We start from the raw sequence: 288,358 nt of genomic DNA, 5'->3' as shown, positions 1-288,358 counted from the left end.
TAGGTTGAAATCTAATTCCCCATGTGATGGTATTTGGAGGTGGGGCCTTTGGGAGGTGATTAGGTCATGAGGATGGAGCCTCATCAATGAGATTAGTGCACTTATAAAAGAGACCCCAGCGAGCTCCCTTGCCCCTTCTGCTATGTGAGGATGCAGTGAGAGGATAGCTGTCTATGAACCAGGAAGCAGACTCTCATGAGACACTGAATCTGCTGGCATCTTGATCTTGAACTTCTCAGCCTCCATAGCTGCTGGTCTCAGAGAGTCTCCTGGGGGGGAGGGTGGTGGTGGCTGACTTCGGCTCAACCTGGGGACATGGACACTGGTGGCAGACACACTTAGGAACAGTCAACCGTGCAAACACTGCTGCGGGCTGCTGCCATCCTGGCCCATTAGCCTACATATGGTATTTTTCTGTGTCTGGGGTGGGGGCACACCCCGCGGCAAGTGGAATCTTAGTTCCCCGACCAGGGGTGGAACCCGTGCCCCCTGCAGTGGAAGTGCAGATTCCTAACCACTGGACCACCAGGGAATTCCTACATATGTATTTCTAATTGACTCTAAGTAAAACCTTGTCATGAGGGAAAAAGAAAATAGGTTGGAGTACCATTGATATAACAGCGGCTGCAGACTCAAAGTATAAACAAACAAACACTGAGCCACAAATGCTACTCACTCAGTCCTCAATCCAGGAGGATTCTGATTAAACAGCAGCAGAAGGAGGCAGGTAGCTCTTAATCATCACTGACTTTGCCCCGCCCCTCTGTCTAAAATGTGAAGGAAGAAGTGCTGTTCCTCTTCCTGGCAGCAGATGGAGCCATTGGGACATGTACAACTTGCTAGAGGTAAAACGCTAAGTGCATCTCAGAGATTCTTCTATGATCGATTTAAAAGAGGAAGGCAAGGGGTCCTTCCTGATCGAAACTGGCAATCCTGACTCTAAGGCATCAAACCTGGTAGGAATTGTAAATCCTGGTATGTCCAGATCCCAGGCACAAAAAAGCGTGGCTCAGTTGTGCGTACTGTGGAGAAGCAGGGATTTTATTTAGGTTTCAGGATTTGCACCCCAAGAGAACTTAAAAGTGAAGCCTTCTTCATGCCTGAGACATCTGTGACTAGAGATCATCTTTTACTCCTATCCAAGAGAAACACAAAGATGTTTACCAGGGAGCCTGTCCACAGGCAGGAAATGAGTCTAGTGAAAATATGATTTTTAGGACTTCCTGGTGGCGCAGTGGTTAAGAATCCGCCTGCCAATGCAGGTGACATGGGTTCGATCCCTGGTCCGGGAAGATCCCACATGCCACAGAGCAACTAAGCCCGTGTGCCACAACTACTGAGCCTGCGCTCTAGAGCCCGCGAGCCACAACTACTGAGGCCGCGTGCCACAACTACTGAAGCCTGCGTGCCTAGAGCCCGTGCTCTGCAACAAGAGAAGCCACTGCAACGAGAAGGCTGTGCACCTCAACAAAGAGTAGCCCCCGCTCGCCGCAACTAGAGAAAGCCCATACACAGAAGCGAAGACCCTATGCAGCCAAAAATAAATAAATATTTTTTTTAAATATGATTTTTAATTAAGGAGAAATGTTTCCACCACTACTTCCACCAGTGCTGTAAACCATCCTTGGGATGAGGGCTAATTTGTGCAGAAGAGAATGAAAATATCTGCTTTAAGAGAAGGAAAATCATCCTCTGATCAAAATACCTGTGTTTGAATTGGGTAAGAATGCAAGACATGGGTAACTAAAGGTGTCATTCAGGTTTCGTTTTATGTTGTTGTTTCCCTTTTTATGAACCATCTTGTCACTTCACTCATTATTAACAAAATATGTGATCTGATTATAGCAACACCCTTACCCAACACACACACACTACTGACAAAGCAAAGTACAAAGTGATGGCCATGGGGGGTAATCATGATTCTCTGGTACTAACTGTCTGGAAACAAAACATCCATAGCTTTATTTATTTATTTTTTTTAAGTATAAGAGTCATTTGATAATGAACACATTCTAGTGGAGTGGAGTCTAGAAAAGTTTTAAAAAAAATTAACTGGCTTTTTCATATGTAACACTTTGTGCAGTAAATATTATGTTGCTTGTTACACAGAGGTAGAAATGAAGTCTTAGAAAAACTACAGGTTTGACTAAGTCACATGAGAGAGTGCAGAAACCGAAACCAGATCTGACTGTGAAAAATTATGCTGTATAGACTCATTCTCTGGGCCATTCTCTGGGCCAACTCCTAAAGTACATGTTTGGAAGTCAGGAGATGGGGTGTGCAGGCAGGCACTCTCTTATCTAGCGTGGGGACCTGCTGACACCACCAGAGCTCTCATCTCATCCGTTCCTGCAATTAGGAGGCTCTGCCAACAATCTTCTTTCTCAGAAATTAAAAGCCTTTGTCCATTATTCAACCTCCACCAGCTGAGAAATACACTCACTTTTTCTACTCCTGGGACCAAACAGAGAAGCAATTTATGGTGCTAAAAACCTGGTTGATCTGGATGAAAGGGAGTAGAGGGGATGGTTGAGGGAATCAGAATTCCAGACAGAGATTCAGTTGTGGTGTGAACCAAGAAAGCAACATTTAATACCATTAGAGCAGTGGTTCTCAACTAGGGGCAATTTTCCCCCAGGGCATATTCAGCAATATCTGGAGACATTTTTGGTAGTTATTGGGGGAGGGGTTGCTGCTACTGGTTATCTAGAGGGTAGAGGAAGGACACGGGCTAGCATGGGGCAAGTAAGACCAGGGCAAATGGAGGAAGAAATTTAACTTTCAAAAAAGATTTTTTTGGATAAATTTATTTATTTATTTAGGCTGCATTGGGTCTTTGTTGCTGCGTGCGGGCTTTCTCTAGTTGTGGCGAGTGGGGGCTATTCTTTGTTGTAGGTTGCAGAGCATGGGCTCCAGTAGTTGTGGCTCACGGGCTCTAGAGCGCAGGCTCAGTAGTTGTGGCTCATGGGCTTCGTTGCTCTGCAGCATGTGGGGTCTTCCCGGACCAGGGCTCGAACCCCTGTCCCCTGCATTGGCAGGCGGATTCTCAACCACTGCGCCACCAGAGAAGTCCCAAGGAAGAACTTTAAAACCTCAGTATTCAAGATAAATGTTTTCAAACGTTATTTTTCTTCCACATTGATATAATCCACTAGCTTTATTCAGATTTCACCAGTGTTACATGTATTCAACTTGTGTTTATGTCTTTGCATGTGTGTTTAGTTATATGCAATTTTTCCATGTGTGTAGATTCAGATTCAATCACAGTCAAGATTCAGAGTGATTCCATCACAAGCTTCCATTTTATTTTATTTAAATTTTTTTTAAATTTTATTTTATTTGGCTGCACGGATCTTAGTTGCCTGACCAGCCATCAAACCCATGCCCCCTGCATTGGGAGTGCGAAGTCTTAACCACTGGACCACCAGGGAAGTCCTTAATCTTTATTTTATATTGGAGTATAGTTGATTAACACAAGCATTATTATTATTATTATTTTATTTGGCTGCACCGGGTGTTAGTTGCAGCACACGAGCTTCTCTCTAGTTGTGGTGAGCAGGCTCTAGAATGCACAGGCTTAGTTGCTCCGCAGCATGCGGGATCTTAGTTCCCTGACCAGGGCTCGAACCCGTGTCCACTGCATTGGATGGCAGATTCTTAACCACTGGACCACCAGGGAAGTCCCACAAGCATTATTTTTAAAAATCTAAATTAATGCAAAAAAATCCACGATGGACAAAATATCAAGATTTTAAATAAAGGCAGGATCAGTAAAAATGTTGAGCATTGGGTTAAATGGAGAGCACGTGTTGAAGAGGGGTGGGAGGTGTTGTGATAGATCAGTTAGAAGGATTTTAGAGCATTCCTTGCAGGAAGTAATGGTAGACTGTACCAGGGGCAGGGTGGACATGGAGCAATGTGGACAAATTCAAGAGATGTTTACGAGGTTAAGTCCACATGACCTGGTGATAGACTGGAAATGGAAGATTGGGGAAAGTGAGGTTTCTAGGACAACTTCCAGGTTTCTGAATGCATGACCAGATGGCAGGGGTTGCCTTTTATAACAGAGAACACAAAATTGGGTAAATGATATATACAGTGGACACTAGAGTGTACAGTGAGAAGAAGAAAAAGTTCAATGCTTTTATGTTGTTTTTTGGTTTTGGCCATGCCATGCAGCTTGCGGGCTCTTAGTTCCCTGACCAGCGATTGAGCCTGGGCCCTGGCAGTGAAAGGTCCTAACCACTGGACCATCAGGGAATTCCCAAAAAAGTTCAATGTTTAATTTTTAAAATTCCGACCTTAAATATATTGTTGTAGGAGGATCAGAGGAGACAAAACTTTCTGAGCTACATTGCAGAGGATAAGGCTACAAAGGAGACAAACAATAAATGTTGAGAGAAGTAGGAGGAAAACCAAGCTTCAAGGAAGCCAAGAGCAAAACTAAGGTCTCACATCAATAAAAATGTTTCCATATTTGTATGAACAGCCACGTTCAAATACAGTAATATTTTTCAGCTAGTAAAGTTTTTCTTCACTTATGTGGTTGCCTTAAGTAAACCTGTATGCTGTGTTTCACAAAGAGCACCAAGACTTACAGATCTCTGCCACCCAAAACTACGCACATATAGTTTTAGTCTTCATGAAAATGGAATTTTATAATAAAGCATCATTAGTCTAATATACATATGCCGGTGGATGTAATTACAGCATCTATTATTTTATACCTTAGAGAGTATTAATCAATGATGTCTTTTGGTGTTCCTGGACCCAATTCCAGTGTCGGGGTGGGCAGGATGCATTTCCTCACACCCACAACAAGCACGTCTCAGGACATCCACTGGGTGTCTGAAAATTCACCTCAGTTCTGACGCTATCCACCCCCATTCCACGGTTTAAGAGCTCAGTCCTACAAGATCGCTCCCATGCCCCCGACTCTCCAATTTCAGAAGCCAGTTGCTACCTGGGCTTCTGATGGACCTGCTGTAGATTGGAGGTTCCCACAACCCCCTCCTTCGGTTTGATTAATTTGCTAGAGCAGCTCACAGAGCTCAGAGAGACATTTTACTTACTAGATTGCTGCTTTAATACAAAGGATCTACCTCAGGACCAACCAGATGGAAGAGAGGCACAGGGCAAGGTCTGTGGGAAGAGGCTCCAAGCTTCTGCACCCTCTTCATGTGGCGATGCTCCCTGTACTTCCACTTATTTACCAACCTGGAAGCTCTCAGAACCCCTTTCTTTGGGACTTTTGGTGGGGCTTCATAGCAGCCATGATTAAATCCTTGGCCATTGGTGAGTAATTCATCCTCCAGCCCCTCTCCCCTCCCCAGAGTGTATGCATGTTCTGTGTGTGTGTGTGTGTGTGTGTGTGTGTAAATCATGATACACACACACAGCCCCTATCATAAATACAGGCTATTATTATAGGAGAATTTTTAGTAAATATTTTCCTCCTTTTAAGTGATGAGCAAGCACAAGGAATATGGTTTCCATAGGAAAGAAGTAATACAATTCATATAATATGGAAGAAATATATTTCGATGTTTTTTTTCTAATAAATTTATTTATTTTATTTTTGACTGTGTGGGGTCTTTGTTGCTGCAAGTGGGCTTTCTCTAGTTGTGGTGAGTGGGCTTCTCATTGTGCTGGCTTCTCTTGTTGTGGAGCACAGGCTCAGTAGTTGTGGCGCACGGGCTTAGTTGCTCCATGGCATGTGGGATCTTCCTGGACCAGGGCTCAAACCCGTTGTCCCCTGAATTGGCAGGCGGATTCTTAACCACTGAGCCACCAGGGAAGCCTATTTTGATGTTTTTGTTTTACATTTCTTTGTATGTCTCTAAAATGGGAAAAGAAGAAAGAAGGAACATATTTCCAGGATTTTTATAACTAGTTGACCCCAGAGAAGAACTCTGCAGAAAGAATGTTTTTCTTTACACTTTTCCAAGTATTTGAACCCAATATCTTCCTAATTGCTCTGCATGTTAGAGGGAGCAGATACTACTAATCTTGTTTGAACACATGGGGTTAACAAAGAAAAAGTAATTGACTTCTTTTGGACCAGTTTGACTAAGCGAAAGGGATAGACAATATGTTCAGAGAACCTTTTCTCTGATATCTATTTTACCGCTATTTTGATTATAAGACACCAATCTGTCCCTTCTTAATTTAGTATAGAAATGAGAGAAGGGCTTCCCTGGTGGCGAAGTGGTTGAGAGCCCGCCTGCCGATGCAGGGGACACGGGTTCGTGCCCCGGTCCGGGAAGATCCCACATGCCGCGGAGCGGCTGGGCCCGTGAGCCATGGCCGCTGAGCCTGCGCGTCTGGAGCCTGTGCTCCGCAACGGGAGAGGCCACAACAGCGAGAGGCCCGCGTACCGCAAAAAAAAAAAAAAAAAAATGAGAGAAGATTACACAAAAAAGTTCTGAGAATAGTGCCAGACCCATAATAAACAATAAATGTTAGCTAATACTATATAATTTAATCATATCTTATATGTTATTAATTATCATTTAATGGACCACTAAGAAAATAAAGATGAAAATAAACTATGATGCTTAGACTGTAAGACATATCCATCCAATTTCTGAGTTACTAAAACGTGAAATATAGAACTATTTTTAATATTATTACTCACAAACTAAGTCACTTTGTTTAAAATATTGCTTTAAAGTTGTCTTATATTGGACTTCCCTGGCGGTCAAGTGGTTAAGACTCCACGCTGCCACTGCAGGGGTCACAGGTTCGATCCCTGGTCAGGGAACGAAGATCCCATTTGCCGCGCGGTGCGGCCAAAAAAAAAAAAAAAAGTGGTCTTATTTTCCTCCTTTTTTTCCCTTGCCATATATTTCCTGTCTAAAGGAAACCCACCCAATGGCAGTTGTTTCCAAAATTGTCATAACCAAATTGAAATGTAATAAACAAATTAATCCACATGTCTCTCTTCCAGAATGGATCAATAAATAAAGGAGTAAAATGTGAAAACGTATGTTGCCAACATAAGATGAATAATCTTGAAAGCAATGAAGAGGGAAACGCTAAAAACTATGACTGATGGAATTAGAGAAAGTAAACACATCTGTGTTAGTTCTCATTTTAGTACTTTGTTTTCCTGCTCATACAGTTAGGATCATTATGGGATATGCCAAAAGGAATTTACTCTATCAGAATAAGTAGACTAGATACCAGTGCTTTTTCCTTTCCCGTAATGTGATTTTGGTCATGTCATTTGTCTTTTTCCCATTTGGCTCTCTAACTGCTCCGTAACTAGTTCTTTATCATTTTTAGCATCTATCTTTATCATTTTTAGCATCTGGCCCTAAGGAGAAGCCCTGGGACTCGTGGAAAGCATGAGTATTTCAGAATTTTGAAATCAATGAGGAATGGAAGGCAAATTCAAAAATGAGAAGCAGAAGCTTCAGGCTAAGATGAAGATGAGTCGCTGTGTCAGGCCAATCATCTGCTGAGAACAACTAGGAAAGCTGGATAAAACATAAAAACGACTATTTGAAAGCATCAGAGAGCTTTCATTGGAGCAAGGAATGTAAGGGACCGAGACCTCAGAGACAAGAGAAGTCTGAACATGGCATTTGCTGATTCTTAAACAATGCCTGAGAGTCTGGATATCTGCAAAGAAAGTGGCAACCAGGAGACTGATAAACTGAACAGAGTCTTCAGAAGTCTCACAGGGCAAGAGGGAAAAACTGGAGTTTAGGACCCAACAAACAGCACCCTAGGAATAAAAGAGAACTGAAAATAGACTCTTACTTCCTAAGGACTGACAGAAGCAAAAGTAAGTCTTTCTCTGGAAAAAGGTAAGACCGTCTAGCACCTCATTTCTGCAATTTTTAAAAAGAAACTTAATTTTTTAGAATGGTTTTAGATTTACAGAAAAATTGAGAAGGTAGCACAGAGGATCCCCTGTATATATTATACATGCAGTTTCCCTTGTTATTAAGATCATATATTAGTGTGGTACATTTGCCACAATGAATGAACCAATAGGGATACATTTTTATTAACTAAGACCAAATTGTATTCAAATTTCTTCAGTTTTGCCTAACGTTCTTTTTCTGTTCCAGGATTTAAGCAGGTTACGTCTAGTCCCCTTAGACTTCTCCAGATGATGACAGTTGATCAGACTTTCCTTGTTTCTGATGACCTTGACGGAGAAACATTGGGCATGTATTCCATAGAATGTCCCTCTGTTGGAATTTGTTTGATGTTTTTCTCATGATAAATTGGGCTGTAGATTTTGGAAAGGGAAACCAGAGGTAACATGACATTTTCATCGCAACACATGAAGGGTACATATTATCCACTTGCTCATTGCTGTTAATGGTGACCTTGATCACCTGGCTGAGGAAGTGATGGTCAGGTTTCTCCACCATAAAGTTACTCTTTTCCTCATTTTTACTGCACCCTTGGAAGTAAGTCCCTATGCACAACCCACATTATTTTTTTTAAGATATACAATTTTGGGGGGGCTTCCCTGGTGGCGCAGTGGTTGAGAATCTGCCTGCCAATGCAGGGGACACGGGTTCGAGCCCTGGTCTGGGAGGATCCCACATGCCATGGAGCAACTGGGCCCGTGAGCCACAACTACTGAGCCTGCACGTCTGGAGCCTGTGCTCCACAACAAGAGAGGCCGCGATAGTGAGAGGCCCACGCACCGCGATGAAGAGTGGCCCCCGCTCGCCGCAACTAGAGAAAGACCTCGCACAGAAACGAAGACCCAACACAGCCAAAAATAAATAAAATTTAAAAAAAGAAAAAAGATAAACAAATTTTTTTCTTTTTTTTGGCTGTGCCACGCACGGCATGTGGGATCTTAGTTCCCCGACCAGGGATCGAACCCATGCCCCCTGCAGTGGAAATGCGGAGTCCTAACCACTGGAGCGCCAGGGAAGGCCCGGATTTGGAGCTCTTGATGTTCCTTTGACAGATTTCTGTGGCCCTCCCACCCCTCCCCAACCACCACCTGTTGCTCTTGGGCAGAGACTATAAAAACCTGCATATGAATAAAGAGAAAATGACACATACAGGTAATATCAATGAATCATTCCATGAACAAAACAGTTATTACTTCTGCCAGTGTACTGACTAGATTGCATTTACTCGGAGAATACACAGATTCTTCCCTTGTATAGGGCATTTCGAATTTTGATTCCCATCCTTAAAGAGACATGTCAAGAATGGAGGTAGTTGAACAGGATTATGATTTGAACCCCTCGGGGAAAGCTATTGATGGGCAGGGAAATAGACAACAACATGGGAGAGGCTTGAAACATGGTCCAGGAGTGTTATACGCAAATTATTAAGTATGTGTTTATTACCCAGAACCACTGTTTCTATGTGGGATAATAAGTATTCTGAGATATTTGTCCTCAACAATCTTTCATTATCATGCAAAAGCTTTTAGCATTATGTTGAGACTAGCTCTGTCTTGATAGATTATGAATATTTCCCAGAAGTGGAAAAGGGGAAAAGTGTGTATGGTTGAGCCTTGAAGATCATTAACTGAGAGGCAATAATACTTTACTCAGGAAAAGTATGAGAATTTTTGGATATGTTGGAAATACCCCTATTGATCTTCCTTGATGATGAATTTGATGATGAAGTAAATAACTACTAGGCTTGAGCTGAAAGCTTTGCTGGTGGTATTTAGGATTGACTAGTTACAGAGGAATAAACCCTTTCAGACACCTAACCTTGACACCTAACATAACCCCAACCCAATCCCATCAAAGCCAAATACCTGGGCAACTGTGGTTCACACAGCGAGTGTTAGTTACTCTTCAAACAAAACTATTTTGGAGGACAGCTATACCTATCAAAATGTAAAACATGCCTGTCATTTGAGGAAATTATGCTCCGTCCATAAAACTATCTTAAACATGTGCAAAAAGGACTCATTTCAAGTATTTTCGTTTCAGCGTACTTTGTAATAGGAGTATTATAAAGTGAATGTTTTAACAAGGTAAAGTATTTTTATATTGTGGAGTTACCTTCTGAACTTGTAGAAATGAGTTAGACTTTCCAGAACGAATTGGGCAGCATACCCGTAACATTTGTATTTCTATTTTTTTAAAGTTATATATAAATGCTTTTAAGAAGTAAATCAAGCTGATTTACTTCTCTCTTTTTATTTATTTATTTATTTATTTTTGGCTGTGCCACGTGGCATGTGAGATCTTGATTCCCCTGCACTGGGAGCACGAAGTCTTAACCACTGGACTTCCAGGGAAGTCCCTCACATCTATCTATTGAATGGAGAAGACTCTTACAACCTAACTTATCAGCACTTGTACTGTACTTGTACTCTGACTTTTCTCCTGTTAAAACAGACAACCTCTCTGTGCTCCTAATGCTAAATTCAGCATTTGTGCATTGGATCCCATCGCCTCCTGCTTAGTCAAGTACGTTGCTCTAACAATCCTCCCCTATCTCCTTCTTTATCAGTTTTTTCCTCTCTGTGGATTATAATCTATGAACATCAATTTTGTTCTCATTTCTTCCATTCTAAATAGGCCTTCTCTTAAAACTCTTTCACCATCACCTACTGCCCTGTGTCACAGTAAATTCCTCAAAGACTTCAGTAGTCCTTGCCGCTATCACAGTCCAACATGAGCACCCTTGGAGAGGTGGCTTTCCACAGGACCAAGACCTAGGCTTCTTCTAGCATGTGTGCTGCTATTTTCTAGGTTGTAAGAGTCTTCTCCATTCAATGGATTGATGCAGAAAGAGAGAAAGGATCATGCATGGGAAGGTTTTTAGAGCCCAAAATGGAAGTGGTGTCCATCACTTCCGTTCACATTTCATTGGCCAGAATTAATCACATGATCATCTTTAACTTCAGGGAAGGCTAGGAAATGTACTGCAGCAATGTACCCCCAAAGAAGAAAACACAGATATTGGTGAAATTAGCAACAGGTGTCTTATCCCCATTATCCAGGCTGCTTTAAAAAGGGCAAGACCCTTATGTTAGCAACAATTTTCCATACCTTTGCACAACCTCTAATCCTCTGATCCCTCAACATTCTCTCTCTCCTTTAGGGCCATCTTGCTGCATTCCCCTCCTTAACCATGGCCTATAATTACAACCACTCTTGCAGATAGTTTAGCATCCTGGCCTTCCTCTTTCAGTCATTTCTACTACATAAAAATCCATCCCTGGGACTTCTCTGGTTAAGACTGGTTAAGACTCCATGTTCCCAATGCAGGGGGCCTGGGTTTGATCCCTGGTCAGGGAACTAGATCCCACATGTGGCCACAAAGATCCTGCCACAATTAGGACCTGGCACAGCCAAATAAATAAATAAATAAATATTTTAAAAAATCCATCCCTCCAGATCAGTCTGTAATCCCACCAACCCAGGGGTCAACCTTAACCATATTTATTGTGGGATGACTAAAAATTCCACTTGTCCTGATATGAAGCTATATAACACAGGCATTCATGATTTTATATTGTTGTCAATAAGGTTATATTATTACCAAGCTTATTTAACTTCCAGTTTATAGAAAACATAGGGAATATAAGAATAAGCTATATGATATCAGGAGGAAATGACCAGAAAAAATCCAAACTATGAGACATTAAAGATATCCAGTCTCTTCAGCATGTCAGTGTCATGCAAACACACTGTCCTAGATGACAAGAGACTTAAAGGATGTTACAGACAAATGTAATGCCTGGGTTTAGATGGGATACTGGATTGGATGGTGGAGCTGCTGGACCAGGGATTCTGAACACGATCAAGCTCCAAGAAATGGATGGAGATAACAACCTTCGTCAAGATTGAGGAGAAGTGGTCTGATTTCCATTGTTTCCTGACTCACTGAAACCAAATATTTCAGATGAGATAGAAGCAGTAACTAGAATGATTGTTGAAAAACCACTGGACTCCTGCAGCTCCCATGAAGCACTTCATTTCTTGGTCAACTGAAACAGACATGGGCAGAATTGTCAACTACTAACCATTAAAAACGACCCTAGGAGATAGGTAGGTACTCATTTCCCTCTGCCAACCCCCTAGCCACCATCTACCCCAAGGTCTTTTTTTTTCTTCCTCATCTGCTCATTTGTATCCCTGAATATTTCTTCCTTATTGTTGCTGTATACTTAGGTGTTACGACTGCATATAGCAGTTAGTGTGGTTTGGTTTTTCACCTTCTCATTCTTGAAATGAAGTCTCATTGGCCCTCCTCTGGGCCAATCTTAAGAAATATGTCTTGAAAGTCAGGACAGATCTTTTTTGTTTTTTTAATATTATTTATTAATTTTGCTGCACTGGTTCTTAGTTGTGGCACGCGGGATCTTCATTGCCACGTGCAGGATCTTTAGTTGCGGCACGCAGGATCTAGTTCCCTGACCAGGAATCAAACGCAGGCCCCCTGCATTGGGAGCATGAAGTCTTAACCACTGGACCACCAGGGAAGTCCCGGAAGTCAGGACAGACTTTGTCTAGCCAATGCTGATACCATGTAAGATACCAGCAAGTGTCTCTATCTTTTCCTGGGGTCAACATGACTTCAATCTTCTTTCTCTAGAGAGATTGCACCAATAGTCAGTCAGTGACACAGGAAAAGAAGGTCTGTCTAGTCCAGTGGTTCTCAAATTTGGCTACACGTTGGTGTCATCAGAAGGAGCTTTAAAAAACACAGACCCCTGGGATCTACACACCCCTCCAAATTCTGATTTAATTGGTCTCTGGACATCAGGATTTCTTAAAGTTACTCAAGTGATTCTGGTGTTGAGAACCACTGATCTAGTCTAGTGCTTTTCAAACTTTTATGAATCACCCAGGGATCTTGTTAAAATGCAGACGCTGATTCACTAGGCATGGGGTGGGACCCAATTTTGAGATTGTCTCATATGAACACAATTACATCAAGAATTTCAATTCTCTCATTTTCTAGAGCAACTGGGGAAAAAATTAACAGCGTAAGGAATTTTAATGCCTACTATCAGATATCCCCAGAGGGCTCAAGAATTCTGTGTTAATAGCTTGTTTGTATGCTGACGGGAAAGATCAAGTTCTGAGGGAAATAGTGATGATGCAACCGAGGGCAATGAGAATGCCCAGAGTTATGACCTTGAGCAGTTAGGGAGGATGAGATTAAGTGCAAAACAGAGGTTCTGGCCTTCCAAAGGAGTGTGGACATGTCATGCAAGGACCGTTTTATGATGCAGAACTGTACCGGCTTTTTAAAAATGTTTTATCAATAGATCAATCTATCAATTGGTCGGATAAATAGGTATATCAGAGAGTTTTTTTAACAGTTGGACTGGAGAAAGAAAATTTTTGATTCTCCAACTGAGAAATGAGCAAATGGTGGTTCTGCATTTTGTACTGAATGCTGAGATTCATAGATAATTGCTTGAGAAAAAAGATGATCCTGCACCTCTGTGTACAGAACTCTCCTTGACGCCATTGATGCCTCTCTGCTAAAACAAGAACCCGGGCAGGGGGCTGCTTAGAACTGATCAACAGCCACAGATCTATTTGCTTACAGTTTGCTTCTCAGATACACTCATTATTTCTGTTAATGGTATTTCTGGCAAGATAGCTCCAAAGCTTTGTATCTTAAATTTAATTCATGTCAGTTAATAAAAACATGACCTTGGGCTTCCCTGGTGGCACAGTGGTTGAGAGTCCGCCTGCTGATGCAGGTGACACGGGTTCGTGCCCCGGTCCGGGAAGATCCCACGTGCTGCGGAGCGGCTGGGCCCGTGAGCCATGGCTGCTGAGCCTGCGCGTCTGGAGCCTGTGCTCCGCAACAGGAGAGGCCACAACAGTGAGAGGCCCACGTACCGCAAAAAAAAAAAAAAAAAGGTACCAGTTTCCAGAAAAAAAATCCTGCCTATGAATTTAAAAAGTATTTAGAAAATTCTCACCCATTCTAAAGGTTAACTGTGATTCCTATGCTTCTTGTTTTCTGGAGAAAGTTCACCAGTCTTGCAAGTATCTCTCTTTTCTCACTACAGTGTAAGCTCTACCAGTTCTGATCCCTGTCTTCCTTGTTCACTAATGTATCCCAAAGACCTAGAAGATTGCCAAGCACATAATGGGCCTTTAGCAAGGACTTGAATGAATTAATCAATAATGACTTCTAATGCAGTCCTGTCCTCTTGCCAGATTTAGGAATTTGCAATAGTGACAGTATCGACCAATAGGTTTTCCCTGGAAGTTTCCTTCATTTTTTAGTGTCAATATCATGTACATAAAAGCTCTCTTTTTCCTTTTACTTCTCTTTTTGATCCCTGGCTCCCCAAGGCTGAAATGAGCTTGGACTACTCCCCTCCCTCTCTCTTATGAACAATTATACTGCATCGAAAAACGCAAAGCTTCCAAGCTTTGCTTCCAAGCAAAGTCCTGCACGTGTGTTGCTCACAGGCCCGATGGTCCTTCCACACACGTGTTCATTTCCCTGCCTCACTGTTTCCTGTGTCCGTCTCCTATCCTGTCATTTCTTTTTCTTTTTTAAAATTAAATTAAATTAAATTTATAATTTAATTTAATTTTCCACTCTTTTTTAGATTCTTTTTCCATACAGGTCATTACAGAGTATTGAGTAGAGTTCCCTGTGCTGTACAGTAGGTCCTTATTAGTTATCTATTTTATATATAGTAGTGTGTGTATGTCAATCCCAATCTCCCAATTTATCCCTCCCCACTATCCTGCGGTTTCTTAGGAGAGTGACCCCTACCTGTCAGAGAGACATCCCCAACCTGTTCCCAAAGGTACTCTGAGCAGAAAATCTTCCCCCAAACTATCAGAAAGGTACCTTGAATTGCTGGAATCTGTCCAGTAAATTCACAGCTGAAGGAAATGTCTCCAAGTTGAAGCCAAAGAACTGAGTTAGACTAAGAAGTTTTTTTTTTTTTTTTTTGTGGTAAGCGGGCCTCTCACTGCTGTGGCCTCTCCCGTTGCGGAGCACAGGCTCCGGACACGCAGGCTCAGCGGCCATGGCTCACGGGCCCAGCCGCTCCACAGCATGTGGGATCTTCCCGGACCGGGGCACGAACCTGTGTCCCCTGCATCGGCAGGCGGACTCTCAACCACTGCGCCACCAGGGAAGCCCGATTTTTTTTTAAATTTCAATTAAAATGCTTATTAGAACAACGTAGAACAGACATAATTACAAAATATACGATAGTATTTTAAATTGAAAAAGCATTAATGACTGCAATGGATTGAAAAATATCAAATATATATAATTCTTTTTTTCTTTTTGGTTGAAATGGTAAGTTTACTGTATATTTTACCACAAATTTTTTTAAAAGTTTTTAAAATAAGGCATTTGTTGAGTGTAAGGCCATCTCTAATTATCTTAGAAAGCACCTGGTATAGATTTGTTTCAAATACATAAAATTCTTGAGTTCATAATGATAATACTAATAACAAAGCCCATTGATTGTTACTAGGGCACCAATATACTTTTAATGATTTGGATTAAATGAGGCAGACTTTCTACCACTTGCCACAGTGATACTGCTACTATGTGTTAGGGTCAGGCTAGGTCCAGGGGGTTCACAGTGAATAAACTATATCCATCTTCTTAAGTTAGCTCAGCTTGGCAGCCTGCATAATATCTAGCTTGGGGGATCGAGATTCCTTGAAAGCTACACTTTTTGGCTGGTGACTTCACCTCTTTTAGCTCTTCATCTAGGATTGCTGGACAGTTACCTCTTCTAATCTAACTAAAGCCAGTGAAGTTTGTAATTCACTGGACGTGTGAAATGCCTTGTCACCTTTGAATACCCCACTGTAGATCCAATTTTAGGAATTCCTCAAGCCACTAATCACTGGCACAGATGAAGGACTTCCATGGTAATTTGGTAACTTCCATGGTCAGTTAGCAGTGGGGCTGTCCATGGTGGCACAACTGATGCCCCTCACCCTTTAGCCTGTCCTTGTAACTCCTAGGAAGTGACATAAAGAAAGAAAGAGAAGAACAAGTTTTGAAGATGTGTGAAAAGTTCCTGAGATGATTCATGAGGGCATTATGCTAAGTGAACTAAAAGTCAGACAGAGAAAGACAAACACTGTATGATGTCACTTATATGTGGAATCTAAAAAATACAACAAACTAGTGAATACAACAAAAAAGAAACAGACTTACAAATATAGAGGACAAACTAGTGGTCACCAGTGGGGGGATGGGGGAGGGACAATATAGGGTTGGGGGAATGAGAGGTACAAATACTGGGTGTCAGATAGGCTCAAGGATGTATTGTACAACACGGGGAATATAGCAGATACTTTGTCATAACTATAAATGGAAAGTAACCTTTCAAAATTGTGTAAATGTTTTTAATTTTTTAAAAAATAAAGGGGGGTTTGATAGGTCTAACCCCCCGATACACACAGTTCAGGTATTACTATACAATTTATACATAAGAAGACAAACAGATGGCATAAACTTATCCAAGTTCACAAAAGTAAGTCAATAATATTTGAATCCATGGCCTTACCTCTTGACTGGGTTCCGGGCCATTATATAAATGGTAGAGTTTTAAATTGTTAGAGGGTTGTTTGAAAGAACTAATAAAAATTAAGTAAGATTCTTCCTCCGAAAAACAAGTGAACAAAAAACCTAATCAAAAAATGGGCAGAAGATTTAAATAGACATTTCTCCAAAGAAGACAGATGGCCAAAATGCACATGAAAAGATGATCAACATGGCTAATTATTAGAGAAACGCAAATCAAAACTACAATGCAGTATCACCTCACACCAGTCAGAATGGCCATCATCAAAAAGTCTACAGGGACTTCCCTGGTGGCACAGTGGTTAAGACTGCACTCCCACTGAAGGGACCCAGGTTCGATCTCTGACCCGGGGAACTAGATCCCACATGCATGTCACAACTAAGAGTTCACATGCCACAACTAAGGAGCCCGCCTGCTGCAACTAAGACCCTGTGCAACCAAATAAATAAATTAATTTTAAAAAAAAGTCTACAAACAATAAATGCTGGAGAGGGCATGGCGAAAAAGGAACCCTCCTACACTGTTGGTGGAAATGTAAATTGGTACAGCCACTATGGAAAACAGTACGGAGGTTCCTCAGAAAACTAAAAATAGGGCTACCATATGATCCTACAATCCACTCCTGGGCATATATCCAAAGAAAACCATAATTCGAAAAGAGACATGCACCCCAATGTTCATTGCAGCAGCACTTACAATAGCTAAGACATGGCAGCAACCTAAATGTCCATATGTCCATTGACAGAGCAATGGATAAAGAAGATGTGATGTATACACACACACACACACACACACACACACACACACACACACACACACACACACACACACAATGGAATATTACTCAGCCATAATAATGAAAAATGCCATTTGCAGCAACATGGATGTACCTAGAGATTATCATACTGAGTGAAGTAAGCCAAACAGAGAAAGAGAAATATCATATGATATTACTTATATTTGAAATCTAAAAAAAATGATACAAATGAAATTATTTACAAAACAAATAGAGTCAGACGTAGAAAACAAACATATGGTTACCAAAGAGAAATGGAAGGGAGGGATAAATTGGGAGTATGAGATTAACAGATGAACACTACAACAAGGTCCTACTGTATAGCACAGGGAACTATATTCAATATCTTGTAATAATGCATAATGGAAAAGAATGTGTATATATATTGTGAATCACTTCACTGTTCACCTGAAACAAACATTCTAACCCTCCCCGCCACCCCAGCCTCTGATTAAATTGCTCTAAGATGTAGCCCAGGTGCCCACAGGCGATTCTAATGTGCATCAATGGTTGAGAACCACTGGTGTAAGGATGCTCTGCTGCTGTAGATGTGGGTGTCTGGGGGTGGGGAGGATATGAGGGAGTGTCTGCTGCTCACGTTACCTAGGGAGTCATTAGATCCTCTGCACAATGCACACTAGATAATCTTACAGTAGCTGCATGTCCAATCAATACACTCTCATAATCATCTGAGACGGAGATCAAATCAGAAAGAGTATTTTCATACCACATTACAAAAACGATTTATATCCTTTGTTTGCTGGGAAATTTTCTACTTAGCTGAGGAAAAATCTAACCCTTAATATTACCCTCATTTCTTCCTTTAAAATTCTCCCAGAATTGGGTAACTGGGTATGCTAGATGCACTATATGCATAGCCTATTTTTTCCTATTTATTTGTATTACACCAGTGGTCCTGTACATTATAAGCAAAACAATAAAAATTAAAAGAATCACTTCCAGGGCTTCCCTGGTGGCGCAGTGGTTGACAGTCTGCCTGCCGATGCAGAGTACACGGGTTCGTGCCCCGGTCCGGGAAGATCCCACATGCCGCGGAGCGGCTGGGCCCGTGAGCCATGGCCGCTGAGCCTGCGCGTCCGGAGCCTGTGCTCCGCAACGGGAGAGGCCACAACAGTGAGGGGCCCGCGTACCGCAAAAAAAAAAAAAAAAAAATCACTTCCAGCAGAGACTTCTGGCTGTGTGTGTCTGAGGATCTGCTGCCGCCGGAGCTGCAGCCAGTTTGCCCGGGGGATAGTGTCCCTGCTGAGACTCATGCTGCAGTCGCGTCCCGGTACCTGGGCCCCTCTCCCTCTCCCTCTCCCCCGCAACAAGTCTCTCTTTGTAAGGAACATGGCCGATGATACCAGGTCTGAAAATTTACAACATGAATTCGGTCATTATGGTCCTGTAGTTGCTGTGTACGTTCCACTTGATTTCTACACTCACCCCCAAGAGGATTTGCATGTGTTCAATTTGAGGATGTTCGTGATGCCGAAGATGCTTTACATAATTTGGACAGAAAATGGATTTGTGGACACCAAACTGAAATACAGTTTGCACAGGAGGATGGGAAGACTCCAAATCGGATGAAAGCCCGGGAAGGGAGGAAATGTGTATAGTTCATCGCTCTATGATAATTATGACAGATATAGACGTTCTAGAAGCCAAAGTTAGAAAAGAAGGCGGTCAAGAAGTCAGTCCTTTGATTACAACCACAGAAGATCTTACAGTCCTAGAAATGGACCGACTGGAAGACCACGGTGTAGCAGAATCCACTCCAACAATGATAGGCCACACTGCAGCAGGAGTATCCAGTACAGTTCTGCTTACTATGCTTCAAGAAAGATCTGAGAAGGCAGAGACAGAACCAAAAAAGAGCAGTTCAGGCGACCAAAGGGTGGGTGGAAAGTGTTCAGTATGAATACTGTGCGAATATTTGAACTCCGGTCTGGAAAGATAAAAGAATGTTATCGAAACTACATGGAATCATTGAAAGTAAGCATTTTAGGACAAATAAAAGGTAATTTGGGGTGGTGGTGGTGGGATGAATTGGGAGATTGGGATTGACATATATACACTAATATGTATAAAATAGATAACAAATAAGAACCTGCTGTATAAAAAAATAAATAAATAAAATTCAAATTTTAAAAAAAGGTAATTCAACTTTGTACTTGTGGAAACTAATCCTAAATCTGATTCGGTTTATATTGATTCATGGGTAGCAGGTCCATGTTAAATTATTGGAAACTAGGACGTCTGGGACTTCCCTGGTGGTCTAGTGGTTAAGACTCCGTGTTCCCAATGCAAGGGGCACGGTTGAATCCCATGTCGGGGAACTAAGATCCTGTGTGCTGCGTAGCACAGCCAAAGGAAAAAAAAAGTCCCTGAGTCATCACTCTCATTTATTGATTCACTCAGCAATACTCCCATTAATTCAGTATTCTTTTTTTTTTTTTAAATAAGTATTTCAGGACTTCCTTGGTGGCACAGTAGTTAAGAATCCACCTGCCAGTGCAGGGGACATGGGTTCGAGCCCTGGTCCGGGAGGATCCCACATGACGCGGAGCAACTACGCCCATGGGCCACAACTACTGAGCCTGCGCTCTAGAGCCCGCAAGCCACAACTACTGAGCCCACGTGCCACTACTGAAGCCTGCACGCCTAGAGCCTGTGCTCCGCAACAAGAGAAGCCACTGCCGTGAGAAGCCCGTGCACCGCAACGAAGAGTAGCCCCTGCTCGCCACAACTAGAGAAAGCCCGTGCACAACAATGAAGACCCAACGCAGCCAAAAATAAATAAAGTATTTAATTTTGTATCAGATATAAAAGATACTCTGGGTACTATAATTGGATTATTTTGAGGCAGACAGAGAGCTGTTATCCCAACTGATTTAGTATGTTCTGTAATCAAGAAAATGTTCACCGAATTATACTTTTTAGTGTTTTTTATGTACATTTTATAGGGGACATGTTCTGTGTATAGTGAATAAATAAATTTTATAGTATCACACACACACAAAAATAATCACTTCCATATCTATCTGCCAGAAAAAAACCCTATTTTAATATTTTGGTATATAATCTAGACTTCCCAACACAGTTTGCTGATTACCTAAGTGGTAAATAAATATTTATGGAATTAATATATTTTTTAATAAAATTGCATCATAATGCAAATAATTTTTTTGTATATGTACATCTCATTATTAAAGATTTTGTTTCTTTGGGGCTTCCCTGGTGGCGCAGTGGTTGAGAGTCCGCCTGCCGATGCAGGGGACACGGGTTCGTGCCCCGGCCCGGGAGGATCCCACATGCCACGGAGCGGCTGGGCCCGTGAGCCATGGCCGCTGAACCTGCGCGTCCGGAGCCTGTGCTCCGCAACGGGAGAGGCCACAACAGTGAGAGGCCTGCGTACCGGAAAAAAAAAAAAAAAAGATTTTGTTTCTTTGCACCTTAATTAAATTGAACATTTTTCATGTGCCAGTTGGAAACGTGTTCTTTCTGTGCTTTTTTTGGTTTATACACTTTGCCCACTTTATCACTGGGGCTCATTTTTGTGGCCCATTGACATCCAAGATTTGAACGACAGTTACCCTAGTTCTAGTCGCCATCATCTCTGTAACCTCCCCACCAGCAAATTACTGGTCTTTCCATCTCCTTCACCCAATCTGTCTCTACCCTAGAGTTCTCCCCATCACTTCAAGCCCTTTTAGTACAAAATCCATAGCCTGAATTGGAACGTCTTCAGGCTGGTCTCCAGTTTAGAAGAACTCTCATCAATTCTCAAATTTAAATTTTACCTAATCAGGGCTTCCCTGGTGGCGCAGTGGTTGAGAGTCCGCCTGCTGATTCAGGGGACGCGGGTTTGTGCCCCGGTCCGGGAGGATCCCACATGCCGCGGAGCACCTGGGCCCGTGAGCCATGGCCGCTGAGCCTGCGCATCCGGAGCCTGTGCTCCGCAATGGGAGAGGCCACAACAATGAGAGGCCCGCGTACCGCAAAAAAAAAAAAAAAATTTTTACCTCATCAAAACCCAGAATAAACCCCCCAGGAGGTTCCATTAACTCTCATACTCTAATCCCAAATCCCTAACTGTCTTCTCTAACACTGACTGCAGCCTCATTTTTGGTCACTGCCTTGTCAATAAATGTACTGGAAAAGAAACCAGAAGAAGGTAAGAGAACAAGTCTTACTTTTATCTGGAGAAATAACTTTCTAGGCAGAGCAAACAGCAAGTGCAAAGGGCTCAGTGGGGACCATGCTTGGCTTGTTAACTGAAAAGCAAGGCAACCAGAGGGGACGGAACAAAATGAGTGAAGGCAAGTGTTAATAGGAGTCAGAAACGTAGCAAGGGATCAAGCCGGATTTTTTTGACAGGTTGAGTTTGGACCAAGAGTAAAGAAGCAGAGTCACGATGCTGAGGTTCTTGACTCAATCAACTGGACTAATGGAACTGGCTTTACTTGAATGGTGAGGACTGAGAGTGGGGCAGGGGTCAGCGCAGGGCATCATGGTTGAGGTTGGGAGTTTTAAGTTTGACTTATGACCTATGAGACGTCCAAGTAGGGATACTGAATTGGGAGTTTGGATATATATAAACCTGGAGATTAAAATCCAGACCTAATCACTGTGTGGGTGGTAGCAAAATCATTGTGATTAGATTTCCGTGCTTGGACAGTATATATAGGAGCTCAGAGCTCTCGGGCTTTAGCTTTGAGAGACATAGTAGGTCTAAAGTCAGGGAGAGGTAGAGAGAAGGAGAAGGAAGAAGCAAAGAAACTCCCAAGGAGCAGCCATTGACATAGAAGGAATCTCCGGAAAGGTTTGGGTCCCGGGAGCCACGAGAAGAAAGCCTTTAAAGTGGAGAGATCTCCGGATACTTCAAGTAAGAGAGTGCTGGGAAATGATCACTAGAGTTTTGTAATGTTAAGATCATTAACTGGTGACTTTGACAAGAGGGGTGCCCATGGGATGTAAAAGCCTGACTGGAGTAAGTTCAAGAGACAATGAGTGAAATAAATCACCAACATGCAAACAGCAAAGAGAGAGAATGCTTTAAAAGGGTTTTCCTGTAAAAGAAAACAAAAATGGGGTGATAGCAATAGAGCCTTGTGGGATTCAAGGGACTTTTTTCTTTCCTAACCTGGTAATAATTACAGTATGTTTATATTGTGGATGGAAATGACGGGGGAGGGGGGAAGGACGTAACTAATGATTTGAACCTCACACATTTGAAGTTGCAAATTTTAAAATAGAATTAGTAACCTTGAATTTAAATTTTTTTAATTAGTTAATTTATGTATTTTTGGCTGCGTTGGGTCTTCATTGCTGCCCGCGGGCTTTCTCTAGCTGTGGTGAGCGGGGGCTACTCTTCGTTGCAGTGCATGGGCTTCTCATTGCAGTGGCTTCTCTTGTTGTGGAGCACGGGCTCTAGGCGAGCAGGCTTCAGTAGTTGTGGCACGTGGGGTCTGGTAGTTGTGGCGCATGGGCTTAGTTGCTCCGCGGCATGTGGGATCTTCCTGGACCAGGGCCCAAACCCGTGTCCCCTGCATTGGCAGGTAGATTCTTAACCACTGCACCACCAGGGAAGTCCCTTAAGGTATTTTTTGATGTAATTAAAATCCGTATCAATTGACTTGAAGTAATAAGATTATCCTAGATAATCCAATAAGCTTGATCTAATTAACTAAGGCTTTAAGAGTAGAGTTGAGGCTTCTCTGAAGAGAACAAATTCTGTCTGTGGAGAGCAGCTTCATCGGTGCCAAAGAGTGCCAGCCTGCCTTTTCTGACGGCTGCCCCAAGAACTTCAGACTTGCCTAGACAGTTCCCACAATCCTGTAAGCCAATTCCTTGCTGTAAATCTCTAATACACATCTCCTACTGGCTCAGTTTCTCTAGTTGATCCCTGATTGATAACACAGGGTAATTAATACTGACCTCTTAGAGTGAGCTGGAAACGTTCCTTTCTCTTCTGTATTTGGGAAGGGTTTAATTATTATTTTCATGTTAGTAGAATTTCCCAGCGAAGTCCTCTGCTTATGTGAACACTTATCAGATACACTGTTCAATCTAAGAAATTTATTCTGCTGTAAGTGTTCATTTGATTTATCTCAAATATATCTGGGATGTCATTTCACATCAGTATTTATTGACCTACTTCCTAGTGTTTTCATTGCTGCCTTGTATTCCATGGCATAATACATGAGGCTTTTTAGCTTAGCAGAGCTGAGTGTAGATCCTAACGACAAATCTTCCCAGCAGTGCGAGCGTGGGCTGCTCTTTTTCTTGTTTTTCAGGGACTGGGATAGACTGGATAAACCCAGGACTGAGGAGCTTGGGTTCTCTCTGTGCCCCTCCTGTTCTCCAAGGGCCACATCCCCTTGTAAGTTCTCAAGCCTTCTGTGTTTCCTTGGTTTTCTTCACTCTGTCTCATGTTATGTAAACCTTGACCTTTGGAATTTTGTTGAGGAAAAGCAAATGAAACAAACAAAACACAAATGCCCGGGACTGGAGTTGCCTGACCCTATTGCAGTCAGTTACCACAGGCATCCTCAGTGAACAGTAAATTTTCTCTGCTCATACTTACGGATTTCAGTGATAACAGAGTAGGTTCAGCTGCAGCAGAACTGAACAGCTGAACAGGAAGAGAGGCTTTATTATACAGAGAATATGTAATCTTCTGAGTCACAAATGGGGAATGAGCGTGTGTGTGTGTTATATATTTTTTTCTGTCTGCCAGCGCCTGGTAGGTGAAGTTAAGCAGGCTGTGTAGACTGTAGCTGATTCGGGAAACCAGATTCCATCTAAAGGGGGCAAGTCCTCCTCAGGTCCAGACAATGGCTGTCCACCTGGGGATTTAGGATCACTCATAACAGATTTTATTTTTCACGTCAAAATTTGAATTTTAACATTGAGCCTCTTGATTTTTTTTTTTTTTTTTTTTTGCGGTACGCGGGCCTCTCACTGTTGTGGCCTCTCCCGTTGCGGAGCACAGGCTCCAGACGTGCAGGCTCAGTAGTTGTGGCCCACAGGCCCAGCCACTCCACGGCATGTCGGCTCTTCACGGACCGAGGCACGAACCCATGTCCCCTGCATCGGCAGGCGGACTCTCAACCACTGCGCCACCAGGGAAGCCCAAGCCTCTTGATTTTTAAAAGTTGGCTGTAATTCAAGATTTTGCTTGAAAAAGAACATTTTACAATATAAACAAACTATGTGTTTGCTGCCTTCTGCCCACAATGGCCAATTTTCAGCCTCTCACTTAGTGATCTCATTAATTTCCTGGCTTCAGTGGTCTTCAAAGGGCAGTAGATTCATCCCGTCCAGAGTAGACTTGGGATCTTCTCCACTAAATCACTGTCTGCAGGGGACACTGCTCTGTCTCCCTGGATGGAGCCAGAAACCTGGTGGTCAGTGGCCTCACCCTCTCCCTCCCCACCAGCCCCCAACCTTCAATGGACCCTCAGTATCTCTCGGTGATGCTCACTCCTCCACCCCTCCCCCTCCCTCCCCCTACAGCCCACATCCACTATCAGCCTAATACCTGTCTTCCTACTGCCCCCTTGTCCCCAGTGGCTCCCTTCTCAGCCATTCTCCCTCGGCAGCCACAATCTCTTTCAAAGAAAATCATTTTATGTTAATTCTCTGCTTAAACTATTAGAAAAACTCACCTTTGCTCTTAGCTCAAAAACCAAAACCTTTCACTGTACCTAGAGACAATTGCTTGGCCCATGTATAAGTGTTGAGATTATAGTTAAATGAATAAATATGTAGCAGGAAAAAAATTAATAAAATCAAGAAAGAGAAAATTCTAACTTGAATGGAAGATTCAATGAATGAAGAGGCATAGCAATAGCATATAAAAATACAAGGCATTTGATCTCAGTCACTAATTTTGAGTCAAAATTTGTTTCAGAATTATTGCTTTTGATCTCTTGAGTGCCAAAGGTTAAAGGGACATGTGATTAGATTTTGACAGAATATATTAGTTGTCTGGAGAAAGTATAGTTTTTCCTAATTTTTAAAAAGAGTAATAATTTTATCTGAGTATACATGCAGCATGTGATCATTATAGAGAAGCATCTCAACTGGCCAATGAAATCACCTCTGGGACATAGGACTCAAATTACAACAAAAGTAGACAGTAGAACTGTCCTCCTATTATCTACGCAGGAAAATGCATATTCCTATCAAGAAAGATCAGTTTTAAGTACTAAAGCTTTGAAAAGAAGGGGGAACAGATCATAATCCTGTTTCTCTTCCTAAACAGGCAGCCAGGGTAGAGGACGGCGAGGGCCCTGACGGGCGTCAGCATGGACCTGGACCAGGTCGACTTCGGGAGCGCGGCAGAGTTGGGCGGCCAGCAGGAGGGGGGCGATGCACAGGGAGAAGAGGACGCCCAGGTCCAGCAAGAATGCCTGCAGAAATTTTCTACCAGGGATTATATCATGGAACCCTCCATCTTTAACACTCTGATGAGGTATTTTCAGGCAGGAGGGTCTCCGGAGGAGGTGATCCGGCTCTTATCAGACAACTACACAGCTGTGGCCCAGACAGTCAACTTGCTGGCCCAGTGGCTCATTCAGACAGGGGTTGAACCAGTGCAGGTTCAGCAAACAGTGGAAAACCACTTGAAGACTTTATTGATGAAACAGTTCGACCCCCGCAAAGCAGATTCTATCTTTACTGAAGAAGGAGAGACCCCCGTTTGGCTTGAACAAATGATTGCACATTCCACGTGGAGAGATCTTGTTTACCAACTGACTGAAGCGCACCCAGACTGTTTGATGCTGAACTTCACGGTCAAGCTGATTTCCGATGCAGGATACCACGGGGAGATCACTGGCGTGGCGGCAGCCTGCCAGCAGTTGGAAGTGTTTTCTAGAGTTCTCTGTACCTCTCTGGCTACACTTTTGGATGGAGGAGAAGATAACCTTGCAGAAAATCTCCCTCAGTTTGCTAAGATGGTGTGCCACGGGGAGCACACGTACGTGGTGGCCCAGGTCCTGATGTCCGTGCTGGCCCAGGAAGGGCAGGGGGGCTGGGCCGTGCGCAGGATTGCACAGGAGGTGCAGCGCTTCGCCCAGGAGAGAGGCCGCGATGCCAGTCGGATCTCTCTCGCACTGGGCACAGCTGCCTCCTACCCCCGGCTGTGTCAGGCCCTTGGGGCGATGTTGTCCAAGGGGGCCCTGAATCCGGCCGACGTCACTGTCCTTTTCAACCTGTTTACCAGCGTGGACCCGCCTCCAGTTGAACTCATCCGGGTGCCGGCCTTCCTGGACCTCTTCATGGACTCACTCTTTAAACCAGGGGCCAGGATCAACCCGGACCACAAGCCCAAGTACATCCATATCTTGGCATATGCAGTGAGCGTGGTGGAGACCTGGAAGGACAGGCGTGTGAGCGTCAATCAGGGCGAGCTGAAGTCAACGGCCAAAGCTGTTGAAACTGTTCACAGTTTGTGTTGCGCTGAGAACAAAGGGGCTTCTGAACTTGTGGCCGAGCTGAGCACCCTCTATAAGTGCATCAGGTTTCCAGTGGTGGCCATGGGTGTGCTCAAGTGGGTGCATTGGAGCGTATCAGAGCCGAAGTACTTCCAGCTGCAGACCCACTGCACCCCCGTGCACCTGGCGCTGCTGGACCACATCAGCACCTGCCACCAGCTCCTGCACCCCCAGGTCCTGCAGCTGCTGGTGAAGCTCTTGGAGACGCAGCATTCCCAGCTGGACGCGATGGAGCAGCTCAAGCTGAAGAAGACTCTCCTGGACAGGCTGGTGCACCTGCTGAGCCAAGGCTACGCACTCCCCGTGGTCACTTACATCCGCAGGTGTCTGGAGAAGGGGGACACCGACATTTCCCTCATTCGCTACTTTGTGACCGAGGTGCTGGATGTGATCGCACCTCCCTACACCTCTGACTTTGTGCAGCTTTTCCTCCCCATCCTGGAAAACGACAGCATCGCTGGCACCATTAAAACGGAAGGTGAACAGCACCCTGTGACGGAGTTTATAGCTCACTGCCGGTCTCACTTCATGCTGGTGGACTGATACAGAGCATCCTCCAGAGCTGGAGCAGAACATTCCAGGAGACCCACTGCGGAAAAGCCCTTTCCAGAAGCTATCGATGAAGAGGCCCAGTCAGCATCCTGGCAAGGGGCTCTGGAGGGAGGAGGTGGAGAACTTTTGTAAAAAGGAAAATGTTAGCAATGCAAGTGGAGAACTACAATTAGGAACAGTCCCCTTTCCTTGTAAATCCAGGGCTACCCTAAAATCCTGTTTTCGGTATTCATTTCCCCCAATATTGGAACTAGGTTCCCATTATCCTTCATGATGTAGCCAACGGGCAGCCCCAGGGTGGTGGAAATTCAGAAAATGGGGCACTTAGATGAACTATTTGCAAAGTTGACTTAAGTTTTCTCACAAGACCTGAACAGTCAGTTCGTATTGCTGTGAATGCTTTCATTCTCCAAGAACAGATAAAAGCCTTTCTGTGGGTGAAACATGTAGATCCCAGTGTTATGTTGTTCTCGTAAATTAGACACTCATCCTCAAAATAAATAACTAAAAATTTTCAAGGCATATGAAATAGCTGCCGTCACCCCAGAGTCAAGAGGCAGGATTAAGCCTAAGTCCGTCACCAGCGTGAGGGATTTTCCTACGTGCGTAACTGAGCACACACCACTGAACCCACACAGGCAAGTCTAAGTGTGAGACAGGCTGGGACCTGGGACCCTTTGCTGCAGGGCTCGCACCTGGACACACCTCTCCTCCAGCAACAAAATACAAAGAAACTATAAGGGGCTAAAAATCACTGCATGCGTGTATCGTTGGGGCAAATTATGGACAACAAGATACAAAAAGACCGAAACCCCAACTGCCACTTCTGAAGAGCTGGGAGCAAAAACAGGGTGTCCGGAGCAAAAGCGGGGTACTGCGCATGCCCCCTGCACTCACCACCACCAAAGGGGCGGGCATACCCCTAAAGCAGCCCTCGGGCCTGACCCCTGGACACACCTCTACCTTCGCCCCATAGAAGGAACCATCTCGCCCCCTTGGGGAGCAAGCCAGTGAGCAGGGGAAACTTGTTCTCACTCCCTCCTGCTGCAGCAGGGGCCCCCATAAAGCCTTGCCTGAATTTCTTGTCAGGCTTATTATCAATTTCTATTGATTAAGGAAACCAAGAACCCCAGTCGGTAACAAGGGCAGGTGAACAAAGACTTTCAAGGAAATATTTACTGTCTCTATTGTGAATTATCAGGAGACAATTACTCTATTTGATACTCGGAGAGATCTAGATGATGGGCAACAATGATACATTGAAATTAGAGTCATTGTAACCAATCCAGTGCTGGACAGTGGTCATCGAAATTTTGTAATAAACATATTCTTGGTACTTTATATTATTTATTTATTTATTTTGCTGTAAGCATGTTACTTGGTAACATTTTTATTATAAATAACACTTATTATACTTGGAACTTCAATAACTTTAATGTCCTTTTTTTCCAATCAGAGACTTTCTAGAAAATAGAAAATTCAGTCATTTATTTATAAGAGCTTTTGAATGTGTTTCTATAACAATAAACTATATTTTCAGGACTTTTCTTAGGTAAAACTGTCTGGTGCTGAGAAGTTTATCTCTGAAATTCAAGCAGAGCATCTGGGAGAGAAGACCTAGAGAAACACAACCATGGACCTATGTCAACAAGGGCTGGAAGCTGGTGACAACGTCACAAAGTCAGAAAGTTGGAGTCAGGGTGAATTAAGCAGAAATCAAATAATAAGCAAACTCATTGCCTCTTATCTTAGACACTATTCTTACACCTATAACCAAATCACAGAAACTCATTACTAATTCACTTTTAATTTTTAGGCCACACAGGCACATCTAGTTCACCGAATAACTGGATTCCCCTGAACTACAATGCAAATCAATCTTCGGAGGATGGCATCAAAGACCTGAGCTTGGAAGAAATCATGAATTCAATACTACAAATTTTAGCCCAAGAGGCACAATATATGGACCATCTGCTACATCTTCAGGGCACAAAGAGACATGAAAAAGGCTTCCTAAACAACTCAGATGCTTCTCAGTCTGCAGGTATTCCATGGAATTATTAATATGATACTTTTCACTAATGTATTTAAACATGCACTGCTATTGCATGAGGGTCAAAGAACATGGAAATATACAGCATAAAATGCAAAAGTCACACTCCCCCTTCATCAGACATTTTATTTCATTCCCCTTTTGTAACCACAGTCACACTGTATGAGTGTCATTCAAACTCTCCTTCCATACCTGCACAATCATTTAAGTACATAATTTTTACATACACAAGATTATAATTTTGAAAACTTGAAATCTGTATAGAATTCTTAAAGTAGGTATAAAATACTTAGGCAATCTTCCAGTGATGAACAATAGGTTAAAAAAAGTAACATTAACTGTAATGTTACAATAAACATACCTTTCCATACAATTTTAACATCGGTGTGATTTTCACAATTCATATGCATGAACCATCTTATACCTATAGTTTTTTTTTTGCGGTACATGGGCCTCTCATTGCTGTGGCCTCTCCCGTTGCGGAGCACAGGCTCCGGACATGCAGGCTCAGCGGCCATGGCTCACGGGCCTAGCCACTCCGCGGCATATGGGATCTTCCCGGACTGGGGCATGAACCCGCGTCCCCTGCATCGGCAGGCAGACTCTCAACCACTGCGCCACCAGGGAAGCCCATACCTATAGTTTTTGAACTTTCTGAAATGTGCTGACCTTCACCCACTATGGCTAAGATCAGACCTTGTTATCTGGTGTATTTCACACCAGAAATCTCAAACTCCAAATCCCTTTCCTTAACTTTTTTCTCTTCATTCAGCAGTTTCATACTGTCCTTCCACAGCTTCAATGCACCTTACAGAGAACTTGTGATTTGATGCCTCAACTTTCTTCTATCTAGCAGCATCCTGCCGGCCTCATTCAGCTCCTTAATGCCTGGATCATGTGGTTAATAACCTGAATTACCATCTTACCACAGTTGTCTTGCCCTTTTGCCTTCCACACACCTGACAAAGTCTCAGTCTTTCAGGAGTCTCAAAATGCCCCTGTCACAAGGCAGTTGAATGTCTGTTGGTAAAAATCAGCTTAAAAAATCACAGACAGGGCTTCCCTGGTGGTGCAGTGGTTGAGAGTCCGTCTGCCGATGCGGGGGACACGGGTTTGTGCCCGGGTCCAGGAAGATCCCACATGCCGCGGAGCGGCTGGGCCCGTGAGCCATGGCCGCTGAGCCTGTGCGTCCGGAGCCTGTGTCCCGCAACGGGAGAGTTCCACAGCAGTGAAAGGCCCGCGTACAGCAAAAAAAAAAAAAAAAAAATCACAGACAGTGCGCCACAACTACTGAAGCCCACGCCCTAGACCTGTGCTCCACAGCAAGAGAAGCCACAGCAATGAGAAGCCCATGCACTGCAACAAAGAGTAGCCCCCGCTCGCCACAACTAGAGAAAACCTGCGCACAGGAATGAAAACCCAAGGCAGCCATACATTAATTAAATTTTAAATTTTTTTTAAAAATCACAGACAATACAGAGAAAATAGGGCTTTCTGGTTGTCTGTATTGATGCCTCAGGAATGGGAGAGGGTCAAATGAGGTCAGGGTTTCTATTGTACGTATAAATTGGTTATTTAGAAGAGTACTTTTGCAGTTTATATGAAAGGCTCGATCAAGGTTATGAATACATTATTCTTCCATCCCTTGGTTTTTAATCCCATCTTACATCCTTTTATCAACTTATGCCTTCAATTCAGGCTTCACCAAGGCATTTCTACTCATTCTTTCCTCTCAGTCTACAAATATATTCAAGTCTCTCTGGTCCTAAGAACAAAAACTCCTTGTCTTGCCTTGCCTGCTACCCTAACTCCTTGTATTCTCATATGACCTTCTTTTCCTTTTCACCTTTTTGTTCTTTAAATATATAAGTAAGACACTCCTTGTGGGGGGAAAAACACGAAGGTAGAGAAAACTCACCTGTGTGCATGTCATCCAGCTATAATCCCATTAAAGTTTGGTTGCATTTCCTTCTAGGCTACTTTTGGTGAATATTTCAAACAACTTACATACATAGTCTACGTATAATTTGTTTCTTTTCTTTCAAATAAACTACAAATGTGGGACATTTTCAAATCATATAGTGCTTAAGACATCTTTATGGCTGCATAATGTATCACCTATAAATGCATATTTTTAACCTTTGTTTAAATCTCGATGGGAATTACTGAGTTCAAGAATAAATTGTTTAAAATTATTTTTCATGTAGCATTATAGAAAGGGTTTAAAAATTTGTCCTCTAACTAGTAATAGATGAAATCAGTCTTTTGTTTACTCTGTTATAATTTTAATAATCATTGACAATAACAGCCAAACTTCTTAAAAGATCTTCCACCAAATGTTTCCAACAATTAGGCGATAGGTACTTGTCTGGTTGCATCAAAATCACCTGAGAGGGGCCTCGTTCCTTCCAAGATGGCCCACACTCTGTCTATGGAGTGTGTATCTCCCTGAATAAACCTTCTTTCACTCTACTATGTCTTGCTCTTGAATTCTTGCCTGCACAAAGCCAAGAACCCACCCTTGGTGGCCATCCCAGGGACGCAGACATGACTTGGGATGTGACCATCCTCTCGCACCCCACTCTCTTTCCTGAAACATCTTTTCTGGCACCCAGTGCGGGGCCTCCAAGGCCATAATCTCGATCCGCCTACTGGGCTGTGGCTCCCCTCTGAAGGGTGGCTGGGACTTACCCTGAGCCACGTAGATTCGAGTAGCCCGCTAAGTGGCAGCTGACGTCGCCTGCAGGATCTGCCAGGATCTGGCAGTTCTCTGGCCGTGAAGAAGCGCACTGAGGCCAAGGCATTTCCCCCTCAGTCTTTCTCATTCTCCTATTGCTCTATCTCTCTGGACTTGAAAAGATCCACGCAGACGACCACCAAACATCCAAATTAAGACTGCGCGGCAAGTAATTGACAACTTGGTTGGGTCTAAAAGAACTCCTGCCAGGGGGCTTATCTGGTGGTGCAGTGGTCGAGAATCTGCCTGCCAATGCAGGGGACATGGGTTCGAGCCCTGGTCTGGGAGGATCTCACATGCCGCGGAGCGGCTGGGCCCGTGAGCCATGGCCGCTGAGCCTGCGCGTCTGGAGCCTGTGCTCTGCAACAGGAGAGGCCGCGATAGTGAGAGGCCCGCGGACCGCGATGAACAGTGGCCCCCGCTTGCCGCAACTAGAGAAAGCCCTCGCAGAGAAACGAAGACCCAGCATAGCCAAAAATAAAAAAAATAAAATAAATTAAAAAAAAAAAATCAAAAAAAAAAAAAAAAATCACCTGAGAGGGTATTCCCTGGTGGTCCAGTGGTTAGGATTCTGCGTTTTCACTGCTGAGGGCCCAGGAACTAAGATCCCTGCAAGCCGTAGGCGTGGCCCCCAAAAAATCACCCCAACTGAGTATGACGTGCAACAAAGTTGGGGAGCACCAGGTGACATTTACAATCCCTTATTTCTCTTATCCCATTTACTCCAATCCACTGAAGACCGATGTTGACTGCACTTTTGTTCTGAAATTGCAGTGGCACAGACGCTCATTGACTTTCACGTTGTCAAATCCACTGGACTCCTCCGTCCTTAACTTTGCAGCTCACTACCTCGAATATTCCCACTCCAACAATTCTTCAATCCTCCTCTCACCTTCCATTCCCCATGACACAAGTTTATATTCCATGCTCTCCTAACAGGACAATCATTTCCTTCCTTAGAGCTCCTTTTCATACTCACCTTGCAAAGCCACCACTCTCTAGATCCTCCATTCATTTCATATTGCACCTGAGCAGCTGAAAAGCACAGCCACACTGGTTGGTCTCATTTCAAATTTATGATCATAATGCTCAAGTGAACTCTCACTACTACACTACAAACCTACTATATTTCCCCAATCCATTCATTGTTCCATTCTCCTAGACACTGTCACCCCTTTTTTCTATCCTCCAACCACCAGCATCTCTTCCCTTTCTTCACTAGTGGCTAACGACCCTTTTAAAATCCTTTATAGAATAGAAGCAAAGAGAGGAAAAACTCATTCTCCCAGCACCAATTATACCAACCTACCCACGTGTGTACCTGAATATCCTGCCTGCTTAAAGCAACCCCCCTCCCTTCCAGCTACTGCACATTTCTTGGCTTCACAGACCTCACATGACTTGATTTCTCAGTGTCATTGGAAAAACTGATGATTGCTTCTTTCTTGACATATTTTTTTCACTTACTTCTAGGAACCACTCTCTCCTAATTTGTTTCTTACTTCATTGCCCACACCTTGGACCTCCTTAATCCTTCTCCTTCTTTCTCCAAGTCTATGGCTGGAGAAAGCCATAGACTCCTCCCTGGCTCTCTCTCTCTCTTTTTTTTTTTTTTTGGCCGTGTGGCATGGCATGCAAGATCTTAGTTCCCCGACCCGCGCCTCCTGCAGTGGAAGCGTGGAGTCTTTTTTTCTTTGTTTGTTTTCGTTTTCTATTTGCAGTACGCAGGGCTCTCACTGTTGTGGCCTCTCCCGTTGCGGAGCACAGGCTCCAGACGCGCAGGCTCAGTGGCCATGGCTCACGGGTCCAGCCGCTCCGCGGCATGTGGGATCTTCCTGGACCGGGGCACGAACCCATGCCCCCTGCATCGGCAGGCGGACTCTCAACCACTGCGCCACCAGGGAAGCCCAAGGAAGTGTGGAGTCTTAACCACCGTACCGCCAGGGAAGTCCCTGGCTCTCTTCTTACCATGCACTCACACCTATGATTTTGGCTCTAAATACTACACATGAAAAGGAGGGAATAAAACTATCCTTATTTTCAGATGATTGTTTACTGGAAGACCAAAAGAATCACTAGAAAAACTACTACAAAATATTTTTAAATTCAGTAAGTATAATAAAAAAAAATTCAGTAAGTAAAAAGGATAAAATTATTATTCAATTATTATTCCCTATATACAAAAAACTAGTTTGGTAAAACATTAAAAGCGTTCACTTTTAGACCAAGAATAATTCATAGCTCCCCATTATTCCCACTTCTAGTTAACACTGTACTGGAGATCTTAGCAAGTACAATAATACAAGAAAAATAAATACAAGGTATAAGAATTCAGAAAGGAAGAAATATTGTTCTTATTAAGTTATGAGCACTTCTTATTTAAGGATCTTCAACCTCTGTCATACATGTTGCAAATCCTTTTTCCAGTCTATTATTTATCTTCTGACCTTTGCCATACAAAAATTCTGAATTCTTCTGTAGTCAAATCTTTCAATCTTTTCCATTATGAATTCTGAGTTTCTGTTTTGAAGGAAAAAGTTACTTCTACCTGTTTCAAATGTTTTTTTTTAAAATACTTTTATTGTTTTATAGATTGTATGTTGAATATAAACCCATCCAGAATTTAGTGTCTCACTGAGATTTTTTTTTCAGATGGTTTTCCAAGTATGTTAGTATCATTTTGGAAATAAATCATTTTTCCACTTTGGATTGTCTAGTAGGAAGTAGATAAATCAAAATTAAAACACATTAATAGGAACTTCCCTGGAGGTCCAGCAGGCAAGACTCCACGCTTCCACTGCAGGGGGCACAGGTTCAATCCCTGGTTCGGGAACTAAGATCCCACCTCCTGCTTGGTATGGCCAAGATAAAAGAAGTAAACAAATATATTACAAAAATAAGATCTTGGCATTTACGGTGTGCATTCTATTTTTCCCTACGGTTTTTTAAAATTGAGGTATAAGTAACATACATTAGTTTCAAGTGTACAACATAATGATTCAATATTTCTATATATTGCAAAATAATCACCATAATAAGTCTAGTTAACGTCCGTCACCATACATTTCCCTGATGATTAGTGATGTTGAGCATCTTTTCATGTACATGTTGATCATCTGTTCTTCTTTGGAAAAAATTTCTATTCAGAACCTCTGCCATTTTTAAATTAGATTGTTTGGTTTTTTGCTATTGAGATGTATGAGTTCTTTATATTTTTTTGGATAATAACCCCTTATCAGTTACATGATTGCAAATATTTTCTCCTGTTTAGTAGGTTGCCTTTTCATCTTGTTGATGATTTTCTTTGCTGTGCTGAATGAAGCTTTTTAGTTTGATATAGTTCCATTTGTTTACTTTTGTTTTTGTTGCCTTTGCCTTTTGGTGTCAAATCCAAAAAGTCATCTCCATGACTGATGTCAGGGAGATTACTGCCCATGTTTTCTTCTAGGAGTCTTATTGTTTCAGATCTTAAGAGTCCAGTCCTTAATCCATTTTGGGTTGATTTTTGTGTATAGTATAAGATGGCGGTCCAGTTTCATTCTTCTGCATGTAGCTATCCAGTTTTCCTAACACCATTTATTGAAGAGACTGTCCCTTCCCCATTGTATATTCTTGACTCCTTTGTCAAAAATTAATTGGCATAAATTAATTAATATATGCATGGGTATATTTCTGGGCTCTCTACTCAGTTCCACTAATCCGTTTTTATGCCAATACCATACTGATTTGATTACTTCTACAATTTGACCTTCACTTCTACTTAATGGTTTTCTGCATTGTTATATTTTTCTATATAATATGCACCTTGCAGATACCTCAAATCCCATGTAAAAGAAAAATGGTTGATAAATCTCTCTCCCTGAATATACATATTTCATTGTTACTCTACTTCCTACAACATAAAATTTAATCTTTTTTTCTGATGTAACCTGCAGCCTGCAAAGGGTGTAAATTTGCCTATTTAGGGCGCTGAGGACATTGGAGAAACAAATGGAGACTTCGGGCATGAGATGTGGGGGATATTTCAAAAGATAAAATTTGAGTCCCAAAAGTAAAAAGGAAGTTGTAAGGTAGGTGAAAAGATCTGGAAAAAAATGTTAGTGTGGTGAGTGAGATGGGCTAGGGACAGATCTCGAAGGTTCTTTTATGGCCTGTTAAAGGGTTTAAATTTAATCTGTAAGTAATGGGTGGCAGACATTAAAAAGTTCAAGTAGGAGAGTGATAGGCTTAGATAGACATTTTAGATCTATTACTCTAATATCCATATAGAGGATGAATTTGAGATAAAAGTGGAAGACAAAGATAAACTAGAAGGCTCTTAAGTAGTCCAGTAACAATATGATTAGGGCCCCCTTAAAAAAACAGAAGTCAGTAGCAGGAGGATGATAATAATAATAATGAGTAGTGAAGGGTAGAAGAATATGCCACTCCAAAATAAGGCTTGGAGAGTTTAGGACATGTCACCCCAAAACATGCTGCTTTGCCATTTTGGTTTTAAGCTGAAGCCACTTAAAAAGCAACAAATGCAGGCAGAGACTTTCTCTGAACTTCCCTTTTCTCCCTAAAGACAGATCCTCCAAAAGGAACCCAATTATCATAAATCCCCTCGCCAGGAATTTCAACAACAAGGGAAGTTTTTTGTTTGTTTGTTTGTTTTTTGGTGCAGCGAGGCATGCAGGATCCCTGACCAGGGATGGAACCCGAACCCCCTGCGGTGGAGGTGCGGAGTCTCAACCACTGGACTGCCAGGGAAGTCCCAAGATGGACTCATCACAAGAGAGAGACTAGAAGTTGACACCACACCCTGACAAACTTTGTCACAAACTGTCATAGCTCCCATCTATTCTTCTAAGAGCCGTTCATCTTTCCTAAAAATCTCTTCCCATAAGAAGTCTACATTCCCCTTCTCCTTTACCTATATTTTTTAAATTAATTTATTTGTCTGCACCGGGTCTTGGTTGCGGCACTCCGGATGTTCATTGCCGTGTGCTGATCTTCACTGCTGTGTGCAGGATCTTCGCTGCGGCGTGCGAACTCTTAGTTGCGGCACGTGGGATCTAGTTCCTTGACCAGGGGTCAAACCTGGGCCCCCTGCATTGGGAGCTCGGAGTCTTAACCACTGGGCCACCAGGGAAGTCCCTCCATTACCTATTAAAATGGTATTTAATCCTGGATTTTAAAGCCACCTCTTTAAGTTCCTCACTTTTCCTAGGTATCTCCCCAGGTATCCATGGGGTATACATGTTCATAAATCTGTTTGCTTTTCTCTTGTTAATCTGTCTTTTATTACAAGAGTCTCAGCTAAGAAATCAGAAAGGTAGAGGGAACATCATTTCCCCTTTTCCACAATAGTAAATAACAGCTAACATTTATTGAGTGCTTCCTCAATAAATGATACAGATACAGAAACTGAGGCCCTACATCAACTAGTAGGATTTGAACAGTCCTCTAGTCAGAAACTTCCGATTGAACTCAAAATGTGGGTAAAAAAGTAAGCTGAAAAAAAAAAACAAAAACCTGAGATGCTTGTTATATGTACAAAATTCTAGTCACCATCTCCTCTTTTTCCAAAATTCTAACTTACAGAGTTTGGCATTGGGTTATGGCATCTCAAATCGAATATTTAAAACAGCTTTATTGAGATATAATCCATGGACATACAATTTACCAATTTAAAGTGTACAATTCAATGATGTGTAATATATTACATCATTACTTTTTTCGGAATTTACATTTTTTACAGGCATCCTAGTTAATTCTATGTAAGTGTCCAAAGTGCAATATTTTGAGAAAAATTATCTTAACCACTATGCTCAGTGCCTCTTAAAAAAAAGTACATGTGGGGAATTCCCTGGTAGTCCAGTGGTTAGGACTCTGCGCTCCACTGCAGAGGGCGTGGGTTTGATCCGTGGTCAGGAAACTAAGATACCACATGCCACGAGGTTCAGCAAAAAAAAAAAAAAAAAAAGTTCATGTGAACAAGCCCAGCGCAGTACCTACACAGTAAAATGTAGACACTCAATACACATCGAATATGAATGTGCAGGCCTCAAACAACCATAAAAAGGAATGCAAACACCGAACTTCCACTTCATGTGAGACATTACGGTGAAAGATTAAAATCTGATATTCAGTGGAATCTAATATCCAATTTCTTTTGGATGATGCGATGACAGCATTTTATAGCAGAAAAATATTTTCTTCATAGTAGGGCTTGCTTTTATGTAGTGTAATTTTTAAATTCTTTCAATTTGCAATATTATGTAGTTCATGGCCCCCTTCATCAAAATCTGTATTAAAATATTTTTATTAATTTAGCATTTATTAAAATATTTACTGAGCATCTTCCTATATAAGTGGCATGATGCTAGGTGCTAGATGAGCAAAGTAGACAAAAATCTTATTATCGTGGCTTTCTCATGATTGAAGAGTCTATGGGGGGACTTCCCTGGTGGTCTAGTGGGTAAGAGTCCTCGCTCCCAATGCAGGGTGCCCTTGCTTGATCCCTGGTCAGGGAACTAGATCCTGCATGCCACAACTAAGAGTCTGCATGCAGCAACTAAAAGATCCCGCGTGCCGCAACTAAGACCCGAGCAGCCTAAATAATTTTTTTTTAAAGGGTTTATGGGGAGTACTTAATGTTAATCATTTGTACAGTTTTGGGTTTTTTTTCCTTTTTGGCCATGCCCTGTGGCTTGGCTCTCAGCAATGAAATCACTGGACCGCCAGGGATTTCCTGTCCAGTTTCTTAATTTTCAACTTATCCTAGGCAATTATTATTTATCTCTACATTTTGGTCATAATCAGATGCCACAATTATATTAGCAACCTATGTTAGAAGATAAGTGGTCATCACAGAAAATTAAGCCATAAAAATGATATACTAACTGCTTTTTGAGTCTTCATTTTCCTGTGAAGAATCACATATGTAAAAATATTAAGTAAGATGAAATGCTTTTCTCTTGTTAATCTGTTTTATGTCGACTTAATTCTGGAACCCAGTCAGAGACCATAGGGTAGACGTAAAGTTTTCTCTTCCCTATAGCTATTTTATAGATAATGGAACTAGAAGTCAGGTTAAATGAACTTGCCCAAGATCCAAATAGCTGGAATTATGGTAGATCTGGAATTCAAACCCGGGTCTGACTAACCTCAAAACTAAAATCTGCCTTTCCAACTTCCCCAAAACCATACCGCACTACGTATAATTTGTAGAAGTGAGTATGGAAGAATGCGATCAATCTGAATTTTGTAAGAGGAAAACAGAATCCTAAAAACACTAGCTAGCTACCGTGACCATAGAATCTTCATCTTTTTTAGTTATAACCTTTGACGTTTTGGAGAACACCCGCCATCCTTAACATAAAGATCTTAAGGAAAAATAATAATGCCTTTAAAAGCAGTGAGTATGAAACAAATTATGTGTTCAAGGAGTAGGCAATAAATACAAGTAGAGAAAAAATGCAAGTAGAGGAAAAGTGTAGAAAAAAGAGAAATAGAACCTAGAATAGATGAGGACATGGGTGAAATGGGAGTCCTTAAAACAAAATAGACCAACTGTCACGGCCAAGAGGAGCCTTGGGAGGCATAATGACTAAATGTAATGTGGTATCCTGGACGGGATTCTGGAAGAGAAAAGGAAAATAGAGTTGAGCCCTCCTGCCCCTAGGCTGCCGGCAGCCGGAAAGCGGAACCTAGACACGGGAGCCCCTGCTTCCGGCCGGCGCGCCGGTGCAGCACCAGCGGCGCAAGGCTCTGCGGGGCTCGGGAGAGCCTGCGATTGGTAGGCGCCCCCCCAGGCTGGCTGCCGCGGCTTGAGGAGGCGTTTTCGCCTCGATGGCGACCACTCGTGGGCTCCCGAGGACGCCTGGATGGGCACCCATCCTAAATACTTAAAAATGATGGAATTAGATGTAGGCGATGCCGTCCAAGTGTATAGCATTCTTTGTTTAGTAGGACCCCATGGAGAGTAAACACTGGCACAAAGTAAACGGTGTTTAATTACCCGACCGGCAGTTCAATCTGACTTGTCGATACCGAGACAGGAGGTTACAGACTGTGGTGCCTACACCCATCAGTGCTACGCTCAACCATTACAGATTCTTTCTCTTAGAAGATGGCATCTGTACTTACGATGCTTAATTTATTCATAAAAGGTGGAATTTGAGACCCATCAGACTGCTTTACTTCATATTTTACCTGGAAGATAGTCAGGGTTGACTTAGCTGCTCCCATTCCCCAAGTTTTCTTGCTGAAAAATAAAACTTTTCCAGATAGAAGTGGGTTTTTTTTTTCTTTTCTTTTTTTTTTGTCAAAAATATAAGGTAGTTGCTCTAGAATGTTCTCATCTGGAGACAGTTTAATTACAGTTGTATACAAATTTATGCCTAGGATATGTTCGGAGGGGTGGAAGACACATGTTTCTTCTATCAACCCACACTCATAGCTTTCTCTTTGTTCATTGCTGCCACTGCTACGTCATTGTTGAGACTGCTACCTGTTTCCCTTACTTAACCCTCCCAGTGCCTTTTGGCCCTTCAGCTAGCCTGGAATGGCATTACATACACACTTTGACACCTGGAGGGTTTACTTCAGCTGCTTTTTCATTTCCAGGAGAAAGTAAAGCTTTTCTTTCAATTGGTTTTCATTCCAATTACTGTTACATCCCTCTTTAGTTGACTTTAAGTCAAAACTAAAAATATGCTCTTCCAGAGTGTAAACTTACAAGTCTAGATTAATAGGGACCAAAGAAGTTCTACCTACCAGAGCACTGGGCCTTCCTTTCCATGCTTATTACCACCACACTTATTATATTGTAGGTAGGATATTATGAGAGATAATGAAGGACAGTATAAGCCTTGAAAACAGCTTTATTAAGTAGATCCAGTGATGCAACTTTTGTCAATTCCTCGCAATTAAGTAAGTTGTCTAAAGTATAAAAAAATTACATGCACAAAGATGTTCCAAGTGGCATTGCTTGGAAGAGCCTGAATTACAAGCCACTTAAAAGTTTAGGGCAGGTTTCAGCAAATTTTTTCTGTAAGGGGCCAGAAAGTAAATATTTTAGCCTTTGCAGGCTATATAGTCTCTGTCACAACTTTTATTTTTAAATAAATTTATTTATTTATGGCTGTGTTGGGTCTTCATTGCTGCGCGTGGGCTTTCTCTAGTTGCAGAGAGTGGGGTCTGCTCTTCATTGTGGTGCACGGGCTTCTCATTGCGGTGGCTTCTCTTGTTGCAGAGCACAACTCTAGGCCCGCAGGCTTCAGTAGTTGTGGCTCACGGGCTCAGTAGTTGTGGCGCACAGGCTTTGTTGTTCCACGGCATGTGGGATCCTCCTAGACCAGGTCTCGAACCCATGTCCCCTGCACTGGCAGGCGGATTCTTTTTTTTTTTTAGAAATTTTTTTTTTAATTTGTATATTTATTTATGGCTGCACTGGGTCTTCGTTGCTGCACGCGGGCTTTCTCTAGTTGCGGAGCGGGGGCTACTCTTCCTTGCGGTGCACGGGATTCTCATTGTGGTGGCTTCTCTTGTTTCAGAGCACTGGCTCTAGGTGTGCAGCCTCAGTAGTTATGGCTCGCAGGCTCTAGAACGCAGGCTCAGTAGTTGTGTCTCACGGGCTTAGTTACTCCGCGGCATGTGGGATCCTCCCGGACCAGGGCTCGAACCCGTGTCCACTGCATTGGCAGGCGGATTCTTAACCGCTGCACCACCAGGGAAGCCCTCACAACTTAATTCTGCTGTTGTTGCACAAAAATAACCACAGTAAGTATGTAAACAAATGGGCATAGCTGTGTTCTGATGAAACTTTATTTACAAATGGGCACTGGTGGGAGGACCCAAACTGGGTGCTGGAGGAAGGATCTCCATCTGTTTTAGCTTTAACCTTTGACATTTCAGAGAACCCCCGCCATCCTTAAGATAAAGATCTTGGGGAAAAATTATAATGCTTTTAAAAGTGAGTATGAAACAAATTATGTGTTCAGGGAGTAGGCAATAAATACAAGTAGAGAGAAAGTGTAGGAAAAAGGGAAATAGAATCTATAATAGATGTGGACATGGGTGAAATGGGAGTCCTTAAAACAAAACAGACCAACTGTCACAGCCAAGAGAAGTCTTGTAAGGCATAATGACTAAATGTAATGTGGTATCCTGGACGGGACTCTGGAAGAGAAAAGGAAAATAGAGTTGAGCCCTCCTGCCCCTAGGCAGCCGGCAGCCGGAAAGCGGAACCTAGACACGGGCGCCCCTGTTTCCGGCCGGCGCGCAGGTGCAGCACCAGCTACGCCCCAGAGATTGGGAGCCCGTCCCACCCCGGCTCCGGGGCTCTGGAGGCGGTGTTTTCAGCTCGGTGGCGTCCGCTCGTCGTTTCCCCGATGGGTACCCACTCTAAGTACCTAAAACTGATGGTATTAGATATAGGAGATGCCACCGAAGTGTATAGCATTCTTTGTTTACCAGGAACTCGTGAAGAGTAACAGTGGCATAAAGTAGTGTGCCAACCCTGGTCTAAGGAAATAGTCCCTAAGCAGAAATATATAGCCAATGAATGGTACATTACGTACTCATTAAAACTTAGTAATAACTATAATGAAAGACATAAGAAAATGCTATATTAAGTTTAAAAAGCAAGATACAGGAATTTGTGAATGGGTATGATCATGGCTGTAAATAACACACCAAGCATATAATAAAAAGATAAAATAAATTACTAACTATGGCAGGGCAGTAAATGAGTGACTTTGTCTTTCTTCAATAGTTCAGGGTTTTTTTTAATTTGCATTACTTTTACAATAAAGTGTTTTAAAATAAAAAAGAAAGATAAGGGAATTGCCTGGTGGTCCAGTGGTTAGGACTCCACGCTCTCACTGCCAAGGGCCCGGGTTCCATCCCTGGTGGGGGAACTAAGATCCTTTATGCCGCACAGCGCCACCCAAAAGAAAGATAAAAACTTAGAAATATGAAGAAAGTACGGGCTTTTGTTAATGACGGTGTATCAGTATTGGTTCACTAGTAGTGACCATTGTACCATACTAATCTAAGGTTTAATAATAGGGGGAATTAGGTATGGAGTATATGAGAACTTCATGTACTGTCTTCTTAATTTTTCTGTAAATCTTATTCTAAAATAGCTTATTTTTTAAATTACCCCCAAATGAATAAAATACACCTAGAATATTATTTTATTTTTTTACTCAATATATGTTTGCTAATATCGTTCAAATTATGTCAAAGGCGAGTGAGTTTTTAATGTATTTTTTTAAAGATCAAGAAATATTTATATACGCCAAATGAAAAGAACTTTGTTAGTAATGAACGCCAAATTCAACAAACCAAATATGTCAACTGCCACTTTCAACACCTAGGTGTTAACTTTGAGTTTATTCATAGGTAACATACAAAACAGCTGAATCAGTCAGGATTCTACCGGTAGGTTATACATATACATGTATTGGGGTGGCCAAAAAGTTTGTTTGGGTTTCTGCAATATCTTACGGAAAAGTCCGAACGAACTTTTTGGCCAACCTAATATATAGATATCTATTTCAAGGAATTGGTTATGTGGCTCTGTGGATCCAATAAACCCAAAATCCAGAGGGTAGTCCAGCTGGCTAGAAGCTCTCAGGTAGGAGCGGAAGCTTCAGTCCACAGGTGGAATTTCTTCTTCAGGAAAACCTCTGTTTTGCTTAAGCCTTTTTCAACTGATTGTGAAGCCCACCCACATTAATAAGGATAATGTTCTTTTACATAAAGTCAGCTAATGGTAGATGTTAACTGCATCTACAAAATACTTTCACAGCAACACCCAGAGTAATGTTTAATTGAGTAACTGGGTACTATTTTGACTAGCCAAGTTGACACATAAAATTAAGCGTCATAGCTCATCCCTTGTCAACACGACACCCATACACATCTCCTTAAACCATATGTAATCTCCAAGTAAAGAAAATAGCAAAGTCATATTTCTACCTAACGTAACACAACTATCCTGTGTACAACCAAAAACGTGCCCTTTCCCAGTAAGAAAATGCGAAGTGTGGGTGATGTTTACTCTTCTTGATACACTGTATCTTAAACACTATGATGTACAGTTAATTATTATCGGACTTGCCTGGCTGTCCAGTGGTTAAGACTCCGTGCTACCACTGCAGGGGCATGGGTTCAATCCTGGGTCTGGGGAAGTTCCGCATGCTTTGCGGTGTGGCTAAAAAATAAAATAAAATAAAGTTAATTATTATCAATACATCTATGTTAGATGATACGGGGATCAGAGAAGGATGCAAACAAAAATATTTGCTACACACACACACATTTGTAACTGTTATGGAATGAATTATGTTCTCCTCAACCTCTTGCATTGTAGCCCTAACTCACAATGTGACTATGTGTGCAGATAGGTTTTTTTTTTTTCTTTTTTTTTGCTGCACCGTGCAGCATGCAGGATCTTAGTTCCCCGACCAGTGATGGAACCCATAGCCATTGTAGTAGAAGCTCAGAATCTTAAACACTGGACCACCAGGAAAGTCCCCAGATAGGTCCTTTAAGGAAGTAAATAAGGTTAAATGAGATCATAAGGTAGGGTGCGAATCTAATAGGACTAATGTCCTTGTAAGAGGAAGAGATACCATGAGTGCACACACACAGAGGAAAGGCCATGTGAGGGCACACCAAGAAGGCAGCTATCTACACACCCGAAGAGATCAAGATCTTGGACTTCCAGCCTCCAGAACTGTGAGAAAATGAATCTTTGTGGTCTAAGTGACCAAATCTGTCGTATTCTGTTATGACAGCCTGAGCAGATTAATACAGTAACCAAAAAGGGAAGAAATACTCATGACAATTACAGTCTGTTTCTGCAACTGGTCACATGGTCACATGGTCATAAGAAGTAGGAATAAATACTTTCTTCCACTACGCATTCCATATTTCCTTTGCATGCCAATAGTAGTATACAGGGGGCTTCCCTGGTGGCGCAGTGGTTAAGAATCCACCTGCCAATGCAGGGGACACGGGTTCGAGCCCTGGTCCAGGAAGATCCCACATGCCGCAGAGCAACTAAGCCCATGTGCCACAACTACTGAGCCTGCGCTCTAGAGCCCGCGTGCCACAACTACTGGAGCCCATGCACCTAGAGCCCGTGCTCCACAACAAGAGAAGCCACTGCAATGAGAAGCCCGTGCACCGCTACGAAAAGTAGCCCCCGCTCGCCGCAACTAGAGAAAGCCTGCTTGCAGCAATGAAGACCCAACGCAGCTAAAAATAAATTTAAAAAAAAAAGTAGTATACAGAGATCTAATGCATACTATAGTGATTATAGACAACAATATTGTATTTTAATCATCAAGCTTGCTAAAAGACTAGAACATATTCCCTTTGCCCTCAGCAAGCACTTCAGCTCTAGTGATTCTCTGCCTAATGGAATGACTCAAACTTTCATTCCTGAAGAAGAGTCTGGGCCAGTAGTAGTCCTGTTTAGCTTGGGCTGTTGTAGTTTTCTATTGACTTTAACCACAGGGCATGACTTCTAGATCAGCAGAGCATAAGGTCTTGGTGACTGGAAGCAAAAATTTTGCTAGTGTATCAATATGATAAGAGTAGGTGATGCCACTCCCATTTCTAACCCCTGGATTCCTGGACTTGTAAATCCTGGCTACAGGAGAAACATTACCATGTATTGGATGCCATTTAGAGCACATACAGCCCTCCTGGAGGATGACGTTGCCCCAGACCTGAAAGGTACTGCCACCTAGCTGGCACTATAACTAGGTCTTCTAACCCCCCCCCCCTTTTTTTCTGGCCACACCACGTGGCATGTGGGATCTTAGTTCCCCGATCAGGGATCGAACCTGTGCCCCCTGCAGTAGAAGAGCAAAGTCTTGACCACTGGACCATCAGGGAAGTCCCGAGGCTGTTCCCCCTACAGTAGTAATATCAAGCCAACTACTTTAGGATGATGGGAAGCATTGTGAGTTCAGTCAATTCCATAAGCCTGGGCTCACTGTAGCACTTCATCTGCAATGAAGTGAGATCCTCAGACAGAAGCAATGCTGTGTAGATACCATGATGGTGCATAATGCATTCTATAGGTCCACAGATGATAGTTTTGGAAGAATCGTTGCATACAAGGAAGGTAGACCCATATCCAGAGTTAAGTGTCTATTCCAATAAGAACAAAGTGCTGTCTCTTCCAAAACAGAAGTGGTCCAAGGTACTCAACCTGCCACCAGGTAGATGGCTGACCACCCACCCCGGGGAACGGTGCCATACTGGGGACAAAGTATTGGCCTTTGCTGCTGGCAGATGGGGCACAGAGCAGTGGCTACAGCCAAGTCAGTCTTGGTGGATGGAAGCCCATGTTGCTAAGCCCATCCATAACCTCTGTCCCTGACATCATTCTACTCCCCACTACACCCTGTTGTCTCCTGGACTCCCTATCTCCCCTCCAATCCAAGAGAAATTTGCCAAATATCTTTGCTATTGAAATGTTTATTTTGCCATTATATAAAAATTAAGGGGAAAGTGAGTTATTTTTAACACTCAAATCTCTGTCAAGTTTTCGCTATCAAATTTTTTCTTACACCCTGTCTGCTTGGTCCCTAAGATGTCTGAGTTTACAGCCCTGTTCTACCTGTTCACTCTGGTTGATTTCACAGCTTCAACTACCAGTGGAACACTATGAACACACTAATCTCTATGAGATGAGACCTCTCTCAAGAGTTTCATCCCTTATCCAAACAACATCTAGATGTATTTCAGGTACATCAGTCTAAATATACCTGGAGAACAAAATAATGCCATTTGCAGCAACACGGATGGACTTAGAGGTTGTCATACTGAGTGAAGTAAGTCAGACAGAGAAAGACAAATACCATATGATATCACTTATATGTGGAATCTAAAAAAAAAAAAAAAGAACAAATGAACTTATTTACAAAACAGAAATAGAGTCACAGATGTAGAAAGCAAACTTATGGTTACAGGGGGTGGGGAGAGGGATAAATTGGGAGATTGGGATTGACACATACACACTACTATATATAAAATAGATAACTAATAAGGACCTACTGTATAGCACAGGGAACTCTGCTCAGTACTCTGTAATGGCCTCTATGGGAAAAGAATCTAAAAAAGAGTGGACATATGTATATGTATAACTGATTCACTTTGCTGTGCACCTGAAACTAACACATTATAAATCAACTATACTCCAAAAAAAATGCATTATAAATAAATTTGTGTAATATATTCCTCAAAAAAATAAACATATCTAAAATTTAATTACTTCTCTGCTTGTAATTCAAAATTGAATGACTGGGGACTTCCCTGGTGGCGCAGTGGTTAAGAATCCACCTGCCAATGCAGGGGACACAGGTTCGATCCCTGGTCTGGGAAGATCTCACCTGCCGCAGAACAACTAAGCCTGTGTGCCACAACTACTGAGTCTGCGCTCTAAAGCCCGCGAGCCACAACTACTGAGCCTGCGTGCTGCAACTACTGAAGCCCGTGCACCTAGAGGCCGTGCTCCACAACAAGAGAAACCACGGCAATAAGAAGCCTGCGCAACCGCAACAGAGTAGCCCCCCGCTCGCCGCAACTAGGGAAAACCCACGCGCAGCAATGAAGACACAACGCAGCCAAAAATAAATAAATAAATATATAAAAGAATAAGATCCAAACTCTTTAACATGACATAGGCTTGTATAATCTCACTCTTATCTGTACACTAATTGTAGCATCACCTCTGTCCATACTTGCACCAAACTCTGCTTAGTCCCCAGTAGATGTCAGGCTTTTTCGTGCTTGCTGTCTTTTCTCTTACTCCCTGCTCACCTACCAAGCTTGAATTCAAGTACCACTTTTATGATATTCTGAAATCTTGTCCCTCCAAGAGACGTCCCTCCTTTGTACTCCTGCCTGTCTCACACATATTTATACCACAGTTCCAGTAACACTTTAATGCAGTAACACTTTAATCCAGCTTAATCCAGTAACACTTTAATACACTCATTTGTCTGCATGGCTTCTTCATATTACACTATAAAAACGTTGGTACTGGGAAGCATGCATACTCTATTTCTTTCTTCCAGCATCTGACACTTCAGAGATGCTTCATAAGTATTTGTTGAGTGAATGAATTCATGGATTTCCCAAAATGTAGCATACATAGAGAAAATAATAATAGCTAACACTTACTGAGCACTTACAACATGCCATGTACCTGTTGGGAAATTTCCCCCTCTAACCCTCTTGAGTTCTCGTGGCTGGACTAAAAATTCTTATTTTAGAAAAAGAAAGAAATCTTAATAGTGAGCATGGAGGTCTCATAGAAATAGGACCTAAGAAGTGGCCAAAGCAAGCAGCTTTTATACTTTTTAAACAAAGAAACAATAGATTTGTGAAGAATTGACAGGACCAAGAAACTCAGACTTTGGGAGCTAAATTAGAGAAAAATCTAAACATAGTTTGGAATTGGGGTAGTAAATTAAAGAAGTAACAAGGTTCGGGGGTGGTGGTGGTGGGATGAATTGGGAGATTGGGATTGACATATATACACTAATATGTATAAAATGGATAACTAATAAGAACCTGCTGTATAAATAAATTAATTTAATTTAAAAATTAAAAACAAAAGTAACAAGGTTTGCTTACACCGGCTTCTTGGTCAGAATCCCCTATTTCTGAGGATGGCAGTGGACTTCTACCTGCATTTGTGGGGAGTGCACCCTTCACATGAGAGATTTATTTCTTGCTTTCAGGGAGACAGAGGGGAGGGTCAGAGTGTCCTTCTTGCATTGATCGTGTCTTAGGTAAGTTTAATGCAAAATAATCAATATGCCGTTGAGGCGCATTTGGGGGCAGCCCACCCTGGGCCCCAACATACCTTTCTGATGAGTTGGTACGTATTATGTCATTTATTTTTTATGTACATGAAAGAAACTGAGGCATAGAAATGTGAAACTACTGGTTACATAACCAGTGGGTGGAAAGGGGATTCAAATTCAGGCTGTGTCTGAAACACAAAAGAATCTGACAAAGGTCTAAGGAACTTGGATTTGGAGATTCCTGGGCCTCTAACAAAAATGCACGCTGGCCCGCTGGGGTGCAGGAAATGCCTTCTCTCTTCATCTGGGTGGTTGTTACTTGAGTTCTATGCGTCAGTGAAAATTCATTATGCTGTGCAACTTGAGATTTGGTCACTTCACTGTACATTATTTCTCAATCGGAATTTAAAAAGGAATGTTACCATATGATATCACTTATATGTGGAATCTAAAAAATGACACAAATGAACTCATTTACCAAACAGAAACAGACCCACAGACAGAAAACAAACTTATGGTTACCAAACAGGACAGCAGGGGCATGGGAAGATAAATTAAGAGTTTGGGATTAACATATATACACTACTATATATAAAATAGATAAAACAACAAGGACCTACTGTATAGCATAGGGAACTATACTCAATATCTTGTAATAACCTATAATGGAAAAGAACCTGAAAAAGAATATATATATAAATATGTGTAACTGAATCATTTTGTTGTACACCTGAAACTAACACAACATAGTAAATTAACTATATGTCAATAAAAAATGCTTAAAAAAAGAATCCTTCCTTAAATTTGAATTTCTTTTTCAACACCCTGCTAATTTGCCCTAGCTCTGACTTCTCTCTTGAGGTGAACTTATTTACTCCCGGGGGGCAGGAACCTCCTGTTCCCTCTTCCTGTCACTTCTTTATAATATTGGAATACTCTGGTGTCCTGAAGTATTCTAAGTACAATATTTGGATGCAGTATTGTTAGGGTTTAACAGCTTTATTTCATCCCAACACCAGTCAACTAGAGGAACAACTAAGGTGCCGGATTGTTTCCCTTATTCCACCCCCACCAGCATCACCAGCATCACCATCACCCTCCTCAAACTCCTCCACAATCGCCTACTTTTTAAACTTCTCCTTCCTCATTCTCTAACACCTACTGAGAAACTGGGAAGCTTATTCTCTTCTGGGCCAATAGTATCACCTGGTTCCAGAGCAACTGTATACATTTGCTAAACTTTGGTAGACATTCCTAGAGGGTCCTCCCTTCCCTGGGGGCTCGACCTTATGGGGGTGAAAAAAAAATCCATTTTTCCTTGGGGTCAAGGATCCCCTGAGGGTAGGGTGGGGAAGGGAGTGATGCTGTGGTGTCAATAGCGTTGCACAGGGTCAGGATTCTGACAATGTGATTTGATGATGGTTTCCCCTTCCGAACTCGCCACTAGGAGACGTTAGAATTTGGGATACAGAGTAATTTAGTCCTTGCATATCAAAAGCCTTTAGTTAGAGTAAGATCTGACGAATCCAAATCAGAACCACAAGGAAGAAATTTGGGGGTTTTTTGTTTTTTGAGAGTTCTTGTAATTTTCCAATTTTCTGAATATCAGTGTTTTAGCCACTGGAGCTGATTTATTAACTTAATAAATATGCATGAGATTTTTTTCCCTACTGCCAAGCACTGTATTCTAAACCAGTGTTCCTCAAATTTTAGGGCACACAAGAATCAGAGATTCTTAAAAGACAGTTTCCTGGGCTCCACTCCCAGACTCTGATTCAGTAAATCTGGGGTAGCACCCAGCCCAAGAATTTGCATTTCTGACAAGCTCCCAGACGACACTGATGTGGTCAGAAAGCGGAACCATTCTTTGACTAGCATTGCACTAGGGTTATAGTAACAAACCAGGCTCTCAAGGAGTTATTATTCCAGCCAGAATCCAAATAAAAAAAAACTATCCCTAAAGTGCAAAGTGACAGCTGCCGTGGGAGGAGTTAGGTGCAGAGAGAAGCACCTAAGTCACTGGAGAAGGGAGACTACAGCAGGTGACACCTGATCTGAGTCTTGAAAGACTAAAAATGAACCAACCAAAGAGAGGGGAGAGAAGCATTCAGGACAGAGGGTTTGCTTGGGTCGAGCAACTTGCCAAAGCTTGAAATTGGCTTGAGAGGCAGGCAGAGAGCAGGCTGTGAGCTTATTCAGAGAAGACTTAAGCAGAGGGATAATATGGTTGAACTGAAGGTAAATCATTCTGGAGCACAGTGGGTGCTCCGGAGTTAACCTGTGGAAGGTGAACTGGAGGTCTGGGCAACAGATGATGCCTGAAAGAGGGTAAAGCGCGTGGTACAGAACATCCAGGGGACAGACTGGTGAAGTGTTAGGAAATGAATTGATCATGACAGAGTTATTCTTAACTACATGAAGTTTCAGACGCTGGAAAAAGGAGTCAACGATGTGTCACATATTTTCCTGTTAGTTGAATCTTTTATGATGATGTCTCACATATTTTCCTGTTAAGTGAATCTTTTATTGGACTTCCAAAGTTGTACTCATGGCAAGGTCACTAAAACAAAATTGGGCATGAGTAATTTACTTAAGCGGGATGATAGATACATTTTGAGGGTTTATCACATTGTCTACTAGGTAAAAAGCTTCTTTTGGGGGGAAAAAAAAGGTGTGTTTGTGCTCTTATAACACGCAAAGTAAGTGGAGAGTATACTGTGTAATTCCATTTGTAATCTCTAAACCAGCAGTTTTGGTGGTTGTATGGTTCATTTTTACAACACAAGTAATTTAAGAGTAATCTCCCAGAGGAGCCAGAAGGATTATTTGTTGCAAATTAAAAGTCAGCTCTTTTCCAAGAGTTCCAAGGTCATTGAATTCAGTTTAGGGAACCTGAGGCAAAGAGCATTGTTGTTTTTTAAGGGTTATTTTGAATATCACATTGAAGTGCAATTTAATATTTAAATGTTAGGAAATGGCTCCTACCCTCTATTTACTTACAAAGTCCTAGATCTTTTTAAACCCATTCCTTCATTAACAAACAATGATCGAGAGCATCTACTATTGCCTATTACAGTTCTATTAACAGTCCTTCTCAAACAACAGCTTGCCGAAGATTCACCTGGAGAACTTTTTTTTTTTTTTTGCGGTGCGCGGGCCTCTCACTGCCATGGCCCCTCCCGCCGCGGAGCACAGGCTCTGGACGCGCAGGCTCAGCGGCCATGGCTCACTGGGCCCAGCCGCTCCGCGGCATGTGGGATCTTCCCGGACCGGGGCATGAACCCGTGTCCCCTGCATCGGCAGGCGGACTCTCAACCACTGCGCCACCAGGGAAGCCTGGAGAACTTTTTAAACAAAGATTCCCAGTCACCCCTACCAGAGATTCCTATTCAGCAATTCTGACGTAACGCCCATCCGTTTACGTCCCTAACAACTCCCAAGAGATGCTGATGATGCTGGCCTATGGACCACACTCTTCTAGGACTGGAAATAGCTGCCCTCACAGAATTTATATTTCAGTGGTGGTGGGAAATAGATGATGACAGATAGATAGAAGATAGACAGATAGATAGAATATACATTATGCAAGATGATGATAAGTACTATGAAGATAAGTCAAGTGGAGGATAGGGTGGGGAATTGAGAATGGAAAATTAAAGATTTAAGGAAGGGAGAGATCAAGCTGGTTATAATTCTGGGGGAGGAACTGATCGGGGCAAAAGCCCTAATTCTGGAGGTTTCCTGGTTTGTTCCAGTATCAGGAGAGGGAGGCCAGTTTTGTGGGGATGAGGGAGAACACAAGGACACGAGACGGAGGTCAAGTACAAGGCCAGAAGAGGGCTTCTGTAATTCAGTATATTGACTTGTTACTCTGAATGTGAGAAAACTAAAGGAGGACTGTGGGCAATGTGTGACATGTCTTTAAAAAAAAAACATTCTGGCCAATATGTGGTGACTAGATTATAGCCTGAAGGCTAGGGTGCAAACAGGAAGACTAGCTGGGAGGCTACTGGAATAATCCAAGCGATACATGGTGGTTTGGGGAGGGCTGTAGCCTTGGAGATACTTAGAAAAGGTCAAGTGCAGCTGGGGCTAGCACACACGCCAATGTGAGCTTACTCTTTTGCCAGAGAACGCAGGTAATTCAAGCCCCCAGCTCTCCTGTGACGCAGGCAGTAACAAAATAAATGCATGTTCTTTATAAGAAATAACCATTTCTCGCTACTCTGCTGATGTTCTATGCCCTAGTGCATGTGATGATCAAAAACTCTCTCAATGGGCTTCCCTGGTGGTGCAGTGGTTGAGAGTCCGCCTGCCGATGCAGGGAACACAGGTCCGTGCCCTGGTCCGGGAAGATCCCACATGCTGCGGAGCGGCTGGGCCTGTGAGCCATGGCCGCTGAGCCTGCGCGTCGGGAGCCTGTGCTCCGCAACGGGAGAGGCCACAACAGTGAGAGGCCCGCGTACGGGGGAAAAAACCTCTCTCAAACAGTGGAAAAAGGAAACATGGGGAGAAAAAAAAATTAAAAGAAAGAAGCAATTAGATTCTTCTATATTTTGATGGCATTAATCAACAAAGATGCCTTTAGGATTTTGCCCTGAGTGACTAGAAGGATGGAATTGTCATACACTGAGATGGAAAAGACTAGAGGAGGAGCCTGTGTAAAGAGAAACCCTGAGAGTTTGGTTTGGGAAATATTAATTTTGTGATGCCTACTAGAAATTCAAGTGGAGATGTTAAGTAGGCAGTTGGATAGAGACTTGAGTTTGGGAAATAGGTCTGGGGTAAAGACATACATGTGAAAGACAAAAGCCTATATTGGTAGATGGTATTTAAAGGCATAAGATAGAATTTCCTGGTGGTCCAGTGGTTAGGACTCTGCGCTTTCACTGCGGAGGGCAAGGGTTCAATCCCTGGTCAGGGAACTAAGATCCTGCAAGCCTCGTGGCCAAATAAAATAAAATAAAAGTCATAAGATAGGCTGAGATCACCAAGGTAGAGGTTTGAGAACTAAACTTGGGTACACTCTAATTTTTAGATATAGGGGTGAGGAAGAACCAGAAAGGAGACAGAGAACCACCAGGTTAGTAAAAGGAACACCAGGAAAGTGTAAACTAATGAGGGGAAGAGATTTAATTCAAAGCTTAGTTTTTTGTTTTTGTTTTTTTACTATTCCTGTGGTCACTGTTTACCTCTTAGGTCTCTCAACTCTAATTTCCAAGGACTTATTAAACATCTCCATCTGTATGTATTTATTTATTAAAAGCACAAAGCTCAAACATACTACATATCAGACCCTGGGCTAGATGCTAATTAATGTGGCTACAACACTGACACAACAGTGCCTTATATGCAGCAAGAGCTCACTATAGATGAGTTCTGTCATTTTCTCTCACAATCCCTTCCACTGAACCCTGCCTTCGAGCCATGTTAAGTGACAGTATTGAAACCCATCATTTTCTCTAATGCCTTTGCCCAAATTGTTCATTTTCTGGAATTCCCTTCCTTATCCTCTCAACATTTTTCTATCTCAGCTCAAGTTAAGATCTTCCAAGAAGTCTTCCCTGGCTCCCTTCCCCTACTCCCATCTTCCTTGTTTATTCTCCCTTAGCATCTCTTGAATACCTCCTGGCATTTGTTTGTTTGTTTGGTTGGTTGGTTTTCAATACTTATTGCACAACATTGTAATTGTCTTTTTGGTCTATTTTGACTACTCTACGAAACTGTTAGCTCCTCAGAAGTAGAGATGACATTTATTCATTTTTTTCCTCTCAGGCACGCGCTAGGCACTCTTTTACTATTAGTTGACCCAGTGACAAATAAATATTTCCTGGCCCATCAATGTTTGTTATATCACTAAAATATATACACACATGTGTATATGTATATCGACAAGAAACTCAAGTTTACCTGATGGGGTGAAGAGTAAAAGCAATGATCCATCAATAATAAATTCAATAATTCCACCAGTAATAAATCATAATAAATTTTATAATTCCACATGTTTGCTGTATACCCCTGAGAACTGGGGGGCGGTGAAAGTCTGTGTTGCTACTTGTGATGACTGCTACCGCCCCCTTATCCTTGACAAATGCGAAGTTAGCAGCGCCCGCTCTCTTAAAAGACTGTGTGGCCCAAAGTGCATTTCTTATCCATAAATAAAGAGCAAATCATATCTGTAAGATGTTTCTGCTTTCTCATATTCAGCTTTTTTCCTTCCTTCTTCTCAGATGCTGCTCTTAGGACAATCAAATTACAATCCGGACTTCACTGAATCATTTTTTGCACTTGAGGCTCTGGACCCGAGTCCCCTATAACACACCCCTCCTCCACCCACCCAGAGCACCCCGACAAACCCGGGGTCTCTGACAGCTTCCGAGGCATTCTCAGCCTTATTCAAATTGCTTTCCTGGACAAAGAATGTAGTAAGCCTGCCTTCCAGCCAACAGCCCCCTGCCCTTTGGTCTTTCTCTCCGGAGGCTCTTACCTGAGATACAATGGGGCCCAGGTGGGGGGATGGGGTAAATTCGTCTCAGGCTTTCATGCAAAGACTCCCATCAGCAAAGAACAAAACTTCCCATACCTGCAGTTTAGAGAGCTGCAGGCAAACCAAAGTATTTGGTGTCCTTGACTGTCCCCATTTACCAAACAGTGCTGACTGAGAGCCAGGAAATCTAGTTTCCCCCTTTTAAATTTATTTTCCCCATTTTATTGAGATGTAATTGACATACAATGTTGTATTAGTTCAAGGTGTACAAAGTAATAATTATATATATATATATATATATATATATATATATATATATATATAGCAAAATCATCACCACAATCAGTTTAGTTAACATCCATCACCTCACATTCCTTTTTTTTTTTTCTTTTTTGGCCATGCAGTGCGGCGTGAGGGATCTTTGTTCCTGGACCAGGGATGGAGCCCATGCCCCCTGCAGTGGAAGCGTGGAGTCTTAACCACTGGACCTCCAGGGAAGTCCCTCACATTCCCTTTTTTAAAAAAATCATATTCTATTTCTAATGAGACAGAGGCTATCTGCCTGAAGCACAATGTATTCCACCCACCCTCTCCTTGAGTCCCCTCTTCCAAACTCTTTTTCCCCTCCAGAATGATGGTCTGAGAAGACAAAGAAAAGATTACATAGAATTTCATCCCCTTGTGTGGACCTGGCAATACTCCTGAGCTTGCAAGGTGGCATCTTTGAATTATGAGCAAAAATCAGCTTACGTGGGAGCAAAGCCCGCAGGTGGAGACCAGAGCAGCAGAGTGCATGGGAGGATTAGCCAAGAACTGTATCTTAGGAAAATATATAATTGGAATTTGCTAAGGGTTTACTTTTGGGGATAGGAGATTGGGAAAGAAGAAAAAAAAAATCTTAGAATTCCTGAATGTTGAATTTGGGAATGGGGAGGAAAATTGAGAACCATAGATTGTTATACTTCTGCCCATAAATATGTTAGCGCTGGAACCCAATATTAAAAACTGTTCCTTTGGAAAACAAACCAAAAAAAATAAAAGAAGAAGACGACGAGAATGAGGATGGAGTGGGGTTGAAGGGCCTTACAGGATTGCCAAGCCAGAGAAGGAAAAGCTAATTAAAAAAAGCGCCAACATATATACACTACCAAACGTAAAATCGATAGCTAGTGGGAGGCAGCCGCATAGCACAGGGAGATCAGCTCGGTGCTTTGTGACCGCCTGGAGGGGTGGGATAGGGAGGGTGGGAGGGAGGGAGACGCAAGAGGGAAGAGATGTGGGAACATATGTGTATGTATAACTGATTCACTTTGTTATAAAGCAGAAACTAACACACCATTGTAAAGCAATTATACTCCAATAAAGCTGTAAAAAAGAAAGAAAGAAAGAAAGAAAGAAAGAGCCAGAGGGGAAAAAAGACAAGAAGATGACTGCTTGGGAAGGAGGAATAGACAGGAGGGCGAACACTGGTTCTAAAATGAACCTATCACATTTGCTCTGGCAAGTCCGTTACAGGAATATCACCTGCCTAGAGAACGTTCTTTTTTCTCCCTGTTTTCAATTGGGTTCGTTTACAGGTCAATACATTTTATTATTTTATATCTAGGAGTCCAGTAATGTCCCAGGTAAAATAAGAAGGTGGTGCTTTCATTCTATCACACAATGTTAGATTTCACGTTCTCTAGATTAAAATAAAAATCACAACAAAAAGGTAATTTCAAATTTAGAGGTCATGGATATAGGATCCTGAAAGAATTTCTATTAACAACCATGTCTGTAGATCACTGATGTGTCAAATGAGTATTTAGCACTTTACTTTCCTTGATTCTTACAACACAGAGAAGGTACTTTTGCCCCTATTTATAGATGAGGAAACTGAGACTTATTAAAGTGGCTGAGCCAAGATTCTATCCAGTAATATGTATATAAAAACAAATTTAAAATCCTCCATAGTAATGGTTTATGTATAATGACTAACCCGGCACCCAGGGTCCTAGGTCCGCAGGTTCTTTCCTCTGGCTTTTGTCTTGCTGAAAAGGCTTGCTTTTCTGAAAGCTAAAAAAAACAAGAAAGAACTTAGGTGGGAGTTGAAAACAAGTACTATTTTTTAACATCACCCGATGCCTTAACATTCAGTATGTATTTTATTGTGACCTTAGAGTGAACCAAAGAGGAAAAGGGCGCTTGTTGAAGTTTCTGCATAACTAGCCTGATTTTGAGACCCTAAGGGGTCTCAAGTCAAGGGCATTAATTGTCCTGGTGGGAATTTCAACCACCTTAGCTGGGCCTCAGGAACTGGAAGTGCATCTTTGATTTTAAAAGGTGGAAACAGGGTGAACCTAGAAGTACTTCACTGCTGGGTTTATTTTGTTTCCAGGTTCCGAGGTCCCAGTTTTCCAGTTCCCCACCCAGTCTAGGCTACTCCGCAGCTCTCTTTTGCATTACAATGGCCTTGGTGAGGCTGGCAGACAGGATTAACTCGGAATTCGCAAGGGTGTGTGTGGGCGTGGGGCTGCCAGGAGGGGCGGGTCGAAGTATGGCTGAGCCTTACTTATAAGTCTAGGGCCTCCACAAATTTTTTTGTCATTTTCCTACACTGGGCTGGTAGGCTTCTGTTATCACACAGGTGACTTCCCTTCATCCCATGTTTTTAATACTTTTACACCTGGACATCTTCACCTTTCTCTAAGCTCTTCTACCTAGATTCTTAAGCCTGGACTTTTCCTACCATCTATCTAGCTCTTTGGTTTTCTCCCTCTCCTTCAATTCAACAACATGAGTGTGGACCCAGCTTGTCCCCAAAGCCTGCGTGGCCCCGAAGCATCCAATTCTAGGGAATCTTCACCAGTGCCTGAGATTTATGGGCCTGAAGAAAATTATGTGTCCTTGCAAATGTCATCTGCTGAGAGCCACGACATGGAGACTGGTAAGAAAATACCGAAATCCTTGAGAGGCTAAGTTCCTTCAGGGAAAGGGAAAGAAGGAAAGAGGCTAAGGGTTATCTGTTTCCCTCTTGAGCCCATCAATATAAGCAGGTGTCATTATCTATTCATCCTCTCGACACCTCTTTTTCAACGGTAACTTGATGGGGTCATGCCCTTTCCCCAATGTTCCGGGCGATAAGAGCTGTGGACGGAGAGACGCGGGATACAGGACTCAGCCATTCAACTGTACGCGGTGTATTTGAGAGCTTACGTGTGTAGGCACTGTGGAAGCGCAAACGTGATGCGATAAACTGATGTGTAAATCTTAACGTATATGGAACGCACCTTTTGGAAATGTTTTACCTTTCTACTAACAGTAGCGTCTGGCTCTTCCCCTCACCGCTGGATGTGAGGACGTTATTGGGCAGCTGAGTTTGTAGGCACCTGCTATGCTCAAGTCTCCTAAATCCCGAGGAAGTGTTCACCCCATTTTACAGTGGATGATTCCAAAAGGTTTAATATACCGACAAAGGGGCGAGAGCTCAGATTTGAAATCCAGTGTGGCTTTGAATTCTATACTCTTAATATTTAGGCTTCTAATTGGTAATTTTGGGTGTGAGAGGTGCTCGGGATATTGTAAAGCCGGTACAAACTTTTTTGGAAATCAGTTTGGCAGTAGTTGTTACAAATGAAAACTGTAACAGTTTTCATTAGACCAACCTTTACCCAGGCATGCTATTTTTAACATTTATGGCATAAAATAGCTTAAAATCTGTTTACATTTATGATGACTACCATAGAAGTAAGTTGTGGAGAAAGGCATAAGTAAACAAAATAACTTATATTTGAGTGCTGGATTTTAATGTTACCCTGTTTTTCCAAATTTTGTGTTAATGTCCTTTTATAATTTCAAATGTTGAAAATACAGCTACAGCGCTGGATTGTGAGACAAATAGCTCGGGAATGAGCAATGGACATGTCCTCCTAGCAAGCCAAGTGCAAGTCTGTATAGATAATTTTTTTTTTTTTTTTTTTTTTTTGCGGTACGCAGGCCTCTCACTGTTGTGGCCCCTCCCGTCGCAGAGCACAGGCTCCGGACGCGCAGGCTCAGCGGCCATGGCTCACGGGCCCAGCCGCTCCGCGGCATGTGGGATCTTCCCGGACCGGGGCACGAACCCGAGTCCCCTACATCGGCAGGAGGACTCTCAACCACTGCGCCACCAGGGAAGCCCTGTATAGATAATTTTTAAGACATGCTCCATTTCTAGTCATTAGCTGAGGACTTTCCTTCTTAGATCTACTTGTGAAATTGTGAAGTCTTTTGCCTTTTAAAGGCTGTCCATTTATTCCACGACTAGGGTAGAATTAGAGTTAAGCACTGGGTATACGTCTGTGCAAATAAATCTAAGTAATACAGGAAATAAATTTTTAGTTACAAAGTCAATAATATATGCCAGGCCCTGTGCTAGACAATTTTTTTATGTTACCTCATTTTGTTTTTAAATTTTTTATTTCTGTTACCTCATTTTAATCAGTGAAAGAAACTCCGTGAGATATACTGTACAACACGGGGAATATGACCAGTATTTTACAATAACTATAAATGAAGTATAACCTTAAAAAATTGTAAATCACTATATTGTACACCTGTATTTATATAATGTACAGCAACTATACTTCAGTCAAAAAACCACCAAAACAACCTATGATTAGCTTAGTCCAACTGCGAAAACAAACAAAAAAACCATGAGGGAGGAATAATTTTGGAGATGAAATCACAAAGTCTGGGTTGAAACAGGAGCTTTATCAGAATTCACATTTCCCGATAGTCCTGGTATTAAGACCGGGCAGCAAACTTGATTTTATAGGGTCCCCAGAACCCGGATCATCTGTTTCAAAATTAAGTACGTGGGAGTTCCCTGGTGGTCTAGTGGTTAGGATTCATCGCTTTCACTGCCGTGGCCCATGTTCAATCCTTGGTCAGGGAACTGAGATTTCCCCCAAGCCACGCGGCTCCACCAAAACAAAAAAATTAAGTAGGTGATGATTAAGGTACATAAAGGAAGTTGCGGAAGGACATAAAGGTGGGAGTCAAATGATGATTCTGACCTTTGAGAACAGCCAGGGTGTGGGCTCCTGAGCTTTGACTGGCAGAAAGAAGAGGTTTGAGTCCCCCTCCGCTTCCCAGCAATACATATTAGCCATGTCCCTGACATGCAAAATGGCATTTGTGCAAAGGTTAGCAAAGTGTTCAGGATTGCTTAAAAATAAAGTTATTACTTATTATCTAGCTCTGAGGACTTTAACAGTGCTTTGAAAACAATAAACTTTCAATATATGAAGTTTTAGAGAAAAGTGTCATTTTGTTCCCAACAGTCTCTCCTCTTCCTTCCTTCTCCATGGATGTGCTTATTCAGGACAGTCCTGATTCTTCCACAAGCCCCAGAGTAAAACTACTGGCCACGGCTGCAGACAAGAGCACAGAGAAGAAGGAAGAGAAGGTCCTGGTCAAGAAGCAGAAGACCAGAACCGTGTTCTCTCAGACGCAGCTGTGTGTGCTCAATGACAGATTTCAGAGGCAGAAATACCTCAGCCTCCAGCAAATGCAAGAACTTTCCAACATCCTGAACCTTAGCTACAAACAGGTATGGTTGTTTTCTTGTTTGATACAACAAGAAATAAGAAACAAGGTTAATTTCTATGTACTCTGTTTATGCACCCCTACAAACAAGCTAACTTTTTTTTTTTTTTTGCGGTACACGGGCGCCTCTCACTGCTGTGGCCTCTCCCACTGCGGAGCACAGGCTCCGGACGTGCAGGCTCAGCGGCCATGGCTCACGGGCCCCAGCTGCTCCGCAGCATGTGGGATCTTCCCAGACCCGGGCACGAACCCGTGTCCCCTGCATTGGCAAGCAGACTCTCAACCACTGCGCCACCAGGGAAGCCCACAAGTTAACTTTTAATATGAAAATGGAACTTTTTGTAATGTGTTTTGTGGTAATGTGTCAATTTTTTTTGGCATTCTTTTCTTTATATTCTTTTCCATTACGGTTTATCACAGGATATTGAGTATAGTTCCCTGTGCTATACAGTAGGACCTTGCTTATCCATCCTACATGGAACAGTTTACATCTGCTAATCCCAAACTCCCAGTCCATCCCTCCCCCACCCCCTCCCCCAATGTGTCATAATTTATTTAACCACTTCCCTTGTTGCACAAACCAGAATTGTGAAAATGTTTCCAATTTTCCTTAAAAAAAGGAAGAATATACCCCCCTATCTTCCGAGTTAGAAGAGTCCCTAGGCAACACTTGTTCTTATTAAAATTAAAATTGTATGTTTTGTTTTTATCTGCTAATCATTTTTCATATATTTATTGGCCATTTTATTCAGTTACTGGCGCCATACTTGGAAAGTCCTATTCCATGATCTTATTTTATATATATATTCTTCTACCTCTCTGATCTCATTTTCTAACTCAGAGTTTACAAAACCATCTGCAAAGTTTAGTTTATTCTGTGCTGCAATATAATTTGATATTTTCTAAACAGCTGTCCTCCTTGTGGTATGTTTCATAATTCCTGAATTAAAATACCATTATCACATTAAGTGTAAATGTGCTTATATGGAGGTGGGCTTTTCATTGCAAACCAATTACCTTTAACTGTGACTAATGGCGTGGGTAGACATTTAAATGTGAACTTCCTAGTTAGTAGCAGACTTGTGGTATGTTCTGTTCTATCTGGTTAGGTTTATTAAACATAAAGTAGCCCACTGACTTGAGGGGCTTGAAATTCACTCACAGATTGAAGGTTTAAGAAAGGACTCTAGAAGTTAAAATTTTGTTCTGAGTTTGAGATAGTTGTAGCTATCGGAAAAAGCAAACAAAAAAAACTTAATATTCTTTGATCCCAGTACATCCTGCATTACTAGTATTTTGTGTTTTCCTGTTACCTTTTCCCTGCAGGTTAAGACCTGGTTCCAGAACCAGAGAATGAAATGTAAGAGGTGGCAGAAAAACAACTGGCCCAGGAATAGCAACATTGTGACTCAGGTAACAGGAAACTTATTTTTCTGCTCTTTCCTAACAAGGACTTTTTAGATAGATTTGTATCCATTGCTGAAGCATGCAATCCCAACTTCAGACAATTCTGATTTTCCTTGTACCTTTTCAATTAATCCATCCTTCTCTTTCAAAAGGGCCCAGCAACTACAGAATACCCGGGCTTCTATTCGTACCACCAAGGATGCTTGGTGAACTCTTCCGGAAACCTGCCCATGTGGGGTAACCAGACCTGGAATAACCCAACTTGGAGCAACCAGAGCTGGAACAGTCAGTCCTGGAACAACCAGAGCTGGAACAGTCAGACCTGGTGCCCCCAAGCCTGGAATAACCAGACCTGGAACAATCAATTCAACAACTATGTTGAGGAATTCCTGCAGCCCCAGATCCAGTACCAGCAAAATTCTCCTGTCAGTGATCTGGAGGCCACCTTGGAAACTGCCGGGGAAAGCTATAACATAATACAGCAAACTGCCAAGTATTTCAATTCCCAACAGCAAATCATGGATTTATTCCCAAATTACTCTCTGAACATACCGCCTGAAGATTTGTAACGATGGCTGTATTATTCAATCTCAATTTGAGCCGTGACTGTATTACTTCCCTAGAATTTTTCTTTTACAATTACGTCTCTCTCTGCCTTGATAAGCTGCTTTTCATTGTGTCTTTTGTGTCAATTTGGGGGTGTATGATTGGTGTCTAATCGAAGAGGTTTCAGAAGCATTGGCTTCTACGGACAACATGATAAAAGATGACTGGCAGCTATAGATAACTAGGTTATAATACTATTTTTCGGATATCTTTAGGATCTAGAACCTAACCTCAAGAATAGGGAGCAAAAGTACAAAGATGTGTGATGAAGGATTATTCGTATTTTCTGGGATGGGGAGGCTTTACTTGTTAAGAACCTCAGTTGTTAAGGTGAAGGGTTAAGCTACAATGTGCTTCACTGATTTCCTCTACCCCTTTTTGCTTATTTTACTTACAACCCCTAATTTTTTCCACCACTCTAGTATTTGTAGAAAGATGTTTTGATTTGTCCACATCATAATACTACCAGTTGGCTGGTTCATTTATAAGTACAAATAAATAAAAAAACTACCCATTTTACATTTAGTTGTCTCTCCCCTGATTTCACCCAGTGATTCAATGAGTAAAAATCTGACTAAACATGGGAATAGTTTTTGATACGGGGGGAAGAAGTTAATCTAGCCATCTGGGAGACTACTATCTTAGGAGTAAAGGAAAGGTAACCAAATATACAATACTAGATGACTAATTAAACCTGAACAAACTTATTTCCTCCTCGTGTGTGTAATGTTGAAACAAAATTTGTGGTTGTTTGCAGTTAAAGGAGAGTGCCACATCTGGAAGATCGGGAGCAAAGAAGTGATAAACAAGAGTTCTTAGGTTTGTAAAGAGGCTAAATGAAGGGCAGCCAGGGGCGAGGCAAATAATGTAAGGTAGAGGGAGCTGAGGGAGGAGGGGAAAGGTGGACGAATTAGAATCTCCCCCTGTAACTCACATATGAAAGGTTCTGTGACTGCTCTTCTGCCAGAAAAAGCTATGTTGAAATAGGTTTTCTTTTATTTTTCCTCTTTTCGGCTGCGCCAGGTCTTAGTTGCAGAACGTGGGATCTTCGTTGCAGCATTCGGACTCTTACTTGCAGCAGGCGGGCTCCTTAGTTGTGGCATGCTTGCAAGAGATCTAGTTCCCCAACCAGGGATCGAACCCTGGGCCCCTGCAGTGGAAGTGCTGTGTCTTACCCACTGGACCACCAGGGAAGTCCCAAAATAAGCTTATTTTTAAATGACAGCTTTGACTTCTTTTAATTTTTTTTTTTTTTTTTTTGCGGTACACGGGCCTCTCACTGTCGTGGCCTCTCCCGCTGCGGAGCACAGGCTCCGGACGCGAGGCCCAGCGGCTATGGCTCACGGGCCCAGCCGCTCCGCGGCATGCAGGATCTTCCCGGACCGGGGCACGAACCTGTGTCCCCTGCATCGGCAGGCGGACTCTCAACCACTGCGCCACCAGGGAAGCCCGACAGCTTTTATTTTTTAGGACACTGTTTAAATGTGTAGACCAGCTACAAAGCACAGGTTTTGTTTTGTTTTGTGTTCTTGTTTTTTTTTGGGGGGGGGGCCTGTGGGATCTTAGTTCCCTGACCAGGGTTTGTACCCGCGCCCCCTGCAGTGGAAGTGCGGAGTCTTTACCACTGGACCGCCAGGGAAGTCCCCCCAAAGCACAACTTAATGCATTGTTTTAATGTATCAATCTACTAATGTTTAACATTAAAAAAAAATCATAGATCAATATATAAGTAAATTCTAAGGCTGATTTGGAATATAATTTTATCTTTTTTTCAGGTAAACTGTGTTCTCCCCTTAGAAGGAACTATGCCTGATACTAACCCTTTTTTTAAATGTCCCTTTCCCATACTGGCTGGCCCCAAGTTGATCTGATTGGAAGCCCTTTAATTCCTCACTCTGCCTTCTTGCTCCATGGAAACCTCCAACTTGCTGCAGCAGCAGAGATACTGAGAATAACCAGAGAGGTTTTCTTAGTCATTTCCCTCGTGGCTTCCCCCGGTTTTCCAATGTTGCTCTATAATACTGTCAGACCCAATGAGTTTAGACATTTGACTAAAGAGGAAGTCAGGGATAATTAATTTCTGCCAAGACCTAAGTTCACACAGTATTCATTTTGACTGGCAGATATTTTTGTCAAGCATCGTGTTAACTGAACAGAGAATGGAAACAGAAAGCATTGATTGTGCTACATGAAATCACTGTCAGTACTTTTTTTTTTTTTTTTCCGGTACGTGGGCCTCTCACTGTTGTGGCCTCTCCCGTTGCGGAGCACAGGCTCCAGACGCACAGGCTCAGCGGCCATGGCTCACGGGCCCAGCCGATCCGCGGCGTGTGGGATCTTCCCAGACCGGGGCATGAACCTGTGTCCCCTGCATCGGCAGGCGGACTCTCAACGACTGCGCCATCGGGGAAGCCCAGAGAGATGGATTTTTGATGTTCATCATTTTATTTGCTTTTGGAAATTAGCCATTTACAGAAATGCCATTCATCTATTGTTTCTTTTTTTTTTTTTAAGATTTTTCTTTAATGTGGACCATTTTTAAAGTCTTTATTGAATTTGTTACAATATTGCTTCTGTTTTATGTTTTGGTGTTTTGGCCCCGAGGCATGTGGGATCCTTAGCTCCCTGACCAGGGACTGAACCCGCACCCCTGCATTGATTGGAAGGCAAAGTCTTAAACCACTGGACTGTCAGGGAAGTCCCTCATCTATTGTTTCTTGTCCCCAATAGGTATTAAAGGTAAAAATCCTACGGCGGCAGGATAATAAAATCCACAACCACCTAGGAACCAAAGAAAGTTTTTATTTTTTTAATATATATTTGTTTATTTTTGGCTGCGTTGGGTCTTCGTTGCTGCGTGCAGGCTTTCTAGCTGTGGCGAGCGGGGGCTACTCTTAGTTGCAGTGCGCGGGCTTCTCATTGCGGTGGCTTCTCTTGTTGCAGAGCACGGGCTCTAGGCGCACGGGCTTCAGTAGTTGTGGTTCGCGGGTTCTAGAGCATGGGCTCAGTAGTTGTGGCGCATGGGCCTAGCATGTGGGATCTTCCCAGACCAGGGCTCAAACCCGGGTCCCCTGCATTGGCAGGTGGATTCTTAACCACTGGGCCACAGGGAAGTCCCCCAAAGGAAGTCTTTAAAAAGTCTTTTTTTAAAAGACTGGATATTTTGATTGCAAAACTAAAAGAATCTTACTATTAAAAACTAATTTAAGCAACAGAGAAATACATAATGAAGTGAATCTAATAAACATTAGCAATTTAGTATATCCCTACAGGTGTTTTTAGTATATGTAACACGGGTGGTTTTTACAGGTCAATTTTAATGGGCTGTTAATACATTGTAACAGGATTATACCATACATTCCTCTTCTGAAAGCCTTTTTTTCCCACTTGGCATTACACTTTTCAGCCTCTTTGCATGTCAAAATTTAGAGATCTATCTGAGATACTTTAGATAAATGTTAAAACCTGACAACTACATTCAAGCACATTAAGATTCCCTATTTTCCTTATTAAATGTTTTAGCCGAGGTTGAAATAGTTTCTTCCTTCAATATTCTCTATCAAAACATTTCTGATAACGAAAAGAGTGAAATTCAGGTAAGCATGTATCTTTCCCCACCAATGAATTTAACTGCTGTATTGATTCATGCTAACTGCTGTATAATATTACACATAATTTGTTTCTGTTTTGATTATTTGCCACTACAAATTATGTTGCTGTCAATGATAGCAATTTAAAGTCTTTCAGTTATCCTTGCTTTTGGTCATGGGATTACCAAGTATATAAGTATAATAGAAGGGAATAAGGTGAAAAAGGAAATTATAAAGTCACCTGCCAGCCTCTCTCATCCTTCCACATCCCTTTTGAAAATCTTGCTCTCTTCATCCTCCTAAAGGAGGTGGATGTTACTTCCAATGTCATATTTACTTTATTATATTTTAGCTTTTAAAATTCACGTCTTGATTTTCAGCTTGCGTCTCCATTTCAGTTTGTGACTGAAGAAAAGAGGCACACTAGGTTGAATTTGCCTGGGTCTTCTGAATTCCACAGTCTGGATTCAAAGCCCAGAAGTGGGAGGAGTATAGACTTTGCTTAGTGAATTTCAAGCACCCAGTTCTCGGGGTAAAGGACAAATTTCATCCTGTTCTGAATAATCCTACTATTCAGAAAACTTGGTGTCTACAGGGAAAAAAACGCCATGACTTTGAGACCCAAAGGTAAAGGCAGACAACTGCGAGACGAGGCAGGAAAGGGGGGAGGGCCCTTAGTAAATACTGCATGCCTCCCGGGGCCCAGTGAGCTTTGCCTCAAGTGGGAGATAAAGGGAATTTGTTAGATAAAGAAGCAGTTGGGGCCGACAAAAGCTTCTGGCACAGGAAGTTAGTTCGACCGAAATGTAGGCATTTGAATAGATTCCTCTGTGTGAGGTTGAAGTGAAACCAGATTGAAAAGCAGCAGCTGGTGGCGAGCTTCTCCTTAAGGACTTCCCAGTTCCTGGGTGGTTGATGTCTACCCTGTGGTCCTGGGAGAGAGTGTCCTTGAGAATTTTAAAAGGTTAAATGCCTGGGAAATTAATGCAAAGTAGCTCTACCTCCAAGTATAACTGCGAAGCAAGCTATTGAACAGAAAACCTCACAGATCAAATTGAGATGCTAGAATCCTATTAAATGAATTAAACTCACATGGCACAAAGCACGGGGCAGGAGATGGGTCAGTCTAATGCACTTGGGGTCTCAAGAGGGATAGAAAGTGTAGCAATGTTTGTGAGACCCATCTCTTGGATGCATGATGTGACAATGACTGAGGATGGAGGACGAGAATTTGAGATTGAATTAAGGCCACGGTTTTGCAGAAGAAATGTAGCTGGACAGTCAGGCAGGCTTGCTCTGTCTAGGACCCTGAAGGCGGCAGGTACTCCGGGCCACAAACATAGTTCTCCTTAGCTTGATGAGCAGCTGTGGAGTTTATTTTCACAACTTAGGCAGAATATAAGTGGAGTTGGAATGGGTGTCACCAATGGATGGCCAGTTTAAGAGCTATGGATGTTGGGTGCCTCTAGTACATAAGGATATTTAGTGATGGAATAAGTAAGAGTATTGGGTTCCTCTTGCTCCTCCCATTCTGTTCTATGTTCTGTGCATATGTACATCTAAATCTCATGTCTTATTTAGCTATAGTTAATGTGCCATATAGGTTACGTAAATTTCATTTGTTTTCCATAGTCAGAGTGAATATCCTCAGACAATACAGTAAATGCGCTTTACACCGATTTACACCCATTAGCCACACAATTCCTGTCCTTCTGCAACTCTTCCCTAATTCTTAGTTAGCCTCCCCCAGATCCTAGATATCATTTCTTAGGTCTCTTATCCGTCCTCAGCCACTAAAACCAACAATCCATTCCCCAAACTGAAAGGCTTTGTGGATTCCTTCAGTGCTGTCTGATGAACCATTAAACACAAGTGCTCCAATTCCCACAGATTCCCTGATCAATTTCTATCTCGTTAAGTCAATAAAAATGGTTCCTTTTATCTACTGAGACTCTACCCTCTACAGATAAAAATCCCTTAAGTATCTGCTATATCAGCCTTTGTCAGGATAAGAGAAAAATGATTTATTATTCTTAATTCCATGGATGGCTCTTTGCCTTTCCTTACGCTGTTTGCATCTTCCAAAAGAATTGTAAAAAAATCGAGTTTCAGGGGCTTCCCTGGTGGCACAGTGGTTGAGAGTCCGCCTGCCGATGCAGGGGACACGGGTTCGTGCCCCGGTCCGGGAAGATCCCACGTGCCGCGGAGCGGCTGGGCCCGTGAGCCATGGCCGCTGAGCCTGCGCGTCCGGAGCCTGTGCTCCGCAACGGGAGAGGCCACAGCAGTGAGAGGCCCGCGTACAGCAAAAAAAAAAAAAAAAAAAAATCGAGTTCAACTTGGAGGGAAATACTTATAAAATTATTTTACATTTATACAGGCCTCTTTTATGTAGGAAAATAGTTAAAAATTTTATTTCATATGATCCTTAAGCTACCCTCTGAAGCTAACTACCTTTTTTTTTTTTTCAGGGAAAAGAAAGTAGAGTTTATTGGTGGGCATGGGTAGGGAGGGGGCAGCGCCAAGGCTCTCACGAGTGTAGGGCCCGCCACTTGTCCAGGGGGCCACGATTAGGGACGTACTTGACCCCACAGCCATCTGGAATGAGCCGCTTTTCTGCCACCATGTTTTCAAGTTCATCTGCATTAAACTTAGTAAAAACCCACTTCTTGGAGGTGTGGATCTTCTGGCGGCCAGAGAACTTGAACTTGTAAGTACCATTTATATATAAAAAAACTGAACTTCCCTGGCAGTCCAGTGGTTAAGACTCTGCACTTCCAGTGCAGGGGCACAGGTTCCATCCCTGGTCCGGGAACTAAGATCCTGCCATGCAGCAGGGGCAAAAAAAAAAAAGGAAAAAAACTGACATTCTGGAAACTTAAGTAACATCCAGTGTTGTCTTAGATATTATCTTAGAGGACTCCAGCTAACGTTTATAGCAACTATGTGCCCAGTACTGTGATAACTACTTAAATTTCATTCTCTCATTTAGTTTTCGTAAAACAAGATGAGATATTCATTTTTTTAAAACTTTTTATGACATGTGATTTTTTAAAATATATTTTATTTACTTATTTTTGGCTGCGTTGGGTCTTTGCCGCTGCGCACGGGTTTTCGCTAGTTGTGGCGAGCGGGGGCTACTCTTCGTTGCGGTGCGCGGGCTTCTCATTACAGTGGCTTCTCCTGTTGCGGAGCACGGGCTCTAGGCGCGCGGGCTCAGTAGTTGTGGCGCACAGGTTTAGTTGCTCTAAGGCATGCTGGATCTTCCTGGACCAGGGCTCGAACCTGTGTCCCCTGCATTGGCAGGCGAATTCTTAACCAGTGTGCCACCAGGGAAACCCAATAATCCACATTTTTAACAAGTACCCTAGATAATATTCAAGCACAGTAAAATCAGAGAATCAGAGTCTCCTGAAAAGAATTTGAATTCATTTTTACAACAAAAAAATCCTACCGGAGGAGGTTCCAGGCTGGTGAACATATGGAGGTGCTGGGACGGTGATGTTCCTGGAGAGGGCATGGAAGCTCCACACCTCTCCCCCATACCTGGCCCTGTGCATCTCTTCCATCGGGCTGTCCCCGAGTTATATTCTTTGTAATAAACCAGTGATCAAGGTCACAATAAGTACATGGCTACAGCTCCTTCAGGAGGTGCACATATGCTAAACCAGGCATCTTCATTTTTACATAAACCTGAGAAAATTTGGAAAATAGAATTCAAAAAAAACTTAAAAACCACTTTTGAGAAAATCATAATTATTTTAGCCAAAAGGAGGTAAATATAAAATAAATTGGATCAGCTTAGGTATGAAAAAAATCCTACTGGATTTCTGTAGCTAATTTTGCAAACTTTTACACTAGTTTGGCCCATCTTTTACAGTCATTCTTTTTTCAATGCTCAAGTTGTATTGTCTTAGGACAATGAAAGTTCCTTCAAGTTAGTTGTCTATGTACTTTTGTTGGGAGAACACTGGTCATATCGTTCCTTGTTGGAGGGACAGCTGGCTGTTCTGGCCCATTTTATACATTCCCCTGGAATTGGCCATTTCTCCAAGGAACCTTGTTACTTTTACTGAGGAATGATATTCAGAGACCAAAATTCTCATCACTGATGTTGCCTATGGTTACTCTGGTTCCCAAGAAAGCTGCTGCTGTTACTGGCTTTACATGCAGACAATTAAAAAGCCAGAAAAATTTCAGAAGCCTTTCAGCAGACTTTCCCTCACATATTACCCAGAATTGATATAAGCCCATGATTAAACTAACAATTTGACCAGACAAATGAGATCAGCATACTTGGTTTACATCAAATAAGATTCACCTCCTGATAAAAAGACAATGGCCTTTACAAAGGAAACAAAAGCAAAAATAAACAAATGGGACCCAATTAAACTTAAAAGCTTTTTGCACAGCTTTTTCTGATGACTGTTGATTTTCAACAAAAGGAAAAGACAAGCTACTGAATGGCATAAAACATTTGCAACTTATTTGACCAATAAGGAGTTAATGTCCAAAATATATAACAGCTCAATATCAAAAAAAAAAACCCAACCCAATTAAAAAATGGGTAGAAGACCTGAACATTTTTCCAAAGAAGGCATACAGATGGGGACTTCCCTGGTGGTCCAGTGGTTAAGAATCTGCCTTCCAGTGCAGGGGACGTGGGATCTGGTTGGGGAACTAAGACCCCCCCCATGCCACGGGGCAACTAAGCCTGCGCACTGCAACTGGAGAGAAGCCCACACACCACAGCTAAGACCCGAAGCAGCCAAAAATAAATAATTTTTTTTTTGAAAGAAGGCATCCAGATGGCCAACAGACACATTGAAAAGATGCTCAGCATCACTAATCATCAGAGAAACGCAAATCAAAACCACAATGAGAGGGCTTCCCTGGTGGCGCAGTGGTTGAGAGTCCGCCTGCTGATGCAGGGGACACGGGTTCGTGCCCCGGTCCGGGAAGATCCCACATGCTGCGGAGCAGCTGGGCCCGTGAGCCATGGCCGCTGAGCCTGCGCGTCCGGAGCCTGTGCTCTGCAACGGGAGAGGCCACAACAGTGAGTGGCCCGCATACCGCAAAAAAAAAAAAAAAAAAAAAAAAAAACCCACAATGAGATATCATGTCACACCTGTCAGAATGGCTACCATCAAAAAGACCACAAATAGGGACTTCCCTGGTGGTGCAGTGGTTAAGAATCCGCCTGTCAATGCAGGATCCCACATGCCACAGAGCAACTAAGCCCGTGTGCCACAACTACTGAGCCTGTGCTCTAGACCCCGCGAGCCACAACTACTGAAGCCTGTGCGCCTAGAGCCCGTGCTCCTCCACAACAAGAGAAGCCACCGCAATGAGAAGCACGTGCACAACAACAAAGAGTAGCCCCCACTGGCCGCAACTAGAGAAAGCCCGCGCGTAGCAACGAAGACCCAATGCAGCCAAAAATAAATAAATAAAAATAAATAAATTTATATAAAAAAAGAGCACAAATAACAAATGTTGGTGAGGACATGGAGAAAAGGGAACCCTCCTACACTGTTGATGGGAATGTAAATTGGTGCAGCTGCTATGGAGAACAGTATGGAGGTTCCTAAAATAACTAAAAATATAACTGCCATAAGATCCATCAATTCCACAGCTGGTATATATCTGAGGAAAATGAAAACACTAATTCACAAAGACATATGCACCCCAATGTTCACAGCAGCATTAGTTACAATAGCCAGGATACGGAAACAAACTAAGGATCCGTCAACAGATGAATGGATAAAGAAGATGTGTGATTTATATGTGTGATTTATATGTGTGTGTATGTGTGTGTGTGTGTGTGTGTGTGTGTGTGTATTGGAATACTACTCAGCCATTAAAAAAGATAAAATTTTGCCATTTGGGGCAACATATATGGACCTGGAGGGTATCATGTTTAGTGAAATAAGTCAGACAGAGAAAGACAAATACTGTATATTATCCTTTATATGTGGAATCTAAAAAATAAAACAAATGAATATAACAAAACAGACTCACAGATATAGAGAACAAAGTAGTGGTTACCACTGGGGAGAGGGAAGTGGGGAGGAGGAAGATAGGGATAGGGGATTAAGAAGTACAAACTACTATTTATTGATATAAAATAAATAAGGGGACTTCCCTGGCGGTCCAGTGGCTAGGGGTCCACCCTTCCACTGTGGGGGTCACAGGTTGGATCCTTGGCCTGGGAGCTAAGATCCCACAAGCCGTACAGCACGGCCAGGAAAAAGAAAATAAAGCTACAAGGATATATTGCACAGCACATGGGATATAGCCAATATTTTCTAGTAACTATAAATGGAGTATAATATTTAAAAATTGTGAATCACTTTGTTGTACACTTGAAACTTATATAATATTGTAAATCAACTATACCTCAATTAAAAAAAAGTCAGTGGCATCTAGGACAAGTTAAACCAATAGGGTATGAGTAGAAAACGAACAGTTTCTGCTACATAGTAATGAGTGTAGAGCTGCTGCAGATACACAGTTGTAAAGTTAATTTTACAAGGTAGAGTGCCCATGAATACTACCAAATATATAAGGAAACTGCATATTTGACTGAGTTCACTTTAAGTTTAAAAAGCAAGCCAAAAAATCATATGAATAATTTATTCTATTTGGATTTAAAAATACATGCCACAGTATATGAAAAAAAAGTTCTTGTAGGTTACAAGTATATACCCAGAGTTTGCATTTCAGATGAGTGGATAAATGATGAATTATTTAGGACATAGAAATAATAATTGCTTTTTAGCTTGGGTGGTGGAAAATTGATAGAGTCCTGCTTCATTGTTTGGGTCACCTATATTTTAGATCTGGTGCACCACCCCAAGAAACAGTAGTAGGGATATGTTTTTAAGTTAATAATAAAAACTCTATATTAAAGAATTTCAATTAATTTACTAATAAAGGAATTTCTTATGACTTGATTTTTAAAACTTTCATAATTCAGACATCTGTTTTGAAATTTGAAAAGAAAAATCCACGTTTATTGCACAATGTTAAAAAAAAAAAGAAATTCTGAAGGATGTATAGTTTTTTTTTTTAATGCAATTTCTTCCATCATGTCTGTCTATTACCCCTCTCCAGCTCTCATGCATAAGTAACTTTAGAATTTGGTGTATATTGTAACTACAGATCTCTCTACATAAATGTGTGTGTGTGTTAGTAATTTCATATATTCTATCTCAATTGCTGAGACATTGATTATATTCAGATTATGAAACCAGTTCACAAAGGAAAAAAACTTGGAATGTAATATCAGCTATTATGTATTGTGTAAAAATGTTTCACTTTATCAACTGGCTTATCCCAGGGGACAGCAAGTATTTGATATCAAGACCAAAATAAATTTAAAATGCATTAAGGTTTGCTGTGAGGATTTAATTAGGTAATCATCTGATATGTTTTTTTTTCTAGCTCATAGAATATATGCAACAAATGTCAGTTATGTGCATGGAAATATAAAGTATGAATACCCTTGAGCATTTCTAGGAATTTATGTAAGGCATTATTCAGACAACCACACAACGATACTCACTGCAGCATTGCTGGTAATAGATAGAAAAAAAAAAATGTTTACGTTTAAATGTCCACCAGTAGGACTTTGCTTAAACATGTCCTGATATAGCCAAATACTGCAGTATTTATGCAGCCACGAAAAAAAAAAAAAAAAAAGGATGAGGCAGATTAAATGCATGGGGAAAAATTTCCATTGCTTATTAAGGTAAAAAGGCAAATTATTTTACAAGTTAAGGTGATTCTATTTATGTAATATACAGACATAAATAAAATGTGGTAAAGATAGATATATACCAAAAAGCAGTGTTTATCTTTAGGAAGGAAAATTTTGAGGGAGTTTTCACTTTCTATTACTGGAATCTTTTTAGAGCATCTATTATCACGTAAAAATAATAAATATTTCTATTTGGGAAGAATAAGAGTAGCATCTATGGAAATAAATAATTACCAGTCAGTAAAAGTAACCTTTTTGAAATATGAAAATAGATCATGTATTTGTCTTATTACCTTTAGGGAAGGCTAGAATCCTGGAACTCTGGGTTCTGAACCACAGATTAGACAAGTCTGCTTTGGGCAAAGCCACCAAAGGCGGCATGAAGCTCACCTGGCGGGTCACACCTCTTCCCAGCGCTCTGGGCTCACCAATTTCCTGTTTTAGAACCTTGGGAAGTTTCCTTCTCCTCACCATACCTTCCAGGACAAGGGAATGGTTACCTAGGCATGTTCAATTGCGTGTAGTTCAGATGGAAATCCACGTACAATGGTAATTAGATGTACATAGATATGCCTGATAAATGACACTTGTTTGACAAGTGACTCATAGTGGTTCTGACCCCAAGTAGTGAAGGAAACACGCAAACGTTTTGGGCAGAGTGTGATTAGGTACTGTGATGAAGGTACAAATAAATGGCTGAGGACAAGCAGAAAAGAGATCTGCTGTTATGGGCTTTTAACTGAAAGCATTACCCATCTCATTCATATTGATTCCGTGCATCAGCAGGAAGACGGGGCGGGAGGGGGGGGAGGGGATCAAAAAAGAAGTATGAGGGCTTCCCTGGTGGCGCAGTGGTTGGGAGTCCGCCTGCCGATGCAGGGGACGCGGGTTCCTGCCCCGGTCCAGGAGGATCCCACATGCCGCAGAGCGGCTGGGCCCGTGAGCCGTGGCCGCTGGGCCTGCGCGTCCGGAGCCTGTGCTCCGCAACGGGAGAGGCCACAACAGTGAGAGGCCCACGTACCGCAAAAAAAAAAAAAAAAAAAAAAAGTATGAGAAAAAATACAAACCCCAATATTCTATTCCAAAACGTACAGGGAGAACATGACCAAACCCACGTAATGATTAATGCCATAAATTCACTCATGTGTTGAACGAATATTTATTAAACATTGCTATTTGTTATAGACACTGTTCTCTTTAATTTTTTAAATTGAGGTACAACTGACATATAACATATTAGTTTCAGGTGTACAACAGAACGATTGGATATTTGTATTATCGGGAGTGGGAAATTTCCCCCTCTGCCCCTTGGGTTCCTGTGGCCAGACTAATAATAAAATTGACACAAGAAATATTAACAGGAGAAAAAGAAACATTTTAATTCATGTGCCTGGAGGTTTCACGGAAATAGGCCCTAACAAGTGGCCAAAGCAGCCAGCTTTTCTACTTTTTAGACAAAGAAACAATAAATTTGTGAGGAATTGATATGATAAAGAAACCTAAGTTTGGGGTGCTCAGTTAGTGAGGAATCTAAATGGAGTTTAGACTTGAGGAAGTAAAGCAAAGAAGTAACAGACTTCTTGGCCTGAATTCCCTATCTCTGGCAATAAGGGTGGGGAGCGAACCTTTCAAAGGAGAGATTTATTTCCCGCTTTCAGAGAGAAAGAGCGGAGGGTCAGAGTGTCCCTCTCGCATTGGTCATGTCTTAAGCAACTTTAATTCAAAATAATGAACATGCCATTGGGGAATATTTGGGGATGGCCTGCCCTGAGCCCCAACAGTGTATACTGCAAAATGATCACCACAATGAGTCTAGTTACCATCCATCCCCATACGTAGGTACAAATTTTTTTTCTTGTAATGAGAACTTTTAAGGTCTACTCTCTTAGACCAATGTTCTAAGCGCCAGAGATACAGCCGTGAAACAACCAGAAAAAACACCTAAAAAAATATTAGAACCAGGAAACTGTAGCAATTCTAAGCATTCACTATGTGTTTGCGACTGTATTTTATACTATCTCCAAGAAGATTACAATTTCAAATAATTTGACTCATTTTCATTCAACATCACACATCATATCCAGAATGTTTTTATAGTGAGAAAATATTAACACTTTTGGTAAGACTTTGTTACATGAAGGAAGGTTATAAATTGTATAAAGCAGTTATTGATTATAGCATCCATTTCAAGATGGCCTGAACAAGTTGGTACAAGGTAACCATAGTTCATAAAAGGAAATTGCCCATGTGCAAAATCCACTCAAATATTTGTCAAGAATAAAGGCTGGGGCTTCCCTGGTGGCGCAGTTGCTGAGAGTCCGCCTGCTGATGCAAGGGACACGGGTTCGTGCCCCGGTCCGGGAAGATCCCACATGCCGCGGAGCGGCTGGGCCCGTGAGCCATGGCCGCTGAGCCTGCGCGTCCGGAGCCTGTGCTCCGCAACGGGAGAGGCCACAACAGTGAGAGGCCCGCGTACCGCAAAAAAAAAAAAAAGAAAAATCATTTCATTATCCTATCTTTTTTTTTTTTTTTTTTTTTGACTGCACGGCGCAGCTTGCAGGATCTTAGCTCCCCGGCCAGGGATTGAAACTGGGCCCTGGGCAGTGAAAGTGTGGAGTCCTAATCACTGGACCACCAGGGAATTCCCTATCACTCTCTTTCAATACTATTTTTTCACCTTGGAGTGGGTCTTTGGTGTATTTATGTATATAAAGGAGAGCCTATAATTTTCATTTAAAAGCTGGGGTGCTGGTACCTAGGTCCTATCTGTTAAGCATTTTACTTACTTCCTATACTACAGTTCTCATAAGTGACAGTGTTTTACTTCTACTAGAAAATTGGCACATTCCTGGACGAATCTAGAGCAACACAGCTCCTGAGACCAGTGGAGGTGGGCTTCCAGGATCTGACCTAGTGTGTATATGGCATAATCCCTTGGTGCCCTACTTCCTTCAGGTGCCAAGAAAACTCCATTTTTCTGAGCTGTTTTCAGAAAGATACTGCTGTTTTCGGGTAAGGATAATAAACTGACCCTGTCTGTCTGTTTACCCGTCTCCATGTAGCTTCTTTGTTACTGCTTCTTACTTGGACCCCAGAAGATTTCAGTCTACTATTTTTGGACCTAGACTACATCTACTTTGTATCAATATGGCTTATCCCAAGGGTCAGGATGGGAGCCCACTCCTACTTCGTTCACTGTAAACTATTATGTTTTTCTTTCTGCAAATTTGGAATTGGTATACCAGAAAAAACTTCGGTGTTTTTCTTTTTTTCTTGGTTTATTCTGGCAAATTTTCCAACATTAATGTAAAGCTCTAATTAAATTTCAACCACCCTCAGGGCTCTGATGAGGTAGAATGGAAACTATGACACTAAGCAAGGATGTAGTAATTTAGAAACAAAATGTGCTTTGAGTCATTATATGCTTCTAATTATCACGAGTATCCTGTAAACTGCAAGTTAATGAATTGTGGAGCGCAACCCACAGGAAATCCTCCTTGAGCCCAGGAAGATTCCAGCAGTTCACCTTTAACACCTAGAGGGCACATTGTAGTCTTATTTTCAAGGACTCACTTCTATTCCAAGCTCTTTTTCAGAATGAGCACAGGCTGCACTAGGCTATTTTCTTGTCTGTCTTCTCTAACGGAAAATGGCCCCAAATGATTGGTAAACTCCTGCAGAGCAGGGCATTGCATGCCACTGTTTACCCAGGATCATGCTTAGTGCTCAACAGAAAAACATGCATAGACATCTGTGATAAGGAAAAGAATGAAAAGAAATAGAAATGAAGAGAAAAAGAAAGACAAAGGCAAGAAAGCAGTCTAATAAGTGGCAGGGGGTCTCAGCAAGAATGAACCTCCCAGTCAGAAACAGACACATCTTACCTACACAGATAAGAGGTGAATGTTTGGGTCCAGGGAGTCAGGATCCTTCTGGGAGTGCAAGCACATTTTTGAGTTTGTGCATGTATGTTTTTCTCAGTAGAGTCAAAAACTTTTATCAGATTCTCAAAAAGTTCGACTAATACAGAATATAAGCTGTATTCAGAATCAGCTGTTACCAACCCCTGACCCTTCCCCTCCCCATCCCACCTCTATGACTGCAGTGATGATTTCACGGGTGTATACATCATAGATGTATAAATTACTGAATTGTACACTTTATGCACAGTTTGTGGTATGTCAATTAAACCTCAATACAGCTGTTTTGGGTTTTTTTCCACTAATTTATTTATTTATTTTGGCTGCGTTGGGTCTTTGTTGCTGTGCGTGGGCTTTCTCTAGTTGCAGCAAGCGGGGACTAATCTTTGTTGTAGTGCGCAGGCTTCTCATTGTGGTGGCTTCTCTTGTTGCAGAGTACAGGCTCTAGGCACATGGGCTTCAGTAGTTGTGGCACGTGGGCTCAGTAGTTGTGGCGCACGGGCTTAGTTGCTCCGTAGCATGTGGGATCTTCCCAGACCATGGCCTGAACCCATGTCCCTGCATTGGCAGGCAGATTCTTAACCACTGAACCAACAGGGAAGCCCTACAGCTGGTTTTTTAAAACTCACTAATAGGCAGACAAACAAGCCACTTTAAAGATGGGCAAAATATTTGAACAGGCACTTCACCAAAGAAGACACTCAGATGGCAAATAAACACACGAAAAGTTGATCAACATCACTGGTCATTAGAAATCTGAAAATTAAAGTTACAATGAGATTCACTACACATCTCAGGGATGTCTTTTGGCTAAAATAAATAAGATTGGTCATATCACATGTTGGTGCAGAAGTGGAGCAACTAGAATGTTCATACAATAACCAGTAGGATGTAAAATGGTTCAACCACTTTAGAAAACACGTTGGCCATATTTCATATCTCAACTCGTGATGATCAGTCAGGATTGGGAGCCAATCCTGGGCTGCGTTTAGAAAGATGATAGGACCTAAGATTGAAAGACTTAAATTCTAACTCAACTCTCTTGCCTTTTATGGTAATGTTGGGCAGCTGCCTGAACCCCTCTGAACCTCAGTTGCCCCAACAGTAACATCAAATTAATAATAACTGCCCTTTCCATTTCAGGGTTTGGGGGAAAGTAGATATGCAACTGTCTTGTAAACTAGAGGCAGCCATACAACTGTTATTATTTATTATTAATAATAAATAATGCAGTAGTGGGCAGTGACCCAAAAAGGCAGAATTAAGTATGTTTCCATTAAGAAATGAAGGAGTTACCTGGTCACTTAGTTCTAAAGGAAACTGCTGAAAGTAAATTTCTTGGGACTTTTCTTTCCCATTCCTTGCAATTATTTTTTTTTAATTTTTATTAGAGTATAGTTGATTTACAATGTTGTGTTAGTTTCAAGTGTACAGCAAAGTGAATCAGTTATACATATACCAACTCTTTTTTTTGGCTGAGTTGGGTCTTCATTGCTGAGAGCGGGCTTTCTCTAGTTCTGGTGAGTGGGGGTTACTCTTGGTTGTGGTGCACGGGCTTCTTATTTCAGTGGCTTCTCTTGTTGCAGAGCATGGGCTCTAGGTGCGAGGGCTTCAGTAGTTGCAGCAGGTGGGCTCAGTAGTTGTGGTGCACGGGCTTAGTTGTTCTGTGGCATGTGGGATCTTCCAGGCCCAGGGATTGAACCTGTGTCCCCTGCATTGGCAGGAAGATTCTTTTTTTTTTTTTTAAATATATTTAGGCAAATCCATTTTTTAAAAAATAAATTTATTTATTTATTTTTGGCTGCGTTGGGTCTTCGTTGCTGCACGCGGGCTTTCTCTAGTTGTGGCGAGCGGGGGCTACTCTTTGTTGCGGTGCTTGGGCTTCTTATTGTGGTGGCTTCTCTTGGTGCACAGCACGGGCTCTAGGTGCGCGGGCATCAGTAGTTGTGGCATGCAGGCTCAGTAGTTGTGGGGCATGGGCTTAGTTGCTCCGCGGCATGTGGGATCTTCCTGGACCAGGGCTTGAACCCGTGTTCCCTACATTGGCAGGTGGATTCTTAACCACTGCCTCACCAAGGAAGTCCCTATCCACTTTTTTTTAGATTCTTTTCCCATATAGGCCATCACAGAGTATTGAGTAGAGTTCCCTGTGCTATACAGTAGGTCCTTATTAGTTATCTATTTTATATATAGTAGCCATTCCATACACTTTAAAAAAATATTTATTTGGCTGTACCAGGTCTTAGTTGCGGCACGCAGGATCTTTGTTGCGGAATCTCTCGTTTCGGCATGCAGGATCTAGTTCCCTGACCAGGAATCGAACCCAGGCCCTCTACATTGGGAATGCTGAGTCTCAACCACTGGACCACCAGGGAAGTCCCTCCGTACACTTCTAAGGTTAATGTATCAAGAGTTGCCAAGACCACCCCCAGGCTCAGTGATTCACTAGGAAGACTCATAGGACTCAGCACAGAGTAGTACTCACAGCTAAGATTTATTATAGTGAAAGAGTACAAAGCAAAATCACCAAAGGGTCCGTAGGGCAAAGCCTGGAAACTGGGTACAAGCTTCCCCGAGTCCTCTCCCAGGGCAGTCATGGGTATACTTGATTCTCCCAGCGATAACTTGTGACAACATGTGTGAAACACTCTCTATCAAGGAAGCTCATTGGAGACTCAGCTCCCTTGCCCCTTCCACACAGTTATTTCTGCCTTACTCTATTGGCCAAGTCAAGTCATATGGCTGAACCTAAAGTTAAGGGGAAGCATATCTCTCCCTTTTAGTAGAAGGAACTTGTCTTTGTTCATTTGGGCTGCTAAAACAAAAATACCAAATACCAAATACCATGGGTGGCTTATGAACAGCAGAAATGTATTTCTCACAGTGCTGGAGGCTGGGAATTCCAAGATCAAGTCACCAGCAGGTTCAGTGTCTGGTGAGAGCCTGCTTCCTGGTTCGTGGACTGCCATCTTTTTGCTGTAATCTTACATGGTGGAAGGGGCAAGGGAGCTTTCTTGTGGGGCTTTTATAAGTGCACTAATCCCATTCACGAGAGCTCTGCCTACATGACCTAATCATCTCCCAAAGGCCCCACCTCCTAATACCATCACCTTGGGGGTTAGGATTGCAGTATATTAATTTTGGGGGACACAAACATTCAGACTATAACAGAACTACAAAAAACACTTGGTAGAGAGCATGGAATTGGGTGTAGGGTGGGGTGGGTGAAGAATAGGGGCCATACATATTCCACTTTCCCACATAAAGTCAAACTGTTTTCTAAAGTGCTGGTATAACTTTACACTCTTTTTTTTTTTTTTTTTTTTTTCCGGTACGCGGGCCTCTCACTGTTGTGGCCTCTCCCGTTGCGGAGCACAGGCTCCGGACGCGCATGCTCAGTGGCCATGGCTCACGGGCCCAGCCGCTCCGCGGCATGTGGGATCCTCCCGGACCGGGCCACGAACCTGTGTCCCCTGCATCAGCAGGTGGACTCTCAACCACTGCGCCACCAGGGAAGCCCACACCTTTACACTCTTACTAGCAGTAAAGACAGTCCCCATTTTGCATTCTTGCCTGCAGTTGATATTTACAGATATTCAAAGGTCTGCCAGTCTGGTAGGCACGAATAACAAAAGGAAAACATGGATGAATTGGACTTAATCAAAAATTTAAAACTTTTATAAACTATCTTAACTGCTGTGGTCTGAATGTTTGTGTCCCCCCAATTCATATGTTTAAATCCTAATGACGAATGTGATGGTCTTAGTTGCTGGGGGCCTTTGGGAGCTGATCAGGTCATGAGGGTGGAGCTCTCATGAAAGGGATTAGTGCACTTATAATAGCTCCATAAGAAAGCTTCCTTGCCCCTTCTGCCATGAAAGAATACGATGAGAAGACTGCAACCCAGAAGGTGGCCCTCAGCCAAACAAGCAGGCACACCGAGCTTGGGCTTCAGCCTCCAGACCAAAACTGTGAGAAATAAATTTCTGCTGTTCATAAGCTATCCAGTCTACAGTATCTTGTTAAAGCAGTCCAAAAGGACTACGATATTAACCATTTTTAAATGTACAGTTCAGTGGAGTGAAGTATATTCACATTGTTGTGAAGAAGCAGATATCCAGAACATTTTCATCTTGCAAATATGAAGCTCTACACCCATTAAACAACTCTTGTTTCCCCTTCCCCCAGCCCCTGGTAACCACCATTCTCCTTTATGTTTCTATGAGTTTGACTGCTTTAATATTTTTTTCTTTTTTTAAAAAAAATTTGGGGACTTCCCTGGCAGTCCAGTGGTTAACACTCCGTGCTCCCAATGCAGGGGCCCCAGGTTCCATCCCTGGTCAGGGTACTAGATCCTGCATGACACAAAGAAGATCCCACATGTGGCAACAACGATCTCGCATGCAGCAACGACGATCCTGTGTGCCGCAACTAAGACCCAGCGCAGCCAAATACATAAATTAAAAAAATATATATATTGAAAAAAAATCTTTTTTTGGCTGTGCCGTGCAGCATGTGGGATGTTAGTTCCCCAACCAGGGATCAAACCCACATCCCCTGCATTGGAAATGAGAAGTCTTAACACTGGACTGCCAGGGAAGCCCTGAGTTTGACTGCTTTAAATACCTCACGCAAGGAGAAGTATACAGTACTTTTATTCTTGTGACTGGCTTATCTCACTTAGCATAATGGCCTCAAGATTCACCCATGCAATGGGATATGCAGGATTTCCTTCCTTTTGCAGCCTGAATAATGTTCCCTTGGATGTGGGGCTTCCCTGGTGGCACAGTGGTTAAGAATCCGCCTGCCAATGCAGGGGACATGGATTCGAGCCCTGGTCCGGGAAGATCCCACATGCCGTGGAGCAACTAGGCCCGTGCGTCACAACTACTGAGCCTGTGCTCTAGAGCCTGTGAGCCACAACTACTGAGCCCATGTGCCACAACTATTGAAGCCCGCACGCCTAGAGCCCGCACACCGCAACGAAGAGTAGCCCCCACTCACCACAACTAGAGAAAGCCCGCACACAGCAACAAAGACCCAACGCAGCCAAAAATAAATAAATAAAATAAAGTAAAAAAAAAATTCCCTTGGATGCATATTGCACACTGTGTTTATCCATTCATCCATTGCTGGACACTTGGGTTGCTTCCACTTCTTGGCTATTGTGAATAGTGCTGCTATGAACATGGGTATGCAAATATCTCAAGACCCTGCTTTCAATTCTTTTGGTCATATATCCAGAAGTGGGATTGTTAGATCATATAGTGCTCTATATTTAATGTTTTGAGGAAACTCCATAGTATTTTTCATAGTGGTTATACCATTTTACAAGCCCACCAACAAAATTTAAAACTTTTGTATTTCAAAGGACACTATCAAGAAAATGGAAAGAGGGAATTCCCTGGCAGTCCAGTGGTTAAGACTCCACGCTTTCACTGCTGAGGAACAGGGTCTGATCCCTGGTCAGGGAACTAAGATCCCACAAGCCGCAGTGTGGCCAAAAAAAAAAAAAAAAAGTTTAAAGACAATCTACAGAATGGTATTTGCAAATCATATATTTGATAAGAGACTCATCCAGACTATATAAAGAACTCAATAAAAATAATAAATAAAAAATAAAGAGGGCTTCCCTGGTGGCACAGTGGTTGAGAGTCTGCCTGCCAATGCAAGGGACGCGGGTTCGTGCCCCGGTCCGGGAGGATCCCACATGCCGCGGAGCGGCTGGGCCCGTGGGCCATGGCCGCTGAGCCTGTGCATCTGGAGCCTGTGCTCTGCAGCGGGAGAGGCCACAACAGTGAGAGGCCCGTGTACCGCAAAAAAAAAAAAAAAAAAAAAAAGAATAGCCAAAGCAATCTTGAGAAAGAAAAACGGAGCTGGAGGAATCAGGCTCCCTGACTTCTGACTATACTACAAAGCTACAGTAATCAAGACAGTATGGTACTGGCACAAAAACAGAAATATAGATCAATGGAACAGGATAGAAAGCCCAGAGATAAACCCACACACATATAGTCACCTTATCTTTGATAAAGGAGGCAAGAATATACAGTGGAGAAAAGACAGCCTCTTCAATAAGTGGTGCTGAGAAAACTGGACAGCTACATGTAAAAGAATGAAATTAGAACAGTCCCTAACACCATACACAAAAATAAACTCAAAATGGATTAAAGACCTAAATATAAGGCCAGACACCATCAAACTCTTAGAGGAAAACATAGGCAGAACACTCTATGACATACATCACAGCAAGATCCTTTTTGACCCACCTCCTAGAGAAATGGAAATAAAAATAAAAATAAACAAATGGGGCCTAACGAAACTTAAAAGCTTTTGCACAGCAAACGAAACCATAAACAAGACAAAAAGCCAACACTCAGAATGGGAGAAAATATTTGCAAATGAAGCAACTGACAAAGGATTAATCTCCAAAACTTACAAGCAGCTCATGCAGCTCAATATTAAAAAAACAAACAACCCAATCCAAAAATGGGCAGAAGACCTAAACAGACATTTCTCCAAAGAAGATATACAGATTGCCAACAGACACATGAAAAAATGCTCAACATCATTAATCATTAGAGAAATGCAAATGAAAACTACAATGAGATATCATCTCACACTGGTCAGAATGGCCATCATCAAAAAATCTACAAACAATAAAGTGAGAGAGTGGCATGGACATATACACACTACCAAACACACTACACACTACCACAAAGTGAGAGAGTGGCATGGACATATATACACTACCAAACGTAAAATAGATAGCTACTGGTAAGCAGCCGCATAGCACAGGGAGATCAGCTCGGTGCTTTGTGACCAGCTAGAGGGGTGGGATAGGGAGGGTGGGAGGGAGGGAGACGCAAGAGGGAAGAGATATCGGATATATGTGTATGTATAACTGATTCACTTTGTTATAAAGCAGAAACTAACACACCATTGTAAAGCAATAAAGGTGTTAAAAATGAATAAATAAAAACTCATGTAACTCAATTAAACAGAAGCAAAGGACTTGAATAGACATTTCACCAAAGAAGATATAGAAATGGCCAATAAGCCCATAAAAAAGATGTTCAACAGCATTAGTCATTAAGGAAATGCAAATCAAAACCACTCTGAGATATCATTTCACACCCACTAGGATGCATAAAATCAACAAGTCAGATATTAATAAGTGTTGTTCAGAATGCAGGGAAATCAAATCCCTCACACACAGGACACAAATATCTACCCATTCAATTACATTGACTATCTGCATAATATTCTATTACAGGATGGTTCAAAATTTAGTTTTACCAGTTTCCTATCAGGACATTTAGGTTTTTTTTTTTTTTGCATACGCAGGCCTCTCACTGTTGTGGCCTCTCCCGTTGCAGAGCACAGGCTCCGGACGCGCAGGCTCATTGGCCATGGCTCACGGGCCCAGCCGCTCTGCGGCATATGGGGTCCTCTCGGACCGGGGCACGAACCCGTGTCCCCTGCATCAGCAGGCGGACTCTCAACCACTGCGCCACCAGAGAAGCCCTGCATTTAGGTTTTTATATGACTACTTATTCTCTTATTTTCCTTTTTGTTTTAATCTTTTTATTACACAGATTTATTTTTACATAATTTATACATTATAAGGTTCACCCATTGAAAGCGTACCATTCAATAATTCTTAGCATTTATACAGAGTTGTGGAACCAGATTATTAGATGAATAATCTAATTTTAGAGTGTTTCCATCACCCTAAAAAGAAACTTTGTACCCATCAGAAGTCATTTTTTATCTGTGTCCCCACCCCCCTTTGTTTTCCTCCCCTTAGTTCTAGGTCACCACTAAGCTACCATCTTTCTATAGATTTGCCTGTTCTGGAAATTTCATATAAATTGAGTCATATAATATGTGGTCTTTTGTGACTGGCTTTATACACGTGTGGTTTCAAGGGTCATCTATATTACAGCATGTATCAGTACTTCATTCCTTCTTGTGACTAAGTACTATTGCATTGTACGGATATACCACATTTGGTTTTCCGTTTATCTGTCAATGGATATCTGTCAATGGATATATGGTTTGCTTCCAGTTTGGGGTTAGTGTGAATTATGCTGCGACAAACGTGTGAACAAGTTTTTGTGTGGACAAGTTTTCATCTTTCATGGGTAATATATCTAGGAGTGGAAATGCTGGGTCATATAGTAACTATTTTCTTTATAAACTCTACTTATTTATTTTGTCTTGTTTCTTCTCCAAAACACATCTTTTTCAAAATATTCCTCCTCTGATATATACAAATGGTATGCAGATAAGGAAATACAAAGACAGAAAAAATGCTCAATCTCGTAATAAAAATGTAAATTTAACATACAGGACTCGGGCTTCCCTGGTGGCACAGTGGTTAAAGAATCCGCCTGCTAATGCAGGGGACAAGGGTTCGAGCCTTGGTCCAGGAAGATCCCACGTGCCACGGAGCAACTAAGCCCATGCACCACAACTACTGAGCCTGTGCTCTAGAGCCCGTGCGACACAACTACTGAGCCCACCAGCCGCAACTACTGAAGCCCGCACGCCTAGAGCCTGTGCTCCCAACAAGAGAAGCCACCGCAATGAGGAGCCCGTGCACCGCAACGAAGACCCAACGCAGCTAAAAATAAATAAATAAATAAAATAATAAATTTTAAAAAATAGAATAAAATACAGGACTCCTTTCTCACTTCAGGTTGATAAAGATGAAACGTTTCATAATAAAACGTTTTAGTAAAAGTGTATAAAAACTGGTACCCTGGGCTTCCCTGGTGGCGCAGTGGTTGAAAGTCCGCCTGCCGAGGCTGGGGACGCGGGTTGGTGCCCCGGTCCGGGAAGATCCCACATGCCGCGGGGCGGCTGGGCCCGTGAGCCATGGCCGCTGCGCCTGCGCGTCCGGAGCCTGTGCTCCGCAACGGGAGAGGCCACAGCGGTGAGAGGCCCGCGTACCGCAAAAAAACAAAACAAAACAAAACAAAAACTGGTACCCTTATACCTTATTGGGTATTTAACTTTAGTCCAGTTCTGGAGCATATAGTCAAGAGACAGGGTGCCGGTTCCAGTTTTGACGATTCAATTTTTTAAAAGTGAGATTTGAATTTAATCTCTGAAACCTATGCCAACTCAGATGATTTAGTCATATCAATTAAGTCACAAAGCTTAGAGCAATCCAGAAAGGGTAGTTAAATTCTCTTCAGAATAAGAAAGGCGGGAAATACCTGCCTTTGAAGGTCTGCACTTCGCCAAGCGTGTCCTGCGTCTTAGCCGGAAATGGCTTCAGCCGCATGGAATCTAGCGGGCTGCTGGTGCCGCCCGAGCCTGCGCAGCGAAGGCTCGCGGGAGACCTGGCGCGGCCGAAGCCCCGCCTCCTGCAGCGTCCGCGGTTTGGTCCAGAGCCCGCCCAGCCTCCCGTGACTGCGGGGCGGAGGAGGGGGCGGGCGCATGCGCAGGCCCTAGGCCAGCCCTGGAGCTGGAGCGGTGGGAGCGGACGGAGGTGGACGGCCGGCGGGACCCGCGGCTTCAGCGGTGCCGCCGCCACGGTGGCCCGCCCGGATCACGGACAGATGTTACTAGATTCGTTGGTGCCACTCTGGGACTTGACATCCAAGAGGGCGCGCGGTGAAGACCTAGAACGTAGAGCCAGAGCGGGCCGGCTCAGGCCTCACCTGGACCCTCGATCCAGACATCGTCCTGCAGCTCAGAGGCCTCAGGCGCAGAGGGGCTCCCTCTGCATCTCCCCCTGTCTCACTTGCTGGGTCCTGGGCAGGGACCTCCAGCGCAAGCTCAGCTGGAGCCAGCCAGTTGGAACCTTGGCCAAATTTCTGAAGCAAACACTTTGGGACCCCCACACCTCCCCACCTCCTAAAATGGCACTTTGCAACTTGAATTGTATCTGAAGTTCAGAAGGCTCTGGGAATTGTGGAAGAAGGAGACGCTGTCAATCAAGGACCGCTTCAGCCAGCCATCTAACATTAATTGTGCCAGTTATCGATTTACTGCCTCAGCTCCAAATTCGTCCTTCAAGACCTGTCTCGTGGGACTTCCCCGGTGGCTCAGTGGTTAAGAATCAGTCTGCCAAAGTAGGAGACGCGGGTTCGAGCCCTGGTCCTTGAAGATCCCACATGCGGTAGAGCAAGTAAGCCCGTTCACCACAACTATTGAAGCCCGCACGCTTAGAGCCCGTGCTCCGCAACAAGAGAAGCCACCGCGATGAGAAGCCCGCGCACCGCAACGAAGAGTAGCCCCTGATCTCAGCAAATAGAGAAAGCCCGTGTGCAGCAACAGAGACCCAATACAGCCAAAGAAGAAGACCTGTCTTGTGGTAATGCATGGAATTCCATTTATTTACTTACTTATTTCTTCATTCATTCATTCATGCTGCGCTGGGTCTCCGTTGATGCGCACAGGATTCCTCTAGTTGCGGCGAGCGGGGGCTACTCTTCGCTGTGGTGCGTGGGGCTTCTCATCACGGTGGCTTCTCTTGTTGCGGAGCACGGGCTCTAGGCGCACGGGCTTCAGTGGTTGCGGCGCGTGGGCTCAGTAGTTGTGGTGCAGGGGCCTAGTTGCTCCGTGGCATGGCACGTGGGATCTTCCAGGAGCAGGGATAGAACTCATGTTCCCTGCACTGGCAGGCAGATTCTTAAACCACTGCACCACCAGGGAAGTCCCTGGGATTCCCTTTAGATCATCTCAGCGCGTTGAGTGCAATCAAGTTTTCTCAGTAGATGGTGCTAGAAGGATATTGTAGAGGGAAGTGGGCTTCTGCTGGTTCCAGCGGCTACACCACAGATCAGCAGGGTGGATGAGCGAACATTTGGTGGTGTCCTGCCCCAGCCAAGCACGAAGAATGCAAGCTCCCTCAGCCACCTCATGGCCCCCGCCCACGTCTGGCAGTCGCTATTCACCCCAGGCCCCAGGCCTCTCACCTATTGGAGAGTTGTCGACTGCTTGCCTGAGGAATGCACACCAGCTCTGGCCTGTGTAATCTAGCAAACTCCTCTGTTAGTCAGTAGACTGCTACTATGCCTTTTCCAGTGAGATGTGAACCTCAGCTTTGGGGAGGTGGCCTCCCAAAGTTGTCCTTCCTTGGATACTCTCCCTCAGCCCTGGGATACCATATTGAGTTCTCTTCCATCATTTTTAACTTGTTCTTATCGTAGCCTGATTTTTTTTTTTTTTTTTTTTTTTTTAGTTAAACTTTCCCTGTTTAAGTCAATGTGTGGTTTTGGTCTTCTTCTTTATGTTTTTAGTTGTAGAAGTTTTGGTATTCTGATAGGAGCCAGACTGATATACTTAATAAAAATCAATTATATGTCAGGCAGTGTTCTAGGCATAACAAGACAAGGTACTTGCTTTTATGGAGCTTATCCTCTGCAGAGATTAACTAAACCCTAATCCACAAAGTAGACTCAGCCATACAAAATTCTGAGGCAGAATATTCCAAGCACGAGAGGATACATGTCAAGAACCTGAGTGATCATGAACTTGATGTACATGAGAACTAGAAAGACCAGTGGGGCTAAACTTCAGTGAGCAAAGAAAGTAACAAGAGCAAATCCTTTGAAGCAGCAAACCCTTTAGGCAAGGAAAGCAGAATTTAGTGTCAGGACAGTTATGAGAATGAATGCAAGCAGATACAAAAAGCTACACCAGGGTCATAAGAGTAAACTAGGCCATATGGTCACCCAGTTTATAGGCCACAGCAAAGAAGTCTGGGTACTATTTTTTTTTTGCTTTTTTGTTACTCAAAAATCTCCATTTTTATTTCATTTATTTACTTATTTTTATTTTTTTGCCGCACCGTGTGGCTGGTGGGATCTCAGTTCCCCAACCAGGAATCAAACCCAGGCCTCTGCAATGAAAGCGCCAAATCCTAACAGCTAGACCACCGGGGAATTCCACCCCCAACAACAAAAAAAATCTCCATTTTAAAATTTAGCCCTCTGACTCTGTTCTTTTGCCTTCAACACTCTTGATTTTCTGCCCAATAAGGAAAGCATGCTTGATCCTGTCATGGACACATTTACCTCCCATGGACCCACCACAGGTCCTGCTGACATGCTTATTTATCTATCTATCTATTTATTTATTTATTTATGGCTGCGTTGGGTCTTTGTTGCTAAGCAGGGGCTTTCTCTAGTTGTGGCGAGCGGGGGCTACTCCTTGTAGTGGTGCGCGGGCTTCTCATTGCAGTGGCCTCTCCCGTTGCACAGCACAGGCTCTAGGCGCGCAGCCTTCAGTAGTTGTGGCACACGGGCTTAGCTGCTCCGCGGCATGCGGGATCTTCCCGGACCAGGGCTCAAACCCCTGTCCCCTGCACTGGCAAGCGGATTCCCAACCACTGCACCCCAAGGGAAGCCCCTGACATGTTTTCTTATTTTAGACAACCTTATAAAAAGTTTAGGTCTCACAGCACGAGCCCCTCAAAGTCAGCCTGGGCACACACTATATGTAGGTTTTGGGGTTCCAGATGGCCTAGTTTTGTTAGAGGCTGTTGTAGGACAGTCTAGGACGTACCTCAAACGCTGGGCCATTCTGCATGCCTCTAGATACCATCCCCTGGATACTATTTTAAGTGGAACTGGAAGGCCTTGGGCAGCGAGTGACATGATCTGATTTTAAAAGATCACTCTGATCATGTGAAGAATGAATTATAAGGAAGCAAAGGTGGAAAAAGGGAGCCAAGGCAACCACAATTTTGGGGAATACGGTGCACTCACTGGGGCTCTTTCAGGATAGCCAGGGTGTTTCATCCTTTCATCCCCTCTAACACACAGAGTACCACAGTGTAAGGACTATGTTGGGGGTAAAGAAGCCTTTATGGAGCTCCTGCCTGGGCTAGTAGAAATATCTGTAGTAAATGAATGGAAAGTAGGGAAGGGAGTGTCAGAACTACATGAAAGGAAAGCATGGAGGTGTGGAGTGCCTGTAGTGGGTATGAGGCGTTATTTTCTGTTTTCTAATTATTTATTTATAACTAATTTTATTTTTATTTTTTATAACTCATAGCACTCTTATTTACAAAACAGAAACAGACTCACAGACTTCGAAAACAAATTTATGGTTACCAAAAGGGAAAGGTGGCGGGGAGGGGGACAAATGACGAGCTTGGGATGAACATACACACACTACTGTATATAAAATAGATAATCAACAAGGACCTACCGTTGAGCACAGGGAGCTCTACTCAATATTCTGCGATAACCTATATGGCAAAATAATCTGAAAAAGAATGGGGATATATATAGAGAGAGAGAATACATATGTATAACTGAATCACTTTACTGTACACCTGAAACTAACACAACATTGTTAATCAACAATACTCCAATATAAAATAAAAATTAAACAAAAAAAGAAAGAAATGGTGAATCGAAACGAAAGGTAGCAGGAACCTTGCCCCTGGAGGGGTTGTTAAGCCAGGGGACTGTTTTTCCTGTAGTCGACTGGAAGCTATTGAAGAATTTTTAAGCAGGACAGTGATTTAAATGTATATGTATATGTCATATGGATGCCCTGACATCAGTGTAGGATGAATTTTAGAGATTGAAGACTGGAGGAGAAAGGAAATAGGTAGGAGCATAAGAGAAAAATCAGAAGAATTCTCACTGGGGAAAGCAAGCAACATAATTTATTAAGTATGCAAGGCAATGCGCTAAGGCTTTTCCATTTCATCTGCATAATAAACAAGTATTGCTATTTTCATTTGTACGAGACTCTCGTAGAAGAAACTTACTTAAGGTTACAACAGGTACTGGGTGGCCACATTGGGATTAAAGCTGATTTTGTTGTCACAGGAAGGACCGAAACAAAACAAAAAAGCCAAGCCTGTGATGTTATATATACATTCAGAATTTTTATTTCAAAACAAAGAACCATAGTAACAATAATAGAAAATCCGTTTGGAAATTATTCACAATCTGGTCACTGAGAAATGGGAAGACCTCCACACTGCATGACTGCCGAGCCACTGGTTCTGAGGAGCCAGAGTGGAGGTGCAGTTAGAGGAAACTCAGCCATTCCAGCAGAGCCCCACCCCACGGCTCTGTGAGTTTTTATCCAAAGGCTCAAGGACCAGAGGGAATGGTGAGAACTTAGAACCAAAATCCTGGCAACAGGCAAGGGTTTGGCTAAGGGGCCTGAAATATGTAAGCACCAAAGAGGGAGAGGGAGATCAAGCAACATATGAAAAAGGGAAGAAGGGCCCAATCTCCATTTCTAAAAATACTGGGTAACTGGATGGGCGTGGAGGTGTCCATGGCCTCTGGCAAGTGTAGACCCCTCCATCTCACCTAACTCTCTGAACCGCCCCGAATTTAGAAGCTTCAGTTTGTTTCTTACTGCCTTCAAGGAATGCCTCCCTCTCCCCTGTGACTCCCCTCCAGCCCCCCCCAGAGGCACCGAGTCCCGGAGCATGGAGTGAGTCCTCCACTCTCAGTCTCAAAATTTAGGGAGTTCTCCCCTTCCTCTCCAAAAAGGAAAGGCAGCCAGGTAAGACTGAACTCTAAAGTTTGAAAGAAAACCATAGATTCAAATTCTACCCAGCAGAGGCAGTGCTATCGACATTCTATCCAAAAGGGGGCCTTAGGAACATAGAGGAAACAAGTTACCCATAAACTACTTCCACCCAGAGCAAGGTGACAGTGCACATACACTCACGCTCAAGTGTGGGCTCCACTGCACATCCACGCATACTGTCAAGTGTGGTCTGTGGGAAGGTTCAAGTCCCTGGAAGGACACTTGACATAATACTATGGTAACGTGGTAACAAGGGTAACTTGACATGGTAACAGACATAAATGAGCATGAGATGACCCTAATGTAACAACATACTTCAACTGGATAATAATCTTTCTGGAAAAATCCTCTCCCAGAGCTGAGGTTACAAATTCCAAGGTAGCTATGCACATCTCTGAATTCTTTTAAAGCTATGGCTTAAAACAAAATAAAAATCAACATCTAAAATCTTCTAAAGAACAAACTGAAGAAATAACAAACCTCTACCAAGAACCAATATTTTGGCTTGTTCATTTGGAAGGCTCTCCCACCAGATGATAGGAGTATTAAAAAAAAAAAAAAGTGAGTTCACTACAAAGAAGCCGTTTGGTACAGTGAGGGGAGAGAGGATTTCTAGAAATAACCATCCCTTCTCTGGACTCCATCCAAAATTAGAACCCATCAACTACCATTAACTACAATGCCCATCTTAGTGATAATCCTAGATTTCAAGTAATACTACATATAATCTTAAACAAAGGAAAAAGTTCCAAAGGAACTAATAGCTTCTTCATACAGGCACATGACTTTTCTGAGATTTGAGTTTTCACCTGAAGGACAGAAATTGTTAAGAGGCAACGTGCAAACCTCACACACCACGTCATACACCCTCCAACAATGCATCACATTTCTCCCTGAATTTGTCCCTTCTTATTGCACCCTAACCTCTTCGGTATTAAATCTTCCACCCCATAACCTCTTTTTTTTTTTTTTCCCCCATAACCTCTTTAAGCACCTCCCTCTAACCTCAATTTCCTCATGCTTTTATTATTTGGTAAAATTACTTTATACTTACAAAAATAAATATTTATGCAATAAAACCAGAAGATCAAATAAATAAAACTCAAGTTAGTTTGCTCTGCAGAGCCGTATGGAAGTGAGGAAGACGGTCTTATGGAATCCCTCTCTGCCCTCCACATTCTTACGTGTATCTGCTTCCTGGTAAGTCGAGGTCGGAGGAACTGCAGCCTCATGCCCACTCCCCTAGATGCCCTCGAGAGGCAATAGTAGAGCCTAAGGGAGCAGGAGCTGGCAGAGTTGTCATATGCCAAGCAGCCAATCCCTCCTGAAATGAAGGCAGGTTCCCTTGGTCTCTCCTGAACAGAAGAGATTGTCCAAGAAATGAAAATTTTAAAAGCCTTTGAAGATAACAACTAACCCCAGCACTGGGATCCTCTGAGCGCCCAAGGGTGTGTGGGATGAGAAAAGAATTGAGTAGCAGCATTCAGAAACGGTCCTGGGTTACAACCTGATGAGGTCTCTCCCCTGCTTAGGGAGAGGTTGCTTTTTCATGACAGGAGGGAGGTGGGAAGGAGGCACTGCTTAGACGTTGGTGTCCTTCGTGGGCTGGATGCTGTTCATCTCCACGATGGGACCTTTCTCACCTCGGTTACCCGCCGGCACCGGCCCTTCAAAGGCTCGTGTAATTTCCTCAAAAGTCCTGCCACGAGTCTCAGGGACTTTGAAGAAGGTGAAGACCCAGAAGATGACAAGGAAACCCGTGAAGATAATGAAAACGTAGGCTCCTAAATAGAACTAGGGAAAGGCCACAAAACAAGGAGAGTCGGTGTCAAAATCTGGTTGCTGATAAACTCCAGTTTCCCTCGCAATCGTTATTTCCAATGGGCCTGAAGCCATAACCCTTCTAAGACTTCATGAAGACAGTAAGGTTTCTTCAGAGACTTGTTTATGATTTCATTGGTAGCTTACTATATTTCTCTGCAATTTTTTGTCATTCCTTTTCCGAGTCATTGAAGTTAGCCGTTTCCAAATACCTATTGAGTTATTTTAGGCCTTCTGATTATGAGTTTTAAGATCTGGGTTTCTGAAAGACTCATGGGAACTGGGAATGCCTTCTAGATGTCCACGGCTGGTTCCTTTACTTAACAAATCAGCTCTAGGCCATCTTATAATAGGACCCACCTCATCATCAACATCATAAAGCCATTAAGGCTAAGCCAGATGATGGATTTTAAATACTGGTTTGGAATCCTAAGGCTTATTATTACCATTCTGTTTCTAGGCAGAACTATGTATTCGCTGGTCTCGAGATGGGCTGGGTGAGTTTTAGGTTACTTACTGCAGCTGAGGGGAAGAGCAGTCCAACCAAGAAGTTGGAGGTCCAGTTGGAACAGCCAGCCACTGCCATGGCAGCCGGGCGGGGTCCCTGGCTGAAGAGTTCAGCCACAATAAACCAGGGGATGGGGCCTGGGCCAATTTCAAAGAAGGCCACGAAGAGTAAGATGGCCCCAATACAGATAAAGCTCATCCAACCGTAATTATCCTACGAGAAGGGAACAAAGGAAAGTTAGTATCAGAGAAAGCAGGCCCCAGGCAGCATCCAGCTCCCCAGAGATGAGCACTGACTGATAATGAAAAGTTCCTTCCGTCCCGCGGTATAAAGGAGTTACTGGACCTAGAAGCCTTAGGTCCTTGTTTCTTTCTTCTTTTTTTGTTTTGGCCTCACCATACGGCATGGGGTATCTTAGTTCCCCCACCAGGGATTGAACCCGTGCCCCCTGCACTGAGAGTGCAGAGTCTTAACCACTGGACCGCCAGGGAAGTCCTAGAAGCCTCGGGTCTTTGAAACCTAGCAGTGTGATCACAAGTGTCATTCTGCACTGAGACCATCTTATCAGCTGTAAAAGGGGAATAATGACCTCAAGGTTTCTTTAAGAATTAGATGAGATAACGTATTTTACAAACTATATGTTATATAGATATAGGGATTATAGCAATTTAATTATCTATCTCTGCTAATCCACTTGTCTTAAAACTCTGGGCATGTTGCCTCTCCCAAATGTCATTTGTATGATCTCCAAACCTCAACTACCCACCCCCTCACCTTTCCGCAACACCCCCTTCCCACCCCCTTCCTTCGCAAAGAAGACTCACCTTTAATAACAAAGAAATCGTCATGAGGACGGAACAAAAAGCCATCCCTCCGAGGCCTATCAGGTGTAGTGTCCTCCTCCCTGCCTTTTCTACCAGGAACACCTAAAAGAATAAAAAAGAAATATCTGCATTCCCTTTCATGAAAACAACTATATGAGCTCTGGAACCTGCCTGACCAACAGCAGGCTACCTGCTATAGTTACACTTGCTCTCTTCCAGCGTCAAGTTAAAAGCACCCTACAGAATCCCCTCTATACTTTCTCTTGCCCATCCATTCCCTATGTGTTTGAAGAGTGAAGACTGTCTTACCCATCATTCAATAGCCCTTTTCCCCCAAAAGGAATTAAAGGAGAAAAGGTTTAACTAAATGACGGAAGGGGGGTGTGGAAGGACATGCAACCCATCCTTGAACGTGTGTAGCAAGAATTCTTCTCCCACCTCAACAATGATCAAAACATCCAACTTACAGAAACCACGGTGAAGATGGTATTAACCACGCCTGCACCAATAGTGGCATAGATCGGCTCCTTGACACCTGCGTCTTGGAAGATTCCTGTCGAGTAATAGAACACCTAACAGGGAACAAAAGATGCAACTGTGAAATACAATTGTGCATAGCAGTTACATGGAACCCTCCAAAAAATCAACTCAGAAAAGTCCCAGAAGTTAAGGAGTACTTCCCAGGGATTTTGTTCAATCACGGTATCTTTTCCGCAAACAATGATCTTCTGTTATCTTATCTCTATTCTCTTCTTCAGTCGTCTTCAATTCTAGCTACTTATTTCCACTTTTTTTTCCTTCTAACTATGCTTCTTCTTACTGCTCCATTTAGCCTCTTCCTTAAGTTTACTTTAGTAACTTACATATAAAGGCTTAAGTCCCTTTAAGTTTTTCAATTACACTTTTCCAATAGACTTACTCCAACTCCCACCCCGACCAACAATGACAGGCATTGATGTCTCCACTTGATAGTGAAGAAACTGAAGAGTAACCTCAGCCTGATCGTGATTTAGAAGCAGAACTTGGGCTGGAATTCCAGGGACTAGGTCTTTGCAAGTGTTTTACAAACTAACACCAGCTATTATTTTAATTGAATAGACACTATTAAATAAACTACAATTTAATGTATACTATTTTTATTATTTGCTCAACACTGTGCTAATACGTAGGGCTGCTGCAACTACCACAGCTAAAGAGATGTCAAAACACTGGTCTCAGACCTCAAGATAACAAGGGAACAGGATCTAGATGGCTCAGTCCCTCAGGTTTGGTTTAGGGGTTTATGATTTCACCCAGAGTACCTGCCCTCGTAGCAGCCAGTATTCATCAGACTTTTTGATGAACATATGCTTCGACAATGGGAGTGACCGTCTCCAGAAACAAGTCTTCAAACCCCTACAACCTAAGATAGAAACTATGTATATTTTCCAAAATAAGATTCAGGCTGAGCTCTTGGAAACTGAGATATGGGGTGTCATCCTCATTGAAAACTGCTGCTCTAGGAGAGAAGCATGGAATTAAAAAAAAAAAAAAAAAATCGAAGAATATTTAATAATATAAAACTTGTGAGGAAAGACGTTTGAACAGTTAAAACCAGAGATGAACAGCTATGCCAATTCTCTTCCTTATATAAAAGCTCACATGTCAAAAACCTAACACGTTATATACTCATCTCAAGCAAACTTCTTACAGTAAAATCTTGCTGCCTGGTACCATGGAGCTAGGCCACATCATCTTACCTGAAGGCAGTTTACTCTGCTGGGTAAACACTATCCAGCCTCTTACCCCCTCTGCCTTTAAGGGAAATTAGAAAACATCCTTTGTTCAAAGGTAGGTTGGAAAACTGACTTTCACACACCATTTCCTGAAAGGGCGGGGATAGGGGCTGGGCGATGGGTAGGTCCTACCAGCAGAGCACTCATCTATCATTTGCAACTTTCCCGGGGTGGTCTTTTTCTGATCCTGTTTTGCAGGGCTTCGACTCGGGGGAGGCAAGCAGGCGCCTGGGGTATAGAATTGAAGAAGGCGGTCCTTCTCAGGACACGTCTTGTATCTGGACACCTCACTCTAGTCCCAGCCTCGCTGTTCTGGAAAGTCTTGAGAGTATATTTGAATTACAGTGGTTTTTCAAATGTGGAAATTGGAGATTGATATCCATCAAAACCACCTGAGAGGCTTTTTCAAACTATCTTTCCTCCCAAGGTCTGATATGACAGCCTCTGAGTCCTCAGGAGATGCACTGCGATTTCAAACACAAGTATCCTCGTGGTGCGTTAGGCAGAAAAGGCTAAGGACAGACTTTGTATTTTGAGTTATCGTGTTTTGCAAAACGCTTTGTCACAAAACGATTTGATCACACTGATCACATTACGATGGGAAACCCTCAGGGCGTGAACCAGTACTTAGAAGGGGGACAGGGGTGGGTGTTCTTCATATCCAAATATTTTATCTGCAGAAGGATAGGTGTAGGAATACCCTCTCTGCCCACAACCAAAACTCAAGAGCAGAAGCTGATTTTTGCATAGAACACAATGGCTACCTGCCCACTGCTAGCTTGCATTTTGCCTCACACTTAACTATCATAGTCACTATTCTAAGTTGTAAAAAATATAGAGAATGATAAGCCCAGCTCACTCTGAGGTTGCCTGTGTGCCCACACACCTCCTAATTGCTCCCCAGGGCTTCACACTGATTTTAAATTGTACAGTCCTGGGAAAAAACCCAAGGTATATCAACTCTCAGATCTGCTTTGATTATATGGCTTACGTTATCACTGATAACATCATGTAATAAGACAGATCAGAGTTAAAGAGGACTGAAAATTTTTTAAATGAGTGGTCAAAGAAAGAGGATTAATAAAAATTGACAAATTGTGATACTCTGTATATTAAAAACAAAATCTGGAAGAGGACAAACGTTAACTATAAGTTCCAAGGCTAAGGGTGACAAACTTTTAGCTGATTCTCTCATCTTTCCACATGAAAAACATGTACTATAGATAATTTTAAGAAATAGGAATTCCCTGGCAGTCCAGTGGTTAGGGCTCCATGCTTCCACTACAAGGGGCATGGGTTTGATCCCTGGTTGGGGAACTAAGATCCAACCAAAAAAATTTAAAAATAAACAAATAAAAATGAAAAAATTAAAAAAAAAAACGAAATGGAAACCTGGGTAAAGAGCATGTTTTGAGAGGCTGCTCTGTGGCAAGCATTGTGAGGGACCCCTGGATATAAAAGAAGGTGAGCAACCAATGCTATTCACCTCTGGTCAGGTGTTTTAAGTGGAATATTGTAGGACACGTTTGACAGACAAGTGGGCACTCACAGCGTTGATCCCCGAGAGCTGCTGAGAGAGCTGGAGCATGATGGAGATGAGGATGGGCTGTCGGTAGCTGGGGGCTCGGAAGAGTTCCACCACAGTGACTTTTTTTTCCTGTGCCATCCTTATACTCTCATCTTTCATCTCCTGGATGTCCTGAGCCACATCCTGGGTGCCCCACAATCGCTGGAGAACTGGTGAAAAGCATGAAGAGGAAAGGTTAATGGTAAGGCGCTGTCCCGAATTCTTTTTCCCCATGAGACGGATGGGAAGAAGCCGCCCAGATGAGCCCTGCATCTGGCGGCTCAACCAGCATCTGGCTTTAACTCGCCTTCTCACCCCATCCTTCAGGGGCTGCAAGTTTCTGACTTAAGCATAATCAGACAGGGAAAGATGACGAAAACCAGATCCAATGTCCTCATCCTAAAACAAACCACAAGCCTAAGGTTCCTACAGTGAAGGCGTGAAGGGTACTCACTCTCCTTAGCGCTCTCCTCTTCCTTTCTGTTAATAAGCAAGAATCTAGGACTTTCAGGGCAAAATGGAAGGGCAGCACATTGGAGGATGGCTGGGATGATGGTGAAGCCCAAGAGCAGCGGCCAGAGCTCTTTAGTCCCCAAGATGTTTTTTAGACCAAAGATCTAGAAACCAGACAAAGACAATACTATAAATTCCATACTGTACAGGCTACAAGTTGATTTTAAAAAAATGTTCAGAAGATCATCTGTTCTTTCATCACGGGAAAAGATAGTCTCTTCTACTTTTTCTACCCTGCCTGCTTCCTTAGCTGTCTGTGAACTATAGTAATATTAATTAATGTCTGAAACATATATAGTTGAATGTGTGCCAGACGTTCTTTTTTTCAATTGAAGTATAGTTGATTTACAATGTTGTGTTAATTACCGCTGTACAGCACAGTGATTCGGTTATGCATATATATATATATATATTTAAAGAAATATATATTCTTTTCCATTATGGTTTATCATAGGATATTGAAGACAGTTCTCTGTGCCAGACATTCTCTTGACTGTCTTCTCTATGTAAATTCATTTAATGAGTTGTGAAACTAACACTCAGTAAGTTCTAGAGTACCTGGGCCACCAGAATCCCAATAACGATGCCCAGCTGGTTGAGAGTGCCAAAGGCCCCCCGCAGGGCTGTGGGAGATATCTCTCCAATGTACATGGGCACGAATCCTGTGCAGAGTCCACAGAAGAGGCCAATAACCAGTCGGCCCAGGATCAGCATTTCAAATGACTCCGCTATTTTGCAGAACCCCATAAGGCAGCCACCAGCGATGGCCAACAGGTTGACAATAAGCATTGAATTGCGCCTGAAAGATTAAACAAAAACAAGTGAAGTTAGCAAAACAGACCTGATTCCCCCCTTCTTTCCTAATCATTCTACTCTTCTCCAGGCTCACATATCTTTTGGTCTAATTTTTCCACTTTCTAGTATCAGAACATATCTGGTTGGGATAATCAAGATCAATGGTTCTTACACCTCAGTATGCATAACACTCACCTAAAGAATTTGTTTAAGATTCTCCCCTCTACGTCCTAGCTGTAGGCTAGAATTTTAGCAAGCACTTTAAGGCCAGTTGTTCTCAAAGTGGTCCACAAACTAACAGCATCAGCTAGAAATTTGCTAGAAATTAAAATTATCCCACCCTACCCCAGAGTAATTATTAGGCCTGAATCTGGGTTGGAGCCCAGCAATCTGTGGGACTAGTTTTCCCTTGATGGGAATTTGAGGTTCTCTCATTCAAATGCATCTTCACCTCCCTGCTCTAAGCCTCAATTCTTGTCCTCAATGCAACCAGTATAGACCCCTTCCTTGCCCAGCTTCTGATCAAGACCTGCCAAACTGGGACTTCCCTGGTGGCGCAGTGGTTAAGAATCCGCCTGCCAATGCAGGGAGCACAGGTTCAAGCCCTGGTCTGGGAGGATTCCACATGCCACGGAGCAGCTAAGCCCGTGCACCACAACTACTGAAGCCCGCACGCCACAGCTACTGAAGCCCACGCACCTAGAGCCTGAGCTCCGCAACAAAAGAAGCCACTGCAGTGAGAAGCGCGCGCACAGCAACGAAGAGTAGCCCCCGCTCGCCACAACTAGAGAAAGCCTGCGTGCAGCAACCAAAACCCAACTCAGCCAAAAAAAAAAAAAAAAAGTATTAATACCTGCCAAACCGGTTGACAAAGAGTCCAACAGAAAAGGAGCCAACCATACCACCAACGGAGAAGATGGCCACAGACAAGGACCACAGGGACGTGAGTACCACCTCAGAGGGAGGGTTTTTGAACCTCTCTTGCAAAGTGTAATTGAGATAGTCCTTTATGATCTGCAAATTAAAATGGTTGGTGGGAGAAGAGACGGTTACAACTGGAAGAGAAAAGAAACAAACATTGGGGATCTTCCCCTCCCTACGAGAACAGCATTACAGTTACTTTCTAGGTAGCGGATCAAGGGAATAAATAGATGGCAATGGATGAGACAGGTAACACTGGAGTTAATGTTACCGGCTCTGAAAAGAATAATTTTTTATTTGTCCTGAAAATTCCAGTAGGTAGTAGTACTGATGTACTCTTGTTTGGTGACTATCCCAGCCACCCTCCCACCCTGAGACTTTGTAACTAACCCCTAAGAGATAATAAAGGAAGTGTGTCACCGTAGGGTGAGAGGAAGAATGGGTACAGTCCAGGGTACAGGGAGCCCCTGAGCCTTTTGCCTTGATCATTGATTCAAATAGACCCCCACCAATATCATTCCCCCTCTAGGTCTTAGCCAAGCTACCTACCAAGTGTGTCTAAACTTGTTAATTCTGGAAACACTACCTAAAGGAATAATTATCCTATTCCAAACTCTAGCTGCCTGGCACTCACCTCCTCAGGAGCATTGATGACTCCAGTGTTGTAGCCAAACTGGAAAGAGCCTATTGTAGCAATCGTGATGGCAAAGATCAGAGGGGCGGTGACCTGGGGGGGGGGAGGGAGGAGAGAAGAAACAGTCAAAACTCTTGATGGATGGTTGCCTCTTATTAAGAAGATGTATATATCAGAAGAACTCAGCCTGTGAGCGGTATGAAAACAACAAAAACTTAACGATTTAGGTAATGAATGAGGAACACGAAAGAACTGAAGAGCTTATCTGGAAATACATGGGTGAGCATGCAGAGTAAACTTGGGGAAAGTGGCAAGAGAATTTGAGAAAAGGGAGAAGTTAAGATAACTGGGTTAGTCGGTTTGGAAGCATTCAGAAAACAGCCCCAGGTAAGAGCAAGCATAGAACTGTGCTCAGGAATAGAAAAAATTGTGAGGGCACAGTAAAATGCCTTAGGATTGCTAAGAACAATTGACTCTGGAAACAGCTAGATCCAGCGTATGCTCACCCGTACCCCAGATTCCACAGAAGCCCGAGTACTGGTGGTGTGTCGTCATCACCAGGCTGGTCTTAACTGCATCACGTAATCTACAGGATCAACCTACTGTATCCTTGGTCCCATCTGAAATTCTTCCCGTTCACTTAATAATGTACTGTTATCCCCCACCCACCCACCAGGGGGCGAGCACAAGCTCACGCCCAACCCCAGATGGAGACATTTTGTGAGGGGCTGTGCAGTAATCCACCCAGTCATCACTCACCTTGCTGGGAATAATTCCAGTGGGCGTGATCTTACTTTCCACCTCAAGGTAGCTCACTTTTTACGCCTGAGAACCCCAACCCCTCCTCACCTTAAACTCCTTCCCTCTCAGGTCAGACAGTGGCAGGCCAGGAGTTTCAGTTCCCCAAATTGACCTTGCCTCCCAGGCATCTAGTACCCCTGAAGCCCCGCCAGGGCACCGCGTTCTGTTTAATCCTCTCCTTTTAGTAAAAACCTCTTCTTTTTCTCTCATCATTTACTATTATTGAGGGCCTTCCCACTTTTTCATCCCTTCTCTTCTTTTATTTTCAAGTAAGTTACCTTAGTGAATGAAAATACCTTTCTCCCTACAAATACTGCATCCATAACACAATAATACATTAAAATATTGTGCACTCACAATCGACCACAACAGGAAGGACAACTGGAATTCTCTCTCCTTAGTATCCAGGGAATCCCATAGGTCATAGAACAGATGGCTGGACACCGACCCAGGCCCCACAACAAATCCCAGGTCCTTTCAAGGTCTAAGGCGTCCAGAGAAATCCTCTTGCTGGTTCTCAGACCCACACTCGTAATCAACACAACCAAGCAGCCCCTGATCCCCTGAACACTCAACCGGTTTCATCCTCACATTCTCAGTATCCTGTAATTGTATTAAAGAAAAAAAAAAAAAAACGAGAAACAAACACAACTTCTCCAGGTGACTTTCCCTACCACAGGAAGGTGAATCAAACAGGGATAAATCCTTTATAGGAAATGACATCCAAAGAGAACTGGTGGAACTGTGGCACTGCAGGCTGGGGAAGAAATGGAAAGGCTCTAAGATGGCTAGGAAGAGAGCACAGCCATCACCATTAAGGCTTGCCTTTCGGAGCGTACCCCAAACAAGCAAAAACCAGTAACTGTATCGTTCTTACCTTCGCTGTCCCCATGGCCCTAAATTAATTCCTTTCAATCTTCAATAAAGATCTAGAAGTGGGATTCCAGAGACCCCTCTTCCAGCCAACAAAACCTCCAAAATGTCCTTCTCAGCAGCAAGTTTTCAGGCAGGTCCTCGGTACCGCTCCAACGTCTCCTCACGCACCCTTAGGATGGGCACCTATTTATAAGCTCCGCAAAGGGCGGAGCCTGGGCGACAAGCCCCCAGCCCCACCCCGCCCCCGCCCCCAGTGATCTCCGGACCTCCCGGAATTTTGTGACCTCAAGCTCTGCCCCCACCCTAGACCACACCCCCCCATCTCTTTAAAACCACATCCTCCACCCTCCCTACTCCGTGGTTTTTTTTTTTTTTTTTCGAAGCTCGTCCTCCTTTCCTCTTCTAAGAGCAGCTACAGCCTCTTAGTTTCACAGACAAAAATGCTACCAGAAAAGCCTGGAGGGAGGGCAGATACACTTTATTTTTTGCTCTCGCAAGTGCTCAGAACTGAATCAATCCGTAAAGAGATGAGGATAAATGCTATCTATATAAGGAAAGTCGAGTGGGTGCTACTATATGAGAGTTAACGTTGGTTGACGGAGTGTAAACTGAAACTTATTCCTAATCCTATGAATTTATCAGCTGCTCTTTGATTGTAGGCTGTGTCTACAATCTTGAAGGGGAGGGAAGGACAGTCTGAGAGAAGGAAAGCGAGTGAAGGAAGAATTGGAAGAATTTTTGGCTCTACTTGTCCTCTGATGAGCATACTCTCTCCTGGGAGAAAACCTGAGTGTCTAGGAGCCAAACCAACTCTCCTGGGCAGCAGAAAGGAGAGAATCAGCTGCCCATGGGACACAATCCAAACTCCTGAAAATACGGCATTCACCAACGCCCCACCCATTCTGAATTCTACCCATTCTGCAGTATTTTGCCTCTAGTCTCGGGTTTACAGTACCTAGAGAGAGGGAAATGATCAAATTCCGTTCAACAGGTATTTGCGGAGCACATACTACCCATCAGACGGATTCATCAGTATATGGGACACAAAAGTCCTGGCCCTCAAGGAATTTATGGTGCTTCCCTTCTGCCACTTGAAACATTAAAAAGGGACGAGGCCAACTGATTCTTACACAACTGGAGTTAATTAGCAATATCCTATTCCTTCTGGGCTGTGAATTTCTTGGAAGAAGAGGGTGAGATAAATATCTGATTTCTAAGCCATACAAGCAAAGCGAGCAAGATTGAGTAGGAAAGACAGGTAAGAAAACTGTGAGCACAGGAAGATGAAGGAAAATAAAAGGAGAGAGAAGTGCTCCCGTGTGAGAGTTAACGAAGGAGGACGAGTTCGTCGTAGGTAGAGCTGGGTGGCTTTGCTGGGGGGAAAACATCAGTAGTCAAATTCCTAATGCCTGTTAATCTGTAGCCTAGCAGGCCCTGCAGGGGAAGGGCGGGTGGGGTGCGACAAGCCGGTAAAGAGGTAGAATTATGCGAGAGGAGCCACTGAAGAAAGTGCACCTTCCCTTGGGGTTTTGGTTGGGAGCCTGGAATTCAAACTGGTAGTACTGGACCTGAAACAGACCACATCGTGTGGTCTTTCCTGAAATGAGGATTTTTAAAAAAAAACTGAAATATAACTGACTTACATTATCATATTAGTTTTAGGTGCACAACATACTGATTCGGTATTTTTATACATTACAAAACGAAACCACTAAATGAGGATACTTTCTCTCTACATCTCATTGTTAGCTGAGAGAACTGGCGATGAGTGAAACGTGACAACCAAAAAAACCTTCCCTGAGGTCATTCCTCCCCTCCCCCTCTCTCCCAATCTTCCAGGAAACCCTGAGCCTAGAGGCCCCTTTAGTTACCACAGCAACTGAATTTAGCAGCCAAAGGACAAAATATCCTGTATGGCGTCGCTGCCAATAAACATTCAATCTGAGTCATTTATGTAATATTAAGTTTTCTGAGTGGCCGCATTAAAATTTTTAAAAGAAAAACATAGGAAACAAGAATAATTAATTTTAATAATTATTTTATTTGACCTGATATAGCCAAAATAATACTATTTGAGTTTGATTAAATTATAATTGATTTATAAATATATTAAACTATAATTGATTAAATTATAATCAATTTAAAAATTATTAAGATAGTTTACTTTTTTCCTACTAAGTCTTTGAAATCCCGTGTGTATCTTACATCCCCACTTAGACTCTGTTTTCTACAGCTAAAGTAATATGTCGTTCTAATCAAAACAACGAAGTTGTGTTTAACGGGAAAATATTTTAAATGAACTAAAATTAGCAATTCGGTTCCTTAGTCCCACCAGCCACATAAATTCTCAGCAGCCCCAGGAGGCTGGAGGCTGGACCCTGAAGCCTCACAGCGACATGTGCCCACGCGAGTCTTTTCTCCATTCTTTGACTTTTATTTATTATTTGTCTCACAATGTCATTCTTCTTCTTCTTTTTTTTTTGTCCACACAGCTTGTGGGATCTTAGTTCTCTGACCAGGGATCGAACCCACACCTTTAGCAATGAAAGCGCAGAGTCCTAACCACTGGACTGCCAGGGAATTCCCTCACAATGTCATTCTTGGCTCTAAATCACTGTCTTTTATTTCTCCCTCTCCCTTGCCTTAGAATAATTATTCCTTAACGTTTTGCAAGAGTAAATGGCACCAGTGAAAGTAAAAAAGTAGGTCTTTTTGCCCTTCATTCACTCAGAGCAGGTTCCAATGTAACTCCAGAACACAGTTATTTTTCCAATACTTATTGAAAGAACAGATGAAATAATTGTAAAGGCCTAGGATTATACCTGTCCCAAATAACTTGTGTAAAACCAGTGTAGTGAAACAATACTGAGGGTCAGGATTTAGATGTCTGAAATCTGTAGGTATTTTCTGTTTGGTAGAAAAATAGGGAGGGTGAAGGGGAGAGAGATCTGAAACCTGTTTTCTCTGGCTAAACTCAGTCTGAGAAAATTATCTTTAAGGAAGCTAAGCAGCTTAGAGGGAGAGAGAACACTTCTATCAATGTATATTTTTAAACAGTAACAGCTGGAATTCAGCTGGATCTCAGGAATCTAAAAGTATGCTGAATATATTGAGATGAATACTCCTTGAGCAAGTGGGACTTAATATAAGTTCCTGCTTCTCAGAAACCAGATCAGGAACGGGACTTGTCCCCAAGGTGACGGGGACCTCCAAGTTAGGCAACCCTCACTGTGGGCCACAGATAACAGTTGCTCAATACGACTGTTTGCTGATGTGCTGGGGGGATTGGCTGGGGGACTGGGGTCTTGGGTGCACTTTGGAAGCAGGCACCACGAGATTCCAAGCTCCACCCAGGCTGGAGCCGCAGCTCTGGTGACCAGGCTCCACGGAGGATGCCAGCGGAGGAAAGGTGGTCGATAAATTTCAAAATGGAATAGGTTGGGGAGGAATGTTATGAACTCCCCACCTAACAGTTTAATGGAGGTCTGCTTAGAAGAATGGGAATGAATGAATCATGACCTGAAATCTCTTAGATCCAAAGGCAGGTAATCTGCCACCTTGGATCTCAATCTCCTTCTCAGGTTGCCCTGTGAGAGGATGTTTGGTAATATGATAACCAAGCAGGAAAACAAACAGAGCCAAAATCCTAAAACCAGGGAACAAAGGGCTGTAAACACATTTACCTTGTCAAAGTAAAGACAGGGAAAACTACCTCTTCAACAGGACAATGTAAATGGCATTTCAAGGCACAGAAAAAGCTAGTGACTGCTTTAAAGACATCCAAAGCCAATCCTACTCTTCGCTCGCGTTTGTAATGTTCCTCATGAAGAACAACTGTTGCATAGAATGTTATTTGTTAATTTTCTTTTATTAGGTTGGGTGTAGGTGGAGTTTATTTTGAATCTGAAAAAACCTTAGAAAATAAACTCTCAGGGTGAAGAAAGAAAACATTTGAGAAATGTTGATTTTCCTGTCTGAACTGGGTTGCAGCTATTCATTATTCCAACCCATCCTGAAGGACCGAATCCCAGCTCCCAGATCCTTATTACTTTCTTCCCTCCTCCAATATTCAAAAGGTAATCCGTCACACACCAGTGCTAGAGGAATTACCTTAAATCAAAAATATAATTGCATCATCTCCTAATCAAGTAACTTGAACAAGTTATTGAAAAAGTCTAGGTCCGTTCTGTCCAATAGAAATATAATGAGTCACACAAGAAATTAAAAATTTTCCAGTAGCTACATTAGAGAAATGAAAAAAAAAGAGCTGTCAGTTGTAATATTATATTTTATTTAACTTAATATACCCCAAATATTCTCATTTCAACACATATTTAATATAAAAATTATTTAGATATTTTATTCTTTTTTTTTTTGGTATTAGATCTTCAAAATCCAATCTTCATTTTACACTTACAGCACATCTGAATTGAGACTAAATTTTCAAGGATCAAGGAGAAATGTAGTCCTATTAATTAGGCTGTGTTTAACAAAAACATTTTACACAACTTAAAACTTTTTTTTACACTGCTTCAATTTTTTTTTTAATTGAAGTATAGTTGATTTACAATATTATGTTAGTTTCAGGTGTACAACATAGTGATTCAATATTTTTATAGCTTATACTCCATTTAAAGTTACCACAAAATATTGGCTATGTTCCCTGTGCTGTACAATACATCCTTGTCGCTTATTTATTTTATACACAGTAGTTTGTGCCTCTCAATCCCCAACCCCTGTTTTGCCCCTCCTTCCCTCTCCCCACTGGTAACCACTAGTTGATCTCAATATCTGTGTGTCTGTTTCTGTTTTACTATATTCATTTCTTTGTTTTATTTTGTAGATTCCACATATAAATGATAACATACAGTATTTGTCTTTGTCTACACTGCTTCAATTTTTAAATACAAACTTTTTTTCTTTAATGTTTCTTTTTTAATCGAGGTATAATTGATATACAACATTATATTGGTTTCAGGTGTGCAACATGATTCAATGTTTGTAAACACTGTGAAGTGATTACCTTAATAAGTCTAGTTAACATCTGTCATCATACACAATTACAGAATTTTTTTCTCTTGTGATGAGAATTTTAAAAATTTTAAAGTTAGCAACTTTCAAGTATACAATACAGTATTATTAACTGTAGTCGTCAATGCTGTACATCACTATAACTTATTTATTTTATAACTGGGAGTTTGTGCCTTTTGACTCCCTTCTATTTTGCCTCCCCCAGCCCTTTGCCTGTGGCAACCACAAATAAACTGTTCTCTGTACCTATGGGTTTTTTTTTTAGATTTTACATATAAGTGAGATCATATAGTATTTGTCTTTCTCTGCCTGACTTACTTCACTTAGCATGATCCCCTCTAGGTCCATTCATGTTGCTGTAAATGGCAAGATTTCATCCTTTTTTACGGCTGAGTAATATTCCATGGACATTTAGGTTGTTTCCCTATCTTGGCTATTGTAGATACTGCTGCAATGAACGTGGGGGAGCATATATCTTTTCTAGTTAGTGCGTGCATTTTCTTTGGATAAATACTCAGAAGTAGAACCACTGGATCATATGGTAGTTCTATTTTTAATTTTTTTTTTAAGAATTTGGGGATTAAAAAAATATATATTTATTTGGCTGCGCCAGGTCTTAATTGCAGCATGTGGGATCTTCCTTGCAGCAGGCGGGCTCTTTTAGTTGTGAAATGTGGGATCTAGTTCCCCCACCAGGGATCGAACCTGGGCCCCCTGCATTGGGAGCGTGGAGTCTGTAGTCTTAACCACTGGACCACCAGGGAAGTCCCTATTTTTAATTTTTTGAGGAACCTTCATATCATTTTCCATAGTGGCTGCACCAATTTACATTCCTACCAACAGTGTAGGAGAGTTTCCTTTTCTCCAGATCCTCACTAACACTAATTATTTCTTCTCTTTTTGATGACAGCCACTCTAACAGATGTGAGGTGATATCTCACTGTGGTTTTGATTTGCATTCCCTTAATCATCACTTAATGATTAGTGATGTTGAGCAACTCTTCATGTAGTTTTTTGCCATCTGTTTGCCTTCTTTACAAAAATGTCTATTCAGATCCTCTGTCCGCTTTTTAATTGGAAGGATTTTTTTTCTTTTGCTATTAAGTTGTATGAGTTCTACTTTTTTTTTTTTTTTTTTTGCGGTACGCGGGCCTCTCACTGTTGTGGCCTCTCCCGTTGCGGAGCACAGGCTCCAGACGCGCAGGCTCAGTGGCCATGGCTCACGGGCCCAGCCGCTCCGTGGTATGTGGGATCTTCCCGGACCGGGGCACGAACCCGTGTCCCCTGCATCGGCAGGCGGATTCTCAACCACTGCGCCACCAGGGAAGCCCCTACATATGTTTTGAATATTAACCCCTTATCAGATACATGATTTGCAAATATTTTCTCCCATTCAGTAGGTTGCCTTTTCATTTGTTGATGATTTCCTTTGCCGTGCAGAAACTTTTTAGTTTGATGTAGTCTAAATACAAACTTAAATGAATTAAAATGGGACAAAATTAACAATTTTCCTCAGCTGCACTCACCACATTTCAAGTGCTCAGTACCCAACCTATCATTCCAGTATTGTCTAGAGCATAGACTATACACCCAAGAAGTATATCTCCTTTTACCTAAGCCAAACGGAACTATTTGTCAGTTTTCAAACAGTTTCAAACATTTCCTGCCTCACAGTTTTTACTTTGCTATTGTCTCTGACTTAAAAATCCTTTTCACTCCTGCTTGTAAAAATCGTTTTCATCCTTCAAGGGTCAATTAAAATGCGAGATCGTCACAGCCAAAGTAAGGCCATTTGAAGATTACACATGTTATGGTACTCCATTCTATCTTGAATTTTAGATATCTAGGTTGGAACTCCATGGGAGCATCATCTGGTTTGGGTTTTCTGGTCTGGTCCAGAATAGAATAGGGTTCCAATACATGTTAGTTGAATCAATGAATGGTTGTATGTTGATTTTAATTCTTTTTAAAGAAGATTAATTAATTAATTTTGCAGCACGCGGGATCTTTGTTGTGGCATGAGGGATCTTTTAGCTGTGGGTGTGGACTTCTTCCCCGACCAGGGATCAAACCCGGGCCCCCTGCATTGGGAGTGCGGAGTCTCACCCACTGGACCACCAGGGAAGTCCCGTTGTATGCTGAAGTTGTAGAAATATGTGGAAATTGCCAGGTGATGGAAAAACTGATGAAGTCCTTTCAGAGAGATGTAGGATCAAGGCAATGGAACAACAGTAAGAACAGGTTCAAATTTAACTGAAGCACTGCTTCCTCTAGAACCTTTCCTGATTCCTCAGTCTGCTCCTGCATATTTTAATTGTCTTCCTTGTCTATCTCCCTCATTCACATTTCCTTTAAGAGTAGGGATTTTGGGGCTTCCCTGGTGGCGCAGTGGTTGAGAGTCCGCCTGCTGATGCAAGGGGCGCGGGTTCGTGCCCCGGCCCGGGAAGATCCCACATGCCGCGGAGCGGCTGTGCCCGTGAGCCATGGCCGCTGAGCCTGCGCGTCAGGAGCCTGTGCTGCGCAACGGGAGAGGCCACAGCAGTGAGAGGTCCGCGTATCGCAAAAAAAAAAAAAAAAAAGAGTAGGGATTTTGGACTTCCCTGGTGGTGCAGTGGTTAAGAATCCACCTGCCAATGAAGGGGAAACAGGTTCGAGCCCTGGTCTGGGAAGATCCCACACGCCACGGAGCAACTAAACCTGTGAGCCACAACTACTGAGCCCGCACACCACAATGAAGAGTAGCCCCCACGCGCCGCAACTAGAGAAAGTCCGCGCGTAGCAACGAAGACCCAATGCAGCCAAAAATAAATAAATTTAAAAATTAAAAATAAATAAATAAAGTAGGACTCCTGTTTAAAAAAAAAAAAGAGTAGGGATTTTTTTTCTTTTCTCCAGTCTCGGCTCCACATAAGGCTGGACATGTGAATAAACAACTGAATGAACGAATGAACAAATTAAAACTTATCGATACGAGTTCCTATTTGCTTGAGGAAGAGCATAGTCATGTTTCCTGACCACACAAACAGGACAAGGCTGGCAGTGAAAGTAAACTCAGTGAGTGACATGAACCCATAACCAATTATGTGGGGCTCTTTACACGCCTGAGAGCGATCATTGAATATATAATATAGCCCTGCTGCAAGACGAACCCACAGACTATTGTGCTCATAACTGACCTGCTAAAATCATTCCACAGGGTATGATGAAAATCAGTCCACATGGGACAAAATATTGACATCAGGATTGCTTTGGAAAATCTGGGGAATCTGGTCATTATGTTGATTTTAGAGTTCTCACCAACAGCCTGTAATTTTTAAAAAAATAAATATATGTATTCTTTAATTTTTGGCTGTGTTGGGTCTTTGTTGCTGTGCACGGGCTTTCTCTGGTTATGGTGAGCGGGGGCTACTCTTCGTTGTAGTGTGCGGGCTTCTCATTGCAGTAGCTTCTGTTGTTGTGGAGTACGGGCTGTAGGCACGCAGGCTTCAGTTGTTGTGGCACGCGGGATCAGTAGTTGTGGCTCGTGAGCTCTAGAGCGCAGGCTCAGTAGTTGTGGCACACCGGCTTAGTTGCTCTGAGGCATGTGGGATCTTCCCGGACCAGGGCTTGAACCCGTCCCCTGCATTGGCAGGTGGATTCTTAACCACTGCGCCACGAGGGAAGCCTCTGTAATTTTTTAAACTTTTAAAGTTTGTAAGTGCTTAGCACATAAAAAGATTTCATGTTTGTTGTATTGATTACAGAGCACAGAGAGACACAATACTCTTTTTTTTTTTTTAAATAGTAAGTTTCAATAGGACTTTAAACCTGCCAGCCACAGGCCCTTTCATTTTATCGTAGCCACTTTTGTCACTCAGATGCATTAAAACATTGTCTATAGTTTTAACAGCTGATGTCTTAATGTTGACCAAAATTCTTTTTGAATTTCATTTAAAGAAATTTTTGTTGGGACTTCCCTGGTGGTGCAGTGGTTAAGAATCTGCCTGCTAATGCAGGGGACACGGGTTCGAGCCTTGGTCTGGGAAGATCCCACATGCCACGGAACAACTAAGCCCGTGCACCACAACTACTGAGCCTGTGCTCTAGAGCCTGCAAGCCACAGCTACTGAGCCCTCGTGCCACAACTACTGAAGCCCGCTTGCCTAGAGCCCGTGCTCCGCAACAAGGGAAGCCACCACAATGAGAAGCCCGCGCACTGCAACGAAGAGTAGCCCTCACTCACCGCAACTAGAGAAAGCCGTCACGCAGCAACAAAGACCCAATGCGGCCAAAAATAAAATAAATAAATAAATTTAAAAAAAAAAAGAAATTTTTGTTTTTGCCTAGTATCACTAGTCTCCAATGCCAGGATCCGTTGTGGGCTGTGACTCACAATGAGGGTAGCACTGGTGCACTGCAGCCAGCTCCTGAGAGCCAGTTGTGCACACTGCTTCCCAGCTCTGTGTTCAGTGAAATCACGCAGGTAGCTAGACATCTATCACAGTGTGGGTATTTACACCATGGAAACTGGCAAATGCTACAAATCAGATATTTCTTCTTTTTCCTTCTTTCTTTCTTTTTTTTTAAGCCCAGAATCCTAACCACTAGGCCACTAGGGAACTACCTTTTTTTTCTTTCCTTCTTTCCATTTTTTTTTTTTTTTTTGCGGTACGCGGGCCTCTCACTGTTGTGGCCTCTCCCGTTGCGGAGCACAGGCTCTGGACGCGCAGCCTCAGCAGCCTAGCCGCTCTGCGGCATGCGGTATCTTCCCGGACCAGGGCACGAACCCGTGTCCCCTGCATCGGCAGGCAGACTGTCAACCACTGCGCCACCAGGGAAGCCCCCTTTTTTTTTTTTTTTTTTTTTTTTTTTTAAAGCACTGATTTAACAGTGACTCCACTGAAAGTAAATAAGGCTTCTTAGAGAAATAGCTGATTCCATACCTGAGGCTACGAGATAGATAAGGCTGGAACATCTTACTGTGTCAGGAAGCATAGAAGTTTTCAAAGATCAATGTAGCCATGTCAGAAGGACACAGGAGCCAATTTAAAAGGGACTCCTACTGGCCAAAGCTACGATAATTTGGGCATCAAAAAGAGAATACTGTCTGAGGTTAACATATTGTAAAGCTAAAAAATCCATAATGGTACCAAAAAAAAAAAAAAGGTAACATCAAGTAGTCTAAAATGAAAGTGAATAGAACGTATTTCTGCTAAACCTTATTATTCAATCATATTTTTTTAAATAAAGAAATAAATTTATTTATTTTTGGCTGCATTCCTTCTTTGTTGCTGCGCGGGCTTTCTCTAGCTGCGGCGAGCGGGGCTACTCTTCATTGCGGTGAGTGGGCTTCTCATTGAGGTGGCTTCTCTTGTTGTGCAGCATGGGCTCTAGAGTGCAGGCTCAGTAGTTGTGGCACGTGGGCTTCAGTAGTTGTGGCTCACGGGCTCAGTAGTTGTGGCTCGCAGGCTCTAGAGCACAGGCTCAGTAGTTGAAGCCCGGCACTGTTGTTTCTTGACTGCTCCTCCCTTGTCTCTGCATCTCTTCCCTTCCCTGATTAACAAGTGTTTGAACCTGACCTCTAGTACTCAGGGAAAGTCAAGAAACGGGGGACACAGAAAGGCTTTCATGCTCAGGGGCCCCATAGGGTCCTGCTCAGTTTCAGTCCCACAGATTAAAGGCTCAGTCTCACAAGACTGTCTCCACGTCAGCTGCCAATTGAAAGTCTGAGTTGTTACTTGTGCTTCCGAATGACTGGCTGTAAATTGGAGGTTCCTATCACCCGTTTCCTGGGTTCAATCAATGTGCCATACTGGCTCACAGAATTCAGAGAATGTTTACTTACATTTACCAGTTAATTACACAGGATATTATAAAGTATTCAGATGAAGAGTGTCACCTGCAAATTGGCACTCGCCATCTACCTCTACAAGGATCAAATTATGAGCTGCTGCAGGTGCTGACATTTAACAGCCCCCTGAAAGGAGTTCAGGGTGGAGAGCAGAAATGAGGCACTCTGTGCTCTGGGAAGAAAACTGGCAGAACAGGTCTTCAGATAGTTAGATATTTTCAGGAGCCGATTTTATGAGCCCAATTCTTGCATCTCCTCATACCTAGAAAAGCACTAAAATCCTTCATGGTGACGTCTGCTCCTCGTGACTAGCAGAAACCTTCTGCCAAAAAATACGTGCTGGATTGCATGTACTTACACTTCACCAAAATCACATATATACTGACCTTCCCCCTCACCTCTTTGGAGCAGTTTCTCAGAGCTATCTGAAATGCTGTCTCCCGGGCTATAGTCCTCATTTTGCCCCAAATCAAACTTAACTCACAACTCTCACCTTGTGCATTTTTTTTTCTGTCAACAAGAGGTACATAGATAGGGCAAGGTCTGGAAAGATCCTAAGAGCAGAAACCTCTGTCTGCATGGAACTGGGATGCACCACACTCTCCAAATATGGAAATGATCATCAACCTGGAAACTCATCAAATCTCTTTGTTCCAGAGTTTTGTTTTGCTTTTTTTTTTTTTTTTTGGCTGCATTGGGTCTCCGTTGCTGCACACGGGCTTTCTCTAGTTGCGGCGAGTGGGGTCTGCTCTTTGTTGTGGTGCACGGGCTTCTCATTGCAGTGGCTTCTCTTGTTGCGGAGCACGGGCTCTAGGTGCACGGGCTTCAGTAGTTGCAGCCTGTGGGCTCTAGAGCGCAGACTCAGTAGTTGCGGCATGCGGGCTCAGTAGTTGTGGCGCACAGGCTTAGTTGCTCTGCAGCATGCAGGATCTTCCCAGACCAGGGCTCGAACTCGTGTCCCCTGCATTGGCAGGCAGGTTCTTAACCACTGCGCCACCGGGGAAATCCCTGTTCCAGAGTTTTTGTACAGTTTAACCTGTAGCTCCTCCTTGCCCCAACCTAGAGGTCAGTGGGTAGTGCTAAAAGTGTTAACCCTCTAATCGTTTGGTCTCTCTGGTGACCAGCCCCATCTTTAGGCTATCCAGGGGCCGCACCCTGAATCACTTCACTGGCATAAATTTAGGTGTGTCCCAACGGGCTCCTTATGAATAACAGACATTCCTACCAGTCAGGAAATTCCAACGGTTTTAGGAGATTTTATGCCAGCCTTGGAGACAAAGACCAAGTATATTTCTTATTAAATCACCCAGCCTTAGAAAACAAATACAAATGGTTATTTAAAAATTTATAAGTAGTTAGGTATAGTTGAAACATAAAGGTATATGTGGGAGAATAGCAGAAAAAAGACTGACTCTTAGGCAAGGGAATATATGTGGTTTCTAAGAGCAAAGACTTCAGAGCCAGAGTGCCTAGTTATAAATCTGGTCGATATCACTTACCAGCTACGTGTCAGCCTAGGCAAGTTATTTTCTCATTTAATAAAATGGGTTCTTTGTGTCTATCAGACTCGTTAGTAGTTAATGCATGTTAACTGGTATGGTAGTCGTTTTCCTTAAGTGGCTCAGTTTAACACAGTGTTTAATAAATGTGTATTAAATAAATTATATAGTATAGATGAAAAGAATCTGAAATCTTTCTAAAAATTAGTAATGTTAAAACTTCAATTCTGACAGCCACAGGTCCCTTTTTATTTTATAGTAGCCGTAACTTCAAGGCCTTGAACTTTTTGAGATTCTAAGAAAGATAACTTTAAAGACTCCTGGCCCTGATAGAATTTTTCATATTCTCAGGGATGTACACTTTCTAAGAATACTTAAAATTACATCCACTTAAATTTAGGGTATTACCTTTGCCTTTGACTTGAGGCTATATTTCGAAAATCATTCTACCAACATTCTCCTTGAGTCAGAAAATGCCTTCTAACTGGTACATTTATGTTTAGTTGTTTTTGTATTGTTCATGAATAAAATATATGAGTAAATATGATTGAATAGGGACTTCCCTGGTGGCGCAGTGGTTAAGAATCTGCCTGCCAGTGCAGGGGACACGGGTTCGAGCCCTGGTCCGGGAAGATCCCACATGCCGCAGAGCAACTAAGCCGGTGTGCCACAACTACTGAGCCTGTGCTCTAGAGCCCATGAGCCACAACTACTGAGCGTGCGTGCTGCAACTACTGAAGCCCGTGCACCGCAACGAAGGGTATCCCCCACTCGCCGCAACTAGAGAAAGCCCGTGCACAGCGACAAAGACCCAATGCAGCCAAAAAAATAAATCAATACAATAAATAAATTAAAAAAAAATAAAGAAACAACAGTGTTGCCTTGGGACAGGATCCTGGCTCCACCTCAAGGGATACACGTAACAATATCTTTGAGCTCTTCTGAAAACCCCAACAAATGGAAGATGTTAACTATTTGATGAAGTAGTCTTCATTCCAGAGAGGAGGTCACAGTTTTATATCCTCGAGAACCACAGGTCATCAGGAGACAATCTGAGGCCAGATTAAGGGATGCAGGCCCTGCACACACCCTGATCCTTTATCAGCAACTCCACCCTTGAAGCATTGCTATAAAACTCCTCACCAAATCCCCCTAGGCTGGGACACACAGTTTTTGAGGCACGAGCCCACTGTGGCCCCCTTTGCCTGGCAAAGCAGCAAAGCTACTCTTTTCTACTTCACCCAAAAGTCTGTCTCCGAGTTCCATTCGGCACTGGTGCACAAGAGGCCAAGCTTTCGGCACCAGGATCTGATGCTAGGATCAGGTAGACAGTGCGGGACACTGTCTACACACAAGTAGACAGTGCGGGACAGTTAAATTGGTAGGGTAACCAGTTAGTGTCAGCTGAGAACTGGAGAATTGCTTGGTGGTGTGGAAAAACACACATCAGAGGTTGCCATAACATTACACCAGACTGGGTGGCTCAAACAACAGAAATGTATTTTCTTGCAGTTCTGGAGGCTGGAAGGTCAAGATCAAGGTGTTGACAGGTTTGGCTTCTCCAGAGGCCTCTCTCCTTGACTTGGAGATGCCAGCTTCTTGCTGTGTCCTCATACAGCCTTTCTCCCTGTGTGCATGCATCCTTGGTTAACTCTTTTTGAGGGTCTAAATTTCCTCTTATGAGGACATCAGTCAAACTGGATTGGGGCTCACCCTGAGACTCTCATTTTAACTCCATAACCTCTTTAAAGGCTGTTTCTCCTAATACAATCATATTCTGAGGTACTGGGAGTTAAGACTTCAACATGAATTTTGGAGAGACAATCGAGTTCATTATATCATGCTTCTATTGGAGACTCATTCTTTTGTGCTCTTCTATCTTGAATATCCTTGCCAACTGGCTAACTCCTGGTCAAGATCTAAGTAGATATAATTTCCTTTGTGCTATAATCTATCTCAAAAATACCTATGTATATCCTTAGGACTGCTGAATATCTAAACAAGCTATAACCTAATTAGCAAATTACATAACATGATTATAGAAAAGATAAAGGTAGTGGTTCATAGAAGTCTCAAAAGAAGGTCCCTTAGATAAGAAAATTATTTTAGGGATGTAGGTGGGTGGGACTTCATAAAATGGATTTTAGGTGATCCAAGTTCCTTTATTTCCCGAGAATCATTTCTTAAAATATTCAAAGATCACAACTATACTAGCATCCTTGAAGCTTTTTAAATGATAAAGCATAAAGTCAATATAAAAAATGTAAAATCAGTTTTTTGTCTGTTTAGATGACACCATCCATCTCTGAATCTGTCTAATCAGTCAACCAGCTCTCTCTGTTTGACATTAAAACACAAACAAACAAACAAAAACTCTAGTAATAGTCTAGGCTAGTCTGCTTTATTGGTAAGCACATACTGTTGAGGATTTGTTACCCTTACTTGTTAATGTTACAGCCTACACTCCTAATCTAAATAGGTGTCTTGAAATGTATGCTTTTGGTCAATATTTTATGTCTTAGAACATCTCTTTTTATATGTCTAGGTCTGTTGTTAATGTTAAACTGGGTATAGTAATCCCCCTTATCTGTGGGAGATATGTTCCAAGATATCTAGTGAATGCTTAAAACTGTGAATAGTACCAATCCCTCTGTATACTATGCTCTTTCATATACATACATATGAGTATACAGTGTGCATACGATAGACAAAGGCATGATTCACTCCCTGGGTGGGAGGGAGGTGGACAGCACAAGATTTCATCATGCTACTCAGAACAGCACACAATTTTAAACTTACAAACTGTTTATTTTTGGAATTTTCTATTTAATACCTTCAGGCTGCAGTTGACCGTGGGTAACTGAAACCTCAGAAAGCAAATAAAGCAAAAAACAGCAAATAAAGCAAAAAAGCAAATAAAGCTAAGTGTATTTAGCATATACAAGTCTATTACCATACCATACCAGATTATTGTGTGTATTACTTAATATATTCTGAATATCTGAAAAAGTGATGAATAAATGTTTTTGAGAGAGTTGAATAAATAAATGGTAATTTCTAGAGAGTAATTTCTAAGGATTTGACTAGGACTGAGCATAGTTTTAATTGTATTTATAGCCTGACTGTCTCTAAAAAGGATATGTTAACAAACAAAAGAAGAGTGGCCTGTATAGCTGACTCACTTTGCTGTACAGCAGAAACAAACACATTATAAAGCAACTACACTCCAATAAAAATTATTAAAAAAAGAATAGTGGTCCTGTATTTCTTAAACACAAAATACTCATTTGATGATGGAAACAGGTGGTTAAAGTTTGATATTACTCACCACTAAGATGATTAATTCCCTCCAGACTCATTCTATAAGTCCAGCATTACCCTAATACCAAAACTAGACAAGGACATTACAAGAAAAGACAGCTACAAACCAATATTTCTCATGAACATAGATACTAAAATCCTTAAAAAAAATTACCAAAATTTCATAAAACAATGAATAGAAATAATCATACATCATGACCACCTGGGATTTATCCCAGGTATGCAAAGCTGCTCAGTATTTGAAAATCAATGAACTCCATCACATGAACAGGCTAAAAAAGAAAAATCACATGATCATATCAATAGATACAGAAAAAGTACTTGACAAAATCCAAAGCCTATCATGATAAAAACTCTAAGTGAAGTAGGAACAGAGGAGAACTTTCTTAACTTGATAAAGAACATCTACAAAAAAACCCAAATCAAAACAAAAAAACCATGTAGCTAACAACATACTTAAATGGTTGAGAAACTCAAAGCTTTCCCACTAAGATTAGGAACAAGGTAAGGTTGTCTCCCCTCACAACTACTATTCAACATTGTTCTAGAAGTACTAGCTAATGTAACAAGACAAGAAAAGGAAATAAAAGGTATATAGATTGAGAAGGATGAAATAAAACTGCCTTTGCTTGAACATGACATGATCGTCCATGCAGAAAATCCAAAAGAATTCACAAAAAAATTTCTATAACTAATAGACAATTATTGCAAGGTTGCAAGATACAAGGTTAATATACAAAAGCCAATCACTTTCTTATATATGAGAAATAAAAAAGTGGAATTTGAAATTTAAAAAGCAATATCATTTATATTAGCATCCATAAAAGTAAATAACTAGAGGGAAGAGATATGGGAACATATGTATATGTATAGCTGATTCACTTTGTTGTGGAGCGGAAACTAACGCACCATTGTGGAGCGGTTGTACCCCAATGAAGATGTTAGAAGGGGAAAAAAAAAAAAAAGTAAATAACTAGATAAAAATCTAACAAAATATGTACCAGACCTATATGAGGAAAACTACAAAACTCTGATGAATGAAATCATATAACTAAATAAATGGAGAGGTAGTATACATTCATGGATAGGAAGAATCAATATTACCAAGATGTCTGTTCTTATCAACTTGATCTATAGATTCAGTGCAATCCCAATCAATATCCCAGCAAGTTAATTTTTGGATATTGAAAAAGTGATTCTAAAGTTTATATGGGGCTTCCCTGGTGGTGCAGTGGTTAAGAATTCGCCTGCCAAACACGCAGGCGACACGGGTTTGAGCCCTGGTCCGGGAAGATTCCACGTGCCATGGAGCAACTAAGCCCGTGCACCACAATTACTGAGCCTGCCCTCTAGAGCCAGCAAGCTACAACTACTGAGCCTGCATGCCACACCTACTGAAGCCTGCGCACCTAGACCCCTGCTCCACAACAAGAGAAGTCACTGCAATGTGAAGCCCACACACTGCAGCAAAGAGTAGCCCCCACTCGCAACTAGAGAAAGCCCGTGTGCAGCAACAAAGACCCAATGCAGCCAAAAATAAATTAAAAGAAAAAAAAATCCTGAAGTTTATATGAAGAGGCAAAAGACCCAGAATAGACAACACAGTACTGAAAAAGAAGAAAAAAGTTGGAGGACTGACACTACCTACCCAACTTCAAGACTTACTGTAAAGCTTCAATAATCAAGACATTGTGGTACTGGTGAAGGAATAGACAAATAGATCAATGGAACAGAACAGAGAGCCCAGAATATGAATATATAGAGTCAAATGATTTTTGACAAAGAAACAAAGGCAACAAAATGGAGCAGAGACAGTCTCCTCAACAAATGGTGCTAGAACAGCAGGACATACACACACACACAAATTAATCTAGACACAGACCTTACCTTTCACAAAACTTAACTCAAAATGGATCATAGGTCTAAATATAAAACAGAAAACTATAAAACTCTTAGAAGATAGCAGAGAAGAAAACCCAGATGACCTTGGATATAGAGATACCTTTTTAGGTACAGAACCAAAGGCACAATCCATGAAAGCAATAATTGATAAGTTGGGCTTTATTAAATTAAAAATTTCTGCTTTCCAAAAACACTATCAAGAGAACGAGAAGATAAGCCACAGATTGAGAGAAAATATTTGCAAAAGACACATCTGATAAAGGACCATTGTCCAAAATATACAAAGAACTCTTAAAACTCAACAAGAACACAACTAAATGTTCTTTAATCATAAAAAAACCCTCAACAATAATAAAACAAACAACCTGATTAAAAAATATGCCAGGGCTTCCCCCGTGGCGCAGTGGTTAAGAATCCACTTGCCAATGCAGGAGACATGGGTTCGAGCCCTGGTCCAGGAAGATCCCACATGCTGTGGAGCAACTAAGCCCGTGCGCCACAACTACTAAGCCTGCGATCTAGAACCCGAGTGCCACAACTACTGAGTCCATGCACCAAAACTACTGAAGCCCGCGCGCCTAGAGCCCATGCTGTGCAACAAGAGAAGCCACCGCCATGAGAAGCCCGCGCACCGCGACGAAGAGTAGCCCCCGCTCGCCGCAACTAGACAAAGCCCGCACACAGCAACGAAGACCCAACGCAGCCAAAAATAAATAAATTAAATAAATTAATTACAAAAAAATAGGCCGAAGACCTTAACAGACACCCCACCAAAGAAGATATGTTGATGGCAAATAAGCATTTGAAAAGATGCTCCACTCATATGTCATAAGGGAAATGCAAATTAAAACAAGGATGAGATACCACTACACACCGATTAGAATGGTCAGTGAAACACTGACAATACCAATTGCTGGCAAGGATGCAGTGCAATAGGAACTCTCATTCATTGCTGGTGGGAATGCAAAATGGTGCAGCCACTTTGGAAGACAGTTTGGTAGTTTCTTACAAAACTAAACATACTCTTACCATATAATCCAGCAATCTCACTCCTTGGTATGTACCCAAAGAAGTTGAAACTTATGTCCACACAAAAACTTGCACACGGATGTTTATAGCAGCTTTACTCATAATTGCCAAAACTTGGAGGCAACCAAGGTATCCTCCAATAGGTGAATGTATAAACAAACTGTGGTACATCCAGACAATGGAATGTTATTCAGCACTAGAAGGAAATGAGCTATCAAACCAGGAAAAGACATGAAGGATCTAAGGATCCTTCCCTAATGCATCCCTAATGCATGTTAATAAAATAAAGACGCCAATCTGAAAAGGCTACATACTGTATAATTCCAACTCTATGACTTTCTGCAAAATGCAAAACCATGGAGACAGTAAAAAGATCACTGATTGCCGGTGGTTGAGAGTGGGTGATGAGAGGAGGGATGAATAGTTGCAGCACAGAGGTTTTTAAGGGCAGTGGAAATATTCTATATGATACTGTAATGATGGATATACATGTCATTACCATTTGCCCAAATCCATAGAACGTACAAGACCAAGAATGAACCCTAATGTGAAGTCTGGATCTTGGGTGATTGTGATGTGGCAATGTACACTCATCAATTGTAACAAGTGTACCACTCTGGTGGGAGATATTTTTAATGGGGGAGGCTATGCATTTGTGGAGGAAGAGGGTGTATGGAAAAAAATCTCTGTACCTTCTTTTTAATTTTGCTTTAAACCTCAAACTGCTCTAAAAAAAAAAATCTTAAAAAAAAATTACCAATTCCCCATACAAGCAACTTTCTCCAATCTTGAAAGCAGAAGCTGTGCTCATTTCATTTCATATCTCTTCCTCTAACACCATTTCCATCACCCTCTCAGTACTTGGCACAGTTCATTATTTAGAGTATTTTGGAGGAATTAAATAATTTCACTTTGGAGGAAGACAGTTCTGTATGGAAGAGAATGTACTGATTGGACATAAACTCTTATTGGTAAACCACAATGGCAACTAAAAGTTTATAATCTGTCTCTTGTCAATGTCACCAACACAACTCACCTTTCAAGCCCTACCTAATCAGTTAACTAGGCTTGCTCCTTGTCAATTTTTAAATGAAATTCAATTATTAATTTCTGTTGAACAATTAATTCATAAGAATGTCTTATGAAAACAACAATGAACTTTGCTGTTTAATACCATACCCCAAAGTTCTTTGAACATATGCCCTTATTTAGTACTGTCTCTTCAGAAACTTCATTTCATGCTTTTAAGTCTGTCGTCAATGCGAAGTGATTTTTTTTGGATCAAGTACTTTTTTTTTTTCTTTTGGCCACACCCCATGGCTTGCGGGATCCTAGTTTCCCAACCAGAGATTTAACCTGGGCCCACAGCAGTGAAAGCGCGGAGTCCTAACCACTGAACCACCAGGAAACTCCTTGGATCAAGTACTTTTGAATATTTGCAGAAATTAAATTGATTCTACCATACCATAGCATCATGTTTATTATACTTATTGCTAATAATCAATAATAAGTCAGAATATGCTCTAAACAATAGCTAGGAAGATAAATAGGTCATTATAGTTGACAAAGGCAGAGCTGAAGAAAAAGGAAGAACCAGGTTACTAAGAGGGGGAAGTGAGTGTCTATGTCACAATTCAAACCAAGGGGAAAAAAAAAACAACCCACTACCTTATACAACAACTGCCCACAATTCAGCCCCAAACTCTCCCCAGTGCCAACAGACACCCCACCAAAGATATTAAATGGAAAGTTCCAGGAATAATTCATAAGTTTAAAACTGCACGCTGCTTTGAGTAGCATGATGAAACCTTGTGTCATCCCGCTCCGTCCCACCTGGGGAGTGACATGCTAGACTAATTCTGAAAGTAAGCAGCACAGAGAAAAACCTCTGGGTTTATATAGAGAGACCCTCTCCAGTGTTTTCATAACTGGGCTTCTTCCAGGATTAGAGCCAAAAGAGACTCTCCTTGCTGAGCATCTTAGTGCTCCCCTGAAATGATCACCCACCACTGAAGCAGAAGCTCCTCTCTGACACCTCCCCTTACTGTGCTGCCTTGGGCAGGAACACAAATATCCTCCTCACTCACTGTTTACCTTTTTTTTTTTTTTTTTTTTTTTTTTTTTAGTGGTACGCAGGCCTCTCACTGTTGTGGCGTCTCCCGTTGCTCAGCGGCCATGGCTCACGGGCCCAGCCGCTCCACGGCATGTGGGATCTTCCCGGACCGGGGCACCAACCCATGTCCCCTGCATCGGCAGGTGGACCCTCAACCACTGCGCCACCAGGGAAGCCCTGTTTACCCTTTTTTAACACCCAGCAGAGACTTGGCACTATTAAGCTACCTATTTCCTCTTATTATCAACACTAGGATGAATAGGTAAGGTGAGAGAATAATTACAGTGTAGTGTAGTTGACTGGGCGGAGGATTAGAAGTCAAAAGAGTGAAATCTGAGTCCCACCTCTGGAACATGAAGCATTTAGACATTTGAACTGGTCATTTAACTTCTCTATATCTCAATTTCAGTATTTAACTGGAGGTCATAATACCCAGCTCAAAGAATTTTTGGGATAAAGAAATCAGATAATGCAAGTGGAAAGAAACCTGATAAACTCTAAAGCCCTAGCAAACAGTCATTTAGTCAGTCATTTATGCATTTTTCATCAACTGTTTATTGAATACCTACTGCATGCTAGCTACAGTTCTAGGCACAAGCTATATGAACGTCGCTAAGACAATGTCCCTCTCCTCATAGAGCTTAAAATTTAATGCAGAAGGCCTGTGAGAGGTTAATTTTATGAGCCAGCCTGGCTGGGCCACCATACCTAGATATTTGGTCAAGCATTATTCTGGATGTTTCTGTGAGGGTGTTTTGTTGTTGTTGTTTTGTTTTGTTTTTGCCCCCGGCTGACAGCTTTATTGCTGTGGGGAAGGGGACAGACGGCTCAGGAGCTCTTGGTGGGATGGGTCTGCTTCCTCGGCACCATCACAGGCTTCTGGCTGCGCAGGACGTTGCTGGCTCTGCAGAGGGCGGCCGTGCGCAAATCCGGGCGCTACTTGTTGTTTCGGATTATGTGCCAGATGCTGGTGAGGGGGGCCCGGGCCTTCTTGTTTATGCTGGTCCGCACGTAGGAGGTGGCCAACTTTCGCGAGCTGGATCTCTGCTTCGTGACCGCCACGACCCCTTCGCCGGCCGCCGCCGGCTCCACGCCCACAGTCTTGCGGTGAATGAGCTCATTGTAGCGGAAGGAGTTGCGGGCCTTCAGGTTATCGGGCTCGGTTGGCACATCTGCCTCTTCCTCTTGATCAAGAAGCTGGAGCACTTCTGCACGACCATCCATTGCGGATGCGCGGACATGGCGGCACCTCCTCTCGTTGCGACGGCCGGAGATGGAAAGAGGGGGGTGTTTGGGGATGAGATTTACATTTAAGTGATGGATTTCGAGTACAGCTGGTTGTCTTCCATAATGTGGGTGGGCCTTGTCTAATCAGTTGAAGACCTAACAAGAACAAAGGAGGGACACCTTCCTCCCCATCCCAACCCGGTCCCCCGCAAGAAGAATTCTACCAGCAGACTGTTTCGGACTTCAGCTGCAACGCCGGCTTTCCTGAGGCTCTAGCTTGATGGCCTTTGTACTTGAACTGCAGCAATGGCTCTTCCTCGGTCTCCAGCCTGCCAGCCCACCCTGCAGATTTTGGACTTGCCAACTTCTATAATCACATGAATAAATCCCTCAAAAAAAATCTTTTTCTACCTACAAGTGTCCCCTGCTTTTCGAAAGTACACTTTATGCCACTTCGCTTTCATGAAAGATACACAAACATTAGTACCTGTTTTCAGTAACCAAAAGAAATCGGAAGAGGATTTGCACTTTCAGGGAAAAAGGTGAAAAGTGAAAACAGCATTAAGTAAGCATTTGTTTTGCAAGAGCCAGTATAGAGACAGCAGCCAGCCCCAGCTTTGAGAGTGGCGCTGCAAGTTCCTTCCCCCGGATTTACACTCAGCATTTCAGCGTCAAGCTGCCATAGTTTTGAACTACGATTCTGAGCATCTCTGCTTTATCTTGATTTACTCTGTGCACCCGTTAGCAAGATGTGTCCTAAGGTAATTGCCTCTTTGTTTTATGCCATTTCAGCTTAAGAAAGGTTTCATACGAAGGCTGTACTTCCAGATAACTGGGGAAAAACCTGTATTTACACATTCTGTTGGTTCTGTTTCTTTGCAGAACCCTGACTAATACAGATTTTGGTACCAAGAAGTGGGGTGCTGCTATAACAAATACCTAAAAATGTGGGTAGACGCTGGAGGAGTTTTGAGACACACGCTAGAAAAAGCCTAGATCACCAGGAAGAAATGGTTGGTAGGAATATGAATGATAAAGGTGATTCTGGTGAAGTCTCAGATGGAAATGAGGAACATGTCATTGAAAATTTGGGGAAAGTTGATCCTTGTTATCAAGTACCAAAGAACTTGGTGGAATTGTGTTTTAGTGTTTTGTGGAAAGTAAACTTTGTGACAAAATAGGATATTTAGCTGAGGAGATTTCTAAGCAAACTGTTAAAGGTATGATTTCCCCTTGCTGCTTATAGTAATGTGAGAGGAGAGAAATAAATTGAAGGAGGAATTGTTAGGCAAAAAGGAACCAGAAATTGAGGATTTGGAAAATTCTGAGCCTATCCATATGGCAAAAAACAAGAAAGCTTGCTCCGGAGAGGACACCGTGGGTATAGCTGGAAAATCATTTGATAAAGGGATTAGGAGTGAAATTCCTGGGTTTAATCAGCCATCTCAGGGGAATCTAGCAATAGAGTTGGTGTTACACCAGCAGAAACACTGCCAGACTAGACTAAAAGGTGAAGAGATAAGACAAATTGAAGGAAGGCTATCAGACCTCTGAGATTCCACAGGATAGGGCAATCGATCTATCAACATGTGTTATCCTTTAAGGGAAGAGTGACCCTGATTCATGATGGTATCATGGGAATGATATCAGAGAGCTGCCACTCCCACCACAGACCCAGAGCACACAGGCCATTAGGGCAAGGCTCTCTCCTCCTCAGTTTCAGTGGGTTCAGGCCAGTGGCCAGGGCAGAGGGAGCAACAGGGCCACCTCAGTGGGCCTGGAGGTCAGAGCACTGAGCCAATGAGAATTATTTTTGAGACTTAAAATTTAATGGAATATTGATTTCATGGATATGACAACAAAAGCACAGGCAACAAAACCAAAAACAAACAAATGGGACTACATCAAACTTAAAACTTTTGCTCATCAAAGGACACAATAACAGAGTGAAAAGGCAACATATGGAATGGGAGAAAATATTTGCAAATCATATATCTGATAAGGGGTTAATATCCAGATTATATAAAGAACTCATCAACAAAATAATCAAATAAACTGATTAGAAAATGGGCCAAGGACACGAACAGGCATTTCTTCAAAGATGATATAAAAATGGCCAACAAGCATATGAAAAGATGCTAAACATCATTAACCATCAGAGGAATGCAAATTAAAACCACAATGAGATATCTCTCTTCACACTCATTAAGATGAAAAAAAAGAAAAAGAAAAGCTACCATCAAAAGAAAGAAAAGGAAAGCTACCATCAAGAAAAAGAAAGAAGGGGCTTCCCTGGTGGTGCAGTGGTTGAGAGTCCGCCTGCCGATGCAGGGGACACGGGTTCGTGCCCTGGTCCTGGAGGATCCCACATGCCGCGGAGCGGCTGGGCCCGTGAGCCATGGCTGCTGGGCCTGTGCGTCCAGAGCCTGTACTCCGCAATGGAAGAGGCCACAACGGTAGAGGCTCGCGTACCATACCGCAAAAAAAAAAAAAAAGAAAGAAAGAAAACCAGAAAATAACAAGTGTTGGTGAGGATGTGGAGAAATTGGAACTATTGTGCACCATTGGTGGAATTATAAAATAGTGCAACTGCTATGGAAAACAGTACGTCAGTTCCTCAAAAAATTAAATACTTCTAGGTACTGAAAGTATTGAAAGCAAGGGCTCATAGAGGTATCTGCACACCCATGTTCACAGCAGCACTATTCACAATAGCCAAAGGTGAAGCAACCCAAGTGTCCATCAGTGGTTGCATGGATAAATGAGCTGTGGTGTATACACACGATGGAATAGTATTCAGTCTTAAAAAAGAAGGAAATCTTGTCACATCCTACAACAGGATGAACCTTGAGGGTATTATGCTAACTGAACTAAATTAGTCAAAAAACACACTGTATGATTCCACTTAAATGAGGTGTCTAAAGTCATCAAACTCATAGAAACAGAAAGTTGCATGGTGGTTGCCTCTAGCTGGTGCCAGGAAGAAAAGGGGACCTGTGGTTTAATGGGTACAGAGTTTCAGGTTTTTGTTTTTGTTTTTGTTTAATTTTGTTGAAGTATAGTTGACTAACAACGGTGTGTTAGTTTCAGGTGCAGAGTTTCAGTTTTGCAAGATGAAAAAGTTCTGGAGATCTGTTTCACAACAATATGAATATACTTAACATTACTGAACTGTACAATTAAAAGTGGTTAGGATGGTGAATTTTATGTTATGTGTTTGTTACCACAATAAGAAACAGAAGGGAAAAAAATCTAATGGAATTTACCTTGCCAAGTTTTGGACTTGTTTGGGCCTCTTCACCCCTTCCTTCTTTCCGATTTCTCCCATTTTGGAAAGGGACTGTCTATCCTATGTCTGTCCTACCACCGCATTTTGGAAGCACATAACGTGTCTGCTTTCAGAGGTTCACAGCTGGAGAGGAATTTTGCCTCAGGTTGAATCATACCTCGAGTCTCACTCACACCTGATTTGGATGACATTCAGGTGAGACTGTAGTTGGAATGGATACTGGAATGGGTTAAGCCTTTGGCGGCTGTTAGGGTGGAGGTAATTGTACTTTACACGTGAGAAGGACATGAATTTGGGGGGGCCAGAGGGTGGGGTGTTACAGACTGAACTGTGTCCTCCTAAAATTCACATGTTGAACCCCTAACCTCCAGGACCTTAGAATGTGACTGTCTTTGGAGACAGGGCCTTTGAGGAAGTGATTAAGTTTAAGCGAAGTCATAAGAATGTGATGTAATCCAATGTGACTAGTGTTTTTATAAGAAGAGAAAGAGACACCAGGGGTGTGCACACAGAGGACAGGCCTTTTAAGGACACAGCAAGGAGGCAGCCACCTGCACGGAGACAGGTCTCAGGAGAAACCAGCCCTGATCTTGGTCTTCCAGCCTCTAGACCTATGAGAACATAAATTTCTGCTATTTAGGCCACCCAGGGACTTCCTGGAGGTCAAGTGGTTAAGACTCCACACTCCCAAAGCAGGGGGCACAGGTTCAATCCCTGGTCGGGGAACCAAGATTCCCGCATGCTGCTGTGCGGAGTGGCCAAAAAAAAAAAAAAAAAAAGCCACCCAGTCTGTGGTATTTTGTTATGGTAGCCCTAGCAGACTACTACAACAGACAACAAACAAACAAACAAATACATAATGTCAAGTAATGATAAGGGAGCACTTGGAAGAATATATGAGCAAGGTACGGTAATAAAGAGCTGGGGAGGATGGTTATTTAAGGCAGGGTGCTGAGGGTAGATCTCAGCAGAGATGACGTTTGAACAGAAACCTGAATGACGTGAGGGAGCAATTCTTGGGAGCGTTTGTGAGAAGACTGTTCCAAACGGAAGGCATTCCAAACACAAAGACGCCAAGCGAAGGATGTGCTCTTGGCCTGGTGCCAAAAGACTGAGGTGCAGGAGTGCGGTGAACCAGGGGCAGAGAGGATGGAAAAACTGTTGGAGAGAGAAGTAGGAGTCTGATCACGCAGGGGCATGGTAAGTGATGGCTTGGATCCTGGATTGTACTTTAAATGCGACAGGAATCCAGGAAGCTGCAAAGCCATTTTAGGTTTGGGGGTGAAGGAGTAACCTTAGTCGATTTATGTTTTTAAAAGGGTATTTGCTGTTGAATGGAGAAGATGAGAGAGGACAGCAAGAGTGGAAACAGAGACCAACTAGGAGGCCACCGGTCCAGGTGAGAAATGATGAGGGCTTGGACGACGGTGGTAGTAGTGGCAGTAGTGAGTCGTTGTATTTGAAATATATTTTCGAGATACAACCAACAGGAGTAACTAACTGGATGTTGGGCATGAGGAAAAAAAAAAAGGAGTCAAGAATGATCCTAAGGGTTTTGGCCTGGGTAACTGGAGTTGCCATTTACTTCAGTCAGGAAAACAGAGAGAGGAGGGGTCAAATCAAGAGCTTTGTTTTAGACATGTGAAGTCTGGGATATTGTTAGGATACTCACTAATAATAGTGCACTAATAATAGAACACTCTCCTTGTTTTCCCCGGATTCTGGCAATATACAGGTACAAAAGATATGGTTCCTGCCTTTACGGTCTCATGGAAGGGGGTGGAGAGTGTCATATAAACCAATTTTTTTTAATTAATAGGTTTTATTTGGGGGGAGCAGTTTCATGTTTACAGAAAAATTGCTTAGAAAGTACCCATATACTTCCTCACCTACCGTATTATTAACATCTTGCATTAGTATGTACATTTGTTACAACTGATGAACATTAATTGACATAGCTTAGTCACCCGAAGTCCATAGTTTACGTTAGGGTTCACTCTTCGTCTTGAACATTTTACAAATTTGGACCAGTCACCCATCATTACAGTATCATATGGAATAGTTCCACTGCCCTAAAAAAACTCCAGCTGTTCATCCCTCCCCCCACCCATCCCCCACCTCCAATTCTCGGCAACTAGAGATCATTTTACTCTCTACACAGTTTCGCCTTTTGCAGAACGTCATATAGTTGGAATCACACAGCATGTCGCCTTTTCAGACTGGCTACTTTCACTTACTAATGTGCATTTTAGGGTCCTCTATGCCTTTTCATGACTTGATAGCTCATTTCTTTTTAGTGCTGAATAATATTCCATTGTCCGGGTATACCATATTTTATCTCTTCACCCACTGAAGGACATCTCGGTTGCTTCCAAGTTTGGGCAGCTATGAATAAAGCTATTACCAATACTCACGTGCAGGTTTTTGTGTAGATGCAGCTTTTCAACTCATTTGGATAAATACCAAGGAATGTGATTGCTGGATTGTAAGCAAGTATTTTAAATGTCAATTTCTATACAAGGGCCAACAGGGAACACAGACTATTGCTTGCAGGAAGCAAAGAGCTTTCTTTGAGGTCCTTAAGTTTACTCTAGCAATGCTCTAAAACTATAAATGTCCTTCCTTCTCTGTATTACTATTAGTCTGACACTATCACCAGGATACCCCTGCCCGGCTCATTTACAGGAAGGCAGCCACTGAATAGCGATAACTGAAGGGCTCATGCTGACTCACATCCACCTTTTCAAAAAACCGTAAGCAAGTGCCAATCTATTGATGACGGAGGAAGCAAAGCCACTTTTCAGTACGTTTCATAATTAAATGTCTATGTTCTTTAAGCAGTGGTCTTCCCTAACTTTGGTGAGCCCAACTCCGCCGAAAAAAATCCATCAAGTTCTATACGAAGAAAAAAGCTACTGAAGCTCTAGGGTGGTGTTTATTCATACGGGGTTCTAAGATGGACCAGGCAGGTATACAGACCCCCTAAAAGTAAATGCAGATATTGTATTTCAGTGTACTTTTCTGAGGGGTAGGGGGACCATAATGAGCTCTTATCACAGTCCCCAAAAAGTGCAAGATCAGAAAACAGCCAAAGGAGCTGCCAAACCTTGGGTGTGTACGAAGGGGGAGGAGAAGAATCTGACCTCCCCTGGGTCATCAGATGAACAATAGTGTGGAGACCTCCGGCATTGTCTGCTTTCTCAGTGGTTCACCGCCCACTCTTAGAGAAGGTCTGGGCTCTAATTCCCTCCTAGCAGGGGGGAGGGCAAGAGTCCAATGCCCTCCTGGAGTGCAGGAATAGTGCTCCCTATTACTAAGGTACCTTAGCAAGAAGTAAAACCAATCCTCAGAACAGGGCGTAGTCTGAACAGGCTAAAAATCTTCACCTTCATGCATACACTTGGTCATGGTAATATTTTAGCATTGCCTTTAGCAACTCAAAGAGGAAGAGCTGTGAAACAGTAAAGGCAAAGGTCTCTCGAGCTAAACTTTGAATCGTGAGATCTCCTCATTAAAACTGTCCACACTATATGCAGACGACAGATTTTGTCCAGTGCCAAGCAGGTGCCACATACGGTTCTGGCCACTGTCCTTGTAACCATTCTATGTCTCCCACATAGGCTTCCTTTACAAGCGCCATGTGGTCTTTCTGTGTAGTGAAAAATCGACTTCCCTAATTTACACAGCTTTCTTACCAATAATTGAGGCCATTCGGACTTCTTGTTTTCAGCCTCAAATTGAATCAGGCAGTCACAGAAATATTTGGATGAGGCGGGCCCAGAAACCCAAGAATCTCTTCTGGTCTGTGTCTACCCAGTAGGTTAGCCCCGCCTGCCCGCGTTTTTTTTAGGAGGCTGCTACGTAAGAGAGTGCAGACGTGCTTCATAGACCGTAGACCGTCAGGCAAATTTCTGTGGCAACCAGTTCCATCACTCAAAGCTGACCAAAGTCTCCCCACCCTTTATACTTCTGCTTCTCCCCTCCTCCAACGGAATTTATTTCGTGCTAATGCTACCCAGGGATGCAGGCAGTATCTTTATCTCCCCTGTTGTGCTGTTTTTCCTCATCCTCTTTGCCTCTCCTTCTCCATTGGACATGAATCTGCACGATCCCGTGGTGTAAAGCCCTGAGTACTTCTTCCATGGTGGGATGCAGATTTATTGAATGAATGTGTACTTATTTCAAAAATGTGTGCAACGAACGAGTGTTTACTTTGATGGCGTGACCCTATAATCCTATAACTGTTTAAGTGTTCAAATCGGGGGGAAGTTACTTTGATTACAATCACAGTCTAAATTCTTTAAATATTAAGTTCCAGGTGGACTTTTTAATCCAACTTAATTCCAATTACACATAAATGGCTGTTTTAAGCTACTTGTAAATAAACAAGTTTATACATGCTTTTACAAAATTAAGAGGAGCAAGATAATCCATTAAATTTCATACTCTTGACAAGTGGCCCTTTAAGAGCTTTGAGTCTTAGCTTGATATTCTCGGGCCAGCTTCCTCTGGATACTATTAATAAGCAGAAACAGATCAACATACTGATAGCGAGAACGAGGAAGAAAGACAAATGGCCTGAAAAGCCCACAATGGGATATAGATCTGGGTTAATTCACTTATGCATTTGTTTACCTCTGCTATGTTGCCAGGCCCAGTTTCAGATACTGGGGATATTGTGGTGGTAAGAGAATGCCAGTCCCTGCTCTCGTGGAGCTTAAATTCAAGTGGATTGGGGTCATGTACACGTTTTTACTTTCTTTAAAAAATTTATTTTTGACTGCGTTGGGTCTTCGTTGCTGCATGTGAGCTTTCTCTAGTTGTGAGGAGTGGGGGCTACTCTTCGTTGTGGTGCGCGGGCTTCTCATTGCAGTGGCTTCTATTGTTGTGGTACACGGGCTCTAGGTGCGCGGGCTTCAGTAGTTGTGGCTCGCGGGCTCTAGAGCACAGGCTCAGTAGTTGTGGTGCACGGGCTTAGTTGCTCTGTGGCATGTGGGATCTTCCTAGACCAGGGCTCCAACCTGTGTCCCCTTCATTGGCAGGTGGATTCTTAACCACAGAGCCACCAGGGAAGCCCCGTTTTTACTTTTTATTTCTATTAAAAAATTTTTGGCGGGGGTGGGTTCCCTGGTTAGGATTCAGCGCTTTCAAGGCTGTGACCCAGGTTCAATCCCTGGTCGGAAAACTGAAATCTCACAAGCTGCTCAGTGCAGCCAAAAAAAACAAAAAACAAAAAAAACAAAATTCCTTTAAAGCAAGTGTAGCTAAGAGCATGGACTCTGGAGCCAGGCATCCTGGGTTTCAGTCCTAGCTCTGACACTTGCATTGTGTGATTTGGGGAAGGTCATTCAGCCTCACTGTGCTTCTATTTCCTCACCTGTAAAATGAAGGTAATAATAGAGTCTACTTCATAAGATTCATTATGAGAATGAAATCATTTAATATGAGTAAAGTACTTAGAATAGTGCCAGTATATATTAAGTGTCACCTAAGTGTTTGTCAAATTAACAACAACAAAAAAAAGAAACAAATGTATCTATTTAATTTCATAGCAGAATACACATGCTCAGAGCTACAGAAGCTACTGCAGGTCATGAATTAAAGCCTAGATCCCCATTTTTTTCCAAGAACCTAAAGACTTTCCAAAGATTCTCCAGTTACATGGGAGAAGTTCAAACAAATCATCACAGAACTATTCTCCCCTATAGTAGGAGTAAGAGGTTCTTGATAAACTGAAGATGTTTTTATTACATGCCTGGTTCTTATCAGGTTACGTCATTTACAATTCACAACAATAGTTTAAATTTATTATTATCATCCTCATTTGCCATGAGAAATCTATAAGTAATTTGTTCAAGGACCCACGATTTGGGGCAGAACTAGCTGTCTGACTGTACTATAGTATATTCCTGTAGATTAAGAGACAGATACAGCCAATGTAGGTTCAGAAAAAACTATCTAGGATAGCCAGTGTTTTCCTGTTCTCACCCCCTACCCTTTTCCTCCTAGAAATGGGGCCTATTCTTCCTCCCTTCTTAAGCAGCTGATCATAAACAGGAAGCATAGCTGGGTGCAGTAAGTCTGTGGCTGGGGATAAGTGGCTGTAGACAGACATCCTCCTAGGTGGAGCCTACCTGAGGGAAGAAGCACTCCTGCTACTTATAGGGTTGTCTTTGTCAACAAGAAACACCAAAAGGAAAAAAAAAAAAGAGGGGTATCCTTCAGGAATAATGGATTTGGGGAGCCCAGTGCCTGCTTTTGCACCACCCATAAACTAAGAACATTTTTACATTTTTGGAAAAAAATAAAAATAAGAACTATATTTCGTTGACTTGTAAAAACTATATAAAATTCAAATTTCAGTGTCCATAGGTAAAGTTTTACTGTACACAGCCATGCTCATTCATTTATACAAGGGCAGAGCTGAGTAGTTATGACAGAGACTCTATGGCCTGCAAAGCCTAAGATATTTAGTATCCCATGCTTTACAGTGAAGTTTGCCAACTTCCGAGTTAGGCAGTTGATGAATCAAGTGGAATAGGGCCATAAAGTTGTAAAAACCCACAGTATAGGGTTATACTAGGCCCAAGTCAGGGGAAAGAATGGGATGGGGCAGTGCAGCAGGAGGAGAGGGTGAAGAGAGAGAATGGAATACATCTGGGTGGGATACAGACATCCCGAGAAGTCAAAAACCTCTGAGGACTTCCTGTTAGAGAATGCAACAAAGTGGCCCACCAAGATGGAGATGCAAAAGGCCGGAGACTAAGCAATAGGAAATTCTCCAAATTTCTCTCACACCACATAATAGGGACTGGGAAAAACACTTACCAAGGTTGACTGTGACGTCCCAAACTGGTTCCCTAGGTTCACCCAGGGTTGATCTTTTTACTTATCTATATAGAAGCACAGTATAGATATTATTGGGCTGGCAAAAAACTTTGCTCGGGATTTTTCATAAGAGCTTATGGAAAAACCGGAACAAACTTTTTGGCCAACGCAGTATCACACCTAAATCCCTAAGCAGCTACTCTGAACATGGCACTGCCCTCCAAATATTTTTTCCATTTTATCGAGATATAAGTGACATACTGCCCTGTATAAGTTTAAGGTGTACGGCATAATGATTTGACTTGTGTACATCATGAAATGATTATCACAGTAGGTTTTGTGAACATTGATCATCTCAAATAGGCATAATGATTTGACTAGTATACATTATGAAATGATTATCGCAGTAAGTTTTGTGAGCATCGATCATCTCAAATAGACAAAAAAAATTTTAAATAGAAAAAAAAAATTTGTGATGAGAATGCTTAGGATTTAGTCTTGTATAACATACAGCAGTGTTAATTATATTTATCATGTTGTACATTATGTCCTGGTGCTTATTTATCTTATAACTGGGAGTTTGTACCTTTTGACCGCCTTCATCCAGGTCCTCCTCCCTTCACTCGCCGCCTCTGGTAACCACAAATCTCTTTTTCTATAATTTGTTTGTTTTTGAAATATAATTGACTTAGACTGCCCTCTTTTAAGGAGGGGAAAACTCAGGACTGGATTAAAGAAGTGGCTAATCGAGTGGCTAACTTAGTGGACTGATGGATGATCTCCAAATGCAGTCTTCCTATCTTCCTTAGCTACATGTCATTTTCTGTGACCCCCAAAAAGGTGGCAGTCACACTGCATTTTATATCAGTGCTGAAGATGGTATAGGGAAGAGGGCTGTAAGGATGGCTGAAGTGTACAGTCATGCACTGTGAGACTGTTGCCAGGGATTTCTGTGTCTTCTAATATTCCTTTCTACAGTTGGTAAGTGGAAGTCACAAAAGTTGGAAACTGGAGCCAAAATGTTACCACCTCCATCACCCATTTACCTAATGAAATCATGTGTGAAGAAATGGGATGCGGAGACTAGTAGAGAACAAGGACCTTAGTGGAATCAGGTCCCTCGATAAATCATTATAAATAGAACACATTATTAAACCTAGATCATTAATTTGCTTATTCTACACTTACTGATTTCTATCACTGCTTGCTGCTGAGTCGTATTTTAAAACACACTATGGGAGCCTGTTTTAAAAAATAAAGTCAATCTCTACATAATTTTTTAAAATCCTGCAAATTCTATAATATCAATATAAATGATTGTTCTAATTAATTTCTTCGCAAATTCAAGATTTTAATGTGGCACAATAGGTGTGTTTAAAGTAGAACACGTTGAATTTTCTAATGATTAACTTTCTACAATATGTCGGATGCTGTTTTGAAGACACATATATTATTTGCTGATTACCCAAAGTCCTAAAAAGTTTACATGAAGGGGCACTACCAAGTTCATAACTAAAATATAATGCACAAACAGAATGTCATGATACATAAATCGCCTCGTTTTTTAAAACGGGGCGCTGGCTTATTTTTCTCCATGGTACAAAAAGAGAAAGATAAACACCAATAGAGGAATGTATTTACATCTCAACTGAAGGGAAAATGAATGAGGCAGGAAAAGAAGAGTCCCAGAATTAGAGTTTCTTCCACTTTCCTGGTTTCTCCTCTCAAGCACTTCTTCAGCCATGGTAGCGCGCCAAACAACTCCCCATTTGCCTGCAACCTGCTTTTTTTTTTTTTTTTTTTGCGGTACGCGGGCCTCTCACTGCGGTGGCCTCTCCCGTGGCTCCGGACGCGCAGGCTCAGCGGCCATGGCTCACGGGCCCAGCCTCTCTGCGGCATGTGGGATCTTCCCGGACCGGGGCACGAACCCGTGTCCCCAGCATCGGCAGGCGGACTCTCAACCACTGCGTCACCAGGGAAGCCCCCTCCGTTAATTCTTAACTGCTCTTCCCCTCCCAATCTTGAAGCGTCTTTCTCAGCGACTTATTCGTTCTAAATCACCTCTTCTCTCGGTACCAGCTCTCTCCCTCTCCTGCACTCACATCCCCCCATCCAGTTTCCAAGCCCCCTTTCCCCTCACTTGCTCTCTACTCTCCTTCTTCTAAGCCCACCACTCCGCCCCCGCCGGCCTCGCCCCTGCCAACTGGTATCTCTCCCTCCTTGGCCAAAATTGGCCCGACGAAGAGATCAAGAACAGACACACACGGAAAACACACGTGCGTGCAGTGACCGTCTGGGGCGGGGACGCACGGCCGGGGGCTGGGCAGGATGCTGCACCGGGGGCGCTGTGCCTTCTCGCACGTCCGCGCCTGCGCCCCGCCCCCGGCCAGATGCTGAGGAGGCCCGGCAGGCGCGCCAGCCCCGGTCCTCGGAGAAAGCTGTAATTTCCTGAATCTGAAGCATCTCTAGGGAGATGCAAAATGTTCCACAAGGGTTCTGCCTCTAGGGCGGGTTTTTGTTCTAGGCAACTAATCCCAAACCGCCCTTTTAGCGCCACTCGGCAGTGTCCGTCTTCATCCCCCCTGCTCCTCGACCTTACCCCGACTGTTTAGCCTCGGGTCTGGTCTGGTCTTGTTTTCTGTTCTTTGCTCTCCCCTTCTGCCTCCCTTCTCCCCTCTTCTCTCTTCTGTGTATATTGCACATTTCACATTACCACACGGACTCGGATCTTTACAAAATCGTCCCGTTCTTTACGTACCTGCAGCGCCCTGACTCTTTTTTTGAAGTCAATTTCATTTACATGCTGGGTGTCCAGGGCGACGACTTTTGACAGATATACGCGCCCATGCACCCACCGCCCGACAGATTTGCATCTTACAAAGTGTCCTCAGCACCCTGATTCCTGCTGCACTTCCTGTCATTTTTTAATCATACTGTATAGTTTTAGTCTCATGCATTCACCTTTTTCATATATCGGCAAATATTTATTAAGTACCTTCTATGAAACAAACACCGATGTTACAGAGATTAAAAACTACAACTACTCAATTGAAAAGGGAAGGCAGTATAATGCGACTCATGCTTTCTGCTCTACTTCCACTTATGTATTTCTGATCATCCCCCCCCCCCGTTTAGACCCTCAGACAACTTGGTCAGCTGACTAATCCTTCCTGAGAAATAAATGACTTCTTTCTTCCTAAGTTTTCTTTTTTCCTGAGGAAGGCTGAAGGTGAAGGAAGCACACTAGACCCGGAACAGCTGCTGAGGAGAAAGCAGGGTGGGAAAGCACTAAAATGGGGAGAATGCCCTGGAGGTGTGGATGGAAGGCTTAATTAGAGTGGGAATTGTCACAGGCACTGTTCCCAAACAAACAAAGTCTGAGAATGCAGCTGTAAAGGCTACTGGAAGGCTCTTTGGGCAGGGGGACAGGATGTAAGTCCCTGGGATAGACTCATAAAAGAAAATGTCAGCATATACCATTGAGTTTAATCAGACACATTTAGAAAAGATGGGAAAGTAGGCTACTGACCAGAGATGAAGAAAATTTGAAGACCGCCCCCGTCCCTAAAGGGTATGCTATTTGGCAGGGAGGGTGAAAAATCAATCTAAGAAAAGTAGGCATGGGAATTCCTTGGTGGTCCAGTGGTTAGGACTCCACGCTCCCACTGCGGAGGGCCCAGGTTCAATCCCTGGTCGGGGAACTAAGATCCCATAAGATGCGCAGCCACAGAAAGAAAGAAAGAAAGAAAAAAAAATACGGAAAGAAAGAAAAGCAGGCATAAGGACACAAAGGTGAAAACTAAGAAGAAAAGGAAGGAAAAACAACAAGAAGATTGGTTGCAATGTTGATGTAAACATAGCCCTCTTCCTGAACCAGTGACACAGGGCTTCCACTTCCCTTTACTGTCACATGTTGCTCAAGTCTAGAAACGGAGATGTCTGACCACCAACTTCAAGCAAGGGGATAACCTCTAGATTTATATAGTAGATGTTCAAATTACAAAACCGAGCCTCTTAACAGTGCTGAGCTGTTGGAGTTGAAACATTTAAAAAAAAAAAAAGAATTTGCCCTCTAGTGGTGTTAGAAGTGAGGGTGAGTTCTTTCTTCCTTTTATGTCTTTTTCTTTCTTTTTTCTGCTTTACTTAAGTATAAAACACAAACAGGAAAGCAGGTAAAAATGCGTTAATGTTAAGTATACAGCTGGGTGGGCAGGTAAAAATGGGTTAATGTTAAGTATACAGCTGGGTGGGCAGGTAAAAATGGGTTAATGTTAAGTATACAGCTGGGTGAATATTTACATCCATGTTCACCTGTACAGTACAACCACCACCCAGATTAAGATCCAAATTCTAAAACACTTCTAGCTCCCTAGAAGGTTTCCTTGTGCCTGTCTATAGCCTCCCTCCCCAGAGGAACCCACTATACTGACTTCTATCATCATTAGTTTTGTTGTTCTTGATCTCTATGTAAATGGAATCATATAGTATGCACTCTTCTGTGCTAGGATTTTTTTCTTTTTCACTTAACATAGTGTCTGTGAGTATTACGTGGTGTGAATCAGCAATTCATTCCTTGTTACTGCTGAGTAGTATTCCATTTATGGACATAACCAAATTTTATGTATCCAGTCTCCTGTTGATGTACACATTCACACTACTCCATTATTGTTTTTAGTTTTGAGCTATTATAAAACATCCCTGTCATTTGCCATACATATGAATTCTTTCCTCTTGGGTGTATACTTAGGAATTGGGTTGCTATTTTTTGGCAATAAATAATAAATGCTAAATAAAAACAAGTGAGTGACATCTCTGTCTTAATATGTGTATGGTATTTTCATAAGAATCTTTTATATACATTGTTTTAATTGATCTTCAAAATTTTTTTTGTGAAGTAAGAAGGGTAGGTAATGCTATCTCCATTTTACAGGTAGAAACTGAAACAGGGAGATTTAAATGCCCAGTTTAAAGTCATAAAATTAATAAGTTATGAATTAGGACTGAAAACCACATTTCTAGTCCTAATTTATGACTCAAATTCATTTTTCCTTTTCTCAGATATAGAAAACTGCTGTTTCTTATTGTTTTTATTAGATGTTATCCAGCCTCACGTGAATGGAGAGGTCCCCCAAATGTCCAGGTTTCCTGAACTGTCCCAGTTCAGCACAGAAAGGCCCCGGGCAAACTGGGATGGTTGGTCACTCTACAGAACAAAGAAAGGATTCAAATGGGTATCACAGCTTGCAGCTGGGCACAAAAAACCAAAACCTATCTGAGTTAGCTCGTTCACACTCCTCCATTCCCAAAGAAAAATATACTTTTAATCAAAGAGCAATGCAGTATCCACACATTTATGTACCATGAATGTCAGTTGTGTTCCCTGACTCTCGGAATCATCAGACTCGTGTTACTCAAGTTGTGGACCAGCAGCGTCAGCATCTCCAGGGAGTCCGTTAGAAATGCAAATAAAAACCCTCTACCCCCTCTTACACTCCCCTCTCTCCTGACCTAAGAATCCCAATTTCTAAGGGGTGGAGTTCAGGAATTTGTGTTTAACAAGCTCTCCAGTGGGGGGTCAAGGGAAGCAATGGGAAAGGGAGCTCAGGTTTGAGAAGTACTTATCTAGCCCATTTCCTTTACAGAGACATGGATCCTATCTGGTTTTAAAGGTATCTCTGGGCAGAATAATTCCATTATCTCACTGAGTAAACTTTCCTTATGTAAAACAAATCCCATTGTTGGTAAAATCTTCTTTCTTGCTTATTAAATCTCTTATCTACCATTCTGGTCCTAATGAGAATGTACAATATCATTTCACAGTTGACTTTTGTTGTCCTTTTCTAAGGCCATTCCAATTGTTCTCCACTATCCCTTAAATTATAGTGTCCAGGGCATTCCCCGGCAGTCCAGTGGTTAGGACTCCACGTTTTCACTGCCGAGGGCCTGGTTTTCATCCCTGATTGGGGAAGTAAGATCCTGCAAGCCTCCCAGCATGGCCAAAAAAAAAAAAAAAAAAAATTAAGGTGTCCAGAAGGAATCCTAGTGAAAAACCCTAGTACATCTAAAGAAAGACCTCGTGGTTCCAACGTGAATATTCATGAATCTTTAAGAAAATCACTTTTCAAGGTACAATACACCCCAAACCACACAGGTATAAAAATCATAAAGCTTATAAACAGAAAGAAAGAGTTAATCTGGATCACAAGAGAGGGAATAAAAGATGACAAGCCTGGCAGAATGAAAAACAGGACGAATTTACTAGCTGGGGCTGGGTTTGGGCACCCAGTATATGTTCCGGTAGGAGTTTGTGTAGTTTGGCTGGCATCCACCTACATAGTTTGTCTGTACTCTGTTTCAGGACTCAATCCAAAAGGTCACCCTCCAACTCCAACCCAGCTTCTCCCTGTCCATCTGATTCTAGGCTCTCTCTTCTTTCCCTTTCCCCTCATTCCTCCCCAGAGAGGGGTTGCTATGGGGATGGGACCACAGTAAGCCAACTGGTAAAGAAAAGCAGTGACAGAAGCAGAGTGGGAGAGTACAGAGAGAAAAATAAAAGACTAAGGCAAAAGGAAAAGGCACAGACATAGATGAGACTTCAGACAGTCAAAAGAGGAACTGCAGGGACTCCCCTGGTGGCACAGTGGTTAAGAATCTGCCTGCCAATGCAGTGGACACATGGGCTTGAGCCTTGGTCCAGGAAAATCCCACATTCCGTGGAGCGACTAAGCCCGCGAGCCACAACTACCGAGCCTGTGAGCCACAACTACTGAGCCCACATTGCCACAACTACTGAAGCCCACGTGCCTAGAGCCCATGCTCTGCAACAAGAGAAGCCACCACAATGAGAAGCCCGCGCACCACAACGAAGAGTAGCCCCTGCTCACTGCAACTAGAGAAAGCCTGCGGGCAGCAACAAAGACCAACGCAGCCAAAATAAATAAATAATAAATAAATAAATAAGAGGAACTGCACAAGTGATAAGATACCATAAACAACTTACAGAAACGGATGGAGACATACAGCCCACAGTTAGAGGAACAGAACAGAGGCATTAAGGCAATAGACATAAGCAAACCCAGGGACCTGAAATATATGTAGAGACACGGAGGGGAAAGACACAGTCATGTCTTGAACCAGATCATACAGGATTCTGGAGGAAACAGCTGCAGACAGAACCTTGCTAAGAACAGAGACCGTTCCTGGGAAGTGTTTATTTATTCTCATATGCCTCCATGAGTCATTTCAATTTCCAAGGAAGGGACCAGCAGGAGGTTATAAAGAGGATATGGTTACTTGCTTACTTCTGTATTGTTTTCTATTTCCTTTTCTGACATGTATGAAAAGGAACCTCCCAAAGACAAGCAAAAGCTAAGGTCTTTCCCTTTGACATAACCCTTTTAGTCTCTTGACTGTTCCTCCATCCATCTCAATATTTGTATCTCAAAATTTCTACAGTTCCTTCTCTTTCTGGCTCCTTTGTCTTTTCTTTCCATTTCACCAGGTTATAAGCCACCATCTTCAGGCTCCTTTTGTCTCTCTGATTCTCTTTTCCAATATCTCCCTGTACCTAAAGTCATACTTGTCCCCATATCTTAGCCAGAAACTTTGCTTCTTCCAAATCCAGTCTCTATTTCTGCCCCTTAGCTGCATTCTTGGACCTCTCAATCTTTGGAGAAGATAACATCTAATAAAAACAACAGTTTTCTAACTCTGAGAAGATTTTAATTTTTTTTAAAGGTAATTTTTAGAAAAATTATAATATATACATACATATATGCCGAGAGAGCCTACAAAACCGCACAGTACTCTGCTGAACAGTGCAGAGCGCCCCACGTTCCTGCCGTCGGCTTGATTACAATTTGGCCCATGGAGGGGACCGGAAAAGAAAGTGCTTAAGGAAGTCAGAGAATTGAGAGACTTTATTCATGTGGAAACAATCCAGAAAGGCTTCTGAAGTTAGAATCTTCCAGAAGTTAGAATTTGGAATAGCTCTTGAAAGATGGGTAAGATAAGAGGTAGGCAGAGATTAGAGAAGGGCATCTCAGGAAGATGGGATGGCCTGGGCAAAGGAATGGTGCTAGGAAGTCTGTGCAGAGGATTGGGGAAGAGTGCTTTGTCCAATTTTGCTGAAGAGTAGGGTCCTTACAGGAATCTAGTAAGAGAGAACACTTTTCTAAAACCAAGTTCAGGCTCTGCTGCAGCAGTCTTTGAATACTGGACATGCTACTTTGTTTGTTTTTGCGTTATGCGGGCCTTTCACTGTTGTGGCCTCTCCCGTTGCGGAGCACAGGCTCCGGACGCACAGTCTCAGCGGCCATGGCTCACGGGCCTAGCCGCTCCGCGGCATGTGGGATCTTCCCGGACCGGGGCACGAACCCGTGTCCCCTGCATCGGCAGGCGGACTCTCAATCACTGCGCCACCAGGGAAGCCCTGACATGCTACTTTGAGTGTAAGCCCTTAGTTGAAGAATAAAGCAAAATCTTACCGCATTTTTTCCCTTTTTTACAGCACCAACATACCACTTGTACTCCAGAGACACCAAATGCATCACTTTTATCTTACATGCTTTGCCACAACTAAAATATAGTCTCCTCACTCTGTGCTTCTTCTAATTTCCCCTCTCCATTTCATCCCTCCACCCCAGCTCTGAACCCCAAACTCTGTTGCTTCATTTCATTATCCTATCCATTGTTTCAGCCAGAAGGCTTTCTAGATAGAAACCAACTTGGTACAGTGGCAGAGAGCGTTTTCTGCAAACAATCTTCTCTCACGTATATTTTTAGAACAATGACAAGGTTGGAAGTTAGAAGACCCAGGTAGCTGCTCAGACTATGGCATTAACTTGCTGTGCTATACACTATGCTAATATTAGTTAAGTTGTTAAATCTATGTCTCAATTCTCTAATCCTAAAAGGTAGTCTTAAGGCTGAAGGGGAAGGAGCCCAGCTGATTTACTCTCTGCCATCTCAAACACACTGTCTATACAAATACTTGGGGATTCATGCATGCAGAGCAATTATTACCCCATGGAAGAAAGGAGATCAATTATGTAAATATTTTGACTACTAATTAGGTATGCACTCATCATTTCTCTCTCAAACACACACTCGAAATTTCCAAATGTTTAGAAGTTTCCCTGGTTCATTTTTGTGCCTGGTACATGTAGACATACTCATGAATATCTGAATGAATGAATGAGTCTCTAGCTCCAGAACACAAAGGTATTGGGGAAGGCTTATTTTTTGCCACTAGATTCTGAGTGGTATCACAGTTGTAATTTGAAAACTTAGAAGCATCTGAAAAGAGCTACCTAGTTGTTGTTTCTGGGTATGGCTACAGAAAGAATTTATTGCTCCCCTTGCACTTCAGAGTTTCCATCAGCCTTTGCTCCTTTCAGGTACCCTGAGAGTGAAGCTATGTACCCCTGTCTCACTAGTTCCTCTTTGATCTTGACAGCTGCCATCAATACCAAGAAACAAAATGGCCCCAGGAAAAGACTGGAGCTGCTCCCAGCATGGAGCACATGCAGTAAAAAGCATTCCTCTTGGTGCCCACACCTTGGCCTCTAAGTACAGCCAGTGACAGGACAGTGACTCCGCCTCCGCCTGTCTCACTAATAGCAAACTAGTGAACATGTCTGCACAGCCACGTCCCAGAATAGCCACATGCCTCATTGGGGCACCTGAAAGATAAGGAGAACAGAGCTTCTGGTTTAAGTTGTGTTGTATTTATCTAGTAGAAAAGCAGGATTGTTCCTCTTCTCAAGAAACATGACCTTACAGATGGAAAGAATGAGCAAAATATGGGGAAGAGAAAGGAAAGGCCAGAAAGGTCAGTGAGATAAATGAGACCGCGATTTTACTCTATTTATAATATTTATTTATTTATTTTGGCCACGCCTCGAGGCTTGCGGGATCTCAATTCCCCAACCAGGGACTGAACCCGGGCCCTTGGCAGTGAAAGCACTGAATCCTAATCACTAGACCACCAGGGAGCTCCCTGATTTTGCTTTAAATGAGAGCACATGAAAATAATGTCCAAATGTGATCACTGAACATTGTTAATATTCTAGACAGGATGGAGACTAAGAGCGGTGACAGAAAATTGGGGCTCTGAAAACATTTTCTTAGGTGAAAAAAAGTTGTGCTTCAATATTGTCCCATTAAATTATAGAAAGATTATTAACAGATGGTTGGCATGAGATAAAGGGAGAGTGCAGTGATTAGTTGGAAGCAGAATTAATTCATTAAGTTTAAATTGTGTCGATTTTTTTCACGTAGGTTTTATTAACCTTTTTTTTTCAATGAGGTTAGTAAACAACATCAGGGAGATACCATGGTCCAGGGTTTGCAAATCTAGGTACTACTGGCATTTGGGGCCAGATAACTCTTTGTCACTGGGGCCTGTCCTGTGCATTGTGGGATGTTTTGCAGCATCCCTGGACCCTACCCACTAGATGTAGGTGGCATTCTCTTTGCCACAAGTCATAGCAATGAAATAAGTCTGCAGAAATTACCAAATGGCCCTGGGGAGCAAAATCACCGCAAGTTGAGAACAAGTGCCCTAGACTGAGAAAATCTCTAAGAAGTTCCTTTCGTAAAGGACTGAAATACCTTACCCATCTGGAAATCAACTATTTGAAAAACTCACTTATTTTGAATATAGATTAGAAAAACAAAGTAAGGAAAAAAAAATTTCTCACTAGAGTTCAAAGCTTTACTCACAGAATGGCTCAGGTGGCCCCTCTCAGAAAGCACATACTCTCTCTCCATTTTAAGTTATTATAAAATATTCCAAACATACAAAGCAAACTGTTAATATCTGATACAAAGCATAAGTTGGTTATTTGATTTTCAAATCAACAACAGATTAGGAGAAAATTAGAAGAAATGTCGCATGCCTCAGGCAGGGACCCTAACACATGAATGACAAGACAGAACACAGACAAATTATAAAAAGTGAACATATTTCTGAAAGAATAACAAATCAGAGGGAAAACAGTCCCACATTTTGGGTGTGTTATTCAGGTCACTTTAGTCCTTGGCATCCTACTTTAAAAAGGATGTGACCAGGATGTTGAAGAATCTGGAAACAAGGTCCTGCAGAGCAGCTGGGGAAACTAGGATTATTAGCGTAGAGAATAAAAGACATTAGGAGAGAGCACGCTAATTTCCTTCAGACATTTGCTGTGTTTCCAAAAATATGTATTTTTCAGTAACCTCAGATGGAAATGGGCATCATATTTATACTACACTTATAATCATCTCAATGTAATAGAAAGAACTTGCTGGTAATTAGAGCTATCCAATACATAATAGGCCACCTTGAGAGGTAGTAAGTTTCTCACTGCTGACTTACTTCCTGATTTCCAGAGTCATAGATCTATAGCCTGTCTGATATCTCCATCTGAATGGCCAAAAGGCATCTCAGACCAAGCACAGCCAGACAGAAGTACCGGTTTCTCTTCCAACCTCCCAAATCTTTTCCTTCCTTACTCTCCTCCATCTAGTAAACATTATTACTATTCACCCCTTTGCCAAAGCCAAAATGCTAGGAGCTATGCAGGATTTCTCTCCCACCTCCCACATCTAATCCAACGGCAAGAACTGTCAGCTTTACCTCCAGAATCTACCCAGATTCCTTCCATTCTCCTATCTCCACCGCAGCACCCTTGTCAAAACCATCAAAATCTGTCATTTGATCTGCTGCAGTAGTCTCTTAATCAGTCTTACTGATTTCATTCCTATTCTTCTATAACTCATTTTTCACAGAAGTGTCAAAACTGTACCTGGCCTCTACCTCCTTTTCCTGCCTTACTATCTACCACTATTCCCTTGATTCATTAAGCTCTAGCCATAGGAGGGTTGTTTAGTTTAGTTTAGTTTTGTTTTCCTGTCCTTCTATTATATCAAGTTCACTTCTGGCACAGGACTGCCTGGAGATGTCTTCACAAGGTCTTCAAATGTCTGACTCCTTCTTGTCATTTAAGTCTGAGCTCAAAGCCTCTTCCTCAAAGAGGTCTCCTTCACCAGGCTATCTATGTTGTCCTTCGACCCACTCACCATTTATCACATTTCTGTTTTAATTTTTTTCATAGGTCTTATCACTATCTGGAAATATTTCTTTGGTTATCATCTGACCCCGTTACAACAGGGACCTTGTCTATCAACATTATTTGTCCCATATACTTAACATCTAGAAGGAGCCTGTACATACTAGACACTCAATTAGTATTTGTTGAATAAATGGATAAGCAAATAATAATATAGATAAACTGGATTATTGTTCCTCAATTTGCTAAAAACTTGGATTAGATGATTACAGATTGCTGAACATTATTAATATCTCAGTGAGATGGGTGACTATGAATTTATAATGGTACCATCCTCTTCCAGGTTGCGTTTATTTTTTTTAGCATCCTGGGGGTAGTATCAAAGAAGGCTAAACCAATCCTGGGGATTTTTCAGGTGGGTAAAACACAAGGACTGTTAGGCAAGGGACTCATTCAACCAAAAGCATTTACCTTTGGAGGGTTAAGTACAGGAAATGACATCTCTCTGCAGAAGCACTGCTCAAGGTGTTAGGGTATGGAGAAAATATTGCATTCAGAGAAATAAACCTTTTCCCAGCCTCTTCAAACCCTTGTTTTCCCCATTTACCCAGATGACCAGACTCCATGCTTTTTCAGAAAATATATTTTGCTAATTTTCATTCCTTACCCTCACTTTACCTTTAATCCATTCCTTCTAGAATACTGCCTATTTTAGAGGTTTCCATCCTCCTCTCCATATTTTATCCCACCCATGCTTCAAGACACTGTTCTGTCCATTATTCCTGTTTCTGCCTTAAGTTTCTCACTTCCTGCTTATCTACCCCTGCTGCCAAGGGATTCTAAAGTACCACCATCCTGAAGCACTCTCATTCTTTACATACCTCTAATTCCCATAAGGTACTCTGTCCTTCACTGTCAAAATCCTCCAAGGAGTGACCTACACTCTGTTTCTTTTTCTTTCTCTCCCATTCAACATCAAGTTATTTCAGAATGTCTAGTGGTCTCACAGACGTTCAGCCCTCTGTATGAAATTACGTACCTGTTACTAACAATATTTTTGGTGTGACTGGAATTCTTATTTATTTTATTGAAATAATGATTAATCCTATGGCCACACCTTTGTGAGAAGGTAGCTTCTCCCTGAAAAAAGTGGACATTCCCATATCTAGAGAAAAGAGGTGGGTCCACAAAAAGAAAACCAGAACTCTTACACATATGTATAAGGAAACTGGACCTTGCTCCCTTAGACTTTGAGTTTAGAGGTGTCTGAGGACCCTCCCAAGAGGTACAAGGTGACGCCGGCCTCTGACAAATGGAACTAGGCCAGGAGCTTCTCAGGAAGATAGCTCTGTAATGAATCACCTCGCTAAAAGTAAAACATCTATTACTCATAACTCTTGTAGTATTCTTTTTCTCTTCTTTTATCTCCTAGTCTTTAGAAAGTTTTGTTACAACATTCCAGGCTTATCTCAGTTGTGTTAAGTACTGGAGTATGCAGCCACAATCAAAGGAAAAGAGAAGCATTCGGCCTTCTTCGTGCTCCTTCCCTTAGGCTACCAAGATGGTAGTTATAGTCTTTAGCAATAATTTCCAAGGGACACATGTACTTTTTGCTTGAAGGTTCAAGCACTCTTCCCCACATTCCATTGCAACATCTCTGTTGAAGCTTCTTCAGCTGCAAAAAACAGGAATGACCTAACTGCAGAGCCAGTGACCTCCTTGGCTATTATCCTAATCAAATTCTCTTCAACATTTAAATTGCTAATGAGCTCCCCAACCTCCCTCAGCACCCACACCATTCTCTAGGTAGCCTTCTCAACGTCTCTCATTCCTAATTCTACTTCTTTTTCATTGATTCTTCCCCCTCAGTGATTCTTAAATGTCAGGTTTATCTCTGACCAGATTCTCGGTTATCTCAACTTTTCCCACAGAAGAAGGGGACTTCCAAATCTATGGTTTTTCACTCCAAACATTCTTTTGAATTCCAAGCCAAATGTACAATGGCCTGTCATGAATCTGCACATGAACATCCTGTAAGTATCTCAAGCTCAACATGCCTCAAACCAATCTTCCAAAGCTGCTTCTGCTCTTCCTCCTCTAGTTGATTTGCCCACACTGGTTAATGGCATTACTAGTTATCTAGCTCCCAAACCAAAATTTTTCACTCTTGTATCTTCTTCACCTTCCAGTTGTCAAGTCCTTTCAAGTCTGCTTTCAAAAAATGTCCCTCAATCCCTGAATAGTTATTGACAAAATCAAATCTTGTTTTGAAAAGATGCTGTTAACAATTGGCTATCCACAAACGTAAGAATGAAGTCGGATCCCTTCCTCACACCATAAATAAAAATTAACTCAAAATGGATAACAGATCTGAACATAAACCTTTCCGACTTAAGTTAGAAAGAGCTTTTGTGATATGACATCATAAGTACAAGTAACAAGAGGAAAATTAGATTAATTGGACTTCATCAACATAAAAATTTTTGTGCTTCAAAGAATACCACCAAAAAAAGTGAAAAGACAACCTATACAACATGAGCAAACATAACTCATATACCCGATAAAGGGCACATCCAGAATATGTAAGAATTTACAACTGAACAAAAAGACAATACAATTAAAAAATGGACAAAGGACTTGAACAGACATGTCTCCAAAGAAGGTATACAAATGACCAATAAGCAAAGAACACATTCAACATCTTTAGTCAATGAGGAAATGAAAGTCAAACTCATAATGAGATAACACTTTATAGCCACTAGAATGCTGTAATAAAAAAAAAGATACATAATAACAATTGTTGGTGAGGATATGAAGAAATTAGAACCCTCGTACATTGCTTGTGGGTATGTAAGATGGTACAGTGCTTTGGAAAATAGTTCGGTAGTTCCTCATAAAGTTAAACAGAGTTACCATATGACCTGGCAGTTTCACTCCAATATATATACCCAAGGGAACTGGAAGCCTATATCCACATAAAAACTTGAACAAGAATGTTCGTAACAGCATTATTCATAATAGCCAAAAATGGAAAAAACCCAAATGTCCATCAACTGGTCAATGGATAAACAAATGCAGTAATAATCATCATACAATGAAATATTATTTGTTCATAGAAAGAAATGAAGTATTAATACATGCTACAACATGGATGAACCTTGAAACATCATGCTAAGTGACAGAAGCCAGTCACATTAGGTCACATATTTTATGATTCCATCCATGAAATGTCCACAACAGGCAAATCTATAGACAGAAGTAGTTTACTGGTTACCAGAGGCTGGAAGCAGTTAAAGAGGAGTGCAGAATGACTGCTAATGGTTATGGGGCTTCTCGTGGGGGTGATAAAATGTTTTAAAATTGATTAATGGTTGCACATGTCTGTGAATATACTTAAAAACCCTTGAACTGTAACACTTTAAGTAGGTGAACTGTATATGTAAACTATATCTCAGTAAAGGTGTTATATTAAAAAAAAAATCCCTCAAATCTGTCTTCTATTCCCCATGCTCATAGCCACTGCCTCAGTTTACAGTGAATAACTAAATGGTCTCATTTTCTTAAATTTCCTCAACATCTCCTCCCCACCCACCTATCATATACCTCCATATAACTATAGTTGTCTTTTTAATACAGATTTGTTTTAAGCAAAGTATATGTGAATTATAAAGGATAAAACTTATACTTCTAACCACATAAAATTAAAACTTTCTATTGTGATAAAACATCATCAAAACCTTTTTTAAAGAAAAACTGGCAAAAATGTGTGAAAGCCATGACAAAGTCTTCGTTTTCATAATATACAAAGAGAAAGGAACAATAAAATAAGAACCATACAGGGCTTCCCTGGTGGCGCAGTGGTTAAGAATCCGCCTGCCAATGCAGGGATAGGGGTTTGAGCCCTGGCCTGGGAAGATCCTACATGCTGTGGAGCAGCTAAGCCCGTGCGCCACAACTACTGAGCCTGCACTCTAGAGCCCGTGAGCCACAACTACTGAAGCCCGCGCGCCTAGAGCCCGTGCTTTGCAACAAAAGAAGCCACCGCAATGAGTAGTCCCCCACACCGCAACTAGAGAAAGCCTGCATGCAGCAATGAAGACCCAACGCAGCCAAAAAAAAAAAAAAAAAGTTGTATTTTTATCACTGTAGCATGTTCACTACTGAGAAAGGCCTTTCCTAGTCATCCTTCCTATGAAGCTCCTTCTCTTGCAGTTGCTGGGTTTTTTTTGGCCGCTTGCAGGACCTTAGTTCCCTGACCAGTGATTGAATCCACGACCTCGGCAGTGAGAGCTCAGAATCCACACGCCAGGGAATTCTCTGTTAATTTCTATTTTAAGTGTTCGCTGCTTCCTTCAATGCTCAGCCTGAGATCTGCAGGAGAGTGGACTCTCCATAACTGTAGAATAAATCAATGGTGTAGCTATTGATGAAATACTATGTAGTTGTTAAAAAGAATGAAATATAACTATATATATTGACTTGAAAATATGTCTAGGTATATATTTTAAAAATATTACATATGTTCATTATTAAAAAAAATTTAAATACACAAATCTAAAAAGTAAAAAGTTAAAGACATACACTGCATTCCTATTAAATTTCAAGATTAACCATTATTAAAAACTTTGGGGGTGTGTATACACATATATGAACACACATGTTATATATGTATGCACATTATAGAATACATATGCATGCTCTGTTTGTATACATGTATAATTTTTTGTTTATTTATTTATTTTTATAAGTCCTTGTCTACATTAAAAAATTTTTTAAAATTTATTTTTGGCTGCGTTGGGTCTTCATTGCTACACGAGGGCTTTCTCTACTTGCGGCGAGTGGGGGTTACTCTTCGTTGAGGTGCACGGGCTGTTCATTGCGGTGGCTTCTCTTGTTGCAGAGCACGGGCTCTAGGTGCGGGGGCTTCAGTAGTTGCAACACGTGGGCTTAGTAGTTGTGGCACGTAGGCCCTAGAGCACGCGGGCTTCAGTAGTTGCGGCGCATAGGCTCAGTAGTTGCAGTGCATGGGCTGGGCTCTAGGGTGCCTGGGCTTCAGTAGTTGTGGCTCGCAGGCTCTAGAGCACAGGCTCAGTAGTTGTGGAGCACAGGCTTAGCTGCTCTGAGGCATGTGGGATTTTCCCAGACCAGGGATCGAACCTGTGTCCCATGCATTGGCAGGCGGATTCTTAACCACTGCGCCACAAGGGAAGCCCCCAAAACAGAATATTGATCACTCTTTTTAATTTGTCGCATCTCCTAGGTAAAATAAGATATAATTTCTATGTGCATTAATATTGAAGTAGTAAAAATATGAGTACACATGCCTCACATTTTTGCTGTAGTTGATAATGTTGTGTGATCTGCCACCCCACAGAATATACACAACATTACTTCAAAAAAGGTAGTGGTCAAAAGTATGGTTAGAATGATGTCATTCCTTATACACAAACGAGTTATATATAAACACATAAACAAACGCACACGTGCACAGGAAAAAATATGGAGCATTACACCAAATGATTAACTCTGGTGAGTAAGAGTATAGAGGCCTTTCACTTTATCTGATATCTATTTTTCTGGAATAAGCTTAAAAAAAAGAAAAAAGAATAAGTATACATTGTTTTCAGTGAAAAATACTTTTAAACACAGATCTGATTATATCACTGCTGTGCTCCGAACTCTTCAATGATTTGTTGCCTACAGAAGAAAATTCACATTGATACAGGAAGCACTCAAGGCCTTACACAATTTCATTCACTCCTATCTAATCTGATCACACAAAATACATCTGTACTCTTTTTATTGTGATTTCCTCTGCCTGAAATATGGTTATTTACCTTTTCTGCCTGTTGCCATACCTCCGAGGCCCAACTCAAATGTCCCTCCACTTGCGTTCTTTCCAATCCTCAGGAACAGTTAATTATGCCCTCCTGCGTGCTTACACAGTATCCCCCCCTTATTTTGTTTTGCAGTTCTATTTAGGACTAACCATAAGCTTATGTACTATAGTTGAGTGCACATATGAATTCCTTTAGAGTCCCTTTGTTTTCTTCCGGCGCTCAGAACAGGGCCTAGATTACCAAGATTGCAGTTCCGAGGGGGAGAACAATAGGCAATGTCACTACAGAATATTAGACTTATGGGACTCATAAACTCCCATGGTGACACCACATAAGATTGTGCCAATTGTGTCTGCACACCCAGACTACCATTCACGTCACGGTTTATGCCAATAGCGCCTTCCTTCCCCCAGCCCACCCATGCCTGATTTCCAGTCTTGCATGGAGGACCTGAGGGAGAAATAAAAAATGCACAGGAGGAAGGGGTGTGGTATTGTCCAGAAGGCTTCCCCTTTGAGAAGGTAGGTTGAGAAAGACCTGAAGGCTCTGTGGTAGTTGCCCTGACAAATAGGAGGTAGGGAGATAGGAGAAAATTGTGTTCTAGGTTGAGGGGACAGAGTGAGAATGGGCTGGAAGGTTGGAATATGGTGTGTTTGTGATCCTGCAAAAATGTCCACATGGCTGACCTGTAGGGGGCCAAGGGATGAGAAGAAGCTGGGAAGTAAGCAGGGATCGTATCACAAATGGCCTGATATGCCAGGTGAAAGAGTCTGGACTTTAGTCTGAGGACCACAGAGAGCCAGTAGGTTAAGTACAGTAAAAACATGAACACAGATTTTAGAAAGATTTCTGATTGTACTAAAACTAATTAGGAGCTTTCTATAATAGATGACAATGGCTTGAACTGAGGTACTGGCAGGGGGCTCAGAATATCAGGTATCAAAAGGACTTAAAAAGTACTTTTAATGCAAACCTCTGCTCTCAAGGAAATTTCCTTGAGAGGCAGATCTTATGATTTTCTGTTTGATTTTATTTCCCATACAGATGGGAAAATAAGGCATAGAAATAGTTGTGACAAAGCAGGAAAAAAAATACAAAACCTGTCGGTGGGGTATTCATTCAATAAACGTCTACTGATCAACTACTACATATTGGGTCCTAGGCACAATTCTCCGTGTACCATAGAAAGACATATCAAGGCTTAAAGCGACTGCTGAGCTTCAAGATACGTGCTATCTGATCATGGAGAAAGAACATTTCTGAGTGCTGGGGGCCCTCCTTGTAGGATAAAATCTTTTAGAAAATATTTCAGCTATTTCTCAGTTTGTTTCTCTAGAACAGAGGCAAGGTTACATACTCATTAGATGATCAGGTGATCTTCCTTAGCATTCCTCACGGTGAATCGGGTTTGGAAGGATAACCTTAAGTTTATCCACTGTAAGAAGGCTGTGTGGATTGACCTTCCCTTCTCTTTCTCCTGTGTTGGAAAGAACTATTCCTCCTCCGACTCGCCACAGGTTTTTTTTTTTTCAACTTGCCACAGTTTTTACCAGGGGGACTTCCCCACGTTGGGGGCACGTTTATTTTCATCTTGAACTGTTGCATTTCACTTTCCCTCTCCTGCTTGCCTTTTATCACCAACCCCGTGGAGCCATAGATAACACTTTATAATTTAAGAACGGAAGATATTTGGAATGTTAGGTACTCAGACAAGGAGAGATGTCTGGGACAGAACATAAGCAGGAAAAGGGGAAAGGTGAGGTAGGTTGACATCTCCTGGCAGTAGGTGCAGGAGTTCCCATCTCCAAAGACCTCTCATTGCCTGGAGACACTGGTTCTTGCTTAGGATTAAGTTAGGTTCTAGAAACTCTAAGAATTAGATCATCTCTAAGGTCCCTTCCAGTTTTAAAATTTTACAATTCTCGTAAGATTTCCACAACATATCTTTTCACAAGGTCAATTTGTAAAGAGAATGAGATAATTCTTAATTAATTAAAAGAATTAATTAATTCTTAATTAAAATTAGGATTGAGGACCTGAGACTCATAGATAAATCTGGAAATAGAAGTTACATTTCTGGGATCTCCTACAGTTCCTTCAGTGGATTCCTACAAAAGTTATCCAAAACATTAACAACCTTTTGCCTTTAACTTTTGGCCCCTCTTACAATCCAAACACCAGTAAAATAAGGAGTATTAGCTAGGGAATTTGTTTAAGTTGTGCAATGTGTTTTGAAGAAAGTAATTTATTTTTAATACGTGGGATAAAAGAAACAGGTAGAGTTGTCAGATCTAGCAAAAACAAAAAAATAAACTAATAGAATGCCATTAAATTTGAATTTCAGGTAAACAATGAATAATTCTTTTAGTATAAATATGTCCCATGAAATGTTTGGGACATACCTATACCACAGAACTATTTCATGTGGCAACTCTCAACAGGGAGCTAAAGTTCTGTTCCATCCCATGGGTTGTTAGGAGGATTAAATCAGAAAAAGTGGAGGAAGTGCCTAACACAATAAATAAAAGTTCTTTTTGCTTTCCCCTTAGGCTGAGGAATATGATATTGATAATTTTCAATCATCCATGCATAGACTGAAAAAAAGTTCAACTCCAGTCACCCTGCATACTTCTGGTTCATTTTTCCCTGCTGTCCATCTGTCTTAGCCACAGAAATGAAAAAAAAAAAGAAAAATACTCAGTATTGGATGAAACATATTTAGAAAAGTAAATCTGCTAGTGGCTATTAAAAAGTCATAAATTGGGCTTCCCTGGTGGCGTAGTGGTTGAGAATCCGCCTGCCGTTGCAGGGGACACGGGTTCGTGCCCCTGTCCGGGAAGATCCCACATGCCGTGGAGCAGCTGGGCCCGTGAGCCGTGGCCGCTGAGCCTGTGCATCCGGAGCCTGTGCTCCGCAACAGGAGAGGCCACAACAGTGAGAGGCCCGGTGCCGCAAAAAAAAAAAAAAAAAAAAAAAAATGTGTGTGTGTGAGGTGGGGGGTACATAGTTTTCCAAAATTATTTTCTGAGTAAACAAGCCAAAAGGGAGATCACTGTTTCTTTCTTTCTGTGTTGCTCTGGCACCCACCTTCCACCCTAAATCTCTTCCTTTCTCTGTGGTTCTATTTCTTATACCCCATCAAAGCCTATCGTATGGGGACTTCCCTGGTGGCACAGTGGTTAAGAATCCAGTTCTTCCTTGGGGCTTCCCTGGTGGCGCAGTGGTTAAGAATCCGCCTGCTAATGCAGGGGACACAGGTTCGAGCCCTGGTCCAGGAAGATCCCACATGCCGCGGAGCAACCAAGCCCATGCACCACAACTACTGAGCCTGCACTCTAGAGCCCGCGAGCCACAACTGCTGAGCCCTTGCAGCACAACTACTGAAGCCCGCGCCCTAGAGCCCATGCTCTGCAACAAGAGAAGCCACCGCAATGAGAAGCCAGCGCACCGCATGAAGAGTAGCCCCCGCTCGCCGCAACTACAGAAAGCCTGCACAGCAACAAAGACCCAACGCAGCCAAAAAAAAAAAAAAAAAAGGCTTATCATGAACAGCTTCCTTTCCTTTTACCTTCTCCCTGACCTTTTGCCTAAATGTTCTCAAGTTTACTCTCCTTTTGCCGATTCATCGCTAGGACAGCACTCTCAGGCCTAACTAAATACACCAACCCATCACTAGCTCACCTCATCTGGACTCAGCTGGATTCTCATTTCCAGCCCCTGTAAACCCACAGGACCAGGAAGGGAGCCCCAAAGGCACACATCGCCACCTGGCGGCCGATTGCTAACCAGACGTGGTGACACCAGGACGCTCTCGGTGACACGGGGACAGGCCTGAAGGCAGATTGGCAAGAAGCACCAGTCGCCGATGGAACTGCCAGGGTTAGCTCCCTCTGCTTGGGTAACAGCATCTTCTCTGGCTGGAAACATCCTTCCAAATCTGTTTCTCTCAAAATTCATTTCATCTTTCATAGTCCAGTGTAAATGCCGTGATCCCTCTTTCTGACCTTTCGAGTTAGAGGATCTCACTCCTCTACAAGTCCTAGAGTGGGGTCAGCATTTCATTATAAGTCAGGAAGCTCCACATTGCCTAATCCGAACTATTTCTCCTCCTCTAGTGCCTCGAAGACTCAGGTCCTTTGAAGTACATGCCATCAGGATATTGCAATCTGCTGATCTCCTGGGCCACTTCCCCTCATTCCCTGGAAATTTAAAAACCTGACTCATCCTCTTGGTTACACAACTCCTGCTGTCCTCATTTCTAGTGACTTCGTCATCCTTGGACACAATTCATCCCATGAGCTGGCCTCAGTGTCTTATCTGCTCATTTCCAATCATCTTGTTTTCCAGCCCACCTTAGTCACTTACTCTCATGGTGACACCCTAGCCCTGGGTATTAGTAATAAATGCACTCCTTCCGAAACTTCTGTTTCTTGCATCTCACACTGATCGTTATCACCTCTTCAACAATTTCTGGACTGAAGTAGGATTTTTAAGCTATTGACTCTATCAAATTTTCACTGCCATCATCCTTCTATTTTTACTTTCCATACCTCCCAACTGACATTGTTTGATTCATCACTTTAAACACTCTTTTGTATAAACTTGCAACTCCCTAGCACTTCTTTCCCTCCTGCTGTATTCCTTGGTAAAATCCCAACCCTTGTTAAATCCAGTTCTAATTACTCTACTTGTTTGCATTCACTAACTAAATAAACATAACTGGAGAAAAATCCACAACCGTGCTAATTGGTCTCACATTAAATTAGATGATAATCTCAAGTGGGCTCTCCCGTTTTATTTTCCCAAATCGATTCACTCCCTATTGTCCAAGAAAACAGTTTCACACCTTTTCCTCTCGACTCAAATTTCCAGGATCCCCTGTCCTTTTTCACACTTAGCTGATAATCTCATTTCTTATTTCTTTGAAAAACTAAAGAAATTTCTCATCTTCCTACTTCCCTACCAAATCGAATTTGACTGAATCAGTATCCACACACTCAGTTTGCTTCTTGTTGAAATAGACTGATTGTCTAACATCTCCTAAGGCTAGCCCATCCACCACAGAACTGGATCCCTTTACCTCTGACCTTACTCAAGAATTTTGTCCTAAAAGCATTCCCCTTATATCATCAAATTTTCCTTTTCTACCAGATCCATATCATAATGTCTCTTAACAACACTCTCCCTTAGATAAAGACAAACTTCAGAAAAGTAGATACTTCTGGCATGGCAAGAAGCTAGAGGAGAATCTTACAATACATACAAGATATGATTTCTTAAGCAGGGTGGGTATCAAGGTGTTCATCTGCGAAATTCTTGCCTTGTTCACAAAGACAATGCTGAAGGCGAAGGAAGCAGCGCTGAAAGGCATCCACACACTGCGCCTCTGAAGGCAACCCAATATCCCTGGAAGAGCGCCCTCCGGGAGAAACGAGCTCGACCACTATGCCATCATCAAGCCCCCCTGACCTGGGTCAGCCATGAAGAAGACAGAAGACAACGACATACTTGTGTTCATTGTGGAGGCCAAGGCCAACAAGCACCAGATCAAACAGGCTGTGAAGAAGCTCTGTGACACCTACATGGCCCAAGGTCAACTCCCTGATCAGGCCTGATGGACAGAAGAAGGCCTGTGTCCGACTGGCTACTGACTATGATGCTTTAGAGGTTGCCAACAAAATTAGGATCATCTAACCTGAGTCCAGCTGATTAATTCTAAATATAAAATTTTTTCACCATAAAAAATTCTTATAATACACCCATTCCTTCAGAGTAATGAAAGAAATAATTCTTCTCTTGACCTCAAGTCCCTTCTCAAGGTAAGCGCCCCTTTAATGTAAATTCCTCCAATTCCTCAAACCATTCTCTATTAAACCTATTCCAATTAGGCTTTTGTCCCTCCTGCTCTGTTTGAACGAATCCTATCAAGGTCCTCAGCGAACTCCATCTTATCAAATCCAAGGGTCAATTCTCTATCATTCTAACCTGACCGCTCCAAAACATCTGACAAAACTCATCACTCTCTCCTTGTTCGAGTAAATTTCTTCCCTTGGCTTTTCATACACCAATTTGCTCTGGTTTCTCATTTGTCTTACTGCCTTTTATCAGCATTTCTAAATGCTGGAATGTTCCCAAAGTTCAATCCTTAAGACACTTTTCTACAAACACTCACTCCCTGGGTTCCCTCCTCCAGGCCCATGGCTTTAAATACCATTTACATCAAATCTCAGACTCCAGTTGGACCTGGTCTTTAGGCTGTAGACTTGGATGTCTCCACATGGAGGGCCAATGAGAATCTCAAAGCCAGGAGTGCCCCAGGCTCCTGGTCTCTCCTCTCCTAACTTGTTCTTCCTCCAATTTCCTACCTCAGTTGCTTAAGCTAAAAGATCAAGGAACTAATATTGACTTCCGTAGGACGCTTGAACCCCATGCCCGGTTCATTAGCAAGTCCTGCCTGTCGAATCTAGCAGTTTTTACTACCCCTTACTACCACCGTTGTGCAAGTCACCGTTATCTCTACCAATACAACAGCAAATAACTGATCTCTCTGCTTCTACGTTTGCCCCCTACAGTGCATTCTCCCACTCACAGAAACAGTGATCTTAAAAACATAAATCTGCACTTACTTGTCCCCTGGTCGGAATCCTTCCAGTGGCCTTCCAACATATTCAGAAAAAAAAAAAAAAGGTAAGCATCTCATCATGGACTACCGGGCACTACCTGATCTGCTCTGGGCTGTCTCCCCACCTCACTTCCTGCCACTCTTCTCCGGATGCAGCACACTCCTTCCCTGCTGTTCTTTGAATGCATGGGCCAAATGCACCCTACCCCGTTTTTGGTTGTCGTTAATTTTTTTTTCCTTAACTTTTTGAGATAATTATAGATTCACAGGTAGTTAGAAATAATACAGAAATCCCGTTATGTTCCTCACCCAGTTTCCCCTAATGGCAACATCTTGCATAACACAGTCACAATATCACAACCAGGGAACTGATACTGATAAGTCTACTCACCTTATTCAGATTTTGACAGTTTTACATACACTCACTTATGTGTGTGTGTTTAGTTCTACGTAATTTTTTTTTTTTTTCGGTATGCGGGCCTCTCGCTGCTGTAGCCTCTCCCGTTGTGGAGCACAGGCTCCGGACGCGCAGGCTCAGTGGCCATGGCTCACGGGCCCAGCCGCTCCGCGGCATGTGGGATCTTCCCGGACCGGGGCACGAACCCGTGTCCCCTGCATCGGCAGGCGGACTCTCAACCACTGCGCCACCAGGGAAGCCCAGTTCTACGTAATTTCATCACTTGTGTAAGTTCTTATGACCACCATCCCGGTCAAGATACAAAATATCAGTAGCTCTATCAGAAGGATACCTCCGAGGAGGAGGAGAAGGCAGAGGAGGAGGAGGAGGGTCCCTCGTGCTTCTTTTTATAGCCGGTCATCTCTGGCCCCGAGTCCCAACCGGTGGCAACCCTTAATCTGTCCTCCATCTCTATAATTTTGCCATTTAAAAATGTATATATAAAGAAAAACAAAAGAAAAAAATGTATATAAATGGGACCTATTTTAGTTTGGGCTGCCATAACAGAGTAGTATAGACCGGGTGACTTAAACCACATTTATTGCTCACAGTTCTGAAGGCTGGAAGTCCAGGATCAAGGTGCTAGCATGGTTGGGTTCTAGTTAAGGTCCTTTTCCTGGTTTTCAGACAGGCATCTTCTCACTGTGTCCTCACACAGCAGAGGAAGACTGAGTTAGTTCTCTGGCTTCTTATTTATTTATTTATTTATTTTTGGCTGCGTTGGGTCTTCGTTTCTGCGCGCGGGCTTTCTCTAGTTGCGGTGAGCAGGGGCTACCCTTCATTGCGGTGCGTGGGCTTCTCATTGCGGTGGCTTCTCTTGTTGCAGAGCACGGGCTCTAGGTGCGTAGGCTTCAGTAGTTGTGGTGCACGGGCTTAGTTGCTCCGCGGCATATGGGATCCTCCCGGACCAGGGCTCGAACTCATGTCCCCTGCACTGGCAGGCAGATTCTTAACCACTGTGTAACCAGGGAAGTCTGTCTGGCTTCTTTTTTTTTTTTGCGGTATGCAGGCCTCTCACTGCTGTGGCTTCTCCCGTTGCGGAGCACAGGCTCCAGACGCTCAGGCTCAGCGGCCATGGCTCACGGGCCCAGTCACTCCGTGGCATGCAGGATCTTCCCGGACCGGGGCACGAACCCGTGTCCCCTGCATCGGCAGGCGGACTCTGAACCACTGCGCCACCAGGGAAGCCCTGGTTTCTTTTATAAAGACACTCATCCCATCCATAAAGGCTCCATCCTCATGACCTAATTACCTACCAAAGTCCCCATCTTCAAATACCATCACATTTGGGATTAGATTTCAACTTAATGAATTTTGAGGGAACACAAACATACAGTCCATAACAAGATCACATAACATGTAACCTTTTGAGGTTGCTTCTTTTCACTTAGCATAATTTCCTTGAGACCCATCCAAGTTGTTGTATGTATCAGTAGTTTGTTCCTTTTTATTGCTGAGTAGTATTCTATGGTAGGAATGTACCATAGTTTGTTAACCTTTCATCAACCTAAGGACAATTAGGTTGTTTCTAGATTTTGGCTCTGACAAATAAAGCTGCTATAAACCTTCAAGTACAGGTTTTTTATGATTACGTTTTTATTTCTCTGGGATAAATGCCCAAGACTGCAATTGCTGGGTGATATGGTAAGTGCATGTTTAGTTTTGTAAGAAACTGTCATATTCTATACCAGAGTCGTTGCACCATTTTATACTTTCACCAGTAATATATGAAGGATCCAGCTCTTCTGCATGCTTGCCAGAAAATGGGGTTATTATTTTTCATTTTAGCCATTCTGAAAGGCACGTGGTTGTACCTACTGTGGCCTTAATTTACATTTCCCTAGTGGCTAACGATGTTGAGCATCCTTTCATGTGCTTGTCCTCTGTATAATTTCTTCATTGAAATGTCTGCTCAATGTCTTTTGCCCATTTTATTAACTGTTGATTTTTTTTAATAACAGCTTTATTGAGATGTAACTCACATATTATACAATTCACCATTTAAAGTGTACGATTCAGTGGTTTTTAGTATATTCACAGGGTTGTGCAACAACCACCATCACAATTAACTGTAGAACACTTTCATCACGCCCAAAAGAAAATCCTCACCCGTTAGCAGTCACTCTCCGATTTCCCCCAAACTCCCAGGCTTGGGCAACCACTAGTCTACTCTTTATCTTCATAGATTTGCCTACTCTAGACATGTCATATAAATGAAATCAAATAATATGTGGTCTTTTGTGACTGGCTTCTTCTACTTAGTACAATATAATGTTTTCAAGATTCATCCATGTTGTAGCATGTATCGGTACTTTATCTCTTTTTATTGTTAAATAATATTCCATTTTAGGGAGTTCCCTGGTAGTCCAGTGGTCAGGACTCTGCGCTTCCACTGCCGACGGCTGGAGTTTGTTCCCTGGTTGGTGAACTAAGATCCCGCAAGCCATGCGGTACAGCCAAAAAAAAAATTCCATTTTATTGGACATACCACATTTCATTTATCCGAGCATCAGTGGATAGACATTTGGGTTGTTTCCACTATTATGAATAATGCTGCTATGAGCACTCAAGTCAAGTTTTTGTGTGGACATATGTTTTCATTTCTCTTGGGTACACCTAGGAGTGGAATTTCTGGGTTGTAGGGTAACTCTATGTTTAGCTTTTTGAGAAACTGCCATCTGTACCATTTTACATTCCTACCAGCACTGTATCAGGGTTTCGATTTCTCCACACCCTCGCCAAAGCATTCCAGTATCTGTATTTTCAATTATAGACAACCTAGTGAGTGTGAGGTAATATTTCATTGTGATTTCCGATGTGCATTTCTCTAATGGCTAATGGTACTGGGCATCATTTCATGTGCTTATTGGCCATTTTTATATCTTCTTCTGAGAAATGTCTACACAGATCCTTTGCCCATTTAAAAAATTGGGTTATTTGTCTTTTTATTATTGAATTGTAATAGTCTTTATATATTCTAGATACAAGTCCCTTATCATATACATGATTTGCCAAAATTATCTCCCATTCCGTGCCTTTTCATTTTTTTTTTAATTAATTAACTTATTTACTTATCTTTGGCTGCGCTGGGTCTTCGTTGCTGCGCGCAGGCTTTCTCTGGTTTCGGAGAGCAGGGGCTACTCTTCGTTGTGGTGCACGGGCTTCTCATTGCGGTGGCTTCTCTTGTTGTGGAGCATGGTCTCTAGAGCGCAGGCTCAGTAGTTGTGGTGCACGGGCTTAGTTGCTCTGCGGCATGTGGGAACTTCCTGGACCAGGAATTGAACCCATGTCCCCTGCATTGGCACGCAGATTCCCAACCACTGCGCCACCAGGGAAGCCCCTCTTTTCACTTTCTTGATGGTGTCCTTTGACGTCCAAAAGTTTTTAACCTTGATTATGTCCAACATATCTATTTTTTTCATTTGTTACTCATACTTTTGGTGTCATATCTAAGAAACTGTTGCCTAATCCAAGACCATAAATGTTTATATCTGTGTGTTCTTCTAAGAGTTCTATGGTTTTAGCTCTTAAACTTAGGTCTTTGATCCATTTTGAGTTCCTTTTTGTATATGGTATGAGGTAAGGGTCTAATTTCACTCTTCTGCAGGTGGCTATCCAGTTGACCCTGTAACATTTGTTGAAAACACTATTCTCCCCCATTGAATGGTCTTGCCATCCTTGTTGAAAAATCAGTTGAACACGGGTGCATGGGATTTATTTGAGTACTCTCAATTCTATTCCATTGATCTATATGTCTAACTTTATGCTAATACCACACTGTCTTGATTATAGTTTACTGTTGAGTTTTGTTGAAAGGGCTTTTTATTTTCTAGATGCAAGTCCTTTGTCAGTATGTGCTTTGCAAATATTGTTTCTGTGGCCTATCTTTTCACTCTCTTTATAGGGTCTTTTGCAGAGCAAAAGCTTTTAATTTTAGTGAGGCCCTATCTATCTATCTATCTATCTATCTATCTATCTATCTAGGCCTGTGCTTTTGATGTCAAGCCTCTGCCTGTTTTTGTAAATAAAATGTCATTGTAACACACCATGCCTACCTCCTTACGTAATGTCTGTGGCTGCTTTCGTAGCCATGTTGAATAGTTGTAACAGAGACCACATGGCCCACAAAGCCTAAAACAGTTACTATCTGGCTCTTTACAGAAGAGGTTCTTGACCCGCTGCTCTAATCTGCTAAACCTTTACACTCCAGGGCCCTTACACACTCGCTCTGTCTGAAACACTCTTTCCTTGGATCTCCTTCTCACGGCTGGCTCTCCAGTGTTATTCTGGCTTCTGCTCAAATTTACCTTAGAGAGGCCTTCCATGACCATATTATTTAGAATACGCAACCCTCCCCATCGTTCCACCATCTACTCCCTTACTTTATTTTTCTTCATAGAATTTATCACTTCCTTCACTAGAATAAGCTCCATGAGGGCAGTCTCAGGCACCAACAGTGCCTGTCATATAATATCACTCAAGAAATACTTGAATAAATAAGTGAGTCACAGAGAACTATGTGGAAACCACCTCTTTCCAGGAAAAATAACTCTTGATATTTATTATCCCATAAACTATTTTGTCAGAGGAACAATACTTGAATGAAAGAACAATAGGTCTGATTCCCTTCATGAACTGTATAATGATGTTTATGTGTCATTTTACCTCCATGGCATTCCCTAACATATCGAGCTAAAGAGTTACCTACGGCTGGAGAGCAAGGATGTTTGAAAGTCTTTACATTTGTTTTCTAACTCTGTATTCCTTCCTGATCTCCTCTTGAGCCTGAACTGAAATTCAATGGGTCGATAATAATGTAGGTTATCTGTTTCACACTACAATTGATTTCTCCTGATTGCTCTTGAATTCTGAACTCTTGATCTGTCTGTAGGGGAACAATGTAGAACAGAGGAAAGGAAAGAGAGCTTCGGCGTAAAGATACTGGTCACAGGCCAGCTCTAGCACTAGTTATGTGACCTTAAAAACATATCTCAAGATCTTAAACCTTGTTTTCAGATAGTAACATCTGCCTCACGAATAAATGTATGTAAATAATAATTAATTCCCAATTATTTAACATCTTCTATATGCCAATGTGAGATTATATATATATCTGTCCCTGGTTCCTGGCATAGAGCTCTTAAAACCCTTGTAATTTCCTGAGTCATAAGAACACTGGGAACATCTCTCATTCTAATAATTGTCTTTGACCAGGTCCCTGACACAGGGCTCCTGAAACGCTTGTAAATTCCTAAGTGATAAGAGCACTAGGAACATCTTTTGTTCTGATGAGGTGAGTGTCGATGGGCTCCTGGATGGGGGCTGGTCACCAGCAAGACCAAGCTGTGATTAGAAGCTTGGAATTATCAGCCCACCCCTCGTCCTCCAGAACGGGGAGAGGGGCTGGAAATGGAGTTAATAATTGATCGTGTCTGTGTGAGGAGGCCTCCATAAAATCCCAATAGTAGGAGGTTTGGAAAGTTTCCAGGTTGGGAAACACCTCACACCGGGAGGGTGACGCACCTCAACTCCATGGGGACGGAAGCTCCTACGCTCAGGACCCTCCCAGACCCTGCCCTATGTATTTCTTTATCTGGTTGTTCATCTGTATCCTTTATCATATCTTTTAATAAACTGGTAGACATAAGTGTTTCCCTGCGGTCTGTGATCCATTTTAGCAAATTAATGGAACCCAAGGAGGGGGTCATTGTAACCTCTGATCTATAGCTGGTTGGTCAGAAGCACAGGTGATAACCTGGGCTTGCAACCAGTGTCTGAAGTATGTGTGGGTCGGGACAGCAGCAGTCTTGTGGGACTGAGACCTTTACTTGTGGGACCTGGTTAGACAGTGTCAGAATTGAGTTAAATTTTAGGACATCCAGTTGGAGCCACAGAGAATTGCTTGGTGTGCAGAAAAACTGAGATTTTTTTCCTTTACAGCCAAATACTTTGCTAAGTGCTGAGAATATATTATCTAATTTGTCACAATAATCAGCAAAGATCGATGTCATCCAAAGAGTTAATTATAGTGTCTGGCTAATAGGTATAAAATAGGACAAACTTTCACAGCCATTTGCATCTGGCTATGTCAAAATGGCCTTGTCAAAAGTAAAATCACTGGTTTTTTGTTTTTCGTCTTTGTTGGGGTACAGTTGATGGAAAATCACTGTTTTTAATGCCAGTAACAACAGCAACAACTATCTTAAACCTTTGCTTATCCTTAATTCCCACTAAAATTCTGGGGACTGTGTCGTTTAATTTCTCTATTATTGAGATGTTTCGCAGGCACGTACTTCTTTTTTAATAAAACCACCACCACGACGGCGATATACGATATCTTAATAATGATAAGGTTGGCATAATTAGGAAGCCCACAAATAAGAGAGGTAGACTACCCTATGATTTTTGAAATGGAAAAACACAGTAGTATCCAATCTTAAGTAGTCAAATCTAATTATTAAATAATTATGCAGCAGGGGGAGCTCGGTGGGAGCTGGGGTGGACAGGAGGCACAGTGGCTTTGCTCACCATTGGTAAAGCGTTGAACACATTTTAAAAAAGGATCACTCCTTGATTTCTGTGTCTCACACCTTGTCCTCACAGTGTTTCCACCAATGTCTTTCCAAAATAGCCTTAACAACTGTCATGTAGACCTACCATCTTTAAAAATGTATTGACTTTTAAGATTTTCCAAAAAATGCTATGTTTTGGAAAATGTGCTAAGGAAGAGCAATTGCCCGCCTTGTTCTTCCCCCAGCTCTGCTTTCCTTAGTTTGACCAATAAAAAAATTGGGAAAGAATCTGGCAGTCTGATAAGACCGCCATTCAAGATCCCAGTGAATTCCCTGAGAAGGAGCTTATTTAAAGTCTTTCTGGATAGATCACATGGGCTAAACCCTTGGCTTCAGGCAATATGTGATTTAGTCACCAGATGAAGCCTACCCTGTCCCTATCCCAGGCCAAAGGGTCATAAATTCTTTAATATCTTTTTGTGACTCTTCATCACAGTGCTTTGCAAGTAATATGACTCAGTAACACTTTAGAGTCGGCTCTATAAGAAGAGTTCTTATCATGGTGCAAATTCAGCTATGATTCTTCACACCTATATAGTCATGGCAGTTTTTAAGGTAATTCCCTCTCGTCCAGTTGTGTATAATTTTACCGAGGCCTGTTTGCAATTACAATGCTGAACATGGATATTTTATCATTTTTATTATTCTTGATGTTAAAGCACAAAATGCCACACATGGCAAATACTAATTAATTGTGAATAAAAATAATATGGGAATGTACCGAGTCTATTGGCTGCAATAGTCTCTCCCACCACCACTTATGTAGGTCCGCGTTAATAAGACAACAAAAGTTTAGGGAAACGACAGGTATTGAGATTACTAACATAACTATGACAAAACAAGCTGATACCAATCTGACATAAATTCTTAATACTCACATCCTGTTTGTTGCTCTCCATCTCTCTGCTATACTAAGAATTGACTCGCCCTCCAATTCTTCTTTAAGGTACTGCTTCCTGTAAATTGTAATTGGCTAGTTATTTATTTGCTTTATCTACTTAAGTTCCTTGAGAGATGAGGCTGTGTCAGCCCCCCGACCCACAGGCACACCAATAAGTACTTGTGGAAGTAGGTGAAACCTCATATAATTCTAGTGTCTTAGATTAACCCAATTCTGGGGTCCTCAACAAAGCTCTTTCCACTTGTTCAGTAGCCAGTGGGAAGAATTTTATCAAGTAAAGGGAGAGAAAACGGAAAGAGCTGAATATGGTGCAAAATGGAACCTCTATATTTTGAGTCATTGCTCTGTCACCAACTAGCACTGTTTCCCCATCAGCAAAAGGAGCAGGGATTAGGTGAACTTGCTGTCATAAAACTCTGTGATTTAATGTGGCTTATTTTGCCGTATAAAATTAATAAAATATTTGAAATAAAACACCTCCTCACAGCTTCACCTAAACATCATCAGAGAGCTGCAGTGGAGTCAGAAATCAGGACTCTGCTTAGCCAGTTATCAAGTCCGAGTGTTTCCTCCTTGACCAACTCTCCTGACTTGGATGCATAGTTGGGGATCAGCTGAGATGTATGGTGAAACACTAGTGTTATCTCCTGAGTTTATTAGGAGGAAGGGGAGAATTAGGACAGACCATTCCTTTGACTATTCCACAGCCTCCTTATTACCCTTTCCTTTTCATTTCTCTCTGCAGCCCCTGCCCCCCAGTGTCTCTCCTTTCCTCTGTCTGCTAGTTCTTGGCTTCCAGGTCATCATCATTCGGGGAGAAAATAAAAACCCAAAACCTCTACAACTCTTCTAACTCAAATAAATATACTTTTCTTTAAAAGTAAGGTGCTATACTTGCAGTGAATGAATGAATGAGCCATAATTTTCTAAGGAAATTCCAATTTTCATCTTTCAAAAACCTACAGAGTTATCATTTGCATAGCACTTAAACTCCTGGTAGGTATCTTTCAAGGCCAGCACAGTTCCCTTTGCCTGGATGGTTTTTCTACGGCTCTCACTTTCTTCAGGTCTTTGGTCAAAAGGCACTTCCTCAGACCCATTCCTTCCCCCACCTGCCATTGAATATGCCAGTCCCCTCCCCATTTCTTACTACATATTTTCTTCATAAGATTTATCACTGTCTGGCATTTTATTACACATCCACGCATTTTCTTGTCTATCCCTTCCCTAGAGTATAACTCCAGGAAGGCAGGACCATTGCCCACGTCGTTCACTGTGAGGTCTCCAGCACCTGGAGCAGGGCTCGGACACGGTAGGTGCTCAGGAAATAACAAATATTCTCTCAAGTACTCTGAGGCTACGTGCTAGTTTCTCCTGAGCCCTAGGACCCGCTTCTCCCTTAGTCCCGCCCAACCGTGAGTCACCACCCACCTCTACCCGAGCCCAGCTCGGAAGCTCGTCCTCCCGCCTGCCAGCCACAGGGACAGCGCTGCGCACCCACCACCGGGACCGGGCAACGGCGGTTGGGCCCGGCGGCTCCGCTCAACCGCCCATCTCCGGGCTCACCCACGCCTCTCCGCTGGTCCCAGGAGGCCACGCCCGGGGGTGACAGCGATGCCGCCACTGCGCTTCCGCCCGCCCGGCTGCGCGGCCGTTAGGTCCCCCGCGCAGCTACGAGATGCCCAGGATTCTGTTTTGAACGATCCGTTGATGTGGGAGGAAAACGTGACTCGTGGGTCCGGCTGCCTCCGTTAAGCAGGACGCAGGCAGCCACCCCTGGCGTGAGCAGGGCTCGCGCTCTTGAGTCCCCACAACCGCTGCCCCAGTCCTACTCTTCACCTTCGCGCCAAACTGACCGGCCGGGCCGCAGCCCACCTCGCTCCCACCCGACGCCCAGGCATCTTCGAGAAGAGAGCGGGGAACGCTTTACGGGGAAACGACTCAGGGCCCCACCATCCTTGATGCCGCCGTTAAGAGGGTGTTAACATTTCTGCTTTAAGAGATACCGGTTCCCTCTCAGCGCCTCCGCGCCCCGGGGGTGTTGCCCTCAGACAACTCTGCGGGGTGGGCCGGGGTCGAGGCTGAGAAGGCAGAGGGCAATTTCTAGTGGTTCTTTTGGACCCGGTGGCTCTTTTCTAATGAAAAGCCCCAAATGTCTTTCCTTCCACCTCCTGGAAAGGACTCTTTAAAATTTGGGGTTAGGAGTAATAAAGGTCGTCCCACGCTGCCTCGTGGGTGCTGTCCGGGGAGTGGTTGGTGGACAAGAGAGGGACCGGTGCTTTGGAGATTGTTCTCCCCTTTGTCCCCTACTAACTTGGAATTATTTAGGGCCTCATAGTGATAGCATGGCCTTTCAGCAAGGGCTGAGTCAGTAGTGACAAGGTTTTTTTTTAAAATGTCTGCATTACACTTCTCAAAAGGGAATATTCCCAGTGAGCAATAAACTCAGGAAAAAGGTGTGCATCTGAATTGGTCATATCAGGGAACTCCAAATTAAAACCACAGGAGATGCTACCATACACCCACTAGGATGGTTAAAATGAAGGAGGAGGAAAAGGAAAGAGAGAGAGAATGCCAAATACGGGAGGCCAGAACTTTCATACGTGGTTAATGGGGGTACAAGTTGATAAACTGGCGCACTTTGGAAAATATTTAGCAATATTTATTAAAACAGAACATGTGTATATAATGGAATGTTACTCAGCCATAAAAAAGAATGAAACAATGCCATTTGCAGCAACATGGATGGACCTGGAGATTATCATATGAAGTGAGGTAAGTCAGAGAAGGATAAATATTATATGATATCACTTATATGTGGAATCTTAAAAAAATGATAGAAGTGAACTTGTTTACGAAACAGAAATAGACTCACAGACATAGGAAACAAACTATGGTTACCAAAGGGGAAGTGGGGGGGATAAATTAGGAGTTTAGGATTAACATATACACACTACTATATATAAAATAAACAACAAGGACCTACTGTATAGCACAGGGAACTATACTCAATATCTTGTAATAACCTATAATGGAAAAGAATCTAAAAAATATATGTATGCATACTGAATCACTTTGCTCTACACCAGAAACACAACATTCTTCAATAAGAAACACAACTATACTTCAGTAAAAATTATTTTAAAAAAACCAGACAGAACATATGCCTGCCCTATGACCCAACAATTCCACCCCTAGATATATACTCAGTAGAAATGCATACACACGTTCATCAAAAAATAGGTATTAGAATGTTCATCTCAGCAGTATTCATAACAATGCCAGACTGGAAATAATCCAAATGTCCTTTAAGAGAAGAATGGATAATTACATTGTGTTATATTCACACAGTGGAATATTATACAGCAATGAGAGTGAATGTGCTATAGCAACCTGCAATTATATGGATGAATCTCACAAAGTTGAGTGGAAGAAACCAGGTAGGTTCAAAAACAGGCAAAACTAAGCTGTGGTGTCATAAATCTAAATCTGTGGTTACCCTTTGGGGGGTTGTGACTGGGAAGGGACACCAGGACTTCTGGGGTGTGTTCTGTGATTTTGTCAGGGTGCTGTTAACTTTGTAAAAACAATAATCAAACTGAGCATTTTTCCATATGTGTTTTACTTAAAAATCTTTTTAGTTAAGAAAAAAAAGGGACTTCCCTGGTGGTGCAGTGGTTAAGAATCTGCCAGCCAATGCAGGGGACACAGGTTTGAGCCCTGGTTCGGGAAGATCCCACATGCTGCAGAGCAACTAAGCCCTTGCGCCACAACTACTGAGCCTGCGCTCTATAGCCCGTGTGCCACAACTACTGAGCCTGCGTGCTGCTACTACTGAAGACCACACACCTAGAGCCTGTGCTCTGCAACAAGAGAAACTACCGCAATGAGAAGCCTGCGCACCATAACGAAGAGTAGCCCCCGCTTGCCGCAACTAGAGAAAGCCTGCGTGCAGCAACGAAGACCCAACAGATCCAAAAATAAATAAATAAAATAAATTTATTAAAAAAAGAAGAAAAAAGCCTTAACTATTATTAATTTGTCCAAGTTCTCCTCTATTCAATTCAACATACATTCATTTTATAGTCACTATATTAGTAAATAAGGCACTAGGAGGCACTGTGGAGTCCTGGAATGATGTCTCTGCCTCCCAGGAGTTCATCATCTAGGAGGTGTTACAAATAAAAGTCATTGCTTGGGCACAGTCTTTAATACTATACTGTTAGGGAAGTCCAAAATAATTCCCTTGGAAGAAAGTTGGGGAAAAGAATATGCATCTATGCAGAGTTTCTGAGTTAGAAGGGCTCTTAAGAGGCTCATGATTTCTCCGTGGGCAGGGACCAGGGTAATCAACTGTCTCACTTTCCCCAGGACTCAGGGGTTTCTCACAACAGGGGACTTTTAGCGCCAAACCCAAGATAGTCTTGGGCAACCTGGTATGGATGCACTCTAGCAGGGGCTGAGCCTGATTCATCTTTGAACTTGTTGAAGTTTCCAACATAAAGTCTGGGACATAGAATTGATTAATAAGCTCAATGAATATTTGTTGAAATGGGGGAAAATGTTAACAGAAATAAAGGCACCTGTTTATGTGATGCCAGTGGTTTTTTGGGAGCAGGAATTGTGCAAAATATGGGTTAGGGACAGGTTGAGGAGGGCTTTGAATGCCAAGCTGAATAGTGTGTTTTATATTTTACTGGTAGCCATGGAATGCTTTTGAACAAATACAGTGACATGAAAAAAAATCTGTGTTTCTCCTCATCAAATCTGGGTCACTGAACAGGACTAGATGGCCTAAGTAGGGTTGGCATAAGTCTACAAGTTGAGGTCCATGTAGAAGGTTATTAGGAGTCCAGAAAAAAAAGTTAAATAATAGACTTTCAGACCCTTAAGGGAACTAAGAGCTTCACTAATCTAATGCCTTCCTTATTTTTTAAAAAAATATATTTATTTATTTATTTGGCTGCATCGGGTCTTAGTTGTTGCATGCGGGATCTTTCATTGTGGCGCATGGGCTCCAGAGCGTGTGGGCTCTCTAGTTGTGGAGCACGGGCTCTAGAATGTGCGGGCTCAGTAGTTGTGGCCCGTGGGCTTAGTTGCCCCACAGCATATGGATCTTAGTTCTCAGACCAGGGATCAAACCTGCATCCCCTGCATCAGAAGGTGAATTGTTAACCACTGGACCACCAGGGAAGTCCCCTTCCTTATTTTTTAAATATCTTTTCTCATTATAGTAGTTCCCTCTTATCCATGGGGGATACTTTCCAAGACCCTCAACGGATGCCTGAAACCGCAGATTGTACCCAACCCTATATATACTGTGTTTTTTCCTATACATACATACATACACATGATAAAGATTAATTTATAAATTAGGCACAGTAAGAGATTAACAGCAGTAACTAACAATAAACTAGAACAGTTGTAACAACATACTGTAATAAAATGTATGTGAATGTGATACCATGACGGTACCCCTGATAGAGCAGCCTGCTGCCGAGTGAGTAATCAGCATCAATAAACCGGACCAAGGGATGATTCCCATCCCTGGCAGGACGAAATGGGATGGCTTGAGATTTCATGATGCTACTTAGAGTGGCGCACAATTTAAAACCTGTGGATTGTTTATTTCTGGAATTTTCCATGTAATATATTTTCAGACAGCGGTTGATCGTGGATGACTGAAACCTCAGAAGGTGAAAGTGCTAAGAGGGTACTACTGTATATGGTCCTTTTACAAACTGTTTCTTCCATACCTTTTTTCCCCCCTCCTTTCTTAAATGTTAATATTTATCTGTAATACTAATTTTAGTTTGCAATAAAGGAAGGCCCAGGGGTAAGGTGACTTGTCCAAGTTCATTCGGCAGGTCCTAAGCAGGTCCTGGTGTTTTTTCTGATTTTCCTGATGCCCAAGAGGCTATGACTCAGTGTCTCATGTTCTCACTAATCAAGATGCCAGTGGTTTATCTTTACTCACTGGAGGGCGTGGGCCTGTGGTGAGGAACAACAGCAGTTTTTTTTCCTTGAGATCTAGGTCTCTTCAGAGTTCTTTTTTTTTTTTTTTTTTGCGGTACGCGGGCCTCTCACTGTTGTGGCCTCTCCCGTTGCGGAGCACAGGCTCCGGACGCGCAGGCCCAGCGGCCATGGCTCACGGCCCCAGCCGCTCCGCGGCATGTGGGATCTTCCCGGACCGGGAGCACGAACCCGCGTCCCCTGCACCGGCAGGCGGATTCTCAACCACTGCGCCACCAGGGAAGCCTCACAGTTCTTTAAGTATATGAATTATTAACCTAAAAATAATATTGCATGTTTCCACATATTCATTTAACATTACTAAGAACAAAATGCCCTTTTCTCTCACAAACACAATTGCTTTTAAAGGTTCTAATGTGTTTTTGTTGATTAGAATTGTAGTTGTAATCCTCCCGTCATACATATAATATGCAATAATAATCAAATATCTGATACTAAAATAACTTACTGATAAATTCTAATACTGAACACAGAATAGTTCTATCTCTACTAACAATAAAAAGCAAAACCACTTAGTTTATCTTGGAAAATTTAAATTCTGGCCATTATTTTACAAGTTAGGAATCTGAGTAGTCCAACTATGAGATGCCTTTCTCATTGTAGAAGTTTGCTCTGTCGACGTGCGTTTGTTTTGGGATCCCCTCTTTTTCCAACCATCCCTGCATATGACGCACTTTGGAGATGCAACCTTGAAATTGCCCTCATACTGTGCCCTGGTCAGTATTCTGGACCCAGCCTCCAAATTCCAGCTTTTGCCCCTCAGCCTGAGTATATTTGCGGAAAAACACCCCGTGTGCCTTCCCCCCAGTTTCATAACCCACTGATATCAGGGTGTCCCCTTCTCATGCTCAAACCCTCCTCGCCCTCCTCTCACGCGGCGGGAACTACCCAGGCGACCACCATGCCAAAGGTTCCCCCAGCTGAGTAACCGACGCGCCGGAAGCCTAGACAATTCTTGAAAAAAATTTTAACATCCTCCCCCTCCCTGGGCCCACCCTCAATCCCACTTTGGCATAAGCAAGATATACCTTATTATGCTAGAATTATTTACAGCCTAGTAATAATTTTCCCATGGTACTTTTATTATTGCAAATACAGCTGCCTCTCGTTCCTCGTCTTATTTCTAAACTATGGCCATAACGATACTGAAGGGCTAGTATGATATACTCTCTTGTAAACTATCTGGCCTAGGAGATCCTGGAAAATCATAAAAAGATGGGATCACTTTGGATGAACAGAAGTTACCTGTTACTGAATCTTGACCCATAGCCCTTGCAGCTCTGCAGTGGGGACAGTTATAATACTGATGGGAAGTCCTTATTCTGGTCCCTCAATTTCAAAGCACAATTTTTAGACAGTGTTAGAGCTTTGCTGAAATGTAGCTGTAAGAAAAAGTCTGGACTAGGAAAGAAAAAAAAGGTCCATTTGTGCTGGGAAGCAAGGGAATTCCATAATTTACAGTATAGATGGCATCTCTCAACACTCTCAAATAGTCCTTCCTACCCTGGAATTGCAGATTGTAGGTTGAACACCTTATTTTTCATTCACTGGATGTAGAGGATATCTTTTCTCCAATTCCATCTATCTTTTCAATTTTCCTAGGAAGGTAGGTTGAGGGGAAATCTACTTTCAAATTTTAAATGCCTCAGGGTGTTAAGGAGAAAATGGTAGCATTTTCACAGATAGGTAGCTTCCTAGGTAGATCTGTGGGAGCAGATTTATCTTTCAATTTATGGCTGGAAAAACCCAGGTGGTGAGTGTGAAACATTTTTCCAGGATCATAAAATTGGCATATATACCTTTAAAAACATATTTTAAAGGTCTGGCATACTTTGTAAAAGTCTTCTCATTTTGGTTCGGTTCATAACCTGCCATGTATCAGACACTGCTAGACACTGGATATGCAACGATGAATAAAATACACTCCATATCCAAGCAGTTTTCTGTAATGTGATTAATGCCCTTCCTTCAGACAAACTTTTACAGTTTCCTTCACCTCCACGCAGCCTCTCCAATTATTTTGTGAATGGTTTCTTTAGGAACCCACCTGCCAGGATACTGTGATCCAGGGTCAGTCCTTAACTTTCTGTATGAGAACCTCGGTTTCCCCATCCTTCCCTAAAGGCAAGGCTAAACCCCACGCTTTTCCTTTCTTCTGTCTCTTTCATCCTTTTAGTATAAGTAAATGGGAAGTCTGGGACCAAAGGCTCATATGAATTTAATTATCACGTATATTTTAGAAAACCACGGTAGCCGCTAACTTCGCTGAGTAAACAGGAAACTATCGATCCCACGCAGGAAATGGCCTTGTTTGAGGGCAACGAAGGTTTCGCGGATTTCCCTTTCTCCTTCAGTTCCCTTCTAAACTCATTTCCGGGTTTCAATCCATTTGGTCCTTCACTACAATAGCAGACGCCGTCTCACTCTTCCCAATTCCACCGTAGACATCGTCTCTGAGAGAATGGCCAATTGGCCCTTCCCTTTCGTGGACATCTTTACGCCTTGTTTTACATCACGGCAAATCCCAACCAATCAGTAGTTGGGGTGGGAGGTACTAAAATAATCTTCACTTCCTTCCCAAACATCCGCCTCTCGCTTGCGTCATCCTGATAGATTACATACGTAGCCAATCAACAAGCAACCTTGGGCCCGGCCTACCTTAAACCCAATCAATTAAAATGAAGACGGAGAATTGGGCGGAGAATGGAAAACTTGCCCCCTCTTTTGGAAATGGTTTGAAGAGGTGCGTCCGGATCTCTTGAACTTAACAATTTTCGACCAACGATCACTGCATACTGCGTGTCTCAAACGCCCCAGTTCTGTTCCCCTTCGACCTCACCCCAAGATGAGCCCCACCCCTCATATCCCTCCCCCCGCTCGCCCCCCATTTCAGTAGAACACATTCCCATCCTGAATCATCAGGAAAGGATCCAAACCCCAAAGGCCCGTGTTTTACACGTTCCTCCCCGCGCCGGTAGAGTAGGGGGAAAGGGAGACCCTGCAGACCCCGGCGCCAATCTTTCCATTCAGTGTGTCTCTCCTCCCTTCCCCACGTTCCCGGGTCGGAGCTGACACGGGAGTGGGAGGAGCCGAGGGCCTGCTCGGCTTGGGGAGAGGCTAACGCTTCTTAAGGTGGCGCAGAGCTGTTAGGTGGCTGGGCCTCTAAACAACTGGGATGTGACGTCCTCCTGCCTCCCTACTTCGCTTCCCACGCAGTTTCTCGTCTCTGGTCCCCTAACCTTAGTCCTAGTCTTATTTTTAGAAAGAATAAACAGGTTAGGTAGGTAAACTAATGAAACTTACAATAATAAAGTTATGTAAAAGAAATACAAACCACGGAGAGAACTTTTCCTTTACGATGTAATCTCTTCTTCTGTGTTCTATTCTTTTCTTCCGAGATTACCTTTTAAAGTAGCCGCTAGAATTTTTCTGATGCGCAAATGTGGGCTCAGATTTTGTCTGATAAATATTTTTAAGTGAATCATTTGTATGTTTGTTTATTCTCTCCCCACTAGATCTGACGACAGCCTCTAAAGGAAGCAAGAACCCTTTGCTTAGAGGTTGCGGGCTACCTCCTAGTCCTTTTACCGAGGGTTCCCTGGAAGCTGGAAAAGCAGAAGTGGTATATCGGGCCGCCTTGCAGTCTTGCCTCTAGTTCAGTCTTCTCAGTTGTAAAATGGGATACCTTCTAGGTTTAGTGTTAGTACTAAAAGACTTCGTGTAAATGAAAACACACTGTGATCTGAAGGGTGTAAAACAAACATTAGATAATATAAATATAAAGCATGTAATAGTAGTAAACATTTACAGAGTCCTTACTATGTTCCAGTGCTTTAAACAGTATTTAAAAAAAACTATTTATTTTGTAAAATTTCAATCATATGCGAAACTAGAGAGAATAGTATTAAAAAAAGACAAATGAAAAAAACCTACATTGTAATAAGCAACACTTGGCTAGTCATTTATTACCTATACCTCTCTTCCTCATCACTTGCTTATTTTGAAGCAAATTTCAGGCTTTTCATGCCTAAATACTTTAGTATGCATCATGAAAAGATAAATATCTTTAAATAATAATAACACAATTCTATTAACATATCTAAAATATAACAGTAATTCTTTTATATCACCGAAGTCAGGATTGAAATTTCACCAATTGCTTGATGTTTTTTCCAGTTGCTTTGTTCAAATCAGGATCCCCCCAAATGTCCATATATTGTATTTGACAGATATGTCTCTTGATCCATATAGATTGCATTTGGTTGCCTTGTCTTTTAAGCCTCTTTCAATTTCTAGGTTACTCTTCCTTCGTGCATTTATCTAAGTGCATTCCATGCATGAAATCACACAGTCCCTCCCCAACACTATGATGTAAGTAATATTATTATCCCCATTTTACTGATGAGGAAACTGACTACCAGATCAGTTAAATGACTTAAGTTCTCAGTTATTGAGTGTCAAAGCTGGGATTTGAATACACAAATTTTATCCACTATACCATGTTTCATATAACACACAGGTCTTTCATAAGTGCTTCCAAAATATGTATTGTGGCATATTGGTCACCAATAGTATGAAGAAGCATTTCACTCAAGGTAGACTAGCACTCATGAAGAATTATATAATATGTTCTATTATTGAGAAGGGTGAATCTTGTACATTTTTATTCCTTGCATGTTTCAGTGACTATATTTTTATTCTGCTCCATATCACCCTCCTTAATAGAAAGTAAATGGAAAAATGAATGCAAGTGCTTCTCCCTGTCTCAGGGAAAAAGCAAAACAAAACTAGCTTATCGGTTTCTTTTTTTGATTTAAAAAAATCTCATGAGCAAAAACCATACAAATGCTAATTATAGATATAGTAGAAAATGAGGTAAATTATAATAATCTTTAAGCTTACATCTTTGGTATATATCCATCTATGTGTTTGTGTGTATGTACATACACAAATATATACATACACATACATATATATTTTAAAAAGCAACTATATAATCATATTATACAAATTGTTTTTCCTTTTTTTTTATAAGCATGTTAAACACGAGGTTTATTTTAACTGTGAGTCCACTATGTGCTATACTGACAGTAGATACAGGGCCAGAATAAGGTTGTAAATATTCATACACATGTAAAAAAACTACAACTTACATATACTTTGTTTACTTGATTGAAAGCCTTGTGGTACATAAAATGCTTTCTATAGTTGATCTCAGCTTTGTTCCCACTGAAGTGAGTTGTATCTGGGTTTTCTGTGCTCAAGACTGCTCAATTGCTGCTGCTGCCGCTGTTGGTTGGTTTTCTTTCAGGATCAAGGTGGGTACTTTCATATAAAATCTTGTTTTAAATTCCTTCTCTGTCAAGTCTTTCCTGGATTCTTAGCTTTGCATAATTATACCTGCAGTGGAACCAGCAACCTAGCCACCAAGATAAATCCTCACACTTCAGCGTCACATGATCTTCTAATTCTACCTTCCCCTTCCCGGGCTCCCCGTGATCCGGCGCATCCGCCAAGGGGACAGTCTCCCTACAAACTTTTTAAACATGATTTTCTCACTGGAATATATTTAGATACATGAAAAAAAATTCGTTCTTTAAAATAATACGTGACTATTGCAAATATCTAAATGGTAAAGAAGACATAAAAAGAAAAACAGTTCCTCTCTAATTCTACTTCCCAGAGTTAAATAAAATTACTCATTTAAAAGCTAAGTAGTATCCTATTATGTAACTGTACCATAGCATATTTAATAGTTACCTTATTAGGGATATTTATCTGACTTGCTACAGTTATAAATAATGCTGCAGCAAATGTCTTGTAGATGTCAAATAAGTTCTTGAGCTTTTTATTTTTCTCAATTTCCAGGAAAAGAGAGTCAAATCCTTCCCTAACTTTCCCATTTTTAGTACTTTGATCTCTCTACCCCTGCTCCTCAAATTTCATATACATAACAAATGTCAAAAAAGGGTTGGAAAAAGAAACATAACAAAACATGTAACACATAGCAAGAAACATTTGATGCCAAATTATCTGTGTATGGGAGAATGAGTTAACGTTTCAAAGAGGAAGGGAAAATACAGTTTTAATCCTGGATATTGCAAGGGTGGAAAGAAAGAAAAGGCTCAATTGGAATTTACTGCCTTTAATTACATTTAAAGGAATGACTTTTAATTCTGACAGCTCAGGAAAATGGAATATAAGTTAAGAGTCATTTGGATTTTGGATATGTTAATTTAAGTCCTGACTTTGCTTCTTACTAATCATCTGTACTCAGAAATAGTCAATGCCTCTGAGTCAGTTTTCTCATCTGTAAAATAGGTTTAATAATAGTGCCTTATGGGATTGGGAAAAATTAAATGTGATAATGCATGTATAGCTGAATTCCTAGCACATTGTAAATATAATGTAATTTATATATATATAGTATCATATATTTAGCTAGAAGACAAAAAAAACCCTTTAATATCTAAATGTGAAATGTAGTGATCAAGCTGTAATCCTGAGTATGCATTTTTTTTTTAGCAATTAAAATATTTCATGGATAATATTTTTGCTTTCTTATTACTTTATGTGACAGAAAGTAGAGTACTTTGAGAAAAGTTTAATAGGCCAGAGGCTGAAATATATAAGAATTTGCAGAGGAATAATATGATTCCAGGAGGAAAAATGGAAAAAAAATGGAAAAAAAACGCCTGATGGCGTTTTTTGTCTTTGGGTGAGGATTATTCTATAAGGGGCAGAGGATGTGAACATTCTATACTGTGACCTGGTTAAGATTTGTTATAGAATTGTCAAGTGAACTGAACAATATATTTTTTTGAACAATATCCTTTATCCTTTGTATACTGTACAGTTTAAAAAGCATTTTCACATAAATGAGCTCATTTGATTCTTGCAGCAGCCTTATTGGGTGGGCAGGGCGAGCATCAGGATCTCATCTTCGCTAACCAAGATTCCATAGAACGAGGGCCTTGCACAAATTTATAAAGCTAGATCTTCTGATGTTTAGTCCAGAGTTTTCTCCGTTGCATGCTCGTTTTTCCCTTTCTACACTCAGTCATTCCACAAGCATTTACTGAACTCCGGGATGATATCAAGGTAACAGACTAACTTCGGCCCAACCCCATACCCTTTCAAAGCTATCCCAGGGGAAAAAGAAGCCCATCAAAGACATTCCTGAGAAAACCGATGTTCATCTGCGTGTAGAAGACAATGAAAAAAGGTCAGTGTGGCAGAATTAGCGTTGAACTGAAATTGACAGTTCCTGCGGCGCGAAACAGGGACTCTCCCGACAGACAGCAGGGGGGTGTCATCTCGTGTGGATGGCAAGCTGCACGGGGCCAAGTGGCGGGGTGGCGGCCGGAGGGCAGCGAGCGCGGCGTGCGTCCCCGGGACCGCGGGAGGCGCGCGGCGTGTCCCCAGGGAGCGCGGGGCCGGTGGCGCGGCTCCTCCGGCGCAGCTCATCCCCGGCGGCGCGGCCCGCGGCTCGGCTCCGCCCGCTCCTCCTTAACCCGCGCGGGGAGGCGGCGGCGGCGGCCGGCCGGCCGGGCGGGGGCGGGGGAGGAGCGCCGAGCGCGGCGCGGAGGCCGGGGAGGAGCCGGGGCCTGCAGCGGAGCAGAGCGGAGCCCGAGCCCCGGCCGAGTCTTGACACCGTCCTTCCGCCTCCTGGTTCCCCGGGAGCCCGGACTGGCCGGAGCCCGAGCGGTGGAGGCGCGGGGAGTGCCACGCGCCGGCGGGAGCGGACGGGACGGGACCAGAGAAGAGGCGCGGCCGCCGCCGCAGCAGTGACGGGCGTCGGGAGCCGCGGCCTCCCGGCCCCGGCTGCCCAGGCCAGCTCCGGGAGAGCGGGGAGTACGAGAACCCCACCCTCGGGGGCGCCCCAGGAGCGGAGGCGGGAGCGGGGACGGGAGCCACCTCTCCCCCGGCCGGAGAGATGACCCTTCGCGTTCGGGCGAGGGAAAGAAGAGACCTCTCTAGGGGACGAGTCTCTTCTTCCTAGAGGCGAGGAAGATCCCTGTACCGGCCCGGGGATGGAGCTCCCGAAGTAGAGGGGTTGATCCTTACCAAAGGCAGCGAGTGAGACCGCCCCGGCGAGCCTCCACTCCTCCAAACCCACTCTCCTCAGCTCTGGACTTTTGAGGCATAAAGGAAGGGGGATATGCCTATGGAGTAGACACCCTCCATCCCACCCACAGGGGAGAGGACTCCTTTTACACTCAGCGGCAGAGGACACTCCCGGGAGAGAAAAGGACTCAGCTCTCAGCCTTTCAGGAGAGGGGAAGAGCTCCCCCCAACTTCCTTGTACCTAGACGGTGGAACAGGGCAGAGCCCCTCCGCTCAGATCTCCAGCGGACAGAAAGAGCCCTCCACTCCAGACAGATTCAGTTTGGGGGGGAGGGGGACTCCCCCAAGGGGGAGGAGACAACTCCCGGTTGGGAGAGGCTCCTCCCCTCGTCCCCAGGGTCACCGGCCGAGTGTGGGGACTGTGCCACCTTCCCCAGGTGGGACCGCCTTCTCCTCCCCCTCCCCCTCCCCCCGCTCCTCCTCAGGGGACCCAGTTCCCCTCCCCAGCTTGGGGGGCTCAGCCAAGTACAGGAAGAGCCACTGAGGATGAGACTCTTCATCTGCCTCTGAAGAGGGGAGTCCCTCCAACCCCAAACTCCAGTACCAAGTGGTCCTGTCCCTCTGCTGGGGGAGACTTGGAGACAGGTCAGTGCTTGCTTTCTTTCATCTTCTCTCTGTCATCTTTAGGTACTAGTGGGTGTAGGGGGCTGAGATGGTGACTCTTGGGTTTCATTACTGGGGAAGGTAGAGTAACAACTCAGAACCTTCTGGGAAATGTGTTCTGAAGCTACTGGATTCAAGCCGTCATCTTGCTGCAGAGGCTCTGAGAAATGGGTTTCTTAGTGTTGGGGGACTAAAGGGATGGGATTCATTTGAGGTCCCTAGGGAAGTGTATGTTTTCATGCTGAGGGCAAAAGGATATCAGAAAACACCTGCATCTTCAGCACTCCATCCACACAGTGTAATAATGATGGCAAGCCACATCCCAGCCAGACTCCCGTGCCACTCTCCATCCTTGGGCCTTTTCATGCAGAGAGTGGGCTCCCACTAAAGTCGTGGTGGCATTTGGTGGCCTGGCCTTGTCTGGGGCTTCCGTTGGTATTACATTTTCTTACCTGTAACACTAGGTCACTTAATGTCCACCAGAGCTGTTCTCTGCAGCCCACTGTGATTACTGCTCCCTTGACAAGAAAACCAGTCTGTCTCCACTCACCCTGCCTCCAGCACCAAGAGGCCACAGGGAAAATGGGGATCCCATGTCCCGAGGCAAGAAGAAAGGGTGCAGGGGAATGCCAGCCCTGGGTTGAAGTTCTTCCCTAATGTTGGCCGGGTACCACTGCCCCAGTGCCCTACACCACTCCTGTCTTGCTGACGGTTCTCCAGGAGAAAGCAGATCCTGGAGAGGAGGAGAGGAGGGTTGCTGCCTAGCCTTCTTCCAGTCTTGCATCAAAATCAGTTGACTGGGGCTTCCCTGGTGGCGCAGTGGTTGAGAGTCCACCTGCCGATGCAGGGGACACGGGTTCGTGCCCCGGTCCGGGAAGATCCCACATGCTGCGGAGCGGCTGGGCCCGTGAGCCATGGCCGCTGAGCCTGCGCGTCCGGAGCCTGTGCTCCACAACGGGAGAGGCCGCAACAGTGAGAGGCCCGCGTACCGCAAAAAAAAAAAAAAAAAAAAAAAAAAAAAAATCAGTTGACTGCCAGGGAGATTTGAGCCCCCAAGGAGTTTCCTTTCAGAAAAGCACCTAATAGTCTCACCCTCTGCCTTCCTGTTCCTTGTTCAATTCTGGGTCTCTGGAACCTTGTATGTAAGTTTTCTTTCATAAGATAATAGCAGGAATCATCAAAGCCCAGACTGTCCAGAAAAGGCAAGAAAAAGGTGCCAGGAACTCCTTCTGGCTGAGCCTGGGCTGTGGGTTTAGTAGTGCTCTGCCTTTCAACCTGGGATCCCTAGCTGGGTGCCTGCTTTCCTGCCTCACCTTTAGGAAATACCTCGTCTCCTGTAAGGGGCATTAGACCCCACAGAGAGTCTAAGTGGGAGGCTTCATCTTATCTGGGTTTTGATGTTTCCTCCATTCTCTGTCTGGGCATTGGGTGGACTGAGTCTCTAAGTACATCCACTGGGTCCTGGAAGTTACCTGTTAGTCATGGTCAGTGAGACAGGGCTCTAATTCAGGTTTGTATGGCTGTGCTATAGAATGATGTGCGTCTGTTTCTTACTTCAGGTGGATGTGGCTCTATCCACATCCGTGCAAGGTGTGGGGACAGGTACGTGTGTGCTTTTCAGACTAAGCCTCCAGTTACCTAGAACTGTGCGTTTCTGGTAGGCCTCTAAGAGCAGGTGCCCCTGTGTAGGAACATGGAGAGGGTGCTGGTGAGAATGCCCAGCTGGGAGGAAAGGCTTGGCCTGCGCTGTCCCGTGGGAGCCCTCATGAATGGCTGCATGAGAGTCATCCCACGCAGCAGGGCAGCCTAGTCTCAGGGTAGGAGCACTTCTTCTAGGACTGATAAGAGAGCTCCATTTCGGATGTAAATAGCGTGAGGATCCTTGGTTCTTAACTCTAGAACTCCCTCCCCCATTTTTTGAAAAGAGCCAGCTCTGTGGAACAGCAGACTATTTCTCACAAAGTACTTTACCAGATGCTGGAATGCTACTTGTTGAACGGCCCAGAGCGAGCTGGACCACAACACCTGCAGGTGTCTCACTGCCGCACAGTGTAACTGGCCCTGCTGGGACTGAGTTTCCCTAGTTCTCCTTGCCTCCGTGGAATCAGTTAGAAGCATATGGCTATTGAGTTGGAGTAACTATGACTTAGAAGGTGCTACTTTCCAGATCATGTCTTATGACTAGACCTAGTTCCCCCTGAAAAATAAGGGATGATATTCCCCCATTTCTTCATCCTGGGGAGTTTACTAGTCCTGGCATTGGTCAGTCCTGGGGCGACACTCCCCCCAAAGGAAAAGTTTGAGATTCTGACATCCTGAAAACTATTGAGAACTCAGTGCGGGTGTAAACCACTGCAAGTTCGCTACTTCCAGGCTTACCTGGATGGTCTGTCCATTTTCTAATTTTCAATTTCTAATATTCTCCTTTTTTTCTCATTCAAAAATGGTAATTGCTATACTTACATAACACTAGTGCTTTAAAAATTTTAACTCAAGGTAATCCTCCCAACCACCCTATGTAGGTACGGTTATCACCTCTGTTTTCCAATGGAGAAACTACAACACAGAGAGGTTAAGTAACTTGCCTGAGGTTGCACAGCCAGTAGGTAGTAAAGCCAGGATTGAAACCCAGGCAGCCTGGCTGGTAATCGGTAATGTGGCAGACTTAGCCACTGCTCTATTAGTTTCTGCGTTATGTACAGAGCAGGAAGTTATCATTCCTTAATGTCTGACCTTGGTACCATACAGAGAACAATTACTGACCTTTCAGAGAAAATGGGAAGAAAACTGTGCCTATTATTTTGGGTCTTACATGTCTCACCCAGGATCAGCCCCCGCCCCCCCCAACATAGAATGTCTTTCTGTTCTTCTTTGCCTTTCTCCCAATAGTGTGGTGTTCATTAGACGTTCCATGGATGTGATGGAGCCTGCCCTTTGGCTGCCTTTCCCAGTTTCTATGGGTATTTCCTTTCAGTCTTCCAGCTCGAAGAGAAGAATGTAGCCTGACTCAGGTTCTGCCCCAGCCCAGTGGCACGAGGCCCACCTGCTGGGTAACTAGGTTGGTTGGACTGAGAAATGGAAGTACCTTTTGTGTGCCTTTCTAATAATAGCCCTGAACATTAGCCGGATGCCATTATTTTGGGGAGTGTGGCATGTGGGGCAGCCACTGGCTCTTTAAGCTTCTTTCACGTGCCTCCAGGCATGAAGCTTGGACAGTGTTTATGACGGCATCCCTTTTATTGATAGGGGGAAACTGAGGCAGGAAGATTTCAGGGAGCAAGGGGCGGTTCGGGACCTTTAGTGAGTTAATGTCAAGGTTCGGAATAGAATCAAGGAACCTCATTCTCTGAGGTTCCACACACTGGGCTGCCCTTCAAGAATGGGGAAGCGATGGGGGTGAGAAAATGGGATGGGTTTAGGGAGAATGGTGCTGAAAGATCACAAGGATCTTTCGCTGCGTCTATCGGAAGATATTTTGAGTGCTGGGGCGGTATCTGGAGGGCTGGCTGGGAGGGTGCTGGAGAAAGGTTAAATTTAACCTCAGTGTCCTAACCTGGTACTGGGGAAGTGCTAGGGAAGGGCATAGAACAAGTAGCAAAAGGCCAAGCGTGCTTCGCTTTCCGGAATTCACGGTGATTGGCACTGCCAAATGGGTTCTGTAAACCACGTTGATTGTACGCTCATGTCCCTCCCTGTCCAATGTCTGGAGAGTTTCAAATGAAATGTGCCCTGAAGGCTTCTGTGTACTTAAGGTGAGACTTCCCAAGGAGCTTTAGCGGGAGACAATAGGGAATAGGGTAAAATTCCTTACAGACCCAGGAGAACCCTGGTCATCGTGAACCCGCTCATCGCCATGTCACCGTTCAGCTGGGATAACCCAGCTACAGGACCAGGTGGCTGCCCATCGCACCCTGCTTTACCCCAGAAGCTGTGCTGCTTTGACTTAGTAAAGCGCTAGGAGGTCTGAGGCTTCCTGGAATGCTTAAATGTCCCTATTAGTTTCCAAGTTTCCGTGGTTTTAGGGCAAGATGGTGGTGGTGGGATGGCAAGGAGAGTGGTGGGGAGAGGAGCTAAGGATAAAGGGGAAACCCCATCGTGGTGCTGTTTCTGAACAGGGACTTTAAAGTTTTTTCTCCTGTCAAGCAATTCTTGGGTTGCAGTTGGGTCTCACGCTGCCCAAGCCCCCGAGGCGCTAAGGTGTTTCCTTGAGCCTTCGGGAGTGGGCGTGTTGCTGGCGAGCGCAGGGCAGGGGACATGCGCGTGCTTGCAGAGACTGCGTGGGTGGGGAACTTGGGGAATTGGGAGATGAGTGAGAATGCCGACCCTTCGGAGAATGTCTCCAGGGGAGAAGAGTCTCTAACTAGAAGAGGGAGCCAATAGCCTGAAAGATGTGTTGGAGGCGGAGACTGGGGTAGGCAGGCTTATCTGCGATTGAGCTTCTAACTACAGAGTGTGTGGATGTGTGTGTAGTTGTATGTAACGCTGGTGCGTATTATCTGGGTGTGGATTTAGAGGTTATATACGGAATAGGTTTTCTGTCCAGGATTCTGAGGCATGTTAGCCTTGGACGCCTCGATGGACCCTCAGCAGGGGTCCGAGGAAGAAATCCTAGCTGGAATCTGGCCGGCTGTGCAGGCACGAGCCGGTCAGGCAGCAAGCGCTTGGGGGGTGGCTGGCATCGACCCCAGGGGAGAGCCAAATGGCTACCAAGTGGTTCCTGCCAGCCTTTCCAGATTCTGCGATACAGATCTCACCCACCGTTCTTCACCTTCCCCCACCGAGACGTCACTCTAGCTGCACCTCTCCGCCTGCAAGAGCGCCCAGGCTGCGTGGGTGGCAGCCGGGCGTGCAGACAGCAGGCGTGGGCGGGTTGGCAGCGTCAGGAGTTTGCATGGAGGTGCAGCGAGCGTGCGTGCCAGGCCGGGAAGGAAGGAGAGAGGAGGAGGGCGGGAGAAGGGGAGCTAGCCCTTAGCCCCAGAGTGGTTATTTTTAGCCCGGCGATCTGATTGTTACCGGTGAGCGCGCAGCTGGGTGTCTCCCTGGCTCAGTGCAGCAGGGCAGGCCGAGAGATGGGAGGGCCTTGCCAATGACTTCTTCCTGGTGTCGGTGTCTGTGGGCGGGAGCTCGCCAGGGGGAGCTTTAAAGGTGCCAGGGCAGCTGTGCTCGGGCTCCGTTCGCTCTGTGTGTGACTCTGTGCCGTATGGGTAACGTTATGCCGTGTGTCTCATTGTGATCTCTGGTCGTGAGCCGCTGTTGATGTGTCCGTCTTGCATCTGTGCGTGGCTGGTCGTCACATGTAACTTATGTTGGGAAGTATGTAATATGCCTCATGTGCACGCGTATGTGGGATAAAGAGGGTGAGCACTGGTATGGAACTGACGTGAAACATCTTTAAAAGTGTTGGTGTGCGCTTCATTAGTGTACACTTGTGTTTACTCTGTTTTTCTTTGCACATTCACCCGTGCTATCTATCTGTGGTTGTTGAATGTAAATATAATAAGCATCACATAATTGGAGAATAGACTCTAGCTGATTTTACGTATTTATTTTATTTTTAAAATTTATTTCTACATAGTTTAAAAAAATTATGTTATAGGGCTTTAAGTGAGAAGAATTGAGGGAATAGCTCAGTTTGGTGGGCGGTTTGATCTGCTTTTTAGTCCTGTGCGAAGGGAGAGGCCTCTTGGCCGTGTTCCATGTGAAGATGTAGAATAAGTACCAGTCTATCACCTGGTAGGTAGCTGGTGGCATATCCGTTTGGGGGTTCTGGTAACACCTGGTCGAGGGCTATCCCAGGGGAGGAGTCTTCTACGGGAATTAGAGTGGGAAGAACCTCTCCTTCCCTTAAAGCCCTAGGATTTGTCTATTACTTGCCACCAGTAACCACAGGTAATATCTGTCTATTCTGTTTTACTCTTCTCTACAGAACCCAGAAGTACCATGGCTTCTGACCTAGAGAGTAGCCTCACCTCCATAGACTGGCTCCCCCAGCTGACCCTCCGGGCTACCATTGAGAAGCTCGGGAGTGCCTCCCAGGCTGGGCCTCCAGGCAGCAGCCGCAAGTGTCCACCAGGCTCACCCACAGATCCTAACGCCACCCTGAGCAAAGATGAGGCAGCCGTCCACCAGGATGGCAAACCCCGATACAGCTACGCCACCCTCATCACCTATGCCATCAACTCCTCTCCAGCCAAGAAGATGACCCTCAGTGAGATTTACCGCTGGATCTGTGATAACTTCCCCTATTACAAGAATGCTGGCATTGGTTGGAAGGTGGGACGGCTTCTATACCCTGAGATGATTCTTAGCCTTGACAACCTTTTCCTCTACTTTTATTTCTTCCTATAACCTGGTCCAGTTCACTCTGAGCGTCTCAGAGTTGTGTGAACTTAAAAATCTCAGATCTCCCATCCGTCACTTTTTTTCCAGAGTCGAACAACTTCCGTAAGGTGTATCGGGGACACGCCAGGGATACCGAGCCACTAACTATAGTTATGGGGGCAACAGGATGCTGACGCTTATCAGACCCTCTTATCCTCTGGTTCATTTCACAGATATTTATTGCCACTCTGCTCTGTTAAAGTCACGTGCAGAGCGTGGCATTGCTCCATCCTACCTAGAGGTAGCATCTCATCAGGTGTGCAGAGCTTCATTCCACATAGTCAGCATTTTTTGAAAAATTGTGTACAAAGAAAAAGAATAATATAATTAGGTTCTTCCCCAACAGCTCATCCACCATGCAAGGAAGGAGAGGATAAGTTGTTTGGCTGGAGATAAAGGAAAAAGGGGCCTCCTCTTCCAAGCAAAGAAGGAAGACTGATATTCTCAGTCCTTTGGAGCAATCACTCTCTTGCCAGTTGTTGAGTAGGAATGGGGATTTAATGTAGGTCTGTCACTCTGTAAATCACCGGCTGACATATAGACCAGATGATGAGCTGGAGACTGTTGAAAGCATTTAGTGTTTCCTTTAGAAATATGTTCCTGCTAGCTGCCATAGCCTCCACCCACCTCATCCAAGACATGGAGCAACAATATTTCTTTCCTCCAAGTGTGACCATTCCATGGGCTGTTGAGAAGACAAAGGCAAAGTGTGCCTTGTTTCACTCATAATTTATATTTTGTTATCATTCACATCATCAGTTTTTGCTTTTTTTTTTTTTTTTTCCCCTTGGCCACACCACTCGACTTGTGTGATCTTAGTTCCCCGAGTAGGGATCAAACCCACGCCCTTGGCAGCGAAAGCTCGAGTCCTAACCACTGGACCGCTGGGGAATTCCCACATCATCAGCTTTAAAACATTGTTCTTTCACGACTGATAGAATGAATTAAGGAACTGGGCAGATGTGATTTTTTTTAAATTGAAGTATAGTTGCTGTACAATATTATGTAAGTTATAGGTGTACAATATAGTGGCTCACAATTTTTAAAGGTTATACTCCATTTATAGTTATTACAAAATATTGACTGTATCTCCCATATTGTACAATATAGCCTTACGGCTTATTTTATACACAATAGCTTGTACCTCTTACTCCCCTATTCCTATATTGCCCCTACTCCCCTCTCCCCACTAATAACCACAAGTTTGTCCTCTATATCTGTGAATTTGCTTCTTTGTTGTTTTATTCCCTAGTTTGTTGTATTTTTCAGATTCCACATGTTAGCGATATCGTACAGTATTTGTCTTTCTCTGTCTGACTTATTCCACTAAGCATAATGCTCTCCAAGTCCATCCATGTTGCTGCAGATGCAAAATTTCATTCTTTACTATGGCTGAGTAGTATTCTGTTGTGTGTGTGTTTGTGTGTGTGTGTGTGTGTGTGTGTGTGTGTGTGTATGCACACACCCCACATCTTCTTTATCCATTCATCTATTGATGGACACTTAGGTTTGGGCAGATGTGATTTTGAGGCATTTATATAGAGGCATTTATATACCTGTTGTTAGTTAGGTGGAAAGATGGAAAAACTATATAATCAGCTTTCTAGAAGCACCTGATAGTCAAATTTACAGCCATTACCTCTCATCAATTTAATTGCTTCCTTTTTCTTATCTCATTGCTCTTGCTATCTGATAGGTAATTTCCTCCATCAGTATAGTTAAGAGGTGCTTTGTTCACCCTGATACTTGAACTTTAGTGTGTGTTATATCCCTTTGTGTCCCTCTGGGCACTACTGGAAAATTTTCTGCTTTGCACGATGCTCAAATCTAACTTGCTTCTCTGCTTCCCCAGAATTCAATTCGGCACAACCTTTCTCTCAACAAGTGTTTCCGGAAGGTGCCCAGACCTCGGGATGATCCTGGGAAGGTGAGATTCTGCTGTAAGCGGTGAAGGGAGGGGAGGAAGGAGCGAGAAGTGGTTGACAGCTTAGAGTCCTATGGCTGTTTTAATTACCCAGAAGAGGAAATCATGTTAATTAGAGAAGCAGCTTTATTTTTTTCCTCAAAGGAAGAGCTTGGTTATCAAGCTGGTGGGTCCCCATGAGAGTGAATGACTAAGGAAGACTGAAATTTTTTTTAAATAGAAATATTTATTTAAAAAATGGACCTTGATGCCCCCTTTTTTGTGCATGGTGCTCTTTCTAGGTGTAAAAGGTGGGCTTAATAACCTTTGTAGGAGTTTTTCTGTATAAGAATCCCATGATTTTACCTTCAGAAGGGAGAAGGGATCGATCATCCTCTTTGTTTGACAGCTGTGGAAGCTGAAGTCCAAGAGACTTTTGCCTCAGATCACGTGGAAGGGAAGGGTTGGTCTGGACATTTCCAGCTCTTTGAACTAGATGCTGTGTTCTGTCCCTCTAGAATGATCGAGGCCTCAGTGAGCTGTTAGGACAAATTTAGTCCTCAAAAATAGCTGGTACCCTCAGGATTACAGTCCTGTGAATTTACAGTCATTTTTCTTTTCTTTCTTTTTTTTAAGGTTCCAGATAGATGATCTTCTTTAATGTTAATGTTATTTATTTATTTTTTTAAATTGAAGTATAGTTGAATTTCAGTGCAGTTATATTTTAAAAAATATAACTCTTATTTTATGTGAAAATCCCTTCAAATGTCTACTTTTCCAAAGGTGGGAATTTCCGTATATAATGATTTTTTTTTTTTCTTTATGGGGATGGGTTCTTCTTCTAGGGCTCTTATTGGACAATCGATACCTGCCCTGACATCTCCCGAAAGAGAAGACACCCTCCCGATGATGATGTAAGTCTCCACCTCAATGAGATGCCATTTATGAGCCAGCTGCTCCTTCCACATCTTTGCCTGCTTTTTCAGTCATTTCCTAAATTTGGGGCCAAGGTCAAATACCAGCAGGTGTGGAACCATTGGTCTTGGGAGGATGTTTAGCATCTGCTTATAGATTTCTCTTCTCTCACAACCCTCAGCTATCCCAGGACTCACCAGAACAGGAGGCAAGCAAGAGCCCACGGGGAGGCGTTCCAGGGAGTGGAGAAGCCTCACTGCCTCCCGAGGGGAATCCTCAGATGCCACTTCAGAGCCCCACATCTATCGCCAGCTACAGCCAGGTAGGAGGTGGAGGTGGCAGGGGATATAGGGATGGATGGATGGATGGATGGATGGATGGATGGATGGATGGATGGTTGAATAGATTCATATATCTGTTGGTTCAAAATTATGTGTTGAGAATCTGTGCTATGGTAGGCAGATAAATTGGGAAAGAAGGAGAAAGGGAAAGAGGGAAGCTGAGAGAGAGATGGAGAGAGAGAGACGACAAAGTTTTAAGAAAGATCAGAAAAAAAGTGGTGAGAAGACAAGAAAGAGAGCCAAAAAGGTTATGAGAAAGGAAAGATTGACTATGGATGTAGCACAGGAAAAGGGCGAGAAGCTACAGCAAGATAGGAACGAATGAGAAGAGAAGGAGAAAATGATGCTCACTCATTGAAAAGGTGGGAGAGGATGAAGAGGACAGGCAGAGAACTTGGTGTCCACTAAGGGGTTGTATTGGTCCCTCACGTAGGACATGTATCGAGTCTTTCTTACCTCTTTCTGCAGGGCACAGGGTCTGTGGATGGCGGAGCAGTGGCAGCAGGGGCTCCAGGCCGAGAGAGCACCGAGGGTCCCCCTCCCCTGTACAACACCAACCATGACTTCAAATTCTCCTACTCAGAGATCAATTTTCAGGATCTAAGCTGGTCCTTCCGCAACCTCTACAAATCCATGCTGGAGAAGTCCTCTTCGTCCTCTCAGCATGGTGAGTCTGGAGTGGGGAGGGGAGCAGAGACGTCCTTGGGTTTTTGAACAGATGGGGACATTCTCTTCTTTCCCTCTTTTTCTTACTTGTAACACAAGGAGAGGCTGAGCACTGGTCAGGGAAAGCATGTCATGAGCCACAACTGTGTGGAGTCAGAGCTCTTCTGGCTTAGTTCTGAAGGACAGCTGTTTCAAGAGGCGAGCTGGGTCATTAGTTTCAGTAAGTGAGTTGGAGGAATCCCCCATCTGTTCGAACTAAGGGCCATGATTTTATGGCTGCCAGCAAGTCATTCTGAGGATGGCCACTAGGGGACAGCAGTAGTTTCCTTTTCCTAAGAATCCCTGCGTTTCACTGTGAGAACAATTTAATTTTATTTTTTAACGTATTTATGTTAATTTTAATTAGGAACAATTTCAAACAGATGCAAAAATAGAGAAAATAGTATAATAAACCCTCATGTTTTCATTGCCCAACTTTACCAGTTACCGATATGTTAAGCTTGTTTTGTTTACCACCCAGATTTTCTTTAAATGGAGGAATTTAATGCACATCGTTCTACTTGCAAATACTGGTTCAGTATGCATCCTTAATGACGAAGACTTTTCTTTTAGTTATGCATTGCCATGATGACTCCTAACACAGTAAATAATGCTTCCTTAATATCAGTTTATATCTCATCCATACTCAAATTTCCCAAATTACCATAAGAGAATGATTTGAAGCCGTTATTGGGAGACTTTTTTTTTTTTTTGCGGTACGCGGGCCTCTCACCGCTGTGGCCTTTCCCGTTGTGGAGCACAGGCTCCGGACGCGCAGGCTCAGCGGCCATGGCTCACGGGCCCAGCCGCTCCGCGGCATGTGGGATCTTCCCGGACCGGGGCACGAACCCATGTCCCCTGCATCGGCAGGCAGACTCTCAACCACTGCGCCACCAGGGAAGCCCCTAACCACTTTTTATCATTCCATTAATCTCCGGCCGCCTATCCAAGGCCACTGGACAGAACAAGATCTCATGATTCACCTAAAGTCCTGACTTCATCCCTACCTCTAAATTCTTTTTAAAAATTTAGGGGAATTCCCTGGTGGTCCAACGGTTAGGACTCCGCGCTTCCACTGCAGGGGGCGTGGGTTCAAACCCCGGTCGGGGAATTAAGATCCCGCAAGCGATGTGGTGTGGCAAAAAAATAAAAAGTAAAAGTAAAATAAAAAATAAAAATTTAAGAAACAGGAATCACAGAGCACTGAACCAGACAATCTCTCAAAAAGTCTCCCAATAGGGGCTTCTCTGGTGGCGCAGTGGTTGAGAGTCCGCCTGCCGATGCAGGGGACACGGGTTCGTGCCCCGGTCCGGGAGGATCCCACATGCCGTGGAGCGGCTGGGCCCGTGAGCCATGGCCGCTGAGCCTGTGCGTCCGGAGCCTGTGCTCCGCAACGGGAGAGGCCACAACAGTGAGAGGCCCACGTACCGCAAAAAAAAAAAAGTGGTTAGGAGTCACTTTGGGGAAAATTGTCTTAATTGTCATTAATTGTCTTTTATATCCCAGGGGATTCCTATCTAGAGTTGTGTTGCTAGATTGCAGCATTCGCTTGAGAAATGAGTCCAACTCAGGTGATTTGGTTGATTGGAAGTAGGGAGCTTGGAGGGCTCCCAGAAACAAAGGGAAAAAATCAGATGGAGCAAGGACAGCAGAGAGTTCACTCAAGTTTAATCACGGCTGAAGGCTGAAAGCCCGGGTCTCCATCTCGAGCTCTTCCCTGCCCCATCTGTTTGAGAAATTCATCCATCCCCACTCTACTGCGTACCCAGACTCCGTTTTTCGTAGTGACTGCAAGAGGCAGAAGCGTGTAGGACAATAAGGAAAAGGAGAGAACAGAGGCCCATGGCTTTGTTTTATTTATAATTTGCTTTTGGAACTTTACCTGATGTCCGATGTCTTTTGAAACTGTGATTCCAGGACTACATCCCAGATCCTTGAAAAATAGCATGAAAAGGTGCATGCTGACCTTTTGGCTAAAATTTCAGCGGTTGTCGGTGCTGTCGAGGGCCTCCGTCTGTCGGTTACCCCTGCCGGGGCGGGGGAGGAAGGGGGCCCAGGGGACCCTGCTGTCCCAGAACGTCCCGTCTCCAGCCAGTGGACGTCCTGAGTGATGCGTTGCCCCGCTCACGTACCCGCTTGCCCCCCCCGCCCCCGCCCCTCCCCGCAGGCTTTTCGTCTCTCCTGGGGGACCTGCCGCCCTCTAACAACTACTACATGTACCAGCAGCCGCCGCCGCCGCCTCCGCCGCCGCCGCCGCCTCCGCAGCCGCAGCCGCAGCCGCAGCCGCAGCCGCAGCAGGCACCCGCCCAGGGCCCCTCCAATGTGGGCGGTGCGCCCCCCCTGCACACCCCAAGCCCAGATGGTTGTGCCCCACCAGGGGGGAAGCAAGCGGGGGCCGAGGGCTACGGGCCGCCCCCTGTGATGGCCATGCACCCACCCCCGCTGCAGCACAGCGGCTACCACCCTCATCAGCACCATCCCCCCACCCACCCTGCCCAGCCGCCGCCGCCGCCGCCACAGGCACAAGGCCAGGCTCCCATCAACAGCACTGGCTTTGGTGAGTAGGGAGGGTGCAGGGAGACCCTAGAGGACTGCGGGCTGAGCCCCCTGTTCTGACTCTGGCAGGAGGTGCGGCTGGTTAGGAAGTTTAACAGTGGGTCTTGTAGCCTCTCTCCCATGAGAGCTCGTCTGAGCCACAGAGGTTGCTGCTTGGAGCTCTGTATTAGAGAATTCTTGGATAAATTGGGATGGTTTTTCATATTCTTTTGCCCATGAGCTTGGCTGTCTGTAATTAAAGCATCGATAGCTTTGTTTGTCCTAAATCTCCAGGGAGGGAGAGTCCAAAATTATCTCGGTCATGCAGCTGATAACCTACGTAGACACAAGAATCTTGCATTCAGTAGTCAGTCTGCTGTCAGTTGGCGGCTCTCTTGCCCCTCACTCTGTCTCATTACCACGCCCCCCTCTTTACAGCCTTTCCTCCTGACTGGTGCTCCAATATTGACTCCTTAAAGGAAAGCTTCAAGATGGTGAACCGGCTCAACTGGTCCAGCATTGAGCAGTCACAGTTCTCAGGTTAGTGATCAAAGGATGGTGCCTGGAGGGAAGAGGGATATAGCGGAAGTGGAAAAACCCAATGGAAACCGGAACCAGGAGGGGATGGTTAAGTGAAGCTTGAGGATGGAGGATTTCATGTTACACAAGGTGGATAATATTGATGCTCTCTTCAAGTTAGTTTTAATTAATTTCTGCCTTAATGCAAAATACGACGGTGGTTTATTCCACTGAGTTTTATCTTCAGGAGAACAAGACTCTCAGGAATTCATCACCCTGGACCACTATTTTGTAGTTTTGTCACCATTTACTGACACTGTGACCACGGCTAATTCACTCAGTCACTTTGAAACTTATTCATCAGAAAGATGGAAATTATAATAAGAATTTACTAAGGAACCAAATGTAAAATAGATAGCTAGTGGGAAGCAGCCGCATAGCACGGGGAGATCAGCTCGGTGCTTTGTGACCACCTAGAGGGGTGGGATAGGGAGGGTGGGAGGGAGATGCAAGAGGGAGGGGATATGGGGATATATGTGTATGTATAGCTGATTCACTTTGTTATACAGCAGAAACTAACACAACATTGTAAAGCAATTATACTCCAACAAAGATGTTAAAAAAAATTTAAAAAAAGAAAAGAATTTAGTAAGGAAGAAATGGAATGAGAGTTTGAAAATGTAGGACTCTAACGGATGTCAGTTATTGGTAGCGCATATAATCAGCAGTGTTGATTGGCCGTCTAGTTGGAGCAGTGAGTTGGGCATAGAGCCGCTAGGGGCATTGGGGCGTCTGCAAGGCTAGCCTTTCTTGCTGCTCTGTTTGCAGAGCTGATGGAGAGTCTGCGGCAGGCAGAGCAGAAGAACTGGAGCCTGGACCAGCATCACATTGCCAATCTGTGTGACTCCCTCAACCACTTCCTCACTCAGACTGGTCATGTGCCCCCACAGGGGGGCTCCCACCGGCCACCCGCCCCCGCCCGCATTGCTGATTCCTGTGCCCTCACTAGTGGCAAGCAGGAGCCAGCCATGAACCAAGGTACCGCACAAAGCAGGCTGCCAAGGAGGTGGAGACTGGATGATGTAAAGGAAGGGGGACGAGAAGGGCAGAAGAGAACTGAGAAACATCAGCTTATGAGCAGTGATCCAAATGCCAAAGAGATAGACCGTATGATTCCTTTTAGATCTTGATCTGGGAGGTCAGGGTTACTGAAGAAAAGGGAGGAGAAAGTCCCTGTTCCAAATTTGTGTCTCAGTAACCCTTCCCTGGATTGTAATTAGGTGGAGTTGTGATTCTCTACAGTTATATGGTCTTCAAACTGGTGAAGTAAGAGTCAATGATCACGGTTCTATATTTGTCATCCTTCTGATAGCTGTGATATTGAACTCCACTAGTATCGGGTCCCTTTGTGCCCTAAGTGGTGAGGACTGATAGCTTCTGCAGAAAGCCTTGATGCCCACAGGAGCTACAGAACAGAGCAGGGAAGGGAGAAGAGATGAAGGGGAGGAAGAGTACTTTTTTCTCCCTCTCTGTCTGACTCTGCTTCCTTGAATACGATGGTCCCACTCACTTAACTCTTGTCTTGCTTTGGCAGTGAACTCTTATGTGCACCCTCAAGCCCCCCACCTCTACCCGGGTCCATCACCAATGTACCCACTTGCCACCCAGGACTCAGCAGGATACAATCGCCCAGGTAAGAACCAGGAAGCTTGTTTCACCACCAGCGAGTCGTTTGGCTTTCCTACGGCTCCTCCGAACCTGCATTCTTGGCTCTTTTGCCTGCACCTGCTGGGAGGGGGTGAGCCTTCCTGATTCTCAAGGCTGGAGGGTGGTCCACCTGCTGGGGAGGTGTATGTCATGGGAGACTAAAGAAGACCGACTTACTTTAAAATGAGCTCGTGCCTGCAGTGATGAAAGGAAGTAGAAGCATGGCTATAAACAAAAGATAGACGTGTAGAACATTTATGCCTGGCTTCGGAATCTAAGTGGGAGGTACACTCAGACAAATGACATGAACATGTTATGCAAATGTACCTGCTTTGTGCCCACATCTGCTTTCTTGTCTTCCTGACCTCTAGTATCAGGGTTCTGGGATTGAACTACCTCTGATGGTGAGAGTAGGTGGGGAGACCCTAAATTGCCATGAATACTACAGAACGAACAGATCCTTCACCTTTAAATGCATTTGAGAAAAATCACTGTTATCATGCTGCCTAACCACAGTGTTTTCAATTTTGGAGGTGATGTTCATCTTTGTCCAAGTATTCCTTTTCCGTGCGATTTATATACAAATTTCTGTATTGCTGTTTCATGTAACAGTATATTCTGTATGTTTTTTGTCATTATTATGTAGTCTTCCTAAGTATAATTTTTTTTTCTTTTTTTTTTGTTTTTTGGCCGCGCATCGTGGCTTGCGGGATCTTAGTTCCCCGACCAGGTATCACACCCGGGCCCTTGGCAGTGAAAGCGCAAAGCCCTAACCACTGGACCGCCAGGGAAGTCCCCATGAGTATAATTTTTAATGGCTGCATACTGTGACATTGCCATGTGGCCTAGTTTACTCTGAGTCTTTCCTGAGATCTCACTGAAGTGGTGGCCGGAAACAAAAATAACTCTGGGCTGATAAGGACCATAGTTTCCCCAGACCTTCCCCATGGTGGTGTTTGGGGTTGACCACCATCCGTCAAGATGGATAGAACGGCTTCCCATCCACTCTCCTTTTAATCTCCTTCTCTCTTCCCACAGCACACCACATGGTCCCTCGGCCGCCAGTTCCACCTCCTGGGGCCAATGAGGAGATCCCCGATGACTTCGACTGGGACTTGATTACCTAGTGCATCTGAGAGCCTGGCCATCAGCCCAGGGCTGGGTGGTGAAGTCTGGCAGTGGGGAAAGCACAGTCCCAGCCCATCCCTTCCACCCTTGCCTGTATATAGATATATATCCTCTTTTTTTTTTTTTCTTTCTCTGCCAGAGAAGCCACCGCAAGATGCTGCCGAAGATAACCCCCTCTTTTCTGCCTCATTCTTCCTCTTCCTTCTTGTCTTTTTCCTAATTCTTTTATTATTATTCTTATTATATTATTATTATTATTATTGGTTATATGCTGTCTCCGGTCTCCTGTCCCTCCACCATGGACCACGTCCACCTCTTGCTAATTTAAAATCATCTGGCTGGAAGGTGAGGCCATGAGAGCCGCAGAGAAGGGTCTCAAACTTTGATTTCCTTTTCGTTTTGGGAAAGTCAGCGCTAGTCCCACCTTTCAGCCCCACGTTGTTTTCTGTGGATATCCGTTGGATTCAGGACTGGAGAAGCCACGTTCTCGAGTAGAAGGGATCTAAAACACTGCTTGGCAACCATGAATTTGCAGGTTTTACTCAATGGTGCTAATTTTGTCCTCTGAGCTCTTCCTTGTCCCTTTATCTCTCCAATCCTACTTCTGCTGACCCTCATTCCCCATCAAGGGTGAGCGTGATGGTGGTGGCAATAAAATCCTAGTGGAATAGGAGGTCTGGGTTGGGTCGGGTAGAATATCATAGAGGGATGATGGAATATAAGACAGTCAGAAATTGCGTCTGTGCTACTCTGTCAGATAAACTGCCATTGGCTTATTCCTGGCCTGTTCTCTGTAGGAGATAGAGTCGGGCTTAGCCAGAGCTCTGCTTCTCTGGTGGAAATGAGGACAGCTCTTCAGCATAGGTTCAGCTTTTTGGAGATGGTTTCAGTTGAACCATTTTGACTTTTTAAACATCATTTTCTCTGGAAATCAACTGTGGCTTTTATTTGCATTTACCAATTATCCTTTCTCATTCAGCAAATATTATTTTGTCCTCCTTTAGTTGTCTACTCATCTCTTCCACCCATGGTATTTTCTTCCCCCATTTTCTGGCATTCTCAAGATAGGAGAGTAACCCATTACTCCTTGTAGTCTCACCACAGCCTAGGGCAAGACGGGAATCTCTTTCCCACCCATCATAGCAGAACCAAACCTACAGTACTGGTGGCAGGAGGGTGCGGGGAGGAGAGGGGAGCTGGCATAGACGTGGGTGGAGAATATTTCAGTTATTTAACAATGTAGGCAAATGCTTCTCTTGGAATCCAGATCATTGGGGCTGAGGCTTTTGCAATCAGGCTTTTGAGGGGTGAAGGGAAATTGGTAGAGGGGAATAAGTAACCTAAAGCAAAGAGTTCCATGAGGGCCAAGGGAGACCGCCCCCCACCCAGAGAAAGGTACAGGGATAACTTAACCTCCTTTAACAAGGAGTGGCCATGATTTATTGCTGCAAAGTACTTAGTGTATATTTGATATTAATCGTTGAATCTTAGTCATGAGAGGGAAGAACAATTTTACTTCTGTTTTTATTTTGCTGAATGTTCACTTTCTCAAAGCTGCAGGACAAAATGTACCGAATGGACAAGGCCACTCTCTCTGTGATTTCTGCTTTGTGTTCATATTCTTTTATTTACCCATGCTTTCTGCTCTCCTGCTTGTCCCCCTCATCCGCCCCTTCCTTTCTTTGTAAGGGATGCTATATGAGTTTGTTGAAGACGTCCAGTGAGGCTGAAGTCAGGGGGCAAGAAAGGGCAGTTAACTAAACAGCACTTTATTTCTTTGAAGTTCTTTGTAAGAAGTAGGGGTGTGAGTGGTGTGAATCCCCCATGGTGTCGGAGGGCAGTTAGTGGGGTTGAAGTATGCCGTAAGATTTCCCCTTGGGGAAGGGAGAATTTCTCTTGAGGGTGGTGACACGCCTTTGCCCAGTGTCCTTATCTGAGGCGTGTCTTCCTTACCCTTCCAGTCAAGGTGCCTCCTACATACAACGTCCCATCTGTTCTCCCTAAGATTCCCCCTTGACAAATCATCATTCTTTTCTAAACCCCTTTTCTACCCAGATCCATACAGGATTTGCAAGGGTAGACTAAATCAGACATGTAAATGTCTCTTGTTTATATTTCATCTGTGTCTTCTGAAAACGAGGGTCATTAAGAACTCTGGCAGGCAGCCGGAGTAACTGAAGTCTGGGGCTAGGGCTGGAGATTGGCCGTCAGGCCTTCTGGGATTTTAGCTCCTCTCCACTAAACCCAGCCTTGCTAAATGGCACAGGACAAACCTGACCCTCTTTGGGCCTCGGTTTCCCCTACCCTCCATGAAATGGAAAGAATCCTACTTTGTCTTGTTGGTCCAGCATTGCTGGCCGTGAAAGTTTTGTCATTGTTGTTGTCTTGGGTGATGTGTGCGAAACTGCAGGAGCTCACTGCCTAAAAGAGGAAGTAAGGGAGAAAGTGGAGGAGAGGGATGGAAGGAGCAATTCGTTGGTATTGATCCGCCCATCCCTGCCTTTCTCTCTTCAACCCCCACGTTTCTGGTTTGGTGAGTCCTTCATACCACCCATAATGCTTTGCATTGGTGCAGGCTGGGGCGGGGGGTGTATGGTCTCACAAGTTGTTGTTGTTTGCATGCTTTCTTAATAAAAAAAAAAAGAATGTTTATGGTTTTATCTTCCTGGCGCTGGTCTTAAATTTGTTTTTGCCAGGGTAGGAAAAGAGAAATGTGAAAGCATTTGTCTTCTATTGCCCCTCCTCACCACCCCTCACTGGGTTTGATTAGTTGACCCTGACATTCTTGGTAAGATTGATGGGAAAAAAGAATTAAAAGCATGCCTTTAACATTCTTTTTTTCAAATGCTATTAAATATAGCAAAATACTGTTGGGAGAGGCAGTGCCCCCTTGCAGCTTGATGTCCGGGCTAAGCCATCTTGCTTGCATTCTGGGATATTGTAAAGATTAAAGATCCTACAATTTGAGGAAGACTTGGGTCCCCCTCTGGGACTCCCAGTGAACACTTACAGGTACTCGCCAGAGTTTTTCATTGGAAATGAGGGAATTCCAATGGTAGGGATTTCTTCAGAATACATTTCCAGGGTAAATAGAACTCTCAAAAGGAGTCCAGAAATGTCAACTATTGAACTATTGAATCTTTATAACTATGCCAGAGTCATTCACCCTGGTATCCTATATAGTAACCCTAGAAGTTAGGGACTTATACCCAGGGTCCCATGAGAAATGTTGGGATTTCCAGAAGCCCAGCTAATCATCATTATAGTAAGCCTACAGCTACCCACTATGAGATTTATATTTGCCGTATGTTTAGAGATTATGATATATTCTGAGAGTCAAACAATTAAAAGGATCCATGAATCTATCAGCCTTGCAAGGAAACATTCAGAAATAAAGCATTTATTCACATCAAATATATGATCAGATTAAATTGGAAGGTAGCATGGCAAATCTCACATCATGTCAGATATCATTACTGCACAACTGAAAGCATTCCTAGTGATTTGACACTTTTCCACATAGTACTTTATAACTTATTTGTAGTCCAGACCCTCCCCTCAACCACTGAACAAAGGATAGTGCCTTGTAAAGTCTAAGACATCTCATTTTCTATTTTTCAGATGAAATCACTGTACACAGATGAGGCTATGTTGTAGTACAAACAAAACCTGAAAATTTAGAGGTTTAACACATAAAACTTTATATACAGAGAAAAATGAGGTGATGGGGGTTTAATAATGTTTTCTGAAAAAAATGAAAGAGAAAGAGAAGGGGGGTTGGAATGGGTCGACAAAGTAGAAGAAAATGTGTGATCGTGAACAAATTTAAAGGATGATGGGTAATGAATATTGGGATGCTGAATAAACAAAAAATATGAATGTGTTTGGATAAAAATCGTCATCTTTCAAAACAAGAAGTCATTTTATCACGCCTACAAAAACTTAGCAGCATAAGGTCATGACTTAGAACTATCATGGTGAATATCAGAGGAAACATCTAAAATCGTTTCAAAGGTTATCCCTGGGAAGTGGGAGTGGGAGGAAGGAGGGGCTGGGCAGAGTCGGGCAGGAAACCTGTTAGATTTCATTATGAGCCTTAGGTTCTCTTTAAGTTATGTGCATGTATTACTTTGGTAAAGATAAAGATTAATTAAAAAAAAAAACCCGAAGATATATCTGGTAATTACGGCATGAAAGATACACACCTACAGTCATGTTTTCTTTTAAAGTTGGATAATGTGCCCAGAGGGTACTCAGTTACATTGCAGTGAATTCAAGAATTGCTGCCCTATCCTCCACCGTCTTTCTCCTTTCATTTGAAATGAGTTTCTTGGAAAGTACCAATGTGGAGCTAGAGGAGGGGAGTAATTTGCATCTTATGAAACTATTGGTTATTAGAGGCATAAAGTCTGGAAGAAGATTTAGAGGCAGGGGAGGAATAAGGGAATTAAGGAGCTTAAGAAAAGGAAGGAAAAGATGATTCTATCAATAGGCAGATAGAGCAAACAGAGGGAAGAGAGAACTCCCCGAACTGTGGCTTACATACTGTTTCATGAGAAAGTCTTTAGATGCCTAAGTAGTCTGTCTTTACACAATAGACGCTTATTTAGTTGTAATAATGGAAACTCAGAATCCCTGCGTCCTGTGCGCAGGAGTATTCCAAGCTGCAGGCATCTGGCGTTGTGCTCTGCTCCAGACTCAGACCCATAACTCCTTGTTTTCATAGACTTTCTTTTCGCACCTTTTGTTTTCATTTAAAACTATCACCACCACCATCACCACAACAAAGCCATAGAATAAATGATCACCTTTCACTCAGGTAGGACTAGAAGAAATGGTTTTAACTTGAATCTGGAAGGAAATTAGAAAGACATTTAATGACGGAAACATTTTAAAGGAGACTGCCTTCGCATTTATCTCACGTGGCTTTGTTTGAGATAGAAATAGACTAATTTTTACAATGCTTCCCAAATTTAGCATTCATCCGAAACAAGGGAGCTTGTAAAAACGCTGTGTGAGCCCCACCCCCAGAGACTGATTCAGCAAGTCTCTGGTGGGGCTGGAGAATTTGTATTTCTATCAACTTTCCAGGTGATACCGATGCCACTAGTCTGGGACCACACTTTAAGACCCTCTGGACTGATTCTCTGACAGTTTCTGAAATCCCCTGCTCCCTATCTCTGTCGTCTTTTTAGAAATATGATGCGCTGGGTGAATGCCTAAGAACCTCTGGTTGGGTCAGCTGCTCCATATTTTCACACAACTGTACTGATACTGTTTTTTTCCAAAGAGACTTTGTTTGGGGGGCAGCTGGTAGAGTGTGTCAAGTCCTCACTGAAAGCTGCCTCCAGAATTCCCTGCATGGACTGTTTTGCTTTTTTCCTAAAATCTTTCCCCAGAAGGGCATAGAGGAAGGGATTGAAGCAACTATTGGCAGATGCTAAAGCAAGAGACACATGGTCCCAGGACAACAGAGCTTCCCCAAAGGGAGTTTCTGGGTCAATAAACAGTAAGAGGGTTCCAACAATGTGGTACGGAGCCCAGCAGACGAGGAAGACAGCCACCACCACCATAGCCACTCTCAAGGTTTTGCTCCGGGACTTGGTGAAGCGGCTCCAACGCATTCGGAAGATGATGAGGCTGTAACAGGCCACCATGAGGATAAAGGGTAACAGGAAACCCAGCACTAGCCTAGTGATGGTTATTGCTACCTGGGGTGCTGGCACTTGATGGCCGTATGCAAATTGGCCTAAATAATCATCCTGGAAATCTTCCAATAGCTCGGATGTGTATGAGGAGTTGCCGGAGGCACTAGCGAAAAGGTCTAAATCAGCAGGAAGAAAAGCATCAGAGTTCTCCAGTGGGTTAGTTCTGTGATCTTCAATGGGAAAATCACTGGGGATTGTAGCTGAGAGCTCATCAGCTGGTTTAAATACATTATAATATGGATGTTGAACAGATAATCTAGCTGAATCCGTAGGGAGTGAATGTCCAGAAGTTCTTTGAGATATTTGAGAACAGAGGCCAGCAGTGGCTGCCCAGGGACAAGCATTTGTTTGTTGAGAGAAAGAATCTAACCTATCATCCGTTTCTTCAGGCAGCTCAACAATGGAGTTGTCAAGAGACCCGTTTTCCAGTAGATCAAAGTTGAAGTCTGAATAATCTAATGATCTGTAGAGACCAAAATTGTAGCCACACATACTATGGTTGTCTATAGTGAATGTTTCCCGGTATATGAACACAGGTATGCACATTACAAAAGCCACCACCCAGATACATCCACAGATAGTGAAGGCTGCCCCCACGTTGCGATGATTCTGGCACCAGATTGGCTTGAGTACCAAAAGACAGCGGTCCAGGCTAATGGCGGTCAGCAGGAAGACGCTGGCAAACATGTTGAGGACAATGGTGGAGGGGATGAGCTTGCATAGGAACCAGCCGTAGGGCCAGCGTCCTTGGAGAGCCAAGTGAACCAGGGAGAAGGGCAGGGAGAGGCAGCAGAGAAAGTCAGCCAAGGTGAGATGGAGAAACCAAACGGTGCTCACACTTCGTTGCATCTTTAGGCCAGCCACCCACAGCACCAGCCCGTTGCCTGGCAATCCCAGTAGGAAAGTGAAACTGAGAATGACCATGGAGAGAATTACTTGGGGTTCATCCCAGGGCTGTGATGGTAGGTCAGTTGAATTGGTCTCAGCAGAGAAAGACTCCATTGCTAAACTTTTATAAAAATATAAACAAAAATGTTAAAACTAACTTTAAAAAATGCATATTCTTAGAATTCTAACCTCCCCACATAAAGATGTAGCGTCACAAAGACCCTCACACTGTTTTAGTTTTATTTTCTGACTTCACATTGGATTACACAAAAACATTCTCTGAAAGACAATCTAAAATCTACTGTATTGACATAGAGCACAGACCTGTGGTTGCCAAAGGGGGTGGTGGGGGAGGGGAGTATTGGGAGTTTGGGATTAGCAGATGCAAACTAGTGTATATATAGGATGGATAAACAACAAGGTCCTACAGTAGAGCACAGGGAACTATATTCAATATCTGTGATAAACCATAATGGAAAAGAATATATATTTATAGCTGAGTCATTTTGCTGTACAGTAGAAATGAACACAACATGGTAAATCAACTATACTTCAATAAAATTTAAAAATTTTTTTTCTTTTTTGGCCGTGCCCTGCACCGCCTGTGGGATCCTAGTTCCCCGACTAGGGGTCAAACCCAGGCCCTCGGCAGTGAAAGCTCAGAATCCTAACCCCTGGACCACCAGGGAATTCCCTCAGTCATGTCTTTTAGATACAACCTCATTTTTTCCTTTTGCTGTCAAATTTACCAAGAGTTGTTTTCCCTCTTTGCGTTGATTTCCTTACCACTCATCATTTCTTTCTTATTTGTTTTTTGTGAGTATAACTCGAGAAAAATAGCTTGATTATTGCAGAGACAGAAATCATTCATGGAGATAGGGAATTCCCTGGCGGTCAAGGGGTTACGACTCCACGCTTCCACTGAAAGAGGCGCAGGTTCCACCCCTGGTTGGGGAATTAAGATCTCGCAAGCCACTTGGCATGGCCAACAAAACAAAATAAAACAAAAAAAGAAATCATTCATGAAGAAACTTAGAAAACATAAGCAAGCAAAAATAAGAAAATAAAAATATCATATACCACTAGTCAGGGATTACTATTTTAGTATCTTAATTTACATCCTTCTGGATCTTTTTTCACATACATACATGTATACTATATGTATGTATATTTTTTGTTAAGCAAAATTTAACAAAATTAGATTATACTGTGCATATTGGTTTAAAATTTTTTTAAATTGTGGTGAAATACATATAACATAAAACTTACCATCTTAACTATTTTTAAGTGTACAGTTCAGTAGTGTTAGGTATATTTACATTATTGTGCAGCCAATTTTTAGAACTTTCTCATCTTGTAAACCCGAAACTCTATACCTATTAGAAAACAACTCCTCACTTCCCTTTCCCCGCAGCCCCTGGTGATCACCATCCTACTTTCAGTTTCTATGCATTTGACTCCTCTAGATACCTCATATAAATGTAATCCTACAGCATTTGTCTTTTTGTAACTGGCTTATTTCACTTGGCAAAATGTCCTCAAGTTTCATCCATGTTGTAGTGTGTGTCAGAATTGTCTTCCTTTTTAAGACTGAATAATATTCCACTGTATGGATGTACCACATGTTTATCCATTCATCTGTCGATGGATATTTGAGTTGCTTCCACATTGTAGCTACTGTGGATAATGCTGCTATGAACATGGGTGTAAATGCATATTGTTTTATATAAACTGCTTTCTTTTATCACTTTTATCAGTTAGCAGTCTCCACATTATACAGTAAGATTGTACCGTAAGGAATACTCAGACTTTATCCATTTTTTCCAGCTGTCCCCAAAACAGTCCTTTACACCTGATTTGTCAACAATTATATCCAGTCTAGGATCACACTGCATCAGGATGTTTCTTAAGTCTCTTAATGTAGCATTGTTTCTCTTCTTCAAGGATACTGGCTTGTTTTGGGGTCTGTTGTTCTCACCACCCACTTCACAACCCTTTGTAATTGGTCTTCTGCCCCATCATGCTGCTAAAACTAACTCTAGATAACAAACCCAAGCATCTTTTTCTCTGTCTTTATCCTCCACAGTATCCATGTCATTTGATACACTGGCTTCTTAACACTTTCTTCTCTTGGCCTCTGTGACATTACCCTTCCCTGATTTTCAACATTCCCATAAACATACCCTACTTTATAGCTTTCCTGAACAACTCACTATTCCAAGTCAATACCATTTTCTATTCCTTGGCTATGCTGTTTACTTCTATACGGAATTATATCCTCCACCTTAACCTCCTCTTTCCTCCATTCTTAATCTCTATCTGTTGAAATCCTAGCCATTCTTTAAGATCAAGCTCAAATATATCTTCCTTGAAACTTCTCTTATAATCCCAGTCATAATCTATTTCTTCAGCCTCCTATTTTTGGGTGTGTGGGGGGGTTGAACTTCTTTTCATATTCTCTGTGCAATGATGCATTTAATCTTGTACTATAATTCTTTTTGTGGCTGTCTTATCTATCATTCTGGCCTTAAGTTTCATAATGGTAAAAAAGAATCTTGTTCCTAAATGCTCGTTCCACAGAATTTAGCACAATTAAAGATTACTTGAATGGATAGATGCTCATTTTGGGGGTTAACTTTTTTTCTTTTTCAACTAAGTGAAAAATTCTTATGCTTGTCCATTTAATCCAGTAAGGATGCTGTCTCTTCTAACTTCCTTTTTTGTTTTCCAGTTCCTAATTCTTACTGGCTGTAACAGCATTTTATGTTTCCTTTTGTAGAAGTCCAAAATACTGTGTGACTTGAAGCTGTTCTGCTGAGTTTACAAGCTGCCATAGGGATTAGCAGAAGTTAAAATAACTAAGACAACAAAATACTAAAAAAAGAAGAAGTGATTCTCATTCTCCGTTCGGTAACCTTGCTTATTCCAATACTCAAGTCCTGTCAGGGTCACTTCCTTCGCTTTTGTATGTGGCAGCTACCCTGATCCATTGTCCTACACACATATTCACGCATAGACCCATAAAATATTGAGAGACCGATAGTCATAGAATTCTAGGACTGAAAGGAAAGTTAGCAATCATCTCTTCTTGTCTCTATTTTTATTTTGTAGTTTTGGACACTGAAACTCAGCAAATTAGGGGACTTTTACATATTCACAACTAGGAGGGTTGTCATATCCTTGGTCCAATGACTGTCAGACCAATACTCTTTTTACTACAAATAATCACATAACTGAAAAGCCTTTGGTATTGCTAATAAAGGGAAAGGCACCAAGAGCCGCACAATAATAAAGAATAATAAGGAAGTGATAAAGATTGAAAAGAGCAAAATTCCAATACAAAGAAATTGAGTCATCTGGCGTGAGCTAAATTTTAAATATTACATAGTATCTGTCTTGAAATGAAAGTATATATGAATCAGAATCTTAAAAATCTTTCTGGGCAAGATAACATTTTATATTTTGACAAGTGTGTTGGCTGAAAAGTACCTCAACATTTTTTTTTTTTTTTTTTTTAGTTTTCAATACTGAATTGGCCAACAAGTAATTAAAAAGATAAGTAAACTCCTGAAACCAAAATTCAACTATGATAGGGAAAGAAAAATAGATTCCAGAATCAGAACTAATGATATGATGACAGAATCAGTAGCTATAAGGAATGAGCAAAATAAATAAATAAGAGAAATGGAATGAGGAAAAAATATATATATATTAAGAAAAAATAGGCAGGGGCTTCCCTGGTTGTGCAGGGGTTAAGAATCCACCTGCCAATGCAGGGGACACGTGTTCGAGCCCTGGTCTGGGAAGATCCCATATGCCGCGGAGCAACAAAGCCCGTGCGCCACAACTACTGAGCATGCGCTCTAGAGCCCACGAGCCACAACTACTGAGCCCACCTGAAGCCCACACGCCTAGATCCTGTGCTCTGCAACAAGAGAAGCCACCACGAGGAGAAGCCTGCGCACCGCAGTGAAGAGTAGCCCCTGCTTGCTGCAACTAGAGAAAGCCCACGCACAGCAACAAAGACCCAATGCAGCCAAAAATAAATAAATTTATTAAAAAAAAAAGAAAAAATAGGCAATCGATGATTTGGAAAACAAAACTATTGGAGAAAGCTGGAATCAAAGGTGAGAAGGAGAAACAGCCAGTTTAAGACAGGGAAAAATGATGTAAAAATTCAATATTAGTTCCAGAATGAAAATATTAGGAACAGAGGTAAATAGAATGTGGAATATTTAGAAAAAGAAAAAGGTGGACATGGGAATAAAGCAAAAGAAATAAAAGTTGGGGAAGGAATAAGGGGAAATAGAAAATAATGACTCTCAAACCATTATCAATAATGAGCAAAACAAGCTGGGCACAAGTCTTCAGGTGTATCTAGGTTTCCTTACCAAAAACCCGAGACAGTAGCTGAAGACTTCAGCATGGATCTGGAGGTCTCCACGAGTCCTGTCTTGACCACAGTCAAGTATGTTTAGGAAATTTGCTGAGCACCTCCTCTTTCCTCTCTCTCTTCGTTTCTGATGATAAATGAAACCCAACACTTTCGACAACTATCTGACTCCACAGAAAGAGTTTCAAAGTGAGTCATTTCTAAATGTTTCATGTAAGAAAAGTAAGAAAAACAGAAGTGGGAGAGCATGGTTCTCAAAAATTTTCTGCAGGACACAGACTATGCTTAGAGACAGAGTACTTCTTACATCAGCTTCCCACTTTATAGGTTTTTGGATTTGCTTTGTTTTGGAAATGCACAAAAATGATCCTATGGTATGTGAGAGTGGGGGTGGGGAGTAACTGGGGGGAATGACCTGCACAACCCCATGTAATGAATTTCAAGTAATATCTCTTATATGCTTAATATGTGTCAAAGAAGTTTGTCGTGCAAAAATCAGATGAAGTAAACTATGTTCTAATCTCTGGAGATCCAGAGTCTGGTGAGAGTATGCACCCATACAACAACAACACCTGTAATACAATTCAGACTATAATGATAGAAATAGCAGTAGAAGTAAGAGCGTAGGAAATGACATGTAGGGCTGTATTTAGCCTGGGGCAATCTAGGAAAGTCTTAAGGTAGAAATAAGGTCTGGGCAGGTTCTTCAAGAATTATGGGACTTCTCTAGAAAGAGGTGACAAGCTGTTTACTTTTACTATCTTTATTATTTTTTTTTTTTGGGCCATTTCAGGGCATGTGGGAATCTTAGTTCCCCGACCAGGGATTGAACCCCTACCCCCTGCAGTGGAAGTGCAGAGTCTTAACCACTGGACCACCAGGGAAGTCCCCACATCACACTTTTTAAATTATTCTATATTATACCATTTAGTCAATTATTCCCCTTTTCATGGATATTCTGTTTTTATCGAATTTTAAAACAGCTATAAACAATGTTTCAATGAGTACTCTTGCATTCTACACATCTATGAAAATTTCTGTAGAATAGTTTCCTAGGACTGTAATTGTTAAATCTATGTATGTGAATTTACATTTTTGAAAGGTATGGCATTTCCCACTAAAGAGACTCCGCCAATTTACACTTCCATCAACGGTGGCGAGGGTATCTATTCCATTTGCAAAAGGTAAGGTCTTTATCATTAAGTTCAGTATCATAAACAAGTACTCTGCTCTTAATATAGACACTATGCTTTGCACTGTAGGAGATGCAGAAGCAACGAAAGATGTAAATATATAATTATAATTGAGTAAGGGCTGCTAGCAGGGTAGTCCTGGGAACATGGAAGAGGGAAAGACATTCTCACTGAAACAAACATGAAGATAAGGCACTGAAGAGATAACACTTGAGCTGGGCTTTAAGGCTGGGTAGAAATTTGACAGACACTCATAGTGCTATAAAATAATTTATCTGTCTCTCTGCCCTACTAGACCAAGAGTTTGTGCCTATCTCCAGAGCCTACTACCATGCCTGGAATAATACATGTCTGGGGCACCAATGAATGAATGAATGAAAGTTTGGTTGAAAAGGATGTTGGCTTTTGAATATAATTCAAAGAATTAATTTGAGTCTTTAAAGTTGTTTCTTGTGTGGATCCAGTTTTACTGATTCCTCTTTCTCTAAAGATTATACAGCAATTAAAACCAGTTGGAGAACTTCCAGCTGTATTACTTGGATTTTCAGATCAGGAAGGAAATTACTGAAAACACCTTGTGAATAGGGCTCCTATTTCTAGATGGCTTCTGTCCCTTCTTATAAAGTACTAGTTTTATGGTGTAATGTGGAAAACTTGGGGGGAATTTATGTGATTCTCTTCTGTTTTGTTCCTTTTTAATATCTAATTACAAGTTTCTAAGCAGAGATCAGATGCTTTGGCAAGAGTGAAATTTTGAATATATGTTGCAAACACAGCCATATTAAAACATTTTATGAGTCACTGATTAATTCTACATTTTCAAAGATGGAAATCTGTAGTCATTTGGCCAAAATAAAAATTTCAGAATTGTATAATCTCTAGCCTGCTCTGTCTGAGAGAATTAAAAATAAACATATGACAAAGTTTCTGTCCTTAAGGACTTTGACGAAAAATGATTAGATTCACTATTAGACCAAGTATAATTATACTCTAAGTGAAAAAATAACCAAATGCCAAAAACTATGGATGACATAGACCAATGCTATGGCTAGTTAGCAAAGGACAAATCTGATGAAACCTGGTGGAGGTTAGAATTAGCTGGAAAATTTTCATGGAAGAACATTCTTGTGAAAACTGCTCTAGATTAGGAATCTGAGTTCTAGTTTTAATCATAACTAAGTACTTGACCTTGGGCTGGATGCTTGACCTAGAATTTTTTTCTTAGATGTAAAATTAAAGGGTTGGCTCGCGTGATCTTTAAGGTTTCTTTTACATCTAACAATCTATAATTCTCCCATTTCAAGTAGGGGGAAAACACACATTAAGGTGGAGGGAAGCCCAGCGTGAGTGAACGACACAGGTAAAGTGGTCTGGCTGGAGTAAAAAGCACACAGGGAGCAATAGAAGATGAGTAGAGCCTGAGCTTGAATCCCAGCTCTGCCACTAATTGTGTGGCTGCACAGGAATTTTTCAGACTCTGTGTTTTCATTTCCTCACTTGCAAAACAGGGATTGTGTCAGGTTTTATTTATTGATACTCAGGCCCATTCCCATTCTTCCTTATTATTTCTCTAAGTGAAGCCTGGGTACTGCATTTCCGAGACTGCCTCTCAGGCGGGGTCTGCCTAGGCTCTGCCAGAGGGGCATGTTCATGTGCTCTTGGAAAGTGAAGAGAAAAGGGAATCATTGCATTTGATTCTTTTTCTTGAGATTAATTTTTATTGGAGTATGGTTGATTTACAATATTGTGTTCATTTCTGCTGTACAGCAAAGTGAATCAGTTCTACATATACATGTGTTCACTCTTTTTTAGATTCTTTTCCCATAGAGGCCATTACAGAGTATTGAGTAGAGTTCACTGTGCTATACAGTAGGTCCTTATTAGTTATCTATTTTATATATAGCAGTGTACGTATGTCCACCCCAATCCCCCAATTTATCCCTCCCCACCCTTTCCCCCTGGTAACCGTAAGTTTGTTTTCTACATCTGTGACTCTATTTCTGTTTTGTAAATAGGTTCACTTGTACCATTTTTTTAGATTCCACATAGAAGTGATATCATATGATATTTGTCTTTCTCTGTTTGACTTACTTCACTCAGTATGACAATCTCGAGGTCCATCCATGTCTCTTCAAATGGCCTCATGTCATTCTTTTTTATGGCTGAGTAACACTCCATTGTATATATGTACCACATCTTCTTTATCCATTCCTCCGTTGATGGATGTTTAGTTTGTGCAGAGTTTGCAAATATGTTTTAAAAATAAAAGAACAAAACCATAAAATAGAATAAACATTAAAAATATTAAAATATAAAAGAGAGAGATTGAAAGGGGGATCATTTATTTTCTGGCTCCTTCAGCAGCAGACCACTCTGGTGGGTTTCTGTAACACAGATGGCAGGTGTGACCTTGGCAGCTGCGGGCAACTGTGGGCTCTGGCAGGATTACTGGTTTCAGCAGCAGCTACAGCCCTGTGAGTATTTCTCTTCCCATTTTAGGGAAGTACCTTCCTGAAGTTATATTATCTTCTCCCCCTTTATTCCTCTAGTCCTTCCAACACTTTTGCAACCAAGTCCTTGTATTAAATACCTTGTTTGAAATACCTACAATGGTTTCTGTTTTCCTGGCTGGGCAATGACAGTCGGGGAATATTCACTGTACCTACTCTATAGGACTGCTAGGAGTAAATAAATTAATACATGCAAAGCACTTAAGACACTGCTGGCACATAAGCATTCAATAAATCTTAGCAGTTATTAGGTCAAAAAACTAATGTGGCTTCCAGTTGCCTATCATATCAAAACTATTCTCCCATCTTGGACTCTTAGAAAATAATTTACAGAATGTTCCCTTTACATTGTTAAGTTACATCCTTTCTGTCGAATCAAATTCTAACCCACAGCCCTCAAGGATGTAGATTTGACACATTCTCTACTCCCTATGGTATAGCTGCCTAATTATGCACATAGTTATAATAAAACAAAGAGCACAAACTGAAGAACAAAGTCACCCAGAAATTAAAGTAATTCAGTCGAAAGGTAAATAAAATAAAACAAACAAAAAACTGTTAATCCAACCATAATAACAAATATCTGATGAACTGATGCCTGGATCTTGAAAGAATCCAGCCAAATTTGGCATGATGAATCATTCAAATCTGAGTGATTTAAAGAACATTTAGCAAACTTTGTTTCTTCTATTGATTTATTGATGATTGATTTTCTATTATAATAGGTATCCAGGGCAGTCAGCCAAGGAAGGGAGATTGAAGGGGAAGTAAACTGAGTGTTTCATGAACACCCTTTGTGACTTTAGTTCCATGAAACCCAAAATGGACCAGGGACTAGGTTTCAGTTTGTGTTTATCTGATCTAATAAGAAGGCATAAGAAAATTTTGTAGGGGGGACAGAATTCAAGATTATCGAGGGGTAGATGGCTCTCATAAATGTTTTAAGTGTAGATAAATTTTTGAGTAAAATTTGATGGATTTTTTAGGTTAGCTATCCTATTTGTGCATTATTTAGAAAATGTCTTCTCCATTTCATTTATCCTTTGCCTTTTCTTCCCCATTTCATTTCCACTAGAATGTGGGCAAAGAAAGTGGTGATACAAAATGATGTTGGGTTGAAAACCACCCAGTTTTTCCTTCTGTGCAGGGAAAACCACAGGTCTCCACCTCCCATGTGTCTCCTTTACTTTCACACAGAATACTTCACTTCTGACACTTGTGGTCACCAAATGTGTGTGTTTTTTCCCCCTACATCAAACAATTCTGCAACATCAGCTGGGTGTCCTACAATTTAACTCAATTCTGACACTGTCTACCTGGAGATAGCGTCACATCCCACAGGTTAAGGGCTGAGTTCCACAAGACTGCTCCCCACTTCAGATGCCACTTGCAAGTTGTAGATCCCCAGGTTACCCACAACTTCTCTCTGTCTTGGCTACAAATCAGAGGTTCCCATGACTTTCTTCCCCTTGGATTCGATTATTTGCTAGAGTGGCTCACAGACTCAGGGAAACATTTATTTAGGTTTACCAGTTTATTAAAAGATATGATAAAGGACACAGATGAACAGCCGGATGAAGAGCTACATAAGGCGAGATCTGGGAGGGTCCTGAGTGCAGGAGCTTCTGTCTCCAGTAGGGTTGGGGTGTGTCACCCTTTCTGTTCATGGATGTGTTCACCAACCTGGAAGTTCTCTCAACCCCATGTTATTGCGATTTTTTTGGAGGCTTCATCACACAGGCAAGTTCAATTATTAACTTCATTTCCAGTCCTTCTCCCGTCTCAAGAGCATGGGGGGTGGGACTGAAAATTCTAAGCTTCTAATCATGGCTTGGTCTCTCCAGAGCCCTTATCCAGGAGCCATCCAAGAGCCCACCCAGTCACCTCATTGGATCAAAAGACACTCCTATCACCAGGAAATTACAAGGGTTTCCCTTGTGTCAGAAACTGGGGTCAGTGACCAAATACTAGAACAAAAGATGCTCCTAATGCTCTTGTCACCTAGGAATTTACAAGGGCTTTAGGAGCCAGGGGCACAGATCAAGATATATATATTTCCTATTATAAATCACAGTAGCATGCATACTCATTTCAGGTGAAATGTTTTTCTCTACACTGGCCATATTTGTCAGTCATTTAGGGAAAAATGGTGTTAGAATGGTAACTCCATTTTAGTTATTATGTTCTTTGTTGTGCAGCTTCTGAAATTCTAAAATTGCATGTGCCTATGTTTATAATTACCTAAACAAACATGATCATTCTTGTTTCAAATATAAATTAATATTAATAATAGTGATAACTTACATGTTGAGGACATCTACCAGACACTGTGCTGAGTGCTTCATCGGCTGCATGTTATTTAACTCTAACGACACCCGAATGATGAGATAGGTACTAATATTAGTACCTCATTTTCAAAAAGGACACTGAGATGCAAAGAGGCTAATGAGTTATCCAAATTCACACCACTATGTAAATGGCAGACTTAGAACCAGACAGCTGGCCTCCAGAGCCTATGCTCTTAGCCACCATGCTGCCCTGTGAATGTTAATCCGGTCTACTGTCTCCATGTTCGTGGAAGTTATGTTCTATAATGTCACCAGGAACACTGAATTAGCAGACACTGGACCACTGCTGCTAGGGGATGTATGGGGTTGAGTTCTGCCAGCCTCTGGTCACTGCATTTTGGTCAAATGATCAAATTTTTTTGCCCTCTGCACCCCTGTTGCTGCGATCTCCTCCGTGGCTCTGAAGCTTGCCCCCCCCCCCACCGTCTCTGCCAGTTGAGGGGCTTCCTAGTGTGTGGAAACTTTTCCTCTTCCACAGCTCCCTCCCAGAGGTCCAGGTCCCATCCCTATTCTTTTTCTCTGTTTTTTCTTTTTTCTTTTGCCCTACCCAGGTACGTGGGGAGTTTCTTGCCTTTTAGGAGGTCTGAGGTCTTCTGCCAGCGTTCAGTAGGTGTTCTGTAGGAGCTGTTCCACATGTAGATGTATTTCTGATGTATTTGTGGGGAGGAAGGTGATCTCCGCGTCTTACTCCTCCGCCATCTTGAAGGTCGTCCTGGGAAACCTTATTTCATATTGTTGATTCATTAACATTGACCTCTCTGCCAACAGCACTATAATTCATGCCCAAACAAGATGAACTAACACATATATATCTCAGCCTTCTTGTGCTTATGGACACTATATAGCACTCCAGCGCTCTGCTTAGGGGTCATTTTGAACAGCAAAATCCCCAACAAAAAGTACGAAAATGCGAAAAACTTGGCACTAGATAGGCTGTGTAAAGGATCCTTGTTTACAATAAGAGAGATGAAACAAGAAGGCAGAGCGCCGCCTGGATTGACCTCAGCTGATGATGTACTTGTCTAGGTGACTCAAATTTTTTTGCCACCCTGTGCATGTTAGGGAGTGACTGTGAATGTTGCTTTGGGGGTTACAAATAAATTTAAGCAAATAGGCAAACTCACAGATATTGGAGTCCATGAATGAGGAGGATCTACTGTACTTGCTAGAAGTTGTATATTCTTTTTTTTTTTTTTTTTGGTACGCGGGTCTCTCACTGTTGTGGCCTCTCCCGTTGCGGAGCACAGGCTCCGGATGCGCAGGCTCAGCGGCCATGGCTCACGGGCCTAGCCGCTCCGCGGCATGTGGGATCCTCCCGGACCGGGGCACGAACCCGTGTCCCCTGCATCGGCAGGCAGACTCTCAATCACTGCGCCACCAGGGAAGCTCAGAAGTTGTATATTCTGTCCATTCACTGGATAGAGCTGTTAGGGCAGAATTGCATATTGGTTAAGGACCCGGGCCTGGAGACACATATCTATGTCTGTCACTTGTGACTGTGGACAATAATTACTTAATTTCACAGCAGGATAACAATAGTACATATCTGTTGTTAGGATTAATAATATAATGCACACAAGCATGCAGAACAGTACTCAGTACTTAATAAATGCTATTCTTTACTATAATTCAACCAATAGGCACAGGAATACTAATTACTCATGCAAACATTTAAATATAAGGTATAAGCAGCTGTTATGTTTGTATCAGAAATGTAAGGATTTCTCTCCTGACACTTAAATATTGGATGAGCAAGTCAATGAACTTTCTGTATCTCAGCAATTTTTTTTAATGAAAATGGGGATAATGCTACCTATGGGCAAGACTGTTGTGAAAAATGAATGAGATAGTGTATATGAAAACACTTTGTAATCTTAAAGCTGCTATATAAATATCAGGTAATATTATTATAATTATTGTTATACAAAATGTTTATTGTTGAAATCAATAACTAAAAACTTAGTTGATTCACATAGCACCTGTTAAATTTTATTGTGAGGTATATAATCCATTTGAAAGAGTGTCTATAATAAATATGTACATTTTAAATAATAATAAAATGACTACCATGAGCTTACCATCCAGTTTTAGAAGTAGAATGCTACCTGTATCTCTGGAGCACCTCCTGTGCCCGCCCTAATCACCTTCCTGAACCCCGCCTCCCAAGAATCCACAACTGGGAATTTTGTATTTATCATTTCCTTACATTTTAAATATGGCTTTGCCATTTAATTGGCTACCCCCAAACAATACAGTTTTAGATTTGTCTGTTTTTAAACATTGTCCAAATGGACAATTTTGTTTTATCTTTTGTTAAACTTACTTTTTTCTTCTCCTAAAATTAAGTTTTTGTGATCTATCCATGTTGTCCATAGCAAGTAGTTCATTCATGTTCACTATTTACACCATCCTGTTGAATTAATACAGCACAACTGATTTGTCCTAATGATGGACATGTATTTCCAATGTCTCACTGTTATAAATGATAAACAATGCTGCAGTGAATTCTTAACTACTGCACCACCAGAGAAGCCCTGTAGATCAGTCTTTTTAAGAATTTCATATAAATGGAATCATACAGTATGTACTCTTTTGGGCCTGGCTTTTTGTTGTTGTTGTTGTTGGGTATAATGTTTTTGAGATCTATCCATGTGATTGTGGGTGTCAGTAGTTTAATTTTTAAAATTGCTACCCCTGAGTGTTAGTATTTGATCCTCTTTATTGCAATTCTATTTATTTTATTACTATTGTATGTCAATATGACAGTATTACAGGGATGCACCACAATTTGTTTACCCATTCACCTGCTGATAGACATTTAGTATTGTTTCTAGTTTTTGACCACTGTAAAAAAAACTGCTCTAAATATTTGCATATATGTCTTTTTGTGAACATATGTTTTAGTTTCTCTTGGGTAAATATTTCAGAGTAAAATGCTGGGTCACGTGATAAATGATATATTTAACTTTTAAGAAAATACAAAACTATGTTTTCCAAAATGATTGTGCCATTTTAACTCCCCACTACCAATGTATGAAAGTTGCTCTGTATTTTTGCTCCGTATTCTTGCCAGCACTTTTTGCTGTCGTCAAGTTTTCTTTTAAGCCATTATATTAGGTGTGTTGTGTTATCTCATTGTAGTTTCATATATATATTTATTTCTTGTAACATTTTTTTCTGGTTTTGGTATCAAGGTAATATTGTCTTATAAAAATTAGTTGGAGGGGCTTCCCTGGTGGCACAGTGGTTGAGAGTCCACCTGCCGATGCAGGGGACACGGGTTCGTGCCCTGGTCCGGGAAGATCCCACATGCCGCGGAGTGGCTGGGCCCGTGAGCCATGGCCGCTGAGCCTGCGCGTCCGGAGCCTGTGCTCCGCAACAAGAGAGGCCACAACAGTGAGAGGCCCGCGTACCGCAAAAAAAAAAAAAAAAAAAAAAGTTGGAAAGTGTCTTATCTCTTCTTTGTTTTTAGAGCATTTGTATGGGATTTACATTATTTCTTCCTAAAATGTTTGATCAATGATGAAACATTTTGGGCATGGAGGTTTGTTTTTTTGTGGGAAGGTTTTTAGTTATAAATTCAAATTCTTTAACAGGTACAGGGCTATTCAAATTTTCTATCTCTTCTTGAATTATTTTTGGTAAATTGTGTACATCCATTACCATTTAAGTTATTAAATTTGTTGGCATAAAGCTGTTAATAATATAGAGATGTGGAAGTTGATGTTTCATTTTATAATTTCATATTCTCTGAATTTTTTGTAAAGTACATGTAGGGTCCTTACATTGGGGGATTTGGGGAAATGGCCAAGTTAATAAGTTAAATGATTGGACTTAAGCAGAAATCTTTTATTATTCAACAATTATTACTGCCTACTATGTGAAGGGCAATGTGCTGGGTGCTGAAAAAGCAAAGTTCTTGCCTTTATAGAGCTGATGGTTTAGTGGGAGATATTTGAAGAATAATAACACGTTAGATACAATGAAAAGGTATAACAGAAGCAAGTGGAAGCATTAGAGAAAGTTCATCTAAAGGACCTAGCAAAGTCACAGGAGGAGGTACAATTTGAGCTGATATGTGACCATACTAGTTTGCCAAATTAACAAGCTAGGGGAGAGTGTTTAAGACAGAAGGTTTAATGCATGCAAAGATATGAAGAATATGAAGAACATGGACAACTCAGGAAACCTTAAGTAGTTGAGGATTACTGAAATTTTAAGTGAATGTCTGCTTTAAAAAAAAATCTTGGATCTCTTTTATGGCCTTAATATCTATATACCTATACTTATTTATTTACTATATATATTATACACACACACACCCCTCAAAACATCCTATAGTAATGTATGCCATTACCCATTTTCTGTTGATAGACATTCATGCTGTTTCCATTTTTCACTATTACAAACAATGCTGTAATAAACATTATTGTACATACCTTTTTGCACACATTAAAAACTTCTCTAAAATAGCTATTTGTGGATTTGCTACATTGAAGGTTACCTACAATATTCTGATCAATTCTAAATTTACCTTCAGAAATGCTGTACGAAATTACCTTCCTGCTCACAGTGTACGAGAGTAGCTGATTCCCCACCTCCTCATAAGGGCTAGATATTATGATTCTCTTTGAATTTTAAGATATCACTTTGCTACGCAGGGTGGACAAATTAGAGACAGGTTTCCAACCAGTCAACGTAATGAAGTGGTGAAGATCACCGCTGTTGTAGTCAGACAGCCTTGAGTTGGTATCTCGGTTTTCCATTTGCTGTCTGTGCTACTTAAATCAATTAAGTGATGGAATGGTGGCAAGTTTACCTTTGGAGTGTACGAGGCATGTGTTTATGGAGACAGTAGAATCTATCATTATAATAAGACTGGGAGCAAATATTGGCTATTAAATAGTTCATGGTGCTTTCCCAGTGGGTCAGGAATGAGTTGATCCCATTTACAGTTTAACACGGGCAAAATTTCCAAAAAGATAACCAGAATGCACACTGAAAGTGTGGCAGACTATTTCAACAGGTGCCGTCCTCGAAACTGAGATAAAAAGGTGTTATAAAGCAATGGATCAGGCTGGGTGGCCATTTCTGAAGTTTGGACTCTGGAAGGTTAAAATCCACCACGCCTGTCTACGCCTGGGTCATACAGTTTTTGTAGGTACCCAATTTGGGAATACCGACGGGCGGATTCCCCTTTTCTGCTTGGAAACTACGGTTTCTAAGACACGTCTTAAAGTGACTCTTGGAAGAAAGAAACTCGCCCGAAATCCCGAAGACCGGCGCCCTCCCAGAGCCCTGCGGGCCCTTGCCCGGAGCAAGATGGCGCTTTCCCTCCTCGCTTCTCGGGGATGGAGAGCTCCTTAACGAGAATCACTCACTTGGAGGCCACCCTTGCCCTTACCCAAGATGGTGAGTCGCGCAAACTCACCGTTTCCAGGTTTCAACATGGCTTCCCGGACCCGCGGCACCGGAGGTTAATCTCAGGAACCCAGTGGAACTCTCGCGGAAGTAGCGTAAACGGAAGTTGTTGCGTAACGCGATTCCCCGCCTCCACGTTCCGCCCCCGTGCTCACGCCGCGCCCCCGGCTGGGCGGTGAGCAGAGCCAAGATGGCGGCGGAGTTGGAGTACGAGTCGGTTCTGTGTGTGAAGCCCGACGTCAGCGTCTACCGGATTCCGCCCCGGGCCTCCAACCGCGGTTACAGGTACTAACCCCGAGGTACTGCGGCACGCGCGTATCCGGTTGGGGCTGACACTGTGCTCCTCAGTAGCACGCTGCCCGTCCCTGCCACTGCCACCTCTGGGTTGTCACCTTGCTAGGCTCCCCACCTGGGTTGTTGTCACTCTGTCCTCCTGCTCTTCCCCCACTCTGGACTGCTGTCATCCTTGTTTCCGCCGCTTAAAAAAATGACCATCCTGCATCCTTCCACCCCTCCTCCCCCGGATCCCTCTGGGTTACCCCTCTGCTCTCCATCCGTTTCCAGTCGTGTCTGCTCCATCGCCAGTCACCTTTCCTTCGCTCTTCCCTGCGTCCTTTAGCTTGTCACCCTCATCTTCTCCTCGCTGTCTGTCCCCGCCCCCCAGTTCCAGTACCTCGTGCGTGTTTGTGGGTAATCATTGTGTCGTTGGCCCCTCTCTGGATGAGCTAATTTGTCTTTTGTGCTGTTCCGTCTTGTCACCAAATCTTATCATCCACCGTATGGTTTTTCCTTTCCGGTCTTTTGCCAGTGGGCAAAGGTTATGATCGTAAGTTTTCCAATGGTTGTCCACTCTGTCTCTTTTCAGTGTTTTCTTGGTGCCACTATAGTATTTTCAATCTTTGTTCCCTACCTCCTTCTCTCCACTTCGCCTATAGCTTTTACTTCCAGAGTTAACGCAGCATTTTCACTGGAGGGCTGACTAACCACCTTGTAATCCAATGACTGGGAGGGTCTGAGTATGCTGTAGGAAGTCACCAAGTCATGTAGTCCAAAGAGTTCACATGTAACTCACTGGATTGCATGTTAAAAAATATGAGTATGAGCCCTCGCAATTTTATAGCTGTATGATTTGAGAAAAATCTCTTAGCCTCTCCAAGCCTCAGTTTTCTCATCTGTAAAATAGAAAAAAAAAAGGTAATAAAACCCGCTCTAGCTACGTACCTTGTAGAAGTTTCTAGAGGGTTAAATGAAATCATATAATAAATGTGAAAAAGAATTTAAGATAAATTTTCTAAAAAGAATTTAGGAAAACAGTAAAGCAGTATATAAACATGAGATACTGTTTTGATTTCTCTCTCTGACTCACATCACCATCATGATTTTCCTCTTGGCATTTCTTATTACCTCGGCTGAAAAGTTATCCTCTCCCTGTGTCCAGTGTTTTGCCTCCTTATCAGGGGTTCATTCATCATGAATCAGTATCTTTCTGCTTGCTGACCTGTGCACTAGACCCTGTGGGTTGTACCTTTTGGTAATTTCAAGCTTTCAATCAGACCCCAAATTGACCATGAATAAGACTCTACATGCTTTTTGATGGTAGTCACAGGTGCTAATATGTGTGCGTCAGTCGAGAACTCTCCTTCTTTGGTGAGCCCTCCTTGACCCTCCATTCTGGCTTAGGTGTGCTCTTGGTGCTTCCATAGCACCTGAGCTTGTCTCTATCACAGAGCTCTTCCTTCTGCATTCTCATTGATTGTTTGGTCTCCCAGTTCTCCAGACGAGACTGTGAACAACTTGAGGTCTTTTTAAACTTTATATTCCTAGGGTCTAGCACAGTTTCTGGTACATAGTGGAGACTCTGTAAATGTTGACTGTAAGAAATTAGTAGATTACACTTAAATTAGCATTGATTGAACTGTGAAATAAGGTAAAATAGCTCACGACCTCCAACTTTACGCGTTGAGACTTCCTAAAGGATATGATACACGTTGAAGTGAGGTTCTGTTCTTTTTCTTCTACTGCAAGCTTTTTAAAAGCTTGAAGCTTCTCTCACCCGTCTGCTTTCTCTGTCTTCGCTTCTGGTTTATCCTTTATCCTTATGTCAATTAACTGCATTGAGCCATCAAAGCAATTTCTTAATTTTCCTCTTTTACCCTTTTTCTTGTTGTCATTCTGTGTTTTCCATGCTTATTATTGACATCTTATCCTACAAGAGGCTTTTTACATCAACCACTCTTAGTCAGTGAAGAGAGCAGAACTGAGTTTGAATTGTGATTCTCATTTATTTGCTGTGTTACCTTTGGCAAGTCACTTAACTCTTTTCAACTTTAGTTTCCCCATTTATAGAAATGGATATAATATTACTTATTTTGTGAGATCCTCTCAATTTTCACAAGAATGGGCATAATGCCTGGAACAGGTGCTTGATAAATATTACTTTTCTCCCTTTTTGTCTGTGTCCATTTTACATTATAAGCCTGATTTGTTCTCCAGGCTGCCATTAAAGGAAAAACTGGACTTTGTAGGAAGCAGGAGAAATGCTTTCTTTGAGTGACTAGTAAGATGAGAGGGAATGATTGACTTTGATTCACCTAGCATAAGCTGTTACTTCCCAGACTTGCACTGACCAGACTTACGGAATTTAGGTTGATGCAAAACTTACAAATGATTAGAAAATGGTTTCCCAAGCTATAAAACTTTTTAAAATTCATCATTACCCTCCTCCTCAGCTAAATCAGTATTAAACCCTATAGTGTGGTTTAATGTAATGAAAAGAATGCTGGACTTTGAAGTTAGGGATTGTTACTTAGTGTGTTATTTTCTATTTCTTCATTTAGAGAGAGGTGGTAGACTTTTCATGCCTATTCCATATGGCTGCTATAAGATTTATCGCCAAGGTAGATGAAAATTTGTGAGGTTGGTTTAGAAGATCAGTAAAACCAAGAGTTCCTCAGGCTAGGTCAGGGGAGTGGGAGAGGAGGTAAGGCTCAGGGCTGAGGGATACTGCTGCCATGAGTATCCATTCATTTACTGAGGATTTGTTAAATATTGTCCACCAGACACACAAATAAGCCTAGGAACCTGTCCAAAGAAGCGTGTCTCGTAGGCTTGTTCCTAATATTTTCAGTAGCCCATTTACACTATGTCTAGCTCATGGCGGTATAGTGGAATAAGTAATGACTCATTAAAAAAATTTCATAGACAAGGACCTCTAGAGCTTGCTCTAGTCTGGATCAGATTCAGGTACTTGAGGGTCTTTGAGGCGGGACATCAAGAGAGAAGGGCGCGACAAAGATTTTATCTTGTAAATCCTATTCAGAACTTGTCCTAATTTAAATTTTCATTTCTTCCTTTCCACCATTTGCTTACCATCTTGTGAAAATTATTTTAATTCAGATATACTTTATTGTTACCTTCCTAACCTGCATGTATTAGTCTTTAGGTTCTCAAGGGATGAGTTATTTTATTTTATTGTTTTTTAGGGATGAGTTATTAATAACTTTTATTTGCCCTCCCTTTTCCACACTGCTGGCAAAACAAACTCACAAATACAATGTTTTGTAAAATTGTTTCATGTTTAAATAATATCTTAGATTTCATTCAGATTCATTTATAACACAGAACATAAGGATTCAGTGTTTGTACTGTTTCCATGGACATTGTATCTCTAATCCACATGTCCTTCCTGAAGTCCAGATTCATATATTCAAACGCATACTCTGTATCTCCTCTTGAAAATCTGTAAGACATCTCAGACTCAGCATAGCCAAAACTGAACTCCTGATCTTTCTTCCCAGACTTGCTCTACTTGTAGCCTTCCTCATCTCAATTATTGGCAATTCCTCTGTTCAGGCTAAAAACCTTGGAGGCATCCTTGATTTTATCTTTGATGTCTGTCTTTCCCTTCTACCTCAAATCCATTCCATTAGAAAATCCTGCTGCCTTACTTTAAGTATATCCACAGTCTAGCCACTTCTGCTCCTTTCTCTTCCTAGTCACCATTGTGACTCTCCTAGATTAGCACAGTAGTCTCTTAACTAATCCCCCTGCTTCAGTGTTCATATTGCTGCATCTCTGCTATGATGGCAAAGTAGTCCTTTTAAATTAAAAGGGAGATCATGGATCATGTCACACCTCTTCTTTTTTTTTTTTTTTTGGCGGTACGCGGGCCTCTCACTGCTGTGGCCTCTCCCGTTGCGGAGCACAGGCTCCGGACGTGCAGGCTCAGCGGCCATGGCTCACGGGCCCAGCCACTCCGCGGCATGTGGGATCTTCCCGGACCGGGGCACGAACCCGTGTCCCCTGCATTGACAGGCAGACTCTCAACCACTGCGCCACCAGGGAAGTCCCTTCCTTCACATCTTTGCTCGCATTTCACCTTGTTAATAAGGCCTGCCTTATTAACCTTGACCACCCTTTTGAATGCTGCAACCTGTTCATTCTCCCACGACCCTCCCAATCTCCCTTTTCTGCCTCTGCATTTTCTTTTCTTTCTTTCTTTTTTTTTTTTTTTGCGGTATGCGGGCCTCTCACTGTTGTGGCCTCTCCCGTTGCGGAGCACAGGCTCCGGACGCACAGGCTCAGCGGCCATGGCTCACGGGCCCAGCCGCTCCGTGGCATGTGGGATCCTCCTGGACCGGGGCACGAACCCGTGTCCCCTGCATCGGCAGGCGAACTCTCAACCACTGCGCCACAAGGGAAGCCCTGCATTTTCTTTTTACCGTAGCAGTTATCACCTTCTGAGATGTTAATTATTTTACTTATTTATTGCTTCTTTTTTATTATCTATCTTCTGTTAGAATGAAAGCTTCATGACGGCTTTAAATTTGGTTCCCTCTTGTATCCCAAGTACCTAGAACAGTACCTGCAACTTAATATACACTCTGTAAATATTGGTTGAATTCAGTGAAAGGTAATATGTTTAGGGATTTGGGAGGCTTCTGTACCTAATATATTTCACTTAGTAGACCTTGTTGTTCCCTGATCAGCAAAACACTATTATATAAAATACCATCTACGGTACTATATAAAATAGTGTCATTGTGATAAATTTTTAAATTGCTTTTTTTTTTGTACTTTTTACTTTTATTGATGCTTTTTGGACTTAAGTAGTAACATTTCTTCTATTTGCTTTGGACTGTGTGTAACATGAGGCATCTGTATAGAGAGAATCATGAGTTAGTCTTTTGATTATTTAATACGTAGAAAGAGTAAGCAATTCAGAAGAGGGAAATAGAAGTATGGCAAATGATTCTGCGTAGGTTTTTAGTGTATTAAAGACGTGGACCCGAGGCCTGAGGCTTCTCCATTTTCCTATCCTAGGGCATCTGACTGGAAATTAGATCAACCTGATTGGACTGGTCGTCTCCGAATCACTTCAAAAGGGAAGATTGCTTATATCAAACTTGAGGATAAAGTTTCAGGTAATCTGTGCTGGTGACTCTCTAACATATTAAGGATATTGGTTTGGTGTTCTTTTATAAATACCTTCAAATTGGGGACTGGCATGGAAATACTTGTTAATTGAGTTTTAAATTTTGCTTCCTTTGCTCAAAGAAGTCTTTTCCTTACCTGTCAGGGGAGCTCTTTGCTCAAGCACCAGTAGAACAATATCCTGGTATTGCTGTGGAGACAGTGACAGATTCCAGCCGCTACTTTGTAATCCGGATCCAGGATGGTACTGGTAAGGGATCAGGGATTTAGAATGGGTTGAGATTAGGAAAATAGTTAATGCACTTCAACAGAAGTGTGCCCCAATGCATTTATCTTACTTCAGTTTACTAAATTTTTCCTCCCCTTTGTCCAGAGTTAACTCTAGTTGCTAAAGGAGAAGGATTAACATGTTTGTAATAGATGTGAGCACAAGTTTCAAGATGTGGTTATTAAAAGTAGACGTAAATAAATCAAAATGTTTATCTAACCAAAGAATTGACACATATTGCCTGTTCATTGTTGTGGTGGTTTTTTGTGGGACTATCTTACATCATCTGTGTTTATGGCAATCATCTTTTCTCCAATCAGAGGCTGGCAAATTTTTTCTGTAAATACACAGATAATAAATATTTTAGGTTTTGTGGGCCAGATGATCTCTTGCAACTACTCAGTTCTGTTGATGTAATGTGAACGCTGCCATGGATGGTGTGTAAACAAACTGGTGTGCCTTTGTTCCAGTGAAACTTTATTTACAGGAACAAGCTCTGGCAGCATTTGGCCCATGGGCTGCATGCAGTTTGCCGATCCCTGGTCCAGGAGAAAATATTTCACATTCACAGATGTTATCTAGTTAGGGTAAATATTACATTGATATTTTCATTGGATAGAGTTTGCGCTAAGGGATACTTCCTGTTCTGAAGATTCCTGTCTTTTTCGCAGGGCGTAGTGCTTTCATTGGCATTGGCTTCTCAGATCGGGGTGATGCCTTTGACTTTAATGTCTCTTTGCAAGATCACTTCAAGTGAGTGAAGCCTGTCTTTATTTACCAGGTTAAATGTTTGGGGAGTGCTGCTCCTCAGCTGAGTGGGCACTATCTCTTTTACCTCCTGGTTTCTTTACTTGGTAAACTAGTTCACGTGAATATAAATCTTCCCATTCACTCTGTTTTCTTACATTATATTTGTATCTATTCTATCCTTTCCTTATAGCTAGAATATGTTTTTAATCCCTCGTACAGTGGTTTGAGATGGGGCTTTTGTTTATGCCTCTGGGGAATTTGCCCTTGCTTTTAGGTGGCTGAGGGAGGCATAACAGTAGCAGCAGGGCTGTCTGTGAGCTATGAGGGGAGTTATGTGCCAGTGTTGTTACTCCATGTAGCTGACATGTTTTGTGCCTGTTGCAGTATTTCTTCAGCCCATTCGATTTTGGCTCAGCTGTGGTAGACAGCACCGTGCACACTGTCGGCTTCCTACCTCAAGGGCAGGCTTTTCTGCCTTAGGACTTCCTGAAATTGTGGAAGGCCACCCAGTTAGCAAGGGGGGCAACCTGGAAGGACTGAGGGATTAACACCCCCTCAGGGGCCGCCCTCAACCGTGGGGGATGGGAATTGGTGGCTGAGTGCCCTCTTTTGGAGGGACAAGTTTAATATGCATTTTGAATGGTTCCTCAGCGGTATTGAACCCCAGTTGCCCTCTCTTGGCTTTTCTTCCTTTCCTTTCTCACATCTCATGTTCCCTTACTCTACTTTCTGGAATCATGTTTCACATAAATTAGCTACACTCAAATTTGTGTGTCAGACTCCGCTTTCAGGGAATCCCAATTAAAATAACTTACTCTTTTACTGAAGGTGGGTAAAGCAGGAATCTGAGATTTCCAAAGAATCTCAGGAAATGGATAATCGTCCCAAGTTGGATCTGGGCTTCAAGGAGGGGCAGACCATCAAGTTGAGTATTGGGGTGAGTATGGTTCCCCCCACCCCTCCTTGTATTTCCATAAGCCTGTGACATATTCTTTTTCTTTCTCTCACTCTGCTGCTTTTTTTTCTTTTGTAGAACATCACAACCAAGAAAGGAGGTGCTTCTAGGCCCAAGACTACAGCGGCTGGGGGCCTAAGCTTACTCCCACCCCCGCCTGGAGGCAGAGTCACAATTCCCCCACCGTCCTCCTCAGTTGCCATCAGCAATCATGTCACTCCACCGCCCGTACCAAAGTCCAGTCATGGAGGTACTGATGCAGGTAACTGTCTCTAGCACTTTAACCTTGAGAAATCATATCTTAGGGTTTAACTGGGTAACACCTGTTTGCCAAGGAGAGTGTTGATGGTTTTGCTGTTAAATGGCACTTGACACTGACAAGGTGATTCTGGAAACCTCTAGCAAGGCATTGAAGATTTTTAGTGAGCTGAGAGTCATGGTTCTGGGTGGTTCTTTGGCCGAAAATGAGTAGATATTGAGAAGACTGTTTCCTTCATTGTACCTTGGTGAAAGAGATGCTAGTGGGCCTGAGAGTCAGATGGGACAAGATTTTGGTCATGGCTCTGCTACTTTTTATCTGAATGTGTTGGCTAACATTATTTAATTTCTCTGAGTCTCAGTATCCTTACCTGTAAAATGGAGATGTAAAACTACCCTAAGACTGTGAGGGTGAAATGATGTGGTGGCACCTAGCCCAGTTCTTGGAATATAGTAGCCACTCAGTGAATGTCACTTCTTAATCCGTTTCATTTCTTCACAAGGGCCATGAGAGGAAATGAGACGACATCTGTGTTTATGAGTACATTTTCGTTTTTCTTTACTGTCTGGTGGGAAAAAAGAATAGATATAGTTACTTCCATTTAAAGGATGACAAATTAGAACTTGGGAAGGAATTTTCCTAAGATTAGAGAACCTAGTATTAGAATCTGGGAGTTTTAAGTTATATCATTAATTAGTTAATTATAATTTAATACAATTTAAGTTTTAAATTATATCATTAATCATTTGTAATTGATTGTTAAGAGCAAACCTTCTCCTTCTGGAATTTTTGAGGTAAAAGTGGTTACAGGCTACTTCTTTTGGTAAGTGTTGCCAGAAGGCACTAAGGATAGTATCTAAGGTTTATTTATTTTTATTTTTTAAAATTAAATTTGGTAATTGTAGATTCACATGCAGTTGTAAAAAATAATACAAAGGAATTCCACATACCCTTTACCCAGTTACCCTCAACATTTTGCAAAATTGACACCATCTCCTCATCTTACTTAGATTTCGTCTGTTTTTTTTTTTTTTTGGCTGCATTGGGTCTTTGTCGCTGTGCACGGGCTTTCTCCAGTTGCGGCGAGTGGGGGCCACTCCTCATTGCAATGTGTGGGCTTCTCATTGCGGTGCCCTCTCTTGTTGCGGAGCATGGGCTCTAGGCACGCAGGTTTCAGTAGTTGTGGCTTGCAGGCTCTAGAGTGCAGACTTAGCAGTTGTGGCGCACGGGCCTAGTTGCTCCGCGGCACGTGGGATCTTCCCGGACCAGGGCTCGAACCCATGTCTCCTGCATTGGCAGGTGGATTCTCAACCACTGCGCCACCAGGGAAGTCCAGATTTTGTCCTTTTTACGTATTCTCATTTGTGTGTGCAGTTGACCCTTGAACAGTGCAGGGCTCAGGTGCACTGACCACTTCCTCTCTGCTCACCCGCGCCCCCCCCCATGCAGTCAGAAATCTGTGTATAACTTCATAGTTGTCCCTCCGTATCTGCGGTTCCGAATCTGCAGATTCAGCCAACCACCGATCACGTCGTACTATAGTGAGTGTTCTTTGAAAAAAAACCCCTGCGTAAGTGGACTCATGCAGTTCAGACCCATGTGGTTCAAGGGTCGGCTGTAGTTCTGTGCAGTTTTATCATGTGTCGGTTCCTGGATCCACCACCGTGGTCAGGATACTGAACAGTTCCACCACGACAAGGATCCCTTGTGTCGCCCTTTATAGCCACACCTCTTTGCCTCTCCCCACGATCCCTAACCCTCAGCAATCAGTCACTAATCTGTTCTCCATCTCTAATTTTGTCACTTCAGGAATGTTACATAAATGGAACCATATAGTATATAACCTTTGGGATTGACCTTTCCCACTCAGGATGATTCCCTTGAGAGTCATCAAGTTGTATATATCAACAATTTGTTCCTGTTTATTGCTGAGTAGTATTCCATGGTATGGATGTACCACAGTATGTTTAACCATCACCCATGGAAAAGCATCTGGGTCGTTTCCAGTTTTTGGCTGTTACAAGCACAGTCACTGTGAACATTTACGTATAGGTTTTTGTGAGAACATAAGTTTTTGTTTCTAAAATTTTTATTATGTTTCCCCTTTTCTTATTTCTTCTCTTACCTTGTATTCAGATATCCTTTTAGATTTGGATTCTCCTGCTCCTGTAACGACACCAGCACCAGCTCCAGTTTCTGCAAGCAATGACTTGTGGGGTGACTTTAGCACTGCATCCAGGTATTAGCATAGGGAAACCAGCGTACTCTCAACCAGGGTATCGATGATGTATGTACAGTCAAATGAAGTCTCTGATCTGGGAAAGCAGGGCATTTGTAGGTCATATAGAGTCTTCAGCAGGAATTCTAGGTAAGGAAGTATAGGAGTGCTGGGGATGGTGGGATAACAAAGCTGTAGCATGAAGCTTGAGTAGAATATCTCAGGCCTTAATAAGTAGAATTGCTGTGAAGTATAGTTTCAGGAACTCTGGGCAGAAATTTCTTACTGTTAGGGATGGAGTCCCTATCCTAATATGCCTTTGGCTATCTCTCTGTTCTGTCTTGCAGCTCTGTTCCAAACCAGGCACCACAGCCATCCAACTGGGTCCAGTTCTGAGGAGCACAGCAGGATGTTAAGGACAGACTTGAAGAATCAAAATGACCTTGAGGGCACCCATCTGTGAGGGGAGCTCGGAACCCCTTCCCTCCCCAGAACCAAAATTACTGAACGGTTGTTTTCATAGCTTCTCCATTGCGTTCAGGCTGGTGTGTCACTCCCCGGTGTTGTTCCTTGCTGTACAGCCAAGAAAGTATTTCTTATCTCCTGTTCACTGTCAGGGCAGGGGAATAGTGAGTCTTATGATACTTGTGGCTATTGCAGGGCTCTAAAGGCCAGGGTCTCTTTGGTGGGGAAATAACCTCCAACATCTGTAAAATTTTCTCCATCTTTAAATTCTTTAACTTCTTTCAGAATCATCTCATGACCCTGTGTGCCTCTTTGTGAAGCTCTGTTTAGCAATTTCAGGGGAGACAAAACCCTCAGAACTTCCTTTTCCATTAACTGAAGACTCTAAAAATGGACAGACTGATCACAGTGTTTACAGATTCAGAATTTTGATAGGGGTAGGTGTGAAGAAAGACCTGTTTCCTGGGTCTCTGCTATATATCCTCCCTCAGGCTTGTCTTATTCAGTGAACATCCAGTGCTGGGTGCAGCCCCCTGACCCTCTAGTGCGTTTGCATGTGTCCTCCTGTGGCAAGAGGGTTGTGTTGGTGGCGCCCCACTCTCCTTTTGTTGACAGTGCAGCATCTCTGATCACCGGGTGTCTCTCGGGTGAAGGAGGTTCAAGGGACTATGTTTCCCTACTTATTTTCTAGAGACGCAGTTACTTTCTTGCAGCTCCATCTAGTTGCTGCATTTGAAGCACAGCGTTACTTTGTAATGGCCCCATTATTTGTCCTAAAGTTAAAGGGTTTAGAGTTTTTAATCTAATTTGTAGAGCAGAGAGGTTGAAAGCACTTAACTCTTGTTCAGTACCCACATTGCCTTGCTGCCTGGGTATCTGGCTCCTTTTCATACACAGTTATTTTTTCAGTCCACCAGCTCTTCAACAGAAAGCTGCTATTACATGTACCATCGTTTATGAAGCAAGCTGGAGAGCCATGGCTTTAGCTGTGGTAGGTTTTGCCCAAACGACGGCTGCAATACCCATCACCAGGAGTATCTCAGAAGCAAGTTGCCCCCCACCACTTCCCCTCTCTCTGCCCACCATTCCTTTTACAATGCTGTGAAGGGGTCCCGCTCTTAGATGAACTGGCACCAGCTCTTTTGTCTGCTAAGGGGCAATTCTGAGAGTGAAACGGGAGGATCTCATTCTTCCCTTAGCATCTATTTGGATGGTACCCTCTGGCTGAAGGGAGTCCTTATATTTAGTTTCAAAATAGATTCTCTCTCTTGGATTTCCTTCTTGACTCTTTTTAACTTTGGGTCCATTTTTTTTTTTTTCATTGCTTCCCGTTCCAGGCAGCTCTATTCTTGCAGAGCCATGACAGGACATTTAAAAATTCCAATAGAAAACACTAAAAGGAAAGCCTATAGATTCACTAGTGACTAACTGCTGGGAGCCTATTTTCTCAATCTTCCTCTATGTTGTGTTCTTTGTATTCTCAAGATGATAATATATTATGTATTTGAATTGCTGAAGAATTGAAAATGAAGTTTAAGATATATGTATATAGAGCATATGTATGCTGTATTGGTGCAATAATGGTAATTAAAAATATGGAAAGAGGTAGTGTCTCTTTTATCTTTCTATTTGCCTGTTTCATTATCTTTTTTATTTAATTGACCCAATATAGGTGGCCAGTAGGTAATAAAAGGACATTTTATATCTATTACTCATTTTCAAGAAATGGAGGTTTTAAGAAGTTAAGGCTAGACCTCTGTCCTCATGTTTCTAAACACACAGAGTCTCCTTGTCGAGATCATTTGTATTTATTATTTATTTGCCGGTACAGTTAATTTCATTTGCTTCAAATTATCTTTGTGATCTAGGCCACCTTTCATATCCCAGAACTATGGTCAGCATAAATGAAGGGAATCAACGCATGAGATAGAACTAAAGTGAGAGTCATAGACTTTGGAAGCCAGAAGGATCTTGGAGTTCTCATTCAGTGATTGTCACAGGAGATGAATCAGAATGATATGGGTACTTCTTTTTTTTTTTTTTCCTCTTTTTTTGTTTTCAATTTAAAATAACATACTGCTCTCTCCAGAGATTCTGATACACCTCCCCCATTCGCCCTCCCAGGGAAGGGCTTGGATGGCTTCCCCAACCATGGCCTTTCTTATCATTACTGAGGTTGTGAGGCACTATCATGGATAAACATGTATCCTAAACTGCAGGGGAGTTTTTTGGGTAGAAGATGCAGATGATAATTTTTCCAGCTCAACCCCCTTGGTTAGACATTGACATCTGCCTTCACGGTTGTCCTGTGAGCTTTTATTACTCCTCACTTCCTCCATTCCGATAACCTTCTAGGTAGTTGGCTTGCCTCCAGCTTTCTCAGCCCTAGTTCAGCTTAGGTGTTGACACCAGAATAACCTTCCTGAAACCAAACCCTGCTCATGCCCTTTCCTCCCCTACTCATTGATTACCTTTAATAATTTTCCTTTGCTTACAGATTAAAGTCCAAAGTACCATTTCATCCTCAGCTCTCAGTTTTCCCTTTCACTCAGTCTGCTCCCGCACACTAGTCATTCTGCAGATGTCATCAGCAGCATGGGCATTGAGTGCTTGCGATTCCCTCTGCCTGGAATTCCTTCCCTTCTCTACCTGCCTGGTGAAATCCTTCCCATCCTGGAAAGTGCTGCTTTGTGAAACGTTACTTATCCCCTCAGTCTGAAAGGTGATCTCCCTTGTTTTGGGGGGTTGCTGTTGAAATTCTCACTGGTTTGTGGGCTCTTTGATATAAGGACCATGTCTTCATTTTTATCTACTCAATATTTTCCTTATGCCATAAATATATACTTGTTGAATTAACAGTGATTTCAGTGAAGAGGGACTAGAAATCAGAAAGTTGGGTTTTTCCTTTTTTCGCTCATTCTCATTTTGATTGTTCCTAGCTACAGGACGTAAGTATTCCTTATATGCTTTGTTATAGTTGCAGAAGGTCTCATTTATATGCTCCAGGGTCAGTTAATATTTGGGCCCAAGAAAGTAGCATTGAAGACAAATTTTACTTTGGTACATAGACGCTATGGCCTGGGAAAAGGAAAACTGGATATCATGTCACGCAGCTGCTGATAAATCTGGTAGCTTAGTGTCTGATCTCAGTTATCACAACTGGCTAAGATTGCACTTGGTTATATTTAGCTTTTTTTTGGCTTTTAAAAAAAATCATTTCTGTTATTGCCTCTTAACTGTACATGAGGAAAATACATATGGTTTGTGACTAGAACTCATACTCAGGAGCTCCCCATCCATCACATATTCTCTTGAGAAAGAAAGGGAAAAGGAAGAGGATTACATTTACTTGCAAGTCCCTTCAGCCTGGGGAATGTATAGGCTTGGTATGGTTTTCACAGCAACCATGGTTGAAACCATGTCGTATGACATTTATTTCAGAATGAGAATTGTCATTTTCAGTCCCTTTTTGAAAGTTACTAAGATATGGGGGTGGTATGTTTTTTAAAAAGCTCTAGTATACTGAAGTCTACATCTCAGGAGTGAAATAACTGTCCTTTGAGACCTCATGTTCTGCCCTATCAATCTAAGACTAGTGTCATCCCCTCAGTTACACACAATGATGCATTAAGACCAACCATGAAGGTTGCTGTTTGCTTTTTAGTATTTTCTTTTGTCTTACGTGTGTTCTGCCACTGCACCTAATAGTAAAAAAATGTCTTGGCAATTTCTGTGAATGCTTTAACTAGCTGCATAGCAGCATGGGACCACTAGAGGACGGGCTCCCCCTAGCAACCCTAGCACAGTGGTGGCGAATACTGCTCAGATTTCCTGGTGGCAGGGGAGACACCTAAAGACATAAATGAAGACTGTCAACGGATATTTCATCTATGGAGTCTAAACATGTACCTGATCCGAAGTTTGTTGGGAACGTAGAAAAACAGCTGTTTGGGTAGGTGGAAAATGAAGAACAGAATAATACTTTCTTCAGACTTTAATACTTAAATAAATCTTTGAATAGGGAATACACTTACTGATTTTAATGACCCCCCCCTCCCCAGTCCCACCAAAATAGGTGATTAATGGGAAGTAAAGAGGAGTGGTTATGAGCATGAATTTGGAAAGAGACAGACTGCCTTGGCACAAAAGTTTACTCTGCCACTTACTGGCTTTTTGACCTTGGACAAATTAACCCTTATTTGCCTTGGTTTCCTCGTATGCAAAATGAAGATAATAGTTCCTACTTTATAGAGTTATTGTCAAAATAAAATAAGTTAAAAATTTAAAGTGCTTAGAACAAAGCCTGGCATATGGTAAATTCTCTGTTAGTACTGCTTCTACTACTGCTGCTTGGCTGGCTATCCTAATTCTGCCTATTAGCATTGCAATAACATGGTAAGAATAAGGGCAAAATGATGAGATCCTTTCCTTTTTTAAAAAAATTAATTTTTATGGGGATATAATTGACATATAACATTGTAAATGTTTAGGTGTACAAAATGTGACACATAACATTGTAAATGTTTAGGTGTACAAAATGTGATACATTTATTGCAATAATCGGAGTGTCAGCTAACACTTCTGTCATGTAATTGTCATTTCTTTTTTGTGGTGAGAGCAACTCAGATCTAATCTCTTAGCAACTTGGAAGTTTGTAATATAATATTGTCTATACAGGCATACCTCATTTTATTGAACTTTGCTTTATTGCAGTTTGCAGATACTATGCTTTTTACAAATTGAAGGTTTGTAGCAACACTTCATCGAGGAAATCTATCAGTGCCATTTTTCAATAGCATTTGCTCACTTTGTGTCTCTGTGTCATGTTCTGGTAATTCTCACAATATTTCAAAACTTTTCATCATTATATTTGTTATGGTGATCTGTGATCAGTGATTTTTTTTTTTTTTTTTGTGGTACGCGGGCCTCTCACCGCCGTGGCCTCTCCCGTTGCGGAGCACTGGCTCCAGACGCGCAGGCTCAGCGGCCATGGCTCACGGGCCCAGCCGCTCCGCGGCATGTGGGATCTTCCCGGACCGGGGCATGAACCCGTGTCCCCTGCATCGGCAGGCGGACTCTCAACCACTGCGCCACCAGGGAAGCCCATCAGTGATCTTTGACGTTACTACTGTGACTTGCTGCAGGCTCAGATGATGGAAAACATTTTTTAGCAATAACGTATTTTAAAATTAAGGTATGTATATTGTTTTTCAAGGCATAATACTACTGCACACTTAATAGACTACAGTGTAGTATAGACATAACTTCTGTATGCCCTGGGAAACCAAAAATTTGTGTGACTTGCTTTATTGCAATATTCGCTTTATTCTGGTAGTCTAGAACTGGATCTTTGATTTCTCCAAGGTATGTCTATAATGACTGTACTATGCATTAGATCTCCAGAACTTATCTACTGGTTGAAAGTTTGCAACCTTAAACTGCATCGCCCCAATTCCTCCACCTCCTAGCCTCTGGTAACCACCAGTCTACTCTCTGTTTCTATGAGTTTGGCTTTTTTAGATTCCACATATAAGTGGTATCATAGAATACACTATTTGTCTTTCTCTGATTTTTCTCACCTCGCATAATAACCTCAAGGTCTCTCCACGTTATTGCAAATGGCAAGATTTCCTTCTTTCTTATGGCCAAATAATATTTTCTTGCATATGTATACCACATCTTCTTTATCCATTCATTGCAAATGGACCCTATGGTTGTTTCCATACCTTGCTATTGTGAATAATGCTGCAATAAACATGGGAGTGCATATATCTCTTCAGTATCCTGTTTTCATTTCCTTTGGATATATACCCGGAAGTGGAATTGCTGGATCATATAGTAGTTCTATTTTTAATCTTTTGAGGAAACTCTGTACTGTTTTCCATAGTGGCTGGACTAGTTTTCATTCCCTCCAAGAGTGTGCTAGGGTTCCCCTTGATCCACATCCTCACCAACACTTGTTATCTCTTCTTGTCGTCTTGGTGATAACCATTCTAATAGATGTGAGATGATATCTCACTGTGGTTTTGATTTGCATTTCCCTGATGATTAGTGATGTTGAGTGCGTTTGCGTGGGAATGGATCCCAAGCATCATTCTTGCCAGCCTGGGCCCCAACCCCAGGACTCAGAACAGTGTGAATTAGAAATGGTTTCTTTGTGGTCTTGAGTCACACTGAGTCAGTCAACTGCTCGTGACTCTAAAAAAATGATCTTTTGGCTATTTGTATGTCTTCTTAAGAAAAATGTCCGTTTAGTTCCTCTGCACATTTTAAAAATTGGATTGTTTTTGTTATTGAGTTGTATGAGTTCTTTGTATATTTTGGATATTAACTTCTTATCAGATATATGGTTTGCAAATATTTTCTCTTATTCCGTAGGTTGTCTTTTCTTTCTTTCTTTCTTTTTTTTTGATTGTGTCTTTTGCTGTGCAGAAGCTTTTTAGTTTGATGTACTCCCACTTCCTGATTTTTGCTTTCATACCTTGTGCTTTTGGTGTGATATCTAAAAAATTGTGGCTAAGACCGATGTCAGGGAGCTTCCTCCATATGTTTTCTTCTAGGAATTTTATGGTATCACGTGTTAGTTTAAGTCTTTAATCTATTTTGAGTTAATTTTGGGGAGTGGTCTAAGATAGTGGTCCAATTTTATTTTTCTGCATGTGGTTATCCAGTTCTTGCAACACATAGTTTTGTTGAAAAGACTGTCCTTTCTCATTGAGTGTTCTTGGCTCCCTTGTCAAATATTAGTTGACTATAAATGCAGGAGTTTATTTCTGCACCTCTATTTAGTTGCATTGGTCTATGTGTCTCTTTTTCTTTTTTGCGGTATGCGGGCCTCTCACTGTTGTGGCCTCTCCTGTTGCGGAGCACAGGCTCCGGACGCACAGGCTCAGTGGCCATGACTCACGGGCCCAGCCACTCCGCGGCATGTGGGATCTTCCTGGACCAGGGCATGAACCCGTGTCCCCTGCACCGGCAGGCGGACTCTCAACCACTGCGCCACCAGGGAAGCCCTATGTGTCTCTTTTTATGCTAGTTTTTTAATGTTTTAATTATGATAGCTTTGTAGTATAATTTGAAATAAGGAAGTATGATGCCTCCGGCTTTGTTCTTTTTTCTCATGATTGCTTTGGTTATTACTTTTTTATGGTCTTTTGTAGTTCCACACAAATCTTAGGATTATTTTTTCTATGTCTGTGAAAAATGCCATTGGAATTTTGATAGAGGTTGTGTTGAATCTATAGCTGGCTTGAGTAGTATGGACATTTTAGCAATATTAATTATTCCAATCCATGAACACAGGATATATTTCCTTTTTTTTTTTTTTTTTTTTTTTGCGGTACACGGGCCTCTCACTGCTGTGGCCTCTCCCGTTGCGGAGCACAGGCTCCGGACGCACAGGCTCAGCGGCCATGGCTCACAGGCCCAGCCTCTCCGCGGAATGTGGGATCTTCCCGGACCGGGGCACGAACCCGTGTCCCCTGCATCGGCAGGCGGACTCTGAACCACTGCGCCACTAGGGAAGCCCTCAGACAAATTTTTAACTTTTCAAAGACTTGGATATGTTATTTGTGAAGGTGGGAAGATAATAATACATACTTCATTTTGTGAATATTATGCAAATTAACTTCTGTTCAGTACCTAAAACAGTGCCTGGCATATCAACAAATCTGAACTGTCATTGCTTTAGAGGTATTTTTTAAGTAGTGCTCCAAGGTTATTACAGTTAGCATGAGCTGGTACTCATATTCTCCCGGGTGTATTGCTTGGGTTATTTACATTAACTTTGTTTGACTGAAGGAATTTTTTAAATCTCTCTCCACAAACTCTGTAGCAATCTAAATCTTTGTGTGTTTTTAAATAAAGTATTTCATTGTTTGATAAATCCCTGAAGTATTTCCTACTTTGGAAACTATTGATATTGTCTATCTTCTTCATTAATGTGAAGGGCACATGGTTTTGAGCTGCCATAACTAGTCTGTAAAACAAGCCAGATTTGTTTCATTCCCTTGTTTATAATGGCTATCTTCATCAAAACGGAGTATTGAGTAAGATGCCTTTATTTAAATTTTCTAAACCAATATGAATCCTTCTTGGAAGCTAATTTTAAAATATCTTATGCTTGTTGTGCTTAATTGACAATCATTAAAATGGAGTTCGTTAGTCTGTAGTGAATACCTGTTGTCCTCCTTTAAATGCTGTACATATATACCTCTTTTCCAATGCATGCAGAGTCCATTCCTTCTTTCTAGAAGATGTACAGAGCTGCCCAGTGACTTGAGTATGCCATCGACCTGCTAATTTGAAATTTTATAGCATTGCATCAATTCATGGATTTTAAACATTATTCTTGGTTGGCTTTTTAAAATTTTTTTTTGCGGTACGCGGGCCTCTCACTGTTGTGGCCTCTCCTGTTGCAGAGCACAGACTCCCGACGCGCAGGCTCAGCGGCCATGGCTCACAGGCCCAGCCTCTCTGCGGCATGTGGGATCTTCCCGGACCGGGGCACGAACCCGTGTCCCCTGCATCGGCAGGCGGACTCTCAACCACTGCGCCACCAGGGAAGCCCAATTTTCAGGATTTTTAAAAAGGGAGGGACAGAATGACTTTGGTAATCCTGGTATTATTCTCATAAATGTTAGTTGGATATTAGGTAGTGAAATAGTTATGCAATCTGTTACAGATGACATACATGGTGTAACTAATTTTCCTTTCAGTTTTCACATGAGGGGTCACCTGGAATTGCTGTCTTGTGGGCTGGAGAGCCTTCCAGTCCAACTGCTGTTTTTAATGACAGCAAGACGTGGGCTCAGAGTGAAAGACACTGTATGGGGACAGGGGCTCATCTGGCCACCATCAGCACAGAAGCTGAGCAGGTATGTTGAGAGGCTTACATCCGTTTCTCTGCTGGTTTGAATCTCTTTGCAGAGAAAGAGGAATTTCTGTGCTCTGCTATACCTCTGTGCCTTTGCTTCATCTCTTCCAACTACCTGGAAAGACTTTTCTTCCTCTCTCATTTTTCTTCACATGGCCAAGTTCTTCTGGTCTTCCCAGATTTGATTCATATGTTATTTTCTACAGAAAACTACCCTGACCACCTTCTCTGCTCCATCTTTCCTATTCTAGTTTGGAGATACTTCCGCGGTACTTTGTGCATCGTGTGACCATGGCACTTACTTCAGTGTTCCCATGAGTCCTACTTTGTAGAGGGCTGGAGCCATGCCTTAAGCATCTTTGCATCTCCAATGGCCTTTGCAGTGCTAGGCACACTTAGATAGGTCCTGATAAATATTTCATGAGTAAGTAAATAAATGAATGGTTAATCAGGATTGAAATAGCTTCTCAGAATAGAGCACAGGAAAAATAATTCAGAAGTATGGTTGTCATTCTAAAAAAAAAAAAAATCTCAAGGTAAATTCAATTTGAACTGAAATTTATTTCCTCATGTAATATATTTCCATATATGTACGATACCATGACTCAGATTCTATTCTTGGTTAGCAGGGTTTCCTGGAGGATTCTGTTTCCATGGCTTTGCAACTATAGGTTCACCAGCTCCTGAATAAAATGGAGTTTAATGAAATACACAAACAATTGAAGAAGGTAATTTTAAAAATAAAAGTTCCTAGAAATCCAATCCTATTAAGTACTGTGCTAAGTGATTTGCAAGTTGATCTCACTTAATCTTCACAGTGACTCTATGAATAGTGGAGTCATGCCTTTTGGAGTTGAGAAAACTGGGATTTGGTGAAATTAAAGCACTTGTTAACATTGTGGAATAAACGCCAGAGGGGGGATGTGAAAACAGATCTTATGCCAGTGCTTTTGTGCTTAACTAGTACTTTATTTGACTTCTTTCCTCTGTTCCTAACATAACAGCTATCACCTGGTAAAGGCAAATATACTTATAAAAATTCACATTTTTATGCAGAACGTTATCACTCAATTTTTGGATAGCGATTTTCATATTTCCTGGGACTTACAGATGAGAACCTTGAAAGCCAGTGGCATTGGGTGGACAAGACACCATTGAACCCACAGATGGTGTGAGTATACTGACTGGGGCAAAAGAGCTTTATAGGCAAAGGTGAGAAGAAGACAGCAAGCAGAATTCATTTTGGGTTGGAGTATACCAATGTAAGGAAGCTTACTCGGAATAGAGCATAGTGTGTTGAGTAACCTCTATACTAGTAGACTACTACGCTTGTGTTGGACAGTGCAGCTCTAACTGTTTCACTAGGAGCATTTTCTCTTCCTTGTCCTCTGGCCTCTGCCATACACACCCAACATGTATAGACACACACACACACACACACATTTCAGATTCTGGCCCGAGGGTAAACCCAACAACTACCAGAAAGAAAAATGTGTTGTCTTTGTTAATGACAAAGACAAATGGGCCTGGAATGATTTTCCTTGTGACTTTAAGACAAGTAGGATTTGTAAGATACCTGGAGCAGCATTCAACAAGAAGCCTAGGAAGGGTTCCCTGTTATGAGGACAGAAAAGAAGAACCAATTAGACTAGGGAAGAATGTACATGCATCGTGGGAACAGAGAAAACATTCTCGGTCATAGAACATTTTCAGTCATGATGGCCTTAGTTATTCTTGTTTAATTCATTCAAGATAATGTGCTTTTGCGTAGTGTTTTGGTGGAAAAAATCATATTTTTCTGTGAGAATCTTACTCTACTTTAAAAGTCTTCCCATAGTGGGGAGTCTCAAGCTGACTTAATTTCTTTTTGAGTGGAAAAGTCCCTTACAGGCCACCTTTACCTTTAACTCCTTTAATTCTATAGCTGTGGACACAAAACCCTTGGGAAGCCAAAGAGCTCACCTTCACATGTCTAGTGTATGACAGAAACAGGACTATGGCCCAGATCTACCTTTCATAGCAAGTGAAATCTGTTCCCTTTGGTATTATGGGAGAGTTACTGGAGGTGCTGTGGCCTCTTGGCTAAAAGGTAATAGTTCTTAATTATTCTTGCAACATTGTATTAGTGTTTCTGTATTTTTAATTTGAATCAGAAAAAAATTATATTTTCAATCCATTTATGTAAATTGTTAGCAAGCTTCTTTAGAGCTATAAAGCTGCAGTTCAAACTAGCAAGGAGATCATAGCTTTAACAACCTGAAGTTATGCATTTGCGATGTGTGTAGTTTTAATTGTGAAGCAGTTACATCCAACATCAACAAAATAAGGCTGTCTTCTTACATATATTCATTTTGCTGACGTTTCCTGCATCCAAGCTAAAAAATTTCAAGCGACAGCTTTTTAACCTAACTTCCTTACCACTATTTTTAAAAACAGTATTTATTCTGTAAATTAGTGATCTTGTAAGTTTGGAATATTAGTGTTTGATTGATTGATTGATTATGTGTGTGTCTGTGTGTGTCTGTGTTTAAAGCTGATACTTTTAACTGAAGTAGCACCAAGTGACTTTAACTGTGTTAGCCATAAATTACATAGCACAAATCTACAAAACTTGTTGAAATAAATTTATGTAAATGATAATAGGCTTGTATAGTTAATATTATCCATTTTTCGTTTGTATAAGACTGTATTTAAAGATTCCGTTGTCAATAAAATATGACCTGTTTGTGATTTTATACATCTGTGTCTACATCTATACCTCTAATCTATTTCTCCCCCTGCTGATCATTTTTCATTCCCTCCATGGCTACTATCACAGACCAAGTTACCATCTCTTACCTGGATTATTGCAATGGCCTTCTGATTGTTCTCCCTGTTTCCACACTTGGTCCCTTTCAGTGTATCCTCAAGTCTCATGGCACCTCTCCTAGTCTTCACAATTTCTTTAAGACAGCTGATAGTAATTTTATAAAAATAATTGCCTATTTCTTTAGGACATTGCAATAGTTCTAGAACTTTGAAACACTTAAAAAATCTAAACACTTTTTATGTTTGAAAATGTAATGTATGTGTGCATTAAAAAGGCAAACAGTAAAAAACATTAATAAAAGTATAAGGTGAATCTCTCATTCACCCTGAACCCCTAAATGCCTCTTCAAAGTAACTATGATTATCGGTTTCTTATATGTATATCTATATATGTTATACTTCCCCCCATGCATTCACACATGCACATGCAAAAACTACCTAGCTATGCCCCATCCAATGAATGATTTTAGGGCTATATTGTTGAGAAAGGAAAAGGGGGGTGGGAAGAAGAAGAAATAGGAAAGCAAGAAGAACATTTTACTTGATTCCTTATCATTTTTCTTTTAGGGACCCTTCAGGAAAAAAATTTTTGTGGTAATCTATAAGGCCTATAAAATTCTTGAAGTTCAAGAATTCTTAAATTTCACCTCAATTTTTTTTTTTTTTTTTTTTTTTTTGCGGTACACGGGCCTCTCACTGCTGTGGCCTCTCCCGTTGCGGAGCACAGGCTCCGGACGCGCACGCTCAGCGGCCATGGCTCACGGGCCCAGCCGCTCCGCGGCATGTGGGATCTTCCTGGACCGGGGCACGAACCCGTGTCCCCTGCATCGGCAGGCGGACTCCCAACCACTGCGCCACCAGGGAAGCCCCACCTCAATTTTTTTATTTGTTAAATTCAAGTAAAATTAAATTTAATGTTTTAAAAGACTCATCTGTTGTATGATTTCTAACTATATCAACTTGGGATTTGAATTTTTTTCACTTTCATCTTTATACAATTGTGCTCTGTAGGAATTTTTAATAATAAATATGTATCATTTTTATAAGATGTAGTACAGTGATTTTTCTTTTTAAAAAATTGGGGACCCCAATGGTAATAGTATTTAAGTCATAACAGTGGTTTATTTGGGGAATATGGTCTTGGGAATATGAATGATTAATTACTCTTTATTTTTTGCAACTTTTTGGGTTTTCCGGTGCCTAAGTATTTATGTAGTCCTATAAAATACGATATTTAAAAACAGTCTCAATTGGATGATTTCCTTCTCAAAGAAGAATTTTCCTGATAAATAATTTAGGTTCTATGTTAAAAAAAAAAAATAATTTAGGTTCTAATGATCTTTACTTTGGCAAATAAACCCTTAACAATTGTTTCCTTTCTTGCCAAACTTTGAAGGCAGAGTTAGTTGTATAACTTAAATTATAAATGGTGAAATAATATACATTAATATTTTTATATCTTTCAATATTGATGTAAAATGTAAGATAATTATAGCCACCTGAAATACAACAACAATGAACAAAAAAATGTCCACATGTTTTTCAATGTTTCCTCATTGATGTTTATGAGATGAAAAAAAGAAATTAGAAAGTTGAAGATATTTTTATTGGATTACTTTCAGGTTGAATGACTTTTGTTTTAAAGGCATATTGATTTCAAAACCACAGATTGTCACTTATGCCTAAGAGAAATAAATGTTTGTAAAGAAAGCTAATATATAGGGCTTTCCTGGTGGCGCAGTGGTTGAGAGTCCGCCTGCCGATGCAGGGGACACGGGTTCGTGCCCCGGTCCGGGAAGATCCCACATGCCGCAGAGCGGCTGGACCTGTGAGCCATGGCTGCTGAGCCTGCACGTCCGGAGCCTGTGCTCCACAACGGGAGAGGCCACAATAGTGAGAGGCCCGCGTACCACCAAAAAAAAAAAAAAAAAGAAAGCTAATATATTATTTTCACTTGTTCAGTTGAATTTTCCCATTCAATGATTACACGTTAATTCCAATGATTCAAGGGTCTCTTTATGGTGCTGTGTGCAAGAAACATGGTTATAAAAGCTTCCATGTTATTTATATATTCTTGAATAATCTTGTCAGTATTGATAGAATATTATGCAATAAATGGATAGGCTTGAGACAGGAAAGTGTCAAGTTGACTGTTGTCTTAGAATAATTTGACTATTGGACTCTGGTTCTGGCTGAGCAATAGATACATTTGGGTGCAATCCAGTTAGTCAATGGAAGAGAATAGAGAGGAAATGGAGTTTCTGAGATGAGTAGACTGGATGACAGTCTCTTTGGAGCTGAAGGTTAGCATGATCTTTCTAAGAAGGTGCAGTGAATGCCTTTGGCCGGAAAGTCCACACCAGTCTTTTAAGCAGGAATACTTTTCATGACTTGAAGAAGTTTCCTACTTATTATATAGGAGAACATAGGAGATATGCTTAGGTAGGGAGTGAAAAACAGGATGAAATTGAGAAGAGAAGACAGACTTTTCAGGAACTAAAAAGAAGACATGACACAGAGCCTGATTTCGAATTGTTCAAGGCACTTTCCAAAATCCTCTTATTTGCTGGATTTGGTGCTTGTTCTGTGTCCCTGTATTTTCTTACAAATACTCATAACTGAAGCAAATGTACCAAAAGGAGAAATACTCCTTTCCCCCCCGCCCACAACATTGCTAGAGAAGGTTGGTAAATTCTGAGAAATCCCGAGACTGATGTAGAGAAAAATGCACTTCTGTCAATATCATGAATTATAACATTCAAAATGATGTATTTTTATTTACATCAAAGCGACAAACACTTATGAAGTCCTTATAAAGTGCAATGCACACTTATGTTAGAGTTGTGCAGCTGTGATTATCGCTTGTTCCTTCTCATTTATACGTTTACGTTGTGCCTTCTGTCTTGGTGATTTTTCTCTGTTCAACTATTTCTTTCTGGCATTTCACAAATCCGAAGCATATTGAAGAAACAGGGCATATCATTCCAGTTTTGCCTTGGATTTGAAGAGTCTCTTATGGTGGCACAGTCCTCCACTGTAACTATGTTGTTGGGCTCTCCTATATCCCAGAAACTGAAAGAGAGAGACATGGGAGATTTACAAGAGGTAAAGTGACCTGTAAACTAGGCAAATTACATTTGTGTTGTTTAACTTCACAACAATTTTGTGAGGCAGGGATTATAATCTCTTATTGATAAAGAAAAGGAATCTCAGAAAAGCTAAACCATTTCTCTAAGTCACAGAGTTTGTGAACAGTGAAGTTAAACTGGATCTTTCTGACTTGCTGTTCTGCGATGATGTCTCATGGCTTTAGATCCAGAATGAGATGTTATGGGAAGGATTGATATCCTGATGGATTGTTTCCTTCATACTCATATATCATGTTTGCTCCCTTTATTCTACAGAGTTTGTATTAACTGAGGCACATACTTCAGTCATGTTACAGTGCTATAGTGAAACAATGTGTTAAAGGATCAAAGCATCCTACTTTTACTCCATAAGAATCTGTTATCTTTCTCAAATCCCTGTTTTTGTCTCATTGATTGCAGTTTGTGGGCATAAGACTACAAATTCCACTCTTTGTCTTGCATGCATTTCCAATGAATTAGTGCACAATTCTAAGCCTCTTCTCATTTCATCTCTTATTTCCCCTCTATTCTTGATCTAGTTCTAGGAGATGGGAGCAGTAGATCCTTGTACTTCTCTTTTCTGTCTTCTACATCAGCTCTTTCCCTTCTTGCATCTAATATCACCAAGAATGGACTTGAATATACCTCCTGGACCAGAAGGAAGTTCTGAGGACTCTCCTCAACGGTGGTCTAACTTTACAATTTGGGCTAGTGTTATAATTCTACTACAAGAAGGAAGTTACCTCAGAGACTTTGTGAAAGGTGTACCATCTACCCATTGCCACTGACCCTCAGTCACCTGGTCCGTCAGTCCAATATAAAACTCTTTCCTTTTAGGTTTCATACTGTAAAGGAATTCCTATGGAAGATACACACAAAATATGAGGAGATCAATTATCCCAATTCTGAACAAATGTTGAACGTAATTGTTATTAAAAGAAATAAAGTAGGATCTAGACTAGAGATGACAGAAAAATGGGCCTGAAATGGTAAGATCATAGAGGATTACCTCCTGATTTGTTTACTGTGGTAAAACATACATAACATAAAATTAAACCAATGAAAAAGAACCTTCAACAGAGAAGGAGGTTCTCAGTAACACAGTCAAAATTTGTCTACTGTTATTGGTAGCCCAAAACATTACAAATCATAGCTTAAAGATAATGGACATTTTGCTTGCCCTCTTTCACATGTTTATAAGCATACTGGTCATTCTAAAATGAAGTCCCAACCCTCTTTTTTCCTGCCTTACTAATTAAGGAACTGAACATGGAAGTTCCTTTTTTTCTAGTTTCTAATGAAACTAGAAATGAAACTAGTAATGAAAATAAAGTTGGTATTGACTTACAGAAATGATAAGAACAGCATGTATTTCAGTAAATTCACTTAACAAATAGTAACTGTGGGCCAAATACAGTACACATGTATGGAAAAAGGGATGTGTCCTGTGAAGGGTGTTTCATTGGCACTGGAGGAAACTGTACTCCAACTACCTGCTCCTCCTGTGTGTTGATAACCACCAGATGAGCTCCCATGCTCGAGCAGTTTTTTAAGCTTGCTGTCCAGGTCATGGTGTTAGTAGAAAAGAAATAGCAGCTGGATTGAAAATGTACCCAGTTCAATGGACAGCAATTCTTGACTGAACCTAGAAGGAGAGAAGTTTCTGTGAGAGTCCTCACAGAACTGGGTAAGTTACAGAATTGGGTAAGATAACAGAAACCTTCCTGTGAGCCCATAAAGTTCCTCATTTATCGTCCGAAGCCTTGAAACCCCTGTTATGCTACTGACATGGAACCCTATTATCTGTTCATAGACTTCCAAGTTCAGAGGAAAATTATGCATTTTATCTGAGTGACCTCGAAGCAACCACCTCTCATGTTGCCCAAACAATGTACCCTCCACAGAATCTCCAAACTGGTTGTCCAGATGGGCTACAGTTCTTAGACTTACAGAATTTAAGTCTTTGAAGTTTATGGGAACCCTCCTGCACTGTTGGTGAGAATGTAACTTGATACAATCACTATGGAACACAGTATGGAGGTTCCTTAAAAAACTAAAAATAGAACTACCATATGACCCAGCAATCCCACTACTGGGCATATACCCTGAGAAAACCATAAATCAAAAAGAGACATACCACATTGTTCATTGCAGCTCTATTTACAGTAGCCAGGACATGGAAGCAACTTAAATGTCCATTGACAGATGAATGGATAAAGAAGATGTGGCACATATATACAATGGAATATTATGCAGCCATGAAAAGAAACGAAATTGAGTTATTTGTAGTGAGGTGGATGGACCTAGAGTCTGTCATACAGAGTGAAGTAAGTCAGAGAAAAACAAATACTGTATTCTAATGCATATATATGGTATCTAAAAAAAAAAGAAAGAAAGGTACTGATGAACCTAGTTGCAGGGCAGGAATAAAGATGTAGACATGGAGAATGGCCTTGAGGACACGGGGTGGGAGGGGGCAGCTGGGCGAAGTGAGAGTAGCATCGACATATACACACTACTGAATGTAAACTAGTTAGCTGGGGGAAGCAGCAGCATAGCACAGGGAGATCAGCTCGGTGCTTTACAATGACCTATAGGGGTGGGATACGGGGGGTGGGAGGGATTCTCAAGAGGGAGGGGATATGGAGACATACGTATGCATTGGCTGATTCACTTTGGTGTACAGCAGAAACTAACACAGTATTGTGAAGTAATTATACTCCAATAAAGATCTATTAAGGGCTTCCCTGGTGGCGCAGTGGTTGAGAGTCCGCCTGCCGATGCAGGGGTCACGGGTTCGTGCCCCGGTCCGGGAAGATCCCACATGCCGCGGAGCGGCTGGGCCCGTGAGCCATGGCCGCTGAGCCTGCGCATCCGGAGCCTGTGCTCCGCAACGGGAGAGGCCACAGAGGGAGAGGCCCGCGTACCGCAAAAAAAAAAAATCTATTAAAAAAATTAAAAATAAATAGTACTGTCTCTCTCAATTTAATGGTGAGGAAATTGTAGCCCAGAGAAGGAAGTCATTTTCTACTGTCATGTAGCATTTTGCTAAGACTTGGATCAGGAGTATATGCAAGAGTATAGGGAGCATACTTCTGAGGTATTTCCAAATTTCCTACTCCATGCATTTTTTTCTCCTTCACCTCATTTTGGAAGCAGGTGATGAATAAAAACAAAAAGTGCACTTCTGGGAATAACACCTTCCACTTCTAGATTGACTCTTCAGACATATACCTCAAATTTATTCTAAAAGTTTGCTATAATGTCTGCAAAGTGTCCTGCCCCAATGCTAATTGCACTTCCAAAGTTTTATTCCTGTCCTCTTACCAACTCCTCATTATTCTCTGACAGTACAGGCAAGATTTTGCATTTAAAAGGACCTAACTCGACTACTTTGTTTATCCCCAAATCAATCTAGAAGCCAGAAAATGTTGATGTGTAAATTTAGCTGTTCAAATTTGATTACCTAATCCATCATTATAGCAGGAGAACTCCGTGGAATTCTCGAGTGGCTGGAACTTTTTCTCATCACAGAGCTGAAAGGTGTGATATGTCACTGTAAGGAAAGGGGCACAGTTAATGTTCATTACTCTTGATAAAAATACATTATATCATCTCTGTAGTTATAAAAGTACCAATAATTATGATATTTCCTTACTATCTACTTTTCCTTCAGCATGGAGAGGAACCGAGGTTTACTTACTCAAAGAAGAGAGAATTCACATTTCATGGTTTTCCTTATTTATGAAAATAAACGTACATTTTTTCAGGCCCAAAGACCCAAAGAAAACAAATGTGTTTGCGCTCTCTCTTATGCCAAGTCTAACCTCTCAAACCTTCCTTCCAAGAAGTGATTTGTTGTGCCTCTGGCTAGGATCTCAGGGCAGGGTTACACTAATGACAAGGGTACGGGGGTGTGGGTGGAGGACTCAGGGCCACTAAGGAGACAAAAGATGCGTACCGTGAAAAATGTGTCACAGGTCACTGAAATTTGGTAACAGTTTTATACTGGTTGGGGTTTCTGGCTTGAGATAAATCGGGGGAAAATTGGAATAGAAATAGCCTTTGTGGGAGAAGAGAACTCACAGGCAACAAGGAAGAATTCACTCCTAATATTCACCACGGAGCTTGAATTTGACCTTCAGAACTCACCAACACATCTGGTGATAAAACAGGCACTCAGTAGCAGGATGCAGAGCCCAGCAACGGTCCATAAGAACACTTGGGAAGAGAAGCATCCTCTTTCTGGAGAAAGACATAGACATGGTCAATCTTCCCTTAAAATCTACAAAAGAGATATAAGAAATTCCTATTACCCTGCTTATCTCCTTCCACTTGCATTGTCTATATTGAGTAATTCTCAAACTTCAGCATGCATCAGAATCATTTGGAGGGCTTGTTAAAACACAGATTGTGGGGCCTCACCTCCAGAGTTAAAAATTCAGTAGAGCTGGTATGGAACCAACAAGTTCCCAGGAGCTGAGGGTGCTGCTGGCCTGGGGACCACACTTAAACAACCACTGGAGTAATTCATTACAAACTTTAAGACTCTGACTCATAGACTTGGATAGATGTGCAGTTTTTCCTTTCTAACTCTCCCAGATTTCTCCCCTTCTTTCCCTATCTTTCTCTCTCTCTTTCTCCCTCTCACTCTTCCCTGATTTTCCTGTCTCTCTCCTGCTCTCCTCTTTTCAGTGTCTCCTTTACCAAGTCCTTTGTAAGTGAGTCAGATAAAACATTGATGATCTAGGAGTTCCTCTCCTCCTCCCTCCCAACACACATTTTACCTACAAGGAGAGAGTGAGTTGCAGAGATGTGAAGTGACTTGCCCAATGGGACACAATGAACTATGGAAAGGGTAGCTCTCCCTAAACTCAATCTCCAGCAATCCAGTCTTCTAACATCTAGTCTTCTAACCATCCTCTTTTATTTTCCTCTCTTTCACTCTCTGTCTCTCCTCTTTTACTCTACTGGATATTTTCTATTGTCCTATCCCCAACGTATTTAACATCTCTTCCACAAAAAGATCTATGAAAGAAATGGGATAGTTGCAAATTTTACCTGTGCTTTGTGATGCAGATGATTTGGATGAATCCATTCTTTCTCTTTCTGTCTCTCCCTCCTCCTCTCTGTCTCTCTCCTCAGTTTCTAAGTATAAGAGTGTTTTGTTGATAAGATTCAAAGAAAAAAATCTTTAAGGATGAATACTTTAACTGTATTTTAGGAAGCTCAACCCTAAGACTTAAGAAAATAAACTTGCTCTGTGGCTGTGTGTTTAAGTCAGGATTTCCTTTATTGCATAAGGAGGACAATGGAGTTTATTGGGCAGCAAATCAGTCTCCTCATTCCAGGAAACAACAAAATGGGGAAATGATAACATTTTAAGTATCAACAAAACAGACTGACCTTAGGGAGGTATGAGGGGCTTAAAAAATATTGTTTTATTTTGGTCGATAAAATGTTTCTGCTTTCTTCCAGACTTAACTCATCCCCAAAATTTTCCTTGACACCCGTGGAGCTTACCTCTGCACTCCCAATTTCACTTTGATCTCTTTTTAAAAAAATTTTTATTGGAGTCTAGTTGATTTACAATGTTGTGTTAATTTCAGGTGTACAGCAAAGTGAGTTATACATATACATATATCCACTCTTTTTTTTTTTTATTTTTAAGATTCTTTTCCCACATAGGCCATTACGGAGTATTGAGTAGAGTTCCCTGTGCTATACAGCAGGTTCTTATTAGTTATCTATTTTATATATAGCAATGTGTATATGTCAATCCCAATCTCCCAATTTATCTCTCTTCCTACTTATCCCCTGACAACCATAACTTTGTTTTCTACATTTGTGACTCTACTTCTGTTTTGTAAATAAGTTCATTTGTACCCTTTTTTTAGATTCCACATATAAGTGATATCATGTGATATTTGTCTTTCTGTGTCTGACTTACTTCACTCTGTATAACAATCTCTACATCTATCCGGGTTGCTGCAAATGGTATTATTTTGTTCTTTTTTATGGCTGAGTAATACTCCATTGTATATATGTACCACATCTTCTTTACTATTCCTCTGTTGATGGACATTTAGGTTGCTTCCATGTCCTGACTACTGTAATTAGTGCTGCAATGAACATTAGGGTGCATGTATCTTTTTGAATTACGGTTTTCTCAGAGTATATGCCCAGGAGTGGGATTGCTGGGTCATATGGTAGTTCTATTTTAGTTGTTTATTCCCTTTGATCTTTACTTTTACACATTCGTTAACTGAAAAGGAGACACACCATTTGGCACAGAGCTGGGCACATAGTATATGTATTCATACCTTAGTGATGTGAATTTCTTTGCATCTGTCATGTTTTTCCTTCCTCTTTCATTTGCAGGTCTTAAACAGTCTATTATTGTGGATTTATATGTCTTTTATCGAGTGGTGAGCAATAGGCTATTTTACAGGTCCAACCCAGTTGAACAGCCTCATGTAGCTTGACTACGTACTTTGAAACTCAGCCCAATTTCTTACATCATAACACAGCTTCTGAGGCTTTGGAGGCTCAGTAGCAAGTTTAATTCTATTGTTCTGGATTATTTGGAGGTTTTTGTTTTGTACTGTAGCCTATTTCTCCTAATGGGAAAAATGAATTTGAATGTCAGAAGAAGCAATTTCAATTAGACATTAGAATATAGTGCCTTTCTGGAAGATTAGCTGGATATAGTAATGTCCCATTACTATAAAAAATACTTAAGAATAAGATCAACTGGTCTCAGTTGATTTAAATTCATGTTAGTTTCATATATATATTTATATAATATTTAAATTCACATTAGTTATATATATATATATATAAATATATAAAACCTGGTAATCCCCACACCCGATGACTCACAGACTTGCTATGTGTTTGAAAATATCCCTGGTTTCAAAGGGACTTTTTATTATTTCAGTGTATTGGTCAATTCCCTCTGCATTCTCCATTTAACAGTTACATAGATTAATTAGAGAATGTTTAAAAATTATACACGTTTATCTTGTAAACATGCAATTTAATGTGTACTATCAGCAAATGGCTTTTGACTGGTAAAAAGAGAGAAATTATCTAGTGGGTGAGTTATATGAATTATTAAATGATAAATCACACTGACCACAGTCCATTATTTATTAATTATTATCAATCAGGAGGAACCAATATTAATAAACAATTATGCATTAATGATTTAATGAATATATAATTAACGATATTAATAATTAATAATCATGTTTGAACCAGCCAAAATATGTATGATTTTATCCTTTGTTTTATCACTTTTCCCCAAATTATAAAAATAATATTTTTATAGTTAATAATATGAGAAAAATATGACAGGTAAAAGACCTCCCATCTTATCCTTAGTACATGCTTGTAAAGTCAATCACAGTGAACAATTTCTTCTATCTACTTTGAGAGATTTTTTTAAGTTTATATATAAGTGCAGTTTCTATATATTGTATATTCATTTTTATGCAGTATTCATTTATTCATGTATTCATTTTTATGCAGATAAGATCATACCATGCATGCTTTTAGGCTTTGAAAATTACTTTTATATTCATCAATGTATTTGGAGTTTATCTTCTTATTTCTAATGTTTAAATTTTTCCATAATTTATAGAACAGGAACTTTTGAAGGACATTTAAACCATGTCCAGCTTTTTGTCACTCTAACAAATGAGGCGACAACAACTTTACACATATTTGCAGGTGCACAATTTTCTGCTCAATGATTCATGGCCAAGTGTTAAAATCAATACTTGGCTTGAGCTTTCACAGAATAACTTTCTGGGATATAAAAATAAATCTTATATTTCGTCTGAAGGCAATTCTTTTCATTATAATTTAATATTGAAACCTTATTATGTAAATATAACACAAGGATATTATAGTGTAGGAACATTAATTACTCAACAGGGCGGGTGGTGTATTACTCTTGTGACCATAATACCGCAAATTTTCCATACAAGACAAACACTTCCTCTTCCTTGTGGAAGAGTAGAGAACAAGATATTTTTGGATACTTCACTTTTCTTTAATCCCTTCTTATTCATATCCTTTAACAACAGTGAAACATTCTTCCTTATTAAATATGATTTTTCATGAATTTTTCTCCCTTATGATATTTTGAGGTGGCAGAATTGATATTCTGCTGCTAATTTATCTTTGTAACATGTGAAAAATGCCCCAATAGAATCCATCTTAAAAGACTTAAATGGAAATTAAGTGTTAAAAATCATTTATTTCATTTTTAAAGATTATTATGTCTAACAGAGGTATTCTGCAAAGATTAGAATTATGATACAATTAATTTCTATTACATTTGTATTACTTTCTCAAATTTTATAAATGTGTGTTAAGTATATTATTTAAATTTTTATGAATGGTTTTATCAAAGATATTTCACTTTTTAAATAGTGTATCTACTATCAATGTCCTTATTAACTTTATAATTTTAAAATAAAGAACTTTTATAATAAAAGTTTCTATTTCATATTAGTGAATTATTAAATGAAGTTCTTGATATTTAACTTTGTATATAAATTTAGCAGGTTTTTCAAAACCATTACTGTAGCATTTTATTATTGATAATACATATAGATTTATATTTCATCACACCGAAAAGAGTTTCAACATATAAATCATGTAGAGAGTTTTTTGATTCAATTTACAGGTCAAATGCTTGATTATATTTAAACAAATGTACAAATATTAATAAATTCAACCAAATGCTAAGTTTATATTATTGACATTAGTTAAATAAGATGATTACCTATGTGATTACGTGAACAATGATGACACACAAATCATGGGGCTCCAGAAATGACCTACAGGTAGACATTCAGCTGTTTGGCCTTCCAAAGATAGAGGGTAAGGCCTCTGTGAAAATGCAGATTCTGATGATAAGGTAGCCTAGAGGCAACGGCACATCTCCTACCTTTGTATACTTGTTTGATTATAGTCACAGGATAAATTGCTAATGGTAGAATTGTCTTATTAAAAAGTATACATGTTTAAAATTTATAATAGACAACAATACATTGCCATCTAAGAATTCTGTACCAAATTACACGCTTACCTAGCAGTATAACTTACAAGTTTCTCTAAACCCTTACCAACATTGGACACTATCAAACTTTAAAATATCCCATCTGAGAGGCAGAAAATGTTATCTCAATCTTTTTTTGCATTTCATCAATTACAAATGAAGTTAATACTCTTTTAGTTCAATTTGTTTGTCTTTATTTTCTTAGAAACTCTTCATAACTATAGATAATTTTGGGGAGGGTATATTTCATCTGTTTCTTATTGATTTGTAAAAGTACTTTACATATTTAGGAATTATCCATATATTATTCACATGTGTGGCAAATAATTCCCCAGTTTATTGTCTTTGACTTTATTTATTTATTTATCTATGTATTTATTTATTTAGTGGTGGTATTGAAACTTTTACATTTTCAAGTAGTAAAATTTATTAAGATCTCCTTTATGACTCCTTTATGCTGTGCTATGCTTAGAAAAGATTTCTGCACTTCAAGATGATAAATTATTCACCAGTATTATAAAATAATATTGAAATTTATTTTATGTAAGAATTAACATAGGAATCCAGCTTTAATATTTTATAAGTGGTTATTTATTTTTACACATATAACTGAAATACACATCTGTTTTGTACATCAAATTCCCTTTTTACATATTTACATTACTACTGGACTATTCCTTCACTACATTCAAAATTATGTTATTATTGTAGTGTGTTAATGTGTTTAACTATTTAGTAAGGCATATACACCTTCATTGCTTTTAGTTTCCACACTTTTGTTCTGCATCACAGGTTTATGAGAAAAATTTAAAGTCATGTTTCAAAAAATAATATTTTAACATAGAAATACATTGAATTTGTAAACTAATTTAGGAATAAATGACACTTTCACAGTATTCAATTCTAATTGTGGTGAATATTGCCCATTTGTTTCCAGATCCAATCTCTACCCTCTGCACCTTGTTCTGAGCCCTGAGAGGCTGACCGTTATGGAGGACATCAGTGGGTTCCCTTGTTCTCTGGCTTCCTGGTTAGGATTGACCATGGGAAGCACCTTCAGGGCATGGGAGGGGGGCTGTATTCTTCTGCTGAAGGATACAGAGCCTATCCAAGTCTCTTGCCTACAGTTCTGAATCCTCTCTCCAGATTTAGTAGTGATGGCAGCCCTTGCTCTTCAGGTCATAGGGTGTGTGGATAATCCCTCTCTAGCTGTTGCTAGCTCCCGGATGCTTCATCATCATTGCTGGCTTCCTTAACCCTGCCCACACCTTGTAAACAGTCCTCTCATTAAACTCTTGTCAATCACCCCCTTTAAATATGTCATCTCTTTCTGCAGGAACTCTGACGGACACAAGTACATTTGGGATTTCAGGAACTCTTCATACAGCTCATTCTGTAACAGAGACTGATTATAAAACCTAGATGAGAACTGAGTACAAGTCATTTTAAGATGATAGCCAGAATCCATGAGAAAACTTGTAAGCAGGCGTGAAGTGGAGTATCAGAGGTCACTACTGAACTATGACGAGATTGAATTTGAAACTAATATTAGAAAATACTTTAAATTTGCTGGCAAATATAGACAGGATGAATGCAAGCTTGCTAGATTTTTGCCAGTGAGTTATATTTCCGAGTCCTATGAGAGCGCCTGTTGGCCTGTATTGTGGAAATGAGGCATCTTGGATGCACATATATTTGTAATTGTTTTATCCTCTTGATAAATCGACCATTTTATCACTATATTATGACCTTCTTTGTCTCCTATTGAAGTTTTTGACTGAAAGTCTATTTTGTTTGATATAAGAATACACGTTTTTAGTTTCTATTTACATGGTATGTGTTTTTCTATTATTTCACTTTGAGCCTATGTGTGTCCTAAAAGCTGAAATGAGTTTTTTTAGGTAGCATGTAGTTGGGTCTTGTTGGTTTTTTTGTTTGTTTTTTTGCGGTACGCGGGCCTCTCACTGTTGTGGCCTCTCCCGTTGCGGAGCACAGGCTCCAGACGCGCAGGCTCAGCGGCCATGGCTCACGGGCCCAGCCGCTCCGCGGCATGCGGGATCCTCCCGGACCAGGGCACGAACCCGCGTCGCCTGCATCGGCAGGCGGACTCTCAACCACTGTGCCACCAGGGAAGCCCCAGGTCTTGTTTTTTATTTTTTAACCCCATCAGCCACTCTGTGCCTTTTAATTGTATAATTTAATCCATTACATTTAAAGTAATTATCAATAGGTAAGGTCTTACTATTGCTAATTATCTTGTTAATTGTTTTCTGGCTGCTTTGTAGTTCCTTTGTTACTTTCTTCTTCTCTTGCTGTCTTCCTTTGTGAATTGAATGGTTTTAGATAGTAGTATAATTTGATTACCTTCTCTTTATTTTGTGTGTACTATTATAGGTTTTTGTTGTGTGTTACCTGAGATTTATTTGAAATATCTTACAGATATAACAGTATTTTACATTGATAACAACTTAATTTTTATTGCATACAAAAACTACCCTTTTACTCTCTCACCTACATTTTATTTTTTTGGTGTCACAATTTACATATTTTTATCCATTAAAAAGCTATTGTAGCTATAACTATTTTCAATACACTTGTCCCTTAACCTTTATAGTAGAGTTAAGTAGTTAACACACTACCATATTACAATTAGAGCATTCTGAATGAAACTCTAAACTTACCTTTATTGGTGTGTTTGTATATTTTCATATGCTCATTTCAGCTTGAAAAACATCTGTCAGTGTTTCTTTTTCTTTTTCTTTTTTTTGCGGTACGCCGGCCTCTCACTGCTGTGGCCTCTCCCGTTGCGGAGTGCAGGCTCCGGACGCGCAGGCTCAGCAGCCATGGCTCACGGGCTCAGCCGCTCCGCGGCATGCGGGATCCTCCCAGAACAGGGCACGAACCCGTGTCCCCTGCATCAGCAGGCGGACTCTCAACCACTGCGCCACCAGGGAAGCCCTGTCAGTGTTTCTTTTAAGGCATGTCTAGTGGCTCTTGTTTCTTATGCAAAGTCTACCTCCCTTGTTTTCCTAAGGACTTACCTTATTGGGTAAAGTATACTTGGTTGGCAGTTTTTTCCCAACACTTTGAATAGATCATTCCATTCTCTCCTGGCCTGCAAAGTTTCTTCTGAAATATCATGATAGCCTCATCAAGGTTCCTTTGTATGAGAGAATTCTTTTCCTAAATTTTCCAATTTTTTTCTCTTGCTGTTTTTAAAATTCTCTCTGTCTTTGGTTTTAGACACTTTTATTACAATGTGTTTTGGAGAAGAACATTTCAGTTTGAAATTTTGGGGTGACCTATTAATCTCATGAACTTACATGTCCAAATCTCTCCCCAGGTTTGGCAAGTTCTTCTTTACATAGCCATGACCTCTTTACATAGCTTTTTACCCTTTCTTCTCTTCTCTTTCTGGGACTCCAATTTTGCATATATTGTTTCCCTTATTGTTGTCCTATCAGTCCCGTAGGCTTTATTTATTCCATTTCATTTTTGGTTTTGAAACTCTGGATAATTTCAAATGATCCGTCTTCACTTATTCTTTCTTCTGCTTGGTCCAGTCTGCTGTTGAAACTCTCTATTGAGTTTTCAGTTCAGTGATTGTATTCTTCAGCTCCAAAATTTCTGTTTAATTCCTTTTTATGTCTTCTATCTCTTTGTCAAGCTTCTTATTCTGTTCTTGTTGTTTCCCTGAGTTCATAAACTGGTTTTCTGTGCTCTCTTGTAGCTTTCAGAGCTTCTTTAGAAAGATTATCTTGAATTCTTTGTTGAGCTATTTCTGTATCTTCATTTTTGGGGGTCAGTTACTGGAAGTTTATTGTGTTTCTTTTTACTTAATAAATTTTATTTATTTATTTATTTATTTTTGGCTGTGTTGGGTCTCCTTTGCTGCATGTGGGCTTTCCCTAGTTGCGGCAAGAGGGGGCTATTCTTCGTGGCGGTGTGCGGGCTTCTCACGCAGTGGCTTCTCTTATTGCGGAGCATGGGCTCTAGGCATGTGGGCTTCAGTAGTTGTGGCACGCGGGCTCGGTAGTTGTGGCTCATGGGCTTAGTTGCTCCGCAGCAGGTGGGAGCTTCCCAGACCAGTGGTTGAACCCATGTCCCCTGCATTGGCAGGTGGATTCTCAACCATAGTGCCACCAGGGAAGCCCCTGTTGTGTTTCTTTAGTAGTGTCATGTTTTTCTGATTCTTTGTGATCCTTGTAGCTTTGCATATGTATCTGCACATTTCAAGAAGTAGTCACCTCTTCCAGATTTTATGGTATGATTGGTAAGGAAAGACCTTCACCTGTAGGTGGCGGCATGCCAGAGTGTGCTCTGACCCTGGGTCTAGAGGTAAAGATCATCACATGTGAGGGCTTACGCATAGCACAGGGAGATCAGCTCGGTGCTTTGTGACCGCCTGGAGGGGTGGGATAGGGAGGGTGGGAGGGAGGGAGACACAAGAGGGAAGAGATATGGGAACATATGTATATGTATAACGGATTCACTTTGTTATAAAGCAGAAACTAACACACCATTGTAAAGCAATTATATTCCAATAAAGATGTAAAAAAAAAAGTGGGGACTTATGTTGGTTTTATTTTGGGGAAGGGGTCGTGGTGACTCACCAGCTCAGATCTCTGAGGTCTACATCAACAAGTGTGTGGTCCTTGGTGAACACTGAGAGGGTGGGGTCCTGCAGAGACTTTATAGGCTCTTGGGATCCTCAGTAGCACCTCCACGTCCAACAGTATGGAGCAGGATGGTGTGCGCACACTCAGCTGAAGGGGCTACCTGTAGGCGACTGTGTAGTGGCAGGGGCCAGTTTTAAACACATCTGTAGTGCTGGGGCCACTGTACTGGCGACTGCAGGGGCACAGCTGCGGGGGCCCTGGCTGTGGGTGTGCATTCCTGGGGCTGCAGATTCTCACCATGGGCTCATGGCAGTGGTTTCTGGTGATGGGGATTGGCTGGGGGAATGCAGCTATACAGCTAGAGGGCCTACCTGCAGGGGAGCCCAGTGCTACACCCAGTGACAAGAGGCAGCGTCGGATTTGGGCCCACAAGCAACTGTAGAGGCCATGGCTGTCAATGTGCCCTCCTGTGGCTGTACAGTCTCCCCATGGGTATGTGTTTGGCAGTGGTGGTCAGTGATGGGAGTAAGCCCAGGGGCACATAGGTATGTAGATGCAGGGGCCCACTGTAGTAATATAGGCCAGTGAAAGGAGAGAGGGTGAGATCTGGGCTTACAAGCAGTTGCAGGGGTCCTGGTTGACTTTTACTATTGTTTCGATTGTTTCATTTTTGCATCTTGGATTGTTTGTTTTTCTTTGTTTTAAATTACCAAATTGCTCATTGTTAGAATTTTGGGAGAAGGAAGTTTTGAAATTTTTCTTTATTCTACCATTTAGTCATATAAATTTCTTAAATAGCTGTCCCTGCTTAGGTTAATTTTGGGGCGTGGGATATTTTCCAATAGAGCATTCTGGTCAACATTAACAGAGAGCTGCAATGAAAGATATTTTACAAACAGATTTAATAATTTACATCTTTATGTGTAACTGTTTTAAAACTCAGGAACATGTTTCTAAGGAGTGAAACAGGCTGTTGTAATAATATTTAAGCAATGCCTGTGAATAATCTGATTCAGTTCTTTCTCAAGGCAAAATATAATTTTAAGAGGCTTCTGAAATCCTTTGCTTTCACTTTAGTTATATTATCCCAAGACAATAAAATTTGTTGGGAATTTCATGTTGTAGCGGGACTGTTGATGTGTAAGTTAAAGGAGAGTGTTTCATAGAAATTCTGAGGAATTTTAGTTTCCCCAGGTCTGTTCAACTGTCAATGAACAGATGAAATATTTGGAAATTTCTAAGGCTAACTGTGAAGATTTAGAAGGTCTCAAAGAGAACAGAAGAGTACAGAATTTTTAAGGAGAGTGGAAATGGCCATCATTTTCTAAAATTAATTTTTATTGGAGTATAGTATCTTTACAATGTTGTGTTAGTTTCTACTGTACAGCAAGATGAATCAGCTATACATATACATACACTCCCTCTTTTTTGGATCTCCTTCCCATTTAGGTCACCACAGAGCATTGACTAGAGTTCCCTGTGCTATACAGGAGGTTCTCATTAGTTGTCTATTTTATACATAGTATCAATAGTGTATATATGTCAATCCCAGTCTCCCAATTCCTCCCACCGCTCCCCCTTCGTGTCCGTACATCTGTTCTCTATGTCTGTGTCTTTATTTCTGCTGTGCCAATAAGATCATCTATACCATTTTTTCTAGATTCCATATGTATATGTTAATATACGACATTTGTTTTTCTCTTTCTGACTTCACTCTGTATGACACTCTCTAGGTCCATCCATGTCTCTACAAATGACCCAATTTCGTTCCTTTTTATGGTCAAGTAATATTCCATTGTATATATTTACCACGTCTTCTTTATCCATTCCTCTTTGATGGACATTTAGGTTGCTTCCATGTGGAAATGGCCATCTTTAGTTAAGTTAGGATAGATATATGGAATTGTTAATTTACAACTGTGTGTGCTTCCAAAGTATTAGTTTTAATAAGTACTAAATAATCTTTAAATTATTTAGAATATGTAAAATATCTCCCCATAGAAATAAATAGGCCCTCAAATTAACACAAAAATTTGTTTAACCCATCAGAATTGTGAGGTGTTTGCTAATAGCTTATTCAGGCTATCTTTTTGTAAGTGGAGAGAGATATTGTGTAGAGAGACTTGGGTAACATAGAGAGACTTGGGTAACCGTCAGTTGGTCAATCAGGTGACTGAGCAGTCACAACTCAGAGGGGGTGTGTACATGATACGATGTTATTATTTCCCAACAACGTCCTCTACTGTGCTGTGTCAAACTTCTCCTCCCTGCTGAGTACCAGATATTTTAATAATAATTTGGCAGATCCCTTGGTTTTCAGGTCACTTTCACTTGTTAAATTTCCACTCTAGGACTTCCCTGGCAGTCCAGTGGTTAAGACTCCGTGCTTCCACTGCAGGGGCATGGGTTCAATCCCTGGTTCGGGAAGTTTGTGTGGTATGACCAACAACAAAAAATTTTCCACTCTAGTCTTATCTATCTTAAAGCCGATTTCACATATCTTATTTATATTTATTTCCCCCTTCTCCAATGGATCTTCTAACCCACTGCACCACAGGCATAGGCCATGGCCTGAGGAATCTGCAGCAAAGGAAGGAGGATGTGTTCTGCTCTTTGAATACATTTCCTCTTTGAAATAGCTCCTTTCTTCCGGCTTCTGCATTTGGCCTCTGTTTTAGGGCACACGGAGGAGAAACAGAGAGGAGAGCGGTCATTCTATGGTTTTGGCCAATGATTCCTGGTGAAGAAGCATTTGCTTAGGCTGATTTTGGTTCTGCTGCACCCTAGTGGTATAACGTGTAGTTTGGGCACCTAATTTTCTTGGAGGCATGTTTCAGTTTTTGTTTCTGTCACCTAATACTGCCTCAAAGAAATGAATTTTACACCCATAGCTCAAGGTGAGAAATCTCCTCACTTGGAAGCTGTCTGAGCAGCCATGTGGCTCCTTTCTTCTTGTTTACACTCTGGAGGGCCTTCATATGGAGTCAAGGAAACCAGGGGTCTTCTTCTTCCTCTTCTTTTCAGGCATGCTACATCATGAAACACTTTCCCTTGCTGGTATAGACAGCTCCAGCAGCTTCCTGCCTTCAAAAGGTACAAGCTCTCTTCATAAGTTATCACCAAATTGTAGAGAATGTGTCAAGCTTTCCCAAGAACAACTTCACCACCCTCCATTAGAATATAAGCTCCACATGACATAGAATTAGTTGGTTGTTCATCACTGTATTCCTAGAGCATAGAACAGTTCAGAACTCATAGGTGTTCAATATTTTTTATTGAAAGAATAAATAAATACAATTGTATCAAGATTTTGTTTTTAAAATCTTTAATACAGGTTGGATGACATCAGGTTTCAATTAACCAAATAACCTATAGTCTTGTGGCTCTAAACTGGTGGTCATTTGGCTCCCTTCCCACTTAGGATATTTGGTAATGTCTGGAGACAGTTTTGGTTATTACAACTCAGAGAGGGGTGCTACTGGCATCCAATGGGTAGAGACCAGGGATGAGGCTAAACATTCTATGATGCAAAGGAGCAAATCAAAGAATTATCCAATTCAAAATGCCAATAGTGTCGAAGTTGAGAAACCTTGTATTAATACATTAATTATTTAATTATAATAAACAAATTATTCAACTAACAAAACTGAATTATTTTTAAAAGATGCATTGTCATTTTCAGTTATCTAGACAAATTCCTGTTTTTAAAGACGTCTCTCAATTTTTGAATCACCTCAGTTTTTTCAGGACATTTTTTACAGACAATATGGATGTTTGATTGTTAAACGAAACGTTTAAAATAGGCATTTTAAACTTTTTCCCAGAGGACTTTTCAATGTGAATAAAACGACACTATGGCAAGTCAGTCCTTAGATTGTTGGGATAAGTTTTTATGCAGAAGACTTATCTATGACTCTGATGTTAACTATACTCTTGTTCGTAAACCTCATAAATAATCTTTCATTATAAACTGAGCAAACGAAATATGGACATGTAATAAGTCTGAAGCCTCACCAATAGGATGCAGAGACTCATTTCATTTTCTTAGAGCAGATTCACTCTAAAGCATCTTAGTTGAAATTTCTAATCCTTTCCTCCAACAATAAATAGCCCCTTTTGTATTTCAGATTGATTATTGCAGAAACATATGGCTTAGAGAACTTTCCCATTATATGGTATTCTTAAATCTTTTCCTGGGGGTAGGATTCTTCTTTAATATTCTTCTTTAATATTGATTCTTTAATGCTTACAGAAAGCTATTTATTTAAAATTTAGATCACAGCTTTATTGAGATATAATTACATATCGACAAGTTCACTCTTACAAAAGTCATATATGGAAAGCCTATAGCTAACATCATACTCAATGATTAAAAACGGAAAGCTTTCCCTCTAAGATCACATTAAAGGAATCATGCACTATGATCAAGTAGAATTTATGCCTGGAATGCAAGGATGGTTCAACAAATGCAAATCAATAAATGTGATACACCACATTAACAGAATGAAGGAGAGAAAACACCGGATCATTTCAATAGATGTAGAAAAAGCATTTGACACAATTCAACGTTGTTTCATGATAAAAGCTGTCAGCCAATTATGTGTAGAAGGAACTTACCACAACACTATAAAGGCCATATATGAAAAGTGAACATTGTGAAAAACTGAAAGATTTCCCTCTGAGATCCAGAACAAGGCAAGGTTGCCCCCTATCACTTCTATTTAACATAGTACTGCAAGCAGGTGGGGTCAGCATGATGGCAGAACAGGAGGTCTTCTTCTTGAACCCCTTCCCCCCTCAGCAGCAATAACTGGGCAGCCATCCACAGACAAAAGTGTCTTTGTGGAAGTTTTGGGATCCAGGTAGGAGATTGTGATGCCCCAGTTTTCTTGGTCAAGATTGATGAGGGCCATTTTGAGTATGCAGGTCCATGCCCAGGTGGGCTGACCCAGAAAGGCTCTGTATCCCTGTGGACTTGGCTATAGCATCACTTGGCGTTGGTCCTTCCCCCGGCACCGTACACTAAAGGGCTTGGGATGAGTCACACCTATCTGTGTCCACAGACGACAGTAATGGCTATGGGCCCTGAAGTGGCCCATGAACTGGCTCCAGCCCCTCTCAGCCATGGTCTGGGAGCCCCTGGACAAGTCTGCCAAACTTAGTCCAACTGTAGATTCTGAAATGGCCCTGTAACTGGGCCATAGACCCTGCTAGCCATAGTCCCCAAGCAGTCCTGTGGGCCCAGTGATCTGGAGGCAGACATGCCCATCTGTGCCTCCAGAGATCCTGAAATAGACTTATACTTGGTTCCAGCCTGTCCTAGCCACAGTCCACTAGCAATCCTGCCAGTCCAGGGACCCAGTGGATACTGAATCCATAACATATGCCTAGTTATTTATTTACAAATATTTGTTATGCATTTCCTAGTTGTAGTAACTCTACTAAGTGCTGGGGACACAGTAGTTGTCAGAAGGCATGCCTCTGCTTTCATGTAGGTTATGGCCTATTGAAGGGAGTACGTATTTAACACATGAACAAAAAAGGAAACATGTTATTGTAAATTGTGTTATGTGATATAAAAGAAAAAATGGAGTCTTATGATAGAGAATTAGCATGGGATAGCTGATGTAGACAGAGTAGTCAGGGAAGGTGTTTCTATGTGGTTGATATTTAAGCAACAATCTCAGTGATGAAATGGAACCAGCTTTTAAAGAGCAAAGTGAAAATAGTTCCAGGCACAATACAGGCATATGTAAAAAAGTCTTTTAAGATAAATTTCAATCTTGTTATTATGGCCCATTGTCTTTTCATTAGCTGCTTACCATCCTCAATATACTTATTAAAATATTTCCACATACTATTGTAGTAGTCTGTTTAATGATACTTCTTCTCTATCCCCCTATCCTGAAGTTAGGTTTCCTGTGTTCTTCCTCCTGGACTCTCCAGTCCCTAGAGGTTCATGTTAAAGGAAAGCATAAGAAAGCAAGAGGGAGAATGAGTGGAAGTGACACCAAACCTAGTAAGTTTTGATAATGATTATGAAGAAGTCATTGTTCCTAAAAGAAACTGATTTATATCCCTCTTTTGGAAGGGAGATTAACAGCATAGAAGTGATCAATATTTTTGGTAAAATTTTTGTAGAATGTAAACCTACATTTGTATATGTAATTGTCTTTCTAATTTAAAATGTACCATTTGTAATTGTCCTTCAGATTGAATGAGGTCAGATCTTAATGCATAAAACTTAACACTTCACTGTTTGTTTTGAAATTTCTTCAAAATATTTACCTCTAAAATGTCTTCCTTCCATTGTTATTCTTTAAACACTAAATAATGGAAAATTCCTTGTAAAACTGCTATCAAAATCAAGATATAACCTTAAAGAAAGCACTTACTATAACATAGATCCTCAATAAACATTAGGACTATCTATTTTCTAGGTTAATTAAATTAAAGCCCAGGAGCCTCAGAAGGTCTTCTCTCTTCCTTTCATACATTATCAAATATGATGTTATATAGTCTGTGGTTTTCCTTCATTGTTACTTTCTAAATTTTTGGCTCTCTTATTGTTCAATTCAACTCACTGTTTCTGTATATTTTTGGATTTAAAGGTATAATAGGTGATATCTCTCCCATGAACGGAGGTGGTTACTTATTTTTCAATGTTACGATCTAATGAATGTAATTAGGTACATTTATCTCAGAATTCAAATATGTTTCTGTCCAAGATACATTTGCTTTATACATATATTTGGGAAACGACTGATGGACTAGAATAAATCAAGCTGTATCCCTTTCAGATATGGATCAATGTATCAGTATCCTGAAGACCAATATGCAAATAAGCAAGCAGTGCCTCCTCCAGGTTAGAGCCTTTTTTGTCCCATGAATATCTTCTAGGAGCTGTTTTGGATTCTATGGCCATAGTTCCTCTGTCCTTACTGCTCTGACTTTAGGCCTGTTTATCCGGTACTGAGACAGACCCACTGTCAGAGCAAAAATCAAAATGTCGGTTATATCTTCCTCGTTTCCTTAATACTTTGCTTCCTCCGCTTTTTGACTTTACTTGGCTGTCCTAGCCTCGTTACCTGCCTCCCAGGACAGACGCTCTTTGGAGTTATTTATATTTCCTGTGGTTATTTCTGCTATTTTAGCAAAGACCTTCATTGTGCTTGTAGGCTGCAAAGCCATGAAACCAGGAAACACCCTGCAAATATGGATGGTGACCCAATACTTAAATACTATCATCTACAGTGGTTCCCTCATTCAAGTATGTATCTGCACAATCTGGCTGGGAACTTCTCCCCCTTTTCCTGACATTGACACACAATCAGAGTTGGACCTAATCATCCTGCAGTGTAACGAGGGGTCCACTACTGCCTTCTACTGTGTCTGGGTTACTTGGTTTTCTAGCCCTTCTGAGCTTGACTATTGCTTTTCTGGCCAGACAGCTACCAGACAATTTCAATGAGGCAAAAGTAATCACATTCAGCATGCTGGTTTTCTGTAGTGTGTGGATTTCTTTCATACCCAGATATCTGAGCACCAAAGGAAAGGCCATTGTGCCTTTGGAAACATTTTCCATCTTGGCTTCCAGTGTTGGTTTATTGGGTTGTATATTTCTCCCCAAGTACTATGTGATCCGACTAAGACCAGATTGGAATTCAAGAGAAAAATTACTTGAACAAATTCCTTGCAAAAGGTAAAGGAATTAGTGTTAAAGTGGCATCATTGATATGAAATGAGCAATAATATGGAAATATTATTTGGAAATATTCCAAAGGGTGGTATGAAATAAATGCATTCCATTTAAACAATGACAGTTGCTCCTTAATCAAGTGGCACTATCATTGTGGCAGCAAGTCACAGTGAAGAAAGCACTGGGGTCGGGTAGACCAATGTTCAAATTCAACCCCCCTCCTTTAGGTAAATGTTTCTGTTTGCTTGACTTTTGGTTTGTTTTTTTTGACAGGAGTTATATGTCATTCAGAGTTCTGGATCTTGAGAGGAACTGTGTTTGCATATAATATCGAACACAGTGCAACTGCAAGACTAGGGAACAGTGAATCAAAGATATTCTTAGCCTATCTCAATTCTCAGTGATCACCCATCTTTTTTCTTTTCCTAGCAAAATAGATTTCTAACTAAAAAATAAGATATAGTTCACCACTTTATGTTGGACTTAGTTGCTTCTATTTGGCCATAAAATTGGTAGAAAAAGGAGCAAATATTCCACTGGAATCTGCTCCGATGTAAATAAGCTAAATTATAGTCACAGTTTACGACCTGAAGATAATGGAAACGATTGTGTTGTAGAAGTTGTGTTGGAAAGTTTCTACAACTCTCGTGTTCACTTGTTCACGAGAACATACCACTTAAAAAGGGAGAGAAGCTGAGTTTTAAAAAACTGGGAGGAAGATCAGCACTAGTATATGAATGTAAGGTCATGTTTTCTAGGACAAATCTTTCTGTGTTGGGGTTGCATATCAACATAGTAGTAATGCATGGAATTGACAGAAGGAATAGAATATTTTCAGAAATATTTCCAATAAATGACATGAATTTAACCTTCTTGCAGGAGCTCAACCAAGTGTTTAAGTGAATATTCATCAAAGAGGCGTTTCAAACCAATTGTTCAAAAGTTGAAATGGATTGTAAATGGGTATGCTGTATGGTAATTGATGCATGGTTCATGGGGAATAACCCGTCATCCAATGATCCTTTACACAGCGTCTTAATTTATTCTTTTGTAGCATATTATAATAAAAGTATAAATAATGTCCATATACCATATAGCTTTTTATTATATAAATACCTTTATATGACCACTTTGCTTAAGAAATAGCAATAGATTTGAAGTTCCCTGTACGCTCTCTCCCATGAACATTCTGCTCCCTGCAGTTCTCTAGAGGGAAACTCTACTCTAAATTTTGTGTTAATCATTTCATTTTTAAAGTAGTTCTCCATTCTCAAATAGTATGTTGTTGAATTTTTGACTGTTTATCAATTTTATATAAATATTTATATGGCATGTGTTCTTATGTGACTTGTTGTATTTCCTAAGCCTATTTTAAGGATTTATACATGTGGTTGGATACAGTATAGTTGTATTTCATCCTTTTTCATTGTTACATATTGTATCTCACTATATAAGAATATAGCAGTAACTAGTGAATTCTCCTCGCAACAGAAATTTGGACTGTTTCTTTTTTTTCGTATTGCAAAGATTGCTGTTTCTTCCATTCTTGTATAAATTCCCTGGTGCGCATATATATCATTTCTTTAGAAGTGGAATTTCTGTATCATAAGGTATTTCTTTGCCAGGAAATATCAATTTATTTTCTAAATTCTTTTTGTAAGAATTTGAACTATCAATAGTTACTTATAAAATTTTGCATTGCTTCACATCTTTATCAAAATTTGGTCATTGTCAGGCTCTTCATTTTGTCACTTTGAGATTATGAAATAGTATTTTTTTTTAACTTGCAATTACCTGATTTGTAATGAAATTGCTATTTTTACTTCTCTTTTTCTCTGGTTCAGTGATTTCACAAAAATATAACTAAATGTGGATCTCCTTTTCTTTTCTCTTTTTTTTATCCTGTCTAGGATATTCTGGCCTTTCTAAATATGTGAATTGAGTTTTATTATTTCAGGAAAATTCTCAAACATTATTGTTTCAAATATTTTACCCCCTAGTCTCTATCTTCCCTTTTTGGGGTTGTAAAATAGATAGTCATTCCATGCCTCTTAAACTCTATTTTATATATATCTGATGTCTCAAACCCTATTTTCTGTTTTTAATCAAAAGGAAAAATTATATTTATCTCCATAAATGCCTTCAGCATTCAAAGTTCTTGACAAAATTCAATATTCATTCCTAATAAAAACCTTAGTAAATATGAATTGGTAATTCCTGAAACCAGAGTCTAATTTAAAGGGGAAATGCTATGAAATTCCCACTGAAGTCAAGGACAAGTCAAGAATGCTCACTATTTCCATTACAGCTTAACACTGTATTGGAAATATGGGCCAAAGCAATTTTTTAAAAAAGAAAATAACTAGAAACATGACAATGGGAAAAGAAGGTATAGAACTATCTCTATTGACAGATAATGTGGTAATATACCAGGAACATCTAAGAAAATCAATGCTGCAAATAATAAAAAAGTTTAGTAATATAGTAGAATAGAAAATTAATATACAAAAGCAATACATATACAAATAACCAATTAGAAGTACAATGAAAGAGAAAGCACCATTTATGACAGCAATAAATAAGATGTAATTCCTAAGAATAAAATAACAAGATACGTGAAAAATCAATATGAGAAAAACTTTAGCACTTTCTTGGAAGTTGACACGAACACATGGAAAGATATCCCTTGTTTGTGAATGTCAATTCTCCTTAAATTAATGTAGAAATTTAGCACAATCTCAACACAAATAGCATACTTTTTTTCCCTTGAACAAAACAGATTGATTCTACAGTCTATATTGCAAAAAACTTGCTAGAATACATAAGAACACCTAGAAAAGAGCCATGAATGGGAAATAGTCCTTCCAGATATTAAAGCACATTATAAAACCTTTGTATTTTAGACACTGTGATACTGACACAAAAGTAGACACACAGACAAATGGAATAAACAAAAATTCAGAAATTAATACAAGTACATAAAAACATAAAAGCATCAACTCAAAATTGAGTTTTCAATAAATGAAATTGGAAGAACTAAGTAGCCATTTGGAAAGATAGTAAAATTGGATCCTTAAGTCAAACACCAGAATAAATTCCAGGTAAGAAATCTAAATACAAAAAATAAAACCATACGAGTACAAGAAGAAAACATAAGTGAAGTTTTATATATCCCAAGTCAGAACTTAGCTATGACTAATTCTAACTTAAAATATATACTACATAACACATATTAAAACACTATAACTAGTGATAAAAGGCAAATGACAAAATGAGAGAAAAATGTTTGCAAAATATACTATACATAGAGAACTAATATAAAGAGTTCTTAAAGAAAAAAAGTCCAGTGATACCCTGATGGTGAGGATACTTAGTCTCTAGATAGTGTTTCCCTAGATGGCAAGGACACTTAATCCTTAGATGCATCACTTCTCACTAAAATGAACTAGACGTTCTTGGAGAAATGGATGATTCTAGGTCTGAGGCAGGGAAGGTACAAGGTGTGCCTGGTCCATCTTTGTTTTGTGTGTGTGCCAGAAAGCAAGATTGTGTTCAAAGACCAATGGAGACGTTAAAAGGACAAGAGAACCGACTTGAAGGGACATGTGCTGGCCAAATTTGGAAAATTTTAAGCATAAAGGGAATTCCCTGGCAGTCCAATGGTTAGGATTCCACACTTTCACTGTGGAGGGCATGGGTTCAGTCCCTGGTTGGGGAACTAAGATCCGGCAAGATGTATGGCCAAAAAAAAAAAAAAAAGGTTAAGCATAAAAAAGCCCATAATGGATTATAAAATATTAAATTAAAAAAGAATCTATGAGTCCATAATGTTACTCAGAGTATAGGGGGAGGAGGAAAAGGGCAGGGGAGCTCTTCCTTTTGGAAGAATGCCAGCTAATAAATATGCAAGGAATGACAGAATTAGAAAATTGTGGTTTTGCATCAATCTCCAGTTTTAATAATTGCTACAGGCAGGAATCATCAGTGGATTTTGCAGTAATTGGGAGAAAGTTGCTGGGGAGTTAGCCATGTGAATATACTGGGAACAGCATTGCAGGCAGAGGGGCTAACAAGTGGTTAAATTAGGCAGAAGTAAGCAGGATGTGGATAATACCAAAGAGGGTCGTAGAGGAGGAGTAGAGTGGGGGAAAGGGGGAGTGGAGGAGGGGGAAATTACGTGGCTACATCATGTGGAGACTGAGGCCATTGTAAACACTGGTATTTTGTCAGACTGAAATGGGGAACAATTACATGGTTTTGAGCAAAAGACTGATACAATCTGACTTAAGTTTCAAAAAAAGTCACTCAAAATAGTCTGGAGGGAGACAAGGAGAAATAAGAATAAGAAGCAGCAGCACATTTAAAAATTTTTAATTTTATTGGAGTATAGTTAATTTACAATGTTGTGTTAGTTTCAGCTGTATAGCAAAGTGATTCAGTTATATGTATACATATATTCATTTTTTTTCTTTTTTTTTTTTTGCGGTACGCGGGCCCCTCACTGCTGTGGCCTCTCCCGTTGCGGAGTACAGGCTCTGGACGCGCAGGCTCAGCGGCCATGGCTCACGGGCCCAGCCACTCTGCGGTATGTGGGATCTTCCCGGACCAGGGCACGAACCCCCGTCCCCTGCATCGGCAGATGGACTCCCAACCACTGCGCCACCAGGGAAGCCCATTCATTGTCATTTGTTTCTAGGTAATTTTTGATTTCCTCTTTGATTTCTTCAGTGATCTTTTTGTTGTTTAGTAGTGTATTGTTTAGCCTCCATGTGTTTGTATTTTTTCCAGTTTTTTTTCCCTGTAATTGATATCTAGTCTTATAGCATTGTTGTCAGAAAAAATGCTTGATACAATTTCAATTTTCTTAACTTTACTGAGGCTTGATTTGTGACCCAAGATGTGATATATCCTGGAGAATGTTCCATGTGCACTTGAGTAGAAAGTGTATTCTGTTGTTCTTGGATGGAATGTACTATAAATATCAATTAAGGCCATCTGGTCTAATGTGTCATTTAAGCTTGTGTTTCCTTATTTATTTTCTGTTTGGATGATCTGTCCATTCGTGTAAGTGGGGTGTTAAAGTCACCTACTATTATTGTTTTAGTGTCAATTTCCCCTTTTATGGCTGTTAGCATTTGCCTATGTATTGAAGTGCTCCTATGTTGGGTGCATAGATATTTACAATTGTTATATCTTCTTCTTGGATTGATCCCTTGATCATTAAATAGTGTCCTTCCTTGTCTCTTGTAATAGTCTTTATTTTAAAGTCTATTTTGTCTGATATGAGTATTGCTACTCCAGGTTTCTTTTGATTTCCATTTGCATGGAATATTTTTTCCATCCCCTCAATTTCAGCCTGTATGTGTCCCAAGGTCTGAAGTGGGTCTCTTGTAGACAGCATATATACAGGTCTTGTTTTTGTATCCATTCAGCAAGTCTGTGTCTTTTGGTTGGGGCATTTAATCCATTTATATTTAAGGTAATTTTTGATATTTATGTTCCTATTACCATTTTCTTAATTGTTTTGGGTTTGTTTTTGTAAGTCTTTTCCTTCTCTTGTGTTTCCTGCCTACAGAAGTTCCTTCAGAATTTTTTGTAAAGCTGGTTTGATGGTGCTGAATTCTTTCAACTTTTGCTTGTCTGTAAAACTTTTGATTTCTCCATTGAATCTGAATGAGATCCTTCCTGGGTAGAGTGATCTTGGTTGTAGGTTTTTCCCTTTCATCACTTTAAATATATCTTGCCAATCTCTTCTGGCCTGTAGAATTTCTGCTGAAAGATAAGCTGTTAACCTTATGGGGATTCCCTTGAATATTATTTATTGCTTTTCCCTTGCTGCTTTTAATATTTTTTCTTTGTGTTTAATTTATTAGTGTGATTAATTTGTTAGTGTGATTAACATGTGTCTTGGTGTGTTTCTCCATGGGTTTATCCTGTCTGGGACTCTCTGTGCTTCCTGGACTTGACTGACTATTTCCTTTCCCATGTTGAGGAAGTTTTTGACTATAATCTCTTCAAATATTTTCTCAGACCCGTTCTTTTTTTCTTCTTCTTCTTCTTCTGGGACGCCTATAATTCGAATGCTGGTGCGCTTAATATTGTCCCAGAACTCTCTGAGACTGTCCTCTGTTCTTTTCATTCTTTTTTCTTTATTCTGCTCTGTGCAGTTATTTCCACCATTCTGCCTTCAAGCTCACTTATCTGTTCTTCTGCCTCAGTTATTCTGCCATTGATTCCTTCTCGAGTGTTTTAAATTTCAGTTATTCTGTTGCTCATTACTGTTTGTTTGCTCTTTAGTTCTTCTAGGTCCTTGTTAAATGTTTCTTGTATTTTCTCCATTCTAATTCCAAGATTTTGGATCATCTTTACTATCATCACTCTGAATTCTTTTTCAGGTAGTTTGCCTCTTTCCTCTTCATTTATTTGGTCTTGTGGGTTTTTATCTTGCTCCTTTGCCTGCAAGATATTTTTCTGTCTTCTAATTTTGTCTAATTTACAGTATTTGAGGTCTCCTTTCCACAGGTTGCAGGGTCGTATTTCCTCTTGCTTCTGATCTCTGCCCCCAGTGGTGAGGTTGGTCCAGTGGCTTGTGTAGGGTTCCTAGTGGGAGGGACTGGTGCCTGCGTTCTGGTGGGTGGAGCTGAGTCTTTTCCCTCTGATGAGCAGGGCCGTGTCAGGTGGTGTGTTTTGGGGTGTCTGTGAGCGCAGTATGACTTTAGGTATTCTGTGTGCCGATGGCTGGGTTTGTGTTCCTGTCTTCTTTGTTGTTTGGTGTGAGCCACCCACCACTGGGAGCTGCTGGCAGCTGGGTGGAGCCGGGTCTTTGATTCAGATAGAGGCCTCTGTGAGAGCTCTCAGCGATTAAGCTTCCCTGGGGCCAGGAATTCTCTAGTGGTCCAGCCTTCTGGACTCAGTGCTCTCACCCCAGAGCCTCAGGCCCGACTTCCTGTGTCCCTTCTTGGTTGAGGGACCAAGACCCTGCAAGTCACTCATCCCAGCAATAAAGGGGATTACAAAAAAAAAAAAAAAAAAAAGACTAACAAAACCCCAGACAAATGGTAAAAAGTAGAATCAAACAAACAGAAACAAGGAAGAACACACACACACAAAAGAAACAAAAACAGAACCAAATAAATAAAAAAGCGAGGGAACAACCCGGCAAAAAAAAGAACCCAAGAATGAAATCAAACATTTAAGAAGAGGGCTTCCCTGGGGGCACAGTGGTTGAGTGTCCACCTGCCGATGCAGGGGACATGGGTTTGTGTCCCGGTCCGGGAGGATCCCACATGCCGCTGAGCGGCTGGGCCTGTGAGCCATGGCCGCTGAGCCTGCGCGTCCGGAGCCTGTGCTCCGCAACCGGAGAGGCCAAAACAGTGAGAGGCCCGCGTACCACACACACACACACAAAAACATTTAAGAAGAAAGCTGACAAAAACACAAAACCAAAGTAGTTGGTTAGTTAGTTTTTAGTTAAAGCAGAGTGCCAACTGAAGAATGAAACAAAGAAACAAAACAAACAGATAAAAATGATGAAAAAATAGAGAAGAAAAAGAGAAAGGGGAAAGAAGACATAACAACAGAAAAGCCACACAGAAATAGAAATATAAAAATAATAAAATAGAAAATATATTAAAGAAAAAGAAAAAAAAAAGACAAAACCCCCGAGAAATGGTAAAAAAAAAAAAAAAATCAAACAAACAAAAACATTAGCAAGGAAACACACACTTACATAAAAGAAACAAAAACAGAGCAAAATTTAAAAAAAAGCAAGAGAACAACCAGACAAATAGAAGAACTCAAAAACAAAATCAATTAGGATTAAAACTAGCAAAACACATAACCTAAAAGCAAAACCAAAGCAGTGCGCCAACTGAAGAGTACAGCAAGGAAACGGAACAAACTGATAAAAGTGATTTAAAAATAGTAATAAGAATAAAAAGGGAAGAAACAGGACAACAGGAAAGCAAAGTAGAAATATGGAAATATATATATAAAAAGAAAAATATATTAAAGAGAAAGAAGAACAAAAAATAAGGGAAAAGAACACAGAACAACAAAAAGCAAAGTTAAAAAGAAATATATATAAAAAAATAAGTAATAAAAATGGCAATCCCAAAAGACTAAAATAAAATAAAACAAAAAAACAACCAAAAAAAAGAAAGAAAGGAGGGAAGAAAAAGAAACCAAAAAAAAGCCAGAACCAATAACAGAAAGAATCAAAGCATAATAAAATTAATAGTAATAATTATGTTTCCCTGGGGTCTCTACTCTAAGTGTCCTTGCATACACTGTGAGCCACAGCTCACCTCCACCTCCCCAAGAGGCTCTCCTCTGCCTCTGGGCGGTCTCTGGACCTGCTGTGGGCCCTGTGCGGACTACGCAGACTCTGATCTGGCCCAATTCCTGCGTTTGCTTGCCCCCATAGTCCATAGTTGCCAGAGCTAGACCATTTTCATTTGTGGGAAGGCTCACTGTCTACTCAGATATTCCATAGACACAGGGTCTACCTAGCTCATCTTGGGGATTTAATCTGCAGCTTGTACAGCTGATGGAAAGCTTTTCTTTTTTTCTTTCTTTCTTTTTTTTTTGCGGTATGCGGGCCTCTCACTGCTGTGAGAGGTTAGTTTGTTGTTGTGGCCTCTCCTGTTTTGGAGCACAGGCTCCGGACGCGCAGGCCCAGCAGCCATGGCTCACAGGCCCAGCCGCTCCACAGCATGTGGGATCTTCCCGGACCGGGGCATGAACCCGCGTTCCCTGCATCGGCAGGTGGACTCTCAACCATTGCGCCACCAGGGAAGCCCTGGAAAGCTTTTCAATCTTCTTCCTTAGTCGCCCTGTCCCTGGGGTTCAGCTTTGGTTTTATCCCCACTTCTGTGTGTGCTTCACCCACAGGGGTCTGGTCCTGAGGCTGCCTTGGAGCTCTTGGGTCTGCCCTTGCGAGGACCAGGTGCAGAGGTGGTATGGCTGCTTGGATTGTGGGACCCCCGGCAGTGCCAAATGTGCAGGGAAGCCGTAGGCCACGGGTGTAAGAGATATGGCCCTAGTGAGGGCCTTTTCTGGCACCTGGAGTAAAGCACGTGAGGGTCAGCCCTGGCTGGGCTTTTTCTGGCACCCGTCAGCCAGCGCGCAAGACCCAGCCCTGAGCGGGCTTCTTTTACTGTCATCAGCAGGCGCTGGCATGTGGGGTGAGAGAGGTTACAATAGTGGCTCCTCCCCCTGCGTGTGACTCAGCAATAGTGCCCTGCTTCCATGGCAGTCCAGTCTTCCTCCATAGGCATCCCTGCTGGATTTCCTCCCTCCCATCCCTTCAGTCCATCTCCCCACAGTCAACAGAAGTTCTTGCTCTGGGCCTGTTCTCCAGTCCCCACACACCAGCTTCCAGCCCCCTTGCACACCAGTGAACACTCGTCCCAGTCTGGGGCACATAGGGCCACGGTATGGACCATCTGTGTATTTCTCACTCTGTCCCATCTGCCACAGATTGGACACTTTACCCTCTTCTGACAGCCTCAAATGCTTCTCTTCTGTCCCAGTTGATTTCCCCATCAGAGAGGGGTTTCCCCAAATTCAGGAATCTCTCCTCTGCTTCAGCTCCCCCACCCGGGGTGCAGGTCCCATCCTGCTTCCTCTCCTCCTCCTTCTCTCTTCTTTTTTCCTTCCTACCCAGTTATGCAGGGATCTTTATAGCCCTTTCCAGTGTCCAAGGTCTTCTGCTAGTTTTCAGCTGGTGTTCTGTGAGAATTGTTGCATCTATAGATGTATTCCTGATGTATCCATGGAGAGAGATGAACTCCACATCCACCTGCTCCTCTGTCACCTTGAATCTCTCAAGAAGGTGCTTTACTTATTTTCAGTTTTCATATTTCATTGAGTAGTAAAATTACAACCTTAGTAATGAATTTAAATTTCTGGCACACCCAATAACTCCCTTGGAAATAGTTGAAATGGGCTTCAATGCATTCATGGGTACAGATTGTGTAAAAAGAAAGGATGCACAGAGGAAAGGGGAGAAATAAAAGCTTGTTTCTGCAAAGCAAGATCTATTGTTGAGAAATAGTTAAGAATCATTATAGTGGTAGCTAGAACCCTTATTTAGAATTCTAATACAAAACCAAAATATCTACTTTTCTTCTTTAACTAAAACCTGAATGCTTCAATCTTTTGTTCCAACAAACTTCCACCCAACAATTCAATGTTTTATGTGGAAAAATTTTCCAATCCACTTTGTTGTTGTTTGTTTTACCATTTTATTACCCAACTTCCAGTTTGCACAAAACATCTAGAAAATCCAAAATCATTTAAGAAATATAATCTCAAAGGTAAACATTGCCCAAAACAACAGACTGCAATTTCTCCCAAATGTACAAATTTTATTTGTGATCTATCCTTCAGCTTGACAGGTCTTTATGAAGGGATTTTTTTCCTCCTTAAAAATTTCTGAAACAAGATTATTCTAATCAATTTCTATCTGTCAAGACCGTCATCCACACGGCTCAGAATAAAAGGGAGAAGAAAATAAAAATAAATAAAGTTATTAAAAAATAATTATTAAAAAAATTTAAAAAGTAATAAAAAAAAGAAAGAAGAGAGCAACCAAACAAAATCACCATGATAACAAGTGCTAAAAACTATACTAAAAAAAAAACCCAGCAACAATAGACAGACAGAACCCTAGGACAAATGGTAAAAGCGAAGCTATACAGACAAAATCACGCACAGAAGCATATACACATACACACTCACAAAAAGAGAAGAAGGAAAAAAAAAAAATCATTGCTCCCAAAGTCCATTTCCCCAATTTGGGATGATTCGTTGTCTATTCAGGTATTCCACAGATGCAGGTACATCAAGTTGATTGTGGAGGTTTAATCCGCTGCTCCTGAGGCTGCTGGGAGAGATTTCCCTTTCTCTTCTTTGTTCTCACAGCTCCCAGGGGCTCTGCTTTGGATTTGGCCCCGCCTCTGCGTGTAGGTCGCCAGAGGGCGTCTGTTGTTCGCTCAGAGAGGATGGGGTTAAAGGAGCCGCTGATTCGGGGGCTCTGGCTCACTCAGGCCGAGGGGGGGGGGGAGGGAGGGGCATGGAGTGCGGGGGTGGGGGGGGAGGGAGGGGCATGGAGTGCGGGGCGGGCCTGCGGCGGCAGAGGCCGGCGTGACGTTGCACCAGCCTGAGGCGCGCCGTGCGTTCATCCGGGTAAGTTGTCCCTGGATCCCGGGACCCTGGCAGTGGCGGGCTGCGCAGGCTCCCCGGAAGGGGGGTGTGGAGAGTGACCTGTGCTCGCACACAGGCGTCTTGGTGGCGGCAGCAGCAGCCTCAGCGTCTCATGCTTGTCTCTGGGTCTCACTTAGGTGGTGCTCTGAATCCCTTCTCCTCGTGCACCTCGAAACAATGGTCTCTTGCCTCTTAGGCAGGTCCAGACTTTTCGCCGGACTCCCTCCCGGCCAGACGTGGCGCACTAACCCCGCAGGCTGTGCTCACGCCGCCAACCCCAGTCCTCTCCCGGCGCTCCGACCGAAGCCCGAGCCTCAGCTCCCAGCCCCGCCCGCCCCGGCGGGTGAGCAGACAAGCCTCTCGGCCTGATGAGTGCCGCTCGGCACCGATCCTCTGCGGGAATCTCTCCGCTTTGCCCTCCGCACCCCTGTGGCTGCACTCTCCTCCGCGGCTCCGAAGCTCCCCCGTCCGCCACCCGCAGTCTCCGCCCGCGAAGGGGCTTCCTAGTGTGTGGAAACTTTTCCTCCTTCACTGCTCCCTCCCAGAGGTGCAGGTACCGTCCGTATTCTTTTGTCTCTGTTTATTCTTTTTTCTTTTGCCCTACCCAGGTACGTGGGGGAGTTTCTTGCCTTTTGGGAGGTCTGAGGTCTTCTGCCAGCGTTCAGTAGGTGTTCTGTAGGAGCTGTTCCACATGTAGATGTATTTCTGGTGTATCTGTGGGGAGGTAGGTGATCTCCGCGTTACTCTTCCGCCATCTTGAAGCTCCTCAATGTGTACTCCATATTTATCACCATCTAATATAATACATATTTTACTAATTGATTTTGATTATTGGTTATCTCTCCTAGCTAGGATACAAACTCCACAAGGACAGAGGTTACAGCTTGTTGCTGTTGCTTAAATTGTAACAACAAACTGTAACAAATTTCTTAAATTTTCAGAGTGTATTTTTTTTCATTATTGATGTTGCAAAAGTTATATTTGAACACTTCCCTTAGGGAATTACCATTATTTAGTTTTTATAGTTTGACCATAGGTCCTTAAACCCAACGTGTGAGTGGGAATAAAACAAAATTGGGGTGGGCATTAACAGCGTAAAACGTTCACATTCACCTCAATCTCTGCCAGCTAACTCCATGGCAAACAACCAGAAGCAAATTTTAATGCTTGTCTAATCTTTCTCAGACAGTGTAGTAAGCACTTTATAATCAGTGCCTCATTTAAGCTTAACAGCATTTCTAGAAGGCAGGAATAATTGGAAGGAGCACAAACATAGGACGAGGCAAACTCTCTCATTGAAACACAGACACAGAACTGTCTAAGGCGAGCAAAAGGAGGCAGGAAGCAAGTTACCTTCACTGGTAAATCAAGGTTTTATAGGTTTAGAAGACTGAAGCTAGAGGTAAACAAGCTGTAAAGAATAAATTCAAGATGTGTTATAAAGTAACAGGAATACGACATATTTGAGAGAGAGCAGTTGGAGATACCTAAGAGGGCAGGGTGCATGAAATAGGAACATAAAGGCGTAACCTAAGGGAGTGCCTAGGAAAAGGTCTAGGAAATCCTGGAGAAAGTAAAATTATGAAGCAGCTGAGGTTGCTAAATAGGATGTATGAATTTCACTGATGGGAATCAAGGAAGAGATTTACAGCTGTGCACACACACAACACACACACACACAACACACACACACACACGCACAAGTTTTTAGATACAATCCCAGTAAAGGCTTACCTAACAGAAAGACTAGGCATGTGCTTAGGGTACCACCAAGTTATTGCATTCAAATGCAATTGGAGAAAACTTTTTCATATTTAAAATGAGAACAAACCATTGAAGGAGTAATTGTTGGGAAATAACCCAGAATTTTGTTGAACTTCCTTATATTTTAAAGTTGACTATATTTTTATTTTGAATTATGTATATGAAAGAACACCATGTCTTCAGATCTTGGAATACCCTGAAGGTCTCAATTCGACCCTATGTTCAACTCTTTTTTTTTTTCTATGTTCAACTCTTGCTACCATCCTTTTTCTATCTTCCATCACTACATAAGGACCAATAACTTTTAAGCCAGGTCAATTAAACAGTATTCCATAACGTAGTCTTAAGAGGAAAAAAGTGACAGGGAAAACTGATAGTCTTTTAACCCCAAATCATAGCCTTCCAAATCATATGAGCCTTCCTGAACGCACTACGGCCCTCACTTTAATTGCTGTAATTCAGAGTTGCACGTTTTTACTTCCTTTCTCTGTTTAAGAAGAGGTCATAGCCCTTGCATTGACTGCATTTTCTCATTCCTTCCACATTTACTTCCCCTTCATGCTTACTTTCTCCTTCCCTCACTAACCCTAGAGACAGTAGCCAGGGAAGGAGGACTGGGGAAGGAAGAAGAGCATGGCAAGAGGTGAAAAATTCAACCACAAATTCTCCTGAATAATAAAACTCAGCATTTCCTCCCATGCTTAGTTTTGCTGATTCCAAAAGGGCTTACTCAGTAGTCCTGCTGACACACATTTTCTTCTGTCTCCCTTTGCTTTGCTCCTTGTTCTGCTTTCCTATATCTTTCTTAATTAGTTACTTATGTTTCTTCTTTATCAAATAATTTTGGACCTTGTGTGTGAATGTACATATTCTAAAACCTTACGTAACTAAAATATTCTGCCGTCTTCACATGTGACAGATGACTTGATTGGGTAGAATTAATGGGACATAAACATTTTCTTTCAACAATTCCTTATTCTCTATCCATTGCCATCTGTTGCAGAAGGTAAATCTGAGTCCAGTGTTGATTTACTCCTTTGGATTATAGGTTATCTATTTTTCTCCTCAGAATTTAAGTAGAACGCCATCCTATGTATGTCTGTTTTTTGACATTTTCAGCTTATAGGATACTTTGAAAATTATAATACATTCCCATCATCCACAGGGATGTGGCCACACCCCAATTCATTTTCTATTCCGGATCAGTAATTAGAAGCATCAAAGTCTTAAAGAGGACAATTCATGATGGCAGCTAACTTCATTTCAGCTGAAGTTTAGATCTGAGCAGTTGATCTTGACAAATGTTTGTATGAGTAAAATCCTTTGGTCAATATTCACGTTTTACTAAATCCTGTCTCTGTTTCTAGTTCATTTAACTGCCCATCACTAGGCAAATACCAGAAATATTAGGAGAAAAGGGAGGAGGCTGATTATGTCACCCTTACACAGATTAAGATGTTTGATCTTGGACATATTGTTCAAGACTCTTATTTTATTCTTATGGGCTCCTGATAGCTTGTGGGACTGGAAATGTACTTACACGTTCTGGACAGTCGTAACATCCTGAGATCAAGGATGCATGGTGTTCATACATGTTTTTTCTAGTTCTTTCAGACACCATCAGGTAAGTCATTGTTGATTAAATACAAAAACATAAAATGTGGAGTAGACACTATATTGTATTGAGTGTGGTTGGGTGAAAGGAAAAGCAAATGGTGAACATAAACTGCTTTCTCACAAAGAACTCTTAAAAGGGAAAAGCTGAAATTTCAAGTCTTAACTGAAGAATATTGCAGAACTCAAATATCAAATACTGAGGAATGTCAGGCACTAACGTGAAATCTAAGCTACCAGGGATAAAATCGGAGTCCGGATTTAGAGCAAAGGGTTTATATTACGGGAAACATGGAGAAAGAGCAAGAAAAGATTGAGAGCAAGAAGAAAGGTCAGTGTCGGATTATCCATGACATATTCAATAGCTGCTGTGTACAGAAAGTGTAGTTGTGTTTGACTAGCTTAAAGAACAAATGCAAGGCTAAGCAAATGATAATTTTCAAGGGGATAGTGAACACGGAGGGGCATCCATAACGTTACTTGGTAGAAAAACAATTTATACTCAATATGGGTGTAATCTAGGCCAGCTGTAAACCATAAAAGTGTGATATTAGGTAGGTTAGCCATAGCAATTGTTGGATGGAGTAGAGAGAAAGATAAGCAGTCTGTGGCTGGTGATAAAATGGTACAAAGACAACATATTGCTTTTGTCTCATAAATATCTGTTGGAAGGCAGGACCCCCAGTTTTGAAGCACTCATTGATTTGGAGAGGAAGTGAAGACAGTAAGTGAAGCACAAGTGGATCATCTGGAACAAATGACTGGAACTGGTACATGACAAAAACTATCACAAGGACGAACAATAGCAGACGTCCATTTACTAGAATTGAGGGAAAAGAAAATCAGTGTATGATGGAATGAAAGCCAACTGTTTGTCAATAAGCAGCCTGTAATGAACTGTTTATACACAACAAGCATCATATTATGCCACCATCCACACTTTATACGTTCAGTGTAAATGGCGGGTTTGCAAATGTGAAGCTTAAATTTATACTTGATGTGCTAGAACATTAGGCAAAATAATCTGAGAAAAAGGACATATTGAGTTAATTAAGGTGAAGAGCACAAAGGAGTCAGAAGACATTGCATTCTGGGGATTTGAGGAAAAAATATGTATGAAGGGCAAAGAAATTTCCAGAAAAGTTGAAAAATAATAGTTGAAGAATTTGAAACCAAGGGAGTCCTGGCACTCTATCACAAACGATAATTAGGTCTAGATGACCATTCTCCATAAAGGGCAAAAGAAGACTAGACAATTAATGCGAGCTCAGTCTAATTCACTACTAGTATAACTGTATATATCTATCCCCTTTTAAACAAATTCTGACAAAAGTTATACTTTCTTAGTAAAGATAACATATTTCTTATTCACTTAACATAATGTGTGTGTTACAATCATCAAAAATATTTGTGAATGTTATTATTGTCTAATGATATATTTCAAAAAATACCAAAATCTTTATTCACAAATTAATGTTTCCCTCTAATATAATCCAGAAAATATTTTTATTTTATTCAATATTTTTCAGCTTTATTGGGATATAATTGACATATATCCCTGTGTAAATTTAAAGGATACAGCATAATGGTTTGAATTACATATATTGTGAAAGGATTCCCACAATAAATTTAGTTAGCATCATTATCTCATACAGATATGATTAAAAAATCGGAAAATGAAAACATTGTTTTCCTTGTGATGAGAACTCTCAGGCTTTACTGTGTTAACCACTTTCATACCTGGCGTCATCAGTGTTAACCATAGTCATCCTGCTGTACGTTACATCCCTAGTTCTTACCTATCTTATAACTGAAAATTTGTACCTTTTGACGACCTCCCTCCAAAAAATATTTTAAAATTATGTATCACAATGTCTAAATTCATGCAACCTAAATCAAGTTATAAAAAATATAGGCCCATTGATAGCTAAAATTCTTCAATCGCTAATGGTTATAGTTTCAAATTTTGGGTGTATAGAATAATTTTACTATATCCAAATAATCATAAGCAGCAGCAACTTTTAAAAATTTTTAATTTTGTTGGAGTATAGTTGATTTACAATGTTGCGTTAGTTTCACGTGTACAGCAAAGTACACAAAGATTCAGTTATACGTATACATATATTCACTCTTTCTAAAATTCTTTTCTCATATAGGTTATCACAGAATAATGAGTAGAGTTCCCTGTGCTATACAGTAGGTCCTTGTTGGTTATCTATCTTACATATAATAGTATGTGTGTGTTCATCCCAAGTGCCTGAATTATCCCCCCATGCCCCGTTTCCCCTTTGGTAACCATAAGTTTGTTTTGGATACCTGTAAGTCTGTTTCTGTTTTATAAATAAGTTCATTTGTATCTCTTTTTAAAAATTAGATTCTACATATAAGTGATATCATATATTTGTCTTTCTCTGTCTGACTATTTTCACTTAGTATGAGAATCTCTAGGTCCATCCATGTTGCTGCAAAGGGCATTATTTCATTCTTTTTCTATGGCTGAGTAATATTCCATTGTATATATGTGCCACATCTTTATCCATTCCTCTGACAATGAACATTTAGGATGCTTCCATGTCTTGGCTGTTGTAAATAGTGCTGCAATGAACATTGGGGTGCATGTATCCTTTAGGATTATGGTTTTCTCCGAATATATGCCCAGGAGTGGGATTGCCGGATCATATGGTAGTTCTATTTTTAGTTTTTTAAGGAACCTCCATACTATTCTCCATAGTGGTTTTACCAATTGACAGTCCCACCAACAATGTGGGAGGGTTCAGTTTTCTCCACACCCTCTCCAGCATTTATTGTTTGTAGACTTTTTGATGATGGCCATTCTGGCCGGTGTGAGGTGATACCTCATTGTAGTTTTGATTTGCATTTCTCTAGTGATTAGTGATGTTGAGCATCTTTTCATGTGCTTTTTGGCCATCTCTATGTCTTCTTTGGAGAATTGTCTACTTAGATCTTCTGCTCATTTTTGATTGGGTTGTTTGTTTTTTCAACAATAATAAGCAACTTTTAACATCCTTGTCAACTATGTTCCGGATCCACTTCATCACATTACCTTTGATCCAATCTCACTGCTCCCAAACTGTTCCCCTTAAAGTGTAAAATATTTTTATAATTTTTACTAATTTTTTCAACAACAGTAATTGAAATATCCTGTTACCTCATTTACTGATATAAATATTTTTTTCTACTGTAACAAACCCGTGTTTTTCAAACCAGTGGTTGGAAAAAGTTGCTCTCTTCCAAATTTCCTGAAGTTTATTTATTTATTTATTTATTTAAGTTAATTAATTAATTTTTTTGGCCATGCAGCATGTGGAATCTTAGTTCCCTGACCAGGTGTCGAACCCATGCCCCCCTGCAGTAGAAGCGCAGAGTTTTAACCACTGGGCCACCAGGAAAGTCCCTCCTGAAGTTTATATTTCATGAAGTATTAGAATGCGAAAAGGACCTTACCTATGATCTAGTTCAGCAGTTTTCAGACTTGAGTACCTGTATCTTTGGTGGTATTTCCAAAGGTCGTGCTGGCAAAGAGAGCTTAAAGGGAATAATTGCCCAGATCTTCAATTTCATATGAGTTTTGCTAAAATTTCTCCCTTCCAAATTCCCCCATCACAACTGCCTTTCTCTACCTCACAAAAGAAAGAAATATATCTTTCTTTCCTCTCAGTTTGATCAAGGTGCACTTCCCTGGAGTGTAGTAAACTCCAATGTGTCAATTAATATAACATGAAATACTGGTTCAGGTTTAAAAGAGAATTTCTCTACTTGTAGGTGACAGCTACATTTGAAAGAATGTTTCCATTTCTTTGCTTTTAGTAAAATTGTAACGGAGCAGAACCCTATGAGGCCTTCCCAGAATAGACCCCCATTCATGTCCTCCCCCTGCCTTTTGAATTATTCTATATTTGGATTTTAACTTTATACATAACAGGAGCTGTTGGCCATTATATATGCCTCTTGTCTTCTTTTTTTTTTTTTCTCAGTTTAGGTTCTACTAATTGAACCAAGGTGGTTGTCTCCGTCGATGTGGGCTGTGTTTATATTTCAAGGACATGATAAGAGTTAACTTCAAGTTTTCTCCTAAGAATATTTTTGTCCTCTCAGTGTCAGTGTTCTGAAAAAAAAAATTTTACCATGCCAGCTTTCTCTAACTGCACATGCCAAGAGAACAAGTTTTGGAATTTCAAGAGAGTTTCATCTTAACCAGTTTTCTTCAGAGTCTAAAGAATATTGTGGCCACACGGTATTAAATCATTTTTCTCCTTAGTCATAGACTCATAGCTATAGGTGCTTCTGGGAAGCATGCAGTTAACTTCTTCCACCTGGTAGGGGTTTCAGTATCTGCAAAACAGCTCAAAGGACATGGCTCAGAATGTTATCTATAGTCCTTGGAAGAACTAAAAGTCCTTGACTTTTTTGAATGGCTGAAGTATTTTTATTTTGTCTTGCTTGACTGTTTTCCTTTCTGCATTTTCTCACTTCTCTGATTAAATTTATTCTTTCACTAAAGTTTTTCTATAGACAGAAAACAGGCAGAGGACATGGGTCGGGGTCTATTCTGGGAAGGTCTCGTAGGGTCCTGCTTGGTTACAAAATTGAAAGAGTATCTGTTAGAATGGTTGACTGAGTCATCATTAGTAATAATTATTAATCATATTTCATTACATGATTTTTTTATTGGAGTATAGTTGATTAACAATGTTGTATTAGTTTTTGCTGTACAGCAAAGTGAATCAGTTATACGTATACATATATCCACACTTTTCTAGATTCTTTTCCCATATAGGTCATTACAGCGAATTGAGTAGAGTTCCCTGGCTTATACAATAGGTTCTTATTAGTTATTTATTATATATATAGTATTGTGTATATGTCAATCCCAATCTCCCAATTTATCCCTCCCCCCTGCCCCCCGCTTCCCCCTCTCATCACAATAAGTTTGTTTTCTAAATCTGTGACTCTATTTCTGTTTTGTAAATAAGTTCATTTGTACCATATATGTACCACATCTTCTTTATCCATTCCTCTGTAGATGGACATTTAGGTTGCTTCCATGTCCTGGCTATTGTAAATAGTGCTGCAGTGAACATTGGGGTGCATGTATCATTTCATTAGATGATTTTTGAAATATACCTTAAAAGGAGTTCAACAAATCAAATGGCATTGCTATAACAAAACTTTCTCCATTTCTATTTCCATTATTTATCTGAACTAGATTTCTCAGCATTTTTTTTAACATCTTTATTGGAGTATAATTGTTTTACAATGGTGTGCTAGCTTCTGCCCCACAACAAAGTGAATCAGCTATACATATACATATGTCCTCATATTTCTTCACTCTTGCATCTCCTTCCAATACATACTCCCTATCCCACCCCTCTAGGTGGTCACAAAGCACCGAGCTCATCTCCCTGTGCTATGCGGCTGCTTCCCACTAGCTATCATTTTTACATTTGGTAGTGTATATATGTACAT

General features: G+C 41.8%; 8 protein-coding genes, 1 long non-coding RNA gene, 1 other non-coding gene and 3 pseudogenes across 21 annotated transcripts; 7 read left to right on the top strand and 6 right to left on the bottom strand.

The window, feature by feature from the left end:
- The first annotated feature begins 18,566 nt into the window (after positions 1–18,566).
- LOC101284524 (serine/arginine-rich splicing factor 10-like) lies at positions 18,567–19,145 on the top strand (annotated as a pseudogene).
- Positions 19,146–25,409: 6,264 nt separating this feature from the next.
- On the top strand, positions 25,410–27,343 carry LOC101284271 (negative elongation factor D-like). Its single transcript, XM_033404358.2, has one exon. It carries the CDS (start codon positions 25,610–25,612, stop codon positions 27,341–27,343), a length of 1,734 nt encoding a protein of 577 aa, XP_033260249.1. The 5' UTR covers positions 25,410–25,609.
- An 18,628-nt stretch (positions 27,344–45,971) lies between these two features.
- TRNAR-UCU (transfer RNA arginine (anticodon UCU)) lies at positions 45,972–46,044 on the bottom strand. Its single transcript has one exon. It is a non-coding gene; the product is annotated as a tRNA-Arg (tRNA).
- A 12,041-nt stretch (positions 46,045–58,085) lies between these two features.
- NANOG (Nanog homeobox) lies at positions 58,086–63,140 on the top strand. Of its 2 annotated transcripts, none has more exons than XM_012536462.3 (4): positions 58,086–58,381; positions 60,756–61,024; positions 62,347–62,429; positions 62,621–63,140. In XM_012536462.3, the coding sequence occupies exons 1-4, from the start codon at positions 58,231–58,233 to the stop codon at positions 62,994–62,996; spliced, it is 879 nt and encodes a 292-aa protein (XP_012391916.1). In that variant the 5' UTR covers positions 58,086–58,230; the 3' UTR covers positions 62,997–63,140. The 2 variants fall into 2 exon arrangements, with proteins under 2 accessions (XP_012391916.1, XP_004279145.1); XM_004279097.3 differs by having other exon boundaries at positions 62,347–62,433; positions 62,580–63,140.
- Positions 63,141–92,141: 29,001 nt separating this feature from the next.
- On the bottom strand, positions 92,142–168,408 carry LOC101271792 (solute carrier family 2, facilitated glucose transporter member 3). Of its 3 annotated transcripts, XM_033404361.2 has the most exons (11): positions 103,865–104,019; positions 103,662–103,744; positions 102,187–102,279; positions 101,485–101,645; positions 100,395–100,635; positions 99,778–99,940; positions 99,306–99,493; positions 96,449–96,553; positions 95,982–96,083; positions 95,167–95,370; positions 92,142–94,622 (listed from the first exon to the last, which is right to left on the bottom strand). In XM_033404361.2, exons 4-11 carry the CDS (start codon positions 101,529–101,531, stop codon positions 94,410–94,412), a joined length of 1,263 nt encoding a protein of 420 aa, XP_033260252.1. In that variant the 5' UTR covers positions 101,532–101,645; positions 102,187–102,279; positions 103,662–103,744; positions 103,865–104,019; the 3' UTR covers positions 92,142–94,409. The 3 variants fall into 3 exon arrangements, with proteins under 3 accessions (XP_033260252.1, XP_049550845.1, XP_004279142.1); XM_049694888.1 differs by lacking the exons at positions 103,662–103,744; positions 103,865–104,019 and adding an exon at positions 168,355–168,408; XM_004279094.4 differs by lacking the exon at positions 103,662–103,744 and having other exon boundaries at positions 103,865–104,035.
- Positions 125,234–126,289, bottom strand: LOC117196334 (60S ribosomal protein L28-like; annotated as a pseudogene).
- Positions 159,076–172,383, top strand: LOC117196336 (uncharacterized). Of its 2 annotated transcripts, XR_007470337.1 has the most exons (3): positions 159,076–159,644; positions 160,398–171,817; positions 172,019–172,383. It is a non-coding gene; the product is annotated as an uncharacterized LOC117196336 (long non-coding RNA). The 2 variants fall into 2 exon arrangements; XR_007470336.1 differs by lacking the exon at positions 172,019–172,383 and having other exon boundaries at positions 160,398–171,820.
- Positions 172,384–174,955: 2,572 nt separating this feature from the next.
- LOC105748479 (acylphosphatase-1-like) lies at positions 174,956–175,258 on the bottom strand (annotated as a pseudogene).
- Positions 175,259–182,011: 6,753 nt separating this feature from the next.
- Positions 182,012–201,934, top strand: FOXJ2 (forkhead box J2). 2 transcript variants are annotated; one of them, XM_004279093.4, is made up of 11 exons: positions 182,014–183,122; positions 189,067–189,413; positions 191,374–191,448; positions 192,270–192,338; positions 192,521–192,661; positions 193,149–193,347; positions 195,553–195,942; positions 196,359–196,460; positions 197,268–197,477; positions 198,034–198,132; positions 199,185–201,934. In XM_004279093.4, exons 2-11 carry the CDS (start codon positions 189,081–189,083, stop codon positions 199,271–199,273), a joined length of 1,707 nt encoding a protein of 568 aa, XP_004279141.1. In that variant the 5' UTR covers positions 182,014–183,122; positions 189,067–189,080; the 3' UTR covers positions 199,274–201,934. The 2 variants fall into 2 exon arrangements, with proteins under 2 accessions (XP_033260250.1, XP_004279141.1); XM_033404359.2 differs by lacking the exon at positions 197,268–197,477 and having other exon boundaries at positions 182,012–183,122.
- Positions 201,935–202,641: 707 nt separating this feature from the next.
- On the bottom strand, positions 202,642–221,889 carry C3AR1 (complement C3a receptor 1). Of its 5 annotated transcripts, none has more exons than XM_049694885.1 (4): positions 221,746–221,889; positions 217,439–217,738; positions 213,548–217,035; positions 202,642–205,991 (listed from the first exon to the last, which is right to left on the bottom strand). In XM_049694885.1, the coding sequence occupies exon 4, from the start codon at positions 205,982–205,984 to the stop codon at positions 204,530–204,532; it is 1,455 nt and encodes a 484-aa protein (XP_049550842.1). In that variant the 5' UTR covers positions 205,985–205,991; positions 213,548–217,035; positions 217,439–217,738; positions 221,746–221,889; the 3' UTR covers positions 202,642–204,529. The 5 variants fall into 5 exon arrangements, with proteins under 5 accessions (XP_049550842.1, XP_049550844.1, XP_049550843.1 ...); XM_049694887.1 differs by having other exon boundaries at positions 213,548–217,026; XM_049694886.1 differs by lacking the exon at positions 221,746–221,889 and adding an exon at positions 218,638–219,753.
- On the top strand, positions 221,889–259,835 carry NECAP1 (NECAP endocytosis associated 1). 3 transcript variants are annotated; one of them, XM_004279096.3, is made up of 10 exons: positions 221,889–222,020; positions 227,058–227,158; positions 227,314–227,418; positions 228,108–228,189; positions 229,015–229,123; positions 229,220–229,403; positions 231,537–231,639; positions 231,966–237,277; positions 240,801–241,686; positions 257,304–259,835. In XM_004279096.3, the coding sequence occupies exons 1-8, from the start codon at positions 221,926–221,928 to the stop codon at positions 232,012–232,014; spliced, it is 828 nt and encodes a 275-aa protein (XP_004279144.1). In that variant the 5' UTR covers positions 221,889–221,925; the 3' UTR covers positions 232,015–237,277; positions 240,801–241,686; positions 257,304–259,835. The 3 variants fall into 3 exon arrangements, with proteins under 3 accessions (XP_004279144.1, XP_049550856.1, XP_033260253.1); XM_049694899.1 differs by lacking the exons at positions 240,801–241,686; positions 257,304–259,835 and having other exon boundaries at positions 231,537–231,768; positions 231,966–233,688; XM_033404362.2 differs by lacking the exons at positions 231,537–231,639; positions 231,966–237,277; positions 240,801–241,686; positions 257,304–259,835 and adding an exon at positions 231,210–231,459.
- Positions 235,157–242,761, top strand: LOC117196312 (C-type lectin domain family 4 member D-like). Its single transcript, XM_033404177.1, is given in 6 exon segments — positions 235,157–235,211; positions 240,813–240,864; positions 240,866–240,959; positions 242,015–242,036; positions 242,039–242,129; positions 242,407–242,761. Coding segments are annotated over 6 exon segments (489 nt in total). The 3' UTR covers positions 242,582–242,761.
- On the bottom strand, positions 246,512–252,152 carry LOC101283525 (C-type lectin domain family 4 member E). Its single transcript, XM_004279137.4, has 6 exons — positions 251,956–252,152; positions 251,047–251,139; positions 250,361–250,450; positions 248,388–248,539; positions 247,638–247,753; positions 246,512–246,838 (listed from the first exon to the last, which is right to left on the bottom strand). Exons 1-6 carry the CDS (start codon positions 251,990–251,992, stop codon positions 246,688–246,690), a joined length of 639 nt encoding a protein of 212 aa, XP_004279185.1. The 5' UTR covers positions 251,993–252,152; the 3' UTR covers positions 246,512–246,687.
- Positions 259,836–288,358: the final 28,523 nt, after the last annotated feature.

This window comes from Orcinus orca, chromosome 11, assembly GCF_937001465.1.
Source record: "Orcinus orca chromosome 11, mOrcOrc1.1, whole genome shotgun sequence".
Lineage (NCBI taxonomy): Eukaryota > Metazoa > Chordata > Mammalia > Artiodactyla > Delphinidae > Orcinus > Orcinus orca.
The sequence above is the reverse complement of the archived record's forward strand: the minus strand, read 5'-3'. Positions and strand labels throughout refer to the sequence as shown.

Coding starts and splice junctions, on each gene's coding strand:
- LOC101284271 (XM_033404358.2), top strand. CDS start 25,610: ATGGACCTGGACCAGGTCGACTTCGGGAGCGCGGCAGAGTTGGGCGGC.
- NANOG (XM_004279097.3), top strand. CDS start 58,231: ATGAGTGTGGACCCAGCTTGTCCCCAAAGCCTGCGTGGCCCCGAAGCA. Junction 58,382..60,755: donor GAGCCACGACATGGAGACTG/GTAAGAAAATAC, acceptor TGTTCCCAACAG/TCTCTCCTCTTCCTTCCTTC. Junction 62,434..62,579: donor ATAGCAACATTGTGACTCAG/GTAACAGGAAAC, acceptor CTCTTTCAAAAG/GGCCCAGCAACTACAGAATA.
- LOC101271792 (XM_049694888.1), bottom strand. CDS start 168,375: ATGGAGAGCAACAAACAGGAT. Junction 102,280..168,354: donor TGGAGAGCAACAAACAGGAT/GTGAGTATTAAG, acceptor CCCCCCCCCCAG/GTCACCGCCCCTCTGATCTT. Junction 96,554..99,305: donor AGCTCTCGGGGATCAACGCT/GTGAGTGCCCAC, acceptor GTTCCCTGTTAG/GTGTTCTATTACTCGACAGG.
- FOXJ2 (XM_004279093.4), top strand. CDS start 189,081: ATGGCTTCTGACCTAGAGAGTAGCCTCACCTCCATAGACTGGCTCCCC. Junction 191,449..192,269: donor CTCGGGATGATCCTGGGAAG/GTGAGATTCTGC, acceptor TTCTTCTTCTAG/GGCTCTTATTGGACAATCGA. Junction 196,461..197,267: donor TGAGCAGTCACAGTTCTCAG/GTTAGTGATCAA, acceptor CTCTGTTTGCAG/AGCTGATGGAGAGTCTGCGG.
- C3AR1 (XM_033404360.2), bottom strand. CDS start 210,296: ATGCTGAAGTCTTCAGCTACTGTCTCGGGTTTTTG. Junction 205,992..210,261: donor GCTACTGTCTCGGGTTTTTG/GTAAGGAAACCT, acceptor TTTTTATAAAAG/TTTAGCAATGGAGTCTTTCT.
- NECAP1 (XM_004279096.3), top strand. CDS start 221,926: ATGGCGGCGGAGTTGGAGTACGAGTCGGTTCTGTGTGTGAAGCCCGAC. Junction 222,021..227,057: donor GCCTCCAACCGCGGTTACAG/GTACTAACCCCG, acceptor TTCCTATCCTAG/GGCATCTGACTGGAAATTAG. Junction 227,159..227,313: donor ACTTGAGGATAAAGTTTCAG/GTAATCTGTGCT, acceptor CTTACCTGTCAG/GGGAGCTCTTTGCTCAAGCA.
- LOC101283525 (XM_004279137.4), bottom strand. CDS start 251,992: ATGGATTCATCCAAATCATCTGCATCACAAAGCACAG. Junction 250,451..251,046: donor TTTTATCACCAGATGTGTTG/GTGAGTTCTGAA, acceptor CTTTCCTTACAG/TGACATATCACACCTTTCAG. Junction 248,540..250,360: donor CTGCTATAATGATGGATTAG/GTAATCAAATTT, acceptor CTCTCCTTCTAG/GTTCAGTCAAGAATTGCTGT.